The 288,358-nt window shown below is 34.7% G+C and overlaps 1 protein-coding gene and 2 non-coding genes across 3 annotated transcripts; all 3 read right to left on the reverse strand.

The window, feature by feature from the left end:
• Positions 1–39,116: 39,116 nt before the first annotated feature.
• On the reverse strand, positions 39,117–161,648 carry LOC149565394 (oligomeric golgi complex subunit-like protein). Its single transcript, XM_089818900.1, has 12 exons — positions 160,905–161,648; positions 144,302–144,508; positions 124,904–125,237; positions 124,614–124,775; positions 124,255–124,354; positions 123,948–124,163; positions 123,715–123,823; positions 89,652–89,852; positions 83,251–83,355; positions 62,612–62,734; positions 62,384–62,518; positions 39,117–39,564 (listed from the first exon to the last, which is right to left on the reverse strand). The coding sequence occupies exons 1-12, from the start codon at positions 161,376–161,378 to the stop codon at positions 39,451–39,453; spliced, it is 2,280 nt and encodes a 759-aa protein (XP_089675026.1). The 5' UTR covers positions 161,379–161,648; the 3' UTR covers positions 39,117–39,450.
• LOC149565395 (small nucleolar RNA snoR122) lies at positions 138,648–138,721 on the reverse strand. Its single transcript, XR_016363191.1, has one exon. It is a non-coding gene; the product is annotated as a small nucleolar RNA snoR122 (small nucleolar RNA).
• On the reverse strand, positions 143,729–143,802 carry LOC149565396 (small nucleolar RNA snoR122). The gene has a single exon (XR_016363190.1). It is a non-coding gene; the product is annotated as a small nucleolar RNA snoR122 (small nucleolar RNA).
• Positions 161,649–288,358: the final 126,710 nt, after the last annotated feature.

Genomic DNA, 288,358 nt, shown 5'->3' on the forward strand with positions numbered 1-288,358 from the left:
TTGAGGTGACTTCTGAGATTCTTGAGAGTACACAGTTGGCTCTCAAGGAGTCACAGTTTCATTTGGCTAAGGTGACCATGGAGTTAGAGTGACTACAGTCTTTACCTGATTCTATACAGTCACAAGCTGTGGTGTTTGGTGATTCGAGGATGTCCATGGCCGAGATTGTTAGAGACAGTGGAGATGGGGATGCATCCATCCTTGATACTAACATTGGCATATCAGGTTCTTTCCCACTAGAGTCAGGTTCAATTGAGTTGGGTGCTGTAACAGATTTTTGTGGTGTGCGTGACATGGTGGTGACCTCTAGTACTAATGGCATGAAGACTAGAGATGTTGTATCAAAGACCATGTGTGACGTTGGTGAGCTGATAGTTGGCATGGTTCCTACTAGTAATACTACTCCCTTCACAATGTCTTCAGAGGTAGTAGTCAGTTCCAACCTGGTTAATGATCGATTGCAGTTAGTTACATCTAGATTGCAGTCTGAGCCACTGACTGAGATTGGTGCATTCTATCGGCATTACACTGTGAGGTACACTCATCTATCTACCTTTGATGACCATGTTGATGAGATGATGATACAAAGATGTACTTTGGTTCCTAGTGCTTATCATCAGTTATGGGATAGTTTGATGCCTCGGGATGAGAGTTGTAATGGGCATGACATGGTGATAGGTCCTACAATTGATAGGTTGATAATACATGACTTAGAGCAGGAGTTTTGGAGTGATGCTTTAGCAGGTGTTGTTATTGATTCTACTCCTTTGGCTATGACATCTCTTGACTTAGCTGGTGATTAGTCACAGTGGGTTGTATCACTTTTTCATGGTGAGCTGTTGACTGAGGTTGGTTTTTTTTATCAACATTATATTGCAGGGTATGTACATCAGTTAGCATTTGGTCCTTGTGCTGAGGAGTTGATGGCAGAAAAATTTGGTTTGGATTCCATTTCTTACTCTTTATCTTGTAATGTCTTTTCACCATCAACAATGTATGGGAGTTATGGTTATGAGATAGTGGCCGATGATTTGCAGAGTTGTGTTGACTGCAGGAATTGTACAGTGTGTGGATTCTCCATACTTGGTACAGTTTCATTCGAGAGGGTTCACCATTGTTGCAGAGTTGGATTGTACATTCCATATAGGCCAGTGGGATGCGTTGATGGTATTTACTGTGTTGGTAGTTTGATTTGTCCACTTTACTTGGGTTCTGATGTTCTAAGAGTTTGTGCCTCATGGGTTTTTGATTGTGGTAGTGGTGATTTCAGAGTTTGGTTAAGCTATAATTGTCAATTTGATTATGGATTCCTCTTGGTCATATTGCAGAGGATATTGCAGGAGCCTGTGTTAATTGGTAGTAGTATAGTTCATGACTACATTTGGGATCTAGGTGGATTGATTGGTTTATTGTTCAGCCATTGCTTGAGGACAAGCAATGATTGGGAGGGGAGGACTTGTCATGTCCCCTTTTCAAATAATTAAAAAAGAAAATCTTTGCTAAGGCAGGCAGGCCCAAGAAAGTGAAGTTTCGGAAAAAGGGGGTTAATCTTTGGAAACCATTGGACTAATAAATGAAAATTATTATTAAAATAAGTTTCATTAACCTCTCTTGGACGTGAGTTACAATTATGCCCTCTTTTAAGGGGTTTGGAGGCATTTTGGGCTCATTCCAGAACTTGATTTTTGCTCATTCTTTGTTATTCTTCAGAGGTTGCTAAACCTGTGGAGAAAGAGACCCAAGAACGGGAGTTTGCAGGTTTTCAGGGAGACCCAAGAACGGGAGTTTGCAGGTTTCCAGGAAGGCTAAGGACGATGTGCATGCTCATACAGAGTTTGCCTTTGTGCTGAACAGTGCAGATTTGTGAGTTTTCGGGTGTGTTTTTGTATGAGTTTGGTGTTTACAGTTGAGTATTTCATATCAGTTTGGGTTGCTGCTGTATATCAGACTTTTAAATGTTAAAATAAAGCTAAATATATATATTGGGATGTGATTGAACTTCTGAGATAGATTATTAGTGTTTTTGTGGTGTTTCCGGGCATATTTTGTGCTATTTCGGGAGCCTGATGAGCATAGTTTTGGTCCTACATTTTCGAGCTGTTGTGTAAAGGCTATACGGATCTGGAAATGTCAATTTGTAGGCTGTTATGCTGCTGAAAGTTCTGTAAAAATTTCCATTTTCGGATTTATTAATAATTTGTGAAGTTGTGAAGCTTTTAGCACTATTTTCAGCATACCCGATTTGGGGTTTCTTGAGGAATTTGGTGGATCTTTGGGATATTAGCTGTTTGATTTTAAAGATCTGATTTGAGGCTTGAAATATCATGTAAAATCAGAAAAGGGACATTTCAATCCACATGATTTTCATAGGGCCTTTTGTACTGTGCTATGGGATTCTCTCTATGCAGGAATCAAATGCATATTCCATTTCATCTCATCTTTCCTTGCATGTAACTTCAACTTCAAAATCATAATTCCACACATCAAAAAATTCAATGATCAAAACCATTCAAAACATATTTTGAGCAATTTTGCTCCCCAATCACTTACAAACTTGATGAAACCAGTTGTGCCCCAAAGTGGGTCCGTTTACATTTTTTTTCCATTTTCAAGCACCTGAACTGTCAAATTAGTCCATTAGTCACTAGACACAAATTTGAAACAAATTCAATCACTGGAAACAAATTTGAAACTCATTTTACATCTTTCTGCAAACTGTCAACTTTGTGCCAGGAGGTCCTTTGACCGGCTTTAACAATTGACAAAAATAATTGACCGGGCTCTAAAATCAACAATACTGATTCTTTGTTCCACATTCTTGCACCATGTTGAATCTCGTCTCATGAAGAATTCTTAGTCAAAAGATATTGATTGTCAAAGTTACCTTCTCAGAACTACTTGCAAGCAAACATGTTAGAAAACAATAAATCATGCTCAGATTTGGCTTCGAAAACTGGGTAAACATATACTTGTGGGCATGAAAATTGGGGCATTGGTTCACTATCATGAGGAGAGTATAACTATGGAATTTGGGCTCATGAAAAATAATGGAGAAAATTTGGTGAGCGGTCAAATTAGGCTACTTAGAGCTTGTAGATTGGAAACACAGACAGAAAAGTAATTTTTGCAAATGGAATGGACCTAGGAAAGTGTGCAGATGGATTCGTCAAGACTTACAAACTGGCACAATTAAAGAATTTTTAGAGTAGAATGCAAAAATACAATCCATTCAATCTTACCTATCATAGATTCAGAGTTATTACATCCTGAATAGGGGTACCGACCAATCTGCACTTTATGACATTAGTAAAACTTTACAAATTGCATTTGGAATCACATTTGAAAACTAATTTAACGGATTCATCATAAGCTCAAATCAAAATTATAGCAAGTCTCTAACCTCTAGAATGTAATGCAAAGAAATTTTCTCATTTTGGTCAATTGGGTCAAAGTTATAACAACTCAAACAGGGCTTCCCAGAATTCTGAACAATTTGCATCAGCATGAAAACAATAAACAACCAACTTTGAGGGATTCAAAACCTAGCCAAAACATATCAAAATGATTCAAAATTTGAAACATAGGTTCTATAGTATGGATAATATAAAATCTCAAAATGGCAAGTCATGAAACATCACTAGGTGCAAGATATTCAATTGCAAACAATGCCTTCTGTTGTTGTTTGACACTTAAGCAAAAATGCAAATTTGGACATTGCTCAAAATGGAACTTCACAGAATGACTCAGAATGACAATTTATCTTTATAGGATGAGTGGATATACTAAATACAAGGTGTTAGAAACATTAAATGCCTCTTAGGCTTCAAATGAACTATTGGGTAAACGTGCATTAAAAAGCGCCTATAAGGCTTGATTGTTAGGATTGTACTCAAAATCAAGGCTTCAACTTTGAGTCCCATTACCTTTAACCTTGCTTAGTAAAAATGCTCAACGATCTGTCCATACCAACTTGATCTTTCTGATGTTCGTCTGTCAGATACCATAAAAAATTGCTATGTTGACATCAATGACAAGCATAGTCATGAATGTAACATATCATCATGATAATGATCTAATCATGTTTCTAAAATACTCCCCCATAGAAGTATCATCAATATTAATGCTTCCAACAGTGTTATCCTTCCAAGTTCCTCTTATGGTAGGTGTTGGGGAATTTCTATAGTAGGTTGGAGGACTGGAAGAGGAGGAGCTGACAAATAGGTCAAGAGGAACAATTTTTTGTAGCATCACCATAGCACATCAATTTTTTATAGTCAGAGGGGAGTGGAAGCATCTAGGAAACTTTTTATAAAAGTATAATATAGAAAAATCCCATGCAAGATTCATAGACCTTGAGGGTTTCTTTGAAATGTTAAGAATCAAAACTAAGGAAAAATACCATATATATAAATTCTATTACCTCGAGGATACCATTAGAAAGAAATTCTCCTTAAAAGAGCAAGAAATAAAGAAGTAGAAGTAGAGGGTTTATAGAAAGGTTATGTATTTTATCAATGCTCTAGATAAAAATTATGACCCATTGAAGGATGTAGAATTATGGGATGATAAATTGAATGAGATGATGAGATTATTCAAGTTTTGAATGAGACGAAGAATGCCTTAATATATGCATATCTAGATAAGGAAAATGAGTTGATGAAAAGGCTCTTGAATGTATATGAAATAAATCTAGGAAGATACACTCTTTAGGGGTCTGTTTGGATCATGGATTTCAATAGGAATGAGATTTCAAAATTCTTAAAAATTTCTAATCCACTGTTTGGGTCTGAAAATGGGAATTGGAATTTGGAGAAATGAGGATTCAGTATTCCCATTTGACCCTCGAAACAAGAATTCCATCTCCCCTCAAAATACTTGTTATTTGGAATTCCTATTTTAATTCCCATTTTTTGAAAATGAGGATTTCAACTAAAGTGAAATTTAAGAGGGTTTGATATCCGAATGCCCATTTTTGCATAAATTTTTGAAATTTAAATTTTTAAAATTTGTTAAAATTTTTTGCTATTGTTGCACCTTCTCATATGTTTAGATTAAATAAGATAACTAATAATGCACATATCTAATTTCTTTTGTCTTTCTTTTAACATTTTCTTGAATTTGTATTTTGCAATAAACATCGACATTTTTGGCATGTGCGAAGTTGGAAGCATCATGAACGCTTGTTTGAACAAATTGGAGATACAAGTCACCTTTCTCACTGTAACTTTTATATTCATTTTTTGAACCATATAACCGTATTCTAAACCATAAAAGCTTTGAATAAATTTTTTTAAATATCAAATACTTTGGGGGTTTTAACCAAATAGTCCTAAAATAATTCCAGAAACTGTAATCTAGATTTCAAGTTCTAGAATCCCAAATCAAGGATTTAAAATTCCAAATCATAAATCATATTCCAACAACCAAATGGGCTCTAGAGGAATACTAGGTATGCCATTATTAGGAGCAAAAATATTCATCCTGCCCACTCTAAAAGAGACAATAATTTGAGATCCCTCCTACTGAGCCATAAAAAAGAGAGCATAAATTAGAGGAACATTAGCAAAGACTATGAAATATTCACGCTCCCAGATCCCATGTATTTTGATAATGATTAAGAAGTGGCTAAACATTTGAGGTAGATGGAAAGTCATGATGATATTTTGGTAACTACTATAGAGTTGGAGGAATGGATGTTATAGGAGCTCACAATGCTAGTAATGGATATTATGGTAGAAGATTTCAAGGGAAAAGAACTGGATCCTTTGGTAGAGTAATACTGGAAGAAATTCATCTTAGATGATGATTATGTTAAATCAAGGGCTTTTGTTCAATTTTTATGGAGGTCAAGTAAGTGAAATTTTGAAGCAAAGTGCAAAAACATGAAAATAGAGAAACTTGATAAAGAGGAATCTGTTATAAGAGATGAGATAAAAGAGTAATTGATGGAAATTTTTAGTAGAAATACTCTAGAAGTAGGGAGAGAAATGCTGAAAGATTTAGGGTTTTTATTATCCCTGAGTGAGGTATTGTAAACGTTGTGGTATATGATACCATAAGAAAAGAAATGAATACCAAATATAGAACATAAGAGGAAGCTAGACATGCTCATAAAGGAGTAAAGTACAATGTAGATCATGCAACCCTAGTAATGTGGTCTTTACAAGAAAGAGATAAGTCCAGGAACCAAGACACTTTTGGTACATGGGAAGTTTAATGGTATTCAGAGTAGGAGAGACTGATAATGAAAATCATCTCTCATGAGTAAAGAAATGGCTGATTTTAATTTAGATGTTACTAGAAAAGAAAAATCAATTTACTTCATTGATTTGAATACCAAGTATGAGAAAGTTTTGGAGGCATATGATGAAAGGGGAAGGAAAATTAGTGAGATGAAAATGTTATTGCTATGTTTGAGAAGAAATGAGGAAAATCTAAAATAGTAGACAAACCTTCTTAGTAGATGATTGCATCATAGCCAACTCCACCTCCCCCTACTATCCCAATCATTTAATTTCTCTAGATCCCACTACACTATGGAGAATCATCAAACAAAGAGGTTGAGGAAGAAAAGAGTATGCTTAAGACTGCTCAGTTGGAAGTAGTGAGGAGATATGAGGAAAAGGTGAGGAGTACTATTTTACATCTCGCATCTAGAATTGATAATAGGTTGTTTCACCATGAGATGTTAAAGCTCTTAGTTATTGAGAAATCCTTTGATGAGAATGAAGATATGTTGAGGAAAATGTTTCTAAAGTGGGTTTATCGAGAAGAAGACATGATCAATATCTGCATGGATGTCATAGACAAAGTCCACATTGATGATGCAATAGAGAGGACAGGTGATTAGGTAATGGGTTTGGTGGAGTTTGATGTAAACAGGGAATTGTTACAAAGAAAGGTGAAATTCTATCTCTCCAAATATGAGAATAAGAATTTTGACCTTTTTCCCTCTATTTTCAATAAGGATCACAGTCTAAATTTTTTGAAGAGTGGGATGAATATTTGTATGCCTTGATGAGAAACATAATGAATAACATAATAAACAATGATGATAATGATATGTTTGTAGAAACTATAGATAGAATGATAGAAGCAAGGAATTTTTATAAATCTTATATTTTGATGTTAAGCAGTTGATGCAAAAATGGAAATAAGTTACTTGCATGGAAAAGGAGATCATGGAATTTAATTGGCCTAATGATATTGTTTACAATGAATGGATAACAAAGCATGCATCAAAAATAGAGAATGTAGAGGTGGAAGTTTAGGGCCAGGCATGAGATCAAGAGGAAACATAAAAAGTTTTGCAACCTATTGAAGAGGTTTCCCTTGAACCTGTTGAAAAATATGTCCCTATAGAAAAAGAAGTTACAAAACTAACTAAGAAGATTGCAATTGAGGTGGACAAGGACAATCAACCAACAACTAAAAATGACACATCAAAAAAGAAGAAGGAGGAAGCAGTTATCTAAATAGGCATCTTACTTTTGTGGTTCACTCGCTATGGATACACCTACTTAAAAATTATGAATTTGTCTTCAAAACATGTAAACTACCATCTGTATGTCTAAATAACTATCTTGTAAAGTTGTTGATAATAACATTTTGTCTCTTCTGAAACTATGTTTTGTATCCTATTACTTTACGACATGGTGGTAGTGGTCAAGATTTTTTTGAGCCTACAGTTATTTGAAAATATATGTCTATCACTGTCCCACTTTTGAAGCTTTTTGCAATCCTTTCCTATAAATAGATTTCCAAGATTGGGATTGAAGGTCTGATTTTTTAGAAAGAGAATATCATTTTTCACTTTTTAAGTTGATCCAGTGTTATGTAGCACAATAGATCTTGTCTGGTGAATTTTTAGAATGAAAGTTTGAAAGTTAAAGGTTCTTATTATTGGGAGTAAACTTACTTTCACCAATTTCTGACACTTGAAATTGTATTGTTCTCAAAGAAAACTAATACAAAATGAAGAAAAACTTGGTTAGCCTATTCAAATATCGTCTCTTTGTGTGTTATCTTTCAATTTTTGAAATTCAATGACAAGAACTTTGAATTTTATTTATAATTCATTTTGAATTATATCCTGCCTTATAATTTTGTATTAATCAAATTGATTATGTAAAAACTTGAGATGACTCAAGAGAATTGAAAGTATCATACGAAGATATTGACAAGTACGAGATTTTGAATCAAGTATTGATTTCATTTTCATAAATTGAAAAGATAGATCTTCCACAGTGTATCATATCTTATGAGTATTTGGCCCCAATGGATAAAGCACTAATCATAAGTTGATGCTAGAAATTTTACCTAGCTACACAATATTAAATCTTATAAGTCAAATTCTTAGTATGTCATGTTTTGTATGAAGATCTATGAAGTTAGCTTATACTTGATTTAAGAAAGTGTATGGTTTGGAGAATTGGCTATTGTGAATCTCTCACCTTGTCTCTAAATTAGAAGAATTAGAGGAAAATTTATTTTATAAAGGAATGTACAATGAATAATGTTATAGAAGGAAATACTAATAAATTCCTAGGTATACACACCTAAGTCTCAAAGAATTCAAAGGGAAGAACATTGTTAAGTCTTGATAGTTGGTCCTATTGGCTTGAATGGGGATATCTGTCATGGTATTTAGCTAATTCCTAGGTATTCACTACACTCTCAAAAGGTTATTAACTTTTTGTTAAATCAGAAGCTAACAAGTGTAACTTCCTTAACCCTTGTAGAAATATATCAAATGGTTCACATTGTCTTTGTTTGATGTTACATAGGTCAAGGATGGTGACTAGATGTTGGATATTATAAGAATAGTGTTGGATAATTATTTAGAAAATCTCATCAAAAGATTTTAGTGGAGGAGTAATCTTTGTGAACCATTCCATAGCTTGACCACTTAGACTTCTAGGAAACAATCTTATAAGGTAAGTTTCATCATGTATAAAGTCCATGCTTGAAGCATACAATTGTCTCACATGGTCAGGGGGATCTCCATCTCCATCATAATCGTTATACTTAGGCATCTCAACATAGAAAAGGGAGGCATGTGCAATCTCTTGTAAAAAGGTAAGGCACATATGGACTAACATGAAAATTATATTTTACGTTTTCTTTGTTCTAACTTCGTCACCATCCACTCTTGTCGCACTTTCAAAAATTATTTTACCATTATCTCCCAAGCTGTAGGTTCTTCCATTTGAACTATGTTAGAAACATCAAAGGTATGGGGTAATTTGACACCTTGGGAGGCTAGATGCTAAAAGAATTGATCCTTACTTTGTTCCAAATCTTTCATCATAATCTTTTGTAAGTGTTTTTCTTGTTGAAATTAGAGAATCTTGTCTTTGGTAATTTTAGGATCTAAGTGTTGGAAATATTCTAGACTATGCTAAGTTACTAAGAGGGGAGGGGTGAATCAATAACTTCTAAAACATCTACAATTTCAACTCTTAATCCAACAGTCCAATTAGCATTTAATTTTTCACATATAATCTGATCTAATTGCATGCATAAGAAACTGGCAACATGAAAGCATTCATAACATTGTGACACAGAGATTTGGTGACGCAAAAAACCTTCCAAATAGAAAGTAAAACTGAGGTGGGGATGATACCCACAAGCTTTTGTACTATAGTATAAAGTTGGCCTATTAAGGCTTACATTGATCACTTCTGATGATCTGCCTTGTTAGGAGCAATAAGGACTGCTAGGTCCACCTTGTGAAAGGATTTACAAACATACAATGAAGTATGCACTTGGTAAAGATATTTAGAAAAGACTATTAGGTCTACCTTGTTAAAGGATTTGACTGATCCACCTGTTAGGATGAAGTAATATCTAATCTCTGATCTACAACTTGGTTTTCTGAATGAGATTCCTTTATGTACTAATCACCTTGCTATGATAGATATGTCTTTGCTACTCCTTATACTGCTGTAGCCTTTTTAGTTTGCTCTTTTTGCTTTTCTTTGATTGTATTTGATTACATTGCATTCACATTTTTTTCTCACTTGGCTATGATACAATTCATTACATATATACCAATCAAATTATTAAAATTACAAAATCAGCCATAATACAAGTTTACATAAAATATTACAAAGTTAACTCAAGCGTAGATACTCAGGCTCTGAAGACTGACTCGGTGAAGTTCTAATACTCGGCATCCACTGTCAATGCTCGGCATCATCATGCACTCGGTAGATGTAGAAGCTTGGTCCATATTTATCACTTCCAAGTAGTCTTGAACTTGGTCTGTACTGGTGACTCGGTAGATATTGTGAAACTTGTCATATAAATTGAATCACTTGTTTACCATTGCACAGCTTGGCAAAAACTATTACCTCGAGCTTGGTATAAATTGAGTCACTTGGTTAACACTGAGTAGCTCGGTTAACACTGGACTCACATCACATAAACTGCGAACTTGGTGAACACTACACAGCTCAGTTTGCACTGGTAAACTTGGCATACATTAAGATGCACAATTTACACTACTGATCTTCATTGTAAGTGTAACTGCTCGATAAACACTGGAATTTTTCCAAAGGACTCGGTAGCAACTATAGAACTCAGCAACAACTAAAATGCTTGGCAAACACTGTTAACTATACAATAAGCTCGGTAGCTATTTACAATCTAAATAAGTGTATGTCAGTAATAACAAACTTGACTAATATGTCAACAATCTCCCCCTTTGGCATTAGTGACAAAAACACTTATTAGCCAAAATTGAAATAAAAAAGTTTTCTAAATACCTTTTATCTATCACCTTGTGATACTAGCTCGGTAGAGTATACTGTTTTTGAGATTTTTCAAAATTGATTTTGTAAGATATATATCTATACATGGTAAGGTTCTTTCATACAATATACTATACATCTTCTTGCTATATACAACATATACTTATTGCACATATTTTTCTCCCCCATTGCTTTTACAACTTCTTGCATTTTCTCCCCCATAACATATATCTTTCTCCCCCTTTTTGACATTAATGCCAAAGATTTATTTTATTTATTTACATAGTAATGGCAAAATGAGATAAAAATTCTGAGTGTATCTTGAGAATGATTGCCAAAGTTTTATCACAATTTTCTTGTAGGACCTTGCATGTGTGAAGTGCAATTTGTACTTCGGCTGACAGCTCTATCATGTGGTCCACTATGGAGAAATTGTTGTCATGGATAAGAGTTTTAGAATGTGCAATATGTTTCTATAGTGCATCTATGTTGGGAAGAATCATGTGCTATATATCTACCAATGTAGATATGATCCTTGCTTCTTCTCTAAGAAATTCTACTTGCATATTTGTCAAAAATATTATTTTCTTGAAATGCGCAGAGCTTGAACTAGGGTCAAGTTGCAACTGCTGAGCACTAGCCTTAATATTTTCATCTATTTTGGACAATTTGTCCTTTATTCCTTGGTAAAATAAAAAACATTACATAGCATACCAAAAAGTGATGATATATTTGTACAAGATGTTTCCAAAGAACCCAAAATTTTAGAAAGTTCTACTTGATGGATAGCTATTTGTTGAGCAATGTGCTCCAACACTTTATCATCAAACTTCTTTTCTACCTTCTACACTAGCTTATCCTACCCATCAGTATGTTCATTGAACTTTTGGACTGCCTTTGCCAACTGATACAAAATTGGTTGTGAAGAATCAACCTCAATGCCTATGGCTTTTGCCAAAATGTTCTTTGCATCCTCAATAATTTTGAATTCCTTATCTCTTTTTTCTCTTAATCTTTGTTGTTTGGCCTTCTTCTGGAGGAGTTCACCAAATGACTACATTTGGTCTGGAGTGAGCTTGGAAATGTCCCAATTTGGGATTACAATTTCCTCATCTAGGTCTATTTCTTCCTTCACCTCTTTTCCTTTACCCAAATATTTTGTGCTCGGTTGAGTTTTGATCTCAACTATCCTTGCAATTATTGCTATTAGATTGTGGTGATTGATCAAGAAAGTACTATACATACTTCATAAATTCTTTGGGGTTCAAGACATCACCTCGAAATTTTTTTGGGCCATGGCTGACGTTGTAGCCAACATATGGCCGACATGTTGTAACCCTAAAATGACATAAAATACTTTTATAAAAGGGTTTAGGGTTAGGTATTTTATTATTATGTTGTGATGCGATATTGCTTCTTGCAGTGGTATTGAGTTGTAAGGGATTATGGATTGTAATCAGGTTGTAATCACTGGATTGTAATAATATCAGACTTGTAATTTGGTGGATGTAGCCCAGGGATAGGGTGAACCACGTTAAATCTTGGTGGCTTGTGTTCATTTCTGTGTGATCTATTATTTTCTGTTATTGGTTATATTTGCATGTAGTTTTTATTTCTGTCCGTGGTTTTATCCTAACAATTGCTCATGTGCCTAGTATAGAAATAATTGTAGACATACTAGGACTGGCTGTAAAAATTGATACTACACTTATTGAAGGAATATTAACATAAATACCTAAAGATTCCAAAATTGATTTAGATGTGTCCAAAACTAATGTAGCCAAATCGGTAGAAGAGAGAAAAGTTTGCATCGTAGTAGATGAAGTGGAGGTCACTTCAGTCAATGATGTGCCGAGTTGAGTAGGAGCAAAGAGTGATTGGATGTTTGGGTTGTCACTGGTGGTCACAATCAATCTTGCTAGTGCGCACTTGATGTTGTCACTGGTTTTCTTAAAGAGTGAGGAAGTGAGGCAATGACTGTTGCAACTATCTTAATTGGATCAATTTCCTCATCATTTTCTTCCTCGACAGCCTCTTGCCCTTGTTCCTATTCATCATCAATGTTGTCAAAATGAGTTGCTTCTTCAATATTTTCTTCTTCATCTTTCTCTTCTTTATCATCATCATCATCATCTTATACATCGACAAGAAAATCACTTGGTTTCTGTAAAAGATAGATATTTTTCAAGTGTTAGGTGCATTCCTTACAGCATGTTCAATATATTTTATCAGAATTAGGAAAGTGTTGAATTTCAGAGTTAGTTTTTCTTCATTTTTCTTTAATGACTCTTTTATCTCTGCATCTGATATGCTCAGTATAAGCTTCCTCAGAGTTTTCCCATAGATGTCTTTGACAGTTTGCATGGAAAATTCCCATCTTGGCTTAATCTTATCCAACAAAACACTAGGAACCTAAGAAGCAGCTAGTCTAGTGAGTATTTCCATTTACCCATTTTGTCCATCACAAGATCGTCTATCTTCTTCTACTCTTTAGCTATCCCGATTTCATACTTTAATGACTTATAGTTTGTTATACCAGATCCAACTTCCAGATCTTTCAATCTGTCTTGGAAGGTGGGTGGGGTTTTTCTAAATATAATATCTCCTCCTTCCTTTTCAGCTTTCTTCCTGGAGGATCTTCTTGTAAATATTGTAGTAGATGGCTTTGTTGGCTTGGTGATTACTACCTTGCCCTTCTTTCTTAATGGTTCTTCTTCCTTAGATTTTTCCTCATCCTTACCTTTTCCCTCAATCAACAAAAGGGTAGAATTTTTTTTTCAGTTAGCAATTCTTTTCTTTCCTTTGTTAACCACCTAAGGGAGAGTTACTTCTAGTTCTATCCTGGCTTTTGCTTCATCATATGTTCCAAAATATGCAGCCTTAGGATCAACTAGTTCATTAACAAGTGCCTCAATGATGTCTTTTGTTTCATCAATATTAACCTCATATCCAAGAGGTTTCACCCATGCTATTCTAGGCTTAACTGCCTAAATGTATACTTTGTCACTATGTACCATGAAACACACATCATCCTTATAATCTTCAAAAAATTTCTTGGGGATTCAGTATCTATTGTTCATTTTATCCTTGAATGCATCAAAATAGTTATCCATAATACTATTGTAATTTTCACCCATCTTAGCAATATACTCATTAATCCAATATAGCTTTGATGCATCTTTTCTCCACACAACAATGCCTTTTGAAGGGAAGAATTTATGAACATAAAAGAATAAATAGGTTAAAGGGAACCAAACTTACACGGATTATTCTTTGATGTCCTGATGCTTTCCATATTCTTGTTGAACTGTCTCAACAATAGTTTGACAAGGTCAAAAGATAAATTGTTCTTTACTACCTTGTATGCAAGGTCAACTGCTTCACATGATACACTGTTTAGCCTGCTCGAGTTGTAAATCTTGTGTGCAATAATATGGATTCCAAACTTCAATTTCGCATCAGTGACACTACTGATCTCCATTCCTCTTCCATCCCATTCTACTAGGGTTTTCTTTTCAAGTTCAACCCGACCTAGGGTTTTGGTCATCTTAGCTTTGGCTAGCATTGGGAGACTAGTGATTCGATGAATCATCTTCTTTGTGATCAATACTAGTTGCTCCAACCACAACTACCTATTATGCACCCGACTAAGGATAAACCTAATCTATTTTACTTGGAATTCATGGGGCATGTGAGGGATGTGAATTAACCCTTTAGTTTCTAGGTGTTGGTGCTCAGGTTTCAAAACTCCATTTACACATAGTTTATCTAGGGCATCATCCATTTCCAAAGTGCCAATCTCTTGAATAACACATTTAAAATGAGTGTGAATATCATTGATCAATAGCACCTTTGGAGGGATTTGGGACTGCACTCCACTTGGATCTAGGGTTTTGGCAATTGCAAGAGTGAGCTTGAAGTCTAGTGCCTTCTATTCCACTCCACGAACCAACATATCTAAACCTCGCTTTGCCTTGTTGCTTCTAGATGCCATCTTCACTCAGTAGGGTTTGAGAGAATTTAAAATCTTTCACTAACAATTCACTCAAATCACTTTGATGCTTAGAAGATCGCACTTTGCAATACCTCTTCGAAAATTTCACAGTAAAATGACTTCAATTCCATGCCTTTTATCAAAATTTCACCATAAATGCTTAGCATGAAAGGTAGATTGATTGACATCATGTTGATAGACTGTCATTCACTTCTTTGCATTGAAAACTCAGCAAAGTCTTTGTGACTCGGTAACCATATGCATCTTCATTACTCCCAACCTCACTTGGTAAAGTCTGTGACCCAACCTCACTTGGCAGAAAAGGTAACTCTGTAGACACTAGTACCCTTTTACTTGGTGATCCTTTTATATCCTGAATAATGATTTGGATCATTTTGTTCTTTCAATTTGAAACTATTTTGGATGTCTTCTTTGATAGCCTAGTTCCAGTTCTCTCTTGAGAACTTAAGTAGAAATGGTAGAGTCACCCAATTCTTGAGTGACTTGATCATTGTTGCTTGGACTTGTATTCTCGGTAGACTTTGGAATCCATTGTTGTCTCATCTATTTTCGAATATTATCAACTTTTTCCTTCTTCTCATCTTCAATTCTACTAGTATTCATGCAATTCTTGGCAAGATGACCAATTTCTGTACAAATGAAACATCTTTTAGTACTATATCTTTTCCTCAAATGATGCTTTACAAAATTCATACTAATGTGTCTAAATTTTTGACAATAATGACATCTGCACTAGGTGTTGTAGTCCCAACCAAATATGGCTTTCATAATCTGTTCTGCTAGATTCAATATCTTGGTTTTGCATTCTGATGACTTGTGTCCATGTTTCTTACATTTGTGACATTTGCCTTCAAATCTTTGTTTCTCTTTGCATTCATTAGCCTTATGACCATGCTGATTGCAATTGTAGCATTTTCCATTGAATTTTGCTTTTCCATTGCTCCAACATTTGTTTGATATATGACCTATCTTACCACAGTGATTGCAAGTAGGTCTTTGATTCTTTTGAGCTCCTTGCTTCGATGATTCTCCTTCTTCTGTATATCCAATTCCTACTTTTCCTTTTTTTTCTATAGAGATTTTTCTCATTCAATTGATTCATGTCTACTTGGGATTTCATCATTCTTTCATTGATTTTCCTTTCAGAGTTTAGATCATTTTGTAATCTTTCATTTTCAAATCTTAGGTTCATGATTTCTTCATTTGTATTGGAGAGATGATCAGTAACATTTTCTTGTTGAAGGGATTGGTTCTGGATTTCATTGTTCCTTCCTTCTATCTTTTCTTTTATCTTGTTCTTTTTCTCCATGACTTCACATAGCCTTACTGACTAAATTTCTTGTTCTCTTCTTAGTTTTCTTACTTCTTCTTGCAGGGAACCATTCTTTTCTAAGAGTTCTTTGATTTCATCTTGATTACTTGAATGAAGATCTTCAACCTTTTCTTCAATGTAGAGATGATAATTCATTTGAATTGCAAGTTCTTTTCTTCTTTTTAGGAATTGAGAGAGTTGCTCATTTTCATTCTTGAGTTGGGCAATAGCCATTTCCAAATCTAGCTTCTCATTGTCAATAGCTTTGTCAAGTCTGAATATCTCCATGGCCTTGATCTTTGCTCAAGCTGTTAACCTTTCTCTTGAGAACCACAATGCTCAGATACCAATTGTTGAAAATATTCTAGACTATGCTAAGTTACTGAGAGGGGAGGGGTGAATCAATAACTTCTAAAACTTTTACAATTTCAACTCTTAATCCAACAGTCCAATTAGCATTTAATTCTTTGCATCTAATCTGATCTAATTGCATGCATAAGAAACTAAAAACATGAAAGCATTTATAACCCTATGACACAGAGATTTGGTGACCCAAAAACCTTCCAAATAAAAAGTAAAATTGGGGTGGGCATGATACCCACAAGCTTTTGTACTGCAGTATAAAGTTGGCCTATTAAGCCTTACATTGATCACTTCTAATGATCTGCCTTGTTATGAGCAATAAGGACTACTAGGTCCACCTTGTGAAAGGATTTACAAACATACAATGAAGTATGCACTTGGTAAAGAGATTTACAAAAGACTGTTAGGTCTACCTTGTTAAAGGATTTGACTGATCCACCTGTTAGGATGAAGCAATAGTTGATCTCTGATCTACAACTTGGTTTGCTGAATGAGATTCCTTTATGTACTAATCAACTTGTTGTGATAGATATGTCTTTGCTGCTCCTTGTACTTCTGTAGCCTTTGTAATTCACTCTTTTTGCTTTTCTCTAATTATATTTGATTACATTGCATTCACATTTTTTTTTCACACTTGGATATGATACAATTCATTACATATATACCAATCCAATTATACAAATTACAAAGTCGACCACAATACAAGTTTACACAAATATTACAAAGTTAGCTCAAGTGTAAACACTCGGGCTCTAAAGACTGACTTGGTGAATTTCTAATACTCGGCATCCACTATCAATACTCGTCATCATCATGCACTTGGCAGACATAGAAGCTCAATCCATGATGATCACTTCCAAGTAGTCTTGAACTCGGTCTGCACTGGTGACTCGGTAGATATTGTGAAACTCATCATATAAGCTAAATCATTTGTTTACCACTACACAACTTGGTAAACACTATTACCTCAAGCTTGGTATAAACTGAGTCACTTGGTTAACACTAAGTAGCTCGGTTAACACTGGACTCACACCACATAAACTGCAAACTCGATGAACACTGTACAACTCGATTTGCACTGGTAAACTTGACATACACTGAGATGCATATTTTACACTGCTAACCTTCATTGTAACTGTAACTACTTAATAAACATCAAAATTTGTCCAAAGGACTCGGTAGCAACTGTAGAACTCGACACCAACTAAAATTCTTGGTAAACACTATTAACTATACAATAAGCTCAGTAGCTATTTACAATATTAGAGTTTTTCTAGAATTTGATTGTGTCTATATTTTTTAGCGTCAATGTTTCAGATCACACACAATGATCCATCATCAGGATGAAGAGCAAGAGAAGAGAATCGCTCTTCATCCTGATGATGGATCATTGTGTGTGATTCAAAATGTTGATGCTAAAAAATATAGACACAATCAAATTCCAGAAAAAATCTGATATTGCTAATGGATTGTGGAAATCAAATGACACTAAGCTATTTACAATATGAGTAAGTGTATGTCACTAATAAAAAACTTGACTGATATGTCAACACTAAGTCATGGCCATGTTGGGATCCATGTGAAGCATGCCTAGTATGTGAAGATCTAGGTGGTAAATCATATCTAGCATTGTGTGGTGATCTTGGAGGACTTTTTAGAGGTGAACCATATCCATTGTTTCCAAAAACATTAACATTCAATTATTGAGCCAAACATTGTGCTTGTTCTTCCTTGTAAGCTCTCTTCCCTAAATCACTTTGCATATGTATTTTGTTTTGCATAAAAAGGTCATGAACGTGTTTATTGCATTCCTCTCTAGCCATAGTGTAAGATAGACTAGTTTTAGATATAGGTGATGTAAGGGGTGCTTCAAAGCTACTACTAAAGTGATTGAAGGGTTCAAACCAAAATTTAAAATTTTCCTTAGGGGATACATTAGAGAGAACTTGAGGTTCCTTACCTAGATGATGTTGATGACTAGTAGCCAAAGGAAACTCTTCAAGGTTGATTTAAGGTTTCTTTCCTTGACTAATTTGAAACCTAGCTATCACCAACATGTAAGAGAATGTAAAGAGATAGTAGGAAGACTCAAGAAAACTTGATGTCCAAAATAGAAAAGAAAAATGTGCACTTGTTCCAAAAGCAAGAAAAAGAGAAAAAATATATCAAAGAGATCTTGTCAAAAAGTACCCAAGCTACAAATAAATACCATATTTATGACACTCATGATCAAGTAGAGAGATCAAATCCAAATACAAATAAAGATAAATATAGACACATGAACAAAATCACTAATCAAGAATATTGTCAAGGTGTTTAAGGAATCTTTTTAGTTGAAATAACCTTTAACTCACTAGTTTCATATCAAGGAATCAGAAAAAGCCAAGCACAAGATTCCATAATCAACTAAGAATAAGTTCAGAGTGCAAAAAAAACTCTAATCAACAACTACATGACAAACCTTAGCAAATCATGCAATACTTAGACAAAAAAACCACTTTATAGAGAAACCAAGTGACACTCTAGTAGGAAATGCACTATGGAATATGGGTGTATAATAGTTCACTGTATATACAGGAATTATTTTTCAAAAAGCCAGATGACAATCTAGAACATCGTATGATATTTATCATAGAAGAAGACGATAATAAATCGGCTAGCACAAAAAGATGAAACTTTGAATTCAAAAGCCCTAGTTTGAATGATAGTTTTGACAATGCATATTATTTTAACACCATGTAATCTCAATTTGACAACAAATTTGAGTTTAATAGTCAAGTATTTTTTTCAATGCAAAAATAGTGACACATGGAGTAGTCTGCAAGTAATCAAGAAAGGGACAAGGAAATCTTGCATGATGCAATCACTTGGGAGGTCTTAAAGAAAAACCCTATGAATACTATCATCGTGTGTATGTTCAATAGATTTCCACAAGTTTTATTACAAATTGAAGATACATCAAGAAAATTCTACCTAAAGGACATGTCTCATTACTCAATACCTTGGCCCATAACTTGATGCTCCCTCACCTCACACAAAGTGGTTTCCACAATAGATATTGGATTTTGTTAGATTACTGGGGAGGGAGGGGGAGGGGGAGGGGGAGGGGGAGGGGGGAGGGGGGGTTGGGGGTGGGGGTAGGGGTGAGTCAATTATCACCAGTTATCCTACAAGCCTCAAAAACACTTTTCACCAACTTAAGATACCTAAATCTTTCTGATCATTAACTTGGTAACCATATCTAATAAAATAATATAAATTTTTATCTTCATATACTGAATATATGAGTTAACTACTAACTCATACCAAGTTTCAACAATAAATGATAAACATGAAACGAATTATCAACAAAATAACCATCCACACAATTTGACACAAGTATTTAATGTGGAAACCATGTAAAGGGAAAAGCCACTAGGGAACTAACAACCCAAAATTTTTACTCATTTGGAATGAGCTCTGTTAGGAACCAAACTTGTTAAAGGTTACATACACATTGTTAATTTGACCTTGTTAGAGGATTTTTACGAAAGATCATCTAGACCTTATTCATTCTTTGACACTTTTAAAGAATATATTTCTTTAAAGGACTTGCAAAACATTATTATTGAATGTTACCATAGAGGATTTCATAAGACTGTTAGGTCCCCTTACCTAAGATATTTTGTACTACAATGATTAGAGAGTAATTGTGAAATGATTTTCCATGTTTAGCACTACCATTCTTGTTTAGATCTCTGTGTCACTCAATCTCTTTCCTTTGATCTACTTTTGTCTAATTCATACACTTCTCATATCCACTTAACACTTTCCTTGCTTGATATTCACAATGAAACTCTTTGTAGTTATCCTCTTCCTTCTCCTTTCTCAACTTTTCCTTCTATTTGATTGACAATAATCAACAATAATAAACATCTTGTTCATCCATTACATCTAACACTTTTTTTTGACTCCAATAGAATCTTCTAGGTTTCAGTGCTTGATCAAAATCATTAGATCTTCATTTGCATTAGATTCATTTAATCTAGACACTCGATTATCATGCTTTTACCTTGAGATTTGTGCTCCAATTCAAATCATTTAATAACCTTCATCATATCTTCTTTGAATTTCTCGAGTAGTTTATCTCATAATTAACTTCATCCTTATCTTTGAAACTTCTTGAATAATTTTTATTTTCATCAAATGTTACCCTCAAATAAAATATTTTCTTAAACTATTTTTCTTTTCATGCTTTGTTAATATTACTTCTTGCTCGATCAATACTAGACTTGGTTAATACTAAAATTGCTCAGTTGACACTATACTTCATTTCTTCTTCTAATGCTGAGTGACTACTGTAGTAGCTCAGTCAATACTATAGTTCTTCATTCACTAACCAAACTATCTTTCTTACACATGATTCCAACACTTAATCAAAACATGTATAACAATCAAACCAATATTATACTATTATAGTCTAACTCATTCAAGTTCCCGTTGAATACTATACACTTATCAACACTTACTTCATCATATTCTTCAAATCATCTTCATAAATCAAATGATATGACACTCTATTGAATTAGAATAATGTCTAACCAACTAAGGCTTGACATCATTGATAACATTACAATTGATATATCTCTTTCACATATATTGTTGGGGCCAACAATCTCCCCCTTTGGCATTGATGGAAACACATAAAAACACAAGATATTACTTTACATAACATTAAATAATGGAATAAAAAACATCAAATATAACATCTTCACCTCTTTGACTTCACTCAAGTTCTTTGCAACAGGATCAACATCAGGTTCTTCACATGTTCCCCCCCTTTGGATGTACTCCTCTAGTTCAACAACATCTTGAATACGTTCTTTTTCTTGCGTATCTTCCCTTTTGATAAAAATAATAATCTTCTCCCTTACTCATATTCTTTCTTAATCACATAATATTCTCCATTTTCGTGATCTTCTTCCACTTTGAAAGAAATGCCAAAGGTAATTATAAGCATCAATTATAGACCTATAAAACCTTGTAGTAATTCCTTGTACCTTGGATGTACTAATTGTTGGCCTTTCTAAGTTTTGTTGTCTATTAGTGTCAAACACTTAGTCATAAATAAGGAAGAGTCAGTCAGTCATCACTGCGACTAAGTTAATCTATAGAGGTCGATTCATGTAAAGACTTATAAAAATCATGTATAAGCCAAACTCTATAGGAGTCGAGAAAGTCTTTGGTTGTTGAGTACTTTCAATACAAGCCAAGTACAATGAATGTTGAGTAGACAATGCATATAGATGCCAAGTTATATAGGAGCCAAGTTAGTTAAGGTTGAGCAACAATAGGAAGAACAATTACAACTGAGCATCAGAGAAAGTATGTGCTAAGTAGCACATTGAGAATAAAATTGTCTAAAATGGAACAAACTTTGAGGTAAACCATTTTTGAGCTGACATGTAAATAACATTTAATGATCATAGAGTTTTTTATGATGGTTGTTACACATTTTGATGTGGATCATCAATTCCTATGAGGGATGAACAACCATTTAGATGAAGAGGAAAAATGGAAATATCTAGAAGACTCTACAGATGTCTTTAAAAGGGTAGATTCAAACCCTATTTTGATAAAGTGGATAATAATGCAAAGCGAGTGAAGGAAGTGAAGTATTGTGCGGATGAATTAGGTTTTGGAGGCTACATGTGAAAGTTATGAAGAACAAAGATAGTGACCTAATGAAGTAGTGGGGGATAGAGTAAATATATACCAAATTAGAGATTAGATCAGAGATTAGAATGAGGAGATCTGTAATCAACAATTGTAAGTGAAAACTAAAGGATCATGTACTAGATTAGTTTTGACGTATTGAATTAGGGGAAACATCTTAATAGAATAGTTTTAACAAACCTTCATAAATCTCTTATAGAGTCCTTATTTCATTGTAAGTGTTAAATCCTTTAATAAAGGTAGACCTAATAATATTATATAGCTTTTAATAGAGAAAACCCCTCATAGGGTTGATCATCAGAAGTGATCAAATTTGTAGTCCTAGCAAACTAACTTTGTTATTGGAGTAGTGAAGATTTGTGGGTGTCATCTCCACCCTAGTTTTACCTTCACCTTGGAGGGTTTTCAGGTTACCAAAATATTCTGTGTTATGTGTTTACATTTCATGGATATGATTCATAGTTAGATTTATTTCAACTTTTGATATTTCAATTTATGATAATGCATAAATTAGATATGAGATGGTTAATGTGGTGAATACAATCAATTTGTTTTGAAGGTAAAAGTTTTATAGATCCCGATTCACCGCCCCCCTCAGTATCTCAGTTTACCAATAATCTTCCAACACTAATTTCTTTAGTTTCATTACAATTAACTTCACAACTTTAGGAAACAATCCCTAAAGAGTGAACTCTTGCATCAAATCCAAAAAAAATATTTTGATAATCCATGAATTGATGGAACATACATCTTCTCCTAGTGAATCTTAAGATAGGGGAAGGATCCCTAGATTACCTCGCAGATACTCAAAAGTATCCTTAGATAATGGTTTTTTGAATATATCTGCAATTTGTTCCTTAGATTTCACATTTATTTATTTTTCTTGAACTTGTTCTCTCAAGTAATGATACTTGGTAGATATGTGCTTAGTTTTTGCATGCATCACATGATTCTTTGATATGTTTATAGAGCTTGTGTTGTCACAATATGTCTAGTGACTTGTTCTTGCATGCCTTCGAACAATTGCTTAATCTATGTAATATTTGAACAATTAATAACAACAACAACATACTCAACTTCAACAATAGACTAAGATATACAAATTTGTTTCTTTCTCAACCATGTAATCATCATTTCTCCTAAAAATAAAGCCCCACCACTACTACTCTTTCTATCATCTATATTTCCTTCCCAATCAACATAAATATAAAATCTAAGCTTAAAATACATTCTCGTTTGTACCATAATACATATTATTTTGTTTCTTTCAAGCATATGGATATCCTCTTAACTATAGTCATACATGTCTCCTTAGGATTTGATGAGAATCTTGCAACTACTCCAATTGCATGTGCAATATCAAGTTTGTTGTATACAAAATATTGCAACTTTCCAACTATAGATCTATATTGTTTCTCATTCACTTTAGGAGTGTTGTCTTCCTTAGATAATTTGCATTCATATGACCATAGGTGTTCTAATTGAATTTGATTCATCCATACCAAAATTTGTCAATATCTCCTTTATGAACTTAGATTGATTCACATAAATACCACCTTGTGTTTGATGAACTTGTAAATGAATGAAAAAAAATGATCTCACACAACATAGACATCTCAAATTCTTTTCTCATTTGATTAGCAAATGATTTACAAAAAAAATCATTACCACCAAAAATTATATGATCAACAAATATTTTAGCTATTTGGACATTGTTTTCATATTCACTTCTCAAGAACATGTTACTATTTTCACTTGTTCTAACAAATCCAATCTTGATCAAATATGAATGCAATCTTTCATACCATTCTCTCAGTGCTTACTTCAATCCATATAGTTATTTGTTCATTTTTTATACCAAGTGCTTCTAATTTGGTTACCCAAATCTTTAAGGTTGTTAAATGTATACCTCTTCTTCCATTATTCCATTTAAAAATGTTGAATTAACATGCATTTGATAGAATTTAAATCTCTTGTAATTTTCATAAGATAATAGAGTTATGATTCCTTCCAATCTAGCTATAGGTTTAAAGGTCTCACCATAATCATTCCTTCTTCTTGGGCATAACCTTTACAAACTAGTCTGGCTTTGTTCCTCACATCTCATTCAATTTGTTCCTAAATATCCATTTGTTTCCAATAACACTCTTATCCTTGGGTCTTGGTATAAGTGTCTATGTGTTTCTCTTCTTAATTTTATATATTTTCTCATGCATAGCATTGATCCAATTTTTATTATCAAATATAGCTTTCACAGTTCTTGGCTAAAATTCAAAAATCAAACATGTATTGTACTTTACCTTACTTCTTATCATGATCCCAAAAATCTTGTCTCCAATTATTTGATCTTGTGAATGATTACTTCTCACATATTTTTCTAAGATTGGTTCAACTCTTTGATCTTCAACATTGTCTTCACTCAATTGGGGCTCAACATTCTACTTAGGTTATTTTGTCTATAACTTGGGTGTCATGCCCAAATTTTACAGGGCAAAACACAACTACAAATATTTTTTTTGAAAAGTAATTAGGTTGTCTTACACCAGTCAAGTTACAATTAAGGTTTATGGATTAAAAGGATAACAAGATACATTAACACATGATCATACCAGTTCCACATATTAGTCCTAACTCGACACCCTTAAAGGAATTGTCCAAATTGAAGGTGATCCTTATTGGTTAAGTCAAAATGAATAACATTATTCCACATGCCTTACTTGTCGAAGTAACACTCGCACTAGAATGCTTCATAACACAAACTTGATCAGATCCTATTCCGATAATAACTGTGTATGCAAAAATCTAACTTGTTGAGAGCATGCGTAAACAAGCAAATGTTAGTAGCATGTGCATTCAAGATTCAAATAAGATTGATAAGCCACTAAGTTTACTTGAGTTTTAAAAAAAACTATGCAACCAACAAATTAGAGTCCTCGCACAACCTCAAAGCAGCTCAACAAGGGTGTCCATAAGAGGCCTTGTTGGTGTGCTTAAGTGTGAGGGATGTAGATGTGCTCCCCCAAAACACAACTATTGAATCCCTTGATGATGAAATGGAATGATGAACATGCAACTAAACTAAATGATGAAGAATGCTTCAAGAGATGGCTATGGAAGCAACCATTCTTAAGAGCACTCAATGGATAATGGAGATGGATGTAATAAGCATACCTAAGAGTGCAATACTACCATGAATATGAAAACCAATGCAAGAAATAAACAACTACCAAAGGGTTAGTAACAATGCATAAAGATATCTCTAAAAGCTCTAGAACTATACTAACATGATAACAATGCAAATGAGGGACATGTCAAATGCTTGAGACAAGAGCTCTATTTATAAGTTTGAGAGAAGCCTTGGAGAGGTGGCATCTATGTGGCATCCACATAGGTGCCACAAGGGAGACACATGGGCTAAAGGACAAGCCATGCTAAAGTAAAAAAGAGCCTTTAATGGTTGAGAGGCTCAAGGTGTGCTCACACGTGTGAGCAACCTTGTGGGGAAGGAGTGGGGGACAAATGTGTAAGAGATGTAAGAAGCATAAATGAAGTGGAAGGTTTATTGGATCAAGAGCTTCTCAACATGTGTGAGCAAACACTTATGGGCTAAAAGGTGTTTAAGGTAAATAAGTTGGATTAAGTAGTGGGTAGGCTTAGAAGGATGAGAGTGATGGGTGTAGACTAGGTTTTAGGATAGGATTAAGTCAAATAAGATTTGACTTAATCATAGGATTAAAGAATTTAATAAAGTGAAGGGGATTAAATAAATTGAATTTATTTAAAAGGCGATTTATGGAGCACTTATGCATTAAATGAATTTAATACATTAGGGGGAAGTATTTAAATTAAATTTAAATACATTAAGGAAATGAACTCATTTAATTAAATAAGTAGAAGAATATGACAAATATAATTAATTAATAATTAATTAATTATAATGTCACAAGAGATATTAAATAAATTAATAGTGTTTGGAACAATTTTAAGTGTCTACAATAACATTACCACAAGGGCATAAACAACTTTGGACGAGATCAATATACCACTTGCTAGGACACAATAGGTCTAAGTTGAATTGATATAGTAATAGCATTCAAATCCAATATGGTTGTTGTATATATGGCTCGTTGGATTGTGAAAGTACTTTCTAATATGTTTCGAGTTGCAACATTCTATGCAATGCAAAACCATATAGGCGAGATAATAGATAACTTACTGACATGAAATATTGTATTCAAACTGATAACCTAAAGGTGATCTAAAGATGTAGTGACCATTCCCAATGGGTACTCAAATAACAAGATGAACAATATTGAATCCATATGGATTAGTATTCCTTGCATTCTAATAATGTTAAGATCTGAATATGGAACTCATTTTACAAAATTTCATAACAGATGATATAGTAAAAAAAAAGTATAAATCCTCAAAACAACAAAACCTCCATGTATATATATGAACTATATTATACATTACCTATAATATACTAAGTTCATTGATTGTAGATTATGAAATAAATTAATTATATAATATAATATATCATATATAAAATGAATTTCAACACAATTTAAGAACTTAAACTATAATACTAAAATAGTTAATTAAATAATTTACAAAAAAATTCCCTAAACCACTAACTAAATGCATTACTATAACTACTCCTTACCAACTTATTTAATTTACTTATTACTAAAATACTAACTGATTCATAATTAGCAATGGAATAAATCTGCTAACCATTCCCTTTTACTACTTACTAATACTACTCATTTTCCTAACTCCTAACATAATTCACATAGCCCTAGAAATCACATGCTGAGGGTCACATGAGTGATGTGATGGGAAGGTCAACCCATGTCCTTGGGTGGCCCCTTTGTGGTGCCTAGGGAGGAGAGAGGAGAGAAGAGGGGAATGGTGGGAATCATGTGATTCCCCCTCTTTTTAAACTAATTCGCATGCCCTTTATAGGCTTGGGTGGTGGCATGTACCAATTATTTAACAGTGACCATATCCTCTATTGCGTAAGGATGAAGTCTTGGCAGAAGCTACGCTTTATGTGATGAGGCGCTTGGGAAGAAGAGAAGATGTGGGGTGGAGACCACCGACCAAAAGGGGTCCCATCCCATATTTAATACTTCGTGATGATTTTTTTTCTCGTATTTTTTTGACTGTTTCGTAGTTGTATTAGGGTGGTCGACTTCCCTTTCTATATATTTGAAAACCCCCCAAAAAAAGAAAAACCTCAAAAGACAAAAAACTGTAAAACTTCAAAAAACAAAAAGTGACTTCTTTAACATAGATTTAGAGTGAGCCAACAAGGATCATTACAAGTATTGATATTGGTCATGGTGCCATAAATAAATATCCATCTCACTTGGACCTTTATGTTGGTACATTATATTTTCTATCTTGCCTATTTCAACAAAAAGTGACTTCTTTAACATAGATTTAGAGTGAGCCAACAAGGATCATTACAAGTATTGATATTGGTCATGGTGCCATAAATAAATATCCATCTCACTTGGACCTTTATGTTGGTACATTATATTTTCTATCTTGCCTATTTCAAGATTTTGGTTCTAGGCTATTGATGTTGCAATGTACTGTAAGCCATGGATAATCTTTGATTAGAAGCTAGATTTTTTGCAATGGTTGTTTGTGTCATGTTGATATAGGAGTATCCAAGGTGTAACAACAATCTTGCATCACCCAAAAATATTGTCTAGATTTTCAATAAGGGCTATCTTTGGGCACAATTACTTTTTTGACAAGTTTACTATTTTTTGTAAGTTGTTCATTTGATCATAAATTGTTCCAATTGCTTTCCTAGAGGTTCATTTGGATATACAAGTTTGCAAATTTGTGGTAAGATCAAATTTAGATTGAAGATATCAAATTTTCTATTTTAGATGGGTGGTGTAAAAACTTTGAAATCTGTTATAAAGGCCTTGGAGGCTCCAAAAAGGGATCAAGCTTTGCTTCAAATACATTTCAACATCTCCAATTCTAGAGCGCTTTGAGAAGTTTATGAAAAGTGGTTACAATCACCAATTGGGTTCACAGTTCACAAGATATGACCTTTGGAAGTTGTGCTACTTAAACTCCAATGAGAGTCAAAACCCATTTGAGGTATATTCTAAGCATGTTCCAATATTGGGGAAAATAATATAAAGTTGGTCGGCCTCAAATAAGGGGGGTTTCAAATTTCTAGAACATTCTAGGTCGACGAAAACTTCCTAATATAAAGTAGACAAATAAAGGTTATCAGGTAGTTCTAATGGTCATATGATGGCTTTGGCTTGTAGATTATTGTAATGAAAGTGTCCATGTGGTTGTCACATGTTATTTCCTAAATATTGTAATGTCATTTCATTGGAGATGATAGGAAAGTAAGTGTTTACGTTCTTGCAAATTTTGGTATATTTATTTGTTGTGTTGTGTGTGCTTGGTTAGTAAAGGGAGTACCCCTTCATCACATGTAAACCTTTTTAATTATGTATTTATAATGCAGTGATAGTTTGACATCTTTGGTTCTACTCACAAAACATTATTCTTTCTTAGTTTGTGTACACTAGTTTGACTATTCCTTTTGGTAGGTCTTAGTGTTGAGTTCATTTATCATTTTGGGGCCATGTAAGATATTCAATTAGGAGATTTGGTGAGCTCGTGAGCTTAAGAATACAATTTAATGGAAGGTCTAACATAGATGTGGATTTATTATTCAATTATGGATGATTATCTTCATTAGTTTGGAGATAATTTTTAGTTTCGAGTGTGTTTTGTATTAGTCACAAATTACTCATGAATTTGTATGAGAGTGTAGGCATGATTCCACACATAAGTGCCTACATATCCATATCAACCCCAAAATTAAACTTAAAAATATTTAAGGACGTACATTCATGTTAACCCTAATAGAACTCACTTAAAAAAGGTGTAGTGTCTCAAAACACTCAGTGTTGATTATCAAGTCACTATTCCTTGTGAGGAATTAATTAGTTCTACCATCAAACAATTATCTCACAATGACAAGAAATGATCATTAAATCAAATAGTCCCCTAAGCAATCTTTGCATTTCATGATTAGCAACTAAAATGTTAAAGAACAATACTTACATAAATGCATGAGCTATAAGTTTCCATTATATCTTAGTACACATGTTATGTTTCTTTCCACTTATACCATATGTAACAAGTGACACAAGCTTCAAAGTTCCTGCCAATTGCTCATTTATGATGTAGATTAGGTTGAAGAAAAATAATAATAAGAGTTGGTAATGGATGGAGAAAGATACCAAATTGTATAAGGAAATATAAAAAGAGGAATGTATTAGAAAGATATAGAGGCATAACTAGATGTAAAAGTGAAATATAAGGTATAATTAAAATATCATTTGTATAAAATAAATATGTAATACATAAAGTTTAGCTTTGTGAATAGTTGTTAAAAAATTATGGACAAAAAATATAATATAATTTTTGATATGTATTAAATTAACACAATTATTTGAAAATCTAAATTTTAATTTTTCATATTTATGATGTCCAATTATATTTATTTCTACAATTTTATGACAATAACGACATAATACAATTTTTAGAAATATTATATCAACCAATTTTATATAAGAATGAAAATTATCTTTGTACATTCTTCTAAATTTCTCATAATACAAATGGACAACAAAGTTCAAACAATAGAATAACTTATTATAATTTTTCTATTTTATTTTATAACTTTTCTATATTTAAATAATATAATACATTTAATATTTTAATGTGTATACATACATATATATATATATATATATATATATATATATATATATATATATATATATATATATATATATATATATATATATATATATATATATATATATATATATATATATATATATATATATATATATATATATATATATATACTATACTTAGAAATATTTAAATAATATATAACATGTCTCGTTATTTTATAATTATAATTATAATTTTTATTTTTTTAACTCACTATGTCCATATTTATGAACTATATAAAATATCTTTTGTAATTTGCATATAAGATCTCCATGATTTTGACCATAAAGTAGTAGCGTTAAAATGAGTATAAGATAGATTAGAAAATAAGAGAGGTAAAGGTCAAAGTTCTTTCGTAAAGTATAATACTTCTAGGTTTGTGATTAAAGAATTTTTTTAGTATAAAAATAAATAATTATTAACTAGAATTATTTATTGATCATAGATTTTATTTTTTTTATATGGATTGATTTGTATTAATTAAAATAAATGCAATCTAAAATATATTTAAGAGGTGAACTATGATGAATTGAATTTTTGATTTATTGGCATGTTGTGATGGTTAAATTGTAGTGTTGATATCCTTGCCATCAAGGTTCAAATCTAATGGGGATGAGGTCCCCCGTTTGTGGCCTCACTGGTTCATAGCTCCGGGTCAAAGCGTTTACCCCTCTTTAAAAAAAAAAGAATTTGATTTTAGATTTAAAAATAACCAATCTATCATTAGGTTGATGCTTATTTAACATCAATAAAAAATGATAAAATATTGTATATTTTTAACATTTATCAAATTTAATAAAATAGACGTGTGAATCATATTATGTTCCTAATCTTAAAAAATGCAACAATTTGTTGAAATGTATAAATCAGAAATACTTTTATTAATCCTTGAATTTACCTATAAATAAATTATAAACTATTATTTACATATATACTAATTATATTTTAAAAAGAATTATATTCAAATAAATTGAATATAGATTTATTTTTTAAAAAGTAACATTATATATATAGATTTTTTAAAAATAAATATCATACAATATATTTTCTAAAATCATTAGATTTGTTATTATATATTGTAATACAATAATTATCAATATAAAAAAAAAATTAATAAATTAAACATATAAATATTATCAAGAAAAATAAATAATTTAACTTTATTAAAAGATAAGATTGGATAAAACATTCCACAAAAGCTAACAGTGCAAAATTAAACTTTACGATTTATAAGAAAGAGTTTGCATAATTCAAAAGAATATGAAATCTATTCAATTTCTTGTGTGCATGTCAAATCATATATGTTGCCGATTTAAAATGGATATCGTTGTTTTTTGTCATAATTAATAGCTGGAACAACCATTACATAAATGATACTAGAGAGTATTTAAAGCGATGATGATTTTTTTTGGAATTAAAGTTGGAGAATATTATTTTTCTCATTGCTATTTTCTATGAGAACCAATAGAATTGCAAATAATTTGTATTATTAAATTCTGGTAAATATAATAAAATTATTAAACTATATCCTATACATAGATGTTTAAAAAATTTGAAATTTGATTGGAGAAAAATAAATACAAGCGTATTAAACGAAAACAATAGTTACCTGCGAAACAATTGAATTTTTTTGGAAAAGACAGCTCCTACCCGAGTTTTTGAATCCGCCCATGCCACTTATGCTCTTGCCATTGCCACCTGTAATGCTTCTGTCTACATTAGTGTGGGGGTGGTTGGTGGTGAGGCGGCGGCCTCTGCTGTGACCAAGCTTGGTATGGGGGTGGTTGGTGGTGGGGTGACAACCTCTGCTATGACCATGCTCCCTGCAACGATCGTTAGGGTTTCTGGCCCCCTTCTTGCTGTGAGTGTCGATGGCTATGGTGCAGTTGTTCCTGGTGTTGCCTCTTCTACCCATGTTGTTGGTTGCTCTGCTATCTCCTATGCAAAAGTCGCAGCTTTTGAAGCTGGTATTACTCCAACTTTGAGGATGGGGTCTCGTCTGATAGTGGTTAACCAAGAGGTTGTGCTTGTTCTTGTTAGTAAGTTGCTCTAACTTCACATTGTTTCTGACATTGTTGATGAGGTTAACACATTTGCTAATGATTTCTCTGCTACTGCTGCTATCTGTCGCTTTAGGGGTTTTTGGCCCTCTCTTGCAGCACTGCATGCTTGGATATCCAAAGTTTGGGAACCAATCATTTCAGATTTAGTTTAGATCTTACATTGTTGCTAGGGGTTTTTTTATTGTGAAATTTGCTAATGTTGAGGATAAAGATGTTGTCCTGTGTCGTGGATTCTCTTGGGAGGAACGATTCCCCCTGATGGCCAAACCTTGGTATCCAGCTTTCGACCAGACTAAGGAATCCTTTGATAAGATTCCTCTTTGGGTTCGATTGTTGAATCTTTCCCTTCATCTTTGGTAGGACTCAGTCTTCGAGGCTGTGGAGGAAGGCCTTGGGGATTTCTTAATGGTTGATTCGATTTCATCCAATGTCTTCAGGACAACATATGCTCGTATCCTTGTGGAGATGGATATCTCTACAGGGCTCCCTGCTATGGTTAAGCTACCTTCTCCAAATAGTTCTTGGATCCAACTTCTCGATTATGAAGGTATCCCCTTTAGATGTAGGAGGTGTCGTAATATTGGTCATCTTGCTGCTCAATGCTCTTTTGCTAAGGTCAAATTGAAGAAATCATCATCTTCGTGGTTGGGGGCTTCAGATGATCATTATACAGTTCAAAAAGTTGCCTCAATTGAGGAGGGATTGAATAGTCCTTTGCATAATGATCTCACTTTGGATAAGGATTTCGTTGATATCTCGAATGCTATACTTTGTGTCCCCTCTATAGTTTTGTCTCAAAGTGTAGTTGATGCTTCGTCTCTTGCTGACTTTGTGGTTCTTGACTCTTTGCCTGCTTTGAGTTAGAATTTTGTTGTTGTCCCTTCTATTATTGTCTAGAACACTGCTTCTGGCTCTTCAGCTGGGGAGTTTGTGGGGATTGGCAAAATGTGGCAGGGAAGGTGGAGGATGGTTGGATTGCAGTTAAAAGGAAAAAAGGAAAGTCCTCCAATCCCTCGTTTGATATGGCCTTACAATCTCAAAAGAAAGGACCAAAATATAAATCTTGATGGTCTATTTGTGCCTTGGGTTGTTTGCCCTCTTGTTGAGATCATTAGTGTGTTCCTCTAGTTTGTCAAGTGGTTTTCCACAATTCTCTTTGATTTTTATTGCTATATTTTTCTTGTTCCATTGTACAAGGTTTTGGGTCCTTTCAAAACATGTTTTTACATAATCAAGACAATAGTTACCTGCCAAAGCAGGAACTAATAATTGTGCCCATTACCCATTACATATGATAAGAAATAATGCAACTACGCAAACCTTCTACGAGTTCATAACCCAACTCTCAAAATTTTCAACTTTTTGTTAGCATATAACTCGAGTAATGTAACAACAAAACTATAAACACTTATCCCAATAAACACCTTAATATTATGAGATTCCTAATCTACTCTAAATCATAAGAAAAACACAAAACCTTCTATCACTTATAACATGCAATGTTGTAACAATTCTACAAAGATGAGGCACGAGTAAAAAAATTCCAAATTGTCAACATGGAACTATTACACGTTAGATTATTATCATAGCCAACAATTACCCATTCATCCAAACCATAATCGATACAAGAATATACAACCTCAACATAAACAAATGCCAATTATGCATCATTTGTCTGGTAACAACATCAAAATGACATTCTTAAGGTAAGGCAACATAAATACATTGCTCTAAAAGCTATGAATATCACGACGAATTTTATCTCAATAAATTTATCAAATATCTCGTACGTGGAACCCATCCATATCATTCGTCAGCTACATTTAGGAAAGGTATGATGGAGCCCTCATAAAAATTTCGTTGAACTCAATTCTAAAAAGTTCTCAAGAGGCCATCTCGCACTATTTAGAGCTATTTGCGTTTTTTAAAGACTTGAACGGGTTCCACATGCTGGCAACATCTTAGGAATTCCCTTCAAGCACAATTAATGAGGTAGGAACACTGACACTTTGGGTTCCACGTGTTGGCAACATCTTAGGAATTCCCTTCGAGCACAAATAATGAGGTAGGAACACTAATGCTTCTCTTGGGTCCTTAGTTCATGATAAAAATCCATTTGAAAAGTTAGCCTTTGAAGGAGATTCTATCATCATCCTCAACTTCGTAAAAAATGAATACTCTCTAAATTGGAAAACAAAAGCACCTTAAGTTTGACTTGCCTATCCTTGAGGGATTGATCTTCCATACAAGAATACATTGTTTTAGAGAGAGAAATGGGAAAAAATTCCTTGGTCAACATGATGATTGAAGAAAATAGAGGAATATCTTATTGATAGTCATATGATTAGGTGACCTAGATTGGAGGTCTTATTAAAGATCAACTAGTTTAAAGGCCTTCGTTAGCATGCCTCATTTTTTTAAGGGCCTACAATGTTTTTCTTTTCAACTTATAAATTGACTTAATCAGTCTACTAATCCAAGGGATACATCCCATTTTGAAAGACGATGTTTCACAATTTTGTAAATGTTTTCTTTGTATTATCACTAGCTATGAAAGCTTCTTATGTGAACCTAGCTTGTTTAAGAAAGCTCTTTATTAATGTCATTTAGTGATGTACTATTGCTATTAATTTGCATTAAGAGATCTCGGAAATGGTAGCCCTAAAAATTAACACAAACCTATTCTCAATTTTCTTCTATAATCTTGAGAATTGCATCAACAGAAAAGGAGCAAGACTTTGCAATTGCATAGTTTCATACACATGGATAAAAAAGGTAGCTTGGAAAAGGCACTGGGAATGAGTTAATTTATGCATCAACTCTCTCATGACTAGCACTTTTGGCCAACAATGGATCCCTCATTAGCCAACAAACCTACCATGTCAATCTCTCCATAGCAGTTAAACAAATGTGCTAAAACAATCTTCAAATATTTTGGGTTTTTTACTTGAATAGGTAAAATTAATGTTAGCAAGAGGGATTTCCAGGAAGGCCTTGGAATCATGTGTTGCATGTGGGGCTTCCTCTTCAAGTGTATGGCCAAGAAAGCAAGTGGCACAACTAGATGATAAGCATTGACTATAGTCTTGGTTGTTCCTTTTTTTGGTTATGAATATAGCCTATAGTTTGGAATATTCTTAAATTTTGATATAGATTATAAGCCCTTGTTGTAGCATATAGACAGGTTACTTTAACAACTGTATCTTTTCCTTGTGGTCTCTCTCCAAGGAAAAATGTTAAATATTGAATCTCAGATGTTTTAATAAGACACACCTCTTTACTTGTATTTTTATCTTTTTGATATAATTGAGAGGGGGTGTCCAATAATCCATGTTTATTAAGAAAAAAAGCATATCTATCAAACATGCAATTCATTAATCATCGTCAACATTTTGAAGATGAGAATCAACAAATAGATATAGCTATACCCACAAGAAACTATGAACACTTCCCCTTCTCTTCATTTCATATCAACTATCATTGATAATTCAAATAATATGTGGTCACTATTAACATACAAGATATCTTTCAACTTAACAACTGCTTCTTAACAAGCATTAACCATAAATTACCCACCCACTTGTATGCTCAAGATTGAAGGCTGAAGTCTCAGTCCTTACTACAGGCCCATCACAATAAGAACATTCTTTGCCACAAACCAAGCAATAGTCCAAGATAACTAGCCACAATTTAAGACAAGTATTCAACCAACCCATATCAACAAGTCTATGATTGTAATATGGGGTTACTTACAACCCAAGACATAGTCACGCTATGTGTCAGATTAATATTTCCTTAACCACAAATCACATTCCTCTCCTCAAGACATCTTTTTGAACAACTTCAAACCTTGGTCCAAAGAATCCATGACATGTATTGAAACAAGGATCAAACTTAATTTACAACTAAAAAAATCTTGTTCAACCTTGCAAAAGAACTAATATGATTACCTGATTGTGTCTAATTTGTATGGATTGGATGTTAAAATTAGTAGAACTAGTTAGGCTGCAATTTACTGAAGAAAAGTCATGGTAGCAGAAAAAAGTGAGACAAATTTGCATCCATAAATGTGATTTGCTATTATAAAGAAAGTTTACATGCGCATTACACAAGCACAGGTATCGAGGAAATTGAGCAGACTTTTGATAAGAAACTCTATCTGGACATGAAAAATACAAACCTCAAGTGGCACCAATGCCTCCCAATCTCTAATTAAATCTCACTATTCACATCTATAAAAAATAGTAGAATAGAAGAATAAACAGACCTATCAAATTCTCACCTTCCTGTAAAGAATCATTTGACAATAACACACAATAAACATGCAATGAATAAATGCAATGGTTTTCCTTTTGGTTGAATGTGTAGTGTTGACCTCCTACAAACACTAAACCACCCATCACTTCTCTAGAAAGGGAAAACCACCAAACCATCATCTCGATTAAGTGACAAGACAACCACAACAAACTTCTTGCACCTTCTCCAACAAAATGTAAATTGTGCTCACAAGATCTGCCATCTCATTCAATTATGGAAGTTATGTTCTATAGTTTTGCCACAAACACAAACAATATATATATGTGGGAGGAAAATGTTATGTCTAACAATACCAATTTGGATGTGTAGATTGATGGTTCCTTACTTCGAAATCAAGAGTCTTTGGTCACTATATGTACCACGTCACTTCCAGTAGTTCCAGAGCATGCTTGATCAGATTACCACCTTCTGTAATCTAAACCAGCAATTTCTAGTACTCAAGACCAACTTGCTAGTGCAGTCCATCCAGTAAGTTTTAATACCAGTTGTTGCAGAAAACAACTCTGAAAGCCAAAGTGGCGCTAAGAGCTGCTTGCAACTCATCACCAAAACGAATGTATAATTGCATTGAGTTATTAAATGGGGAAAAATAAAACTAATTCTTGCATTTACAACTACTCTTACATTATCTCAAATAGATGATTATGCTCTATGTGTCAGTAGTCTTCAACTTGTGCACCAAGAAGACATAATTTTCCTGACTTGTATAAAGAATCTTCAAAGAAGCCTGTCCAGTTTTAATAGTGAAAAGAGACACACGACCCATAGAAAATGCATCCACAACCACAAAAATAGAAAACTGGAGCTTTGTATTTAAAAACTAGGAAGACACACAGCTTTGTATTTCAAAAACTAGAGCATGTTGAGCTACAATTCTTTCTAAAAAACTCATAATAGAATAATGAAGAATAAAGCTTACAGAATTGCATCACCAAAAGAAAATTGCAATCAGTAAACAAAATTTATGTGCATCAATCATGAGAATAGGTATGGAATATATGCAGAATTTATTGGCAAGCCACTCTATCTGGATACAAGATATAAAAGCCCACAAGGGACATTAATGGCTAAAAATTCGCAGCTAACTTTCAACTTCTAAATGACATAAAATATTAGAATGAAGGATATGTGAACTTCCAATCCCCCTGCAAATATACTGAAATGACCCACATCATCATCAGTATACAAGGTGTGCAATATAAAATTGCAAAAGCTTCTCTTTTTGTTGGATGAGCAACCAAGAAATATTTATCAGGAACATCTTGAGCAATACATGATCAACATATTGAAGAACATTGAAATTCACAAGCAAATTATTCTGAGCATACTACTGAAATTCAGGTTGATCACATCCTTAATGAGAAATGCTGCAATGACAGTAAACAATGCAAGCATAACTAATTGGAAACCGACAACATAAGGTATTCCAGAATACATTATAGAAGGCATCCAAGGGAAATACTATTTGCTATGTACATTTATGACCATTCTACTAGAGTTGTCCAGAGTTACTGTTATGTGAACCATCCATGGAATTCGTTGAGTAAAATAGTTAATCTCTACATATTCCAGTTGTTCTCTCTATGCATTATTGCAGAAACCTTTTTTCAGCAATTGTATTTAACAACTTTAGTAACCTTGAAGATCAATTTCTTAGATCTCAATTATAAATGAAAAAAATGCATAATTGTCATTCATATAAAGAGTTGGCCATCCTCAGAAGATAAGTTTAAAGTGCTTGTTTAACTATTTAGCATTATATTAGTAGATGTGGAAAGTAAGGAGACACATTTTTTTTATTTCCTTGTGTGCTAAATAACATATTTGTTCACATGGGGTAGCATGCTAAGTGAGATTGTTCTTGGGGGAAAACTCCAAGTATATGCATGCTTGAATTCTAAATCACAAGGTTCGAATTTGAAAACGAGTTCGTCAATCATGGAAAATTCGGCCAGAAAAAAACTTTGGAAAAAGATCGACATTAAATTTAACTTATATAAACTTATTTATTTTTAAATATAAGTAATATATCCACAAAATTCCCAAAATAGTTTGACATTGCTAAATAATTAAACTAAATAACTCAATATTATATCAAAATAAAATATTATTATTATAAATAGCATTATTATATTAAATATCATAAAATTCAGATGAAGTTTAGAGAGGGTAAAAATTCGCTGAAATCCGAACTTCATGGATAAAATTTAGCGAATCCTGTGACTTTGCTTGAACCAAAGTACCATTGAGATGAATGACTTCCCAAGAGACCCTAGTGGTTCACCACTTAAGTATCACATAGATGCAATGAGTGCTAAGAGGACCATTCATGCTCATGATGGTTCCTTGTGAATACTTATAAGGGTCAATGAGTTTTACTCGAAAATTATTCAGCTCAATCCCGATTAATGATCAGATAATTTTGTACACTGAAAATACCATGTAATGTATTTGTATTAGTTTTCTCATTAAATAGATGTGTAAGTATGAAAGTCAATAAATAGGGCCCCGAGATTAAAATCTACTAGCTCAAACTATAAAAATAGAAATATTTCTAGAAACTGAACCTTGAGGCATTGTTCCTAGGAAATAAACAACTTGCTCCCCTTATATTGTTTTGCTGGAGGCAAATTTAAACCATCTAAGGGTAGACAGACATGGTAACTAGTTTACTACTTGATGAGTAAATTTTAAATGTCATCATCAAACAGTTATTTAAGAACATTACTTGCTCATATCCTATATTTTGAATGTTATCTTAACCTACAAAGAAATCCTCATTTGTAAGTGAACAAAAGTTCAATTGATTACATAACACAAGCAACAATGGTATCAATATTTGGACAGGAGTACAATTTTAGCTCAACTAATCGTTTTGAATACTTAAGTTACGTGTGACAACTTATGCTGAATTCAAACACAACCGCCACAATATTGCAAAATGAGTTCCAAAACTTGCAAATGGAACCCTCTTGCAATCTCCCCACTAAACAAAAAAGCACAAGTGAGGAGTTTGTTCTCACCTTAGAAAAATTGAAACCAGTAGTTCCATTACAGCATGAATAAATTTCAAACACTTTTCTAGCAAAATGCAGGTCAGGATAGAAAAACATATCAAAACTGTATCAATGATTGTCTGTCTGGAGGAGCCACACACTGCCACAGTGAGGTATAAGCAGGGATCTCAGTTGCAATAATTCCAATGGAAGAAAGGCGACGCCCGTATTCCTGAAGTCATATTTAATCATAATAAAATGCAAATAAAAAAAAATTAAATGAATAAGATGAAATACACAAGTGCAAAACTGCAAATGCATGATGTAAAACATTGCATAGAAATTCATTGCTCAATGAAAACAGTCACAGAAATGAATATACTTGTTAAAATGCATTACACCAGATAAACTCTAGATTCAGAATGAAATGTTCAGATTTCAAACATATGGGCATGGTCCAGCTCTTTTAAGAAGCATTTATTTGAGAAATAAGGAAAAAGAAGCTCCAAATAAAATAGAAATTAAATGAGAACACTATTCACTGTGCATCATGCAATAGTGTCGATGACCAGAAACCTCAAAGTCATAAACATTGCATTATTCTTATTCAAGCTGTTAATCATCTCAAGAAGAAAAGCAATGCGAATAAGGCCATGAAGAGTCTCAATGGGTTTTGGAATTATAATCGGTTGAGGGCAACAGATGTTACGTCAGTTACCGGATTTGTGCATCGACCCCCATCTCCGGATGCAGATGCCTCCAGGCATAGATTCAGAGTTGGGATGCATCCAGATGAGCACAGGAAGAACATCCACTTCCTGTGCGCATCCGGGAGATTTCAAAACTAGTATATACACTTGATGTTTCATTTATAAAAATCACGTTCAGCATGGAGGTCAACCTGTCGATGAACTTGGAGATGACAGCAAATAGGGACCATAATACTTATTGATTCAAGCTTGAAATGGTTCAATGGATGAATAGCAGTCTGGACATGGCTATCACTGGTGCCAGGAAGCTGCAGCATACTCAGGACATGAATGCAGGCTTCATAGTGAAAAAATAGTTATAGCTGCACTCAGCAGACTGATGTGGAGCTTGGAAGTGCCTAGGGAAGGTGTTGGTGAGGATCTAAACCTGCAGGAGCAGTCATCTATACCCACTATTCATTGTGGGAGTTAATATTAGCATCTCAATATGTCTGGGCAATTCATAAGGTTCTAACTACATATTGTGGTTCTTGCTGTCAATAAACTAATGAATATTTATTAATGTTATTCCTGACAGCAGAAAAAGCATCTCTGTCTTTTCCTTGCATGCCTTAGATGTATGAGAAAGCACTATTCCAAATTTAAATTTTTTTCAGCCAATAATGTCACAGAGTTTTAATATTATCAAATGATTTAATTCTGTATATTTCTTTAATATTTTTGTATATATATAGACACGCACACATTCCCAAATGCATCCAACCTCCCGCCCCCCCAAAAAAAAATAAAAAATAAATAAATCATGTATCCATGTACCAGGTTCTCGTACCAGCATTCACATCCAGATATGAACCAATAACTTAGACTTTTAGTGATATAAGATGAGGAAGCACCATGAAACCATACTATTAGGCTTTAGGACAACTTTCCAGAATAATCATAACACAATCTAAACACAACTATTAAATGCCCATCACACAGCATTAGCAAGGAACTGAAGTCCCAAATAAATCAGTCAACTCTCCAGAAAAATCATAACACAATAAAGACACAACTATTCAGTGCCCATCATACAGCAAGGAACTGAAGACCCAAATAAATCAAACTTTTAAATTTCTAAAAAGTGCAAATGTCAATGGCAGAAGTAATAAGTTGACGGTAGCTTACAATGAATGACAGAGTGATCATAAGCCAGGCTAGAGGACACAGAAATCACAGATGCTTCCCATCAAAATGATGGTTCAAAATACATTATAGAGTGACATAATTTGAAACTGAAAATAAACTTTACAGGGGAAACAACGGCACATTACATATAACACAATTATTTAACCTGAAAAACCATTCAGGAAAAACCTAGCTAAAATAGCATTCCCTTACTGTATCAACCCAAACATTGAGTAAGAAATTTCTTCATCTGTGATTATTTATGTGCATGTCACCACAATTAATTTATTAAATGCTAAATGAAATTTCAATAAAATGGCTACAAACCATATGCAGAAAAAACATCTTTAAATAGAGCCCAGAAAATTATAGAGTACAGATCTATAAAGGTGTTAAATGTGCAAATATACAACAAATCCAACAAAATTTCCATTCGTTGGAATGCTTTGCATGGAGGTGATATATACATAGATTAGCTGCCAAGTGTAGCTATCTGTATTGACTTCTTGCATCAAGAATACTTTTCAGTACTAACATTATCCAAGGTATCAACATTATCCAGCAACATCTTTAATCTTCAACTGTGTCTCTGAAAAAATGATATTGCACATTAATATGCTCCATCTAAGCATGATAAGAAGGTTCTTTGCAAAGCAATGGTACTTTGACTGTCATAGTCTAAGTGACCAGTTCGGATGTGGATGCAGATGCGGCTACGAGAACCTGGTAAGGGATACGTGGAATTTTTGTTTATTTTTTTTTTTTTTGGGGGGGGGGGGTTGGATACATTTGGGTACCTTTATCTATACAGGATTAAATCACTTTATAGTATGATACTTCGTCATTGATCAATGCCAAATTCAAAAATAAATACTAAATGTCAATTGATACTTTGAAAATATTCAAATAAGCCTATATATATCTACGTCTATAACTTGAAAGGATGCGAAGTTTTATAACGAGTTGCGTATAACTATTAACTAATGAATTACTATTCTAAACAATAGTAATCTAACATTGGTGTTAATACTTTCCAAATAATATTATTCGCAGCTAACATGAATGATCGTTGTGATGTGAAAACCTGTATTGAATTCTCTTTAGAAAGTAACATTCAGCCAATCATGAAGTCTGAATTCTAGAGTGGGTGAAATTATTATTGCAAGGCCAGAATAAGATTTATGCAGTTGAGTGTTGGGATTATACATTTGAATTCGGAGCTCTAAACAATAATATTGATTAAACAAATTAAATAAACATCTCTTAAACCTAACCTTCGAGAGTTGCCTCTTTGCCTGCTCCCAGTACATATGGCGTATGGAATATATATTCAATGAGATTAATCATTAATATAATGTCAATAAATACGAAAGCCTGTGGACTGTATAATTAAAGACATTGTTTACTTCCTTCTGCAGCGAATCTGCATCTGCACCCAATGTCTGAGCTGTGTTTCCGGTAACTTAGGTCACAGTATATCTTAACATTAAACAACAAAGTTTTGTGGACACAGATATGGATACAGATACAGGTACAACCATTTATGAAATTCCCAAAAAATGGATACAGCTGGATATGACAATCAGAAGAAACCCATACACATATTTAACACAATCTTCTTATGTTTCAGGGTAAGCACCAGGTAGGTGCAAACTAGTTTATGTGTGCATGTACCACTGCACTGTAAGTGCGCAAGCGCACCCAAAGCTCAACCAAGGTGCTCGATGTGCATCCATAGCAAACCCACGCGGGACCCTCCAAAAGTGCCCAAAAACTCATAAAAAAAATATTTAATTTTGCTTTTTTCTTGTCTGAACACTTAAAAAGCCCTTTATGAGGCCATTCAACCTAAAAAGTGTCATTTTGTTTCTTCTTTTTCTCTCAACTCATTTAGCCTCCATTTTAGCATTTCAAAGGGCAAGTAGATTTTTTCAAAGGTAGTCATTGGTGATGTGTTAAATAGCTTCCACAAAGGAGATTTAAGCGTCTAAAGTAAGCATTCAACTGTATTCTTTAGTCCTTTAAAAGTGCTTTTTTAATATTTTGATGAATTTTTCATGTTTTTTTCTAAAAAAATTAAAGGAAACAAGTTTACCTTTGTTATGATGTTTTGTAAATTTCTTTACACTTGTATGCTTATATTTATTTTCTTTTTTCTAATTTAAAATTACATAATCTTTTATGATAACAAAAAAGTAGATTGCAAATTTTTCAATATAATTTTTAATGTTAATTAATGGATCGTATTTGCTGATCATCGAGTTTACAAACCATTCTAAGGTACTTGAATACGCGAAAGATTGAATGAAAGATGCCATAGGATTGAATAGCTGACGCAGAAGTAGTGATTGGAGTGATCGGCAGAAGCAAACTGTTTTTAAATTTAAAAAAGTGCGTGCACAAACTGTCAACAACTTGCAAAAGTGAAGGCAAACTTTCATTATCCCAGAAAACCCTAATTGAGAACATTTGGCAGTCAGTAACCATCGTTACCAGGTGCAAGGTATTTGGAGTGAGAAGTAGAGAAGCATAGCTCAGAGCATAGAAATTCAGCCCTCGAAGCACCGTATTCTTTAGTTCTTTAATAGTGCTTTTTTAATATTTTGATGAATTTGTTCATGTTTTTTTCTAAAAAATTAAAGGAAACAAGTTTACCTTTGTTATGATGTTTTCTAAATTCCTTTGCAATTGTATGCTTGTATTTATTTTCTTTTTTCTAATTTAAATTACATAATCTTTTATGATAACAAAAAGTAGATTGCAATTTTTTCAATATAATTTTTAATATTAATTAATTGATTGTATTTGCTGATCATCGAGTTTACAGACCATTCTAAGGTACCTGAATATGCGAAAGATCGAACAAAAGATGCCATAGGATTGAATAGCTGACACAGAAGTAGTGACTGGGGTGATCAGCAGAAGCAAATTGTTTTTAAATTTTAAAAAATGCGCACACAAACTGTCAACAACTTGCAAAAGTGAAGGCAAACTTTCATTATCCCAGAAAACCCTAATTGAGAACATTTGGCACTCAGTAACCATCATTCCCAGGTGCAAGGTATTTGGAGTGAGAAATAGAGAAGCAAAGCTCAGAGCATAGAAATTCTGCCCTCGAAGCACTGCCCAAACTTCAAAGCTGCCTTCCTATTACTTGAAAGATTCAGATTCACAATCAAAACTGCCGAGGTGTAAACGTAAAACTCTAGTCAATTTTCTGAGATCCACTCCTGTAATTCGGATCCTTTGGACCACAGTTTTTCCATGAATCTGCATATATGAGCATGTTCCAGAAAATAAGTTTCTTGTCGTCATTGATTCTGATACTGATTTCAGGGGCAAAGGCATAATTTTTGAAAAAGAAAATATTGCCCTGCTTTAAACGCCTTCCATTTTGAGCAGAGTCCGGGCTTTCCAGATTGCCTTTTCTTAAACATCAGGAGGCATTCCGTCAGACAAGGGTTTGAATTCAATAATTTCATTTATTTACAAATACTGTCAAACAAGGATGCCGAATGCTCTCTTCAAGCGGCCATATTTTCATCAATACCTGCTTGCTAGCGATCAGGAACATGCAGTTACACATCTCTGGCTCTACATTCAACACCAAATCTGCCAAGATCTGAAATTTGAAATCTGAGTAATGCATTGTCGAGAAAAAAGAGATGTTTACTTAAGTATAAAGATCTTGCCCAAAGCACCCTACCTTCAACGATAAGAAATTCTCTAAAGTTTTGTCCGGCAATCAGCTTTCTCTCCTTGATTTTTGATCATCTTTTGGTTTTGTTTTAGGTTAAAAATTACCAAATTGTTCTTTTTCAGAAGATGATATTATCTTTACATAGTAAAGTGTTCTAGAGAATTTTTGTGGAATCTAATAAGTTACTATAGCTCTGTCATTTGATTTGCGGAAATTCAAGTTTTTGATGTTTTATTGGCAAAAATTTATGCTTTTATTAATTAGAACTAATACTGTCAAACAAGGATGCCGAATGCTCTCTTCGAGCGGCCATAATTTCATTAATACCCGCTTGCTAGCGATCGGGAACATGCAGTTACACATCTCTGCCTCTACATTCAACACCAAATCTGCCAAGATCTGAAATTTGAAAGCTGAGTAATGCATTGTTGAAAAAAAAGAGATCTTTACTTAAGTATAAAGATCTTGCCCGAAGCACCCTACCTTCAACAATAAGAAATTCTCTAAAGTTTTGTCCGGCAATCAGCTTTCTCTCCTTGATTTTTAATCATCTTTTGGTTTTGTTTTAGGTTAAAAATTACCAAATTGTTCTTTTTCAGAACATGATATTATCTTTACATAGTAGAGTGTTCTAGAGAATTTTTGTGGAATCTAATAAGTTACTATAGCTCTGTCATTTGATTTGCGGAAATTGAAGTTTTTGATGTTTTATTGGCACAAATTTATGCTTTTATTAAAACTAAAAATTAATTAGAACTAAAAATGGCAAATTCTTTCTCTAATTTTCCACAGTAGTGAAGACAATGCGCTCATTTTTGGCAAACAAAATATGCTCTACCCTTCTATCATTCCATGAAACTACTTGCGAAGAACAAGGAATCTGAGGAAGGATGGATAGAGGTCCAGTCCTGTAAACCTAAGAAGGATAGATCAAATCACTTTGGAGGGCAAAAACTTAGACCTCTTGCTAGGTTCCCTAAAAATAATGGAAGGCGGCATCCAAATCAATCTAATGCCTTTAGCCCCCTTCAGAAGATTGATCCAACAAAATTTGATTCTCATCTGACCCGATCATATAGATCAGACAAAAGAAAGTACTCCCCATCTCAGGGATCTCCAACAGCTTTGAATCATATCAAGGAAGCAAACTAAATGGATCATGAAGTGATATACCTATCAGAACATGAGATTAATTATGTCCAAAGAAGATGCCAAAATCGAGGACTTTTTGCCTGATGGGCAGGCCCTGGTATGGAGGTATGTTCTTTTGCTAACTGGCTTTAAAATCTTCTTGGAAAACACATCAACCTAAAAATTATGGAAAATGATTTTATATATGTGGCTTGTGAAAGTTTAGATCTAAGAAATAAGCTCATATACGGGGAAACCCTAGTTCTGAATGATTACACTGTAAATGGAGCCCATTCTTTGATCCAAAAAAATCAGCAAAATTTGAAGTAGAAAAAGCAATCCTTCTTCCTAATCTCCCGATTGAACTTCTAGTTAAAGATACACTCAGACTAATAGGCAGAAAATTAGGATTATATGTAGGGATGGTAGAACCTAGTATTGCTTACTTTAGTCCAATTAATATAGTTAGAATAGATGTTAATGTAGTTGAATTCAAAACCCTAGATATTAATGTAAATGGTAAAATTATCTTTGTCAATCCAAGACTTGTCAAGGGTCTTTTCAGAGTAGAACCAGTTTCGATGGTTTCTCCGCCTCAAGACGACTGTCTTCAGGATCTTCTGGCAAATTTTCCAAACATCCAAATCTCCCTAAATGAGAAAGGTGGGGGTTTTTCGATCCACTTAGGGGAGGAGATGGAGGAAGGACAGATCAAGGATTGCCCTTCTTGCCTCAAATCGGTAATCATTAATCCAAGTAATGTTGAGGGAGGTTTCCTTCTGCCGAGAACTACTCTTCAAGTCACTCCTTCCAAGGAAGTAGTTCGATTTGATCAAAAAGTAGAGGAAGAGGAGTTTGTTTCCAAAAATCTGGACCAAACAAAGGAAGATCCAAGTGAAACCCCAAAACAAAAAGAAGTAGAAGTCAGTATGTTAATAGAGGCTCTAAACAATATGGCAGTGGATGATCTAATGAATCAATTTTTGGATGAGATTTGCGATGAGGAGGTGAAGTTGCAGAAATATATTTTAATCTCTAAAATTATGGAAATGAACCTCAAGGATGAAGAAATAGTCTCTAATGTTGATAAGGAAATAATAGATTTTGAGATGAATGAAAAAATATAGTAGGATAACTTGGCACCTTTAGGTTTAAGACTTTCCCTCCTAGGCAAAGGAGCTCCAAATTGTGCAAAAGTAATGAAGAAGCGCAGTTGGAAATCCTTGCAAGAGTTAAGATCTAAAGATGGGGTAGCAAAAGGTCAGGTTAAACTTACCGATATTCTTTATGCAGGGAAGGGGAAGATCCTTCCCATAGCACCATAAATATCATTACATGGAATGTTAGGGGCCTCAACGCCCCTAACAAATAGCAACTCCTAAAGCGCTGCATCTCTAATACTAAGGCTGACATATTTCTTCTTCAGGAAACTAAACTAAATAGTGAAGTAATGGGTAAATTTAAGAGATCTCTAGGTTGGAGGGAGGTAAGAAACTCCCTAGCAAAAGGAGCTTCAAGTGGGCTTGCTTTGTTATGGGATCCACGGTACGTCTCTATCTCGTCTTTGGAATTTCATAGAAATTGGATCCGAGGGTCAGTAAAGGGTATAAGATCTAATTTTTAATATAAGCTTTTTAATATCTATGGTCCAATCAACAACAAAGAGAAGTCAAGGCTATGGATGGAATTGGAAGAAAGTCTTAGTGTAGAACAAGATGGTCTATCCATTATTGGAGGAGATTTTAATGCTATCCTTCGTCCCTCAGAGAAATGAGGTGGCAACAATTCTCTTTCTTTGGCATCAAAGGAGTTTTCTGATTGGGTTAACAGGCTAGGTTTGATGGAAGTGGCAGGTTCAAATAATACCTTTACCTGGAATAATAAAAGGAAAGGATTCAGCAATATCGCAAAAAGATTAGATAGGTTTCTTATTTATGGGGACTTATCTTCAATACCTATCTCATTCCACTCTGAAGTTAAACCAGTATCAGGATCAGACCACTACCCTATCGAGTTGAAGGTTATAGAGGATAAACACCCTAGTAATTGTCCTTTCAGATTTGAGCAAATGTGGCTCAAAGATGAAAATTGTCTTGAACAAATAAAACAATGGTGGGAGGAAACAGAGGTCTCAAGCTGCAAACTGTTCCAAGTATTGAGTAAGCTGAAAATAATCAAGCGAAAACTAAAGGAGTGGAACTCAAAATTCTTCAAGAACATCTTTGAGGACAAATTAACTTTCGAGGGAAAATTGGCATTCCTTAATAATGAAGCTAAGTTACCAGTTCAGGTTCAATTCCAAGTTCAATGTTCGAGAACCAGTTCTCAAGTTCGTCAAAAATTTGGAAAGGGGTTTGGGTTTGTTTGGGTTTGTTAGTACAAAACATATAAAAATTATAAAAAAGTATACATGTATATATACATGTTTATGAAGTATGAGTTAGAATTAGAATGTAGCATATTAGCATAAACACATTTAAATAACAAAAACACCATAAACTTGTAATCGTAGTGATCCTACCATCATATAGTCATAGTGCTCATACCATATTTTTTATTTTTTAAGCATAATAGAATTAAAAGTCTCTCGTCTTAATATGGGAGGGTTTGTGGATGAATTAAGCTATAATATCCTCAAAAAAAGAATAGATAAACCACACAATTGTCCTTAATCTTTCGAATGAATGTAGTTAAATCTGAGTTCTCTTTTTGACAAACTTGCTTCAAACTTATAAATATCATACAAAAATAGCATATAACAAAGATAACATATTTTAAGTTTAACAGATGGTTTGCTTTAAGTTCCAAGATAGAGCAGATGACAAAGAAAAGGATTCTAGAGTTCTAGAGTTTACTCAACGAAATAAACATGCATGCATTACAATCAATAGGGTAAGATCAATAACCAAAATCGGAAATTTCAATAACTGATATTGGATGCCTAAGAGTATTTGTAACTTGTAAGCATTCATTTATTTTTCAATTGGGAATGCTTGAATCTTTAACACAATGTTCAAACAAGAGACATTTAATTTTGTTTTGCTAAAAAAGCACTTTTTTGTCGTCCGCGGGACTCAAACAGCCTGTGGTTCGAACTTGGTTCAATTTTTTTGGCCTGGTTCACCCGGGTTCGAACTTGATTCGAACCAGATCGAACCAGCAAGCAAACATTGGAACCCTGGTTGAACCAAGATCAAAGCAGACCATAGCTTTGAACCAGTTCGAACTTTTGTAGGTCCAGGGAGGGTGGGAGGGACCCGTGCAACTTAGTAATGAAGTTATGGAGCATGGAATGGAGGAAAATCAGTAGCTAGAAGAGAAAAAAAAAATGCAGCAATATGAAGTTCTCTCCAAACAAGAGCTTTTTTGGAGGCAAAAATCGAAAGAGGTGTGATTGGAGGCAGGGAAAAACAATACTAAGTTTTTCATAACAGTTCCAAATAGAGAAGGACAATCAATCGAATTACATTTGTCAAAGGGAGGGATGGAAACATTAAGAATCATCCTGGGGAGATAAGCTTGGAGGTAGTCTCTTACTTCGAAGATATCTACAATGGTGGGGTTAGTTCTAACTTGCTTGCCCAACAAAATGTTTTGTCCAACATCCCAAAACTAGCATCCAGGGAACAAAACGATCTTCTTCTACAGAAGATATCTAAGTCAGAAGTAGAGTCAGCTCTTAAACAAATGCATCCAGATAAATCAGTAGGGCCAGATGGATTCCTTATCTTCTTTCAGAAATGTTGGAACTTCATTGGGGATGATATTACTAAGGCTCTAGAAGGAGTTAGGAACTTGAGCAAATTGCTTCGCGAAGTTAATAACACTTTTATTGACCTTATTCCTAAAAAGGAAAATGTGGATTCATTTAATGACCTTAGAACTATTGCCCTATGTAATACTCTTTATAAGCTCTTTACCAAGATTTTAGCCTCTAGGCTTCAAAAGATTCTATCCAACCTCATTAGCGAGGAGCAAACAGGTTTTGTCCTTGGAAAATCAATATATGATGGTATCATTACAGCTCAGGAAGCGATTCATTCTGTTCAGAACAAATGATCCCCTAGTATGCACATTAAGTTAGATATTAGTAAGGCATATGATAGGGTAGATTGGCGTTTCTTAAATATCTAGAAACATATGCCTTCTCAAAACAATGGATAAAATTAGTCTTCGAATGTATCTCAACCCCAAAGATGTCTATTCTAGTAAATAGCACCATGATAGGTTTTTTCAGTATTTCTCAGGGTCTCAAACAAGGGGACCCAATCTCTCCATTCCTCTTTATTCTGATGACAGATGTATTAGGAAGGTCAATTTCTTGGGCTAGTGCCCTAGGGTGAATTAAAGGGATTGTGATATCTAGTGACCATGATCCTACTACTCATCAACATTTTGTAGATGATACCATGTTATATAAGTAAAGGTCAATAATGAGGCTTTAGCTTTTAAAAGTATCTTAAATAAATACACTGAGGCATCAGGGCAAATGATTAACAAAGACAAATTGGAAATTTTCTTCTTTAATGCTAACCCTAACACAGAACAACTAATATGTACTACCCTTGATTTTAAAAAGGGCACTCTGCCCTTTAAATATTTACGCCTTCCCCAAAACTCTGGCCATAATATATCAAAGCTTTGGGACCCTCTCATAGAGAAACTAAAAGAGAGAATGGCTGGTTGGAAAGGTAAGTGGCTATCCTCAGTAGGGAGGAAAACCATGGTTTCTTCAGTCTTGTCAGCTTAGCCTATTTTTCAGCTCTCTTGCATGGATCTTCCCAATAGTAAACTAAGTATCATTAATGGTTGTCTTAGGTCATTTTTTTGGCAAGGATGTTGCAAAGAAAAGAAAGTTATCCCTCCTCTCTTGGGACCAAGTCTGTAGACCTAAAGAAGTAGGAGGGGCAGGCATAAAAGATATCAAATTTCAAGGGATAGCTTTGGGAGCAAGGTTAATTTGGTGAATGATCAAATTCCCCTACCTAAAATGTGTCAAAATGCTGATTCATAAATACCTTTCATCCCCAAATCCGGTTAATTTTTTCTAGAGGCTCATTCTCCTAAACGAACAAGGTTTTGGAATTTCCTATTGAAATGCAAACATATTATACATGATAATTTGTCATGGAATCTAGGGGACAGTAGGGATGCTTTATTCTAGACAGACTCATGGGGAGGATATAAGCCCCTTGATCTTTATCCTTCACTCCATCTGTCCAAATTTTATTTGGAATCAAAATGGGGATCTAAGGTTAGGGATTATGTGAATTTTGAGGACAACGGGATGAACTGGAAATGGAAAGATTTAGATTCTCATATTCTACTAGAAGATAAAAATCTCCTCCAATCAATTCTTCGTTCAAGGAAAATTTCCTTCAGAGGAGGGAAGGATTCCCTCATCTAGGCTAGAAGTAATAATGAGGAGTATACTTCTAAACTAGGTTACAGGTTTTTAGAATCTCCTCAAGGTTTTTCTGAAAGCATTCTTCCTCTTAGATTATTTTGGGATAAGTTTTGTCTCCCTAAGGTAGGATTCTTTTCTTGGATAGTCCTTCACCAAAGGACCCTCACTGCAAAGAGATTAAGTTAGTTTGGATTTCAAGGTCCAACTAGATTTCCATTATGTGAAGTTGAGGAAGAAACTGTAGATCATCTCTTCCTTCATTGCTCTTATTCAACTATTTGCTGGCAATGGCTTTGCTCTCATTTAGGCCTGATGACAGCCTTCTCTAACTCCACACTCAGTATGCTGATGTCTTGGCCTCTCTCAAGGTCAGATAGTATATTTCACAACCTTTGGATCTCCTCCCCTTCCATAGTTCTTTGGGAACTAAGGAAGGAGAGGAATAGAAGAAATTTTCAAGAAAGCAAGATATCGATTAATAAGCTTATTAACAAAATAGAAATTTCACTTATAGAGTTAACAAATAATAGATTGCTTAATTCTAAAATCAAACAAGCTAGGATGACTTATTGGGATGAAAAAATGTGTGGATGATGGACTGGGTTAAAAATCGCGCCCTTTCTGGGAAAAGGGGTAGATGAAGGTAAATCTTCAAGGGAAGAAAGTCTATGGGAAATTCCAAAAAAAGTTAAATTATGATGTAGCATCAAGAGGCAACCTAGGTAAAGCTAGCATAGGATGTTGCATTCACAATGAAAAAGAAGAGGAAATTGCCAATAGCAAAGTACATTGGAGAAGCTACTAATAACTGGGCAGAGATTTATGCTTTAGTAGGACTCTTGTTATGCAAACATTTGGGAATAAATAAGTTAGAAATAGAAGGAGACTCGGCCATAATTATAAATGCTCTTAGGAGAGGAGCTCTTTCTAACTAGAAGCTAGATGCAAAACTCTCAACAGCTTTAGAACTATGCAAAGCCTTCAACAAAATAATAATTAACCACATTTAACAGGAAGGGAATAAGAGAGCAGGCGGGCAAGCTAATATGGGAATTGATAAACAAATTAAATAAAGTATTAATCTTCACTTCAGTCCCCTTTAGAAATTATTATCTAAAATAGATTTATTGATAACTTGACATTCTTTCGATATCCTCAGAAGTGTTTAAATTATTTTCCTTTTTTAAGTAATCAATTCCCTTTGAAAGCTCTTAAATCAGTTTCTTATGTTTATTTTGTGTTTCATTCTATTTTCAATTTAATATATATTGTTTTCGTGATGTCTATCTTTCTAGGATCTCAATGTCTTTAGCAGATTTATGTCTTTCTTATGATTCTCTAACCTCCTAGCAAGTAGTATAGAGTTTTGTTGGTTGTTTATCTATGCTATTTCAGGTCACACAAATAGAAGGGATAACTAAGGAATTAAGGAATCTTCAAAGGTTTTGATGGACAAAGGGCAATATTAACAGACTAATGCCCATCTTTGTCCTCTCAATATTCCTTGAGTGGGGTTGTATAACTAGTTTTTTATTAATATATGGCTTCGGCCACTTGCGTATCAAAAATAAATAAAAAAGTAGATTGCAAGAATGCTTAGTAGTCAATATTCAGTGAGTGTGGAAGGAACCAAAAGATCCTAAATTCATAAAGGATCTTCTTTATGGAGACATAACACAAGGATTGAACAACTTCCAAGGGGTGGGGAATATATTTGGAAGTGTAATTTGTGTAATATACAATTTAATAGCTCATATTTTTGAGTGAAACGTCACTCTATGGGCCCTTTAGGAAAGGGATTGGAATGTGTGCAAGCTCAATCCAGAAGGGGTTGTTTGTCGTAGAAATAGTGGCATTCACAAGACAATAAGATGCTAATAAAATGGTTGCAAGAGGAAAACAAAGAACTTATCTTTTCTCAAAGAAAAAAACAATGAATTTATCCATTGATATAATAGAAGCCTCCCAACATTTGTTCTTGCATATACTAATTGAAGATGAAGTAGAAATTACCCCTACAAAAGAGGTCCATTGGAGAAAGCATTAGAAATGGAATCATGAGATGTTGCTGAACAAAATATTGCATGATGCAAGTATGACAATGGTCTTCCATTTAACTTGGTGAGAACACCATATTGGGAGGAAATGGTGTTGACAATCAACAGTGCACAACTTGGCTTCACAAGTCTTAGGTATGGAAAGTTGTGTTCCACCTTATTAGGAAGAGACAAGAATTCTATAAAGGCCTTATTGAAACCAATCAAAGATTCTTAAGTAGAATCAGCAATTTCTATTGTTTTTTATGGATAAAATGATTGCAAAACCATCCACTGATAAATGGTATTGCGGTGTCCCCAAAACGGAAGTGTTTTTTAGGGTGGTTGATTGTGGGGAGCAAATCAAAGATGTAGAGTTCATTTCTCGAAACCTCCTTGATTCCATCGAGATGTGGTACATGAGATTGTGATCCAAGTTCTTATGGGCAATGCAAGATACACATGTTTTGGTTGACCAAAGATACGAGAACACTTTTTGGACACCATGCACTGTAAACTTCCTCAATTTGGTGATGCAAGCAATTGACGCTAAAATAAAGTGGGTGAAAAAAATATACCAAGAGGATGAGGAGATTCAAATGTTTGTGACAAACCACCAAATGTCACAAGCAATTTTCAATACTTTATCAAGATCGGAATTTTTTATGTGTGATTTACATATTTTTAACATATTGTGAACATGATCTTAGGTTGCCAAGACCTGATTTGCATTTACAACTTTCGAAGATGCGAGAGGTATTGGGTCAAAGGGTTCTTAGCGACCAATGGCGTGTATGGAAGCAGTTAAATTCAAAGTGGGCCCCAAAGGTCAAGTCATTGATCTTGGATGACAATTGGAGGGCTTATGTGGAATATGTATTGGATATCACCAAGCCTATCATAACTATGCTCTGATTTTTTCACATAGATGCACCATGTTTGGGGGGCGTTTATGATGGCATGATGATTATAGAGAAAATATAAGTGGTCATGCAAAAAAATGGCCCCAAAGAAACCTTTTTCAACACGGTGGAATTAATCATTTTTCATTGTTCACAAGATGACAATGTCATTACAACTTGCATATGTACTATTTTTGAGGTATTGTAGTAAAGATGCAATATCTTTTCCAAAGAGAATATCACCATATAGAGATTCGAAAGTTGCTACTAGTTAAAAGAGACATTTTGTAAACTCTTCCACGATCCAAAAGTGAAGCAAAATGTTAGGATAGAATTTTTCTCTTAAGAAGTCATACTCCTTGTGCTATTAATGATCAAACTCAAATGCATGCTAGTACATGGTGGTATCTCCACGGTCAAGATTATGTGTGCTTCCAATCCCTTGCAATCAAGATCCTCTCACAAATGAGTTTTTTATTTATGTTTTTTTACAGCTTGTAGAATTTTGTAATTAACATTCTTTAATTTATTTTTAAAAAATTAGTATTTATTTTGTTGGTTTCTCTCTACGTTGCAAATTCTTCTTTGTTGAACAAAATTGGAGTACATACTCCTATATCCACTTAATGAAGCATAACATGTTGGCTGCAAAAAGAGCAGAAGACCTCATTATATTCATTCCAATTTGTGTCTTCTATCACATAAGGATCCCCAATACAAGAATGGGGCAACAAAGCTTTGGGATGTACCTCCTAAGTGTACTACTAGAGTCACAATGGTTGACGATGACATACCTACACATGATGCATTTAGTGCAAAAGACACTGCTGCTGTGAAGAACGAAATGCAATAGATGATTTTTTTATAATCCTTTTGATGATAGACGTATTACATTGAAGATAGAAGACAATTACTATTTTTAACTATCAATTTACTAATTGTAATGATTTTGGGTTGAATTGTGAACCTAGGCATATATGATATGGCATATGGTTTAATATTGAAATTATGAACAATCAATTGGCATTTATGATTTATCTTTGGTATTTGGCATTGCTCAGCAACTGCCGACTAAGTATCATACTAGTATCATATGATATTATTGTCATTTACTGGGGCTTCCATTCGAAGCTACACTTCTCCTTCCAATCTTCCAAAATTGGGCAAGTGTAAGACTCTATACATCATGTTACCGCTTGGCTGAGATATACACACACAATTGCTACAAAAATAATTAAAGTTGATTTAATAATTTACAATATGCCAAAAATAGTATAAAAATTTTGAAGATAAAAATAAAATCATTTGTCTTGCTCATGAAATGTAGAGGTTTCATTTATTCGAAGAAAAATAAAAAAATTGCATGATTTAAGTTTTTTACAATTTAGGAAGATTTACATCAAATTTTAAAAATTGTATCTATAAAGGTTGAAAATCATGAATTTTTTAGCTTTATGACCACGCCAATACAAAGGACACTCTATCCTCTCTTGAGAAAATACACTTGTTGATGTAATTAAATATTTACTAAGTACACTTCAGTTAAGCTTACATAGGATAATGCATTACATAGTAGTTTGTCATTGAGACACCTACAAGTTTGCACCTATATTAGCACATGGTGTAGCAGAAATTCCACTTTAGGTGGTGATAGTTGTTTTCCAATTCCACTATATATGTGAGATCCATCTTTAGTGTGCATATTACATTATCATCGTCATATGGCACATACTTTATTGCATAATGAAGGATGATCCACCTTTAGTGTGCATGTGATTCCACCTTGCATATGTGATAACTTAGTGTGAGATCCACCTTAAGTGCACATATTGCATTATCATCCGCATCATATGGCACATACTTTATTGCATAATAAAGGATGCTCCACCTTTGGTGGACATGCAATTCCAGCTTGCATACGCAATAACTTATCCACTCCTTATCATGGTCTCTTATTGTCTTGCCTATATAAGTAGGCCTATTATGTACATTTTCATTATGTTCATAATCAACACTATCATACTTGCATTCTTGGTCTTTCAATTGATCTTGGGGCTGTTGTAGAGTCTCCTAAAACTCTAACCACACATATTCTAAGATTGCAAAAAAATCATAGAGGCAATTGCAAGGTTCTAACTGCAATTGGTTATGAACTCATTTGGATTGATGTATACTTGTAATCCAAGGTGACTTACACTATTCACTCTAGATATATCAACTTAATGGAAAATGATATGGGAATATAGGTGCTTGATCCTAAATCTACCAAAGCTTTAAAATAAACTACAAATAGTTTAAGGGTTTAGAAAACTTATTCTAACCTTAGAACGTAAGAAATGATGAATGTATTTGTAAACTCCATCAGGCTTAGCTTTGTTATCAACTTCCCCCAAGATAGTACAATCTTCTTAGGCAAGCAATAGATGCTCAAATCATTATTGTAACACCAACGCACCATCAATAGATGCATATCAATGTGTACGTATCAATTGAAGTTAAGCTTGTATTTCAATTCGAGTTGTCCACACAAACTGACTTACAATCAGCAAATTACTAGTATGGATTAGCCAAGTTTCACAAAGGATCATTCGCAATTCCTTTTGTCCAACTAAACAACTAAACTGAATTCTAAACTCAGTACTTAAAGCACATGCTTAAACTAATTTGAGAGATCAAAGAACCACACAAAACTTGCAAAGTATTTACAAAATTACCACACTTAATCATTTATTACAATCTTGACAATATCACAGTGACAATCTTCAAAAATTCTCCTTCACAAATGAGAGGAGGGTTCATATACGAGTTTCAAATACATTCAATGGCTCGGATTGATTTGATATCGATGGTCAAGATCTTTCCAACACAACCCTAAGTAGAGTTGCTACAAACATTAAATACATATACAATTACAATAAGGCATTAATTTATGGGCCAATGAGAAAATTACATTATTTTGAAATACATGTCTATTTGGAATACCTTGATTGGATGAGGACAATGGATGGCACTCAACATATTTATCTTGTAATCTTCATTTCAATCTTGACTTCTTCATCCTCAGGAATTCTTCATTGTCCTTGGAAATCTTTATCTTGAATGTGGCGACTTTGTAGTAGCTGAATCCTTCGTATTTTCAATTTCAATTTATTTTCTTTGTCATCTTTATCTTCTTGGTAATCTTTTACATCTTTGATTCAAAGCTCCTTAGCCTTGGTCCTTTTGACCTTCTTGATTTTTCCTTTTCCTTCCTATTGAATTCTTCTTGGTGTGAATCTTGTCCTTGAAATTATCTCCCATACTATGAGTCTTGCCTAGACTCTTTTCCTCGAACTTGCCTTGAATCTTTCTAAGTTGCCTCCTCAAGTGTAGTAACCTCCCCCTTTGCTATGTTGATGAAACCTTTTGTGTTCCTCGTTTGCTTCCTTATATCTTCCTTTACATTCTAGGCTGAAATGTAAGATAAACAATTTGCATCGAAGTTATGAATAATGGAATTTGCTATGTTGATGAAACCTTTTGTGTTCCTCATTTGCTTCCTTATATCTTCCTTTACATTCTAGGCTGAAATGTAAGATAAACAATTTGCATCAAAGTTATGAATAATGGAATACAAGTTATGTTTTAAAGATCTTAAGAAGCAATTCCCATGATAAATGACCCTTAAAGAACAAGATGTTAATTGAATTCACGTATAAAAACTCAAATCTGGAAGCGTATTTTAGATTCTGATCTAAATCTCTTATTCTTTGATTGCCACGATCTAACTCAAATCCACCTTGATTACCATGAACTTGCACCTCATTTGGGAGATTTCACTGCCTAAACTCATTTTAAGTCTAGTCTTCTTTCTTGAAACCTTTATCTCATCATCATTCGCAGTCACAATGCACTACACACTCCTTGTCACAATCAGACCGGAAATATTTCTATGTTTATTTCTGATTTCTGAAGACAATTTTGCATTTCCTCTACCTGGGCGTTCTCTTCTTTGCATTTCTGATTTTCTTTGCAAAGAAATTGCTTATCCTTGTGCCATATAGGTAGGATTTGAGGGAGGCCAATCTTTGAATTGTTCTCAGATTTTGCAAGGACTGCCACCCTTCTTCTAAGGAAATTTTTTAACCCTGGTCTGAAGTTTATAGATTGCAGCCTTGCCTTGATGGGCTTCTTATCTGATCTTTTGATTTCTAAACTCTAATTTTCTCCATATGATCAATGTCCTATGTTTCTTGATAATTTCTCAGTATCTTTTCAAGCTTGAATCATCCCCTTGGGCATGCATCTCCACAGCCAATGTGGGATTAAACGTTTTTGCCTCTCAAAGTATTGACCAGCCTTAAAGTTTTGACCAGCCCAGGCACTTGTGCATGTTTATTTCTATTAATTTACATTAAATCTTTTTCTCAATGTTGTGGTGAGGGTAAATTTGCATAAGGACACCTTGAATTGCATTTTATGACATCTTAAAACTTGCCCTCCAATTTGTATTTGAACTTCACCAAGCACCCAAAGGAAAAAATCGGAGGTCATAGGAACAGTTAGTTTCATGAAAAACAATTAATCCTTGCCCTTTCCAGCTAGTGGAAATCTGATTGGGATAAAGACTAAGCAGTCCCTATGGGATTTCAGTTTTTCTTTTAATTCTTTTTCATTTTACATCTTGGTGGGGAATCCATGGTCATAAGGAATTGTAATTCCACACATTTTCTTTAAATTTCATCCTCAAAATTTCACCAAGTCCTTAAGGGGAGAATCGATATCCATAGGGACAACCTCATCCCTCCACTTGTCTTTTAAATTTATCCTTAAATTCGCCTTTACTTGCCCATTTACTCACTAGGGGGAAATTCAACCATCATAAGGACAAGTGGATACTTTGTGCATAGGGACAAGTGGAAATTCCTTATCCATAGGGGCAAATAGGGTCCTTAAATTCTTCTAGTGGAGATTTTGGCTCCATAGGAACAAAGTGGAAATTATATAATCCTAGGGACTTTCCACTACAACTTCTCCAAAAAAATTCTAATTATCAACTCAATGGAGAAACGACCTTCAGAATGACAAAGTGGAAGTTCCTTGTCCATAGGGACTTTCCACTTCAACTCTTTCCCGAAAATAATATAAGTGTCTGGCTAGTGGGAAAACAACCCATATAGGGACTTTTAGCTTTTGACCTTGATCCACATGCCCTGGGATGGAAATTCAACCTCCATAGGGACTAATGGCCTTTCCCACTTAATTCTTCCTTGCTCTTGCTTCCCAAGGGTGGAAAATTGACCTCCATAGAAACTAATCATATGGACTTAGTGGAAAATCAATTTCCATACGGATGTTTGGTCCAAATTTGGTGGAAATTCGATCCTCATAATGACTTTGCACTTGGCTTGCAGGATTTCATCATTTTACTCCAAATTCACAACTCACAAGTAAAATATGGCATTACCTGAAGGCCAGTTGATTAATCAAAACATCCCAACACTTACGACTCCTTGGGACATTTTTGCATTTTATCCACAACAACTTTGAACCCTTAAAATCCATCCATGTTTGCAACCTTGGTGACTTGAAAATTTGACCACTCTACAACCTTTAAGCTCGGAACTGAGACATCTAGTGTCAAAAGCCTATGACTAACAAACAAAGAGGGGTTTCCCATTTGCAATGGTCCAATGGTGTGAAAAGGTCACAACAGTATGGTATCCAGCATGTATCTGCACCATATTGGATAAGAGATGTGCATGCCCAGGGAGGGGCAGAGGTGTATCCGGCTACCCTGCTTTACAATTTCCAATAAAAAACAAACATCTGAACACAACTTCTATAACCATACAATTTGCTTGCACAGAAAAGAAAGGCACAGAAGCTGCCAACCATAACAAGCGTCTGATGAATTAAGAAACATAGAAATGCTATGAGAAAATCAAATCTACAAGAAATGGATACCAAGACATTTTTTGATAGTCTTGCAGAAATTGAGTTATAATAATGAAGACACTATCACAATTTTCAAAAGGAAAATACCTGCAACAACTTTTCTTAATCTCCTTTTACCACAATATAAGAAATACCTGCCTTCTCTTGCTTCATGTATTTTCTTAGAGTCATTAAAACCAATCTAGAACTCTATATGCCCTTACCTTCTATTCTAGTAGTCTGAAGAATTATCAGCGGTATTTTAACTTAATATAGCAATAGGAAACATGATGTGATACATGTTGACTGCCTTTATTCAAATTCAATGGCTTAATTTCTTGCCTTGCCACATTCATCAATCTGTAAATACCATTGGAAAAGTATCTTATCTCCCCTTTGACAGTCATAACAAGTAGTTTTCTGAAGATAACTTGTTCACATCGTATACAGTCATACCACACATTGTAGTTAAGAACCAAATTTAAAAACTTTGATCTTGTCAAAAACTCAAGGAAAAGTTGGCAGATTTATCAAACATTGAAGAACATAAAATAAAATTATTAAAAAATCTCCAAAAAAAAGCATATTATTGAATTTATGGAACATCTTTCTGGTTTCTTTCACACATAGATCAAAATTAAAGTTCATTCAATACATATGATCTTCAAATTTCAATATCAACGAAAAAAGCATCTGTGAACAGTTGTGTAAAAATTACATATCTACATATGAACAGTTATGGCATATTCATATTAAAAGTGGAACATTGCAGAATTAAAACAGCATTGCTGTGATATATTAGCAAAAACCAGAAATGGAAAACACAACCAAAATAGCAATGAGTTGACAATGAGGTGAGATGTGGTTCCACTAAGGATTTATTCATTATTTATTAATTATAATTAATATCTTAGACAGTCGATCATAATATTTGATATTATTATACAAGTTATGTTTTTTTTTTTAGGTTTTTTTTTTTTAAGGGGTAAACGCTTTTGACCTGGAGCTATGAACCAGTGAGGCCACAAACAGGGGACCTCATCCTCATTAGATTTGAACCTTGATGGCAAGGATAACAACTCAACAACTTAACCATCACAACATGCCACTGTTGGCTATACAAGTTATATGTTAATATAATAAATAATATACTATAAATTTATATAGTATATAAATTATATCTAATCTTGTATATAATAAATAAATAAATCTGAACCAAAAGCCTAGTGGTTTGCAGCCCAGTAAATAACCAAAGTACAATAAATTTCCTGATTTGATGGTACACAAACAAGCAGTATGCCATCGTCACAGTTAATGCAGCAAATAAACACCCTAAATTTAGCCAACAAACCTCATAGAAAGCACTGTCAAAGAACAACAAAAACATTAATAAATTAAAAAACATCACAAACAGCCACATTTTTCCTAAATTGCAAATTTAGTACTTATTACTGCGAGTATGGAAAGATTTACTGGAAAAATCATAGCATTTTTTTGTTATTGCATGTCAGAAAGTTTTCTCTGCCATTACTCACTGGCAGAAAGAGTGACTAACCAAGTTTTAAAAGTGTGCCACATAGTAATCTTCATGTAATAATATCCACTGGTTTATATGATATCACTGAAATTATTAGAAGTAAATGAAGGAATTGTGTTGTAAAACAAAAAATCGTGCCAGGATTGTGCTTGGCTTTTCACTCTTACAACCAATAAAAACAAATATTCCAGATATATTAAATGTTATCCTACACAAGAGGCAATACTCCAGGCACTATGTCCCACAAATAATTTAAACATACATCAAACAAGTTTCGTGTGATAATCATTCATCAAGCATAAAAAAATCATGATTCTCATCGTATTAAATATTTATACCTGATTCCCCAGTATAAAAAGTCTAGGCAAGGATCCCAAACAAAAGCAAGAGCCCTAAACAGTCATGTGTCACGTTTTCTAATGTAATAGCCTCAACATACAATCTAGAAAAGCAGTGCAGGAAATCAATAATTAAGGCACCATTTAGCACAACTGGCCTGCAGTTTGATAATATAAAAAGAAACTAAAAATCCATAACCAACGTACCTGAACATCAAGAAACAACTGCATGCAAATCTTGTCGGTGTTCGATATATTGCCATCCAGGGAATCTGTCCCAGTGCCTCCTCTTCTCTGAGCACCCTGCCTTATACGTTGTAGTGAAGATTCGGTCTTTCTTGCCTGAGATGGTCAGATGAGTAATTTCAGACACTAATTTTTTATTAAGACGCTAATACCAATAAAATAAAATTGTTAATGTTGAAAGCTACGAACCACTGTCACAAGCTCCGATGCTAGTTCATTATATCGAACAGTAATTCTCTCAGCAGCAGACTTAAGTATTTGATTTCTCGTCTCTTTTGTTAAATATACAGCATGCTCCCCCTCAAGGAATGTCTGAATGAAACATCCCCCATTAATCTAAATAGGTTGAACTGTGCAATATGAGAATGTTTGGAAAGAATCTTAAGCTTCCAATATAAAAAACTTTTTCAACCCAACCTACAACGTTGCGACAGAACAGCTACACTAAGAGTATCTATCAACCCCATGCTTTACACTATTTTGAAATTTATATAAACAGATTCAAAACTCTGACCAAGAAAATGCTTTTAATTAGAAAACTACACTTTTGGAGACCAAGATTTTGAAGGTAAGAAATAGATACAAGCATGTTAAATTTATTGATTGCTACCATCAATTTTGATAGATTGCATTTATTATTGGCATCAACCTCTAATAGGACTCCTCAAATTCCTACTTGTTTTTATGTGCCATGACCAATTTCATTTAGTAGCCAACAACCAAATCTTTCTAATACATCAAGAGAAGCAAAAGTTGGAGCATGAATGAGAAATTTATGCTACAAGAAGAAAATCAGTGAGCCTTTGGAGAGTCGAGAGACTGGGATGGCCAAAAATCTCACAAGTCAAAATTTAGCACAAAAAATGCAAGTCGCATGACCAACCACTAGACTACAAAAAAGGGTCAATCATATTAAGTGACATTACTCTTCATAGGTTTCTAGATTGATGTCATATCATTCCATCAGGACAACATTTATTTCTTCTAATTTATGGGAATAGCTTCTCATATAACCGATGGATCTATTTATACCTGAGGGGAGAAATGTTGTTTGCAGGCAATGGATCTTGATTTCTCTCTCCTATAGAGGACCATCAATTGTACTTATGTGACAAAAGCAGTCCTTGGGGGTCACATGAAATTCTTATTTCAGTAGTGCAGCTATTTCATTTTCTCTCTTTTGGAGAGGAGTTTGTTTTTCCATGTACTTTTCTCATTTTCTCTGATTACCAAAGATTGCATTGGCTTCTACATGGGTACCTCATTAGGCCATGTTGTTGAGACCCATTCATTCATGCATTCATCTTTGCATTCTTTATTAAGATTTTAGCTTCTCCCTAAGTTGATCTTAAAAGTGGGTCTGAAGAGTAATTAGCATTATCACCTAATTTTTTTTCTCTAATTAGATCCCTTATTACTTTATTCACTTAAGTTAAACTAAGGAGTGATTTTCTATTATTAAATTGAACTAATTTTAGATAACGTCATCTCATTTCATAAGATGAGGAAGCTTGTCATGCTCTAATTTAATCCTCAACTAGGTTTAGATCTAGGGTTTTATCTTTATGCTTTTATATGCATTTTCTATAATAAATCAATATCAGATTCCCTCTTGAATCGATTCTCTCTCAAGATTACATAGCATACAATCATGGCCTCTTCTCTTTAGATGCAATAGGCATTTTGGTGGTTGGTGATTTCTAGGAGTTGTGGGGTTAGCTATCAACTCCAACAATCACAAGGTACAAGATTCTGACTTTCATGTGGTACAAACTGATTTGGTCCAGCACTCAAAGAAAGAAATATCAAATTACTATAAATCACCTCAGATAGTATCAGAAAGAGGGTGATAGGAGATGGTGAAGACAAGGCTGCAATCAAAGCTGAGTTCAAAGAATTATGGGAGTATACTGCTCGCTTGATACAGTCCTTGCCTAAAAATGCTTTAGTTCAAAAATTAGTGCCAAAAGAATAAACAACTAATGATCAGAGTAAAAAGCTAGCCCAATCGGTCAAATATAGGAGAGTTGCACAAGATTGGATTGGCTGGTCTATGACCAATATATGCGCACAACTGATGAAGATTACAATCTGTTTAGCAATATTCAAAGATAAGGATGGCATTTTCCTGATGTGATACATATTGCCGTACCTCTTGATCAGATGTTTTCTTTGAGTTCCATAGACTGAGTCAGTTTGGTGCAATAGTTAACCCAAAAGAAGTTCATGACGTTGAATGAGCGGAGACAAATTTATAATTCAACTCCTTAAAACTAATGTGTCTGCAGTCGATTGGTTGTTTCCATCAAATTCCCCCCACATCGAAGATTGTCTAATGTAGTCGAGGTTTATAAAATGATTTTCGAGGCAAAAAATCACACAAAACCCACAATTTTTTCATTGACAAAAATTATAAAACCCTCCCAGAATCTGTTTAAGGAAAAAATTATGAAAACCCATAGATTTAAGAGAAAGAACTATGTAAGCCCACAATATAATTTTTTAGGGCAAAATTATTAAAACCCAAACAAATTTTTTAAAAGGAAAAAGATTATTAAAACCCATCACAAATTTCTAGGACAAAAAATAAGAAAACTAAAGAGTCCATATTTTTGGGACAAAATCATGCAAGACCCTCGCACTACAGAAAACAAGTCACAGCTGCAGAAAACAAAACAAGCTATCATAGAACCCTTCACACGGCAAAATGCCAAACTTCGTGTGGTAAAATACCCCAGAAAATGACCAAACTTCATGTGATAAAACAAGAAAGTACTTTTGCTTGAAAAGTAGCACATTCAAGCAACATGCAACCCACATAACCCTGGGCCTCTAGCTAGAGAGTTAGACCCACTCCGATACCATGCTATAAAATTTGATAGTTAGGTATTAAACAATGGAGGTGAAGTCTCCTTAAGTGGAAAAGCAAAAGACCATGTTTCTAAATGAAACAATCATTTGACATTAATTGAATATAAAAATAAAAACTAATTAATTAAACTAAACTCACTAAAGATGACCATTAGAAACATTATATTATTAATTAAATAGTCTGAAACGGAATAGATGGCCAAAAAAAATTGATCCGCATTATTCATATTCTAGCAAATGAATTCAAGCATGTATCACCAGTTTCCTATTTAGAGCTTAAGAGTCATTGGGCATGTCTGTTAAAAGAGTTTCTCAGACATTCCTTTTGTGTATGCCCACTCAAGAATCACCCAAGCAGGTCCATTTAGTCAAGGCTAATCTTTTCTGCGAATTATTTGGATCTTGTATTGGTTCTTCTATGACAGTTGAACGTTATGCTGTTCCTTTGTCTAACACAGATTACATCTGCCTGATCTCTTGTCCACGTGTCAAGCATCATTCTTCTCTAGGGATGGACCTTACATTGGTAAATACAAGGTCAAACCAAGAATTAGAGGACAGAGAAAACTATCTTAGTAAATACAAGATTGGAAAACTGTTAAGTTTTTATCGTCTCATTTTCAATCTTGACATAGATGATCTTATGAATTTGAGGTTAATGAAAAAGTTAGCTTTGATTTTCATTGAAGACATCTTATTAAGACATGGAAGCACCATAGAATAAAACAAAATGTGAAATTTAAGCTTTTTTAAACAAGTTCGGGAAGAAAAAGTACTCATTGAGTTATCAACTACAGAGGAGAGTTAGTACTCATTTGTTGTTAAACAGATTTGTCGCTGTGATTGTTTTTGAAACCGTCCCTGTTTTCCCTAGGAGCAGTAACAATCGTACCAACAGTTGGAGAGATTGCAGTAACCACAACCTTCCTTTGCATTTGAGAGGTGCCGCTCCCTCATATGATGGGGGTATTTGACATTTGTAAAACAAAAAACTTACTGCCAAACATATGAATACCAAGTAAGACTTCATGACTACTAACAATACAAAGGTGTTTTGAGCATTAGATAAGTTTCAATATTCAATGGTGATGAAAGAAGAGAGACACATTTCCACATACGAAGAATTGAGTTATCCTACCACATTCAAACCAAGGTATTAAGATATAATCGTGTGTCGTCATTTACATATATCAATTGAACTAATGAAGAATAGATCACATAAGCACACAAAGGGATTATCAATTTGACATATGAGACATGCAAATCAAATGCATTCTTTGTTATCCTATCTTAAGTACAATGTGTGAACATTAAACTTCTCCAAAAAATTCTTTACAAAGTTCTCTAGAGTTTCCCATTTGTAAGAATTACCACATTACATTACAAATGATCTTGAATTTATAGGCTCTGTTTGATAACAAACTTCTTTTCTAACTTCATAACCTACTACTCTTCGTGCAAATTGAATTAAGTTATTAGACTTATAAATTTTGTGCAAAAAGGGTCAACTAATTAACCTTAATCAGAATTTTGTCACTATTTACAGAAATATAACCTTGAAACCTATACATTTTGAGAAGAAAGTCAAATGATTGATTTGAAATAGGCATTGGATCATCTCATGACCTGCTAGTTACTGATTTGGCAAAAAATTTACCTCCAAGCACATATAATGCAATATTGTTTGGTGACATTCTTTTTATTTCATCAACTCTACATCTTCCTTAGCAATCAAATTTGAACATGATGTTTATGATCACCATTTGAAGACTTTATTGGAACTGATCATTATGTGAAATTTATTACGATAACAAAAAAGCATCTAGTATTAGTTAATGGTTATCTGTTTGTAATCTATTGTATATATTAGAATGTTTCTAATATTTAGTTAGCTGTAGATAACTATTAATTTTCTTTTAGCTAGAATAGAAAGTTTCTATTCTTTACGATTGTTTCCTAAGGAAACATCGTTCCAATCTTTTGTATATATAGACCTCTCGGTCTCTATTAATAACAAATAAATATTTACCAATTACTTTGTAATATGGTATTAGAGCCAAGACTTTAAATTTCTTCAAAAATCATAATTTTTGTGTCAAAATTATCAGATCCTTATTTTCGAAAATATTGTTTCATGCTTTTTTTTGCTTCAAAGAGCCCTAGTTCGCGTAAGTTTTTCATCCATCTGCAACAAACTATTTTCTAAATTGGAAAAACACGTTGGACTTTTTATTGCTAAAAATCGCATATGTTTTTTTATCAAATCCGCGTTTGCTATTCTTCCAAAATCACGCATGATATTTTGCTCAAAACGCGTCTATTTTTTGCTCCAAATCACGTCTAAAATAATGCTCATATAGGGTTTCTTTTTGTCTACAAATCACATTTTTTCGTTCAATTCTTCTGTAAATCGCGACCTCAAAATCATGTCTAAGACCTTGGAAGAACACCCATAGTTTTGGAAAAATAGGCCATTTTTCTACTTGAAATTGTCTTTTTTTGCAATCTTTTGCCTCCATTGCTACCAACTAGGGTTCTCTTCGAAAGCCTAATTTTTGGGCTTGAATTTTTTATCTGATTTTACGAGATCTCTTCTAGGTACCCCTTCAAATTTCCTGGCTCTTCTGTTATTTCGCCTTGAAGTAAGTACCTTCACAGATTTTCACGCCCTTTCATTGAAAAACGTGCTATAGCATCTCTGGCTAATATTTTTCTCAAGAGCAATTCAAAATTCAATGGTCAAAATTATGGCACTTGGAAGTAGCAGAAGATAGCATTTTTTGAATATCGAAATACTAATCATATTTTTTTGCATGTTACACATCGTCTGACTGCCTCTAGTACTAATCAAGATACATGGGATCTGAATAATCAGGAGGCGGTGATGCTTCTCAAATTATATGTAGTTGATGATCATCTCTCTCAGATTCCATCCAGCAAGACAACTATCGAGATATGGGCACATCTTAAAATCTTCATGAGACTTCTAATAAAAGCAAAGCTTTCTTCTTGAAGAACACTTTATTTCCTATCATCATGGATGAGCGAACATCGCTCCAAGCTCACCTAAATAGGATTTAGGAAATCCGTGATCGGTTGCTTGCCATTGGTCGCAAGATGGAGGAATAGCACAATGTGGTTATCACTTTCTGGAGTTTACCCAAGTCCTACGAGCATTTTATCAAGACTTTCAACATCACGTCTTCTAGTGTTGATCAGGAATTCATAGATCTATGCACACTTCTGCTTGAACAAGATCAGTGGAAACAATAGATCTAACTCCACCTCCACAGAGCAAGCCTTTGTTATTAAATCCTTTCAAAAGGATAAAGGCAAATCTCAACAGTCTTCTCAACAGAAGTCCTCTGTGCTCCAGCTCCAGAAGGCTCCCGAAAGAAGAACATTCAATGCAACTATTGCCACAAGTTTGGTCACATGAAGATTGAATGTTAGAAATGCTTAGCTGCCCAATCTAAGTAATCAGGTTCACGGCCCAAACCGAACAGTGCAGAGCACACTGAGCAGTTGGAATTTGTCTTTTACGCCTTCATGGCTAAAAGACCTGCAGATCATGTGAAGTCGTATGTCTGGTACATTGATTCAAGTGCCTCTCATCATTTCATCCACTACAGAGACTTGTTCATTGACTACCAGCCTTAATCAGATTCTGTTATTTTTGGTGACGGAGAAGAGTAAAGGCAACATTCAGATTCAATCTGCTAAGAGAAATCTCATTTTCCTCGATGTGTACTACATTCCAGGGATGGGACTAAATCTACTCTCAGTCAATCAATTACTACAACATTCTCCACAGTTGGATGTCACCTTCAATTCACATCAGTATAACATCATTGATCGGGTGAAACAGTCAATTGTTGTAGTGGGTCTTGATGATCGTGGTCGTTTCCAACTTACTGATTTTGGTGACTCTCAGGACTTAGCCATGGCTTCTCGACAGTCTTCTATTAGCACACTTTGGCATCAATAGCATGGGCACTTAAATGTGCATTATCTCTCTTAGCTTCCTCAGGAAGAGCTTGTCCTTAGTTTGCCAAAGATTCAGACTCGGCAGCATGGAGTTTGTGATGCATGCCAGGCTGGGAAGCAACATCACACACCTTTCACCAATGGTGATTCTTGGTGAGCTTTTGAGGTACTTCAGCGTGTTCATACCGATATCTGTGGACCTATGGCCACTCCTTATGTTCTTGGGTCCAAGTATTTTCTATTGTTTGTTGATGATTTCAATAGAAAAATGTGGGTATATTTTCTTAAAAAGAAATCAGATGCATTTCCTATATTTCAAAAGTTTAAACCTTTAGTTGAAAAGACTCTAGGAAACCTATTATTACTCTTGCATTAGACAATGGGTGGAATTTTGTTCTAATGAATTCTCTAGCTTCTTGGATACTCATGGCATCAAACACCAGTTAACCACACCCCACAAAACACAACAGAACAATGTAGTTGAACGTTAGAACAAAACAATCACTAAAATGACTTGATCCTTGCTCGAACATAGACATGATTCGAAGCAGAAGCAATTAACAATGCAGTTTATCTTTTGACCCGGTCACCCATAGTGGCGGTCAAAGGTAAAACTCTGGAAGAGGCCTGGTTAGGTCGCAAGCCCAAAATCAGTCAATTGTAGATTTTTGGCTTTGTTTCCTATGTTTGGATCCTTGATGCGTCACACACCAAGTTGGATGCCAAGAGTCAAAAACTCATGCTTGTTGGATACAGTAGTCTTCACAAAGCATATCGCTTGATTGATACTAAGACCTCTCATCTCTTGTGCAGTCGTGATGTAGTCTTTGATGAGTGGCGAGGACCATTCATGCTTGTTTCTCTTGTTCCTGATCCAACAGACCAGCCTATGAAGGCTCTTGACTTGGGAGTTAGGCTTTCATTAGGTCCACCTGATGGGAGGGTTTCAATAGCTCCTACAGCTCCAGTCATACCAATGATCCCTGTACAGACACCTCTAGCTTCTCCTATAGGATCACCTCAATTTGTAGATGCTTTCCTTGAATTTGATCTGGATTCCTTTGATGAGGAACCTGATCACCAAGCATCTCCTGATACTAATGTTGGTCATTCTCTTCTCTGACCTAAGTGGTGGGCTAAGACACTTGCCGATCTTCGTGATGATAAGCTCATTCATGGGAGAACTACCCGGAAAAAGAGCAAACATACATAGTCTATTAACTTTGCTCTCATGGCCAACATTCACAGTGTGTTTGAACTTTGAACCTCAAACATATTTCGAGGCTAAAGGGATTCCAAAGTGGGAACATGCCATGACATCTGAACACCAGAGCATGCTGAAGAATAACACCTGGGTCCTTTTTGATCTTCCACCAAGGAAGAAACCCACTGGCTGCAAATGGGTTTACAAAATCAAATACAAATCTAATGGTACTTTGGATAAGTACAAAACTTGTCTAGTTGCAAAAGGTTTTTCTTAGCATAAGGGCATTGATTATGACACCTTTGCTCCTACTGCAAAGATGAGCACCATCAGATTAATCCTAGCCATGGCAACACAGTTTGGCTAGAAGGTTCATCAAATGGATGTCAAGAGTGTTTTCGTGAATGGTGATCTCCATGAAAAGGTCTACATGACACAGCCTCCTAGTTTCAAGGTTGCCAATAAAGACCATCAAGTTCTCAAATTGGTGAAAGCTCTCTATGGCTTGAAGTAAGCCCCTAGGGCATGGTACATAAAAATTATTAAGTACCTTGATGATCAAGGCTTCAAGAGGAGTTCTTCAGACTCAAATTTGTACATCAAGATTGCTAACAATGGCATCATCCTTCAACTAATTTATGTGGATGATTTGATCATCACTAGCAGTTCGACATCTTTGATTCAGGGAATCTAACAGAATTTATGCCAGTCTTTTGATATGACTGACCTTGGGCTCATGCATTATTGATTAGGTGTTGAAGTTTGGCAATAGTCTTCTTGTATATTCATCTCTCAATCCAAATATGTCAGGGCTCTGTTAGACAAATTCCGTATGTAGGATTGCAAGCCTGCATCTACACCAATGGAGAAAGGTCTCAAATTATCTGCAAACTTTGATTCTCCTTCCACTGATGATATTACATATAGGAAACTAGTAGGCAGTGTCATCTATCTCTCTGCTACTAGGCTTGATATCAGCTTCATAGTCAACTACATCTCACGCTTTATGATAGCTCCCAAGGCTGATAATTGGATGGTAGCAAAGCATGTGCTTCGTTATGTTAAGGGCACTTCAGACTATGGACTTTTTTACTCTCGAAGTTGTAATCCTAGACTCAGTGGATTCACAAATTCAGACTGGGCAGGCTTTGTTGACGATAAAAAGTCAACTTCTGGATATGTGTTTAGTTTTGGATTAAGGACCGTCACCTGGACCAATAAGAAGCAGCAGCCAGTTTCTCTCCTCCACTGATGTTGAATACAGAGGAACAATTAAGGTAGGTTGTTAAGTTGTTTAGCTTCGTCGAATGCTTGGAGAAATGCAGATGTAACCAGCTGGACCGACCACTTTGTTTCTTGATAATGAAAGCGTTCTCAAGTTAGCATGAAGTCCAGTTTTCCATGAACGAACCAAGCACATGGATGTTTCTTGTCACTACATACGACAGTTGGTTGAAGACGGAACAATAGACTTGCAATATGTTCCTACCACGAATCAGACTACACACATTTTCACCAAGCCTCTTGGTCCTAATAAGTTTGTCAAATTCAAAGAACTTTGTGTTGTAGACAGATTAACCATTAAGGGAAGGTATTACAAGAATAGAAAAGCGTCTAGTATTAGTTAATGGTTATTTGTTTGTAATCTATTGTAAATATTAGAATGTTTCTAATATTTAGTTAGTTATAGATAACTATTAATTTTTTCTATTCTTTACAATCATTTCCAATGGAAACATTGTTCCATTCTTTTGTACATATAGACCTTTCGGACTCTATTTATTGTTGATGTATAGCATCTATAGAAGTAATCTGTCATATGCAAACCTGTATCATATTTATCTGATAATCATTACTGTTGTTCTCTCTCTCTCTCTCTCTCTCTCTCTCTCTCTCTCTCTCTCTCACACACACACACACACACACACACACACACACATATATAAGTTGTTAATGATTACAAATAAACATGTGATTGATACTCTTGTCGACAGATTAGAAAATCGATAGACTACTTTGTATTGGCATTGTGTTATTGCCGATGGCAATGATGTAAATCGATGACATTGCCAACTGCTTGTATTAAGCAGTATTGGTTTACTGCTAACTAATCATTAGTTATGCCTCCGTAGAGGCATGACACTACGTGGCCAAAGGCCACGTAAAGTCATGACTCTATGGGTCATAACCGTTGCACACTTATATATATCAAATGCAGATCGATGGGAATGACATCAATATATAGCATCTCAAACCCAGCGATCTGCATATCAAATATTACAAATACCTACTTTTCCTTTGCAATCTAATATACAGGATCATTGTTATATTCAGTATACAATCTGCATTATCAGCGATATACAGAGAAAGAGATTTTGAACATAAGCAATTTGAAGGTCACCATTATTTGAAGAACTCTGCACTGCTGTAATACAAGAGTATCTATTGTTTCCATATTTATTGTAATAGTTTTATCTATCAGAGATCCACAAAAACTAACACGGTATCAGAGCCATTCTAATAAGAAAAGCTATTACTAAAAATTAAAATCTAAATCTTAGATTTTTTCAAAAGCTAAATTTCATTATTAAAATGGTGAATCATGTGAGACTAGAAGATAGGCTTGAGGCTGCATCTAATTTCTCATCATGGAAAATTAGAGTAATGATAATATTAAGGGAAATGGAATTAGAGGAATATATCGAAACAAACATACCAATGCTTGGAAATGAATCTGAGAAAGTAACATGGAAAAGACATAATAATAAAGCAATGAAAATTATAATAGATTCTGTAAAAGATCATATTCTTACATCCATATAATGTCTGGAGAATGCATTTGATATGTTCTCCACTATTCCAGATACATTTGAAATCAACAATACTAGTAGATTATTAACCCTAAAACAAGATCTACTACATATAAAGATGAAAAATGGAGAATCTATTACTTCATACTTTCTAAGGATCTCTGAACTAAAAGATTAACTTGCAACAATGGAAAATCGAGTTGATGACAAAGAACTCAGTATGCTAGCACTAAGAGGTCTTCCTCTATCATGGGAAACATTTATTTGAGGTTTAAGCTCTTGACCCGAACTCCCTAAATTTGATTTATTAAAGAATGAATGCACACAAGAAGAATCTAGATTAGTCTCAAGAGGACCAAGTACAAATCAAGAGGGAGAAATTCAAGCACTTCATGTAAAATCAAACAAGAAAAGAAAATTCAAATACAACAAAACGGAATCTAACAAATCATATAAGCACCGTGATTGGTCCAAAGTTAGATGTTTGAAATGTGATAAAATTGATCACTCTCATAACTTTTGCCCTAAAAAGAAGAAAATTCAACAACCTTAGCAAAAATCAAAGAAGAGGGTGTAGAGAAAGAAGAAAGAGAAAACTATGCTTTTTACTTAGCCCTTTCGAGTGAATTAAACTCAAACCACAACACTTGGATCATAGACAGTGGAGCATCCAGGCACATCACCGGTTTCAAAGACAAATTTGAAACTTTCTCTCAACAATCCTCAAAAGAAGTTACCATTGGAGATAACTCTACTCATCCTATCAAAAGACTTGGTTCCTGTTCAATTTACCTAAATTCAAGAATTACCCTACAACTCAAAAATGTTTTATATGTACCAGGAATAAAGAGAAACCTAGTCTCTATTTCTGGTCTTACTGATCAAGCATTCAAAATCACATTCCAAGAGGACAAAGTTCTATCTTGGCCCAAGAACCCTAATATTAAGAAAGCCATTTTCATCGGATTTAGAGATGGAAGTCTTTATAAACTTTGTAATAATCAAAACCTAGCTCTTAGTCATGACACTTCAAATTCCACCAAAGTTTGGCATAGGACGCTAGGTCACCTTCACTATCGTGCATTGTCATCCATAGGAAAAATTATAAAAGGTTTACCTAATCTCAAAACTGATCACTTAAGTATTTGCGAAGGATGTGCTTTAGGAAAAAATACTAAACAATCATTTCTTAAAAGTGTTCACAAATCTAAATCCATTCTTGAACTGATCCACACTAACATTTGCAGCCCTATGTCTATACCTTCTCTTAACGGGTGCTTCTTTTATGTAATTTTTATTGATGATTACTCTAGAAAAACTTGGATCTATTTTCTGAAACAAAAAGAATCAGCTGAAGTTTTATCAAAATTCAAAGAGTTCAAAGCCTTAGTTGAAAATCAGTCAGGACATAAAATAAAAATTCTAAGGTCAGACAATGGAGGTGAATACATCTCTAATATTTTTAAGAATTTTTGCATTTTTGTTGGGATTAAGAGGGAATTTTTTGTACCAAATAATCCTCAACAAAATGGAGTTGTTGAACATAAAAATAGATCAATTGTTGAATCTGCCAGAGCAATGATGCACAATCAAAACCTTCATACTTCCTTCTGGACTGAAGCATATAACACTACAGTCTACATTCAAAACAGATGTCCACACTCAGTATTAGAGTATACCACTCTGAAAGAAGTATTCCCGAGCATTAAACCTGATCTAAGCCATCTAAGAATATTTGGATGTCTTGTTTATATCCACATTCCTAAAGAGAAAAGAACAAAACTAAAAACTTTCGAAAAGAAGGGGATACTTATTTGATATAGTGAAACAACAAAAAGATACAGGATCTTCATTCCAAGTCAAAAAACAATTGAGCTTAGCAGAGATGTGAAATTTGAAGAAGATATTACCTTTAATATCTCTAGAAACAGTGATGAATTCATTATTGAATCTATTCCTAAAGTAGATGAAAATCAACAAGCAGAAATTGAGAGAGAGAATGATATTGAACCATCCTCTTCTACCATGTCTAATCATGATGATTCTGAAAATGTCAACAATAAAAAGAGGCCACTTTGGGCTAGGAAAATGATAGAAGAAAATCAAGTTGAACCTAATGAAGTGATTCAAGAAAGCAAAAGAACAAGAAATCAATCGTGTTATGTTGCATTATTAGCTAAACTTATAAAAGCTGATCCTTCTAATGTTAAAGAAGTACTTTCAAATCAGTCTTGGAAAGCAGTGATTGAAGAATATAACTCTATATTAAAAAATGATGTATGGGATGTTGTACCAAGACCTAAGAACAAATCAGTTGTTTCTTCCAAATGGTTGTTTAAAATTAAGCATGCATCTAATGGCAGTATTGACAAGTACACAACCAAGTTTGTAGCACAAGATTTCTCACAGAAAGAAGGCATTGATTATGAAGAAACATTTGCTCCAGTTGCTAGATATACTTCAGTCAGAACCATCTTGGCTATTGCAGCATCGAAGGGATGGAAGGTTCATCAAATAGATCTCAAAACAATGTTCCTTAATGGCAAAATTGAAGAAGAAGTTTATATCAAACAACCAGAAGGATTCAGCACTCATGACAGCAAAACTCATGTTTGTAAATTAAAGAAACCACTTTATGGTCTCAAACAGGCTCCCAGAGCATGGTATGAAAGGATAGACAACTATCTAATGAAGTTAGGATATTCTAAAAGTGAAGTTGATCCTAACTTATACTTCAAAATAGATGGTGATGATACAATCATTCTTGTGTTATATGTTGATGATTTGTTGATAACAAGTGATGAACATCTCATAAAGAAATGCAAATAAGAACTCGCAGCAGAGTTTGAAATGAAAGACTTAGGTCTACTTCACTACTTTTTTGGATTAGAAGTCTAGCAACAGGATAACTACATTTTTTTGAATCAAGGAAAATATACATTCGACATTTTGACAAAATTTGGAATGATGGAATGTAAACTAGTTGCTACTCCTATAGAAGTAAATCTACACAAGTTGAAAGATGATATGATCAATTTAGAGCCTATAGATTCTACTTACTACAGGCAGATTATTGGATCTTTAATGTAATTGGTGAATACTCATCCTGACATATGTTATGCTACTAACACCTTGAGTCAGTTTATGTGTGCACCAAAGAAGATACATCTACATGCAACTAAATACATTTTGAGATATCTAAAGGGTACTATTGGAATGGGAATCAAATATGATAAAGCCAATATCGAACTTCATGGATATTCTGATTCTGATTGGGCAGGCAGTCCTACTAAACGTAAGAGTACTTCTGGATATTGCTTCAACCTAGGATCTAGTATGGTTTCTTGGTCCAACCGAAAACAGACTTCAGTTGCATTAAGTTCCATCAAAGTAGAATACATTGCATCTTCTTTGGGTGCTAGAGAAGCGGTATGGCTACAAAAGTTGTTAGCAGATTTGTTCAAAAGACCTTTGAAGCCCACTATGATTTATTGTGATAATCCAAGTTGCATCAAGCTTTCAACCAATCCAAATTTTCCACAATCGCTCCAAACATATTGAAATTCCTTACCACTACATTTGAGATATGGTGAATCAAGGAATCATTCAACTGGAGTACATCTGTACTAATGAGCAAACAACTGATATCTTTACCAAGCCTCTTGCCAAAGTGAAGTTGAAATACTTCAGAAAAAAAACTTGGTATGATTAATTTGTAATATTGAATATTGAATTAAAAAATTTCAATTCATGTGAGTTTATGCTTCTATTATTGTTTAGTTGCATCAAATATGTAATGAAAGGTGACAATCTTTCATGGACATATTTATTCAGAAGGTAATTATTTGCAAGGTGGCGATCTTGCAAATGATAGGCCTGTTATCATGGACATCTCTAGATATTGCTTCAGGCAATTAGAGATCATAGATAACGAACTCGTTTGTTACCATGGACATCTCTAGATATTGTTTAGGACAATTAGAGATCATGAGTAACGAATTTCTATGTTATTACTATGGACATCTCTAGATATTGCTTGGGGCAATAAGAGATCATAGATAACATATTCATTATGATTACTCTAGATATTGTTTCGGACCATTAGAGATCATGATGTATGTTATGATAGTGTTCATAGCTTGGTGATTTTTTATTATCTGACTAGTCACTGTTTCAGAGTGTTAAGACCAAATAAAGTAATCAAATATTCTATTCTGAAATCTAAGGTATATTACTTCTCCGTTGCTAAAAGGGAGTGTTGATGTATAGCGTCTGTAGAAGTAATCTGTCATATGCAAACTTGTATCATATTTATTTAATAATCATTATTGTTGTTCTCTCTCTCTCTCTCTCTCTCTCTCTCTCTCTCTCTCTCTCTCTCTCTCACACACACACACACACACATAAGTTGTTAATGATTACAAATAAACATGCGATTGATACTCTTGTCGACAGATCAGATAATCGACAGACTACTTTGTATTGGCATTGTGTTATTGCCGATGGCAATGATATAAATCGATGACATTGCCGACTGCTTGTATTAAGCAATATTGGTTTACTACTAACTAATCATAACCATTGCACACTTATATATATATCAAATGCAGTCGATGGGAATGACATCAATACACAGCATCTCAGACCCAGCAATCTGCATATCAAATATTACAAATACCTTCCAGTACTTTTCCTCTGCAATCTAATATACATGATCATTGTTATATTCAATATACAATCTGCATTATCAGCAATATATAGAGAAGGAGATTCTGAACATAAGCAATTTGAAGATCACCATTATTTGAAGAACAACTCTGCACTGCTGTGATACAAATTAGAGTATCTATTGTTTCCATATTTATTGTAATAGTTTTATCTATCAGAGATCCACAAAAACTAACATTTATAACAAGCAAAAATTTACCAATTACATCGTAATAAAATTGTCCTCATTGCTGCATACAAACTAGTGTATCCTTCTCTTTTCTTCTCAAACCCTCTAGCTTCTCTTCACTGAATTATAAACCAATGTCCCTCAGTACTTCCTCTGAACCTAGGCATGCACCTTGTATTTGCAATGTAGTAATTTTCTGTTAAGCATATCTAAAATAGAATTTTTCTTCCATGACATGTCACTGTTCACAAGTAAATTGTTCATGACATTAACAGAATAATAGCTTGAGACATTTCCATGATTAAGGAAGACAAATTCTTTTGTTCACTTAAAAATTGAATTAATAGCTTCATCTTTTCTTCCAATAAACTCTTCAAATTCTCTCCTTTACAGACAAGCTCATATTCAGCAGCACCTTATGTTGTCTTTAAGAACCAAGGTTTTCCTTAGAGCGATATACTGTTCATCACCAAGAGTTAAAGTATTTAAACGGCTTGTACCATTTTACCATTGTCATTTACACACCTGTCCAATGAAGATGTATTGATGTCATTTAGACCAAACTCTTTATTCAATTCCCATTACCGTTCGTATTCTTCAAACTTCAATTGAGTATCTCCATGCCCTACTTTAGGAAAACACAGCACATGGCACATGTTCCATTTAGAGCATTTGGCCAAATAGTTTCCTGCCTTTTCTATGCATACACATTTTCATGCGGTTGCAACTGGAACTTTCCCAACAAACCCATTTTCTGTATACTCTGGAACATATCAAGCCATGGAACCACATTCTTTCAAAGCAGTGTGTCAAAGGATTCATGTTTTGCATGTGTGTTTAGAAATGTCTCTCCCAATCGTAATATTGGACAACTATTCGCATCTGATCTCTCTGTATAGATGTCAATTTTCTGTGCCAGCTTTGAGGATGATGACTTCCATTCATGCAAATTGTGTTTTGAAACCATAAAACCTTTGCAATAACTCCATTTCCTACTTGCTCTGAAATGATTTCATTTTGCTCCTCCAGATGACATATGAGATCTATTTGCCGCATTCTGTCAAAAAATGAGCTGTGTTGTCTATGATTACATATTTTGTATTTAAATATGCCATTTGCATATGCGTTGAAGTTCATAAAGCTTTCAATGCAAATTGAATGGTGTTTTGTGTAACAGCTCACGTGATCTGTCTATGCTTTCAGGCATGAAGGTTGCCCGTGGACAACTACTGTTCAACTAAATACACAATGTCATTATGTAAGGACAAGTTCAAGAGTGCTTAGTTAATTTAAAGATTTTAAGAGCTTTCATGCAAATCCTATCATGTGCACATTAAGCAATCATTTCATTTAATCCCTTAAAGTGGCATCTTTTCAGACATTCTATCAAATATTTCATGATACTTTGTTTACGCTTGCACTATTTTCGGATATGTCTACCATAACAGGAATCCAACTTTACACACCAATCGCATTTACATCTCCATAAGACCATTGTGTATGCTCAACTAACCAAATATGCTTGACAGTTTTCTTTCTCGAGATATATTAAATCTGCAAATATAATGCTCGCTCAACAAGTAAGCATGTCCACACAACCACCACAGGTTTGACTGCCATCTTACAGAGGAAGATTATGAATGGTATTTTCTCTGAAGTTTCTAAGGGCTTTTCACAAAGCCATTTGAGCATATGTCTACAATCTTCGTTATCCATTCTCTATTTTCTTTGGGCATTTTGTCAAACAGTTCATGTTCATTGTTTATAATTTCATGTTTTGAAATTTGAATGCATACCCACAAGCACATTTGCATATTCAACAAATCTATTTTGTCAATATCTGTATGCATGGCACCCCATTAGATTACATTTCTGAGAAGCATTTGGTCAAATAGTTTTCAGCATTGCCTGTGATTTCAGATTTTATGTATCTCAATCACTGCAGTCTCAACTATATATATCTAACAAAAATCTTACTGTATTTAAACTTCTGCACCAATACAAACAGGGAGGGGCATTAACAGAGTTGGGATTCAATTTTATGCTTTCCAAAAGCATTGAATGATAATTTCTATAAAGAATCAATATATTCATTTTTGCAGAACCCATAATCATTGCTTTCCATGAAATAACATTCTTTTTCAAGCATTATACCGAACAGTCTTTATGCCTTGTCTCTGCTCTCACATTTGCATGTGTGTCAACCAGCAAAGATTGCAACTACAACAACAAACAAAACTTATCATTTGCAGGCAAGGAGACAGTGATTAAGGTATCATTTATCTTATCATTTGTGTGTATGTGTGCGTGGGTCCCACCCACTTACACACACACTGTTCGAGGTAATTGTCTTATCATTTGTATCCCTTGTTAATAAGTTCCTCTCCAAGGGGGAGAAGTTCGAAGTGTAATCCCTTGCTAATGAGTTCTTCTCCGAGCGGGAGAAATTCAAGGTGCAATCCCTTGTTAATTAGTTCTTCCCTGAGAGGGAGAAGTTTGAGGTGAGATCCCCTGATAATGAGTTCTTCTCTGAGAGGGAGAAGTTCAAGGTGAAATCCCTTTTCCACCCTTTATGAGTAGGTATGGTGGATACCCTTTGTGGATAGGCAAGGTGGTAATGCACTCTTCTCTGAGAGAGGTGTAAGCTGTAAGACCTTTTTATCCTCTGCGAATAGGTATGGTGAATGTCATGGAAGCAATTTCATAATTGTGCTTGTTCACCCTCTCTCAGATTAGCCATGGTGAACATTATGCTGACATCATTTTAATTCTGAGAATAGCCATGATGAATAACATGCTGAAATGACAATATTATGTTGAGAAAATTTGAGATGAGATTTTATTATTGACATTTTTGGTTGCAGCTCTATTGTGCTTGTCAGGTTATGACACTCTATGCCACATGAATGATCTCTCTCTTGCTAAGAGGGAGTGTTAATGTTTTAAGGTCGCTGTGAGAGAGCTCCTTCATAACTGTGTTGGTTGTGTTATCTTTTGCCAAACTCATGTTCATGTATTATGATTTAAATTGACTTAAGTTCATGGCAGGTCTTTGGAATCATATTTTACCTTCCTATTGTCGAGCTATATGGTGGTTGAAGACTATTGCACATATGTTATTCCTGTTAATTGCGAGTACTTATTTAGCACCAGCACGTGTTATGAAATTGTTGGCATTATGCATTGTCGTTTATTCTATCATGGCAGCATACATGATTCCTTGTATTGCTGTCAGAGAATATCGTCATTAATATCTTTAATTGTATTGGCTGTTTATTTGCTCAGCCGATGGCTCTCATTCTCATATCAACAATCTTTTGAAGTTGTGCCATTTCATATTTTATCCTTCCACAACAGCTCTTGGTTGATATTCTGGAGATGTTTCTTCCTGTTATTGATGCAATGCTTAGTTCCATCATTGTTTTATGTCTTCAAGAAAGAGAGTAAGTGTCAGTGTTTTCTATGCTCACGGCTTCCATCAAGACTCTTGGGATGTAAATCATTCCTTGCTGGCAGTCTTCCTTACATGTACGTCTGTTCGAGAATCTCCATATGTTTGTAACCGACATCTTTATATGTTTGTCAGGGCTCGTGGCAGAATGTTGGCATTCGGTCTATGTCGTTTGACTATATTGAAGTAATGAAGTCTGCTGGTATTTTTTTTAGTGTGTTCAAAGGTTGTATCCAGAGTGAACTTTTCTTCTGCATTTGTCAGGGGTGATAATCTCGAGGACTGGCTTTTGATCAACAGTATCAGTTTTGATGATATGATCATATGGAGTTGAACATTCTAATGATTATGCAAATAGCGGTATTATTTAGAAGCAGCATTATTTCAGTACACTTTCTCTTATCTGTGTATTGTGTCATCTATGATCATTGTCTGATCATTGCATGCTGAAGATTTCAATAAGGAACAGTGTTTCTCTTGTATTTGATTCGATATACTTAAATAAAGGATTTATTTTTCGGGTGTGACTGGGTTTCCCCTCAACTAGGAGATTTTCCCAGCGTAAACAATGGTGTCATTTGATTGTATCTTTTTCTGAGTTTTTGTTTATTGCATGTAATGCTATTCTGGTTCAAAACTTAACATTATAGATGTCAGAAATCGATAGCAACAAGACAATATACAAATAAATCACCGATTCGCAAGTCACAACAATAGTGTAACAACATAAATGATAATTGCAGCAGTATAAATCATTATAACAGCATTATAACAATAGTCTCAAACATGATAACCATGGTCTATCAATATAAATATCCAAATCAAAATGTCTAAAATGTGTATCCAGAAGTCTCAAACATCAAAATATATCAAGCTACAGGCACAACATATGAAACAAATCCTCATTCTAGCTATCAATATCCATAGGCTTAGAATCATCCGAGACACTATCTCCCTTTGGCAGAAGCGGATCATCCAATGGTAGTCGACCAATCCTAGCTGCACCTCCTCCATTTGAATTTTATTGTCCACGGAAATGAATTCAAACCTTGTGACCCCTCCACATTGTCACTTTGGCAAAAAACAACTCAAAAAGTGCTCTTTTTTTAATGCCAAAAATCATCCAAATGTGTAGGGGACACTTTTTCATTTTGAGGACAGATCAAGGATGTTTTGGGTGTCCCCTAGGCATTTCAGGGGCAGCAAATGTTTTGGGACAATTCCTGTCATTTCTTGCAGTTTTTTGAAATCGAGAGGGCTGGGGGACATCCTCTTTCCATCCCACTGACCCTGAAATGTTTTGGGGACGGAAATCAGTCCCCTGTGGGCAGGAAATGCATACTCGTATAACATAGATAATATCATTTAAAAGCAAAAAAAGACAAGTAAAAATCCCGTACCTTGTACATGATGCAAGACAAATACCATACTTGAAAAAAAAACATTTAATATGAAACAAACGAATATTTAAAAAAAGGAAAGGGAATGAACACAGTAATTGTGATATTCAGTCCTACTTATATTCAGTTGCCATTTAACTGGGTTAGGCAATAAAGTTGGTCACAAGTGTGTTCTATAAATAAATGCATTTAGGGAAATGTTCCAAACCTTCAAAGGTTGAAGCGCACCAGAGACATATGGTGAATGACGCACTGGAAGTGGTTTGTTTGTCATTCTATATGTGGCAGAGATTCCCTTAAGTTGCCTCAAAACCTACAAAGAGAAAGACAAGCTATTTCAATGTTTCTTTAAATTAATATCATTATTATCTGAATCATTATCTATTTTACTGCTAGAAATTATAAAATATGTCAAAACGCCATGCACTATTATGAATTTATGTATACATTTATGACCTAAAAAATATGCTTGCTTGGACAACAGAGATCCAACTGATGATGAAATTAGACAATTAAGCAAAAGGTAACTAACTCAGCAGAAAAGACAAGAAGAACAAAACCAGAAGCAAGAAAGCTGTCCTTATAACCTATGCTCCACGGAGTATCCAGGACGGGGACGTTTTAGGGGACAGGGACGTGTTTCCGATATGAGGACAGGTCAAAGCCAAAATTTAGGGGACAGCGATTAAAAACATAGGGGATTTTTTTATATCGAGACAAAATTCAAGTATGCATATCATAACATTGATAAACCATTCATCATAGACATTTTTTAAGATCAATACATGGAAAATTATCAAATGACAAATATTAAGTACCTCCATTATAACTATTATGCAAATATTATGCAAGTATTTATATTATGCATTATAACTAGTCTCCAAGTATTATGCATGAAATCCATATGGAATAAAGAGAAGTGCAACTAATTAAGTAGTAAATAGAAATACTAAATGCAATCTTCCCTCACTGCTGCTACTGCTGTTGCTCTATGTTTTTTTCCCTCTTAGCAATTACATCATATATTAAAATGAGTAGAAGAGTTAGTGTATAGTTTTTTAATGGACAAATATGGTTTGCACATTTTTATTATGTCTTTAAGACAACTATGGACTCGCACAAAAAGTAAAATGTATTGTTTTTCCTTTATTCAACTAGCTGGAAAAAAGGGGATGGCTAGAAGTTTCGGGGACGGCTAGTACTGCTGGCCGTCCCCAAGTTTCCTACCCAAATTTTTTTGCCATTTTGGGGATGTTTCCAAATTTGACAAAAAGGGGACGGCATCAAAAATCTGTCCCCATGTCCCCATTTCGTCCCCGGGATGGGTACAAGCCAAAAAGCCTAGGGGACACGTCCCCGTGGAACATAGCTTATAACTAATGGTCTACTAGTAATTTAAGAGAATGAAACAAAGTAGAAAGTAATTTCAAAACTTGTACAGAAAATTAAACAGACACGGTATCAAATTCATACAGGGAAGTTTCAAGACCCACAATAAAGATATTAGATGTCTAACACAAATATACACATATATCCAATTCTTTATATATCTACACACATACAGCATAATGATAAAAGATTTGTTTCTATATCTTGTTTTATTTTTCTATTTTGAGCTTATGCATGTGCACATGTTATATTCACTGGGGCATATCCCCCATGGATATGCCCAGATTCCTGATAAAAGGACTTGGATCAATCAGTTCTGCCACAAGGCAGGCCCAGACAAAACCCAGAAGAACATGGCACCATTAAATGACCCTTTCTATTTGCTTTTCTTAGATTTCTGAGTTGATAGTTGAACAAAAAATGTTTATATAAATGTTAGCATAGGTACACATATATCTATATATGTGTTTATGTGTGTGTGTGTGTGTGTGTGTGTGTGTGTGTGTGTGTATAAATAGATAACCTGCATAGAAACAACTTCACACCCTCTATGGGAAACACCCCCCTCCCCTCCAAGAATGGCAAATATGTTTGTTTTCCAATTCCTTTACCATAGAATATAAGTAGTATAACAACTAACAAGACACATAATTCGGTTGGGGTACAAATGTCTCTATAGGAAGTACTTCCTTGCTCTGTACTGAGAATCTAGTTGAAAGTCGAGCTCATTGTTGATCAAGGTTCTTCTGTAAATATTAAAATGAGATCTCTTTGAAATCCCTCTTTGCATCTATAAGCAACCGTGCTTGGCTTATTTCAACAATGATTTTCAATTAGGGTTTTATGCTGGCTTTTATCCTCTGAAAGTACTTTTCATTTTTCCCCTAGGGGTTCACTCTCTATAGCTATTGCTAGCAATTCATAATGTATCTTCGATGTAAAGCTTTTTAGATTTTTAATCTATGGAGAGGTTTAAACTTTAAAGATTAAAGAGGCGCGGGAGATGCTATACAATAACACTACAAACAATATAGTTGTCTCATTATGTCAAATATCCTATAAGTTAAACTTATCAGTTATTTGAATGGATTTATCCAAATATTTAAACGTTGACTAAACCTTGAGTTAATTTGTAGCCTAATGCTTTGCCCCATTACAGGGCCAAGGGACAAAACATTAGAAAAATTGATTTCATTGTTTAGTCAAGACCACTAGTGGATTTGCTCGCGCTCAATTTTGACGAGGCTTCTAGAGCAATCTGCAGAAGGTGAGTGCAAGGTTGATTAGCACGAAGACACATGAACAACACTTTGTCTCCTTCTGAAGAATGAGCAAATATTTATTGAATTCTTGTAGCTTATTTATTTTCCATAGGATATCGGACAAAATAAGGGAAATAATTTTTAAAAGCATTGTAACTTGGGGCCAATCATCTTTTCAAAAGGGCAGTTAAAATGTTATTTTAGAGTGGTCATCTAAATGAGACATTATAAGGCCTATGTAATGCCTATTTGACAGATTTAACAACTGATGCTGCTTATGCAGTCATTCTATCATTTCAGAATTGATTTATTGTTGTTTCTTACTATAAAATGCATTGGTTTAAATTGTCAAATTGGTGTCCTATTTTAAATCCTTTATTTTGCTGTTACAAGTGCTTTATTTTCTGATCTAACTACTATTACAATCATAGTTCAAAATCTCGTTCTCTTGGCCTGTTAATGGGCTTTTAAGGGCTAATCCTAAGCAGAGAAGGGAGAAGGTGTATTGGCTACCACCAGAGGAAGTGTGTGTAAAAATCAACTTTGACAGGGCAGCCTGGGGAAATCAGGGGGTCTCTGGATGTGGTTGTATAGCAAGAGATCATCAGGGCAATACCCTAGTTTTTGTGGCCAAACGAGTGAGGGATGGAACGAATAATGTGGCAGAATGTGAAGCAACTAAAGAGGCTTTAGTCTTAGGTGCTAAATTGGGTTTCCATAGAGTGCATCTTTAAGGGGATTCAGAGATTATCACTAACGGAATTAAGAAAGGGAAGTTGGAGGTGTGGCATCTTGACAAACACATAAAATAGATTAGATGCTTGTTAATGAAGTTCGAGGACTTTAAGGTTTCCCATGTATAGAGAGAAGCAAATAAGGTGGCAGACAAGCTGGCCAACATGCAGCTTTGGAGATTCAAAATGAAATTATTGAAGACCTTAGGCTTCTCGACTTGGAATAAAGATTGGAAAACACAATGAAGAGGCCAAAAAATCATTTTTGATGACTAAAGACGGGAGGATAATTGAAATCATGAATCAATACTCCCGATATCAATCCCTCGCATGTGTCAGAGATTGTAATTATTTATTGGCACCCCACACAGAGAAAGCGTCCAAATTGTTCGAAGTGTGTGTTTTTAAGGAGGAAAGGAAGGGCATTCCAAAGGGTTTTCAGCAAAGAGATGGAAATGGAGGCTAATTTTGCGCTTGAATCAGACAATCAAACGCAATCGTATGAAGGGATGATCACGGTTAGGCGTCTGAAGAAAATTTCCATGTTTGATGATTACAAGTTCTTGGAGGGCATCCAGGAGATGTTAGGAATGGAGAATCTAGAATCCTACTAGAGGGACGCTCCAACTTGGATGTAGTTTCGCTCTTTGTGGTGTTGGCGCTGCTAGTTGGTGAGACCAAGGAGGAAGTCCGTAGGGTCATGTCAGCATGTGTTGACTCACAATGGTTGTAGGTGTTGAAGGAGATTGTGGACAGAGTTGTTCTAGGTGTCGGGTTGGAGATGGGATAGGAGCTTTGGAGGCTGATTGGGGGAGGGGATTCTTCGGTTCAACGCCTGATCATCTGTTCATAAGCAAATCCACAAGGGACACACGTTCCGCAGGCAGAGAAAAGCTGGACAAGGATTGTGGAATTCCTGCAAGAGAAGATTTGGGTGTCGAGTGAGGAGAGGAGGGGGATTAGGAAGGCGACGCCACGAAAGAGTGTGACATCTCCAAGATAGCCCCTACGACACCAACTTGAAAGGAAAGCCCAGAAGGATGTTGGAGATTCCATGATGCATGGAATGTCGCTGGATATATCATTGACTAAAGAGGCAAGCACAAGTGAGGGCAATAAGCGTCACCAAGGAACTAGTCCTCTTGACATGCCAAGGTTAGTTTAGGACGACTGGACCATTCCAAATTTCACAAGGGAGGCGGCAGCACAATGGTTTAAGAACTAAGCACAAGTGGTTGGCGGAGGTGGACAGTGTATTTGCCTTGGGCATATAATTAGTCTCTTTTTTGTGGGTGGGTATGCCGTTGTCTTCTGGATGGGGTATTAATGCCCTTTGCTTTTGTTGTTTATCATCTATATATGTATGTGGGGTAGGGAAGATATATGTTTGTAATGGTTTTGGCCAACTTATGCAAATGGCATATCCGATCTAATTCCTCTTTTAAATATCAATGAAAAATCAAAATGTTACCTATCAAAAAAAAAATTCTCATTCTCTGCCACTTATCGGTGAGGCAAAAAAAATGCTCTCGGCAAATATCGGAGATAAATCGGTAACTTCTTGGAAAAATATCAGGAATTTTTAAAATGATTAATTTAATTAGAAATGCATTTATTTTGCAAAATTAAATAAGGAGATGCATCTAATGAGTTAGTAAATGTGTAAACAAACCAAACAAGCTGGTTTAGATATATATAAATGCAATGAGTAACAAAATCTCATCCTCATGTGGAATGCTGATGGCTGGCAGCCATAGTTAGAGACACAGAACTCTGAAGCAAACTAAAAATAACAACTTGTCTTTGTAAAAAGATAAGCAAATACAAATGCCAAGTACAATATGAAACTAGTGTACATCTTCCTCTTCCCCTTCCTAGTAGCTCTAGTAAAAACTAGTCCACTTCAAATCCACTTGCAATTGATCTACAACGCTGCCAAAGTCTCTCTCCACTGAAACCCTTCTCTTCTCCAAATACTCAAAATTGCAAAATAAACAATGACTGGGCAAGTTGTTGGGTGTCCAAGTTTTACTAGTGGCGCCTGCGAGAATTTCACAATTTATTGCAGAGAAGTGGCCAACTTCTCGCCAAGAATATAAGATCTTCTCGCCGAGAATTTAAGATCTTCTCGGCATCAATTTCTAGAGGGAAAACCTTAAGTTTTCTACTTTTGAAAAAGTTCTCACGAGAAGCAGAGATACCTGCCACTTCTCAGAGAGATTTTAATATATGGTTACAATATTAAATGCTACTACTTCTAATTGTGTTTTGCATGGATAATTGCAGATCTTCAATATTACATTCAATTCTGAGATTACACTTTGTTGATAAGCATTAGATTAGGGTTTACTTTAAAATTCTATTGTCTATTTTCAGTTCCATATAACCATGAAATATTAAAAAATTGTACATAATCCTAACATCCTGATTGGAGACAATACAAACAATGATGCACAGTGGGAAGCAAATACTATGGATTTATCCTTAGCTAACTCTTTTGGTATACAAAAGCTAGTGGTGAAAGGGAAATCTCTTCTAGTTATCAATGGCCTACACAAATACCTTTGCCCAAATTGGAGCTGGTCGAATTTCATGAGTTTGTGCTCGTGAATTTGTATTTGCCATTTGCAAACTTTACTGGAAGCTCTGGTTTGAACGTGAAGTTCTACTGGATGGCAGCTCAAAGTCTCTCCTCAAAACTCTCTGCACAGGGCTAGGGTTTTGGTGCAAAGATTGTCTGCACTCTTGACTACAATTAGTTAGCAGCACTTGACATTATCAAAGCCATCTTGGGGGAATGTGGTCTGGGTGGTTCTTGATCTCCTTGGTCTATATTGTCTATTTGGGAGGACTTTATGAAGATTAGTCATGACAGTTGATGAAGTACAAAGAATCTGGCTGCTTCAAAAGAAAAAACTTGTTACATAATGCTTCTGACCCACATTGAATGAGACGAATCAGTGATACCAGACAGATATTCAATAAACTCTGAAATTAATTTTAAAATCCACACAAATATAGATGGAAGATTATGTCTAGACTAAACTATCTAATGAACTAAAATATGCATGCATGAATATATCTTGACAACAGCAAAGCATATTCAAATGTTTATTTTTCCTCAGATGAACATTATGTGTCTTGGTATGACAATCATTCATTTCTTTCCTTGTGCACATTAAAATAACTAAATTTCTGATTATTAAAATTAGACTGACACTAACCTCAACAGATTTCTCTACCATTGCTTCAATAATGACATCCAATACTACAGGAACAGAATCTATTAATGCTTGTGATGCCTGCAGAATGCTCTGTCGTACAAGAGCAAGAACTTCCTCAGGACAAGATGCAAGCAACCCAAGAACGTGCTCCATGTAAGAACCATTGACTTCTTTCACGAGGAGATCTATGTCATGTCTTATCTGTAAATTAAAATTAAAATAAATTATAAAAATATTGGCATGCAATAGAATTCCCGCCAATACTACTCAACACTAAAGAATTCTTAGTTCTAAATGCATATGGCATGATTGCTATCAACACTATCTGTACTTATGATTATGAAGTCTAGATCAACTACTCAAAAATACATTCCAGAATTACACAGCATAAAATAGCAGGTTCCCAAAACAGAATCAGTACAGGTTACATTATGCCAACTACTTTACACAGTTTAACATGCCTAGAAGGTCTTTCACTTCTTCTTAGCATTCCCAACACTGTCTCTGTCTTTCTTGCTACTCTCTAATAAAATCAAGTTTTTGTTTCTCTTATGCTCGACTTATGTCCATCAAACATGTTATTATAATCAAGTCAATCTAGCAAGCAACTATGATTCTCAAAATGAAACAGAAAAAAGGCAACAAAATTCTTTTGTTATTTGTTCTGTCCCTTGATGCCTTTCGTTTAGATTTCTTAGTCTACCTTTTGCTGAAGACTACTTCAAGGATAGAGGATAAATGCCCTCATACTCATCAACTCTTGAAACTTAATCACAATTTGAGATTTTTTTTACCATTGGATTTTTAGACACTCTAATGTTATGTGGAACGCTTCAATAATGTTTCACCATTGAATTTTAAAACTTTGAAGTGTTATCTGGAATGCAGCAATATTTAATTATTTACCAGATACAGCTCAATTGGTCACGTTGCTGATGATTTGTGCTTAACCAAGCATTTGTTCTCATCAGTTAGCAGACAGAGATGGCATCTTTTTTTCTCTAAACCAGGTGGAAAAACAAGTAGCACTGCTATTCAAATTAGGCCCATGTGCCAATTTTGGGAGCAAAAATAATATACATCAAAAGCCAACCTCAAGAGACTGTTTGTTTAGCTTCATTTCTAGAGCATATAGAGGATTTTAGGAATTTATAAAACAAACCAAGGTGTTTATTTCACATAGGAGAAATGGAATATGGTAAATGGGTAGATTAAATAAATTAAAAAGCCAATCAAAGTGATTTGTTATTTATTCCGTTCCCTAATACCCTTTAACTAGATTTCTTAGTCTACCTTTTGCTAAAGACTCTGCTTCAAGGATAAAGGATGAAAGCCCTCATACTCATCAACTCTTGAAACTTATCCACTATCTGAGACTGTTTTTCACCATTGGATTTTAAGACTCTCTAATGTTATCTGGAATTCTCCAAGAATGTTTCACAATTGAACTTTAAAACTTTTAAGTGTTTGTTAGGAATGTGGGAGATTGTTGAGTATTGTTGGGTTGGAATTGTTGCTGACATGATTTGATCACAGGTTTTGTAAACAGCCGATCAGGAACACAAGAGAAATTAACCTAATATGTTACAACATTTAATGAACTTTTTTTTAAAATCTATACAGGCTCAAAGTAACAATGCGGAAGCAATACACATACACATCAATTACTCATATGCAATACAACTACAAATTTCATTCCTCAAGGGTTCCTTCACGTTAAGTCACGTTTAAGAAAATTCTATTAATTAGTCTTAATCTTATGTACAATTCCATAATCATAAATGAATAACAGATGCATAATCTTATAACAAATACATGAGTACAACTGATACAATGAAAGATATCCAAATAAATAATCATCCACTCCACATATTGTAGAGTACACCATCATAAATACAAGTACAACAAAATACAATACATCATCCCATAGGATCTCAGGATATAAAATACATGAATACATAATCATCCACTGCACATGTCGCAAGGCATGCCATCATAAATATAAGCATATCAAAATACAATACATCATCCCATAGGATCTCAAGATACAAAAAACATAAATACATAGACACGTCAAATGAATAGAAGTCTCCAAGATAAGAATAAGAATGAGAATGGTAGAACTACATCAATGAACACCCACTATCTGCAAATCTGTGGGGAAACCCAAGTGGAAAGAAGTCACTACCTCCCAACCTCGTAGTAACCTAGTTATGCTTTGTGTCTATGCATTATACTCTTATGTTTTTTGATGGATTTTGTGATGTCATTCTCGTGTTTGGGTGTTGTAGGAGAGATGGTTTCTAGATCTAGATCTGTTGCTAGGGGTCATAGCTCAAAACGTGGTACAGGTCGCGGGAGAGGTAGTCATCATAGCCCTCCTTTGGTCCACACAGAGGACCCTATTCAAGAAGAGAATAGAAAGGACAATAGCGGTAAGCAGCATGCTAAGTCAAAAAGGTCTGGCACTAGAGAGCTACTTAGAGAGATCCTAGAGCTCTCGTGCACAAGAGAGTTGATTGGAAAGGATCACACCATTCTGGAATGATGAGAGACCTAGATCCAAGAGCCCTAGGAGACGTTATGTAGTGGATAGACAAGAGTCTCTCAAAGCACGAGAGTCTATCAAAGCTAGAAAGTGAAAGACCTATTACAGGTCAAGCTTACTCCTTTTAAGGGATATGGTACTGGATATGATGCTGAGAACTAGTTGATCACACTAGACAGATGTTTTGCTATGCAAGACTTTGACAGTAAAGCCAAAGCGATGTATGCCATCACTCATTTAGAGATTTTTGCAGCCAACTGGTGGAAGATAGAGGAAAAGAAACTTGGATTACACATGTAGGCTATCACTTGGGAGTTGTTCCTTGAGAACTTTTGTGAGAGGTTCTTACCAAATCAGTGGCATCAACAGAGAGCACATGAGTTTCACAACTTTAGATAGGTTACTATGACTTTTGTAGAATATGTTGTCCTACATTTTGTCATCACAAATTGCACGTAACAATACGAAACTTTTTCAAACTAGTTTTGCATCTAAGTTGAACTTGATATTCAATTGCTTAATGTTAATCGATCAATCAACTCCAATTTGTATATCAAATTGTTTTACTGAAGGCTTTCATCAAGTTTTTTTTTTGTTTTGCTTTATGTCGAGTCTTTGCTTGATTTTTTAAGCCTTCATCATCTTTTTCCTAACTTTTGAGTTTGAGTTTGTTGGTTTTTAGTCCTTTGGTCTTGCTCAAGTCATGGCATTCGATTTTCCCTTCGATTTGATCTAACCTAGAGCGTAATCAGAGTTGTCAATCAAGAGATATGGTCGTTTTAGTGCCTCAAAAGTGGACCTTTTTTATGCAACAACACGAATTAAAAATATCATGTTATATTTTTAATTTGACATTCACTTTTTGAAAAATATAACTTAAAATCACTTTATGTTATGTTTTTAAGTTACTTTTTCATTAAATTTTTCACTTAAAGTAACTATAGTGCATTTTATGTTATAATTTTAAGTTGACTTACTTTTTGATTTTTCACTTAAAGTGACTATATTAACTATATAGTTCAGTTTAATTTTTGACATTTAAATCAAATGCTCATTTAAATGTTACTTTTAAATGATATTTATATGTTATATTTTTAATATGATATATAAATATGGTTTATGTCTCATTTAAGTAACATTTTGATGAAATTAAATTGACATGTTTATTTAATCACTTTAAATTATCAAAAGTGGACATTTTACATGTCACTGCATATAAAGTTCAACTTAAAAATATGAAGTCATCAAAAGTGGACCTTTTTGGTGTCATTGCATCTAAAGGTGAGTTTTATGATTTAAAATGTGCTATTGCATCCCAAACATGAGCTTTCACTTAAAATATGCAATCCATCCCAAAAGGTGCAATTTTAACCAAAAGCACATTTTAAAATGTCATGCCTCCCAAAAGGTGCGAATTACATCTTATGCATATTTTAAAACATGCATTCCTTCCTAAAAGGCCTGATTTGCTCGAAAGCTCATGTATTTGCTCCCAAGAAACCCGATTTTGGAATTACACATGCAAAGAGCCTCCAAGAACCTGATTTTGAAGATTGTGAGAGATTTACTTGATGTTTTTTCACAAAATCTTCTCTACTAGGGTTGTTTTTGCTTAGCCATGGATTTTCAAGCAATAGAAATTGATTTATCTTGCTTTAAAACATTTTTCTAAGCTCCATCCAAGGGCATGTTTTTGGTAAAAACTCCAAATAAATCCATTTTTGGTTCACGTTTTTGCCCAAGGATGAATCGATTTGGTTTTTGATGTGTTCTACATTGCATCTTGGTACATGTTTTGACCTTTACCAGCCAAAAAGTTTTGATCTTTTGCCTTGAAGAAAAACGTTTTTTACAAAAAGCGTCCCATTGCATGTGCAATCAAAAATGTTGGATTTTGTAGCAAGAATAGGGCATGTTTTGGCATCTTCCACTTAAAACGCCTTGTTTGCTACCTTCTCCCACTCGAATTTGCAAAGTTTGAAAGATTCAAAGTGTTTTTGAAAAAAAATTCAACATTGGAGCATCTTTTTCCACCCTTTTTGGCACTTAATCTTCATGGAAGTGGACAAATTCTTTGTTGCTATTTAATTTGTGCTTATCTTGCTGATTTTTATTACGATAATAGATAGTCGTCTATTATTAGTTAATGGTAATCTATTGCAAATATCTAGTTAGCTTTAGTTTGCTTTCTTTTTTTGAGCTTTCTCTATTAGAATAGAATGTTTATATTTTTTACGATCATTTCCTAAGGAAACATCATTTTATTCTTTTGTATATAATGATCTTTCGGTCTTTGTTAATTACAAGTGAGTATTTACCAATTACTTACGTAATATGGTATCAGAGCAAGGTTTTTAATTTTTTTCAAAAACAATAATTTCTTTTTGGAAATTATTAGTAGCTATTTTTTGAAATTATTTGTTTGTGATATTTTGCTTCAAACGAAGTTTTTTATTCGAAAGAGATCTGAATGTAAATCACGAGCTAGGTTTAGGGTTGTTATTGTCTACACATTCGCATTTCTCCAAGCACAACTTTCTACTCTATTTTCACGTTTCTGTTGAACGCGATTTCCAGTCATTTCGTGTGTGATTTTTTAGTGCCTCTTTCTGTGATTTACAGGGATTCAAACACAAGTCATGGTCTGATCACTAGGCGTTTGTAGGAACTTGTTTTTTGAGTTGCTTTTACAAACATTTTTCCTACAATCATTCTCCAATATCTCGAGCCTGTTACATCCTTCATTGGTGTCGATTGTGCCCTATTCTGTAACTCAATCCTTGCACGACCTATTTTTTATTAAAAAACTGACATTTTTGCCTACAAACACCATTTTTCTGCAATTTTTGACCATTCATGGCTGTCGGCTAGGGTTTTGCTCGAAACCCTAGTTTTTGGACTCAAAAAAAAATTTGATCATAGATTCTTAATGGGTTTTTCAAGAGCTCAACTAGATTGTCGTCTGTTTTTTCTAGATGTCTTGTTTTTTGTGCCTCAATTTTCAAGCCCATGGATCTAGAAAACAACATATTTCTTCTGGATTTTTTGAGCTCTCTTTTGGGTCACTCTTTGATTTTTCCGGGTCTTCCATTTTTTATGCCTCCAAGAACGTGTCTTCACTGATTTTTATAATTTTTCATTGAAAAATGTGTCATGGCATTCTAACAAACATTTTGCTCAAGCACAACTCCAAATTCAATGGTCAAAATTATGGCACTTGGAAGCAGCAAATCATTGCATTTTTTGAATATCGGAACACCGATCAACTTGTTATGGGTGTTACAAAACATCCGACTACTCCTGGTTCCGATTAGGATACATGGGATTAGAATAATCGAGAGGCAGTGATGCTTCACAAATTATCCGTGGCTAATGATCAACTTTCTCAGATTCCATCCGACAAGACAGCTGCCAAGATCTAGACACATCTCAAAGGTCTTCATGAGACTTTCGACAAAAGCAAAGCTTTCTTTCTAAAGAACACTATGTTTTCTATTGTCATGGATGAACACACCTCGCCTCAGGCACACTTGAATTGGATTCAACAAATCCGTGATCAGTTTCTTGCCATCGGTTGCAAGATTGAGGAAGAGGATATTGTGGTAATTACACATTGGAGTTTACCGAAGTCCTATGACCATTTTATCGAAACTCTCAAAATCACATCTTCTAGTGTTGATTTGAAGTTCACTAGTGTTTGCGCATTGCTACTTCAGCAGGATCAGTGGAAACAACAATTCAGTAGCAGCTCCAGTTCCACGTCCACAGAGCAAGTCTTTGTTGCGAAATCCTTTCAAAAGGATAAAGGCAAGTTTCAGCAACCATCTCAGCAAAAGTCTACTACTCCAGCATCAAATGGTTCCAGAAAGAAGAACATTCAATGCAACTACTGCCACAAGTTTGGACACATGAAGGTTGAATGTCGGAAATGCTTAGCTACACAATCTAAGCAATCAAATTTGCAGCACAAAGTGAACAATGCAAAGCACACTAAGTAGGCGAAATGTCTTTTATGCCTTCATGGCTAAAAGACCTGCGGATCATGTGAAGTTGTCTATCTGGTAAATTGAGGTGCCTCTTGTCATTTCACTCACCATAGAGACTGGTTTACTAACTACCAGCCTTATTCAGATTGTTATTTTTGGTGGCTAAGAAGAGTACACGGTTGTCGGCAAAGGCAACATTCAGATTTAGTCTGCTAGGAGGAATCTCATATTCCTCAATGTGTACTACGTTCCAAAGATGGAACTAAATCTACTCTCAATCAGTCAGTTGTTGCAACATTCTCCAAACTTGGATGTCACCTTCAGTTCACATCAGTGCACCGTCACTGATTGGGCAACTCAGTCCACTGTTGTAGTGGGTCTTGAGAATCATGGTCTTTTTAGACTTACTGATTTTGGTGATTTTCAGGACTTAGCTATGGCTGCTCGGCGGTCTTCTATCAACGCACTTTGGCATCAGCGATATGGGCACTTAAATGTGCATTATCTCTCACAGCTTCCTCGGGATGAGCTTGTTCTTGGATTGTCAGAGATTCAAACTCAACAACATGGAGTTGTGATGCATGCTAGGCTAGGAAGCAACATCACATTTTCACCAGTGGCAATTCATGACGAGCTTCTTAGGTACTTCAACTTGTTCATACCGATATTTGCGACCCTATGGCCACTCCTTCGATTCTTGGATCCAAGTATTTTTTGTTGTTTGTTGATGATTTCAATAGAAAAATGTGTGTAATTCCTTAATAAGAAATCAAATGCATTTCCTATATTTCAGAAGTTTAAACCTTTTGTTGAAAAAGAATTTGGGAAATATTATAATATATTATTACTCTTAGATCGACAATGCGGGGGGATTTTGTTCTAATGTTTTCTCCGACTTTTTGGATACACATGGCATCAAATCCCAGCTAACCACACCCCACACGCCACAATAGAATAGTGTAGTTGAATGTCGGAACAGGACAATCACTGAGATGGCTCGATCCATGCTCGAACGCAGACATGTTCCACACAAGTTTTGGTACAAGCAGTTAACACTGCGGTTTATCTGTTGAATCGGTCACCCACAGTGGCGATCAAAGGTAAAACTCTAAAATAGGCCTGGTCAAGTCGCAAGCCCAGAATCAGTCACCTAAAGGTTTTTGGCTCCCTTGCTTTTGTTTGGATCCCTGATGCATCATGCACAAAGTTGGATGCCAAGAGTTAGAAACTCATGCTTGTTGGATACAACAGCCTTCACAAAGCCTACCACCTGATCAATGTTGAGACATCTCGTCTCATCTAAAGTCGTGATGCAGTCTTTGATGAGTAGCAAGGACCTTTCATACATGATTCTCATGTTCCTGATCCAGCAAACCAGCCTATGAAGGCTCATGATTTGGGAGTTCGGCTTACAGTAGGTCCATCTGATGGGAGGGCTCCAATAGCTCCTGCAGCTCCAATTATACCAGTGATACCTGTATAGACACCTTTGGCTTCTGCAAGATCATCTCGCTTTGTAAATGCTTCATCTCAATTTGATCCAGATTCTTCTAATGAGGAACCTGATCATCATGCATCTCTTGATACTAATGTTGGTCATTCTCCTATCCGGCCTAAGTGGTGGGCTAAGACACTACTTGATCTCCGTGATGATGAGCTCATTGATGGAAGAATTGTTCGGAAAAAGTGCAAAACTACTGACTCTGTTAATTTTGCTCTCATGGCCAACATTCACAGTGTGTTTGAACCTCAAACATATTCCGAGGCTAAAGGAATTCCAGAGTGGGAATAGGCCATGACATCTGAACACCAGAGCATGCTGAAGAACAATACCAAGGTCCTTTCTGATCTTCCACCAAGGAAGAAACCCATTGGTTGCAAATGGGTTTACAAAATCAAATACAAATCAGATGGTACTTTGAATAAGTACAAAGCTTGTTTAGTGGCCAAGGGTTTTTCTCAGCGTCAGGGCATTGATTATGAGGAGACCTTTGCTCCTACTGCAAAGATGATCACCATCAGATTGGTCCTAGCCATGGCAGCGCAGTTTGGCTAGAAAGTCCATCAGATGAACGTCAAGAGTGTTTTCCTGAATGGTGATCTCCATAAAGAGGTCTACATGACACAGCCTCTTAGTTTCAAGATTGCTGGTAAAGACCATCAGGTTCTCAGATTGGTAAAAGCTCTCTATGGCCTGAAGCAGGCCCCTTGGGCATGGTACATAAAAATTGACAATTACCTCAGTGATCGAGGCTTCAAGAGGAGTTCTTCAGACTCAAATCTGTACATCAAGACTACTAACAGTGACATCATCCTTCTAGTTATTTATGTGGATGATCTTGTTAAGTAGATATTTTGCAACTGATAGTTTTGGGTAAAAATTCAGTCGCAAAATAGGATGACCAACTACAGCGTGTGAGACAGAGTCTCTCCTAACTTAAAGAGAAGGTTCCCCCTTCTCACCGTTCCTTGGATCAACTCAAGGTAATTAAGAAGTCGAGAGATTTTATAAAATGGGTGTTACCAATATTCTTTCTTCTTAACTTTCAAGAAAGAATCCACTTACTCGTGGAGCGATTAATGGGCAGGGTGAATCTCTAACTACACTTCTATAAAGAGCTGGAAATAGTGATACCAATAAACCTTCACTAACTCAAAGGCAAGCTAAAAATGTACCGGTTTGGCTCTAAGTCCAGTCGTACTTCTATATGAAAAAGCTTTACAATTAGGGCACAAAGACTCCTAAAAGTAAGAATAACTTATTTTGCGAATTAAGAAATAAGTATAAGCTATTGACAAAACTTCTAGCCTAAGTCACAAGGTTCGAATTCGAATTCGAGTTCGTCAATCATAAAATTCAAATGAAATTCGGCAAGGGTAAAAATTTGGAAAAAAATTCGACTTTAAATTTTAGTTATATATACTTATGTATTTTTAAATATTAGTAATATAACCACAAAATTGTCAAAATAGTTCAACACTGCTAAACAATTTAACTAAATAACTCAAAATCAGTTTAAAATAAAATACTATTATATTAAATATCATAAAATTCGGATGAAGTTCGGAAAGATTAAAAGTTCGCTGAAATCTGAATCTCATGGATGAAATTCGACGAATCCTGTGACTTAGCTTCTAGCTATACACTTCCGCAATTGCTCCTGGTCAAAGCTCTGGTACCAATTGCTTCTTAGTTTTTTTATATTCAATTCACAAGATACAATTACCCAAAACACAAGATAACATGAATCAAAGATAACTTAGATGAATTATAGACAAAGCTTATAACTCACACAAGTAGCAATCTTACTTAATCAAAGTTAAGTCTCAAATGCTCCTTTGTATTCACTTTCTCTCAAAATAGTGCTACACAAACAAAGTTTTGTTGGCACAATTTCTCCAGAGCTCTCTTGCATAAAGATAATGATGATTTTTACAATGAGGGGGCACTCTTTTATATATGCATGGGAGTTGAGAGAAAAGTGGAGGAAAAAGTGGGAGCAACTCAACCAACTTTGACCTAGTCTAACTAAAAGAGAAAAAATAGAGTTACATGCAACTCACATTACATCCTTTTACATACATGTAATTCGCATTACATGTAATTACACTTTTTCATGTAATGCATCTTCTTAAACCTACAAATATGAAATAAAAACAAAAACAACAATCTTAAAGATTGTTTCTCAATGCCTTTAATTTGATGATGATATTACGCATTATGGGAAGATCAGCAATTGCCATGGTCTTTGATGTGGCTTCAATTCTCACTACATTTGCATATGTTGATTGCACAACTTTGGAATTTGTTTCCATAGTATCTAACAAGTGTTTTGTCCAAGATTTATACAAGACGAACTTGTTCATTGTATGAGAACCAAAATCTTCAAAATCTACATCAACATTGATCTTGATTGTATATTATGAGCTTAGCCTTTCAACCGCATTGAGATTATTGGATTCATCAATAACATGGAATCTCATTTGTTCCAAATCACAAGTAACACTTGTTTCAATTGCCCAACAATCTCCAAGTGTCGCCTGCAACTTTGTGATCAGCTTCCTCAATGTTTCTTCTTTGTAACCAATAAGTCCTTGAAATCTAAAGAACATTTCGCATGACAGAAGAATGTCACATGAGACCAAGGCATCTATATCAAAACTTTCCATTTCATCCTAATCATTGAGGATTTCCTTCAAATTATCCGCTTCTTGAGTCAAAGAAGAGATCAAGTTTCGCTCCATTTCATTCATTTCTTTGATGCGCCTAAGAACTGCAAATGTCTTCGTGATGGCTCAGACTCTTTTTAGAGATGATCTCTCCTATCCAAGACTTGGAAGCTTCAATCAGCTTTCTCTCCTTGGCTGTTTGAGACATAGCAACAACACTTTGAGAAGATTGTTGCTGAATGACCTTGTTTAGGCGAAAAACCTCCTGTTTCAATTGATTTTTCTTCTCCCATAGCTCATGATCATTCTTTGATACATTTGCCAATGCATCTTGAGCATCTTGTAAACAACTCAAACGTGACTATTTTCCGATTTCTACCTTAGTGAACTTGTTATCAGAACAAGTAAGTTCCTCCGCAAGTTTGTCGACCAAGGGCTCAGCAACTTCAACAAGCTTGGTCTTATCTGAATCAACCAAAATCCTTGAAACAATCTTATCTTTCAAAGATTTGGATTTGATCTTCTTAATAGGGAGATTATCTAGCGGAACGACCACTTTTCTTCTCTTTGTTGTGATTCTGCTCAACCATGCAGGCAAGCTGAAACCCTCATCCGAAAAAGCAGATACAGTGGAGACCATTGGCATTGATCCAGATTGTATTTCAGTTGTAATAGAGAAAGATTCAGTTTGCACAGCTGAAGGCATAGGAACATGCTGAAAAGACTGTCATGAAAAGCTCAAAACTTGTCAAAGATGTATCAAGTTGGGAAACTTGACCACTTGTGAGAGTTGGAAAATCCTCCAATACATTTGCCAAATGCACATATGGTTCATTTGCAGGAATGAGAGGAGCAGCAAAAAAAATAGGAAGGGTCATTATATTAACTTCCAAGACTGGAATAGAAGAAGTGAAAACTGTGGAGAATGAATTCACATCATCATCTACCTCATCCAGAAAAGGTGTTTCATGAATAGATGGTGCACGAGTTTGTGCAGGCTTGGGGGAGGTATGATCATGACTTCCCCTTCTTCATCTGTATCTTCTTCATCCGATTCTGTTTCCAGTTCCTCTTCTGATTCTTCCTCGAACTCTTGAATTGGTTCAAAGATCTGAGAAGACTTAGAACCTTTTCCACCCTTCAATTTGAATTTGAGGGAACCCTTAGCATCAGAAGATGAGGCACCATCTTTCCCTGTAATCTCTAGCTGTGACTTCCTGCCAAGAGGGCCAAAGCTTTCACAATCCAATCCCATCTTAGGATTAACTCTTTTAAGGCTTTTATTTTTCAGCCATTTGTTAGTGTTTACCAAGATGGACTAAAATCTATCCATAATGAATGTACCTTCCTTTTATTGCCACTAAATAGGAAAAGGCACTTCTTATCAAAGCCAGCTTGATGAAACTCCGGATCAAGAATATTGCCGTCATCTTCAACTTGAAAATCTGAAGGGATCTCCAACATGTTGAGATCGATTATCTACTATAGGGTTAATCTGCAGTAGTCCATCTTCATGATGTCAAACTCTGTTCTCTTATCAATCCAAAAATCCTCGATGCGATGAACATGCATGAAAGCTCTTTTCATTTGAGAATTCATCTCTCAGTAGTCAAAGACAAATCTGGCCTTGAACTCCTTCAAGGTGATCAACTGCAACTCTGCTTCCATGTTCTTCGCTTTAGGCATGGAATTGATTGAATAGTTGCCAATAGCCAAGGGTTTAGCTGAGGTAATACCGAAACCAAGCCTATGCATAACATGTTGATCAATCTGCACGTCCATGCGTTGTCTAGCTAGCTCCATCAAGATGATTTGATCTATAGCATACCTAGGTAAGATATACGGCTCGCCTTTGAAAAATCCAACTCTCAAGTATGTAAAAGTTGGAAACTGTATGAAAATACAGCCGTATTGATTCACCTTTTCCCATGTTGCATCAGATACTCTCTTGACAGATAACTGTCTATCAAACAAACACCAGAAATAACCAAAGAAGGCATCTTGAACTCTTTTGTAATAAAATTTACTATTTGCCAAAGTGATTTGGTAATAGTAATCCCAAATAGGAAACTAAAGACAATCTCCCTTAGTTGAGAGGCCAAAGAAAGATCCCATAGTAGCAACAATATAAACAAGGGAAGAGTTCATGTAGAAGGGAACTTTCATGTAGAAGGGTACTGAAGTTCCCACATTGAGTATCTGTTGGCAAAGTGTTGTGCTGATGAGCTCTGCCCAAAAGATGTGTTCCTTGTTTTCTATATTTGAAAGATGAACATATACATCCATGGCTCGAAATCAGTAGAATCTTTGAGATCGCAAATTTTGTTGAGGAGGATGATGAGATCCTTATATTCTTTTTTGAAGTTAGACCAATGAACAGTCTTTGGCCATCTGGAGAAGTTGTTCCTTTTATTGTCTAACCAATATAGGTTGACATACTTCTAATAATCACCTTTCTACCCATTCCAGCATGTCAAAGATGATTCCTTGGTTAAATCTGCACATTCTGCTTTATGTGGCACTTTAAAGATCTGCTCAATAACTTTTGGATCAAGGCTAATGATAACCTTGCCGTCAATGTCCTTGATAGTCTTTGTTTTTGGAGCAAAACGTCGTGCACATCCAAGAACAGAATCGGGTTCCATGGCTGCCATAGGAAATGCAGACACCAAATGAATGTTACTTCTTTTGATGTGCTTCATCTCATGACCAATAGAATTTTTAACTCTTCACAGAAAATCAGCCATGTCCACATGACCGATTATTGTGTCCATTACATTGTCAAGAACGGATGCAACTGACAATGGAGTTGCATGAGCCAACTCTTTATCATATTGATATTTCATCTTTCCTTTGGATTTTGATGATGAGGGCATCTCTTGCATTTGCGTTGTAACACAAAAATCCCAAAACATAAACACATCATCAAAAGGAATCACCATACAAGTTGATTTGCGATCAACAACAAGGGTTTGAAAACGGATTGGAGACTTTGTAGATCCTACAAAAGATCTCAAAAAGAAATCATCATGCATCAGCAGTGAATGAAAATGAAATAAACAGAAAGCCAAATGAAGTGTTATGAAGGTGAAAAATGAAAGATGGAATGAAATGAAAATGTGTAAAGGTAGAATGCATAGGAATGCGTGTGAATGAAGATTGCTGATTTTCAAACGTGACTTAGGGTTTTCAAGGCATTATTACATAAAAAATGAGTACATGTAAGTGCAACATGTAACAAGAGATGAAAGATGAGATGAGATGCGAATGCAGATGCGGATGGAGGATGCACTTTACATGCAAGTGCGAATGGAGGATGAGGCACAAAGCATGAAAAGATGCAGAAACGTGTATTTACTCACGAAGGTGCAAATGCATATGGAAAGATGAAAATGGAAAATGGAAAAAGGATAATGAGCTTTATAGTCATCTTTGGTGAAAAGGTGAAGTCAAAGTACATGGAAGATGAAAATGACATCTCTTTGACTTTTCAAAAAGTGACTTTCAATCAAAATTGGGCCTTTTGGATGCAATTACACAAGCTTTTTCTTGTAATTGTGTCGTGTGAGTGGATACGGAAAGGGAGATGAGTGAAAATGGAAGCGAAAAATGGAATTAAATGCATGTGCAGATGGTAAATGAGATGGAAAACATGTAATCGCATTTGTCAGATGAGATGCAAAGTGTTGTAACATGGAAGATAGAAGTGAAACGTGATGATGCTTTCGCATAAAGTAAAACAAGAAGTTCTTGGGAAAGAACTTGTGACTTCTCCAAAGTGGAGAAAACCAACAAGCAAGCACAAAAACTCAAAAGAAAAACGTAGCTTTAGAGAGCGGCTCAAACATGTCAAGATGCAATGCACTTCAACACACAAATTCGAATTTGGAAATTGGGGAAAAACCAAAAACAAGAAAATGAACAATTTCTTCATTTTTACAGGAAAAATGCATTTTCCATGGTATTGATTTCAACAAATGGCAATCATCAAGCAATAATATGCATAAAATTAGCAAGATAAACATAAATTAAATAGCAAGAAAGAAAAAGTCTACTTACATGAAGATTAAGTGCCAAAAATGAAGGAAAAAGATGCTCCAATGTTGAAAATCTCTTCAAAAACGTTTTGTATCTTTCAAAATCTTGCAAATTCAAATGGGAAAAGGCAGCAATCAAGGAGTATATGTTAAAAGATGCTAAAACATGCCCTTATAATACTCCAAGATCCAACTTTTTGCATATGCATGCTCATGGGAATTTTTTGGTGAAATACGTGTTTCAACAAGGAGCATGATCAAATCAATTTGGAGTTTAAAGGTCAAAGTGTGTATCATGATGCAATGCAATCACCATAAAACACCAAACCGATTCATCCTTGTCCAAAAACGTTGATTAAAAATGGATTTATTTGAAGTTATCTCCAAAAAGGTGCCCTATGATAGAGCTTCTAGAAACGATTTTCAGCATGGTAAATCCATCCTCGATGCAAAAAAACTCATTGCCAAGCAACAATGCCTTCAATGGAGAAGATCTCATGCAAATCCACCGAGAAAATCTCTCACAACGAGCAAAATCGAATTCTTGGAGAGCAAATGCATGCATTCTTAAAAAATCGGACCTTTTGGGATGATATGCATATTTTAAAATATGCTTTTGGTCAAAATCGGACCTTTTGGGGGTGACGAGCACATTTTAAAAACTTGCAACAAGCCAAATCGGACCTTTTGGAGTGAATGACATGTTTTAAAATATGCAACTGATCAAAATCGAACCTTTGGAGGGACATGCATGTTTTATGTTATATCTCACATTTTGGATGCAATGACACAAAAACTTACTTTTTGATGTAATGACATCAAAAAGGTCCACTTATGTTTTCAAGTTGAACTTTATATGCAGTGACACGTAAAATGTCCACTTTTGATAACTTAAAGTCATTTAATCAACTTAATTTCATAAAAATGTTACTTAATGGGACATAAACAATATTTATATATCATATTTAAAAATACAACACATAAATATCATTCAAAAAGTAACATTAAAATGAGCATTTGATTTAAAAATCAAAAATTAAACTGAAACTATATAGTTTATATAGTCACTTTAAGTGAAAAATCAAAAAGTAACTCAACCTAAAATTATAACATAAAGTGCACTATAGTTACTTAAAGTGAAAATTGTATTGATAAAGTAACTTAAAAACATAACATAAAGTGAATTTAAGTTATATTTTTCAAAAGTGAATGTCAAATTGAAAATATAACATGATATTTTTTATTCGTGTTGTTGCACAGAAAAGGTTCAATATTGAAGCACTAAAACAGCCATAACTCTTGATTGACAACTCTGATTACGCTCTAGGTTAGATCAAATTGAAAGGGAAAGCGAAAGGCATGAAATAGCAAGACCAAAGGACTAAAAACCAACAAACACAAACCCAAAAAGCGAAAAAAAAGGATGGTGAAGGCTTCAAAAATCAAGCAAAGGCTCGACAGAGAGCAAAACGAAAAACACTTGACAAAAGCCTTCAGTAAAATAACTTGATATACAAATTGAAGTCTATCGATCAATCGACATTAAACAATTCAATACCAAATTCAACTTAGAGATACACGAAACTAGCTTGAAAAAGTTTCATGTTGTTATCAACATTTTGTGGTGACAAAATGCAAGACAACAGATCTGATCATCACTGGCAGTTCGGCATCTTTGATTCAGGGAATCAAGCGGAATTTATGCCAGTCTTTTGATATGACTGACGTTGGGCTCATACATTATTGCCAAAGTGTTGAAGTTTGGCAACAATCTTCTGGTATATTCCTCTCTCGATCCAAATATGCCAAGGCCCTGTTAGACAAATTTCGTATGCAGGATTGCAAACCTTCATCTACACCTATGGAGCAAGTTCTCAAGTTATCCGCCAAGTCTGATTCTCCTTCCATTGGTACTACATACAGGCAACTAGTAGGCAGCCTCATTTATCTCTCTACTACTAGGCCTAATATCAGCTTTGCAGTCAGCTATATTTCACGCTTTATGACAACTCCTAAGGCTGATCATTGGATGGCAGGAAAGCGTGTGCTTCGTTATGTGAAGGGCACTTCAGATTATGGACTTTTGTACTCTCGAAGTTCTAATCCTAAACTCAGTGGTTTTACAAATTCAGATTGGGCAGGCTCTGTTGATGATAAAAAGTCAACGTCTAGATATGTGTTCAGTTTGGGATCCAATGCAGTCACATGGACCAGAAAGAAGCGACAAGCAGTTTCTCTCTCCTCTATATAGGTCGAATACAGAGGGACTATTAAGGTAGGATGTGAAGTTGTTTGGCTTCGTCGAATGCTTGGGGATATGCAGATATCACCAGTAGGACCAACTACTCTGTTTGTTGATAACGAAGACGTTATCAAGTTAGCACGAAATCTAGTCTTCAATTAACGAACCAAGCATGTGGATGTTCCTTGTCATTACATACAACAACTGGTTGAAGACAAGACTATAGATTTGCAGTATGTTCCTACCACAGATCAGACTGCAGACATTCTCACCAAGCCTCTTAATCCTGATAACTTTGTCAAATTAAAAAGACAGCTTGGTGTTCTAGATAGATTAACCATTAAGGGAGGGTATTACGATAATAGATAGTCATCTATTATTAGTTAATGGTAATATATTGTAAATATCTAGTTTTCTTTAGTTTGCTTTCACCTTTTTTAGCTTTCTCTGTTAGAATAAAATGTTTCTATTCTTTATGATCGTTTCCTAAGGAAACATCGATTTATTCTTTTGTATTTATTGACCTTTCGGTCTCTGTTAATAACAAGCAAGTATTTACCAATTACTTCCATACTAATTTGATGCACATTATTGCTTGATGATTGCCACTTGTTTAAAAATGAAGAAATTGTTCATTTTCATGTTTTTGGTTTTTCCCCAAACTCCAAATTCCAAATTTTGTGTTGAAGTGCTTTGCATATTGACATGTTTGAATCGCTTTCCGAAGGTATGTCTTTCTTTTGAGTTTTTTTGTTTTGTGTGCTTGTTTTCCAATTTTATCCACTTTGGAGAAGTTACAAGTTCTTTCCCAAGAACTTGTTATTTGTTTCACTCATGCAAAAGCATCATTACATTCCACTTCCATGAATACGAAGGAAGAAGGGGAAGTCATGATCATATCTCCCCCAAGGCCTGCACAAACTCGTGCATAGTTCATACATGAAGTACCTTTTCTAGATAAAGTAGATGATGATGTGGATTCATTCTCCAATGTTTTCACACCTTCTATTCTAGTCTCGGAAGTCAATACAATGGTTCTTCCTATTTTTTCTGATGCTCCTCTCATCCTTGCAAATGAACAATATGAGCATTTACTAAATGTGTTTGAGGATTTTCCAACTCTTACAAGTGGTCAAGTTTCCCAACTTGATGCATCTTTGGCAGGTTTTGAGTTTTTTGTGATGGAATCCTCGCAGCATGCTCCTATACCTTCAGCTATGCAGGCTGAATCTTGCTCAGTCACAACGGTAATACAATCTGGATCAATGCCGATGGTCTCCACCATACCTGCTTTTGCGAATAAAAGTTTCAGCTTGCCTGCATGGTTGAGCAGAATAACAATGAAGAGAAGAAAAAGTGGTTGTACCTCCGGATAATCTCCCTGTCAAGAAAACCAAATCCAAATCTTTGAAAGATAAGATTGATTCAAATAAAACCAAATTTGTTGAAGTTGTTGAGCCCTTGGTGGACAACCCTGTTGAAGAACTTACTCGTTCTGATTACAAGTTTACTATGGTTGAAATTGAAAAATAGTCACATCTGAGTTGTTTACAAAATGCTCAAGATGCATTAGCTAATGTATCAAAAAGCAATCATGAGCTATGGGAGAAGAAAAATCAACTGAAACAAAAGGTTTCTCGCCTAAACGAGGTCATTTGACAACAATCTTCTCAAAGTGTTGTTGTTATGTCTCAAACATCCAAGGAAAGAAAGTTGATTGAAGCCGCCAAGTTTTGGATAAGAGAAATCATTTATGAAAGAGTTCGAGCTATCACGGAGACATCTGCAGTTCTTAGTCATATCAAAAAGATGAATGAAATGGAGCGAAACTTGATCTCTTCTTTGACTCAAGAAGCAGATGATTTGAAAGAAATCCTCAATGATTGGGATGAAATGGTCAAATTTTATCAAGATTCTTTGGTTTCATGTGACATTCTTCTATCATGTGAAATGTTCTTCAGATTTCAAGGACTTATTGGCGACAAAGAGGAAACATTGAAAAAGCTGATTACAATATTGCAGGCAGCCCTTGGAGATTGTCAAGCTGTTGAAATAGGTGTTACTTGTGATTTGGAACAAATGGGATGCTAGGTTCTTGATGAACATGGTAATCTCATTTTAGTTGAAAGGGTAAGCTCAGAATATACAATCAAGATCAATGCTGATGTAGAGTCTAAAGATTTTAGTTCGCACACAATGAACAAGTTTGTCTTGTATAAATCCTCGACAAAGAACTTGTTAAATTCTCTGGCAAAAAATTCCAAGATTGTACAATCAACATATGTAGATGCAATGAGGATCGAAACCATATCAAAGACAATGGAAATTGTTGATCTTCCCACAGTGCGTGATATCATCATCAAGTTCAAGGCACTAAGAAACAATCTTTAAGATTGTTGTTTTTGTTTTTATTTCTGTTTGTAGGTCTAAGAGGATGCGTTACATAAAAAATGTAACTACATGTAATGCGAGTTACATGTGTATGAGAAGATGTAATGTGAGTTGCATGTGCAGTTGCATGTAACCCTATAATTTCTCTTTTAGCTAGACTAGGCTAAAGTTGGTTGAGTTGCTCCCACTTTTTCCTCCATTTTTTTCTCAACTCATGTTCCTATATAAAAGAGTGCCCCCTCATTGTAAAAATCAGTTTTATCTTTATGCAAAAGAGCTCTAGAGAAATTGTGTCAGCGGAACTTTGTTTGTGCAGCACTATTTTGAGAGAAATGTGAAGACAAAGGAGCATTTGAGACTTAACTTTGATTAAGTGAGATTGTTCCTTGTGCGAATTATAAGCTTTGTCTATAATTCGTCTAAGTTATCTTTGATTTATGTTATCTTGTGTTCTTGGTAATTGTATCTTGTGAATTGAATATAAAAGAGTTAAGAAGCAATTGGAGTCGAAGCTTTGACTAGGAGAAATTGTGAAAATATATAGCTAGAAGCTTTGTCTGTAGCTTATACTTCTTTCTTAATTCGCAAAATAGTTAAGTTATTTTTACTTTTAGGAGTCTTTGTGCCCTAATTGTAAAGCTTTTCCATATAGAAGGACAACTGGACTTAGAGACAAACTGGTACGCTTTCAGCTAACCTTTGAGTTAGTGTTAGTTTATTGGTATCACCGTTTCCAGCTTTAGATAAAAGTGTAGTTAGAGATTCACTCTGTCCATTACTTGCTCTACGAGTAAGTGGATTCTTTCTTGAAAGATAAGAAGAAAGAATATTGATAACACCCATTTTACAAAATCTCTCGACTTTTTGCTTTCCTTGAGTTGATCCAAGGAACACTGGAAAGGGGGCACCTTCCCCTTAAGGTAGGAGAAACTCTATCTCACACGCTGTGGTTGGTCATCCTATTTTGCATAATAATTAGAGATTCACTCTGTCTATTACTCGCTCCACGAGTAAGTGGATATTGGATATTGGTAACACCCATTTTACAAGATCTCTCGACTTCATGCTTACCTTGAGTTGATCCAAGGAACAATGAGAAGGGGGAGCCTTCACTTTAAGGTAGGAGAGACATTGTCCCACATGCTGTGGTTGGTCATCCTATTTTGCAACTGGATTTTTATCCAAAACTATCGGTTGCAAAATATCCACCCAACAGAGAAAGAGCAGAAATTCGTTGAGCTTATGCCCTACGAATGGTATAATGATAGTTCACATTTGATGGTCCAACACTTCATTAGAGGGCTTAATGATAACATCAGTGGGGGTGTTAAGGTTTTCTAATCTAAAACCCTTAGGGATGCAGTTTTGCAAGCTACATTAGTTGAGTCAAGTTTGACTTTGGGTCAGGGTGGTCAACCAGGTGTTCAAGCTAGAGAATCTTCTTTTTCAAAACTGCCTAAGGGCAACTAGTCTCAAGGGGTCGGAAGTCCTAGGAACCTATTGGTGTTTTGAACCCCAATTTTGAACTTAAAAATCCAATCTTCCTAATGACCTTTTCTTGATTTTATTTGATTTTACTCTGATCAATATTGAAAAGTACTTTGTGTAGTCTTGTTTTATGAAGGCAATATCTAGCTTAATGTCATAAAAGTGAACCAAAGGACACATCTGCCAAAGTTCAAGTCAGCTCGCCAGTTTTATAACAGCCTTGAAATAGTACGAAGCGGTTTTGAACCACTTTGTACCATATGAACAAGTTTAGTGATTCAGAGGTTCAAACAAGTTCAATATGGTTCAACTGGTTCCAAAGTTTCGCAAGTTTGGTAGTAAAGGTGGTCTAGCGATTTCACTTCAAAGGGCTCTGAGGTTCAAAGTTTCAAAATACAATTTTAGTGTTATAGATGGTTCAGGGTTCAGATTCAAGGTCGAATTCTAGGTTCAAGTTTTATGGTTGAAATTGTCGGCCCAAAAGTTCACTTCAAAGATTTAGGTTCACTTCTAGAGTTTCAAATCATGATGTTCAGAAGATATGAAGTTCACCACTTTATTATAGTCAAGAAGATGCGAGGAGTGGTAACTTCTTAATCTCAGTTCGAAGAGGCAATGTTGAACATGGAAATTTATAAACGCATCTTAAGGTGTGAGAGTTATGAAGGAATATGATGATGTTGTGTCAGTCAAAATTGTTTTGAACATATCAGTTATGAGCTATTGTTTGATTTATTGCCCAAATCTATTAGAAACTACCTGTGACAACATAGAAACCCTAAAAGAAGGATATAGGTGTGTCTATCAATTTAGAAAATCATTCCAATTCCAATATTGCATGAATTCCATGCTTCTTACCATCATGGTTTGTGCATAAGATTTTAAGTTGATAACAAAAAAGGAGATAGTGTACACGAAGATTTTGAATCAATGTCCCTGATGTATTGTAGAATGAGCATAGTGCTTGGGTTTTGCTTGGGTTTCTGCTTCTGAGTGTAAACTTCCTTGTTCAAACAAGTTCTAAAGCTCATGAAGAACTCCAAAAATGGGGTGATGTTTTCATATTTTATGTGTGCAATGCTTATGCAGAAGAAGTGCACAAGTTGTCTAACAAAATTACCAAGACAGATCAAGTGCATAAGGAAGCCTTTACAGTCAATTAAAAAAAGATGATAATATGCTCGAGCCCTCACATCTCCTCAGAAAGACACTCTCCAAGCTCACAATAAACATTCAGTGACCACAAAGGAGCATGTGAATGGTTTGACAAGATGATTCAAGGCAGATATTGTCTCCATTTTGAACAATTAACAGCCAACCCCCTTCAGGTAAATGGCAGATATATCGCATAATGCAGAGTCTGTGGAATTGGAGGAGTTAACTTCCCTTTTTCTTAACAAGACAGGCAACTAGGAAAAGTAATGCAATGGATATCAAGAAGTTGGGGATTTTATGTGTTCCCAACGTCACTGCCAAGATGCTCGCGGACATGCTCAAAGTTCACCATGTTTGTGCTCATTTACATCAGTGATAACATGTGACAATATTGAGATCTGTGGATATTGATGGATCTGAATTTAATGTGGTAAATCCAAGCCAGAAAGGCTCATGGTACGTCACAGATTTATGAACCGGCATTGAATAAGGAGTCACAAGTGATAATAAGGGACACCGTTGAAGTCCTGCCACAATTTGGGTATGGGTGTCCATAACCAGTGCTTTGTTATGATTTTGGGTTGAGAAGCAATAGGGTCAGTTTCCCAAAGGAGCCAATAAGATGGAAACAGGAACCAAATATTTCAAGATGCCCGAGCCCAAGGTATGAGGAAGGAAGAAAATGCTTGACTGAATGCCGCGGGTGGGAGCATAGACAATGCATGTGGAGTGTTTGACAGAATACTCACCTACCTTGTGGGGTTCGGAGAACATGTAAGGGCTGCTCAAGATCCCATTAATGTGTGCACTATATCAACACCTATGTTCATCATGGGATAATGTCGAGGACAACTTGCACCACAAATTGGTCAATTGAAGGCTACATGATCTCAGATGTCCATAGCACATTAAAGATGTGTCAGTTGACCCTGTGTCATCACTAAAGAACACAGACAAATTCAATTTGACTTGCAAAGATAGGTATGCAAAAAGGCATATAACTGTTTGATATATTCCTCAAGCCCGATATCAAGCTCGTGGAAAGGCATGTTTAGCATGGAAGACCTTTATAGGCCGAAGAGATGAGTAATATAGAGCCACTCCAGATATCTACGGCTTCATGGTGGGTAAGGCTCTGTTCACTGCCCATCAGTAAATACAGGTGGCAATATTACTTAGTTTGTATGATGATAGTTATTGCAAGCCCACAAAACCTAACTGAAAGCCTCAGGAGCTAGTTTATTGATGATGACTATCACCGAGATAGGGATAGTGAATAATCTTGAAAATCTTAAGGCATGATAAGGACCAAATTTAGATAATGACTCAGCATGACAGTGACAAGTGCCTATGAATGGAAAAGCAAACAATATTATAATGTTTTATTGAACATTACATTTATCCTTGATACTTTACCTCTCCTCCATAATAGGATATATAATAATATTTAAAGCATCATATGAGGACAGAATGGGCAGATAAAATTTGGGAGATGGAAACAGTTTCAAGATTCAATTATGATAAATGAATAATGGTCGGTTGAGTCTATTTATTGTAAATCTTTTGGAAAGAAAAGGGTTCCACTTTTCTGTAGACGGGGGTTCCACTTCTTGGGCTTCTTTTTGTGGTAGACTTTGTGCTACGAGAGGAAAGAGGTTTTTCATTCTAATTGTAATGCAAGGAAAGGGGTAATTTATTCTCAAATAGTGATTAATGTACAGGAACAGTAGAATCTTTGTTATTTTGTTGTGTTTAGAGAGTGAAAATATCAACATACTGAAATTTTGAGTTTAGATGTTTATTTTCTGATTAATATTCATCTTGGGATGATATGGGTTTTCTTTGAACGTGTACCTGTTACATATGATCATCATCATGATTATCATTCAAGTTATGAGTTGTAGTTACTCATGTATTTGGGAAGAATTATATGCTTTTCTTTCTGTCTTTACTTTCATGCAGAGTTTGGGTAAATGAACTTTGTGTCATTTACTTTTTGTTTCCTTTCTATTAGTTAGTCCTTTCGCATCTATGTCATGTTTACGAACAGATGTTTGTAAACCTTTCTTGCTTTCAAGTTAAAAGCATTATCAATTACAATTTAGTTGATTCATTGTAAATCTTATCGAGGAGCTATACCCTGTAAAATTCAGAGGGCGCTTGCACAATCTCATTGCAATGCAACCCAACTATTGGTTTTGTTTAGTCTTTGAATTGGTTTTCAGTTTGAAGAGTTAAACCAAGTGGTTTATTGTGCGAAGACAAATTTGTTTACCAACAAAACCCTCCTACCTTATCGAAAGGTAATCAAGATCAGCAGGGCGAGAAGTTTTCCCATGGTAGCAATGGTGGTTCACAGTCAGGGAACTATTGCAACTGGCACCTCAGTATGTGCAACAGATCAAGCTTCTCAGGGTTATAGTCAAGATGCTAGTGTGGGCAGTTTTCAGCAGTCTAGTGCACCTGGAGCTCATGGAGGTTTTAGTGGAGATTGTTTTTCTTATGGACAATGCAGTCATAGAGCGACCAACTATCCGCAGCATGCACCGCAGTTCTCAGGACAAAGACCCACAGCTTCAGAGGTCACAGTTGGTGATGTGGGTAGATCCCAAAGAATGTTTGCAACTGACTCCCATTGTCCTACAGTATGGAAGGGTTCAAGAGGACTTACACATTGAGTTTTTGAGTTTTAGATCTTTGTAGTAGGTTTTCATAAGCCAGCCTAATTCTAAGGGGGGGGTGGATGTAGTGTCCACCCATAGTTTGCCTTCCAATTTTGATTGTCGAACTCTTTTAGGCCTATTTTCATGCATGTGTTGGTATCAGATATGCTTGATTTATAGTAATATGACATTACTTCATAACTTGATTATATATACAGATTGATTACATAGTTGATACAATTCATGTGTTATCTAAAGATAATGATTACTTTCTTATTGATGATGCTTTAATTACTCTCAGTTAGTAAATATAATTGCTTTCATGATGATGTCATAGAATATGTCTTCAACTGATAATTAATGTATCTTCATGATGATGAGTTATTTATTGGATTCTGGTGCTATTTGTACTCTTGATTTATCACGCTACTAATCCCATACTTGCATGTGTATGGTATCTAAGCCTATTTTGTATTTTTGTTTGATGCGCTTAATATGGTTGAGGGAGGGAGTCATAGTCACCTTTGAGTCAAGATCTATATGATGCACCACTCCCTGCCATTCCCTATTTAGTTTAGATATATATTGTATATGTGCATATGTACATGCTCGTCTTTTATGCAGGTTGCAGGACCGAGTATTGACTTCCTTGAGTTGTCAAGATGAGCATGCCCCATCGCAATAACTCAATGGTAAGAATGGGGAGATAATGTTCACGTCCAATCCCAATCAAAGCCTAATTACTTGTCCTGAGAAGGAGGACAGGTATCTAACTACCTACCCTTTTGAAACCCATGAGTTTTTTTTGAGTGTGTTGTTTGCTTTTGACTTTGGTCAATTTCGCTTATGTTGCTTTTATGTGGATTTGGCAATGTGATTTACTTGGTAAATGTTTTAATTATGATACTTGGATTAATCTTTTCATATTCAAATTATTTAATATTATTTGATTTTAAAAGGAAAATATTAAAATACGATGATATTTAACTACTTGGAAATTAATTGAATATATGCTTTAATTTAAAAGTGCAATTTGAAAAATTGGATAAAAAGAAATTAAAATATTAAAGAATTATTGATTTATTATAATTATTTAGTTTAATAATGATTAAATTAAAGTTGCATTTAAATAATGGGCTTTAATTATTAGCATCAATTTAAATAATAAATTATGTTTTAAAAAATGCTTGCACTAATTCATAAAGTGGAGAAAAGAAAATAAAAGAATATTTTAATTAAATATTGCTTTAAGTGTGCATGAAAGGATTAAATAAACTAAAGTAATTATTATTTAATAAAGCAAATGGCTTTTAGAAAAAAAGCGAACAAAAACCCTAGATAAGGTTAGGGCTCTTTATTAGAGGATTTGTAGTTCATTTCATTTTGCACACAAAGGTTTGGAGGAGAGCAAAATTTGGAATTGGAGAAAAAGGATTGTTGAAAGTTTTAGAGGGTTTCAATTTGCATACATTCACCGATTGACTCATATTTCAATTGTTGTTTGGAGGTAGGGTTTGGAAACCCATTGCAGAATCTTGTTTGAAAATATATGTTTTCTCTGTGTCTTCCTAGGTACTTGAGAATTGAACTATTGTTTTAATTGAATTTGTATTTGGATCCAAGAAATTCAATAGTAAACAAAAGAAAAAACTCAAAGTAAAATCCTTCATTGGAAAGTTATCAAACAAACCCTTTCATGCTTTTGATTCAAATCAAATCTTTGTTCTAAATCTCGTTGGAAAAACAATTAGAAAACTATTATCAAATATTCAATTGGCTAGAATGTATTTTTCCTATCAGATTGATCTTCTAAAAATCTGTTTTAAAAAAATACATAATTTATCGTAGTAATATTCTGTTTTAAATTATATGGCAGGGGTTTTTAACCCCCCCCCCCCCCCACCCTCCCCCACATGGCAGTTAATGTTGCTTGGCAATGTGCGCAGCTGCCTTGGCAACTCACACAACTGTCTCAATGGCCACTTCCTCCTTGAGAGGGGGGCCCGCGAAGAGCCTGTAGGCTATGACCCAGGGCCCACACCCCCTTTGGGGATTTATAATTAATAATTAATTATATTCAATAAAAATTATAATTGAATTTTTTTAATATTAATTTTTTTATTAATTAAAGATTATTATTAATTAAAATATATTTAATATTATTTTAATTAAAGATTTCAATAATTAAATTCATTGTGTAAGATTGCTAAATGGTTGTTTATTATTAACATCTGTTAAATTGCTTTATTTACTAATAATATTCACTTATAGATTTGAGATATCTTAGAAAGGTAATTATTCTAATTAGAGAACATAAAACATTTTGATAGAATTAGACACATTGGATAGCCACATTAAACATTAGAAAATGATGCAATCTAAACATATGACTATAAACTGGAAATTTATATGCGCTTCCTTTAAGGTTTTGTGACATTTGTTTCGAGTCTTGTAATGATTACTTCTTGATGGTTTTCTTAGTGAGTTGTTTAGTTGACCAACTAGGATGTACACCAGAGGCGTCTATTGACATTTATATTCATGGGAATTGTTTTGTTGAGCATTTATGTTAACTTGGGTTATGAGAGCCATCGCATTCTCGATTGCTTGTCAAGAAAATAAATTTGATTATTATTGCCTTGTGGTATGGGACACAATTGTGGTTTGTGAACTTAGGTGAGGTTGTCTAGGTGCATTTAAATGGGGGTGGCTTACAATAGGGCTCTGGGACCCAAAGTGGTCAGTACTAAGGCAACCTATCTTAAGTTGTGTAATAAGTGATAACATAGTAATTAATATATTTAGACAACATTACAAAGATAATTTAGAGATGTTGCCTCGCCCATGCCTTGAGTGCTAGTATAGGCTAAGGATGGGAATGGGATGATACCTAGTGAAAGATATGACTAGCTTTCCTCGTCTTTATGAGAGGGTATTTTGGTTCCATGTGTGTCACGTTGTAGGTCCAAGGTCCAGAGTGACCAATCCAAGGTAACTCAAGTAGTTTGACCATATGATGGCACTCCCTAGTGTGTAGCCTAACTGTCCTCCATAGATTTTGTATTTGCCTATGGGGGTGTATTTATTGTGAGTTGTTACTTATTGATTGGATGTCATTTATCATTGACGATCGACTTTTATTGATAATTATCAATTATCCATTGGTTTCTATTCTTTTCACATTTTGACATTTGATTTAGGAGTTATTCTTTGTTTTGTGTTAATATCTCTTTGGTTTTGATACTATTTTTGTACTTGGTATCTATTTGTTGACTTTGGTATGTGATGTATTACGATAATAGATAAGCTTCCATTATTAGTTAATGGTTATCTTTTTTTTTTGGTCGGTAATAATTAGTTAATGGTTATATATTTGTAATCTGTTGTAAATATTACAATGTTTCTAATATTAGTTAGTCTATAGTTATCTATTAGCTTTCTTGAGCTTTCTTTTAGCTAAAATAGAATATTTTTATTCTTTGCAATCGTTTCCTAAGGAAACAACGTTTTATTCTTTTGTAGATATTGAACTCTCAGTCTCTGTTAATATCAAGCAAATATTTTACCAATTACATCCTAATATAGTATTAGAGCCACTTCTTTAAAACAAATCGAAAATCATGTTTTCTTTTCTGAAATTATCAGACACTATTTTCGCAATTGTTTTTCTAAAATATTTGCTTCGAACTAGGGTTTGCCTGAGAATATTGACCATCAATATTCACATTTTTTTCTAGCCTTTTTTTTAAAAACATGACTATTTTGTGGGCTTTTTAGTCCATTTTTTATGCACGTCTAGGGCTGGGAGCAACACCAAGGGTTTTTTGCTACAGATTCGCCATTGATTTCAACCTTCTTTCAACTCAAGACGTTTATGGTCGAAACCCTAATTTTTGGGCTCAAATTTTTTTTTATTAGAGATTCTTGATGGGTTTTTTGAGAGCTCAACTAGGTTGTCGTTAAATTCTTCTGGGTGCCTCGATTTTTGTGCCTCAATTTTTGAGCCAACGGATCCAGAAACCGACAACATATTCTTTTTGGGTCTTTCGAGCTCTCTTCTAGGTACCCCTTCAAATTTTATGGGTCTTATATTATTTTGCCTCGAAGTACGTGCCTTCACAGATTTTATCACTTTTTCATTGAAAAACATGCTATGGCATCTCTAAATAATAGCAAAATTCATTTTTCGGAATTAGGGCACTTGGAAGCAGCGGATAATAGCATTTTTTTTAATATCGGAATACTAATCAAATTGTTCTAGGTGTTGCACAGTGTCTCACTACCCCTAGTACTAATCAGGATACATGGGATCTGAATAATTGATGCTTCTCAAATTATCTGTAGTTGATGATTAGCTCTCTTATATTCCATCCGGCAAGACAACTGTCAAGATATGGGCACATCTTAAAAACCTCTATGAGACTTCTGACAAAAGCAAAGCTTTCTTCTTGAAGAACACTCTGTTTTCTATTATCATGGATCAGCGAACATCGCTCCAGGCTCACCTGAATAGGATTCAGGAAATCCATGACCAGTTGCTTGCCAATGGTTGCATTATGGAGGAAGAGGACTCTCCGGAGTTTACCCAAAACCTGTGAGCATTTTATCGACTCTCAACATCACATCTTCTAGTGTTGATCTGAAATTCACAGATCTTTGCACACTCTTGCTTCAGCAAGATCAGTGGAAACAACAGTTTGGTAGTAGTTCCAACTCCACCTCCACCGAGCAAGCCTTTGCTACTAAATACTTTCAAAAGGATAAAGGCAAGTCTTAGCAGTCTTCTCAACAGAAGTCCTCTACTCCAACTTCAAAAGGCTCCCGAAAGAAGAACATCCAATGCAACTACTGCCACAAGTTTGGTCACATGAAGATTGAATGTCGAAAATGCTTAGCAACCCAATCTAAGCAATCAAGTTCGCAGCCCAAAGCGAACAATGGAGAGCACATTGAGCAAATGAAATCTACCTTTTACGTCTTCATGGCTAAAAGACTTGCAGATCATGTGAAGTCATCTGCCTGGTACATTGATTCAATTGCCTCTCGTCATTTCACCCACCATAGAGACTAGTTCACTGACTACCAGCCTTACTTAGATTTTGTTTTTTTGGTGGCAGAGAAGAGTACACCATTGTTGGCAAAGGCAACATTCAAATTCAATCTACTAGCGGGAATCTCATTTTCTTCAATGTGTACTATGTTCCAGGGATGGAACTAAATCTACTATCAATCAAGCTGTTGTTGCAACATTCTCCACAGTTGGATGTTACCTTTAGTTCACATCAATGTACCATCACTGATAAGGCGACTCAATCTATTGTTGCAGTGGGTCTTGAGGATTATGATCTTTTTTGACTTATTGATTCTGGTGATTCTCGAGACTTAGCTATGGCTGCTCGGGGATCTTCTGATAGCACACTTTGGCATCAGCGGTATGGGCACTTAAATGTGCATTATCTCTCTCAGCTTGCTTGAGAAGAGCTTGTCCTCAGTTCGCCAGAGATTCAAACTCAGCAGCTTGGAGTTTGTGATGCATGCCAGGCTGGGAAGCAACATCACACACCTTTCACCAATGGCGATTCATAGCGAGCTTTTCAAGTACTTCAGCTTGACAAAGATTCAGATTCAGAGGACAGTTTGGTGTTGTGGATAGATTAACCATTAAGGGAGGGTATTATGATAATAGATAAGCTTCTATTATTAGTTAATAGTTATCTATTTGTAATCTATTGTAAATATTAGAATGTTTTTAATATTAGTTAGTCTATAGTTGTCGGTTAGCTCTCTTTAGCTTTCTTTTAGCTAGAATATAATCTTTCTATTCTTTACGATCATTTCTGAAGGAAACTCTGTTTTTTTCTTTTGTATATATTGACCACTAAGTCTCTGTTAATATCATGGTTACCAGGAGACCCGTCTCCCCCCTAAAAGTGGCGTCTCGGAGACCGAGACACGTCTCGGAGACTTTTCGCGTCTCCGGAGACCTCAAAAAAGGTTGGAGACTTCATGACGAAGTCTCCTGAAGTCTCCCCGTCTCCTAATCCAAAAAGTGAAGTCTCCCCGAAGTCTCCTGATAAAATATAAATGTAAAATATAATATTAAATAATTTTATATATTTTAGCCCTCATTTAAATGTTTTTAATGCAAAAATCTAAGGTACTATATGAATTCCGTAACAACTGCTTGGTGATGTACGTCACCTACTGGAACACGATACAAGTCTAAGACAACATATTGGAAGCTGTACAGGATTGCAGTAAAGATCCCAAATCACATAAATTTATGCGGCTGAGGAATTAGGGTGCAAAAACTGTTGTTAGTGCATTAGAAGATAGTATTACGTATGTTACAGAAATCTGATATGCAAATGCTTGATAATAGTATTATTCCTCATGAAAACCAAGCATCTATTTGCTGATAAAGACTCAGCGATAACAGTGATAGACTAGAGGATTTATGTATGTTAACATGAATGTATTTGGTCCCATATTTCTGTTTTTTCAAGAGGATATCATGTTTCAGTTTGATGTATAAGTCATATTTGTTATTCGTACTTGTTTATCTGCTATTGGCAATATCCTAGTACCAATATAGGAATCTTTGTTAGTTGAATCTGTGTAACTGGAAAAAAAACACTATTACAAAATGATTTACTCCCTTTTAAACTAAGCAATCCTAACTCTTAGTTAGAAAATAGAAATCAAGTGTGTCTCTATGCATGCATCGATGTTGAATAATTCAATAATTTTCACAAATTTTTTGTAGCAATGCCAATTTGTCAGGTTTTAAAATCTATTTCAGTAATGTGCTTCTGTCTCTGACCGCTTATTATTATTATAATCTTTGACAGTTTGACTATATGAATCTATTTTAATTTTTAATGTGACAACACTAGTATTATTAATTTATTATTTACTTTAGTCTTTTAGTCTTACAGTATTACAATTTTGAAATTTTGTATTTACTTTTAGTATTAGACTCTTTAAGTTTAAACTATTAAAAATTTATTTTTATTTTTTTTTAAAAAAAAAAAACAATTGCCGTCTCCAAGTACCCCCGTCTCCTATTTGAAAAATTGCCGTACCGGTACCAGTACCAGTACCGGAGACCTCAAAGTCTCCCCGTCTCCCGGTGACCTTGGTTAATATCAAGCAAGTATTTAACCAATTACATTGTAATATAATGTTGGTATTGGTTTATTGCCTTTTCGACTTTGGTTATGAGTGTTTTGACTTAGGTCTCTTTTAGGATTGATTTTTATGATTTGCTTATGAGAGTGTATCATACATTATCTTCCCTACATGGTGGGAGTAGTCACTGACTATGTTACCACGAGGTCAAGAGGTAGGTACTTCTTACCACTTGGGTTTCCCTACAAATTTGCAAATATTGGATGTTTGTTGATGCAATTATACCATTCTCATTCTTATTCTTATCTTGAAGACTTTTATTGTTTGATGTATGTATGTATTCATGTATTTTATATCTTGAAATTCTACAGGATGATACCTTGTATTTTGATGTACTTGTATTTATGATTGCATGCCCTGCGACATGTACAATGGATGATTATTTATCTGAATATATTTCATTGTATCAGTTGTACATGTATTTGTTATAAAATTATGTATCTGTTATTCATTTAGGATTATGGACATCATAATTAAGATTAAAACTAATTAATAAAACTTTCTTAAACATAACTCAACGTGAAGGAACCCTTGAGGAATGAAATCCAAGTTGAATTGCATATGTGTAATTGATGTGTATGTGTATATTGCTTCTACATAGTTACTTTGATTTTGCATAAACTTTTTTTAAAATATAGTTCAATAAACTTTGTAACATATTAGGTTAGTTTCTCTTGGGTTTTTGAATGGGGTGTTACAAGTTTTGTCATTGAATCAACATATGTTTTGTAGTTTCAATGTGAAATTAGACAGACTTAGATTTTTTGTGTTATAAGCTATTGACCGGAGCTGTACAGACAATACACAACATTCCTGAGCGTGCGAGCATGGATTTCTGTTGCAGGATGAGAATAGACCTTATGTCTACGGTCTCATCTCTTTAGCTGTTGATGGTTTGAGTAAGTTACAATTGTTTTGGCGAAGACTAGTTGGAAGCCAGTAACAGAGAATTATGCCAGAGGTAGTTTGTGTATTTTGGGTATAGCATGTTGGCAAGTTGGACTTTAGGTTTGCGAGCATAATGCATGGTAAAAGACTTAGATTGATGCATGCTTTGGGATTTGTGGATCATTGGTTCATTTTAGATTGATTGCAAGCGTGTGGCATCTTGAATATAGTTTTGGTAGTCAACAAGATGGTTTTGTGTGTTGATTAATATGGTGAGCATTAATTATGGATCATGATGTGTAATTTGATTTATGTAATTGTTGTATATTTGTTTAAGAAGGCATGTATTCCTTAGCATGGGTTTATTTATTTATTTGTACATTAGGGAATTCCTAACAAGCCGACCTGATTGCTTGGTTGTAACTTGTATAAAGGCAAGTATTTCCTTGAATGGAATGATTATTATTGTATGCGAGCCTTGATGTTGGATGTCAGAGAAGAGTTGAAGGATTGTCAGATGCTTTGAGAAGAGGTATGAGTAAGCTCTGTTATCATTCCCAGTGTACTTTATTAGAACTGTTAAGACAAGTGTGTTGTCATCAGTCAGTTCATTATTTGAATTTGTAAATCCTTAAAGGGGGATTTAACCTTCACATCTCAGACAGTGAGCCTTCTTGAAGATGGATTTAACTCTCTCTTTGGGCAGTGTACTCTGGCAGTGAGCCTTTTGTTGTCATCAACTCCTAACGGGGTTGGAACCTTTTAATAGGGGTTCAATCCTTTAACAAGGATACTAATAAGAATGGGCAGAAGTTCCTGAAATGCTAACAAAATTTTACCTTCAGTCAGACAAAGCAATGTGCCCATATATCTGATTCTATTTTCACTTTTGTTACCTGTTACTATATCACCCTCAATATGGAGATTTCTATCATGATTTGATAAAAGGCTGCCTTGAAGACACACTTTTGCGATAAATTCATGTTCAATGTTTCAGAACCCACACTTTCTTAATTTGCATGAATGTTTTCTAGCATTAAATGAGGTTTTCAGAGAAGAATGTCAGTTGAATAGGAATATATCTTTAAGGTACAATGGCCAAATGATACCTTGACATAGATATGTAAGCTTTGCCAGGTCCAAAGCAACACATTACTACAAAGAAGAATCAACTAATACTTTCATTTGTGTTAAAAAGGATGTAAATTATAGCTACTAAGAACTAATGAAGAGATGGAATTTCTACACCAATATCACATATTACCACGATATAGTTTCTTCTAAAGTATAATCAAATTACTTACAAAAATTAGATCCTCTGATGTTGCAACAAGAGCCCCTTCACCACTAGAGCCGGAAGTTGTATTTCCCTTCCTACATGCAGCAAGTCCGGTTGACAACCACATTGAATACCTGCTTTTGGCAAGTGCCAAAATAAATAAAAATATAATCAAAATGCAAACTGATTAAAAAGAAAAATTATGAAGATATATGTCTTCTGCTGACGAAAAGTATACAACATACAGTATTTGCTTGCCTAGAAAGAAGCTGCATCGCCAAACGAAGAAATTTATCTGCAATTGAAGCTATATAAACATCATCTTCCCAGCATCGATGCAAGCATTCCAAAAGAACAATAGATTGCTTTACTGTTAAATTCAAAACTCCATCTTGATAATTCTGAGAATTATCTAATGGGATAATGCTACTTGTAGCCAATGCAGACTCCAGACAATTGGCAATTTCCTGAAATCTGAGATTGGGTTGGTTAGATATTTGATTAATGTGGTTAGGACAACAATCACACTTCTCAATTTCAAACAAACATCAATAAAACACCTTACCTAAGTGTAAAGTAAGCTCCGAGATTCCACTGTTTCACAAAATCTATATAAACAGGCTGCAAACGAAATCCACCAACTGCAGATTTTGAAAAGCAAAATCCTGGATTGAAGAAGAAACCAAACCACTTACAAAATAATCAAACAAATGATAGAAACTTGTATGACAATATTGTATACCAGTAATATAAATGTTCTGAAATTTTTTGAGTCACTACATATGTCCAACCACAAAAAATGAAGCATACATTAGCATACAATCTTTGACAATCACACAAATGAAGCATACATTTGCATACAATCTTTGACTCTCCTGGATGCTTTCATGGTGTATCTAAAAGATGTCAAATTATAAATATTACCTTCAAGAAAAGTTATGAACTCCATGCTTGATTTGTAGTTCATCAAAAACTCTGCTGGTTTACCAGGAGAGAGTGCACCTGCTTTTCCTTTCTGAATGGCTGATAGAACCTCTTTCAAAATTGAATTGGCTAAGAAATTAAAGACGTGTAATCCTGAATTTGCTGAACAACACAAGTTTAAAGAGCTGGCCATTAAATGAATTGGTTTCCCCAAGACAAGAACCCAAAGTGCAAGAAGAAATTATTAACACCTATCATAAAATATTTGGCAATACCAATAGACTGCATACCTGATGCAGCAATATCAAGTAGGAACTTGCAATCCTTCTCAACAAACTTCTTGATCTGTTGATAGTCTTCCTCAAGTATATCAATAGAACGTCCAACATCTTTCAAAGGGGTAGAAGGAATGACTTTTTGAATATATGGGGAAACTATAGTTGACCGAAAAGTTTCTTCTGCCCCATTAGTGTTATCAACTGCCGCAAATGCACGAAGACAATTATAAATGACACTTTCGTCGCGACACTCCAAGCCAATTTCAAAGCAGCGACGCAGGCTCTTGTCTAGTGATAAACTAGCACTCTGTATCCTCTTATCCATATTCTGAATGAAAGGAAGGTTCTGAACTATCAAAGCAACCACAGAATGTTCAGAAGAATTGAACTAAAACTTCCTTTTCTCAATGATAATTGTTCCAGTTATTGGGAGTATCCAACCCTAACATCAGATTTTGATTAACTAGACTCATCTTCATGTTCCATGCATTATCTCAAATTAAAGAATCTTTAACAATAGATATGATGGTCAGAAAAAAACAGTTACAACTTTTAAAGTCCCTGCAATTTTGTGAATACAATTGGAATTCTAATCATTAATGTTCATCACATGGCACGGATAAGCAATGTTCATCACATGGCGTGAAATAAACAAGAGATTAATATTAGAATTATATTTTCATATCTAGTTAATGGTAAATAAAGTAATTTTAATTATTTTTAGATAGTTTCTAATTTTGTCTTCAGTCATTGATTGTTTCTTTAGGAAACATCATTAATGCTATTGCCTATATATGTAAATCTCATTCTTTGAATAAAACCAAGCAATTACCATTCATAAAAATTTGTTATTCCAAAAATTTCTTCTTTGAACCTTTTTGGTGGAAATTTTCAACCCGACAAGGGTCCTGTTTGAAATTTTTCTGTGCCTAGGATCTTCAAAAGTTGTTTGTAGAATCAAACTGTGAGTTTTTTTGAAATTTTTCTGTGCCTAGGATCTTCAAAAGTTGTTTGTAGAATCAAACTGTGAGTTTTTTTGAAATTTTTCTGTGCCTAGGATCGTCAAAAGTTGTTTGTAGAATCAAACTCTGAGTTTTTTACTCAAGGGTTTCGGACACCATTTTTATTCTTCTTTAGTCTGCATTTGTTTGTGAAAGTTTTTTTCAAGACTTCTGTAACGTGTGCGAAGGATTTTTCAACCTGTGCATGTGTTCAAGCTTTCTTTTCAAGCCTGCATCGCAATTTTTACTTGCTGATGTCATTTCAAAGCAAGGTTGCATGGGTACGTGGGTACGGGAACAGGAACGGGTACGGGAGCGGGTACGGGTACGCACAATTTTTCAAAATAGGGGACGGGGGTACGTGTGTAAGCCTAATTTTTTCTATATAATTAATATTTTATAGAAAATATAAAAATCAAAATATCTGTCATGAGTCATGACATTGAGCATTCAAAACAAGAAATTTGAAAATATAAGCCATAAGTCAAATATATATATATATATATATATATATATATATATATATATGCTATTGCTAAATGTTTAAAGTATTTTTCATAATTGGGGATGGAGGTACTTGGGTATGTCAAACTTAAAAATTACACTTTTATATTTATAAAAAATCTGATTTTATGAGTCATGACGATGGTTTTTCAAAACAAGAATAGTGATAAAGTTTGCAAATGTAATGTACTGTTTTCAGTTTCAGATTTGCTATATGTTTGAAATAATAATACATGATAAATGCTTAGATGCATAACAAAGAAGGCAGACTTTAAACATGAACAAGAAGATCCTAAACCATATGACAATGACATATTGCAAATGATAAACTTTTAACTTGAGCAGTGATAAAGTTTATTGTTAATGAGTATCAAAGTTTCAAACTGATTTGGTATTGAATTAAGTTTGATAAACAACAAGCTAATACAAAAACAAAAAACCAAAAAAAAAAAATCAGAATCTTAATCAAGGTCCTTAGCTATGATGCTCTCCACCGAGTACCCGGTACGTGGGATACGTGTACCCGGTACTTGGGTACGTGGGTACGAGTACCAGGGGTGTGGGTACGAGTACCCATGCAACCTTGTTTCAAAGTCAGGATTCTTTCCATGCCTGGTTTTGGCAGAATGGAAAGTTATAAGCGACAGTTTTCTTCAGTTATTTTCTCAGCCCGTCAGCTTTGGGGCCATTTTTTAATGGGAATTCATTTTTCCGCAATTTTTCCCAAAATCATGGTTTCAAGCTTTCCCCTTGGAATTCACAGCAGCAACCATTCTTTCCTGCAGATTTTCAAATGTTCAACCTCATCTAGGGTTTTCTGCAACTACGACGGGTTTTCATTTTTGAAGTCCCATTGTTTTTGTATTTTCAGGAAAGTGATTCAAAATTTCACAGATATATATTTAAAATACAGTTATGCATTCACTCAGTTTATGTTAGCCAGAAATTGAAAGCTGCAAGGTTTGTAGGCTTCTATTTTTTGGATTTATTTTTGTCTCAGGATTTGTGCCTTAATCTGTCTCTGTTTTCTGTGCATTGGGATCTATACCTTGGGTTTTGTGCATACAAAACTAAACCTCTTCAGTTTTATCTTTTTTTTGTACCTTTGAAGCGTGAAAGAAGGCTTCTTTGACCAACATATTGTTAAAAATCAGTAAAAATTTCAACAGTCACAATTACAACACCCAGAAGCACCCAATGATGACCATTTTTTAACATTGGTTCCTTGATCAGATTGTTTTGAGTAAGTCTAATAACTTGACTAGGCACATCTTGTTAGGGGCAATAATGCATCTCAAATTCTAGGTTAAGAGTGTCATGGCACCCCGCAAAGGGTGATCCACTTCCCTAACCTCAACTTTGTTTGTCTTTTACCTACAATTTCCAACTCCGGCTTCTTTAATTTCTTCACTATTTGGCTCTTTTCTCCCAGTTTAGGTTTTTTCAATTATGATTGGTTCCAGTTTATTGCTTGTCCTCTAAGAGATCTTTCTCTTCTTTAAAATCATTATCCTCTAACTCAAAAAGTTTCAAAGCTATTACTAATGGGGTTAGACACATACAATATTAAAGGCAACAATTTTTCGATTTTTTGCAAAGCTTAATTTTTCCTTAGTTCCATCCCATCTTGGCAATCTTGCTCTCAATTCAGTTGTTACATTAGTGGTTCTTGGGTCTGTATGGGGCATTGGGTGATCTACACCAACTATACAGGCATTTGCATTGTTTGCCTAGTGAGGCTCCATTCCAGCATCCAATACTAGGATTTTATCACCATCTGTCAGCTCAGCCATAGGCCCTATTCTCTCAGATTCATTCCAGACATGTTCTATGGTATCTTCATATTGTTGCATCTTCTAACACAGCCTTTCCTTCTTCTTTTGGTATTCACCTTATTTCTCGCCTTTTATAGGGCAGATTTTTTATGCCTCCAAGTAACATGATCAGATCTGATTTCTACCTCTCCTTGGTGAGGTGGCATGGGCTTTAGAGCTAATACAAGTTTGGCCAGATAACCCAAAGTCCCAATCTTCAAGGTTTTTGTTTGCCTACTTGTTGGTTTCCTATATATTCCACACTCTTTGGCTCCCAGCAGTCTAGAGGAAGACTATATAATTTGGTCCACATTAGAAAATCTACAGTTTCTTGCCACAAGGGCACAAAGTTGGGTCCTTAATTTTTCTTTATATAAAAGCTCATGCCTCCTATTGAGTAAGATACCCCATTTAAAATTTTCCTTTTTATTTTCCCAAAATGGCATTCCATTAAGAAGAATCTGTTTAGTAAGGTTTTAATTTTGATGTCCCTACACCATATTGATTGGACCCATAACCTATTTTTCCTTTCAAAGGCCACCATTCTCCCATCCATTTAATTAAAAAACCAACTCCCTTAATTTAGAAATAGACCTACCTATTATATCATCTTCAAGAATAAAAGCCAATGGGCCTATGGAGGATAGGAATATTGCATATCTCACCACTTGTTTTACCTTTGCCACCAACTTTGTAATAACCCCAATAGGTTATAACTTCTTCAAACACCAAAAATTTTTATACTTCAGTTGTTTGACATTTCGTCAAACACTTTGCAAGCAAGCTCTGATACCACTATAATAACCCTCCTCAAATCTGCCTTCAAAAAAATGCTGATGAAAGCTCAAAGAATTTCATCAAACAATTCACATGCAAGGGACGTATGACTGATATAGTTTTTCAGCTGGCTTTAAATGACTCTTTTTCAATTTGCATCAATGAGAATCTTGTGCTAGAAGACTCCAAATGGACTACACAATGGCCTAACATGAGTGTGCTACTAATTTTGACAATATTCAGTGCATTTATATGATCTAAGCATGAGAAATGAACACCTATAGCCAACTGGCATTTTTACAAACAGTTAGTGTGCAAACTAACTAGCTAATAAATAATGATATTGAATTGCTTAAATAACACCAGCAACTATTATCTTCTTAATTTGCAATGAAATTTTTAATACAATGCTCATGAAATGTGGCCAAGACTTTTGGCATTTACATGGATTACAAAATGATAATGCTGGTATAATGCACACTTACAGCTGAAACCTATAACACCCTAAAAATAATACTAATAAAGGAACCTGGTTGTAGATGGCTGTAATAATTTTCTTCAATGCTGCCCCTTCTGCTTTGCTTTTCCGATTTTCTTTTTCGAACTGCTTTTTCGGACTCCTTTTCGGCCTGCTTTTTTCGGTTCCGCTTTTTTTGAACTGCTTTTTCGATTCCGTTTTTTTCAGCCTGCTTTTTCGGTTCCGCTTTTTCGGACTGCTTTTTCGTATCTGCTTTTTTAGACTGCTACCCTATTGAATCTCAAGACCATATCTTTCAATGGCGTCAAAATTTCCAGCTTGAAGGGATTTCGTCCTTCAAACTATTGAGACATAATCTCCAGCAAATTCCCCAATTTCTTTGATATTTCCAACCATACTAAAAAGAAGCTCTTCCCTTTCTTTTATAGTGTTCTCACAAGAGCTCAATCTTTCGTTTTCTCAATGTGGCATAAAACATCACTCCCTTTATGTAACTTATGTCTCCAATGTGTTATAAAATAAAGGGGACTCTTTTAATTTAAATATTTCCCACAAACTATAGTCTATGCATTAATAAAGTTAAATATTTAAATTTAAATTTATAAAATAGCTTTATCAATGCATAACAAATCTTATCAATGATAAACAAGTCTACTTGCCGATTTTAAACAATTACCATTGACATACCGCTGCCACTGGATATCCGACCATATCCAAGATGACTTACTATAAATAGTAAGTATGCCCAAAGTTGCCTCAAAACCCCTCAAAAAGACCTGCAACTGAAACTATCTAGGCCAAATGGCCTCTAAGCACCTTTAATGTCCTGGTTAGCCTACGGGACCGTGGGGAAATAGGCTAACGACAACATCATGCTATGAATGCTAAAAAGGGGACATTACAGTCCGCCCTTCCCAAAATTGGTTGTCCCCAAGCAATGGTCGAGCAACAACCCAATCAATCCACCTGGATCCCAAATGTAGTCATGAACTATACTGTTGTCAGTCAACATAGGCTCCTACAACAACCTCTGAAAATTAACCAAGAGGAATCCATAATCAAATTGGCGAATACAACTCACCCAAACTCCAAAGTCAGGAACCCATGAGAAACAAGCTCTCGAAATATCAGAACCCAAGTAGAGTAGATAACCCAAACTGCCAACATAGTAAATACCATCAACGCATCCCACTAGCCTATGTGGAATGTACAATACAATTTTGCAACAACGATGAATACTCCCGCATGAAACTGCACCAAATATAGAGAATCCACACACTACACACCTGCTGCAATTAACACAACTCTGCAGATCACCGGCCACTATCTCATAACCATAACACCCATGCACTGCTGATGGTGTATAGTCATTACACGGTAGATAGCAAAAACGAGAGCCCAAACCAAACCTGTCTGCCATCAACTCCTCAACACATGGATCAAAAGCAAACCGATGAACATATTCTACAGTATAATGCCGATAAAAAGAACCAATCCCAGTCAAAGACTCATCCTGCAGACATGATACAACCAACTGTGACTGATCATCAGCTAAGTCAGAGGATGATATAGCCAAGAGTGCAGAATCAACAACAACATCACTAGTCTTTGTGCCCTCAAAGTCAAACATACCACAATGCTCAACTGCAGCACCCAACTCAGTTGAACCTGCCTCCAGTGGAAACAGACCAAATATGCCAGTACTAGTGTCATGGATAGATATATCCTCATCTCCACTGCCTCTATCAACCTCGACCATGGACATCCTCGGATCACCAAACACCGCGGTCTGTGATTGTACAAAATCTGGTAAAGACTGAAGTTGTTCCAACTCCATGGTCACCTCAGCTAAATGAAACTGACTCCTCGAAAGCCAACTGTGTACTCTCAAGAAACTCAGAAGTCACCTCAAGCTGCTGAGTAAGCTTACTCACCTCATCTTCCTTGACCAATAATGCGTCATATGCTGTACTGCCCCACTCCATAAGATAATCTCTATCGGCTACCAACTGCATATAATTCTGTCTCAGAATTCGGATAGCCTCCCATAAAGAGTGGATCTCTGTCAAGGAAAGATAACTGCCTCCCTGCTCATCACTAGCAGGAGAACCCCATCCATAAACTGCTAACAACTGACGAGCAGCATCGAAATGCTCGCAAGCGATAGAAATGTCTCGCTCGCAAACTCTTAGCTGACTAGACACATGATTGTGCTGACTAGTCAAACTCCTGTACTCTACCCCTGGTACACTGTCCAAAGGAGTAACCTCAGAATGGCTATCATCTGTAATACTGCCATCCAAATTTTGCGGTCCAACTGCTGAACTTGTATCATCAAACAAAGTGACTGAGGCATCAACATAAACCTCTATATCAAAGGAAACTGTTGAGGAGACTAAGTCCTCAAAACTGTCCACAACATCCCCCTAGGTGTCATCTGTAATAATTAGATCCTGGGACTCTTCTGTAAGCTTTGTCATATCTGAGAGATCATCAACCCATTCCAACAAGAATGGTCGACTGGATACATGAACAATGCCCAACAAAAGTGTGTAAAAACTATTCCAACATCAAACAAGCTGCTGGCATGGATGAGAACTACACCTGGCAAGCTACTAATTAAGTCCATGATGGTGCAACAGATACTACTACCAAAGAATGATAAATATCTCCGGTCAGAACGATCCCAAGTACTAAGATAAGGATCCCAACATCTAATCCATGAACGGAAACCAACTGGCAATTCAAGTAAACTTCTCACCTGAGTAATGTGAACAATACCAACTGACTTCACGCACCTGTCTACAGTCTCTAAATCCAGAGTGTGAATGCTAGACGTACTCATATCATCATCAATATGTGACTCGACTGTAAAAGGAAACTGAGTCCCTGCTATATGCGCTAACTCCTGAACTGAACTCACCTCAAGACAACGCTCGTCCACATGTCTCTCATAATCCTGGAGAGCCAACTTCATTGCCTCCATGCCTTCCTTGATCTGTTGTAAGTTGTCACAAGAAGAACCTGTTGTGACTCCTTTGTCTCTCCTGCAGTTGAATCATCCAAATGTGATTCTCAATCAATCCATGTATCCTATCATGATGAGATAAAGCCGTGACAATATTCTTGTCCCTTGTCTTCAGCTGGCGTGCCAAACCAAGTAAAGAGCTACTAGCCTCTATCTCATGTGAAGAAGCATCCAACTGTGCCTGATACTCACTTTCTGCAAAGTCCTGAATGCTCACTTTCTGATCAACTGTACTATCCTCAAACATGACAGTATCCTCAACTGTTGTAACTTCATCCAGCCCAACTGTACTGGAATCACTATCTGTATCAATCGCACAATCCGGTGCGCCTGTGATATCACCTTCTGGCTCAACCTGCACAACGTCTGTAACCCCTTCTACCTGTGAAGATGATGCAGATAAACCATTACCTGAAGATATGCTAATGTCTCCCTGTATCGAATCAGCATGTCTGTTAAACTCCTCATACAAGTTTCTACCTGTCATAGGGAAGGTACGATCCTTAGGCCTATCAAAAAGTTCAATCAGTCTCTCCTTAAACTCCACATATGAGGTAATGTGTGCATGACCCATAGTGACCATACCATGATGCCACCACTCGTGTGCTAACCCATCCAGGTGAATTGCAGCATACTTAATAGCTTCTTCCTCAGGCATAGGGTTCATTTGAAAGTATGTATCAAGCCTTTGAACCCAAGCTCTTGCTGTAGACTTCCCCGAGCCATCATAATATGGTAATTGAAGTTTCCCTACTTTCTTCCGTAGCTCATAGCTCTAGTTCTTGTCATGTCCACGAGGCATATGCTTCATCCGCACATCTATATACTCCCTAAAAGTAATTGCAGCAGTAAAATCTGGACCTCCGGCTTCCCAATCTCTCCTCAGCTGGTCCTGTATATCAGTGATCTGGGGCTCTGGTACGGGCTCCTCTAGAGCTCTAGGAGGAAATGTGGGAATCATGGGCCTCGAACTCACTGTCCTAGCTTGCTGGGGTGCATGACCGAAATTGTTCCCAACTTGTTCACCTCCATTATGTGTCCCATCCTGATTATTCTCATTCTGATTGTTACCATTCTGATTATTACCATTCTGATTATTTCCTCCACCTACGTTAGCACTCAACCCCATTTGACGAGCCATCATCTGCATCATAAGCTCCAATCTCTGACTCTGTTCCTGTGCTCTCTGCTTTGTTGATCGTTGTCCCTGTGCTAAGGTGTCTAATAACTATAAGAATCTTTCCTTTCCCTGATCTGGACTGGCATTCATTTTGTCAAACATTTTTCTCTCTATCTGGCTAATCCAAATTCCCAATAAGACCTCCACAGGATGGCAGGAAACCGCTCTGATACCACTGTAATAACCCCAATAGGTTATAACTTCTTCAAACACCAAAAATCTTTATACTTCAGTTGTTTGACATTTCGTCAAACACTTTGCGAGCAAGCTCTGATACCACTGTAATAACCCTCCTCAAATTTGCCCTCAAAAAAATGCTAATGAAAGCTCAAGGAATTTCGTCAAACAATTCACATGCAAGGGACGTATGACTGATATAGTTTTTCAGCTAGCTTTAAATGACTCTTTTTCAATTTGCATCAATGAGAATCTTGTGCTAGAAGACTCCAAATGGACTACACAATGGCCTAACATGAGTGTGCTACTAATTTTGACAATATTCAGTGCATTTATATGATCTAAGCATGAGAAATGAACACCTATAGCCAACTGGCATTTTTACAAACAATTGGTGTGCAAACTAACTAGCTGATAAATAATGATATTGAATTGCTTAAATGACACCAGCAACTATTATCTTCTTGATTTGCAATGAAATTTTTAATACAATGCTCATGAAATGTGGCCAAGACTTTTGGCATTTACATGGATTACAAAATGATAACGCTGGTATAATGCACACTTACAGCTGAAACCTATAACACCCTAAAAACAATACTAATGAAGGAACCTGGTTGTAGATGGCTGTAATAATTTTCTTCAATGCTGCCCCTTTTGCTTTGCTTTTCCGATTTTCTTTTTCGAACTGCTTTTTCGGACTCCTTTTCGGCCTGCTTTTTTCGGTTCCACTTTTTCCAGACTGCTTTTTCGGCCTACTTTTTCGATTCCTTTTTTTCGGACTGCTTTTTCGGCCTGCTTTTTCGGTTCCGCTTTTTCGGACTGCTTTTTCGTATCTGCTTTTTCAGACTGCTACACTGTTGAATCTCAAGACCATATCTTTCAATGGCATCAAGATTTCCAGCTTGAAGGGATTTCGTTCTTCAAACTATTGAGACATAATCTCCAGCAAATTCCCCAATTTCTTTGATATTTCCAACCATACTAAAAAGAAGCTCTTCACTTTCTTTTATAGTGTTCTCACAAGAGCTCAATCTTTTGTTTTCTCAATGTGGGATAAAACATCACTCCCTTTATGTAACTTATGTCTCCAATGTGTTATAAAATAAAGGGGACTCTTTTAATTTAAATATTTTCCACAAACTATAGTCTATGCATTAATAAAGTTAAATATTTAAATTTAAATTTATAAAATAGCTTTATCAATGCATAACAAATCTTATCAATGATAAACAAGTCTTCTTGCCAATTTTAAACAATTACCATCGACATACCGCTGCCACTGGATGTCTGACCATATCCAAGATGACTTACTATAAATAGTAAGTATGCCCAAAGTTGCCTCAAAACCCCTCAAAAAGACCTGCAACTGAAACTATCTAGGCCAAATGGCCTCTAAGCCCCTTTAATGTCCTGGTTAGCCTACGAGACCGTGGGGAAATAGGCTAACGACAACATCATTCTATGAATGCTAAAAAGGAGACATTACAAACTTCTTTTCAAATATCTCTATCCTAGGATCCACTTGGTGTGGGCTGTGGTGTCTAATCTGTTATTGTCATTATGCATGAATCCTCCATCTTTGTATGGCTGTCCCCACCATATCGTCTCCTTCAAAGCCTTTCTGCTCTTTCCAAAAAGGCTCCTGACTACATCTGAGACTTCATATAGCTTATTTGAGCCATTCCTTCCACTATTTTGCTTCTTCCATTCCCAATCTTCTTTTTTCCTCAGTCACTCTCCTGCCCTCAAAACCAGTGTTTTTGCTCAGTTCAATAACAAGCCATCAGATATGTACATTTATAGATTATGTTAACATAATTATATTTATTACTTTTAATAAAATTTTATTTGCTATTTACTACCACTTGCACCCTAATGAGGTGCAATGGTTACACCAATAGTGAGACATGCTATAGATTGTAAGGCAAGCAAAAGTTAGAACCGAAGAGTACTTCTCTCAGGAGAACTTAATTAGAATATGGTTCAGTTGATATAGATATATAGAAAAAATTGAATATGAGCAGCTTTTTCTTTGTTATAATCTCTTTCAGCTTTGTAACCTCCTGAATTCAAATTAGTTTGGCTTCACCTTGATCTTTTCCACTGCAATATTTTAGGCTATATAACTGATTGTGATAAGAGGAATGTATTAAAAGAAATGCACATCGTATGAATGAAAAAATGAGTACAATGTTAACCATAAAAGAACACCTAGGTAGCATTACAAATGTTGTGATTAAATCTGATTGATACAAAAATAATATAAATAGGTCGTGCAACATGGAAAAAAAAAAATGTGCATCTTGCCACATAGACATGCCATATATCATCATGTATGTTAAGACCAAACTCTTTTCATATTTGTATATGATAATCTAACCACTATGTATTACAAGGAGAAAAAATGTTTACAAAAACATGAATGAAACAAAATAAGTGCAACATGCAATAATGGTTGAAAATAATTGAGCTCTTGCCATGACTAAGTGGTTATAGTGCCTTTTTCTCTCAAGCTTTGATGTTACCCATGATTCCGCCACTCCTATTTATTTTCAGCAGGACTGATAGGTATGAAGGAAGAATCTTCTACTATGAGGTACTGTAGAGGTTCTAAAAGACCTGATATGCAAAAGGTTTGCCTTTATAATTCTCAAAAGCATGAAAATTAACTCTAAATTGTTTTGAGCAACTCCCATGGTAAACATGATGCAAAAAATCATACACCAACAATATTCATACAAAACAGTGTGCGAAAACCTTGGAACAAAATCCCCCGAAAACATCAGAAATCACAAGGGCAAAACCAAAATTATTGCCAGTATTATCCCTGCCTGTACCAAAATTGGAGCATTGGAATAGGAACATATTTTAATAATTGCGGATAGTGCGGAAAGTGAATTTTGCAAGAAAGCTCTTGAAAAAAATTGAATTGACGAAGTACTCTCAGTCACACCCTGATGCTGTAAGCTATGTTTGTTTTCTGGTTTGCGGGTGATCTATACAAGATGGATTTGCTGGGAAGGTTGTAGAAACTTTCAAAAAAAATTAATTGGCAGGCATGGAACCAAATTTATTCCCAATATCGACCCTACCTGAGCCAAAGTGGGAGCTTTGGAATTCAAATAAAATGGAATGATCACAGAAAGTGGATGAAGAAGATCTTGTGAGAAAGCTATAAAAATCTGTGAATTAATGAAGCACCAAAGGACACATTCAGACATTTTCAGCTTTGCATGCCTCCACTGTTACTAAAAGAATAGATCACTCTCGTTTGGAACAATGCAAATAGAAACAATGTCCCTTAATTTAAAATTTAAAATTTTACAGTAAAGGCTTCATAAAAAATAACCTAACACTATGAAACCAAAAAATAATGAAGTGGGGTAAACAGACACCTGGTGTGCTGCAAATCCTCATAGGGGTCGGCTCATACTGCTTCTTTCACCTCTTGTTATATTAGCCAGTCTCTGTAGTACATCTTTTGTTTTATCTGGTGTTGAGTTGGCTTTAAAGGTACTGAGGTGGCACATTTGAAGGTGGTGCCCATGCGACTCACACATATTTCCTCTAAAATGCAAATCTGATTTTGCTTGAATTTTGAGAAAGCACTAAGATCTAAACCATTTCTTAGTTTTCTCCACTAGGATCTTTGATGCCTCTTGTTTAGTTTCTTCTATTTTTGTTTCAATGTCTGTGTATATGAAATGTAGGCAGCGGTGCTAGAGCCGTTTTGAAATTCTAGGAATAATGAATGCTATTCAAATCATATCTGCTACAAAAAAATTCAGCATTTATAATAAATGGACAAACTGGGCATGAGATATTACAACCAAAAAATATAACCCAGCAAGCTGACAAAACGCTGAAAAATATGCCAGCATGAGAACTTGAATTCCGGTGGGCAATGCCCACATAAAATAGCCTATCGGCTAATTAGTATTTCCATATATTTTAAATCTTTTATACATATTTTGTAGCATCAAACCCAACCATATTGAACCATAGGAAAAGAAAATGTTTAACATGAAAACCCAAACTAGAGTTGGCAACTTAAATAAACAGAAACCCAACTGCTAAGACAGAAATGATGCTCAATATATTGCGAAGAAAACTGTTTGGAGTTCATCTTTGAAAACAAACTATCAAAAATGCAATGAACATTCATGCTAGGAAGTTGTCTTGCAAATTCTTCGTAGGTGAGATGCAAAGCTTGAGAAGATTTAACCAAGATGTAGATGGGGAACCTCTTCCAAGATCACTTACTCAGAAAAGAACAACAGAAAATAAAAAAGCTTAGAACATTGTAAGGAAGTGATTGACTCCACTTCCACCTGCATCAATGCTAAAATGAAGAGATTTGCCAAATGTTCAAAATCCCCAAAATACACTACTATTCAGTGTTAATGTTATAACCTGATAATCACCAGATCTGTGAGTGCAGATTGCACTATCTCTAAAACTATCAACGTATGGCTTGGTATTTATATTCTCCTCTAGGCAGCGATTTTAGACTTATTAATATTGCAAAGAAACTAACTCACCTTGTTAGTTATCATTTAATGTTAATTCTTTTAAACAAGTCGCCGGTTTTATGAAGAGATGTAAAACCGACCAAGTGAAGGATGTGTCATTTAAAGGTGACGTCCTTTAGTTTGATATTTAGAGGGTTGTGAATACAGTATAGAAGACACACAAAAACACAGCAGTCTGTTCTTCTAAGTATTCATCTTCCTGCGAATTGGAAAATCAGAAATATTGTTATTCATTTAATATCGAGTATAGAGGTTTTGAACTTGCATCAAAGATTAGTGACATCTGCTTCAAACAATCTGAGTATACATACTATTTTGAAGGATCATTCACTGCCATTAGAAAATGAACTTTAAGTCTGACTGAAGATCGGAAAAATTTGCAGAAACTTACATGGTATCAGAGCAAGGTTATCAGATCTAGGGCTCTCCAAATTTTTCAGTAATCAGACCTTTTTATATATTCAGTAGTTATCTTCAATTTCCAATGGTGTATACAATCAGGCCTAAGGATAGATTCGATGGGAAGGAACACTTTGAAGCATGGAAATTCAGAATCTTGATGATTCTTGAAGAAAATAATGTTAAACAATTTGTTGATGGAGCTTCCAAACAGCCACAAGTTGAACCTCACAAATCCATATGGACCAATGGAAATAGAAAAGTCATTCAAATCATCTTGGATGGAGTTAAGAATGACATCGTACCTATGCTTACGAAACATCAAACTGCCTACAATATGATGAACGCATTATGAAATGCATGAAATAAACAATGCAACTAGGGTCCTTGCATTAAAAAGACAACCGAATCACATCCAAATAAAGAAAAAATAATCAATAAACTCTTATTTCCTAAGAATTGCTAGCATAGCAACCATCATTAATGACACTGAACTAACGCTCATGGCCATAGATGGTTTGCTAGAATCATGGGAAACTTTTGCACAAGGAATAAGTGCTAGAGATCAACTTCCAGACTTTAACAGGCTCAAGAATGATTGTCTTCAACAAGAGTCAAGAAAGCTAAAAAAAGGAGGAAAACCAAAAGTAGAAGATGAAGAACTTCACGTTCTTAGTGCAAACTCCTATAAAGGCAAGAAAAAGCACTTCAAGAAGAAAGGGAGAAATCAGAAGAATGGAAAGCCCAAGAAAGATCTATCTAAAATAAAGTGTATCAAATGTGAAAAATTTGGACACTATAGATCTAATTGTCCGGAAAATTCCAAACAACAAGCAAACTGTACAAATGTCATTAGAGAAGAAGAGACTTATGATCCGGAGAATCGTGTTTTGTATTCCTCTCTATCAAATGAAATCTCAAATAAGGCGTGGGTAATTGATAGTGGATCTTCCAAACATATAACGGGATACAAAGAAACTCTAGATTCCTTATCAGAGAAAGTTAATGGTGAAGTTAATATTTACTATTAGTGATAACTATGCACACTCAATTGAAGGAATTGGTAGTTGCAACTTGAAGCTAAAGACAAGAAATACTCTTCTTCTTAAAGATGTACTATATGTACCGGGGATTAAAAGAAACCTAATCTCAATTACAGCATTAGAAGATGATGGACACAATGTTGCATTCATGGATGGCAAAGTATTAACTTGGGCTAAGAACTCTTCCATCAAGAAAGCTAAAGTAATTGGTCAAAGAAAGGGATATTTGTATGAATTGAATATAGAACCTAGTAGATCCATTCAAACCCTAGTTCACGAAGCAGAAGATTCAAATGAAATATGGCACAGAAGATTAGGGCATCTAAACTTTAAAACCTTATCAACTATGGAAAAGATGGTTACCGGATTACCTAAATTAAATAAAGATCACTCTAGTATTTGTAAAGGGTGTGCTCTGGGTAAAAGTACTAGAAGTCCCTTTCATGATAGTACTAGGAAAACAAATAATGTACTTGAGTTAATACATTCAGATTTATGTGGACCTATGTCCATTCCCTCTCTTGGAGGATTCTGGTATTATATCTTGTTCATAGATGACTTCTCTAGGAAAACATGGATTTATTTCTTAAAATGCAAAGAATCGGAAGAAATCCTACAAAGATTTAAACAAATTCAAAGCATTAACTGAAAATTTTTCAGGACATAAAATTAAAACCTTTACAACAGATAATGGAGGAGAATATACCTCAGACTTGTTTAAAAGGTTTTGTAAAGAATCAGAGATCAAGAGGGAGTACACTGTTCCTTATAACCCAGAACAAAACGAGGTTACTGAAAGAAAGAACAAGACAATTATAGAAGCTGCTAGGGCCATGATTTTTGACCAAAATCTAGAATACTATCTTTGGGCAGAAGCCTCTTGTACTGATGTATACATTCAAAACAAAAGCCCTCACTCTTATCTTAAAGATAAGACCCCCGAAGAAGTATTTACTAAAGTAAAACCCAATATAAATCACCTTAGAATTTTTGGATGTCCTGTATACATTCATGTTCCAAAATAAAAGTGAACCAAATTAGAACCATCTGGGAAGAAAGGTATCCTTGTAGAGTATAGTGAAACTTCTAAAGCATATAGAATTTTCATATCTAGACAGAAAACTATTGAACTTAGCAGAGATGTAATCTTTGAGGAAGATCTTGCATTCAAAAGAACCTTAAGTTCCAATGAACCTTCTCCTTTATCAAATTTTGAAAGAACAAGTGAATCTGAATCCCAGAGGGAGAACCTAGAAGAGGTCGAAAATGAAAATATGAACCTTGAGGAAAATTCAAAGAAAAGACCACTATGGGCCATAAAAACAGTTGAAGCAGCTCAAGATTTTGTTGCACCCTCAGGATCAGTCAGAGAAAATGAAAGACCTAAAAGATTCTCTTGTTATACAGCAAATATGATTGATTTATCCAAAACAGAGCCAACCAATCCTTCTGATGCTATTAAACATCCAACCTAGAAAGAAGCTATGACAAAAGAATATCAATCAATTATGAAAAATGATGTCTGGGAAACAGTTCCAAGACCAAAAGGAAAATCTATTGTTTCTTCCAAATGGATATTCAAGATTAAGCATGCTGTAGATGGGAGTATTGAGAAATATAAAGCCAGATTTGTAGCCAAAAGTTTTTGTCAAAAAGAAGGGATTGATTATGAAGAAACCTTTGCTCCTATTGCCAAATATACTACCGCTCAAGCTGTCTTAGCAGTTGCCACATCTAAGGAATGGAAGGTACATCAAATGGATGTAAAGACAGCATTTCTCAATGGAAAAATTTCAGAAGAAGTCTATCTGGAGCAACCAGAAGGATTTGAAACCCATGATCCTAACGCCTTTGTTTGCAGACTCAAGAAAGCTCTTTATGGGCTTAAACAGGCTCCTAGGGCCTGGTATGAAAGGATTGATAAATATCTCATGAGCTTAGGATTCTCTAAGAATGAAGCCGATCCAAACTTATATTATAAAAAAGATAAAGATTGTATGGTAATATTGATATTGTATGTTGATGATTTATTAATCACAAGTGATGATCATCTTATAGATCAGTGCAAGAAAGATCTAACCAAAGAATTCGAGATGAAAGACTTGGGTCTTCTCCATTACTTCCTAGGATTGGAAGTACGACAGAATGTTGATAATATCATACTGAATCAAGGAAAGTACACTTCAGATATCTTGAAGAAATTTGGAATGTGGAATTGCAAGTCCATGTCTTCTCCAATGGAGACTAATTTGCATAAACTTAAAGAAGCAGCTGCAAAATCACCTCCAATAGATTCTACTCTAGATGATTGGGTCCCTGATGTACCGAGTAAATACAAGACCTGATATTTGCTATGTTGTTCATGCCTTAAGTCAATTTATGTGTGAAACTAAGGAGATTCACCTAGTTGTTGTTAAACACATTATGAGATACTTACAAGGCACTCTTAATTATGGACTCAAAAATGAGAAAGTTGCTTTAGATTTGCATGGATTCACCGATTCAGATTGGGGTGGAAATGTTAAAGATAGGAAAAGCACTTCAAGATGTTGTTTCAGTTTAGGATCAGCTATGATTTCATGAATATGCAGAAAGCAACCTTCAGTAGCTCAGAGCTCCACAGAAGCCGAATACATTGCAGCAACGATGGCCTCTCGAGAAGCAATATGGTTGAGGAAGTTACTTGTGGGATTATTTGGGCAAGCCATGAATCCTACAATTATTCATTGTGATAATCAAAGTTCCATCAAGCTCTTAGTGAATCCAGTTTTCCATGACAGATCCAAGCATATTGAAATTCCTTACCATTATGTAAGAGATATGGTAGACAGGAATTCTGTTAAATTGGAATACATTTGTACTGCAGATCAGACAGCAGACATACTCACCAAACCTCTATCTAGAGTAAAGATAGAACATTTCAAGAGGAGACTTGGTATGATTGAGTTGTAATTCATTTGTTCTTTTTTTATTATTAATAAAATAATTTTATTTTGTTAGGCTATTGACTGTTATGGGCTCCACCATGTGTAATCATTATTTAAGAGGTGACGATCTCTGAAATAATGAATACTTGTGTAAAAGGCATCATGAGAGATGACGATCTCTTAGATAATGTACTAACTAGTAGATTTTACAGTAAGATCCAGATGAGTTTTAGATCGTCTTGTGACATTGACATTGCTATGTTCATGGTTAACAAATTGGATAAAGGAAGAATTTTTTAAAATTCTTTGGGTTTATCCTGTATTCTGGTAGATCTTAAACTCAGGATCTTGTTCTGATTTAGAAATACCAATTTCTATGAGTCACAACATGTATCTTATCACTAGTAGCAGTGATTTGTCATATCACAGGTTGAGTAATATGACATTGTGTTATGTGTTCTATGATATCACATACTAAGAAAATTCAAACAAATATAGAGTATTAATTCTTTTGCTTATTCATCTGTATTGATGTTGCTAGATATGATATCTCTCTGTGTGATTATCAGGTTAAGAGGGAGTGTTTATGTTATAACCTAATAATCACCAGGTTTGTGAGTGCAGATTGCACTATCTCTACAACTATCAACATATGGCTTGGTATTTATATTCTCCTCTAGGTGGCAATTTTAGACTTATTAATATTGCAAAGAAACTAACTCACCTTGTTAGTTATTATTTAATGTTAATTCTAAACAAGTCGTCAATTTTATGAAGAGATGCAAAACCGACCAAGTTTAGGATGTGTCATTTAAAGGTGACGTCCTTTAGTTTGATATTTAGAGGGTTGTGAATACAGTTTAGAAGACACACAAAAACACAGCAGTCTGTTCTTCTAAGTATTCATCTTCCTGCGAATTGGAAAATCAGAGATATTGTTATTCATTTAATATCGAGTATAGAGGTTTTGAACTTGCATCAAAGATTAGTGATATCTGCTTCAAACAATCTGAGTATACGTACTATTTTGAAGGATCATTCACTGCCATTAGAAATTGAACTTTTAAGTCTGATTGAAGATCAGAAGAATTTGCAGAAACTTACATTTAGTTCTTTGGTCTACATTGCATTGTCCATATTAAACTAAGGTTCAGCTTTGTTGTCACCACCCATAATAATTCACAGCAAGCTCAGGATGAGGATATTGTACTTGCAATTCTATATCTATATATATATAAGAAAAATAGTGCTATCATGCTGAAACTAAAACATGCCAAACATGAGAATTGAAAAAGAGTAGGGTTAACATTGTATAGAACCCTTCATCACTGATCAATGCATTGGTTTGAAGTTTGAACACATCCATAGTTAGAGATTACAATTAGTTAAAGTAAGCTAGCCAAATATAAAGTAGATCTACCAGGTTTGCATGTTCATATATCTACCTTTATGTCTGTGTGTGGGTGCATGGATATGCAAGTGGCTATCTGTGGATGTGTGTGTAGGAAAGAGAGAGACAGACAGACAGGCACAAAGAGAAGAGAGACCTGGGCACGAGCAATATAAAATTTCAATCTATTCATTTCACTTGCAATCCGTTCTAACAGCATGCTTCGGGCCTCCTCAAGATTTGCACCATTCTCAGCAATCTCTACCACAGTACCATTACTAAATGAGTTTTTGTTGTCTGGTTCAATGTGCGAAATAGCTCCCTCCTCAGGCATGCTTTGCAACTCAACCATAAGTTTCTCTACCTGCATAGAATTTTGGATTATTAAATTAAATACATAACTTCTACTGTTAAGAAAACATGCTCTTGCATATATGAACCTCCCCAGCTGAAAAACAAATACATTAAATTTAACTTAGATTTAGGCTCACTACTAAAAGGGTGATGTAAGCTCTTCTACATTTTATCACATCCAAATATGATACCCAAGCTAAAAGATGAGAATAGAGGAAATTGGAACTCCCTTCAGAAAAAGCAGTTAAAGTATAATTCAGAAAATGAGTTATATAGATCGACAAATTTCCCCTACATTATCCATCTTAAGGATAAAGTCCTTGTTAAACAAATAGCTATGATGGCATCATTAGAAATTCTAATCTTGAACTGAATTATCAATTAAGAGGCAGTTAGGAGCCATTTGTTACAAATCGATTCAGAATTCAGTACATTAAAAGCTAAAAATGTAATGCATTTTCTAGCATAATTAATAATTGATCCCTCTTCCCTCAGTATTAACTAATATGCAACCAGAACAGAAGCTAGAGGATCCCTGGAGTTGAAATCAACTGCAAGAGAGCATCTGAAAGTGATCATGGCTTTGGTATTGGTGAAGTAGGGAATGGAAGAGACAGAGATGGAAGAAATGATATTTCAATTCAATCAGACAGTCTTGAATGTTTGTTCCTCTATATAAAAATATGCCTGCACTCTTGAGGAGGACAATCTGCACCAAGGCAAAGGGGTTTTTTATTTTGACGTTATTGTTTCTGGAACAGCTGAGCATAAGAAACAAGATATAAGTCGGTGCAAACACCTTGGCAAATAACTTAAAAAAAGCTTTGTATGTATCTGTTATTCTTTTGGTCTTTTAATTCTTTCAGATGGTATTTTTGCTTTCAATTGTCCAAATCCCAGGAGCGGATGGATTCCCGGCACAATTCTATTTGTGCCTATCAAAAATGGATATATCGGCAGTCATTGAGTAGCATACAAGTAGAAAAAAAAAATTCCCGAAGATAACAGTGCCACCAGATTGGTACTAACACTGAAATTGGCCAATATGGAAGCAATAGATCAATATCAACCTACTGCTCAATGCAATGTGAAATACAAGATAATGTCAAAGCTTATAGCCAGGCGATTCAAACCACTCTTGCAAAAAGTTCATAGCACAAACCCAATCAAATATTTTCCAGAAAAGCAACCAGATTACCATTATCACAAGTGGTTGCTAACATTTTTATGAATTAACTTGAGGACGATGAACTTGCTTCCTTTAACTTAAAAGCAGAGTGACAGAAAGAATATGTTGACAATACTAACATCAATTGGTCTCACAAAGGAGATTGTCAAGAAAAGTTCCACTTGCATCTCAGGCACATTTGCCCTAATATTCAATTGAGTAATAATTAGTCAAATGAAAAAGAGCCTGGTATTGTGATCCCTGAGGAAGTGGATCGTAGGCACTGATAGCAGGTTGAATTAAGCCTACCCTTCCTTTGCAAGGCAACTAGAACCAAAAGAGGTAAGAAATCAATGAAGGCTGAAGCGGCAGCCTTTCCAGACTTGGATTCAGAATCAGGTGAAGATATCGTCACTGTTAAGCGTAGAAAGACCTCCTAGTTTAATTTTTCTTCTCTCAGGCTAGGCTTTTAATGTCTTATTTTGGTCTCTGTTTTTGCTTGGTTTTGCTTTGTTCTTAGTAGGTATCTAAGTAATAAGTAGGAGATAATTTCCACAGCAAGTCAAATTGTGATATTGCTATCAGGATTTAACTGTGTGATTTTTTAGTCAAACTCGTTGACCCATGTTTCATGAGTAGTGATTCAACATGAATCCATCTCTCATGAGAATAAATGGAACACTTAGCCCTCATTGGATCTAGGTGATGCTCACAGTGGTGACGCACTGGGACTTCCCAAGAGGTCACCCACCCCAATACAACTCCAGCCTGAGTGCGCTTAACTATAGAGTTTCCTCCATGGTTAAACCCAAAGCTTGCAACCCCATTTGCAAAACCTTCACCAAGTGTTGTGCCTTATGAACCATTCATTAGAAAGCCCCCTAAGCTCATCAATTGATAAGTAGGAGATAATTTCCACAGCAAGTCAAATTGTGATATTGATATCAGGATTTAACCGTGTGATTTTTTAGTCAAACTCATTGACCCATGTTTCATGAGTAGTGATTCAACATGAATCCATCTCTCATGAGAATAAATGGAACACTTAGCACTCATTGGATCTAGGTGATGCTCACAGTGGTGACGCACCGGGACTTCCCGGGAGGTCACCCACCCCAGTACAACTCCAGCTTGAGTGCACTTAACTACAGAGTTTCCTCCATAGTTAAACCCAAAGCTTGCAACCCCATTTGCAAAACCTTCACCAAGTGTTGTGCCTTATGAACCATTCATTAGAAAGCCCCCTAAGTAGGAGATAATTTCCACAGCAAGTCAAATTGTGATATTGCTATCAGGATTTAACTATGTGATTTTTGAGTCAAACTCATTGACCCATGTTTCATGAGTAGTGATTCTATATGAATCCATCTCTCATGAGAATAAATGGAACACTTAGCACTCATTGGATTTAGGTGATGCTCACAGGGGTGAAGCACCGGGACTTCCTAGTAGGTATCTAAGTCTTTGTCTCCCAGGGCCCTCCCTGTCTTCTTCAGCTTTGTTAGCTTTGTCATCGGTAATGTTTCTGCAATTTTGGTGGAATTTATCTCTTTGTAAGCTGACTGTTATCCCTTAAAGTATTATCTGTTTGATCTCCTTGGATATGAAGGGCTGCAGTTTAGATATGTGCAGTTATATGTAATCCAGCTTGTAAACATAAGAATACGATTAAATCTTTAATGAAACAGGTGTTTCTGATTTACCAAATGTCTTTGACAAAGTTGATTGGAACTGGTTAAATACACCATACTTCAGATGACTTTTAAGGTAAGATTTTACTGTAATTTTAGAGAGCTCTTCTCTTTTTCCTAAATTTATTTGTTGGTTAGAGCTATAATATCTATTGACTCTGGTTATGATAAGATCTGAGTCATAAGTTGCTTACCCTCTATGTGAATGTTTGGGAAGTAGTTATAAAGGCTTGTCTCGCATTATAGCATATCAATGTTGTAATTGGTTTATTACTATTAAGTTAAGTTAGAGTTGAATTAACACTGTAATTTAGATGCAATAACATGTTATGTCCTGTACGGTTTTGTATCATATCTATCAAGATCAGGATCAACTAGTAAATGATATACAATAAGGGAGGAATTGCTAGAGGTATCCAAACCCTCTATTATCTCACAGTTACTTCAATACACTTCTGGCTCGAACAGCAGTAAAGACTCATTTGAATACATTCTGTATATCAGATTTTATGCTTTGGCTACCACAATATTTCCTTGATTTTTAGCTCTTCTTAGTATCCAGATTATCTCTATCTACAGATTCAGCATTAAATCATTGGCTCAAATCATGGCAGCCCTATAACCTGTTAGGTCATATAAGTCTGGAATTGCAACTAGTCAATCTACGCTATACCTGCCTAAAGAGAAATAACAACTGATAACAATTCAAGTTGAATTATAAACTAAGTTTTGTATATTATTCCATGAATGTAAGGTAGAAAGTGTTTACCATTAACACTTATAGGGCCGAATAAGTAAACTACATACCTAGAAATGAACTCATTTTAGAATACTGGCTTTAAGTTAATTACATCTGACAACAACCTATAAACATGATCATTATGGCAGATCAACGATCAAACCAAGAAAAGACTACCATATTGTTTTAATCAAGGTATGATATATAAGTTATGATACTCTGATGCAAGAACAGATAACTCGAAACTGGATTCTACTTTATTAGGCTAAGTCTGGCGAAAGGATACAGTATCAGACAAATAGGATCTCCTAGTTTACTTTGTCTAACTTAAGCTACTTTAATTTGACTAAATCCCTAATGGATTGGACTCTCAGCTCTCATCATCTTCTCATTAAACGTAAAACTCAATAAAACGGATCAGATAACCTATCTTTTTTTGTAATAATAATTTTAATTTACCCCTTTCACAAATTTACAAATCTGGGCAATAGAGGTTTGAGGATGTAAAGTCTTTAGAAATGCGATAGTGTATGCAATCGTGCAATATTACCTATTGGAAGTATCATTATTAAGCCAAAAAGGTAATCATAGAATCTACATTAAAATATATTAACCAAGTGCTTTGATTTTGATATAGAGGATTTTACAAGTAAAACTAAGCTAACAAAAATCATTCAAGCTAGATTTCAAAATAATTATAACCCCACAAATCTGACTTGTCAACTAAGGACCCTATGCAGGTCAAGTTACTTCAGCACTCTAATTAATTGATATGTTAGGGAGATGTCACCCTCTAGTTTAATATCTTGATTAGAAAAATAACTTGTATGGTATTTAAAGATAAATAAATTTCATTTTATTCAATCCTATAGATCTAACAATGATCTTGGTCATAAGGTATATGTTTGCAGGTTAAATTAAACAGGATCAATGACAAGAAGGCTATGGAGCAAGAAGAACACATATTTAAAGGGTAACATCAACATATATCAAGGAGGAGGACAAATAAAGAGTTAAATACTGTAAAGTGGGGAATAATTCCCACAATATTTTAAATTTGTAGATAGGGGTATGTCCCTATATTATTTTTGGCAATTCTGTGGATGCATGTCCCCAGGCAAGACTGGAGGTTTTCTTGACTCCGTTCTTTCCTACCAGTGCCTGTTTGAACGGGGGAACAATGTAAAACTTTATTAAAAAATAATAAATTATTTGGCTTCGGCCTCTAACCGATCAATAAAAAATTAATCAAAAAATATATACCATTCTAGAAGGAACAATGAATTTCCTTCTTGAAACTTGTACAAAAAGAAAACTTATCCATAAGCTTAGTCATGTTGGCAACCTTCTGAAAAGATTGGGGTGCTCTATTCTTTCTCAAGAAAGGCCATCCATATTCAAATGAAAACCATATAGAATAGGAGATGCTCTACTTGAATAAGATTCTCAGACTAAATGACAATGGGAAGATTCACATTATAGAAATATTCATGGCCATTAGAAGAATGATGTAGATCAAATGCCCAGATTTTTTTTCTATTTAAACAAAGTATTTCCTTGATAGAATTTTAGAGAATTTTAGAGTGGTATTTGCATAAATATCATGCCTTTTGCAAATTGCTGCTGGGTTGGCTAAGACCATAATCCACTTTTCCAACTTAGAGTAAACATCTAGGATGTCAGCCCTAATTGGACAAGTAATTATCTTGTAAACAAAATAATTCTTTCCTTCAATTCCACTATCCTATTTCACTTCAAACATGATTATCTCTTTTCATACACTCCATACTGACTTTTAAGGTTATACACATAATCAACAAAATGTATACTATCTCCATCTAACTTCACTAGTCATAATATGACATCAGTAACAAGTTATAAACAAAACAATACACTGTTGTAAACCAAATTCTATACTTAGACACTCTTACTGCAAAATGTCTTTTGCATAAATATCATGCCTTTTGCAAATTGCTGTTGGGTTGGCTAAGACCATAATCCACTTTTCCAACTTAGAGTAAACATCTAGGATGTCAGCCCTAATTGGACAAGTAATTATCTTGTAAACAAAATAATTCTTTCCTTCAATTCCACTATCCTATTTCACTTCAAACATGATTATCTCTTTTCATACACTCCATACTGACTTTTAAGGTTATACACATAATCAACAAAATGTATACTATCTCCATCTAACTTCACTAGTCATAATATGACATCAGTAACAAGTTATAAACAAAACAATATACTGTTGTAAACCAAATTCTATACTTAGACAATTTTTTTGATGAAATCTATCAAATATCCTCTCAAACCACCATTGAGCTGAGCTGTCTATCAAATTTCTTGTATGCTATTGCTAGGTTACTGGTTTGGCCTCACAAACCTGCCAGCTCAGATCCAATCAGTCCCAAATCTGGATCTGGTTTCAGTTCTGCCAGGGGAGTGAACAAGATTTCAAATATCTCTGTGGGTTCAACCAATACAAACATGGGCATACTTGTGACAAATTTCCATATGTGCTTTCTGCTACCACGACAAAACCAACAGATTTCGATTTATTTTTCTGCATTTTAAAGTGTTTCTTACATTTGACTTTGAGTTTAATATTATATGCTCTTATTTGCTGGCATTCGAGTCTAGAGATTGACAAAGGTGGAATCCAAAGATGACCAAGAGTAAGCAGACAGATTCAGGATTTGCCATCATGAGAAGATGATGAAATCTATCAAATATCCTCTCAAACCACCATTGAGCTGAGCTGTCTATCAAATTTCTTGTATGCTATTGCTAGGTTACTGGTTTGGCCTCACAAACCTGCCAGCTCAGATCCAATCAGTCCCAAATCTGGATCTGGTTTCAGTTCTGCCAGGGGAGTGAACAAGATTTCAAATATCTCTGTGGGTTCAACCAATACAAACATGGGCATACTTGTGACAAATTTCCATATGTGCTTTCTGCTACCACGACAAAACCAACAGATTTCGATTTATTTTTCTGCATTTTAAAGTGTTTCTTACATTTGACTTTGAGTTTAATATTATATGCTCTTATTTGCTGGCATTCGAGTCTAGAGATTGACAAAGGTGGAATCCAAAGATGACCAAGAGTAAGCAGACAGATTCAGGATTTGTCATCCCGCTAATAGATTTAAAAGTGAGGCATTGATTCATTGATGCACAATCACAGACATAGGGGGTTTGGTTGATTACAGAAGAATAGAGTTTTGTAAACTCAACAGAGGAGAAATGATCTCCTATAAGTATTTCTAAATCAACCTTGCTCCTGTAATTTTGTCAAGCAATTACAAGATCAAAGCAGTCAACGATATGTTTTGGCATGTAAAAGCTATAAATGGGACAAAAATAGGAACTATGATATTGACTACACTCCTCTTTGAAGTCTCTCATTTGTATAAACTCATGTTTGTATTGGACGGGAAGAAATCCTGATAGACACCTACAAATGCTGGTGGATTGTGTTTGAAGAGCTCTAATATTTTTCTGCAGGTATGAGAGAGTCCTAAAAATGCAAAGTTGGTATTCGATTATCAAAGTTGGATTTTTTGGTTGTCCTCCAACAGAAATTAACAGTGGGTAGAAGGTGCACAAACTTCTTACACCATGGGAAAGTCAATAGAAAGGGTTTTGAAAGGTGCATCTTCCAAGGTCTTTGTTGGATAGAGGATAGTTGTTGAATGTAAAAAAATTTGTTGCAGATAGTTGAGAGTAAAAATATCTTTAAAAGAGACAATGCAGATTATCTAGATGAGGCCAGCTGAGTGGGCAGCTAGGAAGTATCAAAGGAAGAGAGTCCACAAGATGATGATGGACATACATTTGAGATTGATAGGTTGGAGGCAATGCAAATGGAGAAGTTTTAGTAGATGTGATAAAAATGATGAAGAATGTCATCTAGGTGGAATGAAACTGAAAGTAGAAAAGAACCTGATTGGACTTCAAACATGTCTTTTTAGAGGCAGGGATGTTTATTATGGATGAGATTGTAGTGGAGAAGGGTGATGATAAAATACCTTTTTATTTTAACATTATTTTATTTACAGATAAGGAGGAAGGTAAGGATCAAAAAGTGGAAGTCCTTGTACCAAAGGGCAATGAATAGGAAGAGTGAGGAAATAAGGTTGAATTATTTTTAAGTTGATCAATTTCGAGTGATTGAGATGCATAAATGAGTCTTTCAGAGGAAATGCAGATGTTGATCGATGTGGAACAACCCAAATTGAGTACCTTGATGAGGTATCAAAAGCCCAAAGTGAAGATGGAGCGAAAATTGCAGTGGTTGAACCAGAGTGTTAACAGGAGCAAATGTGGAAGAGGAGTTATGTAATGTCCCAAACTAGAAACCAACCAATTTTCTGCAAAACTCTTATTAAAATTCTATTTCATCAAAATCCTAACTAGTCATGAACATCAATTACGAACAAATTATATGGACTACAAAAGTATAAACAGAGCAGGACAGCTATTGCACCAATAAAATCATTATACCATATCAAGCTTACAAGTTAATAACACATCTTCTGACCTGTACATTCGATAGAGAACTTCAAATTCGGGTATATTAATCTGACAAGGTCATCAACAATATTGCTGCCTCCTTCCCACTTCAATATCTCACTTGATGTGATCTCCAAACTAAAGATTCACTTGGGTAATTCCCCTGAGTTGAATGGTGCCGCTACTTCAGAGATGGGGTCAACGAAGTATTCTGTGGCAGACTGTAGCTCCCAGACTTCACATAATGGTTCGTACGATTTCCTTCTTATGAGCAATCATGCTGATACCCCTGTTAATTATTATGTGGTTAAGTAGAGGTGTCAAACTTGTGAAAATGTCATTTGCTTATTTGGCAACAGTAGTTCAAGCTGGCCCGATTTTATTTAGTGTCTGCAGAATAAACATTTATCCACAACTCCATTCTCTAACGTCAAGGCTTGAAGATTACAATTCGACAGCAATTGTATATGTTTTTCAATAATAATCCCGTGTATTATGTCTCCTCCCCAACTATAGTTGCCGATGGTGAATATTGATGTACTCAATAGGCATGAGCTGCTTCAATTAGACCAATCGATGATAAATTCGCAACACTGATTAAAATTAGTTAATGTGACGTCCCCTTTCCCGCTAACAAGAGATGAGTAGTATGTTGGCCTATCACCTGAGTTCCCATAGGCCAATCGGATGGTTAGGGTACTCAGAGGTTCGCAAAGTGTTGCAGGGACTTTGTGAGTAATTTTTGAGAATTTCTATGGAAGTTCCTATTTTTTTAAGGCAGTCTCCTATGTTTTAAAGAGAACTGGCAGTGACAAGAGGACCACCTGCGGGGACCATAGGTTAGTACAGGAATCATGTGAGCAATTTCTGATGTTTAGGGTGAGGTTCCTATTTTTTAGGACGGGTTCCTAAAATTTAGGAACAAATGTCAGTTAGCCTGCAAGGTTCAAATAGTGGCAGTGATCACAACACTTCATATCGCATTCAATTTTGAGCCCAGATCTGCATTCTGTAGATTAATAAGGAAATATTTGATATTTCCTAATATAAGGAAATAAATAAATTAACCTTATAATTACTTTATAATAAAATAAATTATAATATAAAGGTGATATTATGATCACTTTTTAACAAAGTAACAAAGTTATTTTATTAATAAATAGGGAAAAGGAAACCTTAATTCGAAATTTGGCTTAGGAATGAAAATAAAAGTGAATAAAAAGAAAGTTTGGCCTCATTCATCATTATTCAGGTTATTATTTCCATCTCAAATTCATGGCAGAGCTCTGCATAGCAGATTTGCAGTAGTATTAAACTGCAAGAAAGAAATCCCTTGGAGAGAACAGGTTGGAAATTTGCCCATCTTATTCACAGGTTGAGCATTGAACAACTCACAAGCTTAAAGAGCAATAGTTGATTAGAAATTGTGGAGATTTGGCAGACTGTGGATGAGAAATCGGAAATACTATACAGATCAGGAAAGAGCGGCACCAATTATCATCAGAAAAACATTCCCAGCTGGCTCGTACCACTACAGAAGCAGCCATTAAAGCAAGTGCAGATTAATACACCAGCCTTACTCTTTGGCTTATCCACAATCAAGAATTGACATTAAAGAACCTTGGAATCAATTGTATGATCTTTTGCAATCTTAGCATACACATGATTTTGCTCAAGAGAGGATAAGATGCCAAGGAATTTTATTCTAGAGTGGTGTGGTCATAAAACACCCGTAAACCTGCAGGACTTGATATTGGCACAGAGGCTGAATTAATCATATTGATTGAACAAGACCTTTCAGAGACACGTGTCGACAAAGCTGATGTTGTCATCTAAGTTTCAATAGTCGGAGCAATTTATTGCATCTTGAAGACAATCGTCGTGATAGACTTTGATTGCTGGATCTATGAAGGATTAGCAAGGCTCAATATATACAGAAACCTTACTAGGTATCCACAGGAATTTGATGACTTATTCGCTTGGAAGACCTGTGCGATGTATGCTCTATAATATTGTGGATGCATATGATAAGCACACATCAAGAGAAACCGGAGATCCTATCAATGCATCTTAGTATTCTAATATTGATGAATATTTGAAATATCTGTGGGTTCCAATCAATTTGAAGTTTGTGTTATCTGCCAATATGATTTAGATTGAGTCACCTAATATGAAATACTGAACCGCTAAAGACTATAAAAGACTGAATTCGTCGATGTTGCAAATATATCATAGGGTTGTGTAATTGAAGCAGCTCATGCCCAACAAGAACATCAATGTTTACCATCAGCAGCTATAGTTGGGGAGAAGACATCATAAATGGGGTTATTATTGATAAATATATACAAGTGTCATGGAATTGTAATGTTCAAGCCTTGACATTAGAGAATAGAGTTGTGGATAAATATTAATTTCCCAGACATTAAATAAAATCGAGCCAGCTTGAACTACTGTTTCCACATAAGGAAAATATATTTCAAACTTTCGACACCTCTACTTGACAGCATGATAATTAACTGGGAAATCAGCATAATTGCACAATAAGAAGGAATTCATATGAACCATTCTCTGAAGTCTGTGAGCTTTTATCCACCAAATAATACTTCATTGACCATATCGCTTAAGTAGCAGCACCATTCAACTTGAAGGAATTACCACAGCAGAATATTTAGTTTAGAGATACATAAAACAAGATATTGAAGTGTGAAGGAAGCAAATAATTCATCAATGACATCATTAGATAAATTTGCCCAAAGTTGATGTTTTGTATTGAATGCATGGATCAGAAGATGTGTTATTATATAGTAAGCTTGATATGGTGTAATGATTTTATTTATGCAGTGTAGTTGTCCTGTTCTGGTTATACATCAGCAGTCCATATAATTTGTAAATAATTGATTTCCCATTCAATGAGTAGTTGTTAGGTGTTTCATTAAGTAGACTGTAGAACATTAAGAAGCCTTTTGTACAAAAATTGGTTGATTTGTAATTTGGGAGATTACGATGGTATCAGAGCTGGTGATCTTGCCAGCCAGTCGAGGGATTCATAATTGGTTCAACACATGACACCAAGTGGTGCAAGATCTACAAAAGATTGGTGACAAGTTTCGTTTGCGCCATCAGCAATGCAATGATGTCGAACTCACATTGCTTATGGTGGAGCAATCACCTTCACTTTTTAGTGCAGATGGCCCTTGTTCCTGTTGAGATCGCATTGAAACAACCATGGCCAAAACTTGAGACATCCTAAGAAGCAAATCACACTATTGATGGCCTAATGCCTAAGCAAGATCTTGAGAATCTCAGCTCTTGTGCTCCACATGACAATGACACCATGAAGGAGAAGTTGCAGTTGATAGTCGACAGCTTTCAGAGTCTTGATAACATCAATAGCGATCATTTCGCATGGATGTTTGTGATATTAAAGACATTTGCAAAATACAGAGTGAGTTGCCTTCTATTGGACTTGGAGCTGCATGATCTGATCTACAATGTGTTTCATCATTTCTTGATCATGATCAAGGATGTCATGACAATGAGGTCTTCACAGCCATGGACAACATTATGATTGTGTGGATTGAGGAGATGGATGTTATATCCCAATCTATTACATCCAAGCTATTAGCTGTTCACAAGCAAGAATGTGTTCTATTGCTGCATATGAATTGTTCATTAATGCATGCACCCTTACCCTGCTCTCCATCCTGATGATGAATCAGAGAGTATGATTTGAAATGTTGATGAGAAAAAAGAATACTGCCAAAAACAGAAGCCCTATCACATAAACATGGACTGTGTCAACTTAATGACTACAATTGGTCAGTAATGCCTTCAGACATTGTGAGGGAAAACTGAAGTTTCATTCGCACAAGGAGCAGGAACTAAATGGCATCATGTGCAGAAAGGAAAATGAAGACAAGTTCACTTCAACCACATAATAATATGAACAAGCAAGAAGAAACAATTACAGCCTCACATGAGGAACACATAGGTCTTCATGGAAGACCAAGAGGTTGTAGAATAAGCTTTCATGGATCATGCCAAGACAACATGGGTTGACCAACTACATGGAGAAGTGGGTTCTACATCTATTCCTTGGCATGAGAAAGGTCTACAACTCATTGGTAAGAAATCAATTTGTACAAATGTGGGCTCATGTGCTAAAATGGATTTCATTTTTTTCATTCATATGATTGCATTGGAGGATTGCTTGCTGAGATAGTATGAAGCAGTTTTCTTTAGAGAGATGATTATTGAGACTAGAAGATTGCCTAACACTAGGGTCATACAATATTGTAATGTTTGGCTTGTTATGATTGCTTCACTATGGGTTTGGTAGGAGGCAAGGAACAGAATGGAAATGCACATGATAGACAAGCACGTGCTTAAGATACAATAAGGAATGGTAAAGAAAATTTAAAGGAACATTATTCTGATTTTCTAAATGCAAAAAGCAGTCCTGGTTTCCATATGAGCAATGCTTTTAGGGCGGCCAAGAGTGGCTGGATAAACACATGATTGAAGTTGGGGTTGCTGATTTCAAAACAGCAAGGGAAGAAGAGCAAAAAGTAAATGATCCAATCCACAATTATGCTAATGACAGCCTGTTTGTGTATGAACCCACAATCTGATTTCAAAACAGCAAGGGAAGAAGAGCAAAAGGTAAATGATCCAATCCACAATTATGCTAATGACAGCCTGTTTGTGCATGAGGTGGATGGGAAAGTTGTTGAGGAAAGAGCTATAGACCAATCAGAACAATTGTTTCAGAAGTCACACCACTTGAAGGGTCAATTAAGGATAAATGAAGACATGATTGTTGCATCTCTCAACCACGTTGAGGATACTCATTGCCTGATGTCAAGTTGTGGAAAGCCTAAGAGGGACAGCTAACTTGCAGATTTGCAGGCTCTTAGAGAAGCTATGGCGGTGATGAAATCAAATTTCCTTCACCTTCTTGCTGATAGAGATCATCTCCTATAGCTTAATGAGATGTATTCCAGTGGTTTGAAAAGACAAAAGGGTGATGTAGACAAGCTCACTTATGAGCTTAAGGCCCTTCAAAAATCAGAAACCATGTTGATAGACTTAATGCGAGAATGTTTGACAGTGGACAAATGGTTGAGGGGATGGAAGATACTTTTTAGTCAGATGTTTTGTGGGAGAGATCTGCTTGTGCTTTGACATCTTATCATGAGGAGGAGGATTCCTCAATTGGAGTTGATGCTGCCCCAACATCAGAAAGTTCTGATATGCTGATTGATGACTGCAATTATTTGATGAAGCTTGATGATATTCCACATACAGAAAGTTCTGATTTTCTTGTTGGCTGTAATTGCTGGATGGAGTTTCGCACTGCCCTAAACTCAGATAATTCTGATTTTTGACAGCAGCATTTCAGTTGGGATCCATGAATTTTGGCGAAGTACACTCCTTGGGATCGCAACAATTGATGACACACCTATGGACATGGTAACCAAATGCATAGAGACTTCAATCGACTATGGGGTATGTGATATTCGGTTGGATGCATATCTTGCAGCAATACTTGTTGAAAAACCTTCAACAAAAAAGGAAGGAAGGTTTGAGGTCCTTGAATACACTATGGACCTGTATGATTGCTAATCTAATTTGTTGCCTAGCAACTATAGTCTCTTCTCAATTTACATTCAGATTTGTTTGAGCATGAAGAAAGATGTGCGCATTTGAATCATGTGGCTCGTGACTTCTCTCTTAGAGGACCCTGAAAATGTTCATGTCATGGAGGAAAGGGGTATATTTGATCATACACTTTATCAGGGAGACATAACTACTTCTGAACTGATTGACTCCTTGGCCTCTCATGGAGAGTTTGAAGAGTTGTCTCTTTTAGGAGCTCTTGTGGTAGAGTTCATGAGGGTTTGCATTATCGATGGCATATCTTGGTTTAAAGACATTTTTGGAGAAGCTATCGGTATGCTTCTTCATTATGATACATCATTGGAATTTGGAACTTTTCACTTTATGGATCATGATGCATGCATAATTGGGGCTCATCAGGCTGAGTGCCATCTTCTTGGTGAAAGCAAGTTGCAGATATCAGATATTCTCTTTGGGACAGCAGCCAATGGGTATGATAGCATGCTGAATTGGGGACATGGCATCAGCATGTCTGATACCTTTCTTCAGTGAGAGTTCAACAAGTTGCTCCACAACTCCAAGCATGGTGATGTTTATATCAGAGCAGAGAAGTGGAAATTTGTTGAAGATTTGCCCAGCATAGAAAGATTCTTCTGGCCTACATACAGAATGGTTAAGGAGATGGCACTCACATTCATGAGAGAGCGTCAAGATTATAGTGGATATTGCACAGACTCTATCACTACCGGTGTCCATGCTTGGTTTGGGACCCTGAAGCTTGCTAGACGGCACACAGTTTGATAACGAATTGCTTGAGGACAAGCAATCTTTGGGTCGAGAGGACTGTAATGTCCCCAATTATTTGAAAATAACTTTGGTACTAATTAAGTTGTTTTTAAATACTTGAGGACATTGCAAGTTAATTATGAAAATTTATGCTAATTTGTTTGCAAATAAGGAAAAAGTTAAAGAAATGATGATGAATATTTATGATTTTCGTAATGTTGTTAATTTTGCTAAAATGGTGTTTGCAGACATAAAAGGGGAAGTAATTATTTTTTATGTGAAGATATGAGAGGAGGGGAAGATGATTTTTAATGGAGGTGGATAATTTATGGTGTGTTGCATCCCATGAAAAGGAGCCAAATATGGTGATTCAGAACAGTGAAGAGAAATAATTCAACTTATGGTGGACAAACCGCCACAAGAGATGCAAAGAATGCTGGACAAAATTGGTTGGATGAAGTAGGATTTTTTCCACCAGAGTGCTGAAAAAGTGAATGAGAATATCTTCTGAAGTGTTTCAATGGAGTTTATTGTATAATGTGTCATTTAATTGTTTCAAATTCCTAAACCATGGTCACAAACTTCATACCGCATAAGTTTGATGCAAAAGCATCTAGCAAGAGATATGTTTTTAAACTTGGTGATGGATGACACTGCCTCAATATAAGGTGGGCAATTTTGTAATAGTTGGAAGCTAGCAATGTGACAGTTTTCCTTTGTGTGCAGACGGTAATTGTTCTTCTTATCTTAGCAGAGTAGCAGCTAAGAATAGTGGTAGACTTTAATGTCAATGTTGAAGCGGCCCTAGGTGTTTTAAATATGGTAGCACCTCCTTTAAAAGGTATTGATTATCCTTTAATATAGAAAATCCGCAGTTTGTATATAACATAAGGAGGAGCGAGAGTGGGGGTCATAGGAAACGAGGAGCAGGCAAGGGAAAAGAAGAGGAGGGGGAAGAGCTGGCTGCCCACGCTTGGACCATTAAACCAGCAATAAATGAAATGTTGAAACAGCGATGGGGGATTGAAGGGGGAAATGGGAAGGTTTCCAAACTGTTGTTGGAAAGTTGAAAATGACAGATAAAGGAATTTGAGGAATTTGAGATGTATAGAGAATGGAAAAAGTAGTGCAGAAGCAGAAAGTAAAGAAAGCGCTGGTTGAGGAACTCAGATCTTATGTTTGTTATGTTTTAAAATTTAGGAAGATGCGACTTAAAGAGCTATCGAAGCAAAGTTTTTTTTTTTTGTAATAATGTTGCAGTGAGATGCAGAGAAAACTAAAATAAGAATTCCTAATTTTGTTTTGTGTATTTGTTTTTCATGGAGAACTTGAGAGTAGATGAATAGTAGGCTGAAGGATTGGCTGCCCATAAGTGGATACCTGATCCTTAATTTGCGTCACCATCTCTTAGAAATAATCCTTAATCCCACCCAAGATTGATAAAATTCACATTCACCTCATATATAGTTGAGCTCAAGCATTGAACATCCCTAATCTGCCTATACCCTAAATACTGCCAATCCAATTGCTTGGACACCGTGACAGTGTATACCACCTACACTAAATAAAGCACCATGTGAAGATCTGTGGAATGCAAACGGAACAATTGGCTGATATCAAATATAAACATTTATCTCTCTTGACCAAGGGGAATCTTCATTTCTAAATAGTAAATATCAAATATTCTGAGTCTATGAACACGTATCATGGCTTGAGGAAACAACTCTGATTATTTAATTTGCAAACATTTCAGATCACACTCAGTAAACGTCCTTAACTTGATGACATATTTTATCCAAAAAAAATACAATTTCTGAACATTACCTTGGCCCATGAAACTGCCACTAAATCTTAGAAAAACAGCAAAATTATGATTGTCTACATACCTTGGAAAGAACGTGAGAAGTGTCGAGAAGAAGCTCCAGTACTTCTCTCGAATTGGAAGCCTGCGCCCGCCTTCTCAAGCCATCTTGAACGGCCTGCAGAGAAGAATCCACGCTGCTTCTAACACTGCTTATTTTGTCCCTAAGCTCCGTCAGTGGCGTCCGCATTCTGAGCACAGCACCTTCCACATCCACCAGTTTAGTGCTCAAATTCACGAAATCCGCATAGTCTCTATTGATCAATTCCACCAATTCATTCTTAAGAAGAGCGAGATGCCCCCGAAGTTCAGCGCGTAGAGTCTCAAGCGCAACGAAGCGCCTTAGATCTGCAATGTACATCTCGCTGTCGAAATCAGGCTGCATAAATACATCCTTTTTGAACCATAACGCCTGCGAATCGTTTGAATCTTCTCCAAAGAGATCAGCCACAGATCTTGGCCCCGTCGAGAAGGGTGATTGTGCATGGAAATCTGTCATCTTTTCAAGATTACAATGACTGAATCTATTACCTACAAGACTCTGTGCTGAAGCGATTATACTACCTGGCTATAATTTTCCTACAAACATTGCTCCGTGCTCAAGCTTTTAAGTTTTTTATTTTGATTTGAACCAGAAGGAATACCCGCAGATGACCGAATTTGTCTCTCCCGATTTTTATTATTATTATTTTTTCGCTCCATTTCCCCTGCGTCTTGTAATTTGATAATTTTCATTTTTTTATTTTTTTTAAAACTTCTAGCATTGATTGAATTCATTTTCCATTAAAGTGATATTAATATTTTTAAATTATAGAATATTTTTGCTTGTGTTTTTTAGTTAATTATAGTTATATTATCTAAATATTAATAATAATAATAAAATTTCTCTTTAATGGAATTAGGAAGGTTGATCTTCCAAATAATATGTGGAATGCAATGTAGAATGGAAAATGTTGTAAAGTGGATGGATAAAAATGAACTTTGATGATGCATCGAGGGGAAGTTAGAGACCAAGTAGGACAATATATATTGCGAGAAATTGTGATTGAAGAAACATGAGAGAAATGACTCAACACTTATAGAAAATAACAAACAATTAAGCATAATTTTGACCACCATTGTTGACTACAAGTGTGAACTTGCGATAGGGGCAAGAAAATCACACCTACAAGGTGATTCCCTCCTCATACTAAATGCAAATAGGCAAAATAATACTCTGAACTTGAAAATAAAAAGATTGTTAAGGTCAATCAAAGAGCTTGTGAGAACATTCAACAAGTTTAAAATAACACATATATAAAGGGAAGGCAATCAACAGGCAGATAAATTAGCTTGAAACACTAATAAAGTGGATGATGGGGTTGATTAGGAGGTGAGGCGGCAAAAAATATTGAATGTGTGGTAGAATGAATGAATTCGTCTCTCTTTGATTATGTTGTTGGGTACATTTCCCAATTAGGCATTTAGTGACTTCTAATAATGAAGCAAGCACTTATGATTAATAAAGAATGAATTGAATGAAGAATATATTGCAATAAGGTGGGTACCATAGGAATAAGGTGGTAAGAGATGATGCTTCTAGCAAAGTTGTAAGGGCATAAATATTTGAACCTTCCCATGTAAAATTGCACTATCAATCAGTCTCTTTTGATTTAAAGGGCCAAGACGGTACTTGGAATGTGGTAGAATTGTTGAAGTTTTGAATTGCATGATTATTTGAGGTGGGGTGATAAACTAAAAGGAGAAACAAAAGACTTCACTTCATAAAGGAGAGAAAAAAATTGAAAGATTGACTGCTAAGATGGTTACACTAGTGGGGTTGCATTGCAAGAAGATGTAAATGTCCTTTCTAGTTGGTATTTCAAAAAAAAGGTTGAAGCGAGTCATTAATATAGCTATGAGTTAGCAGTGCATAAAATCCAAAGTTTTTTGGGTGATGGCTTTTCTGTATTAGAGCATCGATACTAGGTAAATACATAAATTATGACAATAGTTTTTTAAAGCCTATTTGATGTAGGTGGGAGAAAGATTATGAGTATACTTTGTATGAAATTGGCGAATAAATGTTTCTTGGGTGAGCTTGAGGGTGTGATGGAAAATGTGGATAAATGAGGGATGGTTCCTTTACTCCAAGACTACTAGTTTGGTCCCACCCACGGGTCAGTATACTAAGAGGGGGAGGTGAATCAATATACTCACTATGCACTACGTTTCACTCCAAACCGCACTCGCCACTTCTCTACAAGTTAGTGCAGGCTATAAATCAATCGGTCAAGGTTAAGCAAAAACACATCACGTGAAAATAGCAACACATAACACAATATTTATCTCGTGGAAACCCAACTAGGGTAAAAACCACGACGTGTGAGTTGATTCTCTTAAGTTTGCACTCTTCTAAAGACCACCCAATCAAGAGCTTATCCCTATTAAAAGATTACAATGACAATGTCAGGTGCCATCTTGTGAGACCTATTAAGATCTTTCTCAGTTGGGAGCAGCATGTTTAAAGGACTTTGAAATGCAAGTTAATGTGTCGCAATATTAAGGGATTTATACAAAGAACCCATTAGGTTTTACCCTCAATGAGATTTTATATTGTATAGGTAAGTAAACAATAGAGAGATGATCTAACAATTTAGTTACTGAACTTAGCTTGATTTAGATCCTTCTTCCACTTGCTTAATCAATCTTATAACTTTCTTCTACCTTCTATGGGCTTTGCAACTTCAGTCTCCGATCACTTTTTTGCTTCACTCTCTTTGCTTGAGCACACGATACTATTTGTGTTGTTTCGGCTCACTCTCCTCTTCTCTGCATAATTGCTACCTTGAAGATGATATCTCCCTGGTCAGTCTTCTTCACTTTATAATATTCCACTTTAGTTTGGCTCTATTGGCTCTCTTGTTATTCACTAGGCAATCTAACCTTCTCCTTTCAACTTCATTTTCTTTTATATTCTTCTTCTTGCTTTGCTTTGAAGCTTTGATCTAAGAATTACAAGTTTGAACTCGCTCTCTATTACCAACTTAGTCACCCATTGCAATGGTGCATTCCTCTTGTCAGGTTGTGGCATGTTCGTACAAGAGTCACAAGTGCCATGTGTTCCTTGTGACTAGCTTTCTTTTGACTATTCCTCGATCCTTTCTCCCATCACCATTAAATACAACATCAAGTGCACTCTTAACCTGTACATGACTAGGCAGTCACAGGTATCTTATCATGCTCATCATGTTGAATCATCTCATTATTATGTCTATTGTTCCTTTCATTTGGTTTCCTTCTACTTGCATGGACTTCACTTACCATGCTTGTCTAAGTGGATTACCTTTGTTCTTACTTCTATCGGGCTTGTCATCTCTCTTGATTTTCCTTAAGAGTTAGGGTCACACATTAGTGTGCCTTACCGATTTTGCCTATCCACTGATCATGATCCCTTTGCTTGTGTTACCAACAATGACAACACCTTTGATGACTAAATCTATCGGTTAGTCTTCAACACTTTGGCCAACAATCTCCCCCTTTGGCATTAATGGAAACACTTAGTCATTTTGGCACTTTTTGCTTCGACTATGTGCATTCCTCTTCTTTCCTTCTTCCATTGTCTCTCCCTAAGATTGTGCATTTCCATTTGTTAACCATCTACAACTCATTTTTTTCTCATTTTCTTCCCATCAACTTCTCCTCCTTTGACAAAAATGCTAAAGGCAACCATCTTTCCTTGCACATTTCTTTCTTAACTAGCTGCCCCTATGGAGTAGTCTCGTCTTCTCATCAATCAACTTGGAGTTGGTTGTGTTCCTTGATCATGGATTGATGTATATCTGGCTTGGCTTAGTTCAGGATGGATAGTGGTAAGAACCCTAACCTTTCTCTTAGATACTCAAAGGTATATTTTTGAAGAGACTTGGTGAAAATATTAGTCAATTTCTCCTTAGTTGGTACATATTCCAACCTTGCCTCTTTTTCTTGCACCTATTCCCTCATAAAATGGTACTTGATGGATATGTGCTTGTTCTTTGAGCGCATGACCAAATTTTTGGATATATTGATAGCACTAGCGTTATCATAGTTGATAACTATTGGTTCCTCCATTTTCTCCTTAATTCCTTCAAGTAGTTGTTTGATCCAAACAACTTGAGTGCAATTCATAGCTACAGTAACATATTTTGCTTCAACAATCGACTAGATATGTAGTTTTGTTTCTCGTTGGTCTAGGCCACCAGTCTTCCTCCAAGGAAGAATGCACCTCTAGTTGTGTTCTTCCTATCATCTATGTTTCCTGCCCAATCAACATTTGTAAAGACACTAAGTTCAAAATTACCTTTGTGAGGATACCATAGACCATATTCTTCAGTACTTTTTTAGATACCTAAAGACTCTCTTGACAACCACCATGTGTGATTCCTTTTGGTTGGTTGAGAATCTAGCCGCCAACCCAACTACTCGTGTTATGTCTCGTCTTCTATTCACCACATAGTGTAGTTTGCCAATCGTTGATCAATAAAGTGTCTCGTTCACTTCAAGGATTTCATCCTCCTTTGATAGATTGCAACTAGTTGCCATTGGAGTGCCTATCGGTCTTGCATCTTCCATACCAAATGATTTACTTGTATATCTCTAACATGCTTAGTTTATCCTACGAAGATACCTCCTTTAAACTAGGACACTTGAAGTCCAATGAAGAACTTGATTTCTCCAATCATAGACTTTTTAACTCCTTCATGGCTTCAGAAAAATCAACACAAAGCTTATCATCTCCACTAAAGATGATATCATCTACGAAGATCTATATGATCAGTAGGATTATTTTTGTCTCTTTCTTCGTATACGGATTGTAGTGATCAGTAGATCTTACAAACATAATCTTCATCACCTATGAGTGTAGCCTCTCATACCATGCTTTGGTGCCTATTTCAAGCTATACAAGGATTTTCTAAGTCTACACACTTGTTTCTTTCCTTGTTCATTTTCAAATCCCTCAGGTTACTCGATGGAAACTTCCTCTTCCAAAACTCCATTCAAGAATGTGGACTTTACATCCATCTGATATACCTTGAAGTTCTTGCATGTCACATATGCTAGGAGTATCTTGACTCCTTCCAGTTTGCCACTGGTGCAAAGGATTCTTCATAATCTATACCTTCTTCTTGTGCATGTACCCCTTGCAAACAAGTCTGCCCTTGTTTCTGACCACTTCTTCATCTTTGTTCATTTTATTTTGAAACACCCACATTGTGTCAATGACGTTCTTATCATTTGGTTGAGCTACTAAGGTCCATGTATCATTTTCTCTATCTGGTCAATTTCTTCTTCCATGGCCTTCCTCCAATCTTCATCATTTAAAGTCTCTCTTGTATCCTTAGGCTCTATGTGAGAGAGTAGACAAACAGTCTCTCTTGCATTTCTCCTAGTTATTACTGTAGCATCCTTGTCCCCAATGATATGGTCAAATGAGTGGTGTATTCTCACATATTTGGCTAGCATTGGTTCACCTTTGGGAGCATCTTCCCTTTGTTCTTAGATTCTAGCTTCTTCTACTTGAACTGGTATGATTTCTCGTAAAGGTTCTATCTCAACTAGTACTCTCTCTGCTATATCTCTTAGTGGGATATACTCAAATTGTTTGTAGTCTTCTAGTTCCTTTTTGTTGTCTTCCTCATACTTCTCTAAGAATTCACCCACCTTTACATTAGTATATTTCATTGTTTTGTTTGTCCATATATTCAGACACCTATAAGCTATGCTCTTGATAGAGTAACCCAAAAAGTGTTAGAAAGTAAAGTCCACCAAGATAATTGAGAAGGGAGGGGGGGTGGTGTGAATCAGTTATCCAACTATTAAAACATTTGTTTAACCTTATTAATCCTTAACCATGTGATAAATATAATCAGCAAGCATAAGAAGATACTCATACACAATAACATCAACCATGTTAACTAGGGAACCCTTGATCAGAGGGAAAACCCTAGTGGGAATTGTACCCACAAAATGATGCACTAATATAAAAGTTCCTTGTAAGAGGATGGACTATGTTAGGAGCCAATGAAATACATCTAGTACATATCAATCCCTGTTAAGAGACTTTAAATCCCTATTAGGAGATTCCAACCTTGTTAGGAGTTGTAGAAGGCAGAAGGACCCACTGTCCAAACAACTTTAGGGGCAAGGCCATTGAACTCGTTGTCAAGCTGGTCTTTGTATTTTTCATTACAGAATAATAGAAATGAAATAACCTTGGCTCCTTCTTTGTTCAACAATTTGAACATCATTTTGCAAATCATTGTTAGTCTCAAAGAAAACTTCAACATTTCCTATAATAGGTTTAGGATTATCTTCTTCTTTATTGTTGGTGTAAATACATATTTACTATTTACATTTACTTAAGTTTACTTAGGTTAATGCATTATTTTATTATTTATTTTGTGAGACACTTAGGAGTTTGCACACCTTTTTGAGTTGTCATGTTGACAACACAAAAGTACACAACTCTAATTTAGCACATGGTGTCTACAACACTAGAGTTTGCATCATTCACTGAGTTGTCATGTAGACAACACCATTGTTTGCACTCCCTTTTTAGCACATATTGTCTACAACACTAATTCATGTGTTGCACCCTTGTAGGCTTATCCTCTCATCATCGCACTTACTTTCGTGCTTAATGGAGGATAACCCATATCTGGTGGACATGTGCCTAGTTGTATGACTTATCATGTCGTTGATTCTGAGGCATTATAGATGCATCTCAGAGGCCTTTTAATATAGGCACTCCTAGTGTACTCTCAACGCATATTGAATCAATATATCATCATTCTGATCATACTCTCTCTTTCTAGTCTACAGTTGTGCTTATGTTTGAGTTCTTAGTTCCTGGGTGAATTTTTCCCTAAGGAAAATTCTTACATGGTATCAAAGTTGGGAGATTTTCTCTTCACATAGTCATTCGAGACCATTGTTGCTTTAGCACCTTAGCCCGAATCCAAAGTACTGCAAAAATTGGGAGTGTCTAGAGTTAGATTTGATTGCATTTGGAACATTGAATCAGTGAAGATTGACTATAAACTTAGCTACCCAAGGCCAAAGTCGACTGTGAGGCAAATTTTTTTTGCAAATCGACACCCAGAGGCCTCGATTTGCAACACAAATATGATCTTTAGTTCTGTAATTTTTTAATTCAAATATGGTATTTTTATTTAATCTTTGCAATCATTTTGAATTTATATTTTCGAAAAAAATTGTTACCCTTCGAGTAGGCAACAGAGAAATTTTTTTGCAGGGACCAGGCTATCGAATCTCGACCCTACACTGAGGAATATTTTGTGGCTTTTGTTACAAGGCGAATATTCCATATTTTCTATCGAGTTTGGCCAAGACCCAACGGGCATCGCACACAACTTTCAAGCAATTTCCACCGGCTGACCAAATCTGACGAACATTCCAACTAGACTAGTCGAGCTCATATACCGACGATTGCCTAGCCACCACCCACGGCCTTCACCATTTAAAAAAGGTGCAGTGCCTTCCCACAATAAATATGGGATTAAAATCATGATTCTAGCAATGCTTTTAGTTTTCGACAAACGTTGCTCGGTTATCAAAAAACTTTCTTCCGATCGTTGTTTTTTCAAACCCGCTGCCCTTGCTAACTCTCTTGCCATTCTCACCATCCCTTCGGTAGCACACAATTCTTTGGCAAACGACATAAAACTTTTGACCTCAGCAAAGATTTCCTAGTACAAAATTAATTTCCCAGGCACGTGATAGGTCCTCCCGCCTAGCACTGAACACATGGATTTGCCTCCGCCTAACACACGACCGCATTCTGTAGTACCACGCGGATGAATCCTGTCGCGACACATCGAGCAACCTTGCCAACAGCCACGTGTATAGTCTTGACATGCCACATAGACTACCACACATAATTCATACTGCCACATAGACCTAACACAACCTAGTTAGCAGGTGACTCAGCATACATGTTAGCAAGCATACGTGGACTGTGGTACTCCAGTCAACACTAACACATCATCAGCTCCACTTACGCATCCAATCATCACACTTCTGTACAACCACATAGATAGCCATGTCAATGTATGACATTTTCCATGTGTCATGTTCATACAAGTGGCGCCAGCAGTCTGTACTACCACATCAACAGGGGGCCCGAATTTTCGCAGACGTCATCATTTCATCGAAAAAAATTTGACGGTCGTCTAACCATCATTCCTAGGAAATATTGAATTGTTGTGATGACTATTTGACCGTCAAATTTAAGCACACAGTTTTCCTTCCAGACCCCTCTCCATATTGCTTTTTGATTTGGTAGCCTAACTTTGCGAGGCCATAACTTGGTCGTCTAGACTCCAATTCAGGTGCGATTTTTTTTTGAAATTGGGTAGAATTTCCTGAACTTTCTAGTGGTGGTGTTCTTTTCTAGCTTTGGTGCAAGGATTTTTCAAAAATTGCATTTTTTGGTGACTGTACTTACTTAATCCTACATTTTACAACTTCAAACTCTCTGTACGGGCTCATCTGGTCACTTTTTCAAGTTCCATTTTTTTGAAAGTGCGTTATTTTTCATCTACTTTTTAGATTTATAGTCAGATTCTAGGGTTGTCTAGACAAAAATCTCACCTTCAGAACTACGGCTTTTTTTACATTGTAATGCTTTGAGTACTTTTCAAAATTGTTGTGCATCTGAGCTACAGTGCTTAGTGACAGATTTGGGCCTTAAAAGGTAGTTGTAAAAGCAAAATTGAAAAGTTCACTTTTTTCATTTTTACAAGTGGCCCATTGTACACGCATTACTTATAAAGTGCCAAAAGCATCTGTTTTTGGGGGGGTCTTTTGATTGAGTGAAAAGGGGGGGGGGGGGGGGGGGTGTGTACTGTGTTCTTGTGTCTCTCTTTTGTGCTCTTTTTATTTTTTGCATCATGGGTTCATTTAAATGTCCACCTCTAACTTCACACAATTATTCTACATGGAGTAGATTAATGGAAAAAGGTTACAATCTTTATATTGATGGGACAATTACCAAACCTATTGATGCTAAAGAACTCATTGAATGGACAAAAGAGAGCAATGGGCTTTAGGAATTATCAAGAGTTGTGTACATAAAGATCTCTTCTTCCACATTGCCAGTTTCACGGAATCCAAACCATCTTGGGACAAACTTTAATCATTGTATGGTAAGGTGGATGAAGAAAAGGGATTTTAGATTGAGGATGATCTACTTCTCTTGGATCCAAAGAACTGTGACACAATTCAAGATCACATCAACAAAGCCAATGAGTATAGGGCACTTCTTAAAGATTGTGGAAATCCCATGAAGGATGAAAAGTTGATTCATCACATCCTGAAGAGACTACCTTCAGAGTATGCTTCCTTTTTTTCAAGTTTCAATACTCACAGGTTGACCATAGGAAATGCTTACCAGAAGCCTACATTTGATGCTTTTGTAGAGATGTTGATTGTTGAACAATCTTACTTGATGGATTTAGGACTTCTCATGACATCAAAGACCAAAGCCTTGGTGGCTAGTGATGAGCACCAATCAAGTCAAGGAGGGAAAAGTTCTAGCAACAATAAGAAGAAGCAGTGGAAGTAGAAATCATAGTCTGAGACACAACAATCCTCCTCACAACAAGGCGGTTCTTCTTCCAATAAGAAGGGAAGTAATGAAAAGAAGGACAAACTTTTGTGCATACTGCAAAAAGCCAAATCATGACGAGCATCATTGCAAGACTAAAAGAATCGATGAGTTAAAAAATCTACTCAGGAAGAACAAGATTCAAGTGCCAGGTACTTCTAAGGATTCAACTCCAACCTCTTCAAAGGGAAAAGGGCAAGCACTTATGGCAAACACAAGTTCTTCTTCAGAATGGATACTTGACTCAGGTGCCTCCTACCATATGGGTTCTTCAAAGGAAGACTTTTCTTCATTGAAGCAGTCAAAGGTACCACACATCTTCGTGGGAGATAATACTAAAATGGAAGTTGAAGGAAAAGGACATGTGGAAATGGAAAATGGGGAATTCAAAGATGTTCTCTATGTTCCAAATGTTAACTCCAATCTCCTCTTAGTTTACCAAATCACTGACCTTGGAGATGGTCACAAAGTTGAGTTCCTTCCAGATTCAGTGATGGTGCGAAGTCTTGGAGATTATTCATTGGTTGTAATGGGGAAATTCAATGATGATAAGAGGCTTTATTCCTTCTCCCACTTTGTCCTAAGTTTCCTTCTCAAGCCTTGTTAACTCACTTTGCTTCACATATCACATTATGGCATGAGCAGTTTGGTCACCTTGACTTCCGTTCTCTTCAACAACTTTGCTCAAAACATATGGTCAAAGGTCTACCTAACATCAACTTTTCTAAGGGTGAGTGTTCCTCATGTTCAGTGGATATGCATCTCGAGGAGAAGTATAATAAAGGGAAGTCTTTTAGAGCTCTTGTTGTTCTCTAGTTGGTTCACATGGTTTTAGCAGGACCTTTTGCAGTGACTTCATTCAGCCAAGGCCGCTATATCCTTACTTTTGTTGATGACTTTTCACGATTCACATGAGTCTACTTCCTTCATCACAAGAGTGAAGTGGTTCGTAAGCTTCAAGACTTTAAAACTTATATTGAACACAAATGTAGGAAAACCATCAAGGTTCTATGGGTGGACAATGAGAACAAATATGTGGGCAGAAGACTTAGGGACTTTTGTAAGCTTAAGGGAATTGATCTTCAAAATCTACCAGCATTCAATCTACATAAGACAAATGTTGCAACAATAAGGTTTAGGACTCTCAAATCCATGGCAAGTTGCATGATAAAAGCCAAGTATCTTGATCCAACACTTGAAGTTGAAGCCATTAGCAGTGCTACTCATATACTTAACAGGTCTCCTCATAATGTCTTAGATGGGAAGACTCCTTTTGAGGCATGGTGCAACAAAAAACTAGTTTTGAGTCATTTCAGAGTCTTCGATTGTCCAGCATGTGCACACCTATCTTCTAGGGGATGCAAGGCACCAGCACCTAGGCCTTGTACTTTCATCGAGTATGAAGAAAATGCTAAAGCTTATAGACTTATGGATCTAGAGACTCATGAGATTTTTGTGGAGAAGGATGTACACTTTGAGGAAAGTTCACCCAACTTATCCTCTAATCCTCTCTATGCTTCATATACTATGGAAACTAATAGTGACACCAGCAATAGTGCTTCAACAGATTCAGACACGTGGGGTTCTATCAATAGTTGCAGTGAGAGGTCATGACATCAGTCTAGTCCATATGCTTACATTTCCATAGTGAAAGGTCCAACACAACATGGTACATGTCTTCCAGCTCCAGCTTTAGTTGATGACTACATGGCAGACATTGCAGGATTGTTCATGGAGTCACACATCATAGACTTGGGAGACAACCTTGATGATTTACATCTTCTCTTTGAGAAAGATGATCCTTCTACAATTGTTGCGAGGGCTCAATTTGACCCTCATGTCCATTCTCTACATGATCAATCTTTATATGTTGGCATGATTGTGGATGCTTATGAACAATAGTTGTCATAGGTCTCTTTATTAGTAGAGGAGATAGATGGTTCATTGGAACAGGTTCAACAGACATCCTTGCCAGATTTGCATTCGTTGTTTTTAGCATTGTTAGAAGGGGCGAACATCAACATCAATATAGGGATACTTGAACAGGTTTTAGGGCCACCATACATCTTCAAGATTGCACCTTTGCCATTATTTCTTCCAAAGGGGAGGAACATCATTCTACACTCTTGGACTAGCTTCTTCCTTGGACCAGCTTTCACTGACAGGCATTCTTCATTTTGGGGGGGGGGGGACTACGTTGTCTCTCTTCCTTTTCTTTCTTATTGGGGGGACTTTTTCATCGTATGAGGTCTTGTTGTTCTCATTCTTCACTTTTGTATATACTGGATGTATTTCGTAATGGGGGTTATTGATTACTCCATCCATCCATGCATCCTTATTCATCTCTCTTTTTGGGGGAGGGTTCTTCCCATGAAGTTTTCCCTCTTTCTCTGGTTTATGAAAAATTGCATTTCATTATGTACATGGGTACCTAACATGGCCTAGTAGTTGGAACCTATCATGCATTTCATCCTAATTTTTGTAAGCTTAAGGGCATTCCCCTAAGTTGCACTTAAGGGTGGGTGTTGGTGTAAATACGTATTTACTATTTACACTTACTTAAGTTTACTTAGGTTAATTCATTATTTTATTATTTATTTTGTGAGACACTTAGGATTTTGTGCACCTTTTTGAGTTATCATGTTGACAACACAAAAGTACGTAACTCTAATTCAACACATGGTGTCTACAACACTAGAGTTTGCATCATTCATTGAGTTGTCATGTAGACAACACAATTATTTGCACCCCCTTTTTAGCACATGTTGTCTACAATATTGATTTGCATGTTACACCCTTGTAGGCTTATCCTCTCATCATCGCACTTACTTTCGTGCTTAATGGAGGATAACCCATATATGGTGAACATGTGCCTGGTTGTATGACTTATCATGTAGTTGATTCTAAGGCATTCTAGATGCATCTTAGAGGCCTTTATATATAGGTACTCCTAGTGTACTCTCAGCACATATTGAATGAATATATCGTCATTCTGATCATACCCTCTCTTTCTAGTCTACAATTATGCTTATGTTTGAGTTCTTAGTTCCTAGGTGAATTTTGCCTTAAGGCAAATTCTTACATATATCAATAATAGTTATTAAAGTTGTTTCTTCCATTACTTCCTCTTTCTCAACCAATTCAAGCTCATTATCTTCATTATCGCTATCATTCAATAATATTTTTGTACTTGCTTCGAATTCTTCATCATCATTAGAAAGTGAATCCTTTCTAGTTTTTCCTTATTCTCTTAGGATGTCATCTAGATAAAAAATGATCAAATTCTTTACATGTTCAACAAACAAAAATTTCCATGCCTTCTAACTGTCTTTTCATAAGTAGAGAAATTCCTTCTTCAATCTTCTCATCTTCTTTGGATCTGGATCCATCTTTACTTGTGCTTACATTAGTAGGTTTATTCTTTTGTATGCAACAAAAAGGCTGTGGATCTAGAAACTCAATGTTTTGTTGTGTACATAATTCTAATATCTCACCAAGGAACTCCATCTTCTAAACATCAAAATTAGCTTTATCACAATTAGGACTTTCTTTTATGAAGTGACTTGTCATTAATCTCCTTAATCAATTAAGCTTTTTCTTTAAAGACTTGATGCTGTAAGACCAATTGTTAGAAAGTAAAGTCCACCAAGATAACTGGGGGGTGGAGGTGAATCGGTTATTCAACTATTAAAACATTTGTCAACCTTATTAATCCTTAACCATGTGAGCAATATAATCAACAACAATAAAAAGATACTCATATGCAATAACACCAACTATATTTACTAGGGAAACCCTTGATCAGAGGGAAAACCTTGGTGGGATGGTACCCACAAAATGATGTACTATTATAAAAGTTCCTTGTAAGAGGATGGACTTTATTAGGATCTAATGAAATACATTCAATACGTATTAGTCCTTGTTAGGAGACTTTGAATCCCTATTAGGAGATTCTAACCCTGTTAAGAGTTGTAGAAGGCAGAATGGCCCACTATCCAGATAGCTTCAGGGGTAAGACCACCAAACTCATTGTCCAATTGGTCTATGTATTATTCCTTGTAGAATAATAGAAATTAAATAAACTCATTCCCTTTGTTGTCCTCTTGATTGGACCAACCCTCTTCTAATCTCAATATTAGATCACTAATTTTGCATCCAATAATCCCTTGGTTCCCTTACTTGCATTTACCAAATACTTCACATATCACACTTGTTTTCTTGTCACACTTACATCATCCATAAGGAAAATAACCTTCCTTTATACCATGCCCTCAAAATAAATCCTTGATTCGACCTAGAGGCTTTCCCAATTAACTATAATAGAACCTTGTTAAGATATTACAAAATATTACATCTTTTCACAATTAGAAATCACTATTTGCTCATAGTTTTTACAAATTTTTACATGTGCGACTGCTGACCTTGCGCACTTACTAACATCATCATCAGGTTGTTTGTTAGATTGTGGTGACTGACCAAGGAAGTACTATACATACTCCAAAATTCCTCGACAGGGTTTAGGGGCGGAGCCCCCAAGAATATTTTTTGGGCCCTATTTAATGAGGATTTTGGGCCAAAATGTAATAATTAATTATAACCTTAAAGCGGTAAAAATACTTGTATAAAAGGGCTTAGGGTTAGGGATTGTTTCATTGTGGGTGATGTAGCAGTATTGAGCTGCAAGGGATTACAGATTGTAATCAGGTTGTAATCACTATATCTTAATAATATTGAACTTGTTGTTTGGTGGACGTAGCCCAGGGATTGGGTGAACCACGTTCAATCTTGATGTCTTGTGTTCTTTTTTGTGCGATCTATTATTTTTCTGATATTGTTTATATTTGCATGTAATTGTTATTTTTGTTTGAGGTTTAATCCTAACACTATCTATTGTCACTATCTAACTATGTTTGTCACAATTCTATGGTTGATAAGAGATATAATCCAATCATCAGAAACTACTTATTACATCCTCTATCTGCTTACTATCTTATGTAATTTGTGAATAACTTTTGCATGTCTTCGATTCCCTGTACACACACTTGTCCATAGAACTAAGACACGGTGTAGAATACATCTTCAACTGCACTTGACTTGATCATCGATACAAAGTTTGTACAAGCTCATTCTCTATCTACTACTCTGTTAGTCTTCACGGAAACAATACTATGTTGACATCAATGACAAACACAACCATGAATGCAACATGTCTATATCTTTCCAATTCTTAGGTTAGTCCCCCAAAGGAATACCATCAACATTCAAGCTAACAAAAAGATACCTTCATCGCTCTTAGGCTCAAACTTCCCTTGGTATTCATCCCTCTTGATATAACACTTGCTTCTGAATACCTTGAAGTAACATATGGATGGTGTGTGACCAAATCATAGTTCATAGGGAGTCTTCTTTTCCCCTTTCTTTACTTTTACTTGGTTTAAGATGCATATTTTTGCACTTACAACCTCTCTCTAGTAGATATGTGCAACATTATTTTGAATCATTAATGTTTTGCATAGTCTATGATTGTTTTGTTTCTTCTTTCAATGGCACCATTCTATTGCAGTGTTTTGGGAGCTAACATTTTGCTTCATATTTCATGCTCCTCACAATAGCTTTCAAATTATTGTGAGGTAAACTCACCTCCCCAGTCTAATCTCAAGCAATTCAATGCTCTACCGGTCTCTCTTTCCACCTTTGCCTTCTACACTTTGAACATTATTTTGAATCATTAATGTTCTGAATAGTCTATGATTGTATTGTTTCTTCTTTCAATGGCACCATTCTATTGCAATGTTTTGGGAGCTAACATTTTGCTTCATATTTCATGCTCCTCACAATAGCTTTCAAATTCTTGTGAGGTAAACTCACCTCCCCGGTTTAATCTCAAGCAATTCAATGCTCCACCGGTCTCTCTTTCCACCTTTGCCTTGTACACTTTGAACATGTGAAAGGATTCTAACTTTTCTTTCAAATTAATAGTCCACATCATTCTGGAAAATTAATCAATGAAAAACATAAAGTATATGTCACCAGATACACTTGTTTTCCTCATGGGACCACACAAGTTAGTATGAACTAGATCCAATACATGTTCTAATGTGAATGACTTGCTAGAAAAAAGTGAACTTGTCAACTTTCCTAGTTGACAATCTTTGCACATAATTTTTTTAGGTTTAGTAATAGGAGTTAAACCCCTTACATAATTCTTCCTTCCTACTTTGATAGTTCTTTCAAAGTTTACATGACACAACCTCCTATATCATAACCAACTATTATCATTTCTAGCTACCATACAAGTGTTACCGGGAATATTGAGGTATAAGAGGTTACCTCTACTTTGTTCTCCTATAGCCAATAGCTAGCATGTCTTGCCAAAAATTTTGCAAGACCTTTTGCTGAACTCAAATTTATAGCATTTGTTCATTAATTGAGCCACACTCAATAAGTTTTATTTCAATCCTTTCACTAGTTACAAATCTTTCCTCAACCTTGTGGAACTTGTTCTTGTCACTCGACATGTAGTGTGAGCAATCACTATCTATTATTCATTTTTTATGGAAATAAGTACTTGTTATTAGGGCTCTCTCCACCCTTTCTTCTGTGATGGCAATAAAGGAAACTTCATCCTCATCATCTTCCTTGTCATTAGTTGACTCTTCATGAGTCATACCTTCTTAAGCAATGTAATATTTCTTCTTTTCTTTTTCCTTTGACCACTTCTTTTTGGAACCTTTCCATTTTTTGCTTTCTTGCCAGTCGTTGATCTCCTTTCTGACAAGTTTTGGACATCTAGTAGCACAATGTCCTACATTTTTATAGTTTAAACATTTGAAAGGAAGCTTTCCCTTATACTTCCCTTTACCGCTTACCTTTCTTTTTGTGAACAATCCATCTCTTCTTGTTTAGTTTCTTCAGCAAACAAGATCTCCAACTCATTTTCGTGTCTAGATGAGCTTGGTTCTCCTCTTTATCTCAGTGTTGCAGCTGGTGCAACTAAGGCCTTGAATGCAATTTCAATCATTGGTAGTTGACTATTGTAGAAGTTGCGAGGTTCAAACATAGTAAACTTTCCTATCAATGCATCAAGTGACACCTCCATCTTGTCTATGGTACTCAACTCTTGGATGGATGACACCTTTATGGCATACTTAGGTAGCATGGTTCTCAACATATTTCTTATGCACTTATCTTCTGATATTACTCCTATGTATACTTTCATGGCCAGCATGATGTACTTCACTCATTTTCCATTGGCTTCAATCTCTTCTCCCTCTTGCATTCTAATGTCATAAAAAATTCCTCTTAGGCTCTTAGCATTAGCTCTCATGACATACTTGTCTTCGCCATGGACAAATTTTAGCTTCTCCCACATTTCATATGCAATTCCCAGCTCCTCCATGTCCTTATATTCAGAGTATGATAGGGTTCTTGCTAGAGCATCCATTGTAGCAGCGTGTATCTCCTTTTTCTTCAAGTGGTATGCACTAAGTTGACCAATTGGTTCAACATATTTGACTTCTACATGAGTCTAGTAATCATCTCCCAAAATCTTTAGATGAAAGTGCATCTTTCTGCACCATGAGATGTAATTTTCCCTAGAGAACTTTGGCTCATATCTTTTAAATATCTTGATCTTTTCCTCAAGTTGTTAAACTCTTGTCTCTTAAGGACCTAGGCTTGATACTAATTCCCACCCACAAGACAATATATTGAGAGGGAGGATGAATCAATATACTCACTATGCACTACTTTTTACTTTGAACCACACTCACCACTTTTCTACAAGTTAGTGCAAGCTATAATTCAATTAGTTAGGGTAAAGCAAAAACATGTCACATGAAAATGGAAACACATAACACAGTATTAATCTTGCAAAAACCTAACTAGGGTAAAAACCACGGTGTGTGAGTCAACCCTCACAAGTTTTCACTCTTCTAAAGTGCATCCAGTCAAGAGAAAGTATCCCTATTAAAATATTACAATACTATGAGGTACCACCCAATTAGGGGATTTGAATGAGACTTGTTAAGATCTTGCTCTGTTAGGAGCAACTTGGTTAAATGACTTTGAAACACATGTAAATGTGTCACCCTATTAAAAGATTTATATGGAGAACCTATTAGGGTCCACTCTCAATAGGATTTGTTGTTGTATGGGTAAGTAAACAATAGAGAAATGATCTAAGAGTTTAGCTACTAAACTTATCTTAATTTAGATCCTTCTTCCACTTGCTTGACTAGTCTTAGAACTATCTATTGGAATTATTTAGAATAATTGAGAGGGAGAGGGGGATCAATTATCCAATGTCTAGATGTACAAATAAAGCTTTTAAGTGCTAATCATATCCATATCTATAAAACCTTAACATGCATGCATCCATTAGATCATACAATACCTTAACTTAGTAGGTTACTGTCCTAGGTCAAAATAACTTTGCAAAAATGTAAACATGAAATACCATAAGAACGTTCACACAATTTGACACAAGGTTTTTACGTAGAAACCCAATTTGCGAAAAACCACCAATAACATGCTACCAATTCTCACTCTTTTGAAGTGATGCCCTATGAAAAGCCAACCCTGTTAAAAGTTACAATACACACTGTTAAATGTGACCTGGATAAAGGATTTCAATCACCCTATTAGGAGTGAGCCTTGTTAGAGGAATTTAGACCATTCCATTAGAATATCACCCGGTTAAAGGATTTACAAATGACTGTTAGGTCAACCTTAATCCAAAGGATTTTATTCACACCAATATAGTTGTTAGAAAGAAATAGTAGGAGTTGATTTGATAAAAACTTACAACTCACTTGCAGATTATAGATCTCTATTTCAATCCTCCATTCTACTTGGCATTCATACACTTCAACTCTAATAGTTTGTTCATCCTTCAAGCATTCATCCCCTTGAGCCTTCTTGCTTTGTATGTCAACTGCAATCTCTTTTGTTCAACCACTAGATGAAGCAATACCCTAGACTCCTTGTCTTCCTTACGTTATCACACATGACAACCTTTGCTTCTAGCTAGTTATCTCTATAAATAGAGAATTTAGATATTTTTTCACTTAACCACAATCGTCCATTTTAGGGTTAGGTGGGATTCAATGAATCTACCCACTTTTTCATTTGGTTCCTCTCGAAACTTCCTTTACAATCTTCCTTGGATTTGCCTCAAAATGGTTTACCTTGAATTCTGTACCACCAGCTCATCATAGTTATCTTCCATATGCTTCACATAATTCAAGAAATCAAATTAGTTAGCTCAAATTCACCAAATGTTCTATTTAACACTGTTTCTTGTCACTCGGCATCTATATTGTTTTATCACTCGGCCAACACTAGTTCACTCGACAAACACTAAAGTATATTAATGCTTGACACCAGCTAAACTTTACTTGACATGTACTAACATTCACTTGGCTTACATTGTTTGTCTTATTTTCTCATCACCTATTGATTTTCAGTCGGCTTCTACTATTTTTTTCTTTGCTTGACACTTATTGATTTTCACTCGGCTTCTACTATTTTCTGCTCAGCTTGTAATAACTACTCGATAAGGCTAGGCATACACTTTTCTTACTTGATCTTCTTCCAGTCTTTGCTTAAGTAATCTTTCAATTAAGACTTTAAGTAGATAAACAATACACTATAGTATCAATTTCTTACTTGGGCTTAGTGCTCCTATTATACACCAAATAACCCAACCTTTCTCTAGGTGCTCTTATTATCTCCTCTTTTCAAATCCTCTTCATCAATCAACCACATGATAACATTCAAATAAAAAAGAAATTATCTCACTAGCAAGTAGTAGGTTTGACATCATTGACAAAATAATGATTGTTCCATTATAGGTTCTTCACTTCAAAACAATCTCTTTTCAATAGTCTCCCTCTCTAGCATTGATGGAAAACCAATACCAACAACAATACCACAAAGAAAATAATATCTTTGAAATTTCTCCCTCTATCATTAAATGTCCTTCCTCTGTATAGGGTAATATGAGCTTTGTCAATCTTTTTCAATGTATCTCTCTCACATCTCCCTCTGTAGGTTATTTTCTCTTTCCCTATCTCCCTCTTTCTTATATCTCCCTCTTTGACAACAATGCCAAAGACTTGTCATCTGATATAATAAATTCAGGTTCTCCCTCTGTCACCTTGCATGTGACTGAAAATCTTCTAATTTAGCTCCATCATTACTTTAGGCAGCTCCTAAAGTAAGATCCATTGCATCAAGTTGTAAGATACAACATTCAACTTAGTTGATGGAAGGAACTACTCATGCTTCTTAAGTAGCTTGGGATAGGGGTATCACCCCTAGTTTACCTCTAAGATATTCATGCACATCCTTAGGTAAAGCTTTTGTGAATATATCAACTATATGTTCTTCTGTATTCACCTATTCCATTCTCACTTCTTTGTCTTGAACCAACTCCCTCAAGTAATGATACTTGATTCTAATGTGCTTTGTCTTTGTGTGCATCACAAGGTTGTTTGATATGTTTATAACACTTGTATTGTTCATAATAAAGTACCATAGGTTCAATGATTTGCTCCTTCATGCCTTTGAGTACTTGTTTTCTCCATACCACATTTGTACAATTTACTGCAACATCCACATATTCAGCCTCAACAATAGACTGAGATATATAGTTTTTTTTTTATTGGTCCATGTGACCATTCTCTTTCTTAAGAAAAATTCTCCACCACTTGTACTTTTTATGTCATCAATTTTTCCAACCCAATTAGCATATGTATAGGCTCTTAACTCAAATTTGTTTTCTTTTTTTGTAGTATAGACCATAATCTATTGTTCCATTCAGATATCTCATAATTCTCTTAACAATCATCAAATGATTCTCCTTAGGATTTGCAGAAAATCTTACAACAACCCCAATATTTAATGCAATGTTAGGTCTACTATGTACTACATATTACAACTTTCCAATCATAGACATGTACAATGTTTGATTCACTTCACCATAATCATCAGTCTTTGAAATTTTGTGTCCTGTCACCATAAGAGTGCTAACTGGTTTTGAATCCTCTAAACCAAAAGTTTTAATATTTCCTTCACATATTTAGACTAAGTGATGTATATACCATGTTTCATTTGATATACTTGCAAACCAACAAAGAACTTGATCTCTCCAAACATAGACATCTCAAATTCCTTCTTCATTTCATTTGCAAATGAATTACATAATGCATTTTGACCTCCTAATATGATATCATCAACAAAAAATTCAACTAGTAAAATACCTTTACCTCCTTCTGTCTTCAAGTATAGATTTTTGTTATCACCAGTCTTCTCAAAACCAATCTTCATAAGATAATTATGAAGTCTTTCATACCATGCCCTTGGGGCTTGCTTTAAACTATATAAAGATTTGTGTAGTCTACATACCATGTTCTTGTTGTTTGGATCAACAAATCCTTCAAGTTGTTCTATGTAAACCTCTTCTTCTAGTATACCATTCAGAAATGTTGACTTCACATCCATCTGATAAACTTTGAAACCTTTGTATGCAGAGTAAGCAAGCAAACTTCTTACTCCTTCCAATCTTGAAATTGAGTCAAATTTTTCTCCGTATTCAATTCTTTCTTCTTGTGCATACCCCTTGCAAACTAATATTGCCTTATTCCTTGTGACTTCACCATTCTCATCTAACTTGTTTCTGTACACCCATTTGGTTCCAATCACATTCTTGCTCTTTGGTCTGTGTACTAGAGTCCATGTCTTGTTCTTCTCAATCTGATCAATCTCTTCTTTCGTGGCTTTACTCTAGTCTTCATTCTCTAATGCATATTTATTGACTTAGGCTCATGCATGCTCAACAAGCATGTATCACTTCTCAACATATTCCTTGTCATTGGTTTATCTTCTTTATCTCCAATAATTTGTTCAATAGGGTGATGTCTTTTGATATACTTTGACAATCATGGTTTTGTTCTTCTTTCCTCAATGGATCTATTAACTTCATAATCACTATGTACTTCTCTATTAGGTAGATAGGTATTCCTATCATGTACACTTATCTCAGAATCGAAATGTACCTCAACTTCTATCTACAACTTGGCTCCTGAATGTAACTCGGCTCCTGAATGTAACTTGGTTCTTGAATGCAACTCAACATTCATTGTATGTGACTCGATAGTCATTGATACTTGTTGTTGATTTACAACTTGGTTTACAACAAATTCATCAGTAGACATACCTTCATAAAAGTATATAAAAGATTTGTACTCTTCAGGTTCCTTCATAGGTTTAGCTTCATGTACCTCTATGTATTCATGAAACTTCACATTTACACTTTCCACAACTTTGTTAGTGTTAGTATTCAAACACTTATAAGGTTTACTTCTCATGGAATAGCCTAGGAATATAACTTCTTCACTTTTAGCATCAAATTTACCATTCTTATTGTCTTTAAGAATGTAGCACTTGCTTCCAAATACCTTAAAATATTTTACATTGGGTGAGTATCCATACCATAGTTCAAAAGGTGTTGAATGAGTACCTTTCTTGACTTGTACTTGGTTCAACATATAGATAACAATACTTATAGCTTCTCTATAGTATTTTAAAGCAACATTCTTCTCCATCATGAGTGTTCTAGCATAGTCCATTACATATCCATTCCTCCTTTCAGCAATCTCATTTTGTGGAGGGGTCCTAGTTACATAAGTTTGTCTCTTGATTCCTCTATCATTATAGAATATCTCAAACTCATTTGATGTGAATTCTCCACCTTTGTCAAATCTCAGACATTTCAAACTTTTGCCTATCTCCTTTTCAACTCTAGCCAAGTACCACTTAAACATTTGGAAACCATCATATTTTTGTTTCAGAAACATATTTATCATCATCCTAGAATAATCATCAACAAATAGGATAATGTACTTGTCACCTTTGTAGCTTTGCACATCAATTGGTCCACACAAATTAGTATGAACTAATTCCATAATTTCTTTAGAGGAGTGAGTCTTACTTTTAAAACTAGATTTTGTCATCTTTCCTAACTAACATTGCTTGCAAATCACATTGTCAGGTTTCTTCAGTTGAGGCAAACCTCAGACTCTTTTTGTGTTACTGATACTGAGTAAGTTATCAAAGTTAACATGACATAACCTCTTGTGTCATAGCCGCAAATCATCAAATTCTACAACAAGACAAGTAGCATCATTCATGTCAAGATAATATAGATTACCTCTAGTCAGATCACCTTTTCCAATTAGTTTCTCATCAATGTCATAGATCTTTGCTTTCTTGTTCTCAAACTCAACTTTGCAACCTAAACTATTTAGTTGTGACACACTCAACAAGTTATAGTTAAGTCCTTCTACATAATTTTTTTGTCACGCATGATATTTTCTATCAGTTTGATTGATCCTTTACCTTTTATCATAAAGGGTGCATCATTACCAAATCTTACACTATTTCTATTGTAATAATTAAGGGTAATGAACTTACTTTTATCTCTAGTCATGTAATGTGAACACCCACTGTCATTGATCCATTTGTCACTCTTGTTGACATAAGATACTAGTGCAATTGCCTTATTCTCATCAAAATCATTCTTCATTGCAACATACACCACTTCATCATCATGGTCGTCGGATTCATTTTTAGTTTCCTCTTCATCAATGTAGCAAGAATTCTTTCCTTTATCTTTATAATCTTTGTTGTCTTGATCTCTTTTACTTCTATATTTGTCTCCACTTCTATTGTTCTTCTTCTTTGGACATCTAGCAGCAATATGACCAACCTCATTACAATTAAAGCACATGATAATTAGCTTACCTTTGTATTTTCCTTTGCCTCTATGAAATCTCCTTGCCATCAATGCTTCAAGCTATTCTACATCCTTCTCATCTATATCACTATCACTAGAAACATATTTGACCTTTTTATTTTTCTCTTTAGGTTCCTTTAATGTCAGTTTAGCTCTGAATGCATATTCAACATTTTCAGTTTTGAAATTATCAAAATTAGAGAGTTCAAAGGCAGTGAGTCTACCCATCATCCTCCATTACTACCAGGTATACACCATGGTTTTTGTATGGCAGAAAATCTAATAGCATAGATAGGCAGTAGTATTCATAGTACTTTGTTGATTACAATCTCATCATCAATAATACCATTAGCTCCTCTAATAGCATTCACAACATCTTTTATTCTAGTGCAATATTGGACAATGTTCTCACCTTCTTACATTCTCACATCATCAAAATTTCCTCTTAGACTTTTAGATTTGGCTCTCAAAACATTTGTATCTCCTCCATAAATTCTTTGTATAGCATCCCACATCTTCTTTGCAGTGTCACAATCTTTGATGTCATCAAACTCTGAGTAACTTAGGGCAAAGGCAATCTCCAATATTGCCTGATTAGGTTCTTTCTTCTTTTTCAGATCATCTACAGTTAGGGCTCCAACAGATCATCATGCTTAGTGGTGATGGTAGATTGAGCATAGTCTCCAAGACCTCCTAGATGTAGCTTCATCAAACTTTGTCATGCAAGAAAGTTTTCCTTGTTTAGTTTGGGCACCTCCTTTTTGTACATCTTGATCTTTGGTTTTTAGTACCTTCAAACTCTTTCCTCTCAAGAACTAGTGCTTTGATACCAATTGTTGGAATTCTTTAGAATAACTTGAGGGGCGAGGTGGGTGAATCATTTATCCAAGGTCCAGATGTATAAATAAAACTTTTAAGTGCTAATAAGATCCATATTTATAAAACCTTAACATGCATACATCCATTAAACCATACAATACCTTAAGTTAGTAGGTTATTGTACTATGTCAAAATAACTTTGTAGAAATGTAAGCATGAAATACCATAAGAACATTTACACAATTTGACACAAGCATTTTGCGTGGAAACCTGATTTGGGAAAAACCACTGGTAACATGCTATCAATTCTCATTCTTCTAAAGTGATGCCCTATGAAAAGCCAACCCTGTTAAAGGTTACAATACACATTGTTAAATATGACATGGTTAAAGGATTTCAATCACCCTATTAGGAGTGAGCCTTTTTAGAGGATTTTAGAATATTCCATTAGAGTGTCACTTGGTTAAAGAATTTACAAATGACTATTAGGTCAACCTTAATCCAAAGGATTTTATCCACATTGGTACAATTGTTAGAAAGCAACAATAGTACTTGATCTGATAAAAACTTACAACTCACTTGCAGATTGTAGATCTCTATTCTACTTGGCATTCATACACTTCAAATTTGATAGCTTGTTCATCCCCTAAAGCCTTCTTTCTTTTTATGCCAACTACAATCTATTTTGTTTGGCCACTAAATGAAGCAATACTCTTCTGTTCGGCCACTACACTCCTTGTCTTCCTTAGGTTCTCACACATGACAACCCTTTCTTCTGGCCAGTTATCTCTATAAATAGAGAATTTAGATATTTTGCCACTTAACCACAATCTTCCATTTTAGGGTTGCATAGGATTCAATGAATCTACCCACTTTTCCATTTGGTTCCTCTCAAAACTTCCTTTACAATCTTCCTTAAATTTGCCTCAAAATGGTTTACCTTGAATTTTGTGCCACCAGCTCATCATAGTTATCTTCCACATGCTTTACATAATTCAAGAAATCAAATTAATCAGCTCAGATTCACCAAATGTTCTATTTAACATTGTTTGTTGGCACTCAACATCTATATTATTCTGTCACTTGGCTGATACTAGTTCACTCAAAAAACACTAAAGTATATTGATGCTCAACACCAACTAAACTTTACTTGGAATATACTAACATTCACTCGGCTTGCACAGTTTGTCTTCTTTGCTCGACACCTATTAATTTTCACTCAACTTCTACTATTTTCTGCTTTGCTCAACACTTATTGATTTTCACTCAGCTTCTACTATTTTTTGCTCGGCTTGCACTGACTACTCGACAAGGCTTGACAGACACTTTTCTTACTTGATCTTCTTCTAGTCTTTGCCTAAGTAATCTTTCAATTCAAACTTTAAGTAGATACAAAATACACTATAGTATCAATGTCTTACTTGGTCTTAGTGCTCCTTTTATGCACCAAATAACTGAACCTTTCTCTATGTGCTCTTGTTATCTCCTCTTTTTAAAATCCTCTTCATCAATCAACCACGTGATAGGATTCATATTAAAAATAAATTGTCTCACGAACAGGTAGCATGTTTGACATCATTGACAAAATAATGATTGTTCCATTACAAGTTCTTCACTTCAAAACAATCTCTTTTCAACATTGTCTTTTGCCTTCTTTGGTCTTTGCAACTTCGGTCTCTAATCACTTGTGTTCTTTACTCTCTTTGTTTGAGCACATGACACTGTTTGCAATGTTGAGGCTCACTCTCCTCTTCTTAGCATAATTGCTACTATTGGCTCCTGATTTGATAGAATTTAAACTACCTTTTTATGATATCAAAAAACCTAGGAATTAGCTAGAAACCATATTGGGTGTTCTGAAAACAAAATAAAAGAACCAACTAACAAGACATTAGAGTCTTCTCCACTTTGAACTCTACAAGTTTCAAGCGGGTTTACCTTAGGAATTCAATCTTGTTTAATTTAGACTAAAATTCTCAACATGAACTCTATAAATAACATATTACTTAGCCTTCCTTCTTCTAATTCAATGGTAATAAAGAGATTATAACTAGCTAGTTTCCCAAACCCTAAACACCATGAATCAAGTACTAGCTAACAATTACTACTTAGACAACAAAATATTAAAAGATGGATTGATTGTAAATTTTTGGCACTGTGCAAAACATTCCAATCAGATCAATTCACAAGGATGGCCAATGCCTTATCCATTGAGCTATAACACACATAGATTACACACTTACTTCTGGATATTAGCTTAACACTTTGTGTTAAGATTTATCTATATTCATTTCTAGATCTCATGCTTATAACATCTCTTCTTAAAGCTATAATGTCCTTTCAATTCACATCAAGCATTTACATAATCCATTAGATTATTAGCCAAAGAAAATTGAAATATAATTCAGAATGAATTACAATTGAAATTATTAATAAACTTTTCTATTAAATCTCATAAAACAATATAGAAACAAGAACAGAGACAAGATCTGCGATGAAATCGAATTTTTGTATTTGTATTAATTTCTTTGAAAGTGTATACAATTCAATGATCATCTCTGTTAGACAGTAACACTTACAAACCAACAACTATTAAATTTTGTTTTCAATTCTAGAGCAATTTTACAATATGCATGGACTGACTCAAAAATTACATAAACTCCTACAATGAAAGAAATTCAGACCCATCCTCTAGCCTTGGGAACTCACGTATATAGTGTGAGTTGCAACAAGCTTCAGGCATAGTGGGAAAAGGATAGTTGTCCTTAGAACAAAAGATTTACAAAAGGACAAAACTATCACAATCAAAATGTGCACGAGAAGAGACAAAAAATGATGATTTTTTAATCTTGGTAACAAAATGGTTTCTTCATTGGTCGCTTTGTGGTGGGGCCAAATTTATTATAGTAGTTTCTTTCATATCTATTGCACCTGATGATTGATCTTGCTCCTTTTGTTGTTCTTCAGGTTACGGGACAACTTGTTCTTTGTCTGTTGTGCCAGGCTTTGATATCTCGATATTTATTATAACTAGTTGACTATCTACCAAATCTTCAATTTTGGTGGCTATATCCATTATTGAAGTTTGTTATATTTTCTCTCTATCATATGTTTGAACTGCTTCATCAACCAATTGTACTTCTTCTGTGATAGTTGCCTTGTCCACAACTTTCTCTTCTGCTGCCATCTGCAACAACTGTATTGCTAGAGAGTAGTTTGCCATCCACTTGTTGAAAAGTGTGTCATCTAGCCAAATGAAGTTCATTATTTCCTTCTCTCTCTTTAGAATATCCTTTCCCAATTTCTTTATTTGAACAAAATCTTGCTTGAAAGAATCAAAGAATAATTGGGCCTGAACTATTTCTTATGTGGTTCTTGCAAACCAAATATAATTCTCTTTATTTACTACTTCATTCATTCTAACACTTAATAGCTCCTTCAACTCATTTCTCCATTTTTCTTTGTCTTTTATGCAATCTAGGCTTTTTAGAGCATGGGGAAATAGGTCAAAATCTTTGCTAACATACCTTAAGAGGCAAAATTTCAGTTTTCTCTGTAGTACATCCCTCTTATGATCAAAAGTTAGCAGATCCTATCTTTGATCAATTTTTTTTTCAATTTGATCATCAGAATTATCTATGACAGAGCAACATAAAGTAATGATGACATCATCTATATTAATCAATTTATCCAAAATTTGTCTTGGGTCATTATTATTTAATTCTTTCCACATTTCCACCAACCTTGACAATTCTAAGTAGAAAAGGGCCCAGCCTACCCTATCCACTAAATACAAAATTGTGTCTCTAATCCTATCTTCATGTTGGATGCCTAATTCCACAAGTAATGACCATATTTTGGCTTTTTCCTCATTGAGCTCATCAGTTGTGTAGAACTCTAGTTGTTGAGGTGTGCTTGGAATTTCCACAATAGGACCAAGACCAAATGGTGGCAATGGAACAAGACTAGTTGCAATTCTAAGCTGGCTAGAATGCCTACCTACTTTCCTCTTCCCAAATTGTTTTTCCATATTTGCAACTTTGTTCTCCAATAGGTAGATTTTCCTGTGGCTTTCATCATAGGCCTCCAACACCTTTTCAAATTTCTCATTCAATTCTAGGAATTTATTTTTATCTTTAGCAACAACCACTACACCAAAACCTGTTACCTCTTTATTCATTAAAGCTACCTTTTCACTGTCTACCTCCTCCACCCTATACACCATGAGGCTCCCTGTATGTTCAGAATCTGAAACCTCCTAGATTCTGGCCTTATCTCTTTTATGGATTGACCACATGACTAGGGTTTTATGGTCATCACTATATTTTACCCCTTTATGGGCTCACATTACTTCATCTTCTGTCCTGAATTTAGTTTCTTTCTCCTTCCTCACTGTATCAAAAATCATTGCATTAGCAATGTCCCACTCTAGCAGCATCATGACTCTTGAATATTTCAATAATTATCTTCCCCCTGCAGGGGTTATTTTATTGAACTCTTTCATAAGGTTAGCTTTAACCTCCTCCTCAATATCAAAGTCTTTTCTAGTAGGTTGCTCTACCTTTATTTTATTGCATTTTGCCTCAAAATTCTCAATATTATTCCTCCACAAAAGTTGAATGAAATCTCTAGACTTGAAAAAACTTTTACCATCCAAAAACTTCTTTGTTGCTTGCTCCACAATAGGGTCAATCTCCTTCCCTCTTAAATCCTTTATTGTGAGGGCTAGGAGTGGCATTAGGGGCTTTGTAGGTGTTCCTTCTTCTACCTCTAATGTGGTTATCAAAATTTCATCCTAACCTCCCATCTATTTCAGCTGCTCCCTTAAGGAGTCTTCATCATCAATGTGAATGGGGGTCTATGAGGGGGATTACTCCTCAACTCTAGATGAATAACCCTGCTCGATTTTTTTGCCTCTTAGCAGTAGGTGTTGAAGGAGGGCTTTCTAAAAGTTGTCTCTTAAAGAGAAGAACATGTTGTATGTTTATATTCTTTGCCACAACATATCCTGCCTTCTTCTACAAGGTGTACTACTTGGGGCTTGTAATTGCTTTGCTTGCCAGCCTCTTTTCAATTTCTATGGCCTGGTCTGGGTAGGCTTGCACCAAAATTGCCTTTTTCTCATTTAGGGTTTGCATGAACCCAACAAAATTATTCATAAGTTTATTAATTTTGTCTCCTCAATATTTGATATCAACAAGGGGCTCATATTTCTTATCTAATGCATTAATAAACTCTAGAATTCTACTATACACTTTCCATTTTTCTTTTCTTAGTTCCTATTCTTGTAATGAAAACTCATTTCTAATTATATCCTCAGAAAAGTGAACAAAATGCTCATAAGATCTAGTCTTAGTTCTATCTTTGAGCATATCATAAAAATCTTCAGGATCAATGAAATGTAAATGAGATTGAGCCATTTGGTATCTATCCAAAACCTTACCTAGATTCCTCCAACCTCCTTTTGTAAGCACAAAATTGTCGATGACTGTAAAGTGGCAGAAAATTGTACCTTTGGACTTGCCCACCAACTCCTCTTCCAGTCCTCTTATCTGCCACAAAATTTTTGCAATCCCAACATTCAAGGGCACTTGATATGGAAGGACATGTGGCAGCCCTTAGAAGCCATACACTCTGAAGATAGTGGATAATGAGTATGGGATGATATCCCCCCAGTTGTGGCTCATTTTTAGTCCCTTGGCATAATCTTTGGGCATGATCAACTCTAGTAAGGTTTGTCAGCAAAATCCTCAACTTTGAGGCAAAGTATCTATAAAATCTAACAAAATTAGCATCAGTGACCTCCCAGGTCATGCCAGCACTCCATAGTTGAATTGGTAATTTTTCTCCATCTTTTTCCAACTCTAGCTTCAGCTCCTTAGAGAAAGCAAAATCCCCTTTGTATAAACACATGTACATCAACATTGAATACCAATATAAGGGCTTGTCAACTTTGGCCTTACGTATACCAATTAATCCATTATGGATTTCTTCTTCTAGATATGAGGCAAAATAAAAAATGGAACTCATACCATATTGTAATGTCTGGGAAATAATGAAAAATATGGATTCGTAGATGTGATCTTGTTCATCCATCCCAAAAAGTCTGTAATGGAAGAATTACAATGCTTGTGCCCTTGGGTTAAAGTTTTTCTCTAATGATGGCTTTGGGGTATTAGCTATCACTAATGGCATATACCCTATCTTCACAAAATGTTCTTGCACTAGCCCTCTCCTTAGGTATACTCTATGAGCATCATATCACGCTTGAAGATCATCTAGGTCAATCTTTTCATATAGTGTGTGGTTGTGGTTAGGGTTTAACATAAAAATCTCCCTAATTGCTTCAGGTGTGACCCTAAGTAGGTTTTCCTCCACATGATTCTTCACTACTCTCACCACTAGATCATGCCTCTTAGTTATCATTGTCAACAAATCATCATCATTGAAGACACTAGGAACTATCAACTTTCCAATATCGAATTGCCACACATTACTCAAAGGAGTATCATGTTTCCTCTTTGAAAACCATTTACTAAACAATTCCAACCCACTAGTAGATGTCTCAACATCTCTCAACCAATTTTCTTTATCATAGAAACTCTCGTTAATAATCCACTTTCCTAGAGAAATCTCTTTGTGGAGGCATTTTATTGATCTAATACAATTTAGACTGCAATTTCTCAAGCAATCAGAAGTTTCAAGTACTCACCCACAAATTTCTTCTTTCAGCTGCAAAACTCTGTCTGCAACAATTCACTATTTGAAATAATCACACTCTGAGCTCTGGTTTTCTACACTTGAATTCTCTTTCTCTTTGTGATTGGTTATCAATTTAATCAATTATTTTATGTAGATTTCTTTCACATGAATTCACTTTGATTCATCATCAATGCTCCAATAGTCAAATTAAGAGTGTTGCGCTAAAATTTTGAAATTTAACTGTTGATCTGCACACAATCAGATAGTCTTATTTTAAACTTTATGATTGTATTACCTTTTTAACAAGTTGGACACATATCAAGATGTCACATTCTCGCTTTGGCTAAAGTTTGAGCACCTTCAAAATGTGAGAAAGCGATGATCGTTGATCTTCATTTGATCAATGATCACAAAAGATCCTAGTTGTTGCAACAATTCCTTTTAAGACTTTGGGCCCACTAAGACATGTGTCAACATGTCACTTTCTAGCTTTGGTTAAAAACCATGCATCTTCATTTTTCAAGAAAGTGACATTTGTCGATCCTCATCAAATGGACGATTAAGATCTTTTCCTGAGACAGTATGCATTGTGTGGTCCACATGGACACGTGGCAACTTCTCACATTCTTGCTTTAGTTAAACTTTGCACAACTTCATAATGTGAGAATGCGACAATCATCGATCAACTTAAGATCTGATAGTTTTGAGAAATGAAAGTCTTTTATTACAGTCAGCATCTACGACCAATCAAAACATGCCTTTTGAAAAATTACATTGACAACATTCTTTTGTGGCTTGCAACTCAGTCTGGCCCCACAAATTCCATGTGTCAGCTTGTCGCATTCTTGCTTTGGTTAAAGCTTGAGTATTTTTAAAATGCGAGAAAGCGATAATCGTTGATCTTCATCTGATCAATGATCACGAAAGATGCTTGTTTATATACTATTTGAAACCAAATGGGCCCACAGGGAAATGTGTCATCTCATCACATCCTCACTTTGGGTAAACTCTGCACATCTTGAAAATGCAAGAAAGTGACGATTGTTGATCTTAATCTTATCAACAATCATGAAAGATCCTATAGTAACTCACCAAAAAGGTTTTCATAAGGGAAAAATAATACATGGGTTAACCACAAGATGACCTTGTATTTAAGGAAGAGTTATGTGCTAGGGTAAAACTAAGATTTCGCAAAAAAATTCAAAAGATTGCAAAAAAACCATATAATAAGAAAATTTTCGAAGGGTATTAAGGTTCTACTTAGATCTCCCATGCATATTTGAAAATGTGAACAATGTTAACAATTTTTTTAAAAGAACATAGGGCACAATTGATACTAGGGCAATGTAATTAAGGATTCTCTAGGGAACAATTTAATCAAAAGAATAACAAACCCTAATAATAAAAAGAACAACTAGAATTTTCAAAAAAAAATATTAAGGGATTTTCACCATGTGAAAAACTAGGCCAACAACTACCTTGAAGATGATCTCTCCCCAATCACTCTTCTTCACTTGATGAGATTCCATTTAAGCTTGACTCTATTGGCTTTCTTGTTATTCACTAGACAATCTAGCCTTCTTCCTTTCAACTTTGTTTGCTTTTATATTCTTCTTCTTACTTTTCTTGGAATCTTTGATCTAAGAATTATAATTTTGAATTCCCTCCCTATTACCAATTCAGTCGTCCATTGTAGTGGTATGTTGCTCTTGTCAAGTTGTGGAATGTTCATACAAGAGTACAGGTGTCATGTGTTACTGGTGACTATGTTTAATTGGAAAGAATTCAAATTTGGATTCTTTCAATGGTTCCTCAATCATTTCTCCCATTACCATTAAATGTGATGTCGAGTGCACTCTTACCCTCTACATGACTAGGCAATCACAAGAATCTTGCTTCATGCTCATCAAGTTGAATCATCTTGCTATTCTATTTATTGTTCCTGTCACATGGCTTCCTTTTACTTGTGTGGACTTCACTTAGCATGCTTTATCTAAGTGGAATACCTTTTTTATTACTTCTATTGTACTTTCTGTCTCTCTTGATTTCTCTTAAGAGTTAGGGTTGCACATTGGTGTGCCTTACCAATTTTGACTATCTATCGGTCATGATCCATTTGCTTGTGTTGCCAGCTATGACAACACCTTTGATGACTAAGTTTACTGCTTAGTCTTCAACACTTAGGCCAAAATACTATGCAGTCATAGGCACAACAAACAAGTGTCAAATTGACCTATCCTATTGTATAGAGATTGTGCAAGGGTTGCTCAAAGGTAGATGTGTTGGAAAATAGGTTTCATAAGTCTTATATGCTAATGTATATAAGTATGATATTTTATTTTATCATGCAAATGTTACACCTAAGAGCACCTAGATGGATGTGCATGCAGAGATTCTTTGGAATATTCTTGAGGATACTCAATGTTGTATTGGAATATTATTATATTATATTAGATGTGTTTAATTAATGTTGTGGAAAGAAATAATTAAATTACCAAGTATTAAATGTGGGCTCATGTGTTAGGTAGCACATTGTTGATGTGATACCACTTAGTGGGTTTGTGGGAGCTTATTTCTATAAAAGCAACCATAAAGGTAGTTATTAAAGTGATCCAGGTTAAGAATTTGTGAGGGTTAGAGACGAGACATGGGATGTGTAGTTGCTTGCATGCATCGAGTATTTTTTTTATGGCTAGGATTATGAAGGATTTTGTGAATGTATTATAAATGTTGCATTGTTGAGTAATACATCAATGGTGGATATTTTTGTTGTCATGTTTTCCCCTCATGAGGGTTTTCCCAAGTCATTTCTCATGACACATTTTGTGGGTATGTTGTCTAATTTTTTGCATGCAGACTCAAAGTTTTTATTTTCTTGAAAGCTTTAATGGGTTAAATACAAATTCTCATATGTTGTTTGCAAGGTTTCTTATAGTGGGTGTTAGAGCCATGCTTTTACTTCTATAACTCTAGAGTTCGAGTCTGGGGAATGCATGAAAGAATTATAGAACATGCAAGATATGAGGTTTTATTGTATATTTTGGGGTTGTAGGTTTGTTGGGTTTTAGAGCTCAGATTTTATCAAAATATGTTTTAAGAAGGGTTTCCTTGGATATGTATTTTATGAATGTTTTAGGGTTGAGGTTTCATATTTCACCCATGGGACAAAACAAACCTCATAGTTCGGAGATAATTTTTTGATGTAAAATTCACATATTTTGATGGCAGTGGCTTTTGATGCAAAACTTTATAGCCCATACAACTATATGAATGGTGCAACATGTTGTCAGAGAAAATAAAATTTTATTATCTATATTTGCATTAGGCTTTATTTTAAAAAAGGATTTGGGGGAGGATCTAAGAGACTCCCCCCACCCTTGTGTAACCTATGTACATAGTGGCATTGTCTACCACTTACAATGTTATAGTAGTAACAATAGTGTTAATATTAGACTCCCCATCATCATACTTAAAAAAAATAAATTTAAAATTAAAGATTTTTTTAGTAATGGGACTCTGCCTAATACATTTTATTAATTTGAAAAATTTACAATCGTGGCTCAACATGGTAACTAGTAGGAATGAACTGGGTGAAGAAAACCTTTGGTCTTGCTCAAAGGAGTGAACAATAAAGAATTTTCAATTACATTTCTTTACAATCTATCTGTAAGGGAAATACACGATAATGTTACTGATGTAATCATTTTAGCTTGTTATATTTACAAGATATACATTACAAACTTCCACTACCATCCCTTCTTCCAACTATAATACCCAAGAAGCTTGATCAAACTTCATCACTTTTCAAGGGCCTCTTAACATTTGTCTATACTTTATGAATGTAGGCTCTAAATTGTACAATACTAGAAATAGTCCCCATAGTTCTTGACACACATCTTGGTAACTAATATTAAATGCTTAATATTAGATGTCCAAAACTACCATATAAATTTTGATATCATAAGGTATCATACTTAGATAGTTTCATGTAACTATGATGGTAACTTTCTAGTCACATTAATGCATAATTATTTTATAAAATAACCAAATATGTTGCCTTATTCATTATTGTATCAAAGATCAATTAATGCAAAACATCTATGTTAATAACATATAGACCGTGAATCAATCCATACTAAGTGGAGAAAAATTAGACACATATAATAAACTAAGTTCATAAACTTTTAATGCTACATAATAAACACGGTTAAGGAAAATAACCATTGATCCTAAGATATGAATTAAGAATATACCTTTTCATAGAAAAATAGAAATTGTTCATCCTATTCTTTACTTCATTTATATTTAAGGAAAATACAATCATTTAGAAATCTTCACAATTATTTGTCAAATGTGTTTCAAAATATTTTCTTCAGTAACTTATACATTATATGCCTTAACTATATTTTAATTCATATAGCATCTTGCTATATAAGCATAAAACCATATCTTGTAGTATTCCTAATTCTTGACAACATATTTTTATTATGATATAAATTAATAAACCATTATTACGACAATGAAGTATGGAGAATGAGCCCTAAGAACTTGCTGGTTTGATGACTATTGCTCGGTAAGAAGATGTCAAACCTTGTTAGAAAAGGAATTTGTTCAAAACTTTATGTAAGACTAGAGGTAAATGTTGGAATGTGATTGTGGATTGTGGTAGTACTGACAACCTAGTTGTTGAGGAGATGGTTTAGGAACTTGATTTGAAGAGGGTGAGACATTCTTGTTCTTATATGATTAGTTGGTTACAATATGAACTTGCTTTGGAAGTGAGGGGGAAATGTCTTGTTGAATTTAAGATAGGGTAGTATAAGGATCGAGTGTTGTGTGATATTGTGGATATGAGTAGTTGTCATATACTACTTGGTAGACCTTGGCAATATGATTGTAAGGTTGTACATGATCATGTCAAGAATGTATTTACCGTTGAGAAGGATGGTAGGCAATTTTCCCTGATACCTTTGCAGGATGCAGCGCTCGATAGGAAGAATCTGAGCTTTAGTAAGAGAGTTGATTTGAAGGATTCTCAAAGCATTAGTGATCAATATGGAAAAAAGACGTGTAGTACATTGATGAAAAATGTGAGAAGGCATGACAAGAAATTGTCTATTGCAAGAAAGGATTTGCAGAAGTAGAACTGAGGCAAGAGTGTATCAGTTGAAGACTTGGAGAACTTGTTTGGGGTTTGTATGTTGAATCCCAGAAAATGTTAATATCGCTAGTGAGAACATCCTTTTGTACCTAGGGTGTCTGATGTAGGAGCATCTTGACATAGTTGGCAATCTTGTATGTTGAAGTTTGGTTTTGGTTCTTGATGATGACAGTTAGTGTTGCTTGATCATCTGCTGGTGGTTCTCGGTTAGAAGATTTGGCTTCACTGATGGACTTGGTGACTGATTAAAGGTGTTTCTTTATCAAATGTGATTGGTGGATGAGCCCATGCTTGATAGTTGTTTCCTACTTGGTTGATGTTTGTGCTCGATAGATATGGGTGTGCTTGATTGTTGTGCTGACGAGCTTGGTCAGTGAGTTCACCGACAGGTGCATTCTTAGGTGTTTTGGCTAGCTAACCTATGCATTTAATTTGATGCATTGCTTGTGATGTGAATTGATCATTGGGATGCATAAGGACCTATTTCTAGTCTTGGTCCTTTCTTTTATGTGCATTTAATGATTGTTGTAACCCAACTTGAGACGTAGTGTGTTTTGTCATGAGTTCAAGAGTGTTCTATTTGTAAAGGACGACTTGTAGCCATGACGTATAAAAGGAGGGTATGGGTAGCATTGTAGGGTAGTGTGGTAGAGTGTGAGGCAGATCCCTGGGGGAAGAACTATGAAGTATAACAATTGGTAGAGCTAGTAGCTGAGTGTGGGCTTCGGGAACAAGAAGGTTGCTTAGTGGCTTGCGAGTAGAAGTTTAGATTCTTCTTGGGGTTTCTACCAGTTTGTTGTGGTGTTATAGATTTGGGCTAGCTAAGAGTGTTTGGATCTTGAGATCTTGTTGGAACTATTGTATTTTCTGATGTATTGGTTGTAATCGAGAAGGCCTTATAGCTTGACATGTTGCATTTGCTTGGTTGTTGAAGAAATAAAGATTGAATTTATGTTATGTCTTGTGTTGTGTTGTGCTTTCGCTAAGATTGTCTAGCAGCTTGGTTGAATAGTTTTTTTAGACCCTCCAACCTAGTGGGTGTTGTGTTAGGTATTAAGACATTGAGTCTTATTTTCACCAAAATACTCTTTGCAAAAGTCTTTATCTATGCTTGCAAATTGATCTATGATAGGAAATCAAAACTTTATGGCAATGGAAACTGGGTAAAGCCTTGTTATCATCTAATCATTAGTCATGAAGACTGCCCTAGTGGCTAGGTGACAAGATTTTATACATTCAAGTACTAAAATTGTGTACTATGTGGACATAAAGTGACCACCTGCTTGAAATAGAATGCTATCAAGAACTTGTGTAGCCATTTCGGTTTTATCTCCACTCTCCATCAACATCCAAAAAACTTGAATACTGACATTTCCAAGTAAGGTACACCTATATCAAGAATCATATTTTTCAGGATATGGGCATAATCTGGTGTTTGATATTTGTACTTTATTGCACCCTACCAATTTTTTATAAGCTACAAATAAAATGTACTTTGGAGATGCTTTGATATCTTCAATCTATTTCTCTACAATTTTTATTATTATTAGTGTGCACACACATGTGCACGTGCACGTGTACAAGTGTGCATGCTCTTTTAAGCTAGATGTTTTAAGAGACTAGAGAAATGTCTTTTATCCATACTTTGAAAGATTTTTCCTCCTCGATCAGAAATAGACCATTCACCATTCACCACTTTTCACGAATCTTTAGATTTTAAGAAAATGCTATACCTTAAATTTTTAAGCTACCATTTATGTATGTATTCAACAGAATTTTATTATGTATCCTTTGTTCCAAACTTTGACTTACCTATTCATTTGTGCATATTATTGTCAACAACTTGATGTTTTAACCTCCATTATGAGCATTATGTTAAAGCATTATGCAAGATAATAACAAGATAATATATTTACAAAATTTGCTACTATTGCACCCTTCCCTAATACTTGTACGGGTCACAGCATGGTATCACCAAACATTTTGATGCTTCCCGTATTAAGCTTCAATCTGCTATTTGATCATATGGACAGTGCATTCAATCAATTATTATAGCATTCTAGAGAGGTAACATAGGCCCCGTTTGGTTGCTGGCATAGGAATAGAAAATTAGAATAGAAAAATGGAATGGGAATGGAAATGAGGAGTGGGAATAGAAATAGGCAATTCCAATCATGTTTGGTGCACTTGGAATTCGATAGGGAATATGTTAATCTATTGTTTGGTTGTACAAAAATAGAATAGGAATAAGGTTAAGTTTTGTATTTTTAAAAACATTTTTCTTAATTTTTTTAGTTAATTCATTTTCATTTTCATTTTTTTAAACAAATAGATATAATTTTTAAAAATGTTATTAAAAAAAATTTAACAAAAAAAATTCAAAAAGTAAAAGTAAAAAAAAAAATTCAAAAAAAAAAATTCAAAAAAAATTAAAAAATATTTTTTAATGGAAAATCGGAATGGGAATGGAAATGGCCTATTCCAATAATAGATATTTTTTGGCATAGACATATGCTCATTTTAGGGGCAAAATTGGAATATGTCTTTCTATTCCCAATTCCGATTGAGCTTACCAAACAGCGAATATAAAACATATTCTAATTTCGTTTTCCTATTCCACTCATATTCCAGCAATCAAACGGGGCCTTAGGTCACACCAGCGACATTTTGTTAAGTAATTCATGTGCATTCCTGATTGACGTACTCCACCGTAGTGGGTACCATTCTATACTCAACATTTGGCCAAACATATCATTTTATTCTCAACGACCATGGTGCGCACTATCTTCAATGAAAGTGGCTTTCTCACATTTGATATTTTGTCGAACATTTAGTATTCCCTTGATTTGGTTTTTAATAGACTGCAACTTTCCTTCCTTAAGATGTCGACTTCTTAGCATTCTATCAAATAATTGAACTGCACTATTTATTGTTCCAAATTTGCACGTGTCATTACTTCAGCTATATGAACTATTGTAACCGATAAGAACTCGTCTCTATTATGCTCGGAGAGACGCCCATATGTTGTGTTAGCCCTGGTTAGGAGGATGCGTGCAATTTTGACCATATACACGTTGACTTAGTAGACTCTTCTTGAAATTTTATTACATATATGTATTTTGTATTTTTCCTGCAAAACAAAATCCATGAAGGCCATGTCCCATGCCACAACTTCTATTTCGCATTCCAACGTCTTATATGAATTCCAGAGTCTACTCTATCAACAAGTTTATATATGGATCAATTTTGCTGCACTTTTTGCAATCATATTTAACCTCGAGGACACGTATTCTGAAGGGTTTGATAAAATATCTCAATACACCCTATTGGTTCCATAGCAAAGATGTGGGCCGTTACATCTACTTAAAATTTTCTCCAAGTCATTTCAATACAGAAGCATATGACAGAGGAATCTTGTAATTATGGTATTTCACGAAATGATCAACATGTGAGTCATTTTGTTATATAGTTCACGTGTCTTGTGTCTTGTGTATTTTGGGATATGGATTAGTCGGATGTTTAAACAGAATTAATGGTGACGAGTATCTTCTTTTTGGCCATTTTTAAATATGGCACACTAAGGAAGAAATTAAACTTAAAAAAATAGGTCAACTTTGACTATTTAATACTTTTAATCTAGTAATCAAGCCTTAGTACTGATATTTAAGCATTCATACTCTCCTTAGAAGCTATCGATATAAAAGGTGGTGAAAATATCAAAGATGGCATCTGGCCAGAATATGCCAATTGCGTTCATTCAATGGCTCACAGACTGGTTCGATCTTCACCCATTTACTCTATTCAAGTGATTCCTCTAATACTTTATCTCTATATTTCCCATGGTGCAAATAGCTTTGCAATTATGCATTATACATAGATACCTAGAGCAATAATCATTTTATTTATTATAAGAAAAATGATGTCCTTTAATATCGTCATTTTCAAGTTCATGTTGCCACCATAGATCTTCAACTCTGTATTTTTTTCCTCCATTTTGAAATGCCCCTTTACTTTTTCTCTTAAAAGAAAAAGTACTTCTGAATTTTGATGGTTAATGAATCCACCTTGAAACATGCTCAAATTTACATCTATATATTTTTAATTAAATTCTTTATTTATTTATATTCATTTTAAATAAAAGAAGTTGAAAAATCAAATCAAAATATGTGTTTTTGAATGATTCATTAATTTCTTTAACTTTTTTGGTTAATTACTCACTTTAAAATACATATTTTGGAAGCTTTGATTAACCTTGCATAACTTTTGATTCAGGCATCGGATTTCAAGTTTTTTTAAACATTTCACCAAAAATTTAATAAATGATTGACCATTTTAAATATGGAAGTTTGATGTTCTATTGCTCAATTTTTTACAACAAATTATGAAATTGTACAAGCCTAACTGACTAAGACCACTTAAAATATGAATGACAACTTAGGTACAATGACTCCATAAATGACCTTACTTGGAATTTTTTTGTTTTGGTGGGGGGTTCTAAAACTAAAATCATGGCAACAATAAATAAGTGATTATTTATGAATTCAGTGTGTGCTTGATGAGAAGATAGTGCAAAATTGTGGATGCAAGTTTTGGATTAGAGTAGTGATTAGATTGATTTGAGAAGAGGTATTAGTGGAACCTAATGTTGTGTTTCAAATGAACTATATTGACATAGTTGTCCTATAATTTTCCTCACCCTTTTAATTATTTTATCTTTTTAGTGGATTGTTGTCCATTTTCTTGGGTTGTAGCCCATCTTAGGATTAATATCCTTTTGTAACTAGATTGTTGTCTAATCTTGGTTGTTACCTTCTATTTTATATGAGTGATCTCTAAGAGAGTTCTTGAATGCATGCCATTCCCATTGTACCTCTAACAAGATTTTATACATGCTAGTACATCAACTTGTGGGTTTGATCCCCACTAAGGTTTTTCCCTTAACTGAGTTTCCCTCGAGAATAAATGATTAGTGTTATAGTGATTTTTCTTTGAATTGGAATATATGTTTCAGATCTAATATGTGGTGAATGGTTTAAATGTTATAATCTTCTCACAAATGATTCACCCTCCACCTCTCAAATATATGTAATGCAATGTTATTCCCAATGGCGGGACATGACAACAACTGTCCTACTCAACCTGTTAACTCTTGTATGGACATGAGTATCACCATTAATGGTATCTCTTTCCAAGTGAATGAGAAAATTGTTGCTATGGCTACAAGGTTATCTATGGAGGGAAGAAAGTGGCATAAAGTTGCCAAAGTTTCTAATGAGATGAGCCTCAAAATATTTTTCAAGAGAGACGAAAAGGAAATGAAATTCATAGGCAAGTTCAACTATGAAGACCTTTCAGAGCCTTGGGACAAGGTATGCCTTATATTTATGAAATATCTATCTCTAGAAGGTAGATTTGGTGTCTTCTATTTTTATCATTTTCCTCTATTAAACCATTTTAGGCACAATGCTTAGGTTACTATCTCTTTTTTCCTCCTGCATGATCTAGAAGCCGCAATGATGGAGGTGAGGGATAGAAGGAATAATAGTAAAAACTATAATATCCTTCACCAAGGGCTCATCCTCAAGCTTTATCTACCTTGACATATTACTTTAGTGGATAACCAAAGCCTGTAGCAACCACCTAGAATTGGGAGTGACCTTACTTGATACATTTATTATTATTGTTTATTGTTTTTTTTTCTTTTTCCGGGCGGGGGGGGAGGGGGAGGGGGCTAAAATAATAATAAGTGATTCATTTATAAATTCAGTGTATGCTTGATGAGAAGATAAGGCAAAATTGCAGATGCAAGTTTTGGATCAGAGTAGTGATTAGATTGATTTGAGAAGAGGTATTACTATAATCTAATGGTGTGCTTTAAATTAGTTTATCTTTTTAGTGATTTTTGTTCATTATCTTGGGTTGTAGCCCATCTTAGGATTGTTATCCTTTTGTAACTAGATTGTTGTCCAATCAGGGTTGTTACCTTCTATTTTAATTTGAGTAGTGATCTCTAATCGAGTTCTTGAATGTATGACATTCCCATTGTAACTCTAACAGGGTTTTATATATGCTACTACATTATCTTGTGGATTTGATCCTCACTAAGGTTTTCCCCTTATCTAAGTTTTCCTTGAGAACAAATTATTAGTGTTATATTTTATGGTAATTTTTCTTTGCATTAGAATATATATTTCAAATATGATATGTGACGAATGGTTTAAATTTTATAATCTGCTCACAAATAATTTACCTCCCCCCTTTCAATTATATGTACTAGTGCATTATTATTCCTAATGGTGAGACATGAAAATAATGAGGCTTCTTAGTTTGTTAAGTCTTGGATGGACAAGAGGGTCACCATTAATGGTATCTTTTCCAAGTGAATGAGGAAATTGTTGTTATGCTACAAGGTTATCTATGGAGGGATGAAAGTGGCATAAAGTTACTAAAGTTTTCGACGGGACGAGCCTAAAAATATTTTTCAAGGGAGACGAAGAGCTAGTGAAATTCAAATGCAAGTTCAACTGTGAAGACCTTTCAGAGCCTTAGGACATGGTATGTCTTGTGGTAATGAAATATCTTACCATGGAAGATAGATTCAATGTATGTTGTTTTTATCATTATATTCTATTAAACCATTTTAGGCACCATGATGATTTCTCTCCTACATGATCTAGAAGCCACGATGATGGAAGCGAGGGAAAGAAGGAAGAAGGGTAAAAACCATAGTATCCTCCACCAAGGGCTTATCCTCTGTCTCTATAATTTTCACCTCGCCCTTTGTCTTCCCTGGCATATTGTTTTAGCGAATAACCAAAGTCTATAAAATCCACCCAAAAATTGGGGTGGGGGTTATTTTACAACTCCCACTCCTTAACCATTCCCATCTTCCACTCCTTCTAGAAATTTCAAAAAAAAAACATTTTTTTTTATGGGTCCCATTCTATTGTTATATAAAATCCTAAAATGGATGGAGATCGTAGGTGGTCAAGTAGACTAGCCAAGATTCATGTAAGGAAGAAACATATAGCTAATAGACAAATGAGTATTAGAGAGGGAGAATCGAGGTCAGGAGCTAGCAACCAAAGGAAGCCAAGAAGAAAGGAGATGGAAGTTAGAAAAAAAAATGCTCATAACGAGGAATAAGATAATGATGATGAGATGGAGGAGGAGACTCATACTTGGAGGTGGGGAAAGATAAAAAGGTGAAGGAGGCCAAAACATGACTCTACACAAATGTTGACTAGTTTCACTATGAAAATCTTTGAATTCACCTCCACCTCCCATCCTCTTACCCATATTTCCAAAGACACTTTTGCAATGACTACTACCTCCCCAGTGAGGACTGAGAAAAAAAAGAAAAAGACATGGTTTCTACTAATCCCAATGAGCTATGGGTTCATGATACATGGTGATACCTAAATACAAATATGTTGGCTACTAGGAGCCTAATGGTACAATGGAAGATACAAACTAAGAGATTAAAGCTCTCAAAGTCTAATTTACTGCTTTGGACGAGAGCTTTAGGATGCTTTCTAGGTTTGTGATGAAGGTGACTCATGTGGCAACTACCATGCTCCAACTACTCCACTAGAGGGAGGAGGACTCAAAGAAATTATATGGCTTCATGGTAGATGATTGGGCCGAAGTCTTGTTGGCGAAAAAGAGACAGGAAAAGGCTAAAGTTGAAGCCTTTGTTATTTTATGCTTTATTTACTATGCTTTGGTTATGCTGGGATGTTCCAACTAGTAACTATTTGGACTGGTCATTGATGGCCTTTATGGAATTTAATAACTTTTAAAGTAGTTGTAGTAGGTATGTTCTAAGAAAATATCTATATGGTATGTTTATATTTTTGTTAATAAGAATAACAATGCTCTGGTTGCTAGTAACTTTGCTATTGTGTTAGATAAGAACTTGTTTTGGTTGTACAAGTTTTGGCAGATTGTGTTTTTGATATTAAGCGATGGGGTTGTGAATGTGTTGGTAGCTTAGGTAGTGGCTTTTTTTGTAAATGGTTTAACCATCAGTTTTTTATAAGGGCCAACCCCATTGTATTTAGGTTGTTTTAATATAAAAAACAATCTTTTGAAATGATGATATAAATAAATAGTTGGAAAATTATTGATAAACAATTTTATTTTTTACCAAAACGTGATAGGAATCTCCCATGAAATAGGCGAAAGTGTTATGTTTACAAAGAATCATATTGCATATTAGTGTCAAAATATGTATAGCAATTGAGCTATCACATTGCTTGAGCTATGAAGGAGGAGATAAGTGAATATTACTAATTTTCCCAAGCTCAAGTATTCACTGAGCAATTCTACTTAAATCGAGTTAAGGAGAAGTAAGTGTACACCAAGCACAAACTTTACCGAGCTACACTTATAACACTGAGCAAATCTTTATCGAGTGTCAGCAAGGAAGAACAATGTATCTACCAAGTGATACAAAAACAACATCAGAGTTTGAATTGGCACAAACTCTAATGTAATACAAGTTTACTGAGCAAAGAAACGATTTACATGAATCGAGGTAAAGATTTGAAAATATTTTTTTGAAGAATGTGACTTGATTGTTGTTGATTAAGGTATAAGAACCAATTAAAATTTAAAGGAAGGTAAGGATGAATGATTTTATAACTATTGATCATGATCACAAAATGATTCTAGAAGTTATAAAACCCTAATTAGGTCAAGTTGTGAAACAACAAAAGAAAACTATAAAAGGAGCAATTGAGAGTAGTTTTAAAGTTGTTATTGAAGGAAGTATTAAAGAAAGGAAGATATCAAGGTAAAAAACAAAGGTCAAAGAGATCAAAGATAGAGACAGAGTTGAAATGAATTGCAAATCTATCACAATAAGGTTATAATTATAGAGCAACAAAGGGATCTAATCAAGAAAAGTAAGTTTCTATTGTAAAGATCATTGTTGTTATTATTTAACCACTACAATAGTTTCCTAAATCCTTTAAAAAGGTGGAATTAATAGTATTATATATAAACTCTTAATCGAGGACACACTTGAAGAGTGTTGTGAAATCCTTGAAAAAGGTAGATCTAAATAGGTCTAATTGTATACTCCTAACTAACTAAGTCATCAGAAATGGCAAATATTATATTCCTAAAAAGGTAACCTCTTACTATAGTAGTAATGGATTTGTGGGTGCCATCTGCACCACAATTTTCCCTTTGACCAATGGTTTTTGCGATACCAAATATTTGTGTTATGAGTTATGTTTCATGAGATTTTATGTTTTGAAGTGTGAATGTTAAATTAGTTATGTTATTTTCATTTACAAATTAATGTGATGAAAGATCAGTGATTACCGAGTATAGTAGGAGAAAAGGGAAAGGACTTAAAATAATCAAGAGGGAAATTTTTAGAGGATATTGATTCACCCCACCTCATAGCATCTTGTCTATCCTTACTATTCCAACAGATAGGAAACCTATAAGTTACAAGCTATATTTGTCAAGGTATAAAATAATGATACTTATTAGTAAAAATAATCAATAATTAATTTCTATATGTTACCTCAAAACTAATCAAATACTACTCATTAGTATTTAGTCACATGCAATATAAATTATAAACTACTATAAGAATGGAATGGAAATGAAACATAGAAATGGATACAAGGGTGTATGAAACAAGCTATATAATGTGAAATAAAATGAGACGTAATTTGATCTCATCAAGTCGGTGTAAAGTCTAAAGTTACCCAATGACAATCTTAAAGAGTTGATGGTGTTCTTGTTTATATCAAAGAGATAATTGAAGAAAAAGGAGGGGATTGAATAATTCTCACTTGATTAGGATTATTATGTGTTAAAGTTTAATTTGTAGAAGGGATGACATCAAGGATATTATCTTCTCGAGTATTGTTGTTATATGTGTATTACTCTACATGATAATTAGGTAGTGTAGCACCTTTTACAACAATCTTGTTTTTCTGTAAGGGGTATCTTGAATGACATAGGTTCTTTATTCTCAATTTTTTTTTTTTGGAAAAGAGATAGCATCAAGGATACAATCCTTTACTTTTGAGGTATTTTTATGAAAATAATTAGGAGAAAGACAAACACAAATCACTATTGCTTCATCTTGAGAGGGAGGATTATTGAAATGGATGGGAGTGAAAGTGGAAATAGTAAAAAAAAGTCACCTTCTTCCATCAAAAAATTATCCTCTTGCACAAAGATAATCTCATCGAAGAGATGTAAATCAAGAGAATAATTGAGAGAATGGAATGACATAATTTGTTGATTCGAAGGTTTGCAAGGAGAATGTGGAGAAGCGTTGGCTACCGACTGCGCTAGGGTTTTTCCCTAGCCTGTTCTTGGTGTTTGATCTTTCCTATTTTTCTATTTTGTTTGGATTGCTAGCTACTGGACATCATTTGCGTCGGTGTTTTTGGAAATCTTCTGCAGTCAATTTTGGATTGGGGTTTTATTGTTTGCATGGCAGGGCCTGGGATTTCTTCTCCGTTGGTGAGAACAGATGGTTCTTCTCCAACTATGCATTCAATGCGATCTGAATCATTTTATTCAGGGGAGAGCTCCAAGCTGCAAAAAGTTAATGGTTGTTTTCCGCGTAGCCATGATCGCCCTGTTCTGGTTATTCCTCCAATGGCTGTAATGGAGGACATTGATTATTAGACCAAGCATGCTTTGATATGCAAATTTCTTGGAATCCGAATTTCTCTATCCGCTCTTGAGGCATGGATCCATCGCTCATGGCAGGTGGAAGGCGATATGGAGATTATGTTGGCAGGGAATAGTTATTTTTTTGTTGTAGTCTCTTGCATGTCTGATCGAGATCGTGTTTTTGAAGGAGGCCCTTATTTCTACAACCATGTGGGGTTATTTGTCAAACCTTGGCATTCAGGTTTTAATTCTACCGAGGATCTCCCTTCAACAGTGCCAGTTTGGGTTCGCTTGCCTCGTCTTCCCTTGGAATTTTGGCGTGAAGACATCTTTCGACAAATTGCTGCTTTGTTGGGGAAGTCAGCTGCGATCGCACATCAATCCCTCAATAAAAAGGTTATTTCTTATGCTAGAATTTGTGTTGAAATTAATTTGAATAACCCATTACCAGATTCTTTGGAAATTTGTATGGGGGATTCTTCTTGGGTGGAGCAGTTAGATTATGAATCCCTCCCTTTCCGTTGCTAGATTTGTCATGAGTATGGTCATTTACAGCATCAGTGCCCTCGTAACTCGAGTTTCAAAGGAGTGGATGGTTCTACAGCTGGCAATGCTGGTGGTTTGGCATATACTACAGGGAAAGGACAATCTCAAATGGCTAATACTACCAAGGGGATGAATCCACAAGATGCTACAGGTAAGGGTAAGGCTCAAATGCAGGATAAGGATGGATTTATCCCTATTCGCCCTCGAGCTAAGGGACGTGGTCAAAAGAGGCCTTTGAAAGAAAGATTATCTGATTCAGGTTTTAACCGCTTTGAGGTGCTGGATAGTATGGTTCTAGAGGAGGGTATTCCTCCTCCTATCTCTTCTGATCCAGTTTGCCCAGATGAGAGATCTATTCCTAATGATGCTTGTGGGGCATCCCAAGTTGTAGTATATCAGAACTATGAGGTCCCTGTAGCTCCTGTGACAGAGGCTCTGGTGACTCCTGCAGTATTGGAGGATAATGATGTTGTTTTAGCTGACTTGGTTAAGGATGTGCTCCCATCAGGTAAGGGCAAGGGATCTCCTCTCCCCTTGGGGTTGATGTCTCGACCCTTTAAGCGGGCTTCTTCTACTCCCCCTCTAAGGAGTGGGCGCAAAACAGACCAAGAGAAGATTAAACTCACAGGAGATATATTGATTGAGTCTGGTTCAGTGAAACCTTTGGATTCTCATTTTCCTAATTCTACCCAATGATGATTACTCTCTCATGGAATGTAAGGGGGTTGAATAGAATCCCTAGACAAAAGGCTATTCATAACTTGGTGGTTGATCATAGTCCTGATGTTTTTTGTATCCAAGAGACTAAGCTCTCTGTGGAGTCTATGGTCCAACATGCCTCTAGTATTTGGTCTCATGGCCAATGCCAGTGTGTTGGGGCAACAGGCAGTGCGGGTGGTTTAGCTATATTTTGGGATCCTCAAAAAATTTCTCCTCTTAGCTGGATGTCTTCTCGCTCAGCTCTCTCTATGGTAGCTTCTTCTCTAGACTCAGGAGAGGTAATCATGGTTACTAATGTGTATGCACCTGTTGATCTTGTGGGAAAGGAGGAACTTTGGGAACATATTCAATATGTTAGAAATTGTCATCCTTATCATCCTTGGGTGTTAGCAGGGGACTTCAATTTAGTTTTAAGTCTGGAGGAGAAGCATGGTGGTTTGGCTAGATTGGGGCCTTCTTCTGCTCTTCTTCGGCAACACATATCTCTTTTGCATCTCTCTGATGTTAAGCCTTCTAATGGTCTCTATACCTGGAATAATCGTAGGACTAGTGTTGCTGCTATCTCAGAATGTCTGGATAGATTTCTTGTTTCTTGCTTCTAGTTTAGTGGCACCCTTACTATCTCTTTAGAAATCCTTGATTGGAGGGGTTTAGATCATTGGCCAATCAAATTTTCCGCTATAGGGGCTTATGTTTCGAAGCATCCTCCTTTTAAGTTCTAGTTGATGTGGCTTCGTGAATCCTCTCTTTATGATTTTGTTTTTTGTTGGTGGAAAGATGGTGCTCCTGCATATGGTACTGCAATGTTCTCATTTTCTAAAAGGCTTCAATATGTTAAAAGGCAGCTCAAGATATGGAATAGGGAATGCTTTGGGAACCTTCACTTTATGAAGAGGCTTGCTCAAGAAGATCTTGATGTCATCACAAGGGAGATTAGAGATCGAGGTTTCTCAGAGGATCTTGGCAAGGCTGAATCCCTTGCTTCTAGAGCTCTAGAAGAATGGGAACTTCGATAGGAAATTTTTTGGAAGCAAAAGGCTAGAGTTAATTGGCTCCAAGAAGGTGATCGAAACACTGCCTTTTTCCATAAAACAATGCAATCTTGTCGGAATAAGAGCACTATCTCTACTTTGGTTAATTCTCAAGGTATCCAACTAAATTCCTTGCCAGCTTTGTTCTAGGAGGCTATTTGGTACTTCTCTACCCTCTTCTCTGAGGACTCTCCTCTTGCTGATAATGAAGAAAATCTTATTTTGTCCTGTATTCCTTCCCTTATCACTCAGGAAATGAATGATTATCTCATGCGTCCTATCTGTTTGGAAGAGCTGGAGGAGGTGGTCTTTGGCATGCCTAAGGGGAAGGCTCCTGGTCCTGATGGCTTTCCAGTTGAATTCTTTCAGGAATTTTGGGACATCATTAATCATGATTTGTTGGAGGTAGTTAAAGAATCCTATGCTAGCAAGCAGATGCTTCGAGCTTTGAACTCTACATTCTTGACTCTTATTCCTAAGAGAGAGGGTGCTAATCAATTGGAGTTTTTTAGACCAATTGCCTTATGTAATGTGGTTTACAAAGTTATTACTAAGTTGATTGTTGAGAGACTGAAAAGGTGGCTTCCCATTATTGTCTCAGAAGAACAAGGTTGTTTTGTTGCTGGCAGACAAATTTTGGACGGGGTGGTTATTGCTACTGAGGCTATTCACTCTATGGCTACTTCAAGGGAGAGAGCCATGTTTGTTAAGCTGGATATGGCTAAGGCCTACGATAGAGTTAAATGGAGCTTCCTAAGGAGTATTCTTCTTTCTTTTGGATTTAGCTCTGACTGGGTGAGTTGGATTATGAGTTGTGTTACTTTTGCCTCTTTTTCTGTTCTTATTAATGGTCAACCTTCTCAACTATTTGGTGCTTCTAGAGGCCTCCGCCAGGGTGACCCTCTCTCCCCATATCTATTCATCATCATGGCTGAAGGCTTGGGCAGATTCATTAAGCATCAGGTGTCCCAAAATTCTATTCAAGGCTGGCGGTGGGGTAATGGCTTACCTTCTCTTTCCCATCTTCAATTTGTTGATGATTCTGCTCTTGTTGGTCTTGCTAGGATCAAGGAAGCTGAAGCCTTTCGACATGCTTTGGACGTTTATTTGGCAGCTTCAGGCCAGAAAGTTAATGAGCACAAATCTTCCATTTACTTTTTTAACACTCCTGATTCTATTCAGCACAGGATTGTTGGTATCCTACGGTTTCAGATAGGATCACTTCCTTTGACTTATCTTGGCATTCCTATTGCTGTTTCCAGGCAGCCACGTCTCTTCTGGCAAAATTTGATTACCAAGCTTTAGGATAAGGTAAATCATTGGACTCATAGATGGCTTTCTACTGCTGCTCGGGTTACTCTTCTTCAAGCTGTTATCCAAGCTCTTCCTACTTATAGAAGCATGGTTCACGCTGCACCTATTTACTTTCTCAAGGAGTTTGATGCTCTTTCTCGACAATTCCTTTGGAGTGGTAATTTGCATAGTACTAAATGGAGCTTGGTTAATTGGGCAACTGTTTGTAGGCCTAAAAAGGAGGGTGGTCTTGGTCTTCGATATGCTCTATTGAGTAGTCAAGCTTTGGCTACTAAACTTTATTGGTGATGGTGCTCTGGACAACATCAACTTTGGGTTCGTATTATCACTCATAAATATTTTCATGGTGCTGATCCTTGCTCTGTTTCTACACTTCCTCTTGAAGGTCGTGGCTCAATGGTTTGGCATACTTTGAAGACAGGTGCGATGTTGGTGAAGAGGGGTCTGTTTTGGATACGTAAAGGAGGTTCTCAGGCTTTGTTTTGGTTTGATGCTTGGGATGGATTCCCTTCTATTTTATCCATATACCCTCATCTTCAGCCTCTTTGTGACTCTTTTCTTGTCGCTGGTTGGGATAAAGTGGCTCATTACAAGACTCCTTATCAATTGGGACTTGTTGTTGGTTATAGATGGAAGCATTCTTCTAATTGGCCTCCTGGAGGTACAAACATGGATCGTCAGGAGCTTTCTCAAATTTTGGCCTCTAGAGAGTGTTCTTCTTTGCTTGGTCCAGATGTTTTGGCTTGGGGCGGTACCTTGTCTGGTAAATATCATGTCTCTGTTGGGTATCAGGAGATAACTAGACAATTATTTGGGGATGCTGAGGTCCCTTGGTGGAAGCAAGTTTGGAATAAAGTTTCTTGGTCAAAGTGCAATTTTTTCATTTGGCTAGTGGCTCACAACCGTTGTCTTACCTGGGATAATCTTTGTAAAAGTGGATTTCAGGGCCCCTCTTATTGTGTTTTGAGTGGTAATGGAGAGGAGTCTGTCTCCCATTTGTTCTTCCATTGCTCCTATTCTACTCAGATATGGCACCTTTGGTGGAGCGCTTGGGGTTGCTCTTGTCGGCATGCTTCCTCTTTGCTTAAGTTTTGGGCCTGCTTGGGTAGTGCTCCCTCCAAGTCTTCTTCTCTCTATGCTGCTTGGATTGCTGGCCCATCTTTCATGCTTTGGCATATTTGGTTGGAGAGGAATCATCGCATATTCCAAGATGTTTAGCTTGGTGTTTTGCATCTTTGGTGGAAAATATCACATTCTCTTCAGGAAACTATTCTTGTGAAGTGTGAGCTTGATGGGGGTATGGATCCGGTTGATCTTGCTATCTGTAATCGCCTCAATTTTCATCTGCAGGATGGGGCTGCAACTCATAGGTTTCCTTCTATGTCTAGGCAGCTTCACCATCAGAGGAAGGGTCAGGTTAACCGGGATGGGCACTGGACTCCTCCTCCCTGTGGAGTTCTGAAAATTAACATTGATGGTTTTTCCCGTGGGAATCCTGGTCCGGCTGGTATTGGCGGAGTGGCTCGTTGTAGTTCTAGGGATGTTAAATTTTTCTTCTCAGTTCATAAGGGTGATTATACTAACAATCTCATGGAAGCTCAGGCTATTTTATATGTTGTGGAACAGTGTTGCTTGCGGGGATGGAGTAAGATTATCTGTGAGTCTGATTCACAAGTGGTGGTGAACATGCTTTCTTCGCAAGAGCTTGAGGATGTTAGTTGGTAGCTGGCCACTGTTGTTAAGAAAATTCTTTTCTTCTCTTCCTCTTTTCAGTTCATTAGTTTCACGTATATTCCTCGTGAATGGAATAGAACTGCTGATTGTTTAGCCAAATGGGCTTCTAGTCATGATTTGGGTTGGAATATTAGGGATAGGAGGCAACTATCCTTTGAGATGGTGCAAGAATTTGATGATCTTGTTGCTTAGGATCGAGCTCCTTGTTGAGCTCTCCTTGTTGTATTCCTTTCTGTCTTAATAAATTTTTACCCCTCTTTTTGCAAGAGAATAATTGAGATGATTGTAGACACTTAAAATTGTCCTAAACACTATATTAATTTATTTAATATTTCCTATGACATTATAATTAATAATTAATTAATTAATTATATTTGTCATATTCTTCTACTTATTTAATTAAATTCATTTAATTAAATAGGTTCATTTTACTAATATATTTAAATTTAATTTAAATACTTCTACCTAATGTATTAAATTTATTTAATGCATAGTGCTCCATAAATCCCCTTTTAAATAAATTCAATTTATTTAATCCCCTCCACTTTATTAGATTCTTTAATCCTATGATTAAGACAAATCTTATCTAACTTAATCCTAATCCTATCCTAAAACCTAGTCTACACCCATCACTCTCATCCTTCTAAGCCGACCCACTACTTAATCCCACTTATTTACCTTAACACCTTTTTAAACACCTTTTAGCCCCTAAGTGTTTGCTTACACATGCGTGAGAAGCTCTTCATCCAATAAACATTCCACTTCATTTATGCATCTTACATCTCTTACACATTTGTCCCCCACTCCTTCCCTCGAGGTTGCTCACACATGTGTGAGCACATCTTGAGTCTCTCAAACATTAAAGGCTCTTTTTGAATTTTGCATGGTTTGTCCTTTAGCTGATGTGTCTCCTTTGTGGCACCTACATGGATGCCACATAGATGCCACCTCCCTAAGGTCTCTCTCAAACCTATAAATAGAGCCCTTGTCTCAAGCATTTCTTAATCTCTCTCATTTGCATTGTTATCATGCTAGTATATTTCTAGAGCTTTTAGAGATTTCTTTATGGATTGTTACTAACCCTTTGGTAGTTGTTTATTTCTTGCAAAAAAATTTCATATTCATTGTAGTATTGCACTCTTAGGTTTACTTATTACATCCATCTCCATTGTCCATTGAGTGTCTTAAGAATGGTTGCTTCCATAGCCACTCTTGAAGCATTCTTCATCATTTAGTTTAGTTGCATGTTCATCATTCCATTTCATCATCAAGGGATTCAAGAGTTGTGTTTTGGGAGAGCACATCAATATCCCTCGCACTTAAGCACACCAACAAGGCCTCTTATGGGCACCCTTGTTGAGTTGCTTTGAGGTTGTGTGAGGACTCTAATTTGTTGGTTGCATAATTTGTTTTAAAACTCAAGTAGACTTAGTAGTTTATCAATCTTATTTGTATCTTGAATGCACATGCTACTAATGTTTGCTTGTTTACGCGTGCTCCCAACAAGTTAGGTTTTTGCATATACAATGATTATCCAATGGTTCATCCTAGAGAGAGGAATCATAGAGGGAAAAGTTCAAAGGATGTTATTTCCTTAGTATATTATCATGATAGAGAGAAGATATAGAAGAGGAATCTTTAAGAGGTTCACAAAGGGGATTATTGTAAATAAAAAATCATTCTATCCCATGAATCAACTTTTGGAAAAGAGAAAGTTTATGAGGTTTAGTAGAAAAATTATTTTAGATGAATTCATTAAGGACTTCATCCATCATATCAAAATCTTCACTACTAAATTGATCATCAAAGGTAGTCAAGATTTGCACAAGGAAATCTTACATTTCACAATGCAATAACCTAGTGCAATGAAATAAAGCATAAAGAACTAATCTAAACATATTTAGCAATGCATGAAATAAAATATTTTTGAATTTTATTGGTTTAACATGAAAATACAGTGCAAATATGACCTCGATCTATGAAACCAAAATATAATATTCATATCTCTTGTATTGATGAATGAAAAAATCAAAACTAAATACATAAAATGTAACAATTGAATTCATAGAAATTAGATCTAAACTCCAAGTCAAAATAGAAGTGGCATGTGTGAGGTTCACAAAAATGTACAAAATGAAAAGGGGATCACCTAAAGATCTAGTTTTCCCCAATTCATATGGTACATTGGAACACAAAACCACTTCAAGGTAAATTAATTTAAAACCACCTTGTAAGAGGGATGCTATTCCTTTGTTGCTTATAATTGGAAACAAGATGAATAAGACTAATACACAAATGGCTAATAAAGATGATAGATGATACAATTAGCTGAAAAGTAGATGTAGAAGGAGAAGAAGTTAAATTTGAGTGCACTTAAAATTGAAATATAAGAAATAAAGATTCAAATATAAATTTCTAACCATTACAATCCTGAAAAATACTTATAATTGATAATCTAAGATCCAAAGCCCAATACCTATCTACAAACCAATTTGCAACTAATTCAATAGGGAATAAAATGTCCTAAACATTATTTACCTAGATTTTTCTATCATGACAAATTGTAAAGTAGTTAAATAAGGTCTAAGAGGCATAAAACTTCCTACAACTAATTCTAGGGTCTTTTGTATTCACAAATTTAAGAATCATGTATATGGGTAGCTATACAGGGGTCTATCTTGGTGAACCCACTATTTTCCTGATTCTCACTTCCATAGATAACCAATATAATTGAGATTAAAGTTTAAGCTCATGAATCTATAAGGTGTCCAAATTTCTATGAGATAAAGTGAATAAATCCAATGTAAAGATCTACCTTAGTGTGGTAGAGCGAACCCTATATGAAAATAAAATTAATGTGTGATTGAAAACTTGTAATAATTATAGATCTAAAACACAAAAATATATCTATGAAGATAACAAGAAACCATACCTAATCCTAAGAGGAATATTATAAGCTAATAAGCACACAGTGATCTCCTAGTCATAATTGCAATACTTTTGAAGCTACATGTTGTTGTTGAAATGATATTGTAATGATTGAGTTTCTTGATAGTAGATTGATATAGCCTTGATTCACAAGTCCCCACTTCATGGAAATAATTCAAACAAGGTATCGAACCTTTCAATTTCTTTCATCTTACTAAAATAAAGTTTGAATCTTACTTTTATATCAAATCAAGAGGTAAAATTGAGTGACTCAATTGTAAATCCCAATCCTTCACTAAATCACAAAAAAATGGAATGAATTTAAATTTAGGCTCAAAGATTAGGCTATAAAACGTTTCAAATGTTTGTTCCACCCATTTGAGGCCCGAATCAATACTATGGTTCTCAAGAGATTAGGGGGTTTGATATTAGAATTGACAATTAGTTTCAAGATTAGGACAAAACACCAAGACTACAAATGGTAAAATAGGGCCTTGAAGATGAAAAAAAAAATGAATTAGAGGAAAACTAGAGGAGCACACTTAGATAATATATTCAAGGGATAGAGGACCCATATTTAGGTGTTCATTAGGTGTAAATATGAAGTCCTATTCTACAAGTTATAATGAAAACACACTAAGGTAGGCATTAAAAATTAGAACATTGTACACCACTTATGTCTTCAATGTTAATTGTAGGTAGGAAAGGTTAAGTACTGAGTGGGGGGGAAGGGGGTGAATTAGTACTTAGGTAACATTTTCATTTTTCACTATTTAATTGATGGTTACTCTTGGCATTATTCTAATAACCTAGATCTAACCGATAGCATAGGCATTAACCATTAATAATCCATATTCATGAAAATATATAACAATTCATGAAAGAAATTCACACACATACATAGATTTTGGTATCACGGGAAACCCTTGGTCAGAGGGTAAAATTGCGGTGGGAGGAACCTACAACTTTTTCACTACTTTCAAAAAGGCTTTCCGACTAGGCATACATTAATGTTTGCTTCCGAGAAAATTACTTTGTCAAGAGTGACTAATACAATGTTAATTGTATCCTTAGCCTATTAAGACTACTCTACAAAGAGATTTAATCCACCCTATCTAGGCATTCAACTTGTCAAAGTTTTTAACAAAAGTTCATTAATGAACTTTATAGTCTTGCAAAAGTCTATGCAAATATTGTAAAAACTAATTAGGTATTATGCAAGATAACTTTACCTGTTCAATGTTTCTCCTTAAGCTTGTCAGATCAACTTGTTCCTCTATCCTTTCATTGTAATGCTCACTATCACTATTCTCTATACTCTCTCTCTCTCTCTCTCTCTCTCTCTCTCTCTCTCTCTCTCTCTCTCTCTCTCTCTCTCTCTCTCTCTCTCTCTCTCTCTCTCTCTCTCTCTCTCTCTCTCTCTCTCTCTCCCTCTCTCCTTACTTCCTTATATCATTTCTTGTTTGATAACCCTAAACATAATCTTGACCATATATCTTCGGGTTAGTCCAACTCCAAACTTTTTCCTCAAGCTTCTGAAAATATTACTTATACTTATACCCTTCTATGATAATGTCTTCTACACTCCAATAGTAGTCCTTTCACATCGATAGTAACTTCTATTAATGATACTAATAGAAATTTTTTCCTTAGAGATTTTGACATCAATGACAAAACTTTAGCTAACTCCACAACAATCTCCCCCTTTGGCATTGATGACAAAAAAACTTGTAGCCCTTTACTCCCCCATTTATGTAGCCTACTAGATATATGTACTGATATCCTCTGTAATTGTATCCTTTTATTTTCTTATTACTCTTTTACTTTATCTTCTTATCTAATTTAACTCACCATTATATCTCCCCCTTTTTATTTATGGCAAGCAATGCCAATGAACATGATCAAATAGAAAAATAGGTAGTGAAAAGTTCATATTCATCTTACAATTTACTTACTATAGCTATATATTTGAAATCAGTAACTTGCAATAATGTTTTCACATCCTCTTCATTGCTTGGATAGTGAGAATGTGCTTCTAAAATTCCTTTTCCATGTTCTCTATTCCACTCATTGTAGTTTCCTCTGGTGCTTGTATGCTATGCTATACTTCTGATAGACTCTACTTCATCACATCAATATGTAAACTTATCATTCCTTGTAGCTCTAAAAATTTAGCAATTAGTTTATGTCTTTTATCTAAAATTTATCCTTCTCTTGCAATCAATTCCTTTAGTTTCAATGAATGATACACAATATTAACTGACGAGTCCAATTTTCTGATATGACTTTGTCTTTCATTTTGAAATCCAATAAATCAAGTTTCAATCTCAAAAGTGAATGTGTCAAGACTACACAAAGTAGTATATTTTCTTAATGTGACGTTGACAATCTCATGTAGTGCAACTATATCCTTCTGCAACTTCCCTTTAAAATTTGTAATTTTTGTCAACAAGCTTTGTCTTTTCTACTCTTCCAACTTACTTGCAACTTCCTTTGCTAACTATCCTTTGAGATTACTTCCCTCTACTTTCATTTTGTCCAAGTAAAATTTTAACTATATTTGAATTGGTTTCTCTTTATCTACTATAACCTATGGCATAATATTTTCAAACATTTGTAAAGTTTTCCTCAATACCTAACTTTTGATTCTTTTGGATCTTCTTTCATCAATCGTAGTTTTCAGATTGAATGCGTTCTTAAATATTAATCCAACTTTCTTATTCAAAACTTAGTTTTGGTTGCTTTAGTATGTAAAACCATGGATATTATCTTCCTTTTTCTCACTTGTGTTACCTTCAGTAATTGTTGTTGCTCCTGTTGTTGATGTTGGTGTCGGTATCAAACATTGTTGTTCAACAATTGTCATAATTTTCTCCTCGTGTCTTCTCATAGCATTTAATATCTCCTATGTAGATGTTAGAGATTGAGTACTTAGATCAAGAAATGGTTGATCTACACTACTACTTGGTATAATTGCATATTGGCTTAATCTAGCCTTATCAGATATATCTGCTCCACTTTGTTTGACACTAACAGTAACTACTGTACTTGTTCCTTTTATATCTATCTTCATTTTTGTTAACTTTTCTTGATTATCTCCTTCAAAATCTGATTCTCCTTACCTATCTGTGATATCTTCAATAATGACTTGCTCATTAGTGGACTTATTCTCAATTTTTGTGTTAGTGGTTCCAAATACTTCACTTACATTAACCACAATATATATTTAAGGTTCTTGCTTCTTCATAAGCTTTATTTTTCTCTTTCCGCAACTCCTCAATCTAAACTTCTCTAATGTTTTTAATTAAAATAGGTTGTTCATCTACTAACACCATGGTTGTCAATACCTTTGTTCTAAAGGCTTTGTTATACTTATCCATTCAAGCTTTTGAATCATTGATTGATAGGTCAATTTGTAACTCCTCTAATACTTGTTTCCTCAATTCCTCTACTCCCTGACTTGTAGAATGCCATCTTGCTAGTAGAGTGTTGTACAAATCATGTGGCACTTTATCCTTTACATCTTTGAGATATTTACATTATTCTCTAAAATATCTTATGATTTAATCTTCAATCAATTTCTTGTCTTCTTCAATTAACTTTCCAAATGAGTTAGGATCCATCTTTCCAATTAATCTTATTTCAGTAATATACTTTGCTAGTTCTTTGGGATTAGAAGGAATCTTATACATTCTTCTTCTAGACTTCCTACCCCATGAGCTTACTTCCTTTTCCAATTTATCTTGTGACTTCTTTGTTTCTAGTGGAGTTTGAGCTTGACTCTGAGTTATAATTCTTCTCTTTGTAGAAACAAGTTGTGTCTTTCTTGTCTTTAACACTTTATCTTTATCGATCTTTATCACCCTTTCCTCTGTAGCTTCTCCTAATGTGCTAACTTTGAAATCTTCTCCACTATATCCTTCCTCTTGTTTTAGTATACTAACAAAAAATTCTCCTGTAAACTATACATCTGTGCCTTTTCCTTTCCTTGCTAGTGTTGATAGCTGAAGTATCAATGTCACTTGTGTGACTTCATGCACCAATATACTTCTTGATGCATCTTGTTGTTCCTAATGTCTTCTTTATAATTTTCTCTTTATTGGCTAATGGGGCCTCTGAATATTTTCTTTTGAAAACTTCTTCATAAGTCCCAAACCGTGTGACTGAGGTGCTCTTTGGTAAGCTCATGTTCAACATAAATGACCAACTCTTTTTTTTGAAACTTCATAGTCTAGGTAAGGAACCCAAGAAGTTCTTGGCTCCACTAGTTGAATCCTTCAATTATTAGTGTCAGCAACAAAACATAAAGTGTCTTTATACCTTTCAAATATTGTGCCTAGGATATGATAATGTGCTTGCATTCTCAATTGGAATTCTTTGAAGTAGTTCCACATTATTTTCTTGAATTCCTCATGTAACTGCTCAACATACTCATTAATTTGATATATAATAGCTCCATTTTCAATTCACTGTACATTTCCTATATTGGGGAAAAAGTTCAAAACATAGAATCATATACATACAAGAAGAGTACCAAATTTTATATCTTCTTGTCATTTCTTCTTCAATCTTTCCATATTTATACTTAATTGATTTACAACTATACTTGAGAGATCATATATTTTACCCAGAGTGGCAATTTTGTATGTTGTCCACATTGTTGTTCCTAACACACTGTTTGGGTGATTTGATTGATATATTTTATACTTGATTATTATTGTAGTGAATCTTGTTCCTACATGTTTCACTTTGTCTATCACCATGGATCTTTTGTTTGATGTGGTCTCGGTTATCTATCTCAGCTTGTTCATATTGCTAACCCTCAATGAATATTCCTTTTCCTTGTGCTAATAGACTCATAACTTTATTGGCAATTTGTCTATTAAACTTTATTTGTTCCTCCATGTCTAACCAAAGTGATCCATCATGTACTCTTCTTAGTATAAATCTAATCCATTCATCAACAAAAATGTTTGGCATATGCACAATATGTGTGAGGCCTCAAACTTATATGTGCTTGTACTCTCCATCTACGCATAATTCCTTCATGTAGATTTCTTCAATTCCAAAATTACCCAATACCACAATCTTTTTATGAATGAAGAAAGTAATGTCCTCAGCTAGTATTACTCATGGTGACAGAGATGACATGGCTCTAGTATTATCACTTATGTTTGAATCTACTAGATAAATTTCAACTTTGGGCTATGGTCTTTCATTAATGCTTAGAACAAGAAGATTTGTATCCACAACTACCATTCTTCAAGAAAAATTCTTACTGCATGTATGGAAATAATAATAATTGCCTACTATAATTGTTAGGGCATGAATAACTCTATTCAAATTTTGCTTAGTAACACAAGCAATAAATCACTTCAGAGTTTTACTTTTACGTGTAGTAACTTTTAGAAAGCAAGGTGTCAAGTGAATTACTCTTTGCATGTACGGATAATCCAAAAAGTATCAAACGGTTAATTGTGTAATTAATGCATTTACAATAGTAACTTTTCTCTGCTAGTCTTCAAACCAATAAATTTTATCTTTTCTTACTGATAGTATTGTACTTCTTACTCATCACACTTTTTTGCCTTGTCAGGGACATAATAGAGTTTTACCATTATTAATTGTCCCTAAGAAATACTTCTATTGTCTCAATTTGAAGATGTTTCTTCTTGACTTGAATTTGGTGATTTATTTTCTGTTACACTTTTCTCTTCCTTCTTGAACCATACTTATTTGATATTATTCTTTGATGTTTCAATACTCACATAGTTCTTGTCCATAGTTTATCGGTATCTATTGGTTTTTTTTGTATGACCATGTTTATGACAGACATAACATGATGTATTAGTTAGTTGTGTGTATGTATTTGCATACCAACATTCTCTTGCTGTATGTCCTCTTTTTCCATAGTTGATGCATTATATGTTCCCTAATTTCCTTGCCGATAATGTTTCATTTCTGCAATATTCAACCTTGTGAACAAATAGGTTACAATTATAGCATTTACCCATAAAGCTTCTTGTTGTTGACGTACTTGATGTTCTCACCGTACAATCTCTAGCTCTGTGTCCAAATTTGTAGTAATTGTAACAAAAACCATTAAAGGATGTCTTTGATGAGATATTTGATGATCTCCTTCTACACATATTAGTTATATGTCTTGGTTTACCATAATTATAACATGTAGGTTTTTTGTGTTGATTGTGTCTTTGTTGAAATGTCTTTTCTTTGACAATTTTAGATGATTCACCAATTTCAAATTTATTGTTATCAGTGTAGCTAAGTCCAGTTGTATCTCCTGATTTTCTTTTCCATTTCAATTGTTCATCAATATTTTTCATGCTTAGGTAAAATTTGGTAAGTTTCTTATTAAATTCTTGTTCTACCTTTAGTTTGTTTAACATATCTTCTACCTCTTTTCTCAATTTCTCATTTTCAGCAATGACTTGTCAATTTTCTTCACTTGTATCACTTATGTATCCATTTAATGTATTATTTTCCTATTGTAGTTGAAGGATAGTATTGCCCTTATCTTTAATTCATTTTTTCCAATATTTTCTTATTGGTTTCTAGTTTTCCTTTCTTATCTTTGATAGTTTTCATTATTTCTAGTTGTTCAATCCTTCTTAGGGTTTGACTTTCAAGTTCCCTTTTTGCTTATTGTAGATTTTCTTCAAGGATAGTGTTAATGTCTAAAAGATCAACAACTGTAGCATCAATTTATTCTAAACTTGTATTGTTTTGAAAATTTTTGTTGAAGTTGATGAAAGATCAACCCCACAACTCCCAAGAATAACCTGAATGCAAACACCTGTTACAAAAGAGAGAAGCAAAAAGCTATTGAGATTGAAATTCCCAGATCCATAGATGAGACATTCTTGATGAGCAAAAAGATATATTTCTATTATCAAAAGTGAATGAGTTATTACAAAGAGATCAATCCTTATAAAAGGAGATCAAAACCCTAATAGGTAACTAACCTAGGTTGCATGATAATAATAATTAAAATAAATAATTATAATATGCCCAAAGTTTAGCTTAAGTGAACTAGAGATAATAAGTGATTTAATAATTAAATCAATATGATTTAATAATTAAATCAATATGATTTAATTAATAAGAAAATAGTTTATTACTCTAACACCCCCCCTTAAGATAAACTTAGGGAGTAGCTATAAACCTAAAAACTACTACTAAAAGTAAATTTGGGTCTCGACAACAGGGCCTGATGAGGTACTCAAGCACAACCAAATCTTTGAAAAGAGGAGAAATAGAGAAAACCACATGGGAAAAACCCTATTCGAAAAAGAGATGGAAATAATGCTAAAAATAACTAGTGAAGGACTAAAGAAACCTCCAAACTAGGGAATGTCCTAGAAGATAGGAACAAAATATGATCATGAAGAATACCAGTAAAGCGTGAAGCTACAAATATTGTCAAACAGTTGATTTGAAGAACTTCCACTATATAGAATATGACCAGGTAGAGAAGATTAAGTTTGAAGAGCTGATCAATCGAAGATGGAAGGTATCTTCATTGCCTCCAAAAATAGTAATGAAAGAATTTCTATATGGTAAATGATCCATCTCGCCGAAATGCATAAGTATCCAGCCATTGTAATCACTTAGTACATAGGATCAAATACTTAATACATAGCTCACTCCATCGAACCAAGAAAGAAATAGAACCAACATAACACCCTTATAATGATGAGAGGTAAGACATGAACATTGAAACTGAATGCAATATCTCCTGTAGAAAGAACCAGGAACATTGCGAGTGCAAAAGAAGTATAAACACCTATTAAGGCATGTGCCATTGACACATCATGAGACTAATGTCATGGAAGGAACACTCACTTGAAAAAGGAAGATGATGAGTATGGCCAACATGAAACCCCCCAAGGCAATTTATAATTTAGTGTGAGCACAACAAAACACAAAGATGTGCAAGATCTTGAAATGCAATAGAGTGACACTTTATCTCAGTGCGTTTGCAAAAACACTACAAAAAGTATGTCAACAAAGATCAAAAGAGACGTAAGACTTATACAAGAGATAGTTCAATCCCTAGAAAATCATCTGAAGCAAAAAAATTGATCTCTAGGCCTGAAACAACCAAGATATCCACCAGAATAAAAAAAAATAAATTGAATGGGATGTGCTTGGAGCAAAATCTAGAAAATAGAATGTCTCAAGATATGTCTCCCAGAGTGCAAAATAGAACCTATGAATTTGACTGCATAAAATAGAAACCAAACATCATCAAAAGTCCAAATAAAATATACCGTCATGACGAGCTCGAAATCAACTTTTCAACGATATCTTGTTTGCAAAAAATAGAGTTTGGATTAGCAAGTTAAGACCAAAAAACCACTAGTAGGTCAAAGAAGAGCCGGAAGGGTAAAGTAAAAAAATACCACCTTGGGATTTGTGCCAAATGCATTTGGAAGCATGCTCACTAGTATCTAAAATTACCATAGGATCAGTGCCAACTACATTGGTATATGTATAAAAAAATCTTAGTTTGTGTGTCAAAAAATCTCAATTTTTGTTCAAAAAAGCCTTGATTTTTAAAAAAAATTCTCAATTCCTATAACAAAAATCACAAAATCACCACCTTGAGAAATGTGCCTAATATGGGAGCAAATTATTATTTTTGCCTCAGATTCCAACTATGTCCAAATTGGACAAATTTTATATGAAAATAGGGGTTTTTGGGTGCTTTGAGCTCAAAAATGACGTCTATTTGGGATCAAAGTGCACCAAAAAAAGGTGACCCTCCTCGATCCAATATAAAAAGACTTGAAAAATGAAACTCTTTAAAAGAAAAAGCACAGATCTAAAAGTTAAGCCAAACCTCTCATAAATAGAACAAGGGCATGAAGATCCGGAGCTCTGATACCATATTAAAGTTGATGAAAGATCAACCCCACAACTCCCAATAATCACTTGCATGTAAAAAATTATCATAGAGGTGAGAAGCGAAAAGCTATGGAGGTTGGAATTCTCAGATCCATAGATGAGACATTCTTGATGAGAAGAAAGATAAATTGTTATTATCAAAAGTGAATGAATTATTACAAAGAGATAAATCCTTATAAAAGGAGATCAAAACACTAACAAGTAACTAACCTAGGTTACATGATAATAAAAAATTATTATATGCCTAAAGTTTAGCTTAAGTAAACTAGAGATAATAAGTGACTTAATAATTAAATCAATATGTTTTAATTAATAAGAAAATACTTTATTACTCTAACAAGTTCTTCAACATTCTCAAGACTTGTTTGTAATCTTTCTTATAGTTCTCTCCTTTTGGCACCTTTCCATTTTTAGATCTACTCTCAAGTTGTTAAAATTCTTTCAAGAGAACTTAGCTCTAATACCAATCGTTAATTACAAGTAGAAAATGTTAAGTATTGGGGGGTAGGGGGTGAATCAGTACTTACATAACATTTTCATATTTCACTATTAAGTGATAGTTTGTTCCGATAACCTAGATCTAACTAATAGCGTAAGCATTTAACCATTAATAATACATATGCATGAAAATAAATGTCAATTCATGAAAGAAATTTGCACACATACATAACACAAATATTTCTATCACATAAAACCCTTGGTCAAAGGGCAAAATTGCGGTGGTGATGGAACCCAGAACTTTTTCGCTGTAGCCAAAAAGGTTTGTTGATTAGGAATACAATGGCGTTTCCTTATGAGAAACTCAGTCTACTAGGAGTGAATGATACAATTTTAATTGTATCTTTAGCCTATTAAGACTACTCTACTAAGAGATTTAATCCTGCCTCTTTAGGCATTCACCTTGTTAGAGGTTTTAACAAAAGTTCGTAGACAAACTTAATAGTCCTGCAAAAGACTTTGCAAATCTTGTAAAAGCTAATTAGGTATTATACAAGATAACTTGACTTGTTCAATGCTTCTCCTTAATCTTGTTAGATCAACTTGTTCCTCTGTTCTTTCACTGTATTTAATGCAGGAGCATCCTGGGTGTGAGAGCAATCGTGCATCACCCAAAAATATTTTGTGTTCAGTCTTTTTTATTTTAATAAGGACTAGTAGACAAGGTGGTTACTATTAATGGGAACTTGCTATTTCTAGTAAGTTTTTCATATGAGCTCGAAATGTTCTCATTTTCCATAGGAAGGTTCATTTTAGAGTTATAAGCCTACCATAAAAATTTCATTGCTCCAGCTTAAGTAAAAAAGAAGTTATTGTGGATTTTTGGTGGAAAAATTTGCATAAAAATCTTCAGGCTCACTATTGGAGGCCTTAGAGTGCCCATATGAGGTCTGAAAACTTGAGAAAAGGGCACTTATGCCATTTTGAGCTTGTAGATCAAGAGCTAACATTTCCAAAAAGTGGTTATAATAGTCAATTGGAGCAACGATTTGAGAGTTATGGCCTTTGAAAGTTGGGCTACCAAAATTTCTTAAATAATTTGTCAAAAATATAATTAGCTAACTCTATATGTATTGTCAGGGTCTGTTGGCCTTAGGTATTAATTTTGAGCATCTAGAACCTTCCCAGGCGGTATAAAATTGCCTATTTAAGAAAAGCCTAAATATTGTCTAGGACAACTCTGGGTGATAGTTTGCAGCTTTTCTTGCAGATTACTATAATGAAGGCACCCTTGTGGATTAGCATATTATACTCATGAATTTTGTAATTTCACATTTGTGGCACAAATAAGAAGTTCATATTTTGATCTTGCATTTGTTGTTGTTTGTTTAGTTATGTTATGGTTTATGGTATTAAGGGGAGCACCCTTCATCAAGTGGTATTAGAGCTAGAGTTCTTGAGTGTGTGGATAGATCACTGACTGTGAGTTAGTTCACACCAGGACTGTGGTTTGGGCTAAGTGTATAGACAGATCATCGATTGTGAGGTATTTTACACTAGGGTTTCAACAGAAGTGCAAAAATGCCTACACGAAGAGAGTGTGGTAGAAGAGATGTAGGTGTTACACTTGAGGGTTTCTGAGCCATCCAAAGAAAAATGCAAGCATTGGAAGAACAAATGCACAGAGGAATAAATCTTCTTGTAAGAGATGAAAGTGAGGATGAGGACAAAGTAGAAGAAAATGTCAAAGCAGAGGTAGTTTTAAACCCAAAGGAAGAGAGAGTTTTTAGGGCCATCTCCAAGATTGGAAAGAGACCAAAGTTTGAGGTTCCCACATTTTAGGAAATCTTAACATAGAGGAGTTGATCAATTGGATCAATGAATTAGAGGAGTACTTTGAGTATGAAGATATTGATGATCCTGATAGGGTCAAATTTGTGAAGGCGAAACTGAAGGGACATGCAAAGATTTGGTGGTAGAAGGTTTAGTTGGAGAAAAATAGAAAGGAAAGGACAAAATTACCAGATGGGAGCAGATGATAGCTAAACTGAAGTGACAATTCATTCCTATGGATTATGAGCTTGATTTGTTGAAGAAGATGCAAGGGTTAAAGCAAGTGGAAAATCTATTCAAGAGTATACCGAAGAGTTCTATTGAGTTCTCATTAGAACCGGCCATGTAGAAGCTGATAAGGAGAAAGTGGCTCATTATCTTAATGGATTAAGGAAAAGTATTCAAGATGAGCCGAGTCTAGTTTGAATAAATGGTATTAAGGAGGCATACAATTTTCCCTAAGAGTTGAGGAAAAACTGAGCAAGTAGTTTGACAACAAGAATAGTGGAAGACGTCATCGTGGAAGATCTGGTAGACGATCTTATGGTGGCCGTAATGATGATCAGAAGAATAAGGATGAAGCTAGAAGTAGCAGTCAAAACCAGAGGGGAAACAATTCCAATCATTTCCATGATTAGAACAATAGAGATCAGAGAGGAAGATGACAAGGATCTAGAAGAGGAGGCTTCCATGGGAAATGTTTTCACTATGGAGAAGAAGGGCATAGAGCATTTGAATGTACCCAACACCAAGGAAGGATAGATCAAAGAATAGAAGGCCAAGCCAGAGTTGCACATATTGATGAAGATGCCAGATCATCACATTCAAAAGAGGAGAAGTCTTAGTTAACAGAAGAGTCATGCTGAGTGGTGAGAATGAACCTGATCAAAGAAAGAGTTTGTTTTGCACAAAGTGCAGATGTGAAGATAAGTTTTGTGATGTGATTATTGATGGTGGAAGTACTGACAATCTGGTGTCAAAATTGATGGTCTCAAAGTTGAAATTGAAGAGACAGAAACACCCGCATCCATATCGTATTGCATGGGTGCAAGATGACCACAAGGTCATGGTCAATGAGCAATGCTTAGTGAAGTTCAAAATTGGAAGCTACCAGGATGAGGTGCTATGTGATATCATACCTATAGACATATGTCATATGTTGTTGGGTAGGTCGTGGTAGTTTGATAGGAATGTTGTACATGATGGGTAAGCAAATACCTACACTTTGACCAAGGATGGAGGGAAACATAAGTTGAAGCCATTGAAGGATAAAGAAGAAATGGTATGTAGTGCTACCAGAATATGTTTTGTTGATGGAAAAGAGTTTCTCAAAGGTATGAAGCATGAGCATATGCGTTTTTCTATAATTCTAAAAGATATCAAAGAAGAAGTAGAGGAGGTACTTGTAGAAGTTACAGATATGTTGGGAAAGTTTTCTAATATTGTATCAGATAATGTACCTGATGGATTGCCCCCAATGAGGAAGATCAGTCACCAGATGGATTTGGTTCCAAGGAGCCAATTTGCAAATAAGGCAACACATAGAATGATACCAGTAGAAAGTGAAGAGTTGAACAAACAAGTTCATGAGTTGTTCCAGAAGGGGTTGATTTGAGAGAGTCTTGATTCCATGTGTTGTACTGGCCATATTAGCACCAAAGAAGAATGGAGAATAGAGGATGTGCACAGATTCTTGCACTATCAACAAGATCACAATCAAGTATAGATTTCCTTTTCCAAGGATGGATGATATTATGGACTATTTGAGAGGAGCTAAGTATTTCACAAAGATAGATCTGAAGAGTGGATAACATTAGATTCGTATCAAAGAAGGTGATGAATGGAAGATTTCTTTCAAGACCAAATAAGGATTGTATGAGTGGTTAGTCATGCCTTTTGGGTTAACCAATGCACAAAGCACTTTCATGAGGCTCATGAATACGATACTAAAGGAGTTTCTGGGTAAGTTTATCCTTGTTTACCTAGATGATATTTTGATCTTTAGTTAGACATTGGAGGAGCACTTGATCCATATTCGCAAGTTGTTTGATAAGTTGAGGGAATAAAAGTTGCTGATAAACCTAAAGAAGTGCAGTTTCGTAAAAGAGTTGGTGTACCTAGGATTTGTAGTCTTAGCAAAAGGTTTGAAAATGGACCCAGAGAAAGTGAAGGCTATCCTTGAATGGCCTAATCCAAGGAGTGAAATAGAGGTAAGATCTTTTCATGGACTAGCTAGTTTTTATAGAAAGTTCATAAGATATTTTAGCAATATTTGTGGACCATTAACCGAAACAACAAGAGGGGATAGGAAAGATTTTAAGTGGACTATAGGAGCAGATAAGAGTTTTAATCTGTTGAAACATAAAGTTACTGAGCAGCCTGTTTTAGCACATCTTGATTTTAACAAGGTGTTTCAAGTAGACTATGATGCTAGTGGTACTACAATAGGAGCTTTTATGAGCCAAGAAGGTAGACCTATTGCTTATTTTAGTGAGAAGTTGAATGATGCAAAAAGAAAATATTCTATTTAAGATCAATAATTTAATACTATAGTTGAAGCATTGAAGAAGTGGAGACACTATCTTCTTCCTAATGAGTTTGTTTTGTATACTGATTATCAAGCTTTGCAATATTTGAATAGTCAAGGAAAATTGAACCAAAAGCATTTAAAGTGGGTTGAGTTTTTGCATAGTTATACATTTGTTTTGAAAGAGAGGAGTGGAATGTCTAACAGAGTTGCATATGCTCTTAGTAGAAGACAACTTTTGCTGACAGAAATGCAGATAGAGGTGGTTGGGTTCAAGGAACTCAGTACTTTGTATCCAGATGATCCTAATTTTGGTGAAGCATGGAAGGCTTGTACATAACCTATTACACTTAAGAGGACAAAGTGGTTGGATTTCATGATCCAGGATAGTATGTTGTTCAAAGGAAGTTGGTTGTACATTCCCAGAGTTCAATGAGAGAGAATCTCATCAAGGAGAAACATAGTGGAGGATTGGATGGATATTTTGGCAGAGATAAAACCATAGCTTTGGTTGCTGAGAATTATTACTAGCCATAGTTGTAGTAAGATGTGAAGAAGTTTGTACAAATTTGTAGAGTATGTCAAATGGCGAAAGGAGTAAAGAATAATACAGGGTTGTATCAACCATTACCTGTACTAGAGAAGCCGTGGGAGGATGTTAGCATGGATTTTGTTCTTGGATTACCAAGGACTCAACATGGGCATGATTCTATTTTTGTGGTGGTTGAGAAGTTTTCAAAGATGATACATTTTATTCCTTTCAAGAAGACTAGTGATGATGTTCATGTGGTAGACTTGTTTTTCGGAGAAGTAGTGAGACTACACGGTCTGCCAAAGAGTATAGTTTCAGAATGAGATACCAAATTTTTTGGGTATTTTTGGCATACATTATGGAAGAAGTTGAAGACAGATTTGAAGTTTAGTTCATCACATCATCCATAGACTGATGGAAAGATAGAAGTTGTGAATCATAGTTTGGGAAACTTGCTGAGATGCTTGGTTGGAGATAAACCAAAAGGATGGGATATGATTTTACCACAAGAAGAATTTTCATATAATAATTCTATCAACAGGAGTACTGGTAAATCACCATTCTAGATTTTATATGGGAGTAGTCCCAGAAATGCTTCTGAATTGAGGCAGTTGGATAAAGGCAAGATAAGTAGTGCTGAAGCAAAAGATTTTGATGAACATTTGAAGAACATCCATGAGGAGGTGAGGAAGCACATCATAAAGATGAATACATAGTATAAGGCTAAGGTAGATGTGAAAAGGAGGTATAAGGAATTTTAGATTGGAGATGAAGTCATGGTTCATTTGAGAAAGGAGCATTTTCCAGTGGGTACATGTAATAAGTTGAAGATGAAGAAGTTTGGACTGTGCAAGATAGTGAAAAGGCATGATTCTAGAAATGCTTATGAAGTGGAGTTGCCTTCTAAATTGAATACTTCACTAGTATTTAACATTTTAGATTTAACATAATATTATGAAGGAGGTGACAGAGATGAAGTTGCAGAAGCACAGTGGAGTATTCCAGCAGCTAGTTTAACTATAAAGGAGATTGAGGAGATACTGGACAATTGTGTTGGCAAAAGCACAAGAACACAACTTATGAGGAATACCTGGTCAAATGGAAAGGGAGGCCAATAGAGGATTCATCGTGGCTAGCAAGGGAGGAGGTTAACCATCTTAGTTTTCCTCTAAACACCTGAAATGTGATGGGGTCACTTCTCAAATTACCACAAGTGTCTGATGCAGGAGCATCCTGGGTGTAAGAGCAATCTTAAATCACCCAAAAATATTTCCTTTTTAGTCTTTTCTATTTTAGACTACTAGATAGGGTGGTTACTATTTATGGGAACTTTCTATTTTTATTAAGTTTGTCATATGAGCTTGGAATGTTCTCATTTTCTATAGGAAGGTCCATTTTATAGTTATAAGCATACCATAAAAATCGCATTGCTCCAACTTAAGTATCAGAGAAGTTATTGTGGATTTTTCGTGGAAAAAATTGCAGAGAAATCTTCAAGCTCACCGTTGGAGGCCTTAGAGTGCCCGAATGAGGTTTGAAAACTTAATGGAAGGGCACTTGCACCATTCTAAGCCTATAGATCAAGAGTTGGCATTTCTGAAAAGTGGTTATAATAGCCAATCGAAGCAATGGTTCGAGAGTTATGGCCTTTAGAAGTTGGGCTACTGAAATTTCTAAAATAATGTCAAAAATGTATTTAGCCAACTCTATATGTATTCTCAAGGTCTTTCAGCCCTAGGTATTAAGTTTGAGCATCTAGAACCTTCTTAGGCAGCATAAAGTTGCCTATTTAAGAAAAGCTCGAACATTGTCTAGGATAGCTCTAGGTGATAGTTCGCAGCTTGTCTTGTAGATTGCTCTAATGAAGGCACCCATGCAGGTTAGCATATTGTACTTATGAATTCTATGATTTTGCATTTGTAGTGCAAATAAGAAGTCCATATTTTGTTCTCGCATTTACTATTGTTTCTTTGTTTCTGTTATGGTTTATGGTATTAAGGAGAACACCCTTCATTAGCAATGCTCATTGTCATTGTTCTCTCTCTCTCTCTCACACACACACACACATAGTGATATTCATAATATATATTTTTACTTACATAAGATAACCATTATATTGTTTTCCTCATTTTTATAAGTTCTTACATTTTGCACACACCTAAGGATGAACCTACATGATCAAATTCATTAATATTAATTACTTTGTATGGATCTAGTAATAGCCCTTTATGTTATAATATTTTCCTTCACATGCATGTTCATATTTGTTATATATTTTGCAATAACAATCTTTCTAACATCCACATACATCACAGAGTCACTTCCCATATGTTTTCATGGCAAAAGATGTTAATACATGTATTCGTTGACAAATAAAGCAATCTTGTGCAAATGTGGGCTCATTCCCTTAGTCCTCACTTACCTCTATACACAAAATATCTTGTATTTACCTCCCACCATATCTATATTCAAACATGCCATGACACATTCACATTAAATATGTATTTATTGCACTTATCCATGGATCTATTATAATTTATCCATTATTCACTTATATTTGACCATTTTCATACCTAATTCTATTTTTACAATATGAATTTAAATTTGGTTACTTGTTGGTCATTATTTTTCCACCTTGATCCAAATAATTACGTGTTTCTATGATTTGGTATCATGTTTTACAATTTAAAGGCACTCATATCATGTATTCCTATATTTTAAGTGTTATACATATATCATTCACATTAATGCAAGGTAACAATTGAATTGGCGCTTTGAAATGAATCTAGATCTATACATTCATTTAGGAGCATTCAAATGGTTTTATGACCACACCAATACAAAATAAATTGTTGAAGGACACTCTATCCTCTCTTGAGAAAAGACAACAAGTATTCTAATATTACAAAAATCTCATTGAGGCAACTGGAAGGTTTTGACTATGTACTTGTGACTTTATTATAGATATGAGCTTGTTTTACTTGATGTATGTTGGTAATCCAAGGGGGCTTGTGCTATTCACTCTAATATATTAATTTTCTTGCAAATGATATGACAATATAGGTGCTTGATCCTAAACCTAACAAATTTTTGAGCCTATTTTGATCTTAAAATACAAGAGATGATAAATATATTTGTAAACTCTATTAGGATTAGATTTGTCATTAACTTCCACCAAGCTAGTACAATCTTCTAACACAAGCAATGCATGTTCAAATCATTACTACAACACCAATACCATCAATAGATCCATATCAACGTGTAAGTAACAATTAAAGCTAAGCTTATATTGCAATCCTAGTTGTCCATGCAAAGTAATTTACTATCAATAAATCTCAAGTAATATGGATTAGGTGAATTTCAAAAAGGTTCATTCACAATTCCTTTCATCCAACTAAATTGAATTCTAAACTAAATACTTAAATTGTTTTGAGATATCCACCTATTTTAAGAGGCTCCAAAATCAACTCCCATTTCAATGGATCAAGAATATATTACTACTATTAGATGTATTATTTTATTTTTCATGGGCTACTAATCATGATGTAGGAAAGTATGTAAGAACACTATATATCCCAATGGTGAGCAAGAGACTATACAAAAGCCCAAAACATTAATGACACCAAACTTAACTAATACATACATAGATTCAAATGCTTTCTATATGCAGGGGAAATAAACAACCAAATCAATAAATGGGACCAGTGAGGTACAATTTATTTATAATCATAAAAACAATGACAAACAATAATCTAATTAGGTAAATTAGATATCTTAATCCATTTTGTTTATTCAATATATAAAACATATACATATTGACAAAGATATTAGTCACAGAAAGATTACAGGTTTCAAGTTCAGTAAAATCAAAATAACGAAGAGAGAAGACCCAAAAAACGTAAAATATATAAATTGCATAAAATGTTGTAAGAGAAGCTATACCTTCTCAAAGTCCCCAATCAAGGGGCAATTGTAACTATATAAATCATTATAATAAACTTTATTGTAAGGGAAGGTATGCCTTCCCAAAGATCCCTTTACAGTCAAGAAGCAATTGTAGCTTATAAACCATTATGATAAACTTTATTTTAAGTGAAGGTATGCATTCTCAAAGACCCCTTTACAATCAAGGGGCAATTGTACTCTTTTGTAGACAAGACATTAGCGTTGAAGACAAGATCGGGGATATTAATTCCCATTCTCTTTCCCTCGGTGCATGTACATTGAACAAATATATGTAATCATTTTCTAAATTAATAAAATTATAGCACAAACCTTTTATCGATAAAAAAATATCTTATTAAATTTTCTGTATTCTCTAAACACATAACAAAACACATTTATTTTCTTCATATCATTATATATTTTTACATCTTAATATAGAATAGATTTATTAATTAAATTAGTTTATATTTATATATACCATCTTTTTAATTAAGAAAAGTCAAATTTCTAAAAAAATACAAGTTTTTTTTTTCAATATAAAATAATTAAAGATACACTTGAATACTCTTCTTATAACAATTTATATGTGTCGAACATGATACATACACTTTTTGTAAAATAAATAATAATAATACTATAAATAATTCAAAATTAAAGATACACTTGAATATTCTCCTTATAACAATTTATATGTGTCGAACATGATACATACAGTTTTAGTAAAACAAATAATAACAAGTGGTTTGCAAGAGCTAGAGTCCCTTCGTTTTGGTAAAAAAGAGATAGTTGTTTCAGTAATAAACAATAAGAGGAAACATTGTTTTGGGCATTACATAGATATTGTTTTAGCAGATCTGACAGAGTAGTGAACTAGAAATAGAAGGCAAGAAGCTATATTTAATCCACCCATCTAAATTAAGAAAGCATTGATTTGACAAGCAAAGGAAATTTTGCGTAACTTTAAATTTGTTAGTTTAGATAATTTTATATGGTAACAAAGTATTTAGAATATTTTATACTCTGACACATCACATATGTAGAAGTAATTGATCCTATTTTGATTTGTAGGGTTTGGAATTTGAGTTCAACATTTTTCAGAACCTAGAAATATAGAAGACTATGAGTTATGACAGATTGCCCTGCACTGGGGAGCATAAATATCAAATTGTGGCATGTAAATTTACTTCAAAAAATCAATAGCTAGAGTAGTATAACACAGACTTGGTATTTTAAAATGCTAAAAATCAAACACCATAATTTATTAGGGTAGTGAAGACACCCATTAATCATCCTCCAAAAGCAAACGTCCATGGAAGATAGTAATGCCAAATTGTTGGGTGATGCGACGCGCTTCCCTGCCCACAGGTGGTTAATTATGTGGTGTTCCATGTTCACTAACAGTCATGGCTTTTGGTGCAACGGCAAATGGGCCCAACAATTGGTATCAGAGCCTGGTTTTGGCCTGGTCATGGGTTCAAATCTCCCCAGTGCCTTCCCGACCCGCGTAAGCACCTGGTATGCACGTCGAGGGGGAGATTGTTGGGTGATGCGATGCGCTCCCCTGCCCACAGGTGGTTAATTATGTGGTGTTCCATGTTCACTAACAGTCATGGCTTTTGGTGCAACGACAAATGGGCCCAACACAAATAACAAGGGGCTCCAAAAAAATTGCATAATTGTTATCATTTTGAGTATTTCGTGTTGAGGATATATTTGTTCGCTACTCCCTTCCTTTCTTCCATGGCAATGCTATTTTTTCCACTTATATAAATTTTAAAAATAAACATTCTTTTTTCAAGCATATACACATCCTAAAATTGCTTCTATAACTGCAAATATCTCCATTATATCATAAAACTTGGATGAATATATAAAACTAGAGTAAGATGATTGTTTTGTCCCAACTTTTCACCTTTATAATTCAAAATCAAATATTTAGTGTTTCATTTCTAGAACAAGTAAGAATTAGAATACAGTCATAGTAGAAGAACTCTGTAAAGTTCCAATCATATTGCCTAGAATAACTACAAAGAGCTCACCTACAGAGTAAGCAAATTTCAATAGAAAGATTAGGAATTGTAATTCTGTAAAGTCTAGTTAATAGGCAATCTAGCGTGTACCTATCACACCAATTCCCTTACAGGTTGTTTCCTCGAATATGACCCATGGAAAGATTAGAGTACCAAAATATCAAAGAATTGGCATCATAAATCATCAAAGTGTCCTAAGAGCGAAGTTATGGTATGCAATTGTATTTGTTGTTGGTTTGGATCTTTTGAAATATGATGACTCCAAAAAGGTGTGGGCTTGTTGACCAAAAGTAAAATAAAAAGAAAGTGAAAATAATAGATGCCTACCGATAAGTAAAATAAAATACTATTATTAATTTCCACTTTTGAGCTTATTAAACTTCTAACACATCCAGAATTTGGTTCCTGGTTTTCACTTTTGGATTTGTTTAAATTATAACCGATAGTTACTACCTGGCATTATTTATATAATTTTTTTATTCTTGATATTATCGAATAAATTTAAAATAATGAATATGGAGCCATCCAGGTTAGATGAAAAAGTTGGGAGAACAAAATCATCATTTAAACCACAATTTAATGTGATTTTCCAGTAAGAAATTTGAAGCCAGGAAATGGAACTCTCATCATATATATATAATATAATTCTAGTTCCCTTATAGGTTGTTTCCTCAAACATGACCCATGGAAAGAGTAGAGTACCAAAATATCAAAGAATTGGCATCATAAATAATCAAAGTGTACTGAGAGCAAAGTTTTGGTATGCAATTGTATTTGTTGCTAGTTTGGATCTTTTGAAATATGATAACTCCAGAAAGGTGTGGGCTTGTTGAATAGAAGAAAATAAAAAGCAAGTGAAAAGAATAAATGCCTATTGATAGGTTAAATAAAATAAAGTTACAAATTTCCACTTTTGAGCATATTAAACTTCTAACGTATCCAAAATTTGGTTCCTAATTTTCAATTCTGGATTTGTTTAAATTATAACTGATAGTTACTACCTGACATTATTTATATAATTTTTTTGTTCCTAATATTATTGAAGAAATTTAAAATAATGAATATGGAGTCATCCATGTTAGATGAATAAGCTAGGAGAACAAAATCATCATTTAAACCACAATTCAATGCGATTTTCCAGGAAGAAATCTGAAGCCAGGAAATGAAACTCTCATTATAAATATATAATTTTAGTTACATAATGAAGAGAACATATTTTGAAATTTGAAAAGGACAAAATTTCTAAAATAAAATAAAATATTGTTATGAATTTCCACTTTTGAGCTTATTAAACTTCTAGAGTATCCAGAATTTGGTTCCTAATTTTCACTTTTGGATTTGTTTAAATTATAACCGATAGTTACTACCTGTCATTATTTATATAATTTTTTTGTTTTTAATATTATTGAAGAAATTTAAAATAATGAATCTGGAGCCATCCAAGTTAGATGAACAAGCTCAGAGAACGAAATCATCATTTAAACCACAATTCAATGCAATTTTCTAGTAAGAAATCTGAAGCCAGGAAATGAAAACATCATTATGAATATATAATTCCATTTATTCTCATGAGAGATGGATTCATGTTGAATCACTACTCATGAAACATGGGTCAATGATTTTGACTCAAAAATCACACAGTTAAATCCTGATAACAATATCACAATTTGACTTGCTATGGAAATTATCTCTTACTTATCAATTGATGAGCTTAAGGGGCTTTCTAATGAATGGTTCATAATGGTGAAGGTTTTACAAATGGGGTTTCAAGCTTTGGGTTTAACCATGGAGGAAACTCTGTGGTTAAGCATGCTCAGGCTGGAGTAGTACTAGGATGGGTGACCTCCCAAGAATTCTCGGTGGTTCACCCTTGTGAGCATCACCTAGATCCAATGAGTAATAAGTGCTCCATTTATTCTCATGAGAGATGGATTCATGTTGAATCACTACTCATGAAACATGGGTCAATGATTTTGACTCAAAAATCATACAGTTAATCTTGATAAAAATATCACAATTTGACTTACTATGGAAATTATCTCCTACTTATCAATTGATGAGCTTAAGGGGCTTTCTAATGAATGGTTCATAAGGCACAACACTTGGTCAAGGTTTTGCAAATGGGGTTGCAAGCTTTGGGTTTAACCATGGAGGAAACTCTGTAGTTAAGCACACTCAGGCTGGAGTAGTACTGGGATCGGTGACCTCTCGGGAAGTCCTAGTGCTTCAACCTTGTAACCATCACCTAGATATAATGAGTGCTAAGTGTTCATCACCTAGATCCAGTGCTAAGTGTTCCATTTATTCTCATGAGAGATGGATTCATGTTGAATCACTACTCATGAGAGAAACATGGGTCGATGAGTTGGACTCAAAAATCACACAGTTAAATCCTGATAACAATATCACAATTTGACTTGCTATGGAAATCATCTCCTATTTATCAATTGATGGGCTTAAGGGGTCGTAATGTCCCCATCTTTTAGTAACTCAGTGGAGTTCTTAGCCTTTACGTTCTCCAAAGTCTAAGTGGATAAATAAGGAGAAATTGATTAATTAATTCCTTATAAAGTCATTAAATAAATTAAAATTAGAAGGTAACTTTATATTTAATTGATTTAATTTTCTAGAAGCACAATTAATTATTGTATTGCAAGGGAGAAGCTTCTAGAAAGTGCATTAATTATTGGAAAGGGGGAAGCCTCTAGTAATTGAATTTTCTAGAAGCACAATTAATTATTGTATTGCAAGGGAGAATCTTCTAGAGAGTGCATTAATTATTGGAAAGGGGGAAGCTTCTAGAGAATGCAATTAATTAATATTATATTTCCTTCTAGAAGGGTGAAGGAAAAGAATAAATAGGGGTGAGAGCCTCATTATTTAACATTCAATTATTGTGAGTTGCATTTGATAAGAACTTGGATGTGTGAGTTTCAGATTTGTTCTTGACATTAGAGGATGTATATCCTCTCTTGTGACATTCTAGATGTCATTCCCTTGGGGTTTGACCTTTGGAATTCATTGCTATCAACTCATTAATAGGTAGCTTGGACACATTTACAACTACAAGCAGATTGAGTGTAATTAGTGAGTTTTCTATGTATTTGATTTTATTAGTTTAAGAACTAATATTATTTCAGCAGTGGTTCAATCTTCAATTTGCATAAATTCTTTCTTGTTCATGTTATATGGTTTCAAAACCTATGTAAAAACATTAGAATCTTTATCAACAATTGGTACAGTTTTTGGACATTTCCAGGGTGCCCATTACAATGGTATCAGAGTAGTTTCTTGCCACCTTGCGGGGTAGGAAATTTATATTATTGTTAGATTTTCTTTTATATTTAGAGTAACAAACACTCTAGCATTTTCTAGCCATGGATAGACATAGGAGGATTGATAGTTCTAGAAGTTTGTGGAGTAGTGAGGAAGTTAGTGTGAAGATGAATGCTTTGCAGGAGAGTATGGAGAAACTTGAGCTTGAACAATAAAAATTGAGGGAGAGCTTTTTGGATCTAGAGACAATTGAAAGTGCAACGAGGTATATGGTTTATGCTTTTAGAAGGCGGAGATCAAGGTTGCAGGGAAGGAAGTTTCTGCAATGAGTGATAAGTGCTCCATTTATTCTCATGAGAGATGGATTCATGTTGAATCACTACTCATGAAACATGGGTCAATGCTTTTGACTCAAAAATCATACAGTTAATCCTAATAACAATATTGCAATTTGACTTGCTATGGAAATTATCTCCTACTTATCAATTAATGAGCTTAAGGGGCTTTCTAATGAATGGTTCATAAGGCACAACACTTGGTCAAGGTTTTGCAAATGGGGTTGCAAGCTTTGGGTTTAACCATGGAGGAAACTCTGTAGTTAAGCACACTCAGGTTGGAGTAGTACTGGGATGGGTGACCTCTCGGGAAGTCCTAGTGCTTCAACCTTGTGACCATCACCTAGATCTAATGAGTGCTAAGTGTTCATCACCTAGATCCAATGAGTCCTAAGTGTTCATCACCTAGATCCAATGAGTGCTAAGTGTTCCATTTATTCTCATGAGAGATGGATTCATGTTGAATCACTACTCATGAAACATGGGTCAATGAGTTGGACTCAAAAATCACACAGTTAAATCCTGATAACAATATCACAAATTGACTTGCTATGGAAATTATCTCCTATTTATCAATTGATGAGCTTAAGGGGCTGTAATGTCCCCATCTTTTAGCAACTCAGTGGAGTTCTTAGCCTTTACGGTCTCCAAAGTCTAAGTGGAGAAATAAGGAGAAATTGATTAATTAATTTCTTATAAAGTCATTAAATAAATTAAAATTAAAAGGCCACTCTATATTTAATTAATTTAATTTTCTAGAAGCACAATTGATTATTGTATTGCAAGGGAGAAGCTTCTAAAAAGTGCATTAATTATTGGAAAGGGGGAAGCCTCTAGTAATTTAATTTTCTAAAAGAACAATTAATTATTGTATTGCAAAGGAGAATCTTCTAGAGAGTGCATTAATTATTGGAAAGGGAGAAGCTTCTAGAGAATGCAATTAATTAATATTCTATTTCCTTCTAGAAGGGTGAAGGAAAAGAATAAATAGGGGTGAGAGCCTCATTGTTTAACATCCGATTATTGTGAATTTCATTTGATAAGAACTTGGATTTGTGAGTTTCAGATTTGTTCTTGGCATTAGAGGATGTATATCCTCTCTTGTGACATTCTAGACGTCATTCCCTTGGGGTTTGACCTTTGGAATTCATTGCTATCAACTCATTAATAGGTAGCTCAGACACATTCAGGTAGATTGGATGTAATTAGTGAGTTTTCTATGTATTTGATTTTATTAGTTTAAGAACTAATATTATTTCAGCAGCGGTTCAATCTTCAGTTTGCATAAATTCCTTTATGTTCATGTTATATGGTTTCAAAACCTATGCAAAAACATTAGAATCTTTATCAACAGTTGGTTAAGTTTTTGGGCACTTCCAGGGTACCCATTACAATGGTATCAGAGTAGTTTCTTGCCATCTTGTGGGGCAGGAAATTTATATTATTGTTAGATTTGCTTTTATATTTGGAGTAACTAGCACTCTAGCATTTTCTAGCTATGGATAGACATAGGAGGACTGACAGTTTTAGAAGTTGGTGGAGTAATGAGGAAGTTAGCACGAAGATGAATGCTTTGTAGGAGAGTATGGAGAAACTTGAACTTCATCAATAGAAATTGAGGGAGAGCTTTTCAGATCTAGAGATAATTGAAAGTGCAATGAGGTATATGGTTTATGCTTTTAGAAGGCAGAGATCAAGGTTGCAGGGAAGAAAGTTTTCGCAATGAGTGATAAGTGCTCCATTTATTCTCATGAGAGATGGATTCATGTTGAATCACTACTCATGAAACATGGGTCAATGATTTTGACTCAAAAATCATACAATTAATCCCGATAACAATATCACAATTTGACTTGCTATGGAAATTATCTCCTACTTATCAATTGATGAGGATAAGGGGCTTTCTAATGAATGGTTCATAAGGCACAACACTTGGTCAAGGTTTTACAAATGGGGTTGCAAGTTTTGGGTTTAACCATGGAGGAAACTCTATAGTTAAGCACACTCAGGCTAGAGTAGTACTGGGATGGGTGACCTCTCGGGAAGTCCTAGTGCTTCAACCTTGTGACCATCACCTAGATCTAATGAGTGCTAAGTGTTCATCACCTAGATCCAATGAGTGCTAAGTGTTTTAGTTATTCTCATGAGAGATGGATTCATGTTGAATCACTACTCATGAAACATGGGTCAATGAGTTGGACTCAAAAATCACACAATTAAATCCTGATAACAATATCACAATTTGACTTGCTATGGAAATTATCTCCTATTTATCAATTGATGAGCTTAAGGGGCTGTAATGTCCCCATCTTTTAGCAACTCAGTGGAGTTCTTAGCCTTTACGTTCTCCAAAGTCTAAGTGGAGAAATAAGGAGAAATTGATTAATTAATTTCTTATAAAGTCATTAAATAAATAAAAATTGAAAGGTGACTTTATATTTAATTAATTTAATTTTCTAGAAGCACAATTGATTATTGGATTGCAAGGGAGAAGCTTCTAAAAAGTGCATTAATTATTGGAAAGGGGGAAGCCTCTAGTAATTAAATTTTCTAGAAGCATAATTAATTATTGTATTGCAAGGGAGAATCTTCTAGAGAGTGCATTAATTATTGGAAAGGGGGAAGCTTCTAGAAAATGCAATTAATTAATATTTTATTTCCTTCTAGAAGGGTGAAGGAAAATAATAAATAGGGGTGAGAGCCTCATTGTTTAGCATTCGATTATTGTGAATTGCATTTGATAAGAACTTGGATGTGTGAGTTTCGAATTTGTTCTTGGCATTAGAGGATGTATATCCTCTCTTGTGACATTCTAGACGTCATTCCCTTGGGGTTTGACCTTTGGAATTCATTGCTATCAACTCATTAATAGGTAGCTCAGACACATTTACAACTACAGGCAGATTGGGTGTAATTAGTGAGTTTGCTATGTATTTGATTTTATTAGTTTAAGAACTAATATTATTTCAGCAGTGGTTCAATCTTCAATTTGCATAAATTCCTTCTTGTTCATGTTATATGGTTTCAAAACCTATGCAAAAACATTAGAATCTTTATCAACAGTTGGTTCAGTTTTTGGACATTTCCAAGGTGCCTATTACAATGGTATCAGAGTAGTTTCTTGCCATCTTTTGGGGTAAGAAATTTATATTATTGTTAGATTTGCTTTTATATTTGGAGTAACCAGCACTCTAGCATTTTCTAGCCATGGATAGACATAGGAGGACTGACAGTTCTAGAAGTCTGTGGAGTAATGAGGAAGTTAGCATGAAGATGAATGCTTTGTAGTAGAGTATGGAGAAACTTGAGCTTCATCAATATAAATTGAGGGAGAGCTTTTCGGATGTAGAGATAATTGAAAGTGCAACGAGGTATATGGTTTATGCTTTTAGAAGGCAGAGATCAAGGTTGCAGGGAAGAAAGTTTTCGCAATGAGTGATAAGTGCTCCATTTATTCTCATGAGAGATGGATTCGTGTTGAATCACTACTCATGAAACATGGGTCAATGATTTTGACTCAAAAATCATATAGTTAATCCTGATAGCAATATCACAATTTGACTTGCTATGGAAATTATCTCCTACTTATCAATTGATGAGCTTAAGGGGCTTTCTAATGAATGGTTCATAAGGCACAACACTTGGTCAAGGTTTTACAAATGGGGTTGCACGCTTTGGGTTTAACCATGGAGGAAACTCTGTAGTTAAGCACACTCAAGCTAGAGTAGTACTGGGATGGGTGACCTCTCGGGAAGTCCTAGTGCTTCAACCTTGTGACCATCACCTAGATCTAATGAGTGCTAAGTGTTCATCACCTAGATCCAATGAGTGCTAAGTGTTCCATTTATTCTCGTGGGAGATGGATTCATGTTGAATCACTACTCATGAAACATAGGTCGATGAGTTGGACTCAAAAATCACACAGTTAAATCCTGATAACAATATCACAAATTGACTTGCTATGGAAATTATCTCCTCTTTATCAATTGATGAGCTTAAGGGGCTGTAATGTCCCCATCTTTTAGCAACTCAGTGGAGTTCTTAGCCTTTACATTCTCCAAAGTCTAAGTGGAGAAATAAGGAGAAATTGATTAATTAATTTCTTATAAAGTCATTAAATAAATTAAAATTAAAAAGTGACTTTATATTTAATTAATTTAATTTTCTAGAAGCACAATTGATTATTGTATTGCAAGGGAGAAGCTTCTAGAAAGTGCATTAATTATTGGAAAGGGGGAAGCCTCTAGTAATTTAATTTTCTAGAAGCACAATTAATTATTGTGTTGCAAGGGAGAATCTTCTAGAGAGTGCATTAATTATTGGAAAGGGGGAAGCTTCTAAAGAATGCAATTAATTAATATTATATTTCCTTCTAGAAGGGTGAAGGACAGAATAAATAGGGGTGAGAGCCTCATTATTTAGCATCCGATTATTGTGAATTGCACTTGATAAGAACTTGGATGTGTGAGTTTCAGATTTGTTCTTGGCATTAGATGATGTATATCCTCTCTTTTGACATTCTAGACATCATTCCCTTGGGGTTTGACCTTTGGAATTCATTGCTATCAACTCATTAATAGGCAGCTCAGATGCATTTACAACTACAAGAAGACTGGGTGTAATTAGTGAGTTTGCTATGTATTTGATTTTATTAGTTTAAGAACTAATATTATTTTAGTAGTGGTTCAATCTTCAGTTTGCATAAATTCCTTCTTGTTCATGTTATATGGTTTCAAAACCTATGCAAAAACATTAGAATCTTTATCAACAGTTGGTTTAGTTTTTGGGAATTTCTAGGGTGCCCATTACAATGGTATCAGAGTAGTTTCTTACCATCTTTTGGGGTAGGAAATTTATATTATTGTTAGATTTTCTTTAATATTTGGAGTAACCAACACTCTAGCATTTTCTAACCATGGATAGACATAGGAGGACCGATAGTTCTAGAAGTCGGTGGAGTAATGAGGAAGTTAGTGCGAAGATGAATGCTTTGCAGGAGAGTATGGAGAAACTTGAGCTTGATCAATAGAAATTGAGGGAGAGCTTTTTGGATCCAGAGATAATTGAAAGTGCAGCGAGGTATATGGTTTCTGCTTTTAGAAGGTGGAGATCAAGGTTGCAGGGAAGGAAGTTTCTACAACAAAAGTCCCTGATGCAAATATACCTATATTTAGTACGACACTTGCTAGTCCTATCTATAGCGTTGACAATGGACTTACTTCACAGGGACATGCAGTTGTGTCAATGGCAACAGAGGATAATGACACCAAGCTTCAATAGGTTGAGGTTCCCAGAGCTCCTGCTACAATTAGTGCAAAGATAGTTGATGTAGTTGTTGGTGTGTGTTCTAATGATGGCACACATGTTGATGATTATGAGTTTTCATCAACTATAGATCTAGTTCAGTTTTCTTTTGTGGCAGTTAGTGTTGTTCCTGTAGACACCTAAAAACCTTTAGAAAATAAAGTATTTTTATTTTCTGAAAAAGTCTTGATGACATCATCATTTATTAATTAATTATTTAATTAATTAATTAATTAATTATTTAATTAATTAATTAATTAATTTTATGCCATTAAATCCCTTTATCTTCATTAAAAATATTTAATTAAGGAATCCCTCCCAAAAATGTTTAAATCTTATTTAAACATTATTTCCTTATTTATTAATTATTTAATTAATAAATTGACCAAAAATCCTAAAATAAATAAAAAATTTATTTTTTGCCCAAAACTTGGCCAATTTCCTTATGACCAATAACCTCTTCCAAAATCTTCTAATCCTTCTTTAATTTTAATTAAAGGCTAATCCCATCATTTCCTACCCCTAATCCCAACTCAAAATATTTAATTAAGATTAAATATTAATCCTCATGTTTATTAAAAAAGTTTTAATAAATATCTCCTCAACCCAAACCCTTGAAATAAATAAAACTTTATTTATTTCCTAAAAATCTAATTTATCCTCACCCTAAGAAGTTCTAGACTCTTCTAGAAAGTCTTCATCCACATCCTAAGAAATTCTAGACTATTCTAGAAAGTCTTTATCCTCATCCAAAGTCTAGACTCTTCTAGAAGATGTCTTTAAAACTAATCCTAATCCCCTCCTAACCTTGTCACATTCCCTAAACATGAGTTAAAACTTCCTAACCCAAGCCAAAGTTAACAAATATCTCCTCCTTCACCCACCCTCATTAAATGCCATCCACTTGCCTATCCCTAAGCTAATCCTAAACCATCCTAATCCATCCTCTAATCATTTGCACAAGCCTAAACAAGCTTAAAACCTTCCTAATCAAGTCCAAGTCAAAAATGCTCTCATCACCCTCAAAATATCTCAACCATAAAACTTTATGAAGTCCACTAGGCCATAAATGACTCTTACAAGCCCTTTTATTGCTCTTACAAGTCATTATGAGGGTCTTTATGAAGATTTTATCCCTTGAGCCTCCTTTGTTGACTCATCCTTCCCCTTTCCTCCATCCTCTCACCATGTGACATGTGTCACTCCTTGATTGGTTGTAAAGAAGCACAATCCATGTGCTCTCCTCTCATGCAATCTGAGCCCTCCATAAGCTTTTTCCCATCCTTGCATCTTAGCCCTCAATCCCTCAAGCCTCTTGCCTATAAATTGGATCCTTCCCCTTTGCAAAATAACACAATCCATGAAGTAAAGTTATAATGCTATTTTGAGAGCCAAACCCATACTAAAGCCATCTATCCACACCAAAAATCCACAATCATCCATTGAAGCCTTTGGAAGCATATTGAGCATACATCCTATCCATTTAGATAAAGCCACTCAACAAGAGAGCTTCTCATTGAGAGAGCCCATTAATGGCTCATATTTTCAATTGAGAGCTCATCTTAGTCTATCTTGAAGTTTATGAATTTTGTTTAGTTTGTAGAAGCTTTATTTAAATTTGGTTTCTATTAGCATACTAACATTGCTCATATCCAGTTCCTATGTCCATCAATTTTGATGTGGCTACACCTATTGTTGATACAGTTGGCATGAGTGCATATGGTTCGCAGGTAGCTACATATTTTTCAATGCATGTTGGTGATGATCAGGATTCTAGTCCAATATATATTATGTGGGTGGATACAGAGAATAAGAGGTTTCATAGATCTTCTATGGAATTTCCTTCTTGTGACATTTTGACTTCTACATCATTAGTACAAGTTTTTCGTGCTAGGTTGTAGGACATGTGGTTGGTCTTGATGAATTTGGTTTGTAGTTGGTTTAATGTCAATAGGGATGTCACATACTACTTCATTTGGGATCCGAGTGAAGGTTGGAGTTCATTGTATTGTTGGATTGCTTGAGGACAAGCAATTTCAAGGAGGGCAGACTGTAATGTACCCATCTTTTAGCATCCAATTATTGTGAATTGCATTTGATAATAACTTGGATGTGTGAGTTTCATATTTGTTCTTGGCATTAGAGGATGTCCATCCTCTCTTGTGACATTTTAGATGTCATTCCCTTGGAGGTTTGGCCTTTGGAATTCATTGCTATTAACTCATTAACAGGTAGCTCAGACTCATTTCCAGCTACAGACAGATTGGGTGTAATTAGAGAGTTGAAGAGTTTGTTATGTATTTGATTTTATGATGATGGAGTAATTAGTGAGTTTGCTATGCATTTGATTTTATTAGTTTAAGAACTAATATTATTTTAGCAATGGTTCAATCTTCAGTTTGCATAAATTCCTTCTTGTTCATGTTATATGGTTTGAAAACCTATGCAAAAACATTAGAATCTTTATTAGTAGTTGATTCAATTTTTGGGCATTTCCAGGGTGCCCATTACAGGGGCTTTCTAATGAATGGTTCATAAGGCACACTTAGTGAAGGTTTTGTAGATGGGGTTGCAAGCTTTGCGTTTAACCATGGAGGAAACTTCGTAGTTAAGCGCACTCAGGCTAGAGTAGTATTGGGATGGGTGACCTGCTGGGAAGTCTCGGTGCTTCACCCTTGTGAGCATCAACTAGATCCAATGAGTGCTAAGTGTTCCATTTATTCTCATGAGAGGTGAATTCATGTTGAATCACTACTCATGAAACATGGGTCAATGAGTTTGACTCAAAAATCACACATTTAAATCCTGATAACAATATCACAACTATATAATTCTAGTTACATAACGATGAGAACCTATTGTCAAATTTGCAAAGGACAAAATTTCAAAGTACAAAATTTCAAATGAAATAAATATATGCAAAATTATGAGTAATGTTAAACAAATCTGCCCATGTTGAATCTTGCTATTGTAAAAGGTGCTATGAAATAGAGCAGGCTAAGAGTTCCAAGTATCAACCCAATCTGTAAATATAATTATAATTGTAATGGAAACAAAGACAAAACAACCATTGAGAAAAAAAACTATCAAAATTAAAATGTTCGTCTGTTCATGTATTTATTCTAGAGACTTCTTTTAGGCCAAACAAACTCAAGCCTAGTGTACTCCATAATGAACAAAACAATTCTAATATAAAACCCTCTTTTGTAAAGCATTCATTACTTGTGCTAATTTTGACCTCGACTAATTTTCTTTAGAACATAAACCTTCTTTCATTGTCGTCAGATTGAGAAAACCTAACCTGTAAAAAAAAACACTTCAAAACAAAATATAACCATATCCATATATATATACATACATATATACATACATATATACATATATATACATATACATATATACATATATACATATATACATATACATATATACATATATACATATACATATATATACATATTTATATATATATACATATATATACATATATATATATATATACATATATATATGTATATACACATATATGTATATATCTACATATGTATATGTATATGTATATATGTATATATGTATACATATATATATATATATGTATATGTATATATATGTATATATATACATATATATACATATACATATATATATGTATACATATATACATATATACATATACATATACATATATACATATACATATATGTGTATATACATATATATATATATATATATATATATATATATATATATATATATATATATATATATATATATATATGTATATATGTATGTATATATGTATGTATATATGTATGCATATATGTATAAAGAAACAATAGAAAGTCAAAGTGTAAAGATTATAAAAATTAAAGAACCATACAATACAATGACTGAAATGGAGAAATGTTCACAACAAGCTAAAAGGATAAAATTCTATGTTCGCACACAACAAAATAGAGTTCTATGTTGCCAATATTTATTTTCGTCAACATAACATAATATATTAAAGACGAGATGGCAAAAATCATGGAAACATGATGCAATGATAACTACCACATTTATTTTCCTACATTTAAGACTTTGAGGTCTATAAAATATCAATGAATTTAGCAAAAAAAATTCTTTCAAAAATATTAAAACCACTAGCAAAAACTGTAATAGCCAATCAAAAAATTGTATTACAATAAAAAATAACTATTCATTGTAATAATATTGACAAACATATAGAATTAGTCAATATTTTAAAATTTTTGAAAGAACATATTAATTGCACAAACTCAATGAAAGCTATAGTCTGCCAAGGCAGGGATTAATAATAATATAATGATCCCTCTATGATGCTTTCAAATATATTGATCCCTCTATGATGCTTTCAAATTTTAATTAACTATAATTAGTGTTAATATAATAAATGCATCTCGATAGACACTAAAACTAGCTTAAAATAGGAAAAAACGAACGCGCTTGCCAAAACAAAATTGTGTTTATCCTCCACACTTCTTTAAAAATATGTTACTTGAACAAACTATGTTAATCTTTAAAGAATAAAAACCTTTAAAAAACCAATATAAACTTCTTTTTTTAAATTAGAGAAGACTTTTTAATTTTTAATTAAATTGTTGAAAACGTGATTTCTATATGGGACTAATAATGAGTTGTGAAAGGACAAACTAGGGAGTTCATGCATATTCAAGAACATGCTTTGCTTTACATTTATGCTTTCTATGCATAATAATTTAAATGGAGCATGATTTGGCCTTTGTGAAGGATATGTTGGGATTGGCCCCCACCTCATGTGCATCTACGTGAAACCCTCCCAACCCACATAATCATTAGTGTGAATCCCATGTGGATTCAAAATACTCACCTGCATATTCATATCTCCTTGCATATACTTCCAATTCTAAGGACATTTGCATAGCATAATGCCCAAAGCGTCCATATGACCTCACATGCCTTGCTTGTCTTCCTTATCATATAAAGATGTTTTGTGCCCATGATTGACATCTGCCACACCATATTCCATCAAGTGGTAGATATTCATATGACATTTAAGTATTTAATATTATCCTTGATATGTGAACCAAATTAATAAAGGAGTAATGTGATTATTAATTTTATTAGGATGGATTGGGGATTCGATTGGGAAGAGTTTGAGATTCAGTATTTTAAAATGGTACTAGAGGATATGTTGCACCAATGTCACCCTTTAAGTTAAAAAATCTATCCAATGCACTTTTATGTGAACCTAATTCTTTAGAATGCATGACTCCATAATTACCCTAATAATAAAATACACCATGAGATTATGCATTATGTCACACTATATAGATGTTGTCTAATTCTTGTAGTCTAATAAATTATTTTAAAAACAATTGTATGAAAGTTTTATAATAAAAATAATAAAATCAAATATTCAAAATTAAGATTTTATGATCTTAAAGTAGATTGAATATATTTAATTAACGTAGAGCTTAGAGCTTTAATTGAATATTATTGAAATTATAGTTAATTTGATCATTTTAATGAGATGACATATATAATTATGTGTTATTTTTAATATCTAATACATAATTGTATCTAGAAGTACACATCTCAATATTGAATTATATATTAAGTAGTTATAAGATTACGAGGAAATAAAATATCAATTAATAGTAACTAAATTATATAGACATGAAATTGATGTAAATATTACAAAGATTAACATATATAATAAGTTGGTCACAATTTATTTTTAAATTTTAAGAAACCAAAGTGCTAATTTGATTGAAATGAGTGTATTTTATAAGAGTTGTATCACTATTGTAATAAGGATACAATAATTAAGATAGGACGATAATGATCTTGAATTGAATTAGATTGGCCACATTTAGCATTTGTCATCATTTGTAAAGCAGATGAATTTAAAATAATATTATAATGTAAGTTTTAATTTTTTTCTCTATTAAAATCAATATCTAAACAAGGGGGTTGACCCTTACACCACTAGCACAAGGGTTGTCATGACATCAAACTAAGACATTAATAAAGTTGTTGGTTGATATTTGTCAAATCCACGAGCTTACTATCATTAACAACATTATCCTAAAATAGAACAATGAGAGAGTTAGGGCCATAATTGGCTACTTATAGTAAAATAGCCAAAGGTCTTTAACAACACACAACCAACAACCCATCAAATAGGTAGACAAATTGAGAGATTCTGAAAGGATCACCAAGCCTTCACATTGGGTAATAATTTGGTATTCAAAATCATTCCAAAGTAAAAACCAACATCTCATCAAAAAGTCCATCTAACAACTGTACTACTCATTTCCAACTCAATAGGATAAGAGGCAATCTTAATAGAAATAGAGAAGAAAGAGACCATTATAATGGAGAGTCTCTAAATAAACCATCCCTTTTCAATGTACCCCAAAAGAGGAGACAATCTAAAAAAGTTACAAACATCCTCGTTCACAAAGCAAGGACCCACCTCTGTAAAAGATGCTTCAACTTCTATAGGAATCATAGAAGAGACATAAACTAACTAAATGTGTCAAAATTCAACGAAAATAACAATTTACTAGTACATGCCCTTGAAAACTATCTGAAGTTATTGGCCTCTAAACAAAACAAGACCGTTGCACTTGATAAAATGGATAGTCTAAAAAGAAAAAGAAAAAGAAACCCCAAAAATGCCAGGAACTTCCACAACAACCTGACCTCATTAGGCCAAAAACATACTCACATCAAAAACTAGGTTAGACACCTTCTTCAAAATCATAACGAGGAGCATCTTTGAAGACAAATAAATATCTACATGACCTACAAGGAGATGGAGCATCACAATCCCATCAAATGAGACAAACATAGGAAAAACCCTCACAGAGAACATATCATCACAACATTCTCTCACACCTTCGGTCACCATAAAAAAGATATGGATCTAAGGACATTAAAAATTAAGATTTTATGATGATAAGGTAAATTGAATATATTTAATTAATGTAGAGCTTAGAGCTTTAATTGAATATTATTGAAATTATAGTTAATTTGATTATTTTAATGAGATGACATATATAATTATGTGTTATTTTTAATATCTAATAAATAATTGTATCTAGAAGTACACATCTCAATATTGAATTATATATTAAGTAGTTATAAGATTACAAGGAAATAAAATATCGATTAATAGTAACTAAATATAGATAGACATGAAATTGATGTAAATATTACAAAGATTAACATATATAATAAGTTGGTCACAATTTATTTTTAAATTTTAAGAAACTAAAGTATTCATTTGATTAAAATGGGTGTATTTTATAGGAGTTGTATCACTATTGTAACAAGGACGCAAAGCGTCTAGTTCCTATCGTCATGCATTTTGAATTGAAGCTTATAGTGTTGAAGTGAAATAACTTGTTCATTCTGCTAATTATTATTATTTGATTTGCTTGTATTTGATTTATTTGGTTAAGTAAATAGACCAATAAGAATGTAGAATTAAATTTTCCGACAACAAAATACAATAGTTAATTTTTAATATTTATTTTACCTAATTTAAAAATATGAATTCTCTAATTTTTTATTGGTTAGAGCAATAAAAAGAATCAAATTTCTTGAAAATAAATTTGAAGGTCTTAATTCTAGATTAACCTTGGACAACTTGAGAGTTGAATAAAAATTTATAAATCAATAGAATAAATAAAAATATATTTTAAAATAATGATTCATTACTATTCTTGTCAGTATTTGAGGAGTGCTAGTTATCATAAAAATATTAAAGAAAATATAAATATGCTAAATCTTGTTTCCATAATTTAGATACATAATCTTCTATGCAATATTTGAAAATAACACTCACTATTAATTTTTATTTTATATTACATAATTTACATCAAAACAATCATAAAAGCATTATCTAAAGTTAACAAAGAAGCATTTCCATTATATTCATTCATGTGCATGAGAAGACTAAAATTTATGCATATATACCACATATGACTGTAACAAATAGTTGTTTCATTTTTAAATTTATTTTTTTTGATCGATAAATGGTCGAGGCCTAGATTAATTATTATTATTTGTTGGAATTAATTATTATTATATGTTAAGTGAAGGTAGATTCGAACCCATGACCTCCCACATGAGAGGCTTGCAAGTTATTGTTGCGTTGTAGGCTTTTGCCTTGTTTCATTTTTAAATTTACTTCATACCATATAAACTAATTTTATAGGTTTGATGTTATAGAGGGTCACAAAGAAGTGAACCCAAACTAACAATTTAAAAATATGACTAAAAATAAGATACATAGTTATAGTCATGTTTGGTATAGTATTCAACCTAAGCTATTAGTAGAATATTGTCTCTAAACATATTTGCAATATAGCAATCTGGTTTATGACACTTCAACACACTTTGTAGCAAAACTTCTTCTAATAAAGTAGTCTCTAGCTTTTTTATTCTTCTTTGGCTTGCAATATTAGCAAAAGAATCAGGTTACATATTTGCTACTGATATATGAAATATTTGAGCAATAATTTCTATTTGTAATGCTTTCTTTAAAGTATTTGTTAGGTTACTTTTTCACTTGTTTGAGTGGTTTGAAGGAAATTGACATGCATAATTGCATTGGCTTGGGTCAATGTAAAAGTTCCTTTAATGCAAAGCTCTCTTACATGAATACAACTTTGGATTTCTGGTGCATATATTCATCATACTTGATGTTCCGAAGTCCTAGGAATAACTGGTCAACCATTGTGTTGTCAATGAAGCATTGGATTGGTTATTTATTTTCACTAAAAAGTAATGTCTTCAAGTGTAACTTGTGCACATAGTCGACATCCTGCTTGCATCCAATACAGTGTGTAGTTTCTTCTTCGAGGATTCCATATCCTTCAAATTTGTGTTGGCAATGTGGGAAAAATGCTGCAAATGGATTGGAGAATGGATTTTCAATCTCCAATTTTCCATTTACTTGTTTGAAAGTACAGTCTCTAAGTGTCAATTAAATTTAATAGCAACGATTGTTCACATTTTTATATTACCTCTCTAGTTTTTTGCATTATGTCATGTAACATTTGCAATGTCATTTTGTCATTTAACTTGCAAATAAATGTGGACAAGCTGGTACGAAGTGTTTGTTTTTTATCAGTCCTCGTTACAATGTTTCTAAAAAGTAATGTTGGTGTTTCATTTCGGGCAAGATGTTCTTCTGCTGAGATGTAGTGCTGAATACAATTTGGATGGATTTCTAGCTGCATAAAATATACAGATAGACTTTAAAATATTAAATGGAATATTTGCATAATAAATGCTCCAGTAATTTGAATAAGTATAATTGGAGAAATAATTGCTATTCATTGTTACATGTGCTCTATCTTCCTCATAATGACCATCCTTTATTTCTAGAATGTTGAGGTTGCCTTGCTTTTGTGTTGCAACGACCAATGCACCTATTGTTCCAATAGGACAGTTGCTTGTGCTATTCAATAGGTTCCTTATTGTAGTGTTGGGGATGAAATTGTAGCCGTTGCATATGCAATTGATTGTTTTGATGGTGCTTCTTTCCTTTAGTACAAGAATGCAATCACAATCACCTCTATTATAGTCTGATTTTGATTGAATTTCAAATTCACTTATAGAAACACCCATGCCTGGGATTATTTTTTCCTCATATTGGTGAACTAAGTTTGCATTGACATTCACTATTACTGTCATCTTTGCTTTATGATTTGTCAGATCTTCCCGTAGCACTTCTTGTGTTTTGTTGACTTTGTAGACAACTAAGACATCTCCTTCAAATGTGTTTCCTCCTTTTCTTGCATTCGAGTCTTCTATAGAAATGCAGCTAGCAGTTTTCACTTTTGTCCTACATTGGCATGTATGTTAGTGCATTTTCCATGTGAATATGAAACTGCAAAATTCCTGAAAGCAAATAGAGGTTACCTTTTTGTAGATAGTTCTTGCCTCATTTGTGTAGCCTTTCTAGCTCTTTTGTTTATGTCCATTGATTCCTATGCATAAATTGTGGGTAGGAGAAATTGGCTTAGGTCATCAAATTTTATGTTAGCATGCAAATATTTTGTAATTTGTATAATGTGGTTATTGAATTTTAAAGTTTAATGTTAATACAATAATCAATAAAATATTTTTCCTTAAATTGTTTGCCATGGAATATATATATATATATATATATATATATATATATATATATATATTTAAACGTTGTAATATTGCATTTTTTTTTTTTTGTAGTACATTATTTTTTTTGGCAACAAGAAATGGCAAAAGGAGTTGTTATGTCATCTACTTATGTGAACTTAACGTGATTATATGGAGTAGGTAGTTGTTGGTGCTAAATGTATTTGAAGAAATGTAGAGTATTGATGGATGGATTTTCAATAATTTAAATAATGTTGGTGGAAATCGTCATTTATTGGATGGATTTTGAGTATTTTTGACAGGTGATCAGTCCAGTATGCTTCTGATTTGTAAATATTGCATATATTTGTAGTTATGTTGGACCAAATGTGGTCAATAAGTGGAGTGTTAATGTTGTTTGTATGTTGTAAGAGAAATTTAAGTTTGTGGTATTGCATGTAATTGTTAAGAGTTTTAGCTTGGTTGCTTGTTGTTTGCATATTTATATTGAAATCTCCTAATATGTACAATATGTTATTTTGATCTATGTTGTTCAATACGTAATTTAGAGTTGTATGTATCTCATCTATATCAAAGTTTGGCCTTGCATATAAGTTGGTAATATTAATTTTATTTTTGACGCTTGTTATCTAATTGTCAGTATTTCTATGTTTTATGTAATGTGTTCTTCGATCTTGGTTGCTAATAATTCTTTTCTTGTTAAAGTTAGTAAAACATGGATACCACGAATAGAAAAATAGTTGTATGTGTCACTAAAAGGTTTGGAGTCATATCATCAATTTTGTCGTTGACTTCCTATAGACATAAAATGTTAGAAGAGATGATGTCATTGTCATTTGAGAGGTCAAATAAATGTGCATGGTATCCACATGTGTTTAGTGAGAAAATGGTCAAATGCTGCAATGATTCCAAGCATATGTGATGATGTTGAAGTTTCCATTGTGTGATTGTACTTAGTCATTCCATTTCTATAATTATTTTCTACTTCACTTTGAAAATTTTCACTATAAGAGGCTTTAGCAAGTATAACTGATCAATCCTTCTTGTTCGTGAAAGTGTTGTATATGTGAGGCCATTATTTTTAACTCCTTTTGGATAAAAAAAAAGTGCCCCCATTGTTAGCCCCTGAGATTGATGGATAGTATGAGCACATGCAAGTTGAATTGGAAATTGTTTCCATATGGTTATATTTTTTATTTGCAGTAATTTTAAGGATTGGTCTTGCAATGTGTAGAATTGGTACCCAATCTTGTTCAATTCCATCATTGTAGTATGTAATATACTTTGTTTTTTGTTGGTGGCCTATGTTTGTATCATTGAATTTGATGCATACAATGTTGTGCTCGTCATTTCTAGTGTATAATTTGAAAATTCTATTAGAGCCATTCACAATACCATCTTGGGTGTTGTAGTTTCCTGAATAGATTTCTATGAGGACTCCTTCAATCACATTTATTTCAATAGGAAGGGATGTTTTATGAGCATAAAGTCATAATGCATTGTAGTGTTCCTCAAAATCATCAATAGCTCTCGGTGTAATTGTAATTCTTGGCATGCTTGATAACATATTCTTGTTATGTTTATCTACATCTAATCTCCTAAAGTATAGGAAATGAAGGGTAGGATCAGTTGGTATGGGTTTTATGCAGTGGTCATTAAGGTGTTCTATGTCTTCTACTATTTTTTTGCCTATACGAATTCTATTTAGAATGTGAACAAATGTGGGGTCTTTTTGACACATTGTATTTTTCAAAGAGAAACACTTTATATTGTCATTCCAAAAATTTTAGGGCATCAATTCTTTACCTATTGGTTTTATTTCAAAGACATTTGAATCTAGAACTGGTAATGCCTGGTATAGGTCACCATAGAAGATTGTGTCCAATCCTCCAAAATAAGTAGTAGGTTTTTGCATAATGCCATGCAAACATAAGTTGATGTATCTCAAGAAAGAGGATCCCACTGAGGATATCTCATCTATGAGTAGGATTCGAAGGTGGCAGTAATGCTTACACAATTTGTCAAGTGTATCACTGTTTAAAGTGATAAATTTATACTTATTGAATGGTATGTGTAATGCAGAATGTATGGTGACACCACCAATGTTATAGGCAACTTTTCCTGTATATGCAGCTATCAATCCCTTTGGTTTGTCAGGGTCATCATTGATGTCATCACTATATAGACATAGGAGTGCATGGTAAATAGCTTTAGCTGTAAATGTTTTCTTGGTGCCAACACCGCCTATCAAGAAAAGGTGTATTGGTGTGGCTCTATCTTTTTGTTTCCTCATTATGATGTCTTTAAATATCATTTGTTGCTCGATATTAAGTGTTCAATGTAAGTTGAAGTAGTCAATGTTATTCATTATCTGAGGGTGTTTGGTTATCTCAAATCCAAAATTTGATGATGTATACATGTTTTTATATGAATTTATTGGAATATCTCTTGATATGTCGTAATCTTCATGTATTATGTCATTTTTTTCTTCTTCCTTTGAGTTTTGTATACTGGACTCTTTGAAATGTAGTTCATTTTCCTCTTCTTCAATGTTTCCCCATTTGCTATTGATATTGTAGCAGAACTTTGCACAGTTTCTTATAACCATTTTTTCATGGTATGCATATGCTAGTTGTCAACAACTAAAATTTTCGAAGATTGTTTGAATACTTATTATAAATGGAACATATAGTAGGACTTGTTCTCTATAGGATTTTTTTGGATCAGTATGAATGTTGTAATTCATAAAACATATTATAGTACATTTTTTTTTTCTACTAAAATGTTTAGTTCTACTATATTCTAGAACAAATTCAGCAAAGCATATGTGGTTTAGAGTTTCTGAAAGTGCAGATTTTTCCACTATATTCTCGTATTCATCTGGCTCTTCTCTCAACTCTTTTGAAGATTTGAGCACAAAAATGTGGTCATCATTAGGCCTTGTGTCAATGAATATACACCTTTGGGAACTTTGATTGAGTGGCATTGAGAGGACTAAATGTGCAGTTTGTTTTGCTGACATCTATTGCAAGTTAAGCATTTCCTAGTTTTCTTATCATGTGAAGTGCATCTATATTATTTCTTTGGTGGTCTTTTTGAATCCATTTGAATGCATTTGTCATTGATTTGTTTTCTTTTTTCATATATGAGCTATAATACATAGCCGCGACATATGTATTCAATACAAACTATGCATATGTATTTTCTCTCCACAACAATGGCATTTTCTTCGAATTTTTTTTATTCCATATTTGACAATGTTTCCATTTGAGAAATAGAGTAGGACTATCTAATGTTTACCTAATTGAGTTGACATAGTCGTACTCTGTTAATTGTAGGTCATTCAAAAATATATCATATGTGCATGAAATATCTAAGTTTGCTTTCTGTAGTATTGAGAATATGTTTGTTGCATTTGTTGATATTGTATCAGACCTTTCTACTAGAGGTTCAAGTATCACTATTTGTGGAAAGGGAGGGACAGGGAAGTTGTATCCACATGTTCTTCTCATTGATCTTCTGCATTGTTTTGTATGATGATGTATTTGCAATTTTGCTAGAGATTGTTTTAAATGCTCTATACTATAGCTTATGTACTTATCAACAAAATTAACTAGGTCCATATTGCTTTCTCTACCATAGATTGGGGCATTATCTACCAAAATTAAAAGATGGTCATGTTCATTACCTCTATTCTGAAATTTTGTTACAGAGAAGAAATCAAAAATTCTACAAAAAGAAGGAGACATCACTCATTATTAATTTCTAGATAGCTTTTATTCAATGTCAATAATAACATGCACATGTAACTAGGTCTTTGCGAATGAGGGTGTCTGTGTCAGTATTACTTTCACAAGTTCTTTCATTGTTTTCTCCTTTTGATTCATCTATTTTGTGCAAAGAGTGTAGAGTTTTTGTTAGTGGTTCCCAGTTTTGTTCTGCACTTGTAAAAGTAGGGAAAAAATTTGGTGGTCCCAATTGACGTATCATAGCAAAGACATTTTTAAAAAGTTGTTGGCTATAGTCTGGAGATTTTGTTCTGCACTTGTAAAAGTAAGGAAACAAGTTGGTGGTTCTGATTGACGTATCATAGCAAAGGCATTTTTTAAAAGTTGTTGGCAATAGTATAGAGATATGCATATCCTTTTGAAGTCAACATATTCAATGTCTGATTTCAATATCTTTTCCAAATTTAGCTTGTTTTTAACGTCTCTTGCAATGAGTTTCCTTCCTTTAAGTTGACCTTTTCTGATTTTAACCCACATTGTTGACAATAGTTGATGTACTAGTATCTTGATTGCTTTGAAGAAAATATTTTTTGTATGGAGTGCAAAATTACAGTGACAGTTTAGGACTTCCCATTGTGCCACTTTTTGATAATTTAATTTTTCTAAGATATGACTATTGCATGGTTCTCCAAAAAATAGTGGAGGAAAATTCATTTCCTCTGTATATTTATCTTTGAATATTCCTATTGGATAAGATTCTTGAGCAAGTGCTATTTCAATAATTTTTTCGTCCATGTTTCATATGCTTCTTGAATCTGTAAATCCATGTATCAGTGTTTCTGATGGGTTGGCATTGTCGCTATAACTTTTTGAATTGGAATCAAATGACATTGATTCGCTTAATGTTTTATCTTGTTGCTTTTCCTCCAGTAATTGCAATCATGCATCATTGATTTGAACATTTTCTGATTTGTACAATGTTGTGTCTGCCAATTCATGAAGAGCTTGCATAATAATATTAGGTATTACCATTCCTTTTTGAAAGGTACTTTTATATTCAAGTCGTCACTTAAGAGAGACTACAATGGTTGATGTGTTATTCAATGATAGGGGCAAAGCGTTCTGCACAATGTTCAGATTGATAGATACATTTATGATAGATCCAGTTAGACCCATTTGTGATCTTCTGTGTCCTAGTTCTCATATTTGAGCAAAATCAATTCTCAAGGACACAAGTCTTTCCTCTAGTTGACTTAGACATTTTACATGTCGTAAAGGATTATTTGTTCCAACGTTTTTCGGTGTTGCAAACTTTGGAAGTGTTGACTGTTTGAGAGATTTATCACATATTTTGTAATGTCCCCATTTTAGAGGTAGTTTGATTTAATTAATCTAATTAATTAAGTCATCCAAAATAATGATTATTTTATGAGGATGACTATTTGATTATTTTAATTAAATTAAAAAGTGGTATTAAGTTAATTATTTATAAAGTTATCAAATAAATAAATATTAAAAGGTAACTTTATATTAAATTAATTTAATAAAGTGACTTAAATAAAATAATATATCATAAAGTCACTTAATAAAAATAAAATAATTTCTGGAAGCTTCTAGATTTTGGGCCAACCTCTTAAGGAAAAAGTATAAATAGACATCATGGGCCTCATTCTCATTATCCAAAAATTGATGTTTGTTTGTTGTGATTATTTGGTGGAGAAGCCAGCTAGGTTTTTGGCCATTAGAGGCCCTTTGGGGACGAAAACTCTCATTGGTTATGCAATTTTGAGGCTATGAGATACCAGCTGAGTTATTGCTGATTGTGGGCTTTACTTCAGAAGTCCAATCTTGAGCTTCATTATGGAGATTATTTGAGTACAATAGCTGATGTATTATTGTACTTGCAACAGCTGATGTATCATTTCTTTTGAAGCTACTTCAGCAAGTGATGTATTGCTGAGATTCTTACTTCAAACTTCATTAGTTTGCATTTTTATGCTAAGTCTTGCATGATACGACTTGGAGCTTAATTAGAGGTATTTGTGGATTGGGATTTCACCATTCAAGAATTCGATTGCTTTGTATTTTGTTACTAGCAGTCTGATATTCATTTTTCAGACTTTGTATCAACACTTGGAGTCCACGTTTTTCACTCTCGAGGGCTCAATCTTACATCATACTCAGCTTACACTTGGAGCACTTGTTTCTTCAAGGGTTGGAGATTGTTTTGGGAGTTTGAGGAGACCATTAGTAGCTGATATATATTTATTCTTTGAGGTCTGCTAGAACAAGAGCGAATTGGGCTAGGAAGCACAAATAAATTCCTAGAAATTCATTCACACATCTTTGGCACATGGGTATTTGGGCGAACCTCTTCTTGAAGCTTGGAAATGAAGACTGATGATAGTAATTAAAGGTTGTAGCTAGGATATATTCATTTTGAAGGTCTAAAAGTTACAACAGAGGCAGCTCAGTTTTGGGTCATTATTCATCACATTTAAGGTGTTTATTTATTGATATATGTTGGCTACTTCATCTCTCTCACAAGGTAACTCAACCAAGTTCTTATGTTGTCTTGTATTCCATTTTATGCATATATGAACATTTGAAAGATGCTGCAATTTGTACGTAGATTTGTCATTAAATTTCAAACTTGGCATAGTTGTTACATCTTCATATTTTGCCAAATTGTCTTGGCTACTTCATGTTGCATTGCATATGGATTTGAAAATTGAATAAGGGAGCTGCAAGTTGGAGTCCTATAGTTGCTTTAATGATCATTTAGAATAGTAAATTTGAATGTATGCCAAGTGTTTGTTAAAATGTGCATTGGCTATAGGTATGCATTGATTTATTAGAAACTCATGTAAAGGAAAGTGCTCTTTATTCTTAGCTCATTGTTAGATCATTTAGCATTCATCCTAAAGCTAATAGTCATATATCCCTAGTTTGCCAACTATTTGACATAATGTCAAGTGGCTGAAGATGAAAAATTTACATTAGCAATAATTGAAAGTGCATTGTGATTGATAAAAGGAGGTTGTAAATGCATCTAGACGATAGTTTAGACATCATAGTGTTGAATTGTAATCATTTGAAGTCTCCATTGAGTATTTTTCAAGAAAACATCAGACTAAAACCATAGATCAACAAGTTGGAAGTTTTAATTTGAAGTGTTTGACGAAATTCCTTGAGCTCTTTATTAGCATTTTGAGATCAGATTTTAGTAGGGTCATTACAGTGGTATCAGAGCCATTGTCCTACCATCTTGTTGGGTGAGTTTTCAGTTGCAAATTAGAAGTTTTAGTTATAAGCATGGCTTCAACAAGTGAAAGAGTTTTGAAAGAAAGAATTTACAATGTAGGGAAGAAATTAGAACATCCACCTCAGCAAAAAGAGGTTCTTTTAAGCACTTTGGAGGAGCTAGAGACTTGTCTATACATAGTTGAACAATCACATTTTGATGTTATGAAACTAGCTTTGTCTCCAGTAGTGCATTGCTTGGTTAAGACACAAATTATGAGACATCATGATGAGGTGGTAAGACTTGCAGCTATCTCTTGCATTAGTGAAATTATGAGGGTAACAACTCCTCTTGATCCTTATGACAGCCATATTATGAAAGAGGTACTTCAAATCATGGTGGAAAGTTTCAAAGGTTTGGATGACATCAAAAACCCATATTTTTCTAAGAGGGTAAAACTACTTGAAGTATTTGCAAAGTTTAGATTTGAAAACATTATGTTATCCATGGATTGTGTTGATGGCATTCGCAAGATGTTTCATATATTTTGGAATGTTATTGATGAGATTCATCCTAGTAGCATGCTCAATTCAATGCAATTCATCATGTCTTCAGTTTTGTATGAGGACGATGCTATTTCTAAGCTCATGACAAATTACCTATGGGCTATTTGGAAAGGTGAGCAAGATGTGTCACCATGGCACATGAGTTGTTAAGAAGTTTGGTAGAACAATGTAAGGATAATGATACCTCACCTATGGTTTCATCTTCTTTTCAAGAGGATAGCATGCAATCATCTAATGTTTCAATTGAGCAAGATGATGATGAGGACATGAAGCAACATGAGTCCTCTAATTTTCAAATACCTATTCAAGACATTGCTGATTTGATAGATGGAATTGGTGTTGACCCACTTGCAAATCGAAATGAGAGCATATAGGAATTTGTGGAAAAATAATAGCAGGCACAGTCAGAGGCTTCTTCATGTGAGGATGAAGCTAGAGTTACTCTGCATGGTTTACACAGTTTGAGGAACTAGCTAAAGTTGAATGAGGATGGGATCATGGCAGCTCTATCTTATCATGACAGGATGCATAAGATGATTGAAAATTAGCTTTGGGAAGTTCAACTTGAGAGAGGACAAAAGGGAGTTGCGGTAGAGTCTTCTCATGATAACTTGCAGGTGATCAAAGAAGGCCTGGGAGGGATGAAATCAAGTTATTTACACCTTCTTTCAGACCGTGACCACCTTCTTAACCTTGTTGGGATCTATTTAGATGCCTTGATGAGGAAAGAGGAGGAAGTTGATATGCTTTCTCAGGAGCTTATGGTTACTAGGGATTCTTTGGTGAGCACTCAATTAGCACTTTAGGATTCAGAGCATTCCTTTCAGGTAGTCAGGACACTTGTGGATGATAGTAGTATGAATTCACCTAGTATTCACACTCAGGATATAGATGCAGTTTTAGGTGGTGGTGTAGACACATTAGTGTCAGTGGCAGATTCAGGTGCTAGTGGAGTTCTGAGTACTAGTATCTTCTTTGGTACTTTGGAGGCTAACATTGGTCAATTGAATCAAAAGGAGATAATTCCTTCTAGGACTTGCATGTTGGGTTTTGGTATTGATTCAGAACCTATCCAGGAAATAGATAGCATCCATGATGAGGGAAAGGCTATAGATGGCATTCATGGTGATGTTGTTGCACAACCAACTCATCCTATTACGAATTGTGAGCCTTCTTCCGAGGATGGCAATATTGGATGGAATACACTTGATCATTTGGATATTCCATTAGCTCATTCAGGAGAGTTTCACCTCAATTGCATCTTAAGGTGTGCTCATCAGTTTGATATTAGTCAACATGTTTAGGATTTGACGATGACTTTGATGACACAGAGAGGTGGGTGGAATAAGGAGTGTTCTATTCAGCTCAGATACAATTTGATTCTGACCACAGATGATGATTTCGAGTTTGGCAGGTCTTCTACTTTTCTCTCTCATGATGATTATCATTTGTTTTAGGACTTGGAGACTTGCAGTGCTTTGGAGACATGGGGTATTAGAGTGGCACAACGGGAAGCAATTGGTAGTGGCTTTCCAATCATGTGGTTGCATCAAATTCGCTATCACGACTTTGGGAATGAGTTGATTCAATAGATTGTGCGAGTGCTGGTGTTACAGGCATTGTTTGGTGATGACAAGGACATTATGTAGTTCTTCTTGTGGGATCCAGGTGGTGAATTGCTTGAGGACAAGCAATTTCAAGAAGGGTGGACTGTAATGTCCCCGTTTTAGAGGTAGTTTGATTTAATTAATTAAGTTGTCCAAAATAATGATTATTTTATGAGGATGACTAATTGATTATTTTAATTAAATTAAAAAGTGGTATTAACTTAATTATTTATAAAGTTATCAAATAAATAAATATTAAAAGGTAACTTTATATTTAATTAATTTAATAAAGTGACTTAAATAAAATAATATATCATAAAGTCACTTTAATAAAAATAAAATAATTTCTGGAAGCTTCTAGATTTTGGGCCAACCTCTTGAGGAAAAAATATAAATAGAAATCATGGGCCTCATTCTCATCATCCAGAAATTGATGTTTGTTCATTGTGATTATTTAGTGGAGAAGCCAGCTAGGGTTTCAGCCATTGGAGGACCTTTGGGGATGAAAATGTAACATACCCTACTAATTCTACCTTGAATTTTTTAGTTTTGATTCAACAACATTTTGTCAAACAGTTGGTGTGCAAAGTCTGATTTATAATTTCCGAGTTCTTGTTCAGATGTTATAATACTTCTCTGCCAAACAATGACCATATGATCTGAAGAATAGCAAGGACAAATATCTTGGCACTTGAACACTACTACAAATATGCAATGTAAAGAGTTCTTATGGACTGATCCTAAATGTTCCGTACACTTATTCCTCTATTCAAGATATACAAACTTCATATAGCTGTGTACAAAAGTGACTGAGTTTGTAGTGCAAAGACTGTTACACAGTGACTGAATATGCAAAACTCTTTATAATTATGACACCTATACATTCATTGAACTATTATAATCGGGTGTAGAAGAACCTGGAAATAATATGATCGCTGCTGTTCAAAATTTGAGGATGGATGTCCAGTTTAGCAACCCATCTAATAGCTGCTCGGTTAGGGTATGAAATATGACCTCCAAGTACACAGAATGAGGATTGTTCATGCGCACTATTCACATGCACTGTTCACGCGCACTGTAGCAGCACTGTTTACCCACAAACCTGCTCCAAATCTCACCTCCAAATCTGCTGTCCATGCTGTTCAATGTCTGCAATGATATGCCTTTGGAAATGGAACAATTTCAATCTTACCTGTAGCTGAAAAATTGAAGCTGAATGCACACAGTATGAAGCTAATAGATCTTAAATCCCTTGACTCTGTCTTCCAAGAGCGAAAGGATTGTCACCAATGGAGGATTTCGTCTCCAAAAGCCAGCAACCAAACCAACCAAACTAAGCTTGAATTCATCAATCTCTTCATATCTCCACACCCCATTCATGGCTGTATATAAAGTCCTCTTAGAGGGTCGACCCCCACTCCACAAGCAATGTGGGATTAAATCTCATATTTGCATTTTAATATATTGTTTCCATTTATCACTTTAAAATACAAAATATAATAAAGTAACCTTATAATATTAATTTAATTGAAGTTACTTTATTAAATAACTTCCGGCATTAAAATTCCATAGCAAATGATCTCGAAACACCACAAATGATAGCTCGTTAGAAAGAGCTAAGAAAAACACATCCAACCCCATCATCAAAATTATCATCCGGCTAGCCTGGCTGACTTACTAAAAATAGTAAGTCACATTGTAAATGCCTCCAAACGAACTTAGTTGGCCCCAGAACAAAATCGACTAGGCCAAAACACCACAAGATCCCGTCCATGTCCTTGTTAGCCCCCGGGACCACATAGAAGTAGGCTAACGACAACATATATCCAAACTGGTTAAACAGGGGACATTACAGAAAACCCTCATTGGTTACGCAATTTTGAGGCTATGAGATACCGGCTAAATTATTGCTAATTGTGGGCTTTACTTTAGAAGTCCAATCTTGAGCTTCACTATGGAGATTATTTGAGTACAATAGCTGATGTATTATTGTACTTGCAATAGTTGATGTATCGTTGCTTTTGAAGCTATTTCAACAACTGATGTATTGTTGAGATTCTTACTTCAAACTTCATTAGTTTGCATTTTTATGCTAATTCTTGCATGATATGACTTGGAGCTTAATTGGAGGTATTTGTGGATTGGGATTTCATCATTCAAGAGTTTGATTGCTTCATATTTTGTTATCAGCAGTCTGATATTCATTTTTCAACTTTGCATCAACACTTGGAGTCCACATTTTTCACTCTTGGTGGCTCAATCTTACATCATACTCAACTTACACTTGGAGTAGTTGTTTCTTCAAGGGTTGGATATGGTTTTGGGAGTTTGAGGAGACCATTAGTAGCTGATATATATTTGTTCTTTGAGGTCTGCTAGAACAGGGGCAAATTGGGCTGGGAAGCACAAATAAATTCCTAGGAATTCATTCACACATTTTGGCACATGGGTATTTGGGAAAACCTCTTCTTGAAGCTTGGAAATGAAGATTGATGGTAGTAATTGAAGGTTGTAGCTGGGATATATTCATTTTGAAGGTATGAAAGTTACAACAGGGGCGACTTAGTTTTGGGTCATTATTCATTGCATACAAGGTGTTTATTTATTGATGTATGCTGGCTACTTCATCTCTCTCACAAGGCAACTCAATTGGGTTCTTATGTTGTCTTGTATTCCATTTTATGCATATATGAACATTTGAAAGATGTTGCAATTTGTACACAGACTTGTCATTAAATTTCAGACTTGGCATAGTTGTTACATCTTCATATTTTGCCAAAGAGTCTTGGCTAATTCATGTTACATTGCATATGGATTTGAAAATTGAATAAGGGAGCTGCAAGTTGGAGTCCTATATTTGCTTTAATGATCATTTAGAATAGTACATTTGAATGTATGCCAAGTGTTTGTTAAAATGTGCATTGGCTATAGGTATGCATTGATTTATTAGAAACTCATGTAAAGGAAAGTGCTCTTCATTCTTAGTTCATTGTTAGATCATTTAGCATTCATCTTGAAGCTAACAGTCATATATCCCTAGTTTGCCAACTATTTGACATAATGTTAAGTAGCTGAAGATGAAAAATTTACATTAGCAATCATTGAAGGTGCATTGTGATTGACAAAAGGAGGTTGTAAATGCATCTAGATGATAGTTTAGACATCATAGTGTTGAATTGTAATCATTTGAAGTCTTCATTGAGTACTTATCAAGAAAACATCAGACTAAAACCATGGATCAACAAGTTGGAAGTTTTCATTTGAAGTGTTTGACGAAATTCCTTGAGCTCTTTATTAGCATTTTGAGATCAGATTTGAGCAGCGTCATTACATATTTTGCATATGTTTGCATTGTCATTGGGTAATTACGTTGGGTCAGCATTTTGTATATATCTTTTTCCTTTGGTCTTACATGTTTGATATTTCTTTTGAAATGCAAAGTGTGACAAATTGGGCAGGTATATTTTAGAGTGTCTTGTATTTCAAGTTCATATATTTCTACTGCTGTCTTCTTTGATCTTCTTGTTGCCATTTTTTGTCTCTCGCCAAAAATTCAAATTTGTATGCCTAGCCTGTCCAACGGTCACTTCCCCATTTAATATTATTTTAAACGCCCCAAAAATATCAAAAAATTGTTGAAAGATCAAACCTTATGATTTGTTTGCGCAGGCTCGCAAGTTCACGATAATCAGATCTTCCCCAGATCAATGGTTGGCGCTTTGTCGCTATGGAAAGATGCACATTATTTTGCATTGGTGACATAGCACCCTTTTGCCGCGTGTCTGATGGGTCCTCCCTTTCCTCATTGTTCTTCGACATTGGGTTTTGCTCCATCCAAGGTGGGCGCCATGGCGCTATCAAAAAATCTCTGCTCTCATCGATAGCAACATAGCGCCCAATTGAAAAATGATACTGCGGTGACATTAGGCAGGTGTGGATCCTACTTCCCTTGGTGGACCACAAAAAAAGATTTGTCAGATAGTTGGCACGTGGCCAGTTCTTATTGGTTGATACTAACAGGACAGACCCATCTTGCTCGCTGCCAGATTAAGGAACATCAACGGTGGGTGCTATCTCGCTATGGGAAGTTGCAAGAATTTTAACCATAGTGACATAATGCCTCGACGACATGTGGCACAGTTGACATCATGGGCCCACCTTCTCAGAAGGTATCAACAGGTGGCTTGTCTTCCTGGCAACTGTCAAGAAGGTCAGAGTATGAAGGAAGATCTTATTGGCCCATCCAATTGACTAGGTATGCGGTCCTGCATAGATTTTGATCACCGTCAGATCTTCAGGGATCAAGGGTTGACGCTTTCCCACATTATCAAGATGCGAGGAAATTAAATATTGCGAGGAAGCGATTTGGCGACATGTGTCCTAGGTGATGTCACGGTGGATGTTCTTAGAGGTTTAGAAAGTACAAGTTATGTTCACCGTCTGATGCAGGCAGATCAACGGTTGACGCTTTCTCGCATTATCAAGATGCGAGGAAATAAAAAAATGCAAGAAAGTGGGTAGCCGCCACGTGTTTCTGTGGGACCAGTTTCTCTATGGGTCACCAGTTGCATGTCAAGTTGTGCCAGGTGGTTGCCAAGTGTGTTACAAATTGTTGAGGAGGTGCCAAGTGTAATGGGCCCAGGGCAAGAACAAGCGCAGATCTTCCACGATCGTTGATCTCGTGGAGATCAACGGTGGGCGCTATCTCGCTATGGAAAGTTGGGAGAATTTTAACCATAGCGACATAGCACCCTTTTTCCATGTGGATCAATGAGGTTGAGTGTTATAAAGCTGCTGGGATGGTACCAATTCGGGCTGAGTCAGATGCTAGGTGTGCTGAGGTGTTTCGTGGGCTCAGAGGTCTTAAGGAGATAGCGCAGTATACGATGAGTCTTCATGATCGTCAAATCTAAAGAAATCAATGTTGGGCGCTATCTCGCTATGGAAAGCTACAAGAACATTATGCATAGTGACATAGCGCCTAAGTGACGCGTGTCCCAGTGGGTCTGGTAAAGGCATTGACAGTTAGTAGCTGGCAGTTAACGTGACTGTCGCGGTAGGAGTTTGAGGAAATGGTGCATTTAGTAAAGTTAAGATGTGGTCAAACTCATGAAGACTCGCAAGGTGGCATAAAGAAATAAGCTCGTTGGTCCACGTGGTTTGTCCTACTTGCAGAGTTTAGTTGACTTGCTAAACCTGCTGATTCATGCACCAAAATGATAAGAAATCAGGTTTTGCCACGCGATTTGATTTTTGTGATCGATTACAACCACCAGAAGTGAATGCGAGACAAGGAAGAACACTCCACCCCCCCTTGTCCAATCTATCTACTTGGTCAGAGCACAGTTATGGCATCGTTTTTGTCTTCTCAAGGCCCTGTTCCAACCAAGATCAGAAATCATTGAATCTGCATCTGCATCTAGATCAGGTTTTCCCATGATTGTTCCCTATAGGACTTAATGGTGGTGGTTGCAGGATATTTTTGGAGGGAAAATCTTAGTTATGCCTGAACTATAAAGGCAAATTTTGTAGATTTTGTTAAGGTTGATCATTCTTTGTTGTTCTCTGTTGTTGCTCTATAATTCTAGTGTAAAATCCCCTGTACCTCTGAACTGTATGATTTTTGCCTTATCTCCTTTTAGCCATTGGTATGAAAGTGCAAGAATTCTTTGCCTCTTGCTATTGTTTTGTAGAGATCTATAATCTGCATGACTATATCTCCTTGGATCTATGAATGATAATATGAGTGAATATCCCTTTCCTTGTGTCATTCATCTTGGATTTTCTGATCTGCATGTGGTTATTAGATTAAAAGAAAGTTTGAATGAGTATATCCTTAGTTTCATTCTGGTTCAATAGTGCATATATGGGCAGAGATTGGTCTGAACACTCTATTTTGGTGCATCACCTCTTTAGATTAGATTAGGTAGATTTGCTTTCATGCTCTCCTTCTCCCTTTTCCTCTCCAAGAGTAGTTAGGTGCACCCTAATATTAAGAGGAAGCCGACCTTCTCTGGAGACTCAACCTTACAGTTCAAGTCCCACAGCTTGGAGGTTGTTTCCATGTTTCACTAGGTTGTCCTCATGCATAGGCTTTGGACAAGGGTGCAAACCTAAGTGACAACACTTCTTTTCTTTCTTTTTAAGCTATTAGTTGTTGGTGATATAGGTACAACATTAATATTGGATAGTTGTTCATGACTATTCAAACTAGCTTTATTGCATACTAGACTACTTTCATTGCTTATCATTTTAGATCTAATGATTTTTTTTTGTGTTTTTGAGAGATTGTGGAGTGATTTCCTTAGCAGTATGTATATTCTCTTGCTCTTTAGTGTTTTTATGACCTTTCATTTCTCATTCTCTAATATTATGATTTTTCAAGGTGTCCATATTTTTTCTAGGCATTTCTCTAAAGTTATGAAAATTGATTGTATGGTTTATGCATTGGACCCCTTGCAATTGTACCAGAGGTTCAAAATGGCCACTTCGAGGATTTGTATCATGAAATAGTATACAATATGGTTTTGTGTTCAATGTTTTATTGAAGTCTATGTATTTCTTTCCTATTTTTAGTGAAAAGATATAGATACAAATATTTAACCACTTGGAAATCTAGTGAATGCAAAATACGTCTCCCCATAAACCAGTTTCCTTACTATTGTTTACTTCTTTTGCAGACAGATGCATTCATTACAAGTAAGTGTTCTTGTCATTTACACTATGGAAGTCTTTGATGAGAAGAGGGTGCAACTCGTGATTGTATGCATGTAATGCTTCTGGATCTGCTTTTGCAAGGCATGTTGAAAAATAGTCTATTGTACCATTTCGTAGGTCTTTGGAAGTTTTTGTAAAGTCAAGTATTTAATAGAGTCAAACATGCAGTCGCCAACATTGTATTTGAATTCTTGCAGTCTACAAAGTCCTTGGTTTGCCAACTCTATATCAATGTTGCATGATTGATTTTTATCAGTTATCTTCACAATGTGAACATTTGATCATAAGAAGTTGCAATTAATGAATATTTGTTGGTAATGTGTACTTTTACTTAATGTATTTTAGACATAGTAACTTCTAAAATATGATAATGATCATCATAGTAAGTGGAATAAATGCATTCTATGAAAGTAGTCAGCTTCTCTATGAATTTTTGACACCTTGGTTAATTTTTAGTTGGCAAGTCTTACCCTGTGCATCAAACACAGATACTTTATTAGTTTTCTTTAATCACACTTTGCAACTTTCTAACCAATAATTCTATTTATATTCTTCCAACATATAAGGAAGACTACGTAGATGTTCATATTTTAGGAGACATTAGAAAAAATTGGAAGAAAATATTTCTTACTAATTTAGAATACTTAATAATTTATGTTTGCCGCATTTCAATATGTATTACTCATAATCTATCTTAGTATACTTAAAATTCTAGATTTTGACACCAAGGTTCTACATAGTTGGGAAAATGAAAGTTGTTTTACAACATATCATACATGCTATACTTTTTGTAATGAATAACATATACATATATATGTGCAAGCATTATAATACAGCTATAGAAACTCAATATAGAGAGTTGAATACAATGCTTGAAGATTTTTGCTTATGTGTGCAAGCATCTTCAATATTATTCTCTATGTGCAAAAACCTTTCTACGTTCACAAATATTTTATAGTGGATGCACAAATCCAATTATATCTTTGAGGAGTGTGCTTTCTATATTATTTATCACATCCTCAAGTTTAGATAACTTGCACTTTAGAATACCAATTTCCAAAATTAGCTTGTCATTAATTGACAAATGTTTCTTATCAACATTATTTGTTGGGAGAAGAGTTCCATATGTTGTGCACCCTATTTTTCATTCTGTCACATTGACAAAATTGCTTTTATAGTCCATTGTTTCATTCATATTGCGGAAACTCATATTATAGGTGCTTGAAACTCATTCTTTGGGTACACCTTTTGGGTTCCATGGGAGGATTGGTTTTATGTTGTAGCTGTTCATGTTGTCATACCCTGCAATATTTGAAAAAATGCAATTAGATATCCTTCATATTCAAATGTATTTTACCAAAGTTTATTTATGCAAATTATTCTAATTACTTGACTAGACTATCTTATGTTCTCCATTGACTATGATTAGAAAATGCATAAAAAATGTTAAAAGGAAAAACCATTCTATTGTTGTAGTCCTTTATATTGAAAGTCTTTAGATTTGAAAATTTCAATAACAATTTGCAATAAATTTGAATCTCCAACATTGGAATTGTACGTTGAGGTTGGTTTCCTTTGAAAGCTTGAATGCACATTGGAAATATTGTCCAACGTGTATACATCGTTGATGCTGTCATTTACAATAGAGTTATGGGCAACTATGTTTTCTAGTAATCCTAATGATGTATGTGTATATGGTGGGAGATAACTAGTTCCATATTGGTTAGGAAAAATTGTTGACAATTGACAATCTTTACTTTGTTGGGCTGCATCGAAATTATAATTTGCAGGTGTCATTACACAGTGCACATTAGGTACTACTATGCTATCAAATCGGATATCATCTAAAGATGGTGTTTGTGATAGTATGCCATCTTGTATATTAGACAATGTTGCATAATGAGGCTTTATGTTTTTCTCTTCATGGGTTGGGGTTTGGTAGAGTAGATTTTCCATTATCAATGGCTTAATATGCACTAATGCATCATTAGTTTCTGTCACAGATTTTCTATAGCAGTCCACACAATCTGTTACTCCTCTCATAGAGAGTGTTGCTTTATTGTATGCATTTGTAGCTTCTTCTTGTTATTCAAATGTTCCAAGCCATTGTCAACACTTAATTTGTGGATCCCTTATCTCTGCTGCATACTGACCCTAGGGACGTTTCTTGACACCCTTGTATTTCCTATGCTTTGGACATTTTTTGCACCTGGTAGACAAGTTTTTGCTTTCTTTAAAAGTGGACATGTCTTCATTCTCCAAATCTATAATTATTTTTGCTTTGAAACAAGTTATGTATATTCTTGGTTCTATAAAGATAGTGCACAATTTAGACAAAGTAGACCAATTGAGTAGATGAAAGAAACAAATATATTAGAGTAAAATCTTTCTACTAGAATGCTATGTAGAAGAATACAAAATATTCAGCATGATTTGGTTATTTTGAATATAGTAGTGTAGATTTCATTAAAAGTAATGAAATCTATAAATTTCACTAATAATGTCCAAAGTAACTACATTGGATAACAAATTAGAGCAGTAAAAATAGTGTTTTGCAAATGAAAAGAAAATGTAAATAGATGGATTATCATTGCCCAACAGTCCAATTAGTAGAAGAAATCACATTTGAATCAGGCAAAGATAAAGATTGATAAATGCAAAACTAGTTGTATTACAATAATTCCTTGATTCATCACATGAAATGTCTCATTTTAAGGGGGATTACATGATAGCGCAAAAAATTTAGATAAGGTATGTGTTTAAAATTTAAAATTTACAAGTATGGTGACATTACTTTGCTCTCTAGCTTTATTTTTAGCTACCGATAGCTTAGACTAAGATGCAGTGGACAAAAATTGACACTCCAAATGTATAATTATTTCTATCTTATCTCCTTTGAGCTTGTAAAAACTACATGTATTTCTCCATTATGTACAAATTCACATAAAAAATTATTAAGTCAGATGCCAATAGGAATATGAACAAAGGTGTTCTCCTTGACAGTAAAAAAAGTGCATTAGAAGAATGCATATGTTAAGTAGCGTGAACAATTTAGGTAAAGGCATGGTGCTCTCATAAATCACCACAACAATTTCCTTTGGGGAAATTGTATGTATATGGAACCTTGAACTTTATATACCATGATTATGTCTTCGAAGCCTATCCACCCTACCATATGAATATTGAAACCTTATGTTACAACAAGTTTATTGCTATATGTCTAGTAGACCATGTAATTATAAATAATTTAACATTATCTTCAAATAGTATGATAATTAATCAATTCAAAGGCCTACCAATTGAAATTGCTATGTTTTGTATCGAATTGGAACTCACGAAAATTTGTTGCAAATTTCCAAGTGGGATGTTATATTCCAAATTTTTTATTTTCTCAATGGTGACCCATAAATGACCTTGCTACTGATCTCTTTTTAATATGTAATGCTAATTTTAGCATTTCCTCAAATGATTCTATCTATGTTGTAATGTCGACTATTGAATAATATGTAAACTAAAAATTGTAATTCAAATAGATACTTGACATGATTACACCATATTGGATACTGAATTTATGTTGGAAAAATCTCCTAGAGAAGAAAGACTATAGGAAAATGTTGCAACTCTATTCTCAATCAACAATGCTCTCATATAAGTGCTTATAGAGTTAATTCTCTCTCTAGAGAATGAAACATGTCATTCTTTTGTTCTTCTTCTATTATTGTGTTCTCTAATTTCTTCTAGATCTCATCTACACTACTGAAAATAATGCCAATAACTTTGTACGAGAAATTATTTGTATTCATTATGAAGGAGGGTAAAAGTTTTGATTGCATGATGGTCTAAATTCCTTGAATGATTGCCACTACATTTTGCAACTCTCCCTGATGATTTCATAATATGATAGCTTCGAATGTATTGCACAATAGGAGGGTGGAAACAAGAAGGTTATAAATACTGGCTCTTTCTACTAATTGATGGATGACCTGCTCTTTTGTCATCATCATATGTTCCTCCTCTAGTGCAACTTAATCTCTAGCTATTAGTGCACAAGTATAAAAAATTACATTCAAGTCCCCTTGCAGTCTAAAAAATGTAGCTATTGTGTACAAATGCCATTGAGGCTTCCAAAGATAGGAAAGCTATAACTGCTCCAATCAATTTTCAATGTCCATAATTTTTTCATAAAGAAATTGCAATCATTATCGTTGGAGTATCCTATGATGCTTGAATGCAACCATTATAAAGCATATGCAACTTTGATGTGCTTTGCAAAGTTGGACAATAATTATGTTTCACAAAAACATTGTATACATCTGTATTACTTGTTCTAAAAGCTGATTGACCTAGTCTATTGTGTACTCATTAGTATATCTTACATAGTGCTTTCACTATTCTAAATGACATTTTTCATTTCTCTATGAATGTTTCTTTATAGCTACACTATTTTGTGAAAGGTTGGTGGATTTTCTAAGTATTTTACCAAAAACATTTGCGCAACACATTGTGCACAAATTTGTTTAGCAAATGGCAACATAAACTTATGGGTATGGAGATCTTATGGAGTGGAAATAGAAATCTCAAGGAGAAACAAACATGAATACAAATTTATTGTCATGGAATGAAAACATTACATGAAATTGGTTCTTTGATCACTAGTTGTCATTGTAGAAATTATAGAACAATCTGTTTCTGTAGCACAATGGAACATACTCTTATACATCATAAGTATTTGCTTTTGGCAACTATCATGTTGTAGCAATTAATTCATCCATAATGGATGCACCATCTTCCAATATTTTCTACAAGATGAATGCTAGGTGGCATGTCACTATTAAAAAATACAAACAAATAATGGTATGAGTAATGGTGCTTTATGGTTTTAGTAGCTACGGCTCCTGTATCATCATCATACCATTCTCCTAGGAGTTGTATATTGTCATGTCTTTGTTAGTACCTACATGGACATAGTTTTTCAAATTTTTAATTTGTGTTTTCAAACCATTTTGAACCTTAGTTCAAAGTAGTTTGAAGTGCTTCAATGGTTCAAATGATCCATCCTATAGGTTCAACAAAAGAAAAGTTCAAACTCATGGTTCAAAATGCAGATTCATTGACTTAGAGAGTTTATAATCCATGATCAGATTAAAACTTGAATTTAATCTTGATTCATAATTTGGGTTCAGTGGTTTATTCTAAGAGGTTCACATATTCAATTCATTGGCCTAGGTTCGATGATTCATTTCCAATTCAGAGATGCAATTTGTCAATTCACAAATTCAAAGGTTTAGTTCAAAAGGTTCAAGGATGGAAATGCTAAAGCAAAGTTCAAATCTAAATTTTGAGTTTGAAATGGGAACATAAATTCGAGCATCATGTGAAGATATGCAAATGATCAATACTTGTGGATGATAAAAGGTTACTTTTAGATGCAAGGACATTCAAATTTGATGACACGCATGTACAATTGAAATTCTTGGGGGATTAAACTCAGAAAATCCCAATGAATGGAAAGAAGGGGCATAATTAAATTTGGTTCACTCTAGTACAACATTGGCTCAAATCAGTTGAAAATTAAAGTTATTCTATAATTAGTTCAAAACAAGATTATAGAATGTATCTCAAAGATGGGAGAAATGTATGAAAGAGGAACATATCCAAACTTTGATGAAATATCCATGACAAATTCAAGCTTGGAAAAAGCATACCCTGAATATTGTAGACTAACATGGTAAGAGATTGATTGTGAACTATTTAGTCAAATGTCAAGAACGGTTGAGTTTGGGCCACAAGCTTTTGCAAAGGAAAAGGATCAATGAAATGGACATGTTCTTGGTATAGCAATTTTAATCACAAATATGGCCGACCCAAAACCCCACAAAAGCTAGAGTATTCCAATATATAACCCCAACATCGATAATCATGCAGTCATTGGCTTCAACCCAAATAAGTTCAGATCCATGGAAAGTACTAGATCTCAGAGCTCACTAAATATTCAAAAAAGGATATTGTGATGACTCAACAACTAATGGGAAATGTCAGGATATTGTGATGACTCAACAACTAATGGGAAATGTCAAGATTTCCAACACATGGAAGGTTGAGTCTAAGGAAAGGGTTGAATCATGTTTTTTAATGAAAATACATAGAAAAGAGCAAATTTGAAAATAATTGTTCTTGACAGTTTAAAAATGTGTGAGACACCCTTGAGGAAATTCCATGTGTTGGTGGGGGATACATGTGAACTACTTGTCAAAATGCCTGCACTCAACCAAGCACCCTGAATAACATGGAAAGAGATGCCAAGTGTCAAAACAAAATGTGAAGGCATGGACGGTGTATGCAAATAATCTGACAGAGATATTTGTATCCCTCCTTTTGCATCTTTCAAATTTTCATATGAATGATTAGCCTAAGCCTTCAAAAGAATGGAGAAAGTCGTTGTTATGCCTAAACAATGACTAGGACCTCCCATAGGCAAACCACATTCAAGCACTTGGTAATATGATTTGTTTGACAGAATGTGAATGATTGCTCATGAAAACCCCCAGCTCCAAATGGAAAATGTGTAAGTAGTCAGCATAGGTGAGCTCCTTAACAGAATGATCACTCCAACAGAACTCGTGGGTAGTGACTATGTATGTGTGAGAGGTGAATGTGATACAAAAAAGGATGACAATGGCTTTCTTTTATAATACCAGATTGCAAAATCTAGCAATGATGTCACCACAATAGTCCTAGCAATCCGAGATACCTACGGATTTAAAAAAGAAAAAGACTTCAGTATTAAAGAATGACATGTTCAGATTGGATATAGATAGAAGAATGATGAAAAGGGACATGGCACATCACCAAGCTGCAAGGACTTGTGTTTTATTTAAGTTTGTTGAGTTCCTTGGTGTCTGGGTTTGTAATGCAATTGATAGAGAATGTGGGGATCAAGTTTGAGAATAAAATGGTATCTCCATATGTGAAAATGATAGAACTCAAGCATATATGTTAGTACACACAATACCTTTCCTTGTGTCAATGTGGTGATTGCGTTAGTAAGAACTTATATATATATCAATGTAAAATATAATGAAGATCATCACCTAACACATGGACATTGGTTCCCAACTCAAATCATGCTTCATGAATCACTCCAGATTTCCAAGTCCACATGCATTGGCATGTATACAATGACATAATATTTATCCAAGTACTACTATACCAAGGACCAACATATGGGTTTAAAAGGTGGTAACTAGTAGTAATTTGTGTGATATCGAAGTAGGAGAATGCACATCAGATGCTTAATAAGATGTGCACACTGCCCCAACTATCTTGGTCACCTTGATAATGGTGTCATAGTTAATTCGTGACTAATTTATTGCAAACCCTATCTCACAATTCAAAGACCATTGATATTATCGTGGCACACAATAATCAAAAGACACAGGGGCATCCTGAATGCAATAGTTGAGCCTTGAGAAAATATTAAGCTATTTCATACCCGATCAAACATTATTATAAGTTTCTAAGCAATTGATATCTGCCAATCAAGTTTAAGTTACATATATTTAGAGCCCATATAATAAAGGAGATATCAAGTTATAAAAGAATGGAGTTGATCTAATGGCTCGGGAAGATAAAGATGGACAAGAATTAGTTATGAAATTGAATAGAAACTCACTGAAAGAGGAAATAAATATGCACTAAAAAGACAAATAGGGTTCCACTTTTTCTTCCGGTGACTATAGACTATGTGCTACAACAGAAAGAGGAAATTTTCAAAATTGTTCCATTTTCTTGTGAGGCTATGAGAAGGCAGAGCTGATTTTTATTTTATTTCTAAATTGTGTGTTAGAGATAGGATAGATTTTGATTTGTTTCATGTAATACAGAGGGAGAGTTTCCATTTTATTTGGATAGTGGCATGGACTATAAATGTGTATGAGGATCTTTGTTGTATTTTGCATTTTGGAGAAGGGAGACTGAAAGATAATTGTATATCAAAACTTTGATTATGAGGCAATTTCTTTCCACTGATCATGATCTTTGTATTGTTTTTAGTTTTCTTTGAAATACATTCTAATGTCATTATTTTTCGATTACATTAACATTTCAAGATATCTTTGAATAGCTCTAATTTTTTTCATTTTCTCAAGAGGATGGTAGATATATTCTTTGTTTTCACTTTGTAATTCAACATCTAGGAAATAGACTTTGAGTTATTTGTTGTTCTTTTCTTTTAAGTCACTTAGTTTCCACATTTGGTTTGTGTTTATGAGTAGATGTTTGTAAACCTTTTGTGCTTTCTAGTTAAAAGCATCCATATCCAAATTCATTATAAATCACATACGGGGAGCTATACCTAGATAAATTCATAGGTCACTTAGACTCTTTCAATAGTCAAGTGACCCAACTATTAGTGTTGATTAGTCTTCTTACTTGGGCATTTAGAGTTATATTTGCATGTATTTTCTTGGAAGATAATCTGTTCATTATCCATTCAAGTGAGAGAGTTGGATATGATATTAGAAAATTTATTATGCATACAATTGTGTCACTTTCAACAATGGTTTTAAATGGTGATAGCTAACAAAACAATGTTTTGCATGTTGGGTTAAAAATGACTGTCAATTCTTCTACGGTATGATTTTTGTAAGGAAAATGGATTAGAATATCTTGACAATGAACTATGATATGAGCTTCCCTATATAGTCACACAAGATATTTCAGGTAAATAAATTCTCCATTTGTCATGAATGGAGATAGGACACGAATTTGATTGGTATCTAGTATTGTCTGAATGTTTCCCCATCCATTGTATTGAAACATTGCATCATGGTTCTCATAAAAATATTTTTCCAATATATTCCTTTGACATTCACTTGGAAGTTGTTGGATTTTTTCAAGGACTTCAAATTTTGGATTTTCAGATCTGTTGGGCAATTTACTGTACCAAATGAATTCAGAGTATTCATACTCATGCAATGGAAGTAGAGAAAGCCTGTCGACAATAAGCAAGAATTTTTAGATTTTTCTAAGCGTAATTAAATTCTAAGATATAGCTTGACTTCATTGCACACTACAAAACTATAATTAATTTAATTTTTGGAATAATTATATATTTCTTTATGTAAAATTTTGATAACTGTATGGGTAAAAGCACAGATTTGTGTCACCGTTTGTGATACCAAAACCTATTTTGATCAAATCTCATTTCTCTATCAAAACTCAAATTTTTTCAAAAACTAAAAATATCCTTTTATAGATCTTAGATTCAATATCATCATTATATAAAATTTTGAGTGTTTTGATTAGTTATAATATGTTATAATATCAAAATATTATAAGTCAATATTTCAACATTTTAGAAGATGCTCCTTCAAAAAAGGAAAAAAAATAGTAAATCATATAAAAAAAAATTTTAATTTATATTTATCTCTAGAGGAGAGAATCCTCTTCATGAATATGTTTTTTTTTTCAAGAAGGTATAGATTTGATAGGGAAGTTTTGACAAGAGGAAAAAACTATTGGATTCTAATAAGGTCGAACTTGAGTACTTATAAAAAAGAAAATATACATCAAAAATAATTTTTTTTTTTTTTTGTTCACTAGCTAGACATGTCATCTATAAGATATTTTCAAATTAGAACAAAAAAAGATGATTTGCATATACTTGTTTGACGGGAACTACACCCTATTTTTTTTACAATTAAAAAAGGGACTTCAAAATAAAATAAAATGAATAAATTCTTACTCAAAAAAATTATAAAAATTATAGACATAAAATTCATCCAATTCTACACATTTCATTAGTTTACATCATCTTCATATTTTAAACACAAATACCAATTTTTTGTCATTAATGTTGAACTGTCACATTCTAATATACCCCTAAGTAGTTTATAATTTATGAATTTTTTTATTTTCAGTTAGTTTTCATTTGATTAATTAATTATTACAAGCTATTTAGTATCTTAAATATATATCAAATTTAAGTAAATAGACATTGTTTTATGGATATGATTTATGGATATGGATGTGGATGTGATTTATATACATAATTTTATACAGACATGATAGAAAATATTTTCAAACTATGTTTCATGGTATCTAAACAATGGGAATTTGAAACGGGAATTATTTTCTTTATGTGAGAATTGATATAAACATCCCTTGATCAATAATTTAGAGCAAAATATGGAAAACCAAATACATAAATTTGCAAAAAATCAATACTAATGAAATTTTACTGCTTTACAAATTATTATCCTAATTCCCATTACTTGACTATTACAATTACAAATAAAATTTGGACTTCTACTTTCAAACATCTGGATGGAAACATACCAATTCCTTGCAATTGACAATGTCAATTGTATGCACAAATTCCAAAACTCCTAGCACAGTTCAAGCATCTATGAATTTTTTTAATAAAAGATTAGCAATATAGAACATACAATTCGTAAATAAATTATTTTCACTTTATTATAATACATCTTTTTGAATGGAGTATGACAATATGCAAGGAAAATGTGATTTATCAGGCAATTAGACATCATTTATGAAGCTAAATACCCACTGTTTAATATTTCCTTTTGACATGTTTAAATTAATAATGTAACACTTGACATAGAAGAAAACAAGAAGAACTTAAACATTATCATTCTACAATACTCTGTTATCATTTATATTGTATTGAAAACATATTCTCCAAAACCAAACATTTTTAAAACCATCTTCAATCTATGTTCAAATTTCTCCATTTCTACTAATACATCTAATATTTAATGTAAAGACTACTTCAATACTACAAGTGTTTGTAAAAATTACACTTGTCGTTAGACATGTTATCATAACAAAATTGGAAAGGCACAACTAAATATATAAATGAGATTTCTGTTTTAATTTATTGACATGGAAACATTACAAATTCTTTTGGTTTGTATGAGAGTAGTTTTTTGGACTTCAAGCTCTTTAGTCAATGTTCATGAATCAAAGAAATCTGGTTTACAGTAAAATTTATATTGCAATATGGAAAACAAAAGGATATATTACTAACTATGTACACAACATTTATCACACAAGAAACATGTCAATTAATTTATCGACTTCAAATGTTCATAATTTAAAATGCATTGCCTGTACTATTCTTAATCAAATAATAAATTCCTATATAATGTATATGTATTAAATTTGATGATCATTGATTTTTATTTAAACATGACATAGTTAAACATCAGTGCAAATATAACAATTTACTATGTATAGCAAGGTTTTTACAAAGTGGTAGAGTACATATGCTATGGTGTATATAAATTATTGTATACAAATTACATATGCTATGGAGTATGTACATAGAATCATGACAGGTCATCTATGATAACTAGTGATGTATTCAAATTTTGGTAAATTAAGAAGTACTCATTCATGCCAAGGAGCAATTGTTTTGTGCATAAGTTGTCATTAGAGGAGAAGACATATGCATTTGGAGGAATATTATTGCATTGCATACAAATGAGATTCTCAAAGCACTCTGCTGTGAAAATTGGGAACAATGAACATGCAAGGCATGATCTACAGTTTCTTTATATTTTATATGAATCACAATTTATAAGGAATTATACACACAAGTTGTGACAGTAGATGAACTTAAAGATTATATGGAGAACAATCCACCTATAAGGTCATTACTCATCTCTATAACATATGCATCAATGTATGGATCATAGTCTTGTTCAAGCTTCAAGTAATGCCTCACATATGCATTTGCCAGTTGCTTCACAATTTGTATATCTTCTAAAAGGTCCATGCAATTGGTCAAGAATTTAGAAACAATGTCTGCATAATGTGTTGAACTAGATTTATTCTGCAAGAATTCTTCACTGAGAACTATGTGCAAAGATTTATCCATATTTGGGCATTCAATAATAAATACATTCTCCAAATGTGTTGAGTCAATTGCACCAATAATTGAAGAATTCCACTCAGGACTTGGGCATGGAATAAAAATTCAGTCAGACATTCTGAAAGTCCATATCTGCAACAAATGACTACAAAATTAGATTTTAAAAAAAAGTTATAGATAATAATTAATATATTTTCAGACATGGAATGATTTATTCTTGTTTGACCTAATCCCAATCCCAATCATAGTGTAATTTTGTTTCACTTTCATGAACTTGAAGTTGGGAAATCTGTGTGTGGTATCCAATAGTCTAACCCATTATTCCTCACATTACTAAAATCATTTGGTAGTTTTGTCACATGGAGGCAAATATAGACTGTTTTGACTGATTTATGTTCATTTTTAGCTTAGATCATGAAACAATCCACAAAATTGTGATTACTCATTTTTTTTCAAATTTAATTAATTTTTCACCTGTTTCAAATTTAATGGCATACTCCTATAGCTAACCGCAATGTTAATTCTTTGCCCTTATTCAAATTTAATCCCAATGGTGGCCCCTATGTGTAGCCTTCTTTGGATGCACAATATGAGTTTGAAGTAAACAATTTTGAAAACTGTTTAAAAGAGCATCTAAGTTTATTGATACAAATATTTTCTTTCTTATAAACAATTATGCATAACAAACATCAAATTATTATTCCAAGTAAAATAATACAAGACCATGAATCACCGGCCTTTCCACCTTACATGTTACTTAAAAAATTTGAATATGCTTCTGTAGATATTACCGTCACTACTATTGAGACATTATCTTAATCTTGACATCTGATATTCTCCCTTACATAGTTGATTGTTAGATCAGAAGTCCTATCCTAACATTTAATGAGCAGGAACACATCTTTAAATTGTGTGTAATTACACTGTAAATCAAAGACTAGGTCTTGCTAAAATTGATAAGGATAATAAAACTAATGAAAATTGGAGAGAATCTGAGAGTCTTCTAGAGGTGGGTATCATATCAATCAAAGTACCCAAAGACACATTAAGGAGAATCCCATAAAGGGACATTACATAGAAGTCTATATTATATGTTCAAGAATGTTAATGTAAGTGAAATGTCAACAGTGTAACCTCTGGTTCATGGATGGATATGGTGAACTACACATTATCATAATCTAGACTGTAATTTTTTTTCTTGTAGCTACTAGGTGCCTAACCCAAGTTTATTTAGCTCAAATAAAAAAAAACAATTAACATTTTTACCCTAAAAGTCCCTTCATTAGTTATTTGACAAATAAATGAGGTCCTTCCTCTTAAAAGCCTACTATTACATTATTAATTAAGGAATTTTAAAAAAGAGAAACCTTTACTGATTAAAGAAATCAAATAAAGGATTGAAGCATAAATAAAATTCTTAAAATAAACAAGAAAAAGGAAAAGAAAATAAAAACTATTTCACTATAATGTTTCTGGGCATCTACTGGCCAAATCCCTAATAGATAACTAACGAGAGCCTTTTTTACTGAGAGGAACCATTACACAGTTGTGCACTAAATAACTTCTAGAAATTAAGTGTAATTAAATGCTGTTCATTGGGTTCAACACAAGAAAAAGTAGCAAGTGCAGAAATAGGATAGGGCAACATTGACAATAAATCGATTTTCTTTTCTAGCACAACTGTCAAATCATGGACAACCATTTAAAAGATAAAAAAAACTCATGTCTAATTTGCTACAAGTTCATTTTGATTTTGTATTTTGTACTTGGAGGAATACATCCATGGATGGACCCAGAAAAATCCATGTACCTGCACAAAATACAGCTAAATACATGTATCTGACTCAAATCAGACTACGACCCAGGCTTGAAGCTAGTGAACTTGAAATAGATTAATTATTGACCATAAATATGGATAAAATTTAAACTTGGAAGAAAGAATTATGGGATGGGTCTAGACTAGTGTTTCTAGGAGGCACAATCACATCAATTGGAGTAGCCAAACCAACACGTGCTGGAGCTCCAAAAAATACCCAAAGCAAGTTACAATAATGAGTAACAAGTACTACACAAGGTTAACCTTATTAGATTATGATGAGAGTCAAAATTATATTAAAATTAAAATTTTGCGAATCTACAATGGTTTTATTTGATTCTTACATGTACATCTATAGAAAATTTCTTGATTAAGGCATTAACTATTACGTTTACAAAGCATTTTCTTAAAATAAAATCATTAACTTTCCTACTTTCTACTAAAGAGCCTCTGATTCTTATATTCGGTGAAGTGCAGAATAAAAAAACATGAAATCTCTAATTACGATAAAAGCGTAGACTTTCAAATTCTAGGATATTTCATTGTACGAGTTCTCCTCCTGTGCTACTCAAAGCATAATCATGGACTCAAACCCACATGGAGAAATTTTAACCTTCACCTCTATTTTCAATGAATTTATTTATCGAATCTTTCACCCTAATCCCAAGCTATGTGTAGAAAGTATAAATGAACAGATTCTAGACCTTGCAAGCAAAAAAGTCCATACCAGGGATGAAAAGTTGCAGAAATTTGGAATATATGTATGAGAATGGTTGTGGGTGAATAATATGGGATCAAAGATCCAGTGGCCAATCATAAATTCTTCTCACATGTGAAAAGTCTGAGATACATTTGTGCATTAATCTTTACAAGAAAAGTTTCATGGACAGGTAGAATCCTCTGCCTATTCCTCTCTCTGATGATGGATCTAGGTAAGCGAGGTAAACTAGCAAGGGCTCTAGATCATCTACATATAGCTTTGTGACTTCAAGAATCCCTCTTTGCGAGTATTCCCTAATACTTTGGACCTTAAGAGTGAATCCATAGTTCATGAAGCGTGATATTTTCTAAAGACAAAATCCTAGTAGGCTTATCTTCACAATAATAAACAGGTAAAACTAATGCCTAACACATTCTCCCACTATTGTTCTAGTGTACTATAGATTCTAGTGATTCTTAGGAGATGGGCAAAGGAGGATAAGTTGTTAATAAATTTGCTCAATTTGCATAGAGATTTAGTTATCATACAAATCACATGTATAAATTTCATCCGAACCTTGGTTGTTGTCAATAACAACAATTTAAAAAAAAACAATACAAAAGCCACCTGTAGATGAAGACAATGTTTGTAGAAATTTTCCAGATTCAAACTTGTGAGTATATTTAGAAAATTGTTTAAGAAGGCGAGCCAAATTCAACATAAAAGCACAATGAACAAGACTCATTGGGAAGATGATATTTACTGATTATCTATAAAAGAAGAAAAAAGAGACAATGAGGGCAAATCTGATAGTGTGAATGTATCGACTGAGGGAAAAATTGATAGAGATTACTAGTATATCTTTACCACCTATAATTTGTAAACGGAATAAGTATAGAGTGATAATGAAGAATCTGAGCACATTTAATTTTTACATAAAAATATTACAATTTTAAAAATACACACTACTTATAATTATTAGCAAGCTGAAATTGCAACCCAGAAGAGCATTTTTTAACTCTTAACAACCCCTTCTCCAAAATCCAAAAAAGAAAATAAAATGTAGACAAACCCTAACTCGCCTATTAGTAGAGTAAAATAAATTGCTTACCCTACATGAACGAGTAAAGAAGACATTTTCAACAAAAATAGAGAATCAAATGGGAAAAGAAAAACATGCTTACCTAAGAAGGAAGAAGCACTGTGTAATGTTTCCTCTTTGGTTTTCATAACCATAGAATTTTCTCATCTTTGTATTTGTAACTCATGAACACCAACATCCACAAACACTGATAAAAAATCAACTGTGGATTAAGGGATCTTGCAAATTCGCAAATTTAATTATTCCACTGTTGACTCAAAGGAATGAAGCAAGATGTATGCTATCACGACTATTATTTTGACACCTCCATCAATTCAGACAACCCCTTACCTACTCCAACATTAGCTACTTACGTTCATCCACAACCATCCAAAGGAGTCCACACATCCAATTTTGTTTTGGTAGCAAATGATTAGTCCTCAAGGACCCATTAGTAGGTTGTCTTCACGAATAATTTATTAATATGAATGAAACCTAACAGAAAAAATAAAATAAAAAAATAAAAAAATAAAATAAAAATAAAAATATAGAGTATCCAATTTTAACAAAGGAAGAAAAAATTACACTATTTATAGTACTATAAGAAATGAACTATGTGGCTTAGTTTCAATAACCAGAAGTTTAAGGATACATTTAGAGGAGGAGCTTCCATAATTACATGATGGGATGTCCTTTCTAGATTTGTAATGTTGTAGTTTTCCTAGGTATGTATTATGATAAGCTAGATTTGTAATTTTTTAATTTTCCTTAGTGAGTATTATGATCAGGTTAGAGCTACTTACACAGAAAGCCTATGGATGACATGGAAGAAAGCTTACAGAAAAGAAAGAACAGTATTCATGGTTAAGGAAGCAAGAAAGAATACATCAATTACAAAAATTTCGTAGCTCATCAATGATAAATGATATGATTAACTTGGAAGCTTCTAAACTTCAAGTATAAATCAACATAATTATTTGTACTTTACAATAAACATGAATTATTGAATTTTCAAATCGGCTATAATGCCAACCTCATGGAATTTTCCTGAAACATTAGTAATAAATGTATCTCATGTCATGAAATAGATTACAGAACATTACAAGATCAACGAGAGATATTTGATGAAAAGGGAGCACCCAATTAGATGGTCAAAGCATAGAATTGTACAAGAAACAGTTACAGAAAAGTATTACCACTTACAAAAAGCTTTTTAGTCACAATCAAAGATGCAATGGCTACACAGGATGTAAATTCCAAAAAATATCTTGTAGATTCGTGAACTTACTGATTTTACTAGTTTAATAAGATGCATGAAGCAAGACTTACAATGTAATAGTAACTTTATGTGGAAAATTAGATTGACATGACTATTCTTCTAACAACTCCATTAAATTGAAAGCAATTCAGACAACCTCTTACCTACTTTCTGAAAAATATACTTTCAATAAATGATTTTATGACAAATCAGTCACTTTAAGGGCACAATTTAAAAAAAAAAACTATAAAAATTTGATACAATAATGAAACCATCCTAACACCAAGCATAACATGTCAAATGAAAGCATGAACAACACCTCTACCAAAAACTCCTTGAGTCCTCAAGATGCAACCATTTCCATACACCATAAAGATAACCACCACTAAAAAGTGCACCATTGAAATGTCAAAGGCACTTATGGAGCAACATGAGCTATGACACCCTCTAACATCTACAGATACTCAATAAATATATCAATTCCAACAACTCCCACTCAACTATGGTA

The sequence above is a fragment of the Cupressus sempervirens genome, chromosome 3 (genome assembly GCF_028749045.1).
Source record: "Cupressus sempervirens isolate cs-2001-9-10 chromosome 3, ASM2874904v1, whole genome shotgun sequence".
NCBI lineage: Eukaryota > Viridiplantae > Streptophyta > Pinopsida > Cupressales > Cupressaceae > Cupressus > Cupressus sempervirens.

Coding starts and splice junctions, on each gene's coding strand:
- LOC149565394 (XM_089818900.1), bottom strand. CDS start 161,378: ATGACAGATTTCCATGCACAATCACCCTTCTCGACGGGGCCAAGATCT. Junction 144,509..160,904: donor CTTCTCACGTTCTTTCCAAG/GTATGTAGACAA, acceptor AATTCTATGCAG/GTAGAGAAACTTATGGTTGA. Junction 124,776..124,903: donor ACTTGATATTGCTGCATCAG/GTATGCAGTCTA, acceptor TGTGTTGTTCAG/CAAATTCAGGATTACACGTC.